Source organism: Myotis daubentonii, chromosome 9 (genome assembly GCF_963259705.1).
Source record: "Myotis daubentonii chromosome 9, mMyoDau2.1, whole genome shotgun sequence".
Lineage (NCBI taxonomy): Eukaryota > Metazoa > Chordata > Mammalia > Chiroptera > Vespertilionidae > Myotis > Myotis daubentonii.
Window position 1 is genome coordinate 47082818 of NC_081848.1, and position 217252 is coordinate 47300069.

Consider the following 217252-nt stretch of genomic DNA (forward strand, 5'->3'; position numbering starts at 1 on the left):
AACAAAATTTCTTTTCAACTTTACAAGTACAAAAATATATACGTAAAAGTACTCAAAATTTTTGAGAAAGACTAATGAAAGCAGCTTGCTCAAGTAGATATTAAAATGCATTATAAAGTTAAAGCAATGAAAATGCAAACGTTACTGGTACAAAAGAACCATGGGAAGAATCCAACTTCAGACTGAGAACCAAGTGTTTATGGGGAGTTTATGTCTGTGAAGGTAGCTTTTAAATTAGATTAGTAAGTGAAGTTAAGACTATTAGCTAGCCATTTGAAAAAAGACCTGGATTCCTACCTCACTTACTAAATTCATGCTGAAATCACGAAATACTAAGTCATTGGTGATTATAATTGTGGCTTGGGGAAGAACTTTCTAACTTTTTCTCAGCATCAGAAAACATAATGAGAAAGATTGATAAATGACTATTTAAAAATAAAACTTCTGTATAAAAATAAACACCATAAAAAGTTGAAAGAAGGCAAATTGGAAAATTATTTTTAAAATATTAGACAAAGAATATCCCAGGTAAATAGAGAGCTCTTGCAAATTAATAGGAAAAATATTTAATGTTTTAATGAAAAATTAGCAAAATACTTTAAGGCAAATTACCAAAGAACACAAATAAGAGGGTTCCCCCTCAGATTGAAGGGTCTCAGGTTCAATTCCAGTTAAGGGCACATACCTCAGTTGCAAGCTTTATCCCTGGTCGGGGCCTTCTGAGGGAGGCAACCAATCAACGTGTCTCTCTCACATCCATGTTTCTGTTTCTCTGTCTCTCCTTCTCCCCTCCACTCTCTTTAAAAATCACTGGAAAAGTGTCCTTTTGTGAGGACGCTTTATCATTTTATTGGAAAACTAGAGGCCCAGTGCACAAAAATCATGCACAGGTAGGCAATCAGGGCCGGCAATCGGGGCCTATCTGTGGGGCAACCGGTGGGGCAATTGGGGGGGCTCCTGCCTTGGCTGGCCTGGGGCCTGCAGGCTGGAGGCAGCTCCTGCATTGAGCGTCTGCCCCTGGTGGTCAGTGCACATCATAGCAACCAGTCGTTCTGCTGGTCATTCTGCTGTTTGGTTGATTTGCATATTAGGCTTTTATTATATAGAAGAAACCAATGCTCCTTGGAGAAATGAATAATTCCCCCCCTATCCCACTTGTCTCTGACTGCCATCCCCGCCTGCCCCTCAAATAGTCAAGGAAGCACTAGTAAAATGTAAATAGTATTTTCCCCTCCATCAAACCAGCAAAGGTTAAAATTATTGCCAACCTCAAATTTGCAGTTGTGAGGGATAGCAAGTATTGTTGAGAGTGGAAAACAGTCACATCACCTTAGGAAAGGGGTGCAGAGTATATGTTGAAATGTAAAAAATTTCATTCTGCAGCACACTTCTGGGAATTTACCCTAAGGAGATGAATGTGCATTACCGATCTCTTTGCAATGAAAATGTGAAACCATCTTAATGTCCATCAGTAATGGACTCGTAAAGTAAATTAGGTAGGAATTTCATGCAGCTCTTGCAAGTGGACTCTATTGATTGACTGGAAAGATCTTATTGAATGAAAAATGAAGGTTTCAGAATACAGGCTATATAAAATTGTAATAATGGATTTGTGTGTCTGTTGATGAATAGAGAGAGATGCTTGAAAGGAAGCCCACCCTCCCCCCAGAAGAAAAGTAATAAAAAATAATTCACATTTCATGTTAAACAAATCAAATGCTACAAAAATGTAAAAAGTAAAAAGCGAAAGTGCTTCTTTCATGGACTCCCCACAACATATGGCCCCAGGGAAAAGCAGTGTTAACAAATTGAGTTCTAACCTTTAGATCTTAAAATTCATTTATAATCTGATGTAGAATCAACTAGTCAAATCAACCTCCTGTGGCATGACTGTCCTCCTCCACATTGGCTTTTGCTTTTTAGTATCTGATCTTTTCATCTCTCTGTAGAGATGTTTTGATTCATAGAATATCCCTTTTAATTTCTCTGAGAAGATAAAGTTTTGATTTCATTTTTCTTTTTTGTAGTTTCTATGCATGTGTCTCCTGTCATCTCCTTTATGCTAATTACTTACCGAGAATGGGGGAACAAGGCCACCATCTATACCTGGACTATTCTGCACTCCACAATGCTCAGAGGCATCCTTTACATAGTTGTAGTACAAATTTTGTAAAACTGTTATACAGCAGCAGGCCTACTGGTCAGTTGTATGGGAACTGGTATTAACTCAAGGACAGCATGCATTACTTCTCCTTGGTCCTCCTCTCTGATAACCTGGACACTGTTTTAATCGTGCTCTTATAAATTGAACTAAAGAATCATCGTGTCAGTTTATAATTCTGTGTAACATTTCAGTTACTGCCAGGGGAGAGCAAGCAAGGATTGGAGCCACCAGTAAGTATACTAAGGCAACAACCTTAATTCAGAAAGGTTGTGTCTGGCACTGTGGCAGAGACTCCCACCTGAGCACACACTGACTATACTGTTCAGCTCCCATTACTGTTAGGTGTGATCACATGACAAGTTCTCACCAGGGGAATGTGAGCTCAGGTCATGGGTGTCCCCACTGGGATAAAGTAATTAAGAGGCAGTAAAGCTTTCTCCACTGTGGTTTAATGAAAGTATGTATTTTGTCTTTGTCTTGGGTTCCTTGCACAGAACTCCTAAAACCTTTGCAATCTCTTGAGTGAAGAGTGTCTTTTCTATATTAATGAGATGACTCCCGACAAGGGTGGGTGTTGGGGTCAGTGTAGATAATTTCAGGGTGAGGGCTGGTGACTTCAAAAACCAAGCCAGGGTTAGAGGGTTTTGTTTTTTAGCTCCACCTCCTGATCTTCAGGGAGAGGAGGACTGGATATTGAGTTAATCACCAATGGCTAATGGTGTAAGCAGTCATGTCTCTCTAATGAAACTTCCATTGGAAAGGGTTCAGAGAGTTTCTGGTTTGGTGGACACATCAAGGTGCTGAGAGGGTGATATACCTGAAGAAGGCATGGATATGCATGTGTTGACATGGAGGGGCAGGCTGGCAGGGAAGTCAGAGACCAAGCCGGGTAGCGAGGGCATCATCTGTACCGAGGGGCTTCCTGTCAAAAGATCCTGGAATTGGAGTAAGTAGAGGTGAGCATCCATGCAGGGAAGAAGGTAGGCAGTGATGGAAGATTGGTTTCATGCCACAGAGATTTATTTTTTCAAATAAATATAATAAGGGTAATTCCCACAATATATGTCACTGTGACAGAGGGGAGATACAAATATGGATGAACCTATGACATCAGATTGGAATTAGAGATATTGGTGTGAACTCCTGGACTTCTATAAATACGGATGGATATAGAAATACAGGTAGATGTAAATAATGGTGTGAATGTTCTGTGGACTGGGAGGGCCTAGAGGCTTCACCTCCAAGGCACATGTATGCCCAGATTTTGGCTTCTAAATAGCATTTTATTGGAAAATAAAAGAAACCAATGCTCCTTGGAGAAATGGCTGATACCAAGGCTGGGACAGGGAAATTGCAAAATGAGCCCAGAACATCTTTTATACCAGAAAGCAAGGAGGTGCTGAAAGAATGATGAGACGTGTCAAAAGTACATCAGAGCCATTTTTAAAGTCATCACATTTGAGTATCAAAATAAATCAGGATTGCAGTTGACCCTTAAACAACATGGGTTTGAACTGCGCTGGTCCACTTACATGTGGATGTTTTTCTGTTGAATCTGCTCAGTTCAAAACCGAGTTGTTTAAGGGTCAACTGGAGGTTGGGAATTTATATGTTTGGAGGGCAGACTTACATTAAACACGGATTTTTGACTGTGTGGGTGGTAGGCACTGCTAACCCCAGGGCTGTTTAAGGGTCAACTGTCTAACTCATTGAATAAAAAAGGAAACAATAGTCCATTCTGATATAACTAAATTGACAAGAAAGTTTGATGAACAATGAGATATTTACATATCCCATTGAAACTATTTACATACTTTCAAAGAATGTCTTCAGAAAACATATTAATTTCAAAGGAAAAAATGTAACTTCAGTAAAGAAGTGCGTAAACCACCTTAAATGATGAAAGCTGGCATCATCAGTGATGGGGAAATTGCAATCTTCTGTCACCTGATAGATGCATGACAAGAACACAGCATGTTCTCTAATGTATCTGCCAAATCGCGTAATCTGATTCTAGTCATAAGGAGACATCAGACACCCCAAAATGGAGAGACGTGATACAAAATAACTGGCCTGTGATCTTCAGAAGTCACAAACGCAACACATACTTCCTAATACTTAAATACAACATGTAATTCTAAACTGGATCCTTTTGCTATAAAGGACATTATTGTGATGACTGGAAAAACTTAAGTGGGGTCTGAGGCTTAGGTGATATTAACATGCCACATTAATTTCCTGATTTTGATGTTCATATTTTCATTATTAAGATAATATCCTTGCTTGTTGGAAACATACACTAAAGTATTCAGGGAGTAATGGGACATCAGGTCAGCAATTCACACTTGAAGGTTTTTGGTGTTTTTTTATGTACTATATATACTATTCTTCTGTAAGTTTGAGATTATTTCAAAATAAAATTTGTGCCAAAGAAGAAAATGGTTTGTGGGATTTCCTACATTTTTACAATATGTTTTTATTGATTTTAGAGTTAGAAGAAGGGGGAGAGAGAGAGAGAGAAACATTGATCAGCTGCCTCCTGCACATTCCCTACTGGGGATTGAGCCACAACCCGGGCATGAACCCTGAGCAGGAATTGAACCTGGGACCGCTCAGTGCATGAGACAACACTCAACCAATTGAGCCACACCAGCCAGGGATGTTGGATTCCTATTAAAGTCAACTACAGAACTTCCATGCCAGTCCCAAATATGTTTTCCCTCAGTGCATGCTCCCCTCCACAGCCTTGAGCAGCTTCTTTTCTCGTGTGGCTCACATGGTACTGGCCACACTCCTCACTCCTATCTCCTCTTCACCACACCATTTCTGGAATTAGGATGTGCTTATTTTTAGAACCTGGATTTTCACCATTAGAAAGGAGATACCAATGACTTAGGCACATTTCAGCACATGTCCGTTCACGTTTACAGAAACATGAGGTCAGGTTGTCAGAGCCTTCAGTAGATACGACATTATAATTTGTATTTTTGTCCTAGTGCGTTATATTTGATACTCAGGAAATTTTCTATTTATAATATAAACCCAATGGCATTACATTATGTATTTTCCTCACAAATATCCAGCCTATGAAAGTTTACATATATAAAAATATTTGTACCTTATTTTGGTAATTAAAACTTTTAAAAATTATCAATAATTTATTTAAAGTTTATAAATGCATATATCCTTGAGATGTGAAAGCTAAATATTGCAATGGATTGGTATAAACATAGTACACTCTGTGTGTCAGAAACCAAATAATCTGTCAGAGAAAACACAGTATGTTTATTGCCATCTGCCTAGATAAGTAGAAAATATATAAATTAAGTAACTGAAGAAAAATAAAAAAACCATATGCACTGGAGAAAAGAATATGATTGCTCAACTATTTGGGGACTTCCTTTGGGATGGAGGGACTTATTAAGTATGCACCTTATCACTCAACTTCAACTAAATGTAATATCTTTAGCACTGCTGTGGTTGTTTAATGCAGGAGCTGGAGGGATGCATCACTGGGTCACTTGATATGTCCCTCAAAATGTCTCAGAGGCACCTTAATTCAACATGTGCACCTCCTAGAAACCAAGACATTACCTGAACTCCACCTCTCTCTTCCTCCTACACCTGTTCAGATGTCCAATTCTCCCTTTAATACAGGGTGGGGCAGAAATAGGTTTACAGTTGTGAGTATGTGAAACAGTTTATTTTTGTATTATTTAACTAGAGGCCTGGTGCACGAAATTCATGCAGTAATGGGAAGAGGGGTCCCTCAGCCTGGCCTGTGCCCTCTTGCAATCCAGGAGCCCTTGGGGGATGTCTGACTGAGCCAGCAGTCGGACATTCTTAGCACTGCTACCGAGGTGGAAGAGGCTTCTGCCACCGCTGCTGTGCTCACCAGCCGTGAGCCCGGCCGGCTCAGGGCTTCTGGCTGAGTGGCGCTCCTCCTGTGTTGAGCATCTGCCCCCTGGTGGTCAGTGCGCATCATAGCGACTGGTCGTTCCACCATTTGGTCAATTTGCATATTGGCCTGTTATTATATAGGATTATTGTATTATTTTCTATATGAACAACTGTAAAAACCTACTTTTGCCCCTGTATTATATCCAACTTTGATTGGATATTAGTATTTGAAACCTGTATTCACTGTCCCTGTCAATTCCTTAGTTCAGTAATTACTTTTTTACTTGGGTTATTGCTAATATCTCCTATTTTGTTTCCCTATTTCAAATTCTTTTCCCCTTCCATCAGAATTATCTTTATAAACCACTAATCTAATCAGATTACATCTTGTAAAATTCTACAACTCTATCCTAAGGATCTAGTGTAATATTTAATAGAAATACAAGTGTATGTATGAAGATGTTAATCATAGTATAATATTAATGAAAAATGGAAATGACATAAATTTTCATTAATAAGGAAATGGGTAAATTGACTATAATGTATCCATTCAATGGAATATCCTGCGGCCAATAGTAATAATTTTCAAGAAACTAGAGCAGACTAAATCTGAGGGATGCATATTGGAGCTTGTGCAAATTTATGTTCCCATTTTTTTCTACAACCCACGCAGACTTATTCTGACTTAATACTACAAGGAAATTGCTTCATGTTCGTGGAGGTCACGTGCAACTTTAATGGATCTCAGAAACTCTGCACACCTATCCCAATTAAACTACAAGCAGTCTCATAATGGCAGTCACCGACTTCTGTGCCTGCTTCTCTTGTTTTCTTTCCTTCTTTTTTTTTTAAATCCTCACCTGAGAATATTTTTCCATTGATTTTTTTAGAGAGAGTTGAAGAGAGAGGCAAAGACAGAAAGAAATATCCATGTGAGAGAAACACATGGATTGGTTGCCTCCTGCACGTGCCACAACCAGGGCCCAGGTTGGGAAGGTGCCTGCAACCAAGGTATGTGCCCTTAACCAGAATTGAACCAGGGACCCTTGGGTCCGCAGGCCGAAGCTCTATCCACTAAGCCAAACTGGTCAGGGTTCCTCTTGCTTTCTTTGTCCCTGGTTTTTATCCTCTGGACCCATACCTCCAATTTAATATTCAATTCTAGTCTCGTTGGATTTGAACAAATATAGGACAGATCCTCCAGGCTCTCTTCAAAGTTCATGTTCCCACCTGGGCTTTATCATGCCTTTATTTTTCCTGTCCTATGCCCCTACTTTTTTGAATAAAGATTTCCTTGCTCCTGAAATCAGAATTATCTGTGTGGTCCATCTTCAGAATTTATTTGTGGAATTCTGAATTCCCAGTCTTCCATCATTCACTCAAGACAACTGATGAAACATGGTCACTGTGCTACCTCAGCAACAGGGAATGCAACACAATTGTATGAAAATGTGAGGTTACACAGATAGGAAACTGCTATTACTACACAATTAACTATTACAAAGCTTGAATTTGTGGTGGAATATCCACAAGGACTGTGAGGAAAGGTATTCCCTGACCCTTCCTGAGTCTTCTTCCTAAGATTGATTTGGGGAAGGTGGGGTGGTGGGAGGGGAAGGGATGTCTGAAAGAAATGCCCAGCCTTTCTCCTGCATAAGCGACCTGTAGTTTGCAGGGACCCCTGAAAGGGAGGGTTTTTTGTGTCTACTTATCTAAGGAGAATGAACTGTAAGTGGGTGGTCTTCATCCCCACTTAAAGGGAGTGAGTTCCTTTTAAGGGGATGCACAGGATTCTGGGGCTTAAAGTGTGATATAGTTGACAGTCTATATCCTAAACATCCTATATTCAGGACATACTGAATGCTGATGAAAATGACTTTCTCTCTGGGAAAGCAAAGAGAGAAATTGAAGCCTCCAAAACACAGTATTTATCTAGCTGATTTAACATCTTGAAGGAAACTTCTTCTTGTGGGCTGAGGAAAGACTCTTTTTTTTTCATGGCTATAGACATTAATATTACAGGAGGGAAGAGAAGATGTGTTCTATTCACTTCTATATCCCCAGAGTCTTGCACAGCATCTACCACATAGGTGTTAAAGAGATATTTTGTTTAATGAAGGAAGCAAGGACTATTTCTTTGCCTCAGGGCCTGTGTCCTAGTCCTAAAATATCATTTCATGTGTGAAGGTTTCTAACTCATTTCAAGTTTCCTACTGGTTTCTTTAATTTAAATACACATTTAAACCTTTGTTTTTTATCTAGGAGTAAGAATAAAGTAGCAATTATGTTCCTGCCCTCTCAATGACATACTTTTACTAATAACGATGGTGATGATGATGATGATGATAGACGATGTTTATTAAGTACTTACTATATGCTAAATATGCTTCTAAGCCCTTTTATGTACTGATTTATTTATTCTTCACAACAACTCTATGAAGCAGATGCTATTATCAACCCCATTATACTAAGGAAGAGACCAAGGCACAAGAGGTTTTAAATAATTTGCTTTTGATCATAATAGCTAGAAAGCAATAGAAGTAGCAGTTAAGCTTGAAAATTCGCACTCTTGAATTCATTCTTATTTTTCTTACATTATGTCCTTCCTATTTCAAGAATTCTTTCTTAATAGCTCCCACATATTTTAGGACCATAATACCAACTGTTATTTAGATTTAATTACCACTAGTCTCATTGATTGCTGTTCTTTCCTGTATATTATATTTTCACCATCTTGAGATCTTTATGCTAATGCAGTTTTCACTTGGCTAGAGTACTTTTATTAGTATCTCCTTTTTTCAGAAAGAAAATATGGATGTGATACTTTCTAAGTGCTTGCATGCCTAAAAAATTCTTGCCACCATGAAAGAACAAAATTTGAGTGGATACAGTCATACAGAATTACTTTCTTTCTTAAAAATCCACACATATTGCTCCACTGATATTCATATGAAGATATGGTGCCAACCTGATTATGATTTTTTTTTTTTTAGGTAACTGATGTTTCCTGTATAGAAGGTTTTAGGACTTTATCTTTTGATTCTAAAGTGACACTAAGTGTATATATAGATTTTTTTCAATAATCTTGACCAATATTTGGTTTTTCAACTCAGAGGAATTTTCTTCAGTTCAACTTTTGTTGCCATTTCTCCTCCATCAGGTCTTTTCTCTCCCTTCAATCCTCTCATTTTTTTGGATGGGAGCACCTGGATTTATTCTCTATGAGTTTTCTCATCTTTTCTATCTCTTTGTCTTCTTGCTCTACATTCTGGGAGCATTATTTGTTTCAATAATTAAACTCTTTAATTGTTTTGTAACATACATTCTTTCTGTTCATTGCCTCTATTGAGTTTTTCATTATAGCAAATATGATTTTTATATTGAAAAATAGTTTCTTATTGTCAAATTGCTCTTTAGCATAGCAGCCTGATATGTTTTTTATCAATACATTATCCCACTAACACAGAATGGTACTTAAAATTCTTTGAAGTCTTCACCTATTTTTTACATTAACTCTTTTTTTAATGTTGGCTATTTGCCGTGGTTAATCTGTTGCATACTCTATTTTGATGTGTTCATTTGTTTCATGATTTTTCCCCCTTGAAGAGCTGCACTAGGGTGGGTCCTTTCAAATCCTGTGTAATTCTGGCATCTCTAGGTCCAGAGAAGCAGCAATTGGATATATTTCCTAAAGATCATAGATGAGAGGTAGGCAGGCCCACCCATACAAGGCAGATGGATATGTAGGTCTTCACCGTAAGTGGCTCTTCTCAGAGGTAAATGACTACAAGATCCTCAGATGATACAAGTGACTATGAGAATTCCATTCGTGTTAATTCCTTGGAAAGTTAGAAAGGATGAAAGTGCCAGCAATTTGACTGCTAAGCAGGACCCTTTGATCTAGGTAAGCAGCTATGGGCAGTTCCGGCTTACAGCTTTTTACAGGAAGGCAGAATAACTACAGTTAGGCAGCATGGACCTGAGGAAGACAAGAGAGCTGCCACCTAGCCAGCTTCTACTTGCTTGTAGTCACTAATAGCAGATAGTGAGAACGTGGATGTTCTTTACTCCATCATTTTATGAACCTAAAGTTGCTGGTATGTTGTTCTGGTCTCTCTCTATTTTCCAATGATAATAATTTGGCTATATTTTATCTTTAATATTTGTTGGGTTATCTCAGTAGCAAACAGAACTTAGGTTTCTATCTTCTCATTATTGTAAATGTTCTTCATATTTTATTTTTCTGGCTTCATATTTGCAGTGATGGAGGTACATTTCTTAATCTCTAGAAATTGACCATAGCCTCCATTTATCTCCCTCTTCAATTGTAGGTGCTATAGAATGCTCAGGTAACATTTACCAAACTGGCCCTCACCTCATAGTTCTTTAGACAATATGGTCAGATGAGAAATGCTATGAAAACATAATTCACTTCTGGAAAATCTCCATATGTGGGCTAGGATATTGCAAATGGATCAGCAGTAGAAAGACATGATCGTATGAGAAACATGATCAATTCTGGAAATTGCAAAAGGTCTGCCATGTTTATAGTGGAGTGTGGAAAAGATGAGGCTAGGGAGTTGGGTAAGAGCCAGATTGACTCTTTTTTTTTTTTTAATGCCCTGACAAAGAGTTTGAACATTATCCAGAAGGCAATAGGAAGTTGAAGGCTTTTAAGGAAGGGAGCAAAAAGATTAGATGTGTGTTTTAAGGAGATCATTCTAGTAGCAGTGTGAAAAATGAATTGGATGAGGAGAGAATGGAGCGAGGAAACCCATTAGGAAGCTATTAAAGAGGTTTAGGTGAAAATTTATGAGGCTTCTACCAGGGCCAGTAGGAATGTGGAGAATAGTGGAGAGATTCAAAAGCTATTTAGTAAGTAGAATAAACAGACTTGATGTTTGATTATGTGTGGAATGAGGAGAAGCCAGAGCCTAGAATGCCTTGGTGATGGGTGTGTCTGGTGATATATTACTCGAGGCAGAGAATATAGGAGGAGAATTGCGTTTAGGGAAAAAGAGGACATATTGTGTATAACTTGTCTAAGATATTTGAATGTAAATGTCCAAATATGTATGTATCACATACTAGTATCACACATACATAGTTAAACTGTTCAGTAAGGATATATGAACTAGTCAGATTTCTAGATATGAAAATTAACAGCATATGGTTGATGTGTAAAGAATAGTAATAGTAAATACAATTTTGGGGTTATTAATATGGTCTAGGTAGCATTCTGGTGTTTTAGGGATGGACAGAAGAGAGGAGTCTAGAATCTCAGAGATTAGAGTCAGAGAGGTAAACAGAATATGAAGAGAATGTGAGGCCAAAAAAATGTGGGGGAGGTAGAGAAGGGAGTTTCAAAGTATAGAACAAAGTCATATTCTAGAGATTTCAAACAAGTTGAGGAGTAAAAAAATGTCCTGCTCTGTGACTGAATGGTTGGAGCATCAGTCGGTGCACTGAAAGGTCTCGGGTTCACTCCCAGGCCCCCAGTTGGGGCACATGCCCTGAGGCAACCAATCAATGTGTCTTTCTCATATCGATGTTTCTCTCTCTCTCTCTCCTTCCCCTCCCTCCATCTCTTCCACTCTCTGAAAAAGCAATGGAAAAAAATAGCCTTGGGTGAGGATATTTTGACAGGAAGTTATGGAAATTATAATTAAAGGGCATGGAGGAGTTCCAATGTATTTCCTTAGAGTTGCATTTGACTTTGATGAGTTGCCTTTTGCACAATTTGTAGAGGAAGTACCTGAGATTAGAAGAAGGTCTCAGAAGAAAAAGTGTGGTTGTGATTGCGTATTGTTGGAAGTGAATAGAGCCAAATCCCTGGAGAGGGAGAGAAAGGATAAAACAAACCCCGCACCCACAGAGCAGGCTGAGGCAAATGAACAAAATCACCTCAGTGTTGGGAGACTCCCACCATACCTGTGCTTCAGAAGGGATGGGCAAGGCTGAGGAACATGAATAGGCTTCCGTGAGGCGACTTAGAGGGAGGAAGGTGAATGTACTAGATGCTGGGGCCTGCCATCTAGACCCCTCCTCCAGGAGTGAGGCACTCATTCTTCCAGTTGTCAGGAAGGTTGACTGCTGGTTGCTCATTCCCTCCACAGAAATTGTCCTTGTCGGAGGTTATGCTCCCTCCCCATGGGCAGCTGAATTCAGTGATGGTTGATGCAGGGATATCAGAGCCCAGTCCCCTTGCTTCAAATCCAGGGCATGTCTGAAGGGCCATCTCAGCTTCAGAGCTCCCGTGAGATTGGCTGAAACCTCAGTGCAACCACATATACTCCTTTAACCTCTTTCTTAGCAGAATCCAGTTTCCCTTACTTAGAGGCATTGTTCTCGAGAACAGTTCTTAATAAACCTCCTGCATCAAAGCTTGGTTGCAGTATTTTGTTTCTGGGGGAACTCAACCTAAGGGAGTCGGTATATATTTCATAATCAGCTTTATGTCTCCTAGATTTGGATCTGACAGGAACAGAGTTTTGATTTTATCATGTAGAGGACTGATCAAAAGACTCCAAAATGGGAAAGTAATGTGATATAATTCTAAAGCGGTAGTTCTCAACTGGGAGCAGAGGATAAAGATAGGGAGGATATATCCTATGGCTGTGCCCATATTTGTCCACTCTTAATACCTTCCTTCCCCAAATTCTGATACCCTACATTGACTTCACCACTTCTTTGAGAAACGTTCTAATACAATGGAACTGTCTGTACATTGGGGTGGACTGAACCAGGGGAGGAGGGTGGCACTGCGGAGCGAAAGCCTGGGGGGAGAGTGACACACGGTGGTGAGGAGAGGGGGAGGGCAGAGGAGAGCTCTTTCAGTTTATTTTATTTAAGGGAGGTACTTTAGTGTGTTTGTATTCTGGGTGAAAAAGACCAATGAAGAAGTTGTGAATACAGGAGAGAGAAGAAATAATTAAGAAAAGAAGGACCACTTTTCCTGAAAAGACCGTATACCAACCAATCGCTGTACATTTTTCTCCAGTAGTCTCATTTCCATATTCCTAATGCTGAACTCTTACTCTGCATCTTTAGAGTTCCCATCTCCAAATTCCCAGACCCCTGAGTGCAACACTTCCCTCAGGTTGGTGATATTTGATAGAGACTTTCAGTGATGTTTTTCTTTTTTTATAACAAAGGGAAAGTAGCCTTAGGTATTGCCATATTTTATGGGGTTTTGTTTTGCTTTGTGTTTTTATTGATGTACTAGAGCCCCAGTGCATGAAATTCATACCAGGGGCTTGGGTTGGGGGGGGGGGTGTTCCTCAGCCCAGCCTGCACCCTCTCCAATCTGGGACCCCTCGAGGGATGTCTGACTGCCCGGTGTGGGATCAGGCCTAAATAGGCAGTCAGACATCCCTCTCACAATTCAGGACTGCTGGCTCCCATCAGCTCGCCTGCCTGCCTGCCTGATTGCCCCTAACCACTTCTGCCTTCCAGCTTGATCACCCCCTAACCACTCCCTTGCCAGCCTGATCAACACGTAACTGCTCCCCTGCCGGCCCAATTGCCTCCAACTTCCCTCCCCTGCTGGCCTGGTCGCCCCCAACTGCCCTCCCCTGTGGCCATCTTGTAATTTGGAGTGATGGTCAATTTGCATATTACCCCTTTATTAGATAGGATAATTGACCAATAACATTACCGTAGTTTCAGTCATACAAATATGATTTGGTATTTGTATACATTGTGAAATGATTATCACAATACGTGTAGTTAACATACATCACCATACATAGTTACAAGTTTTTTTCTTGTGATGAAGACTTTTAAGATCTATTCTCTTAGCAACTTTCAAATATGCAAAGCAGGCGTGACTACAGTCACCATGCTGTACATTATATTTCCCAGGCCTTATTTACTTTATAACTGGATGCTTGTGCCTTTCAACCTCCTTTTGCCCATTTTGCTCACGTAATGTTTTGCTGACTCATTTCTAAATGACTTTCAGCTGCTGGGGGTCCTCATGAGAACGGCAAGTTTCAACTGCTTTGGAGATCAATTTATGACTCTATACTTTTTGCTTACAACTTTCCTGATGTGCTGGGTGGTTATGCAGTGGCCATCCTTCCCCTTGAATAAAAACCCAAAGGTTAATCAGTCCCTTCATATCTAACAGCTAGTATCAGCTATAATTATGATGAAACAAAACTGGGAGTCCAGGTAAATGTTACCGCTGAAGGGAAGTGTGTTTGGGAGCGCTCGTGCGATAAGGCTTCGCTGCAATTAGAAATCACTCCTGGATGTTGACACCTCCCTCTGAGTTTCAGTGAGAGAATAAATTGGGTAGGGGGAAGGGACAGGGCATGCAAGAGGAGGGAAGAATTTTAAAAGATGTCTGACAAATTGCAGCTTGAAGGTTGAACTTTTTTTTTTTTTCAACTGCTTTGGGGGATGAAAGCAAATTTCTCTCGTAAGCATGGACAGATTTATGGGACCGACTTGGGGGCTATTAATAAGATATAATCTGAGTGCGACGCTTCCCCCAGGCCATAAAGATGATTGCATGCAGGAGCTGATTATTAGAAAAATGATTGAGGCTATTATTAACCCATTAGTCAATTACTTATTAATTACTTTAAAATGTGGCTAAAAATGAGGCAATTAGGAGATCACAATTCTAACCGGTATTTGAAATCACAGAGGGTGAATTGATGGGCACCAGCTGCTCTGTCACTTTGCCTGGTGATCCGCTCCTGCAGAGGAGGCTGTAGAGCAATATCCCATAACCTCTCTTTCCCAGCACCCCACACTCAGGGAGGGCAGATGTTTTTCTGGGAGAATAGAAACGCACTCACACTTCCATTTGACTGGAGAGCCGTGCTGTCAGGATTGGGCTGAAGCATGCAGCCCTGGTGGAAAGTAAGACCGGAACTTCCCCATAGTGGACGTGGGAACTAAAGCTGCACCCAGGAAATGCCTGTGGGTGTGCCCGAGTTCAGAATTAAACTTCCGGCCCAAGTGGGTTATTAGCCAACCAGGCACAGTGTAAATGCCAATACTACAGCCTTCAGAGTCCTCTGCTTGTGAGAGTGGGTGAGCTAACCACTCAAGACACCCTCTATTCTTCATTCTCCACCGCCTTGAGCCTGCTAATACCATGTTGGCCTCAAGAAAAGGATGATTCAGAAAAGGTCATTTTTCTTCAAAATTCCATCTTAATTCTTCAGAGAGCCACTAACGGAAGGAAGTTGTACGTAACCGAAAGCTTAGGGATAAGCAGAAAGAATTTTCGTGGACTTGTGGTACCAATCGGTTTTGCTGCCCAGCGTCCTTTCCTTTTTGGCTGGGAACAGCCCTCTTCCTTTGGGAAACTGCTCCAGTTCCATTCCATTTGGTTTCTGGGAGGGTGTCGTCACCGTGCCCACACCTCATGGCAGCAGTCATTGGTCCAACTGAGGAAACAGGAACCCTTCTTTGGGATTGATATATGGACACTGAGAAAGAGTATTTATTTTTTCATTGGGTTAGTAAGCACAGACCGTGGAAACCCAGAGCTGCCGGCAATCATCTTCCCTAACTTCGTGGAAAAAGTTCATCTATAGTAAGAGAGCAGCAGAATTAAAAAAAAAATGCGGAGGGGGCCGTAGCCAGTTGGCTCAGTAGATGCGGAGTGAAGTGTCCCAGGTTCGATTCTGGTCAAGGGCACATGCCCGGGTTGCAGGCTCTAGCCCCAGTGGGGGTGGGGGTGGGGTGTGCAGGAGGCAGCCGATCAATGATTCTCTCTCATCATTAATGTTTCTATCTCTCCGCTCCCCCTCCTCTCTGAAATCAATAAAATATATTTTTTAAAAAATGAGGAGGGGGTAAGGAGGAGTGCAGAAAAAGGGGCAGGAGAGGAGGGGGAATCAAATTATTTAAACCCTTTAGCCCAGGTATGCCTGAGAGGAGCCATTGACCCCTAGACTTTCCAGGGATGTGAGCCAGTATGCTTCATTTGGTTTGTGGTTCTGTTATTAGCGACCTAAAGCCTCCTGATTAAAACCTAAATTGGTTCAGAGGTTGGAGGGATTCAACTGGCAGACTTGTAATTATGGATCTAGCAAAGGACTTGGGTGTTGGGTAGTGAGGTCCCTTGCTGGGAAGTTGAGGATCTTTGTTGAGCAGTTGTCAAAAGCTGGTTCAACTACCATCTGTTTGGTCAGACTCTGTGCCTACACTAACGCTGGGATTTTAGGGACCTTGTAGGAAAATGTAAGGCTGGTGAAGCATTTTTGCTACTTCTGATGCCCTTTGTAAACGTCCTGTAAGAAAAGAGATAAGCTGTGGTTCAAGATGGCCCATCTAAAAATAGTAAATAGAAAAATAAAATAGCATGTGACTTTGTAAAGAGATGCCCTTAAGCCCTAGAATCAACAATTCAAGCCCCTGGAGGGGAGGGAAGGTTTCAAATGATCAGAAATCTTTTGAAAATGCACATGCTTAATTATAAGCCTCTACACCAGTGGTTCTCAACCTTCCTAATGCCGCGATCCTTTAATACAGTTCCTCATGTTGTGGTGACCCCCAATTTCATTTTTACAAATAGAACATAATTAAAGCATAGTGATTGATCACAAAAACAATATATAATTATATATGTGTTTTCCGATGGTCTTAGGCGACCCCTGTGAAAGGGTCGTTCAACCCCCAAAGGGGTCGCGACCCACAGGTTGAGAACCGCTGCTCTACATAGTCATGAAAGTGGCAAAAAAAAGGAAATACTATTGGCATCTGAGAAATGCAGGGTGTCTTGTGGGATTTATGCTTTCTTTCTTAAGATAGGAAGAACTATTGTCCTTTGCTTTGCTTTTTTTCTAAGAAAATTTAAAGATCTTGAAAAACACAAAGAATAATATGACAAATGCCTATTCTCCTGCAACCCAGAATTAACAGACACAGATAAACTACATGTAGTTCAGAATTTTTATTCACTGTAGAGTATTTCATAATATGACTATAAATATAACAAGCTTGTCTATTTCTTTTGTAATAGACATTTTGGTGGTTGTCAGCTTTATAGTATCCCAACAATTGATTAATCATTATATAGTTGTGTGGTACATAGATATGATAATTTTTTCTAGCTTGTACATCTAGAAGTGGACTGCTGGATCATAAAGTCTGCATAGTTGTGATTTTACTAGTGCTACAAATTGCTCTCCAAAATTGCTATACCATTTTATATTCTTGCCAGTAATGTATGAGTATTCTCTTTTCACCAAATCCTTACAAATAATTGATATTGTCAGGCTTTTTTAATATTTGCCTATTTAATGAGAGAAACATGGCATTATGTTGTTACTCTGCATTCCATTTTGAAAAATCCAAATGAGGTTGACATCTTTTTGTGTGTTTATTGCCCATTCAGATTCCTTCTCCTGTGAAATTTATAACCTGTGACTATTTTTCTGTTTTCTTGATTTGTGGAACATCTTTTACATATTCTGCATATGTATCCTTTGTTTGGGTGGCGGTTACAGGCTTTGTTTGATCCAGTTCATCTCTGAATTCTGGTTTCTTACTAACCACAAAGTTGCTTATCTACTCTGTTGTTCAGTTTTCTTGTCTTTAAATAAGAGATGCTAAGAGTTTCTCCCTCATATTGTTTTCAGGAGGATTTATTGAATTAGTAGCTACATAAAGGAATTAGCACAGTTTTGACAAAGTGCCAGAATGGGAAGGAGAGAAAACACAGTGAGAAAAACATAAGGAGCTCACATTCTTTTCAATTCTTTTACAGCAGCAGAAACAAAACAACCATTAGTAGGTCAATAAATTATCCTGGTACACACTGTGTAGTATTTTTGCCAGTTTCCTTAACCATTCGCATGCCCTTTCTTTGCCTGTCCCCATTCGGTGTGCCTTTCAGGCTTCTACACTGCTCTACAAATTTAGCATAAAGAGTGTATTTTAACAGAATTAATTAGATGGTCTGTCCCTTGATTTTCAAAGCTTCCTGAACACACCTTGAACTTAGCCCTTATCTGACAGTATTGTAATATACTCTACATCTCTGCTTAAGCCTGTAGGGAGTTAAGGGAAAAGACTGCCCATTCATCCCAATACGCTCAGCAGTAGCGTCATTACTGCCACTTAGAAGGGAATGTTGAATGTCTGCCTGACAAAAGGTGTTTCCAACTGGAGGAAAAATAATGCTTTAAAATGTGTGTCCAGCTAATCAGTAATTAAAGGTACAAGAGCATTAGTGAAGGTTAACTTTGGAATCATTTATTAAATACAGCTTTCATAAATTGTAAGGTTTGTTTGGGAAATTTAGTACACATGTATTATGTGTACACAGCACCTATCACTAGCATACCATGAGCGCACACACACACACACACACACACACACACACACACACACACGCACGCGCTATTTATTGTAGAAAAATGGAAAAATCTTGGGGAAATATAATGTGCTATTTATCTCTTCCTAGAGCTCATCTTAGAGCTTATTTTAAAAAAAATTATTCCATTTGGGGCCTCAGCACAGAACTCTGCTAAACTGTGTTCCTGGGCAGGTAACACATAAGAGAGAAAGGAAGGTGTCATTTGGCAATTTGGCTGCTGCTAATGACACAGTCATTGTTCAGGGAAAAAAGTTAGCTCCAGGGGAGGGCTGCCTATTAAAGCAAAAGGATGGGAAGTTAAGAGAATTGGTTGCTAGGTTTTCTTTGTGGGAAAGCAAGCTAATTTTTATTTTTTTGCTGAGTATGAGAAAAATGTAACCTATTTATTCTGATGGAGATAATACTAGAAATGGGGAAGCTGAAAATCAGGAATATAAATCTTGAGAGGCCCAGGGACTGTGAGGTCACTGAGGGGAGGGAATTTTGCCTGTTTTATTCACCCTTGGAGGGTGAACAGTGTCTGGCACTAGTGGACACTTGGTTAATATTCGTTGAATGAGTATATGAATGAATGTCTACTTAGATTTGAGAAGTATCCCCTTATCCTTTTTGCAGCAATTCTTTAATTATTATAAAAATACTATAGGCCTGATGCACAAATTCGTGCATGGGTGGGGTCCAGCTGGCCTGCTCCAATGGTGGCCCATCGAGCCATGCCAGCCAGAGGGAGGGGCCGTGGGCAGTTGGCCGGCTGGCCCTGTCCATGATCAGGGTGCTGGGGGCCAATCAGAGGCAGGGCTGGCTGGGGGGAGGGCTGCAGGCAGTTGGCTGGCCAGCCCTACCCCCAATCGGGGTGTTGGGGCTGATTGAGGGCTGGGCTGGTGTGGGGGGGAGGGGGCGACAGAGGCTGATCGGGCCCTGGATCAGGCTGGTTGGCTGCTGCAGTGCACGTCATACCACCAGTCATTCCATCATTCAGGTCCCTGGGCTTTTATATATATACTAGGGGCCTGGTGCACGAAATTCGTGCACTGGGTGTGTGTGGGGAGGGGAGTGTCCCTCAGCCCAGTCTGCCCCCTCTCACATACTGGGAGCCCTCAGGCGTTGACCCCCATCACCCTCCAATCGCAGGATCGGCCCCTTGCCCAGGCCTGATGCCTCGGCCAGAGGCATAGACCCCCATCACACTCCGATCGCCTGATCGGCCCCTTGCCCAGGCCTGACGCCTCCGCCAGAGGTGTCAGGCTTGGACAGGGGACCCCCATCTTCCCCTGATCACTGGCTCTGGCCCCCGCCCAGGCCTGAGGCCTCTGGCCCAGGAATCATGCCTGGGCAGGGGACCCCCATCTCCCTCTGATCGCTTGCTCCACTGCCGGGAGCCGGTCCATGCTTGCTGTTTCAAGGGACCTGGCATATATGGCATACTGTTCTTAATATGTTTGCTCACCTTCTTGGCACTATGTGTTTTAACCAAGGTCTCTGAGAAAGGTTGTTTTCCCCAGGTAGGGATTTTCTCCTGAAGTTAGGGAGGGAATAAAACCCCTCAACTAAGTGCCAGGCGGGTAATTAATCCCTTTAACTACGAACAATCATGCTTAAACTACATAATCTTTTCTCCCTGGAATGGAGATAAGAAACGCCCTAACCTTTGTAATAGAGATTGATAGGATTGAATCAACTGGTATAAATACAGTTGTAACAAGACAGAAACACTCAGAACTTAGAACAGAATTCAGAAGACAGAACTTAGAACAGGATCAAGAAGACAGAGCCTACACGGAGCCTAGAGACAGAAGAACTTCGCTGGAGAGAGCATGCCGGAGGATCCTGGAGAGGGACTGGCCTCGGAGCCTAGAGACAGAGCCTAGCGGGAGAACATGGCAAGGGGTCCTGGACTGAACCTGACTACAGAGATTGGCAGGAGAACCTGACTGGAACCTGGACACTGAACCTGACTGGAGATCCTGGACAGAACCTGGCTGGAGATTGTGGCTACAGAACCTGGCTAGGCTGCTGATCAACTGAACACTGTCTCCATGCCCTTCCTTCATCATCGACTCCGTCCACACCTTTGGGGACCCCTGGACCCGCTGGGGTTGGACCCCGGCACTCCACCCCCCGCCCAAGCCTGACGCCTCTGACCCAGGCTTCAGGCCTGGGCAAGGGGACCATCATATCCCCCCAATCCCCGGCTCTGCCCCCCACCCAGGCCTGATGCCTCGGCCAGAGGAATTGACCCTCATCACCCTCCGATCACCAATCACCGGATCGGCCCCTTGACCAGGCCTGAGGCCTCCGGCAGAGGTGTCAGGCCTGGGCAGGGGACCCCCAGCTCCCCGCGGTTGCAGGCTCCGCCCCTGCCCAGGCCTAACGCCTCTGGCTGAGGCGTCCGGCCCGGGCAGCGGGGACCCGCAGCTGCAGCGGCCCCGCGATCGTGGGCTCCGCTTTAGGCCCAGGCAAGGGACCCCTAGCTCCCGGGACTGCCAGCTTCGACCGTGCCCAGCTCCCATCGCTGGCTCCACCCCTACTTCCTGCTATCACTGGCCAGGGCGGCAAAGGCGCCTGATTCTCTGATCATGGCTGGGGGGCAGGGCAAAGGTGGCCCCCAGCTCTTAGCTCCCCCCTGGGTTTCTGATCACTGTCAGTGGCAGGGGGCTTCTTCCTGCTTTCCCTTTCACATCCCTGCATTGTGCCTACATATGCAAATTAACTGCCATCTTGTTGGCAGTTAACTGCCAATCATAGTTGGCAGTTAATTTGCATATAGCCCTGATTAGCCAATGAAAAGGGTATCGTCGTACGCCAATTACCATTTTTCTCTTTTATTAGATAGGATAGACTAGAGGCCCGGTGCATGAAATTTGTGCACTGAGGGGCGGGTTCCTCAGCTTGCCTGAGCCTTGCTCAGCCCTCATTTCCTGAGCCCCGGGCTGGCCCTGGGCAAGCGGCAGCCGCCATCGTGTCCCCAATGCTGCAAGTCCCTGCCCCCATCCCCCGATGCTGCAAGTCCCCACCCACCGGCGCCTGCTGCGAACGCAGCCGGCTGATCGGTTGTTACTGTGATGGCATCCCGACTAATTTGTATATTACTCTATTATTAGATAGATAATAGTCTCAATATAATCAAAACTACAAAAAAATAAAGAGAATCAAAGAAAACAAATTTGTAATCCACCCATAAAGATAAATTAGGATTTTGATATATTCCTGCTGTCATTTTTATGTAGGCATGTATTGGTATATGTGTCTGTGCATGATTGTGTTATGTAAACAGTTTTATTCTAATTTTTGTTTGTATTAATATTTTCCAATTTTTTAAAATAATTTATTTGAGGATATTTATAATTGCTGCAAATATATTATTAATCTATCTACATTAAATGATTATTTCCTAGTATTAGAAAATTAAACTGTTTTTAAATAGCTGCTATTTTAAAAACACAAATTCCAATTAGTAAAGATCCTTTCTTTAGTCTAAGGATATTAATATCTAATTACTTTGGTATACTTTTCCAAAATTATTTTTCAGACAGGATTGTACCTAATGCTAGTATACATCACTGCCGGGAGCCGGTCCATCCTTGCTGTTTCAAGGGACCTGGCATATATGGCATACTTTTCTTAATATGTTTGCTCACCTTCTTGGCGCTGTGTTTTAACCAAAGTCACCTCTCCGAGAAAGGTTGAATCCCCAGGTAGGGATTTTCCCCTGAAGTTAGGGAGGGAATAAAACCCCTCAACTAAGTGCCAGGCGGGTAATTAATCCCTTTAACTACGAACAATCATGCTTAAACTACATAATCTTTTCTCCCTGGAATGGAGATAAGAAACGCCCTAACCTTTGTAATAGAGATTGATAGGATTGAATCAACTGGTATAAATACAGTTGTAACAAGACAGAAAGACTCAGAACTCAGGAGACAGAATTCAGAAGACAGAACCTACACGGAGCCTAGAGACAGAAGAACTTCGCTGGCGAGAGCATGCCAGAGGATCCTGGACCGGGACTGGCCTCAGAGCCTAGAGACAGAGCCTAGCGGGAGAACATGGCAAGGGATCCTGGACTGAACCTGACTACAGAGATTGGCAGGAGAACCTGACTGGAACCTGGACACTGAACCTGACTGGAGTACCTGGCCACAGAATCTGGCTGGAGATCCGAAGCAGAACCTCTCTGGGGATTGAGACCAGAACTTGGCTGGAGATCCTGGCTAGGCTGCTGATCAACTGAACGCTGTCTCCGTGTCATTCCTTCTTCGCCGACTCCGTCTACACCTTTGGGGACCCCTGGACCCGCTGGGGTTGGACCCCGGCATATGGCGCCCGAACAGGGACCCCTAGGTAAGCGCCCTGAACTCGGGATGGATCGGACTCCACCGTAGGAAGAGGGTGGATAGTCTTCGCCGACTCCGTCCACACCTTTGGGAACCCCTGGAACAGGATTCCCCTAGGTAAGCCCCCCTCCCCCATTGAGAACCCCCACACTCGGGACGGATCAGACTCCACCGTAGGAAGAGGGTGGATAGTCTCCGCCGACTCCGTCCACACCTTTGGGAACCCCTGGAACAGGATTCCCTTAGGTAAGCCCCCCCCATTGAGAACCCCACACTCGGGACGGATAGGACTCCACCAGGGTGCTACAGACCCCCCTATAGAGAATAAGTAGGGTAAGAAGGTGGATAGTACAGAACTTAGATTGAGAAGATGTGCCATACTGAGTCCAAAGAAAGAAGACTCTGTATTGATTCTTAGATTGAGAAGATGTGCCATACTGAGTCCAAAGAAAGAAGACTCTGTATTGATCTTTAGATTAAGAAGATGTGCCATACTGAGTCTAAAGAAAAAAGACTCCGTATTGATCTTTTAACATATATGCTTATTAGCAGAGGAATTAAGGTTACTCCCAGTCAGACAGAACATTTTATACAAGAAATACGTCCATGCTTTTCTGAGGAAGGAAAGGTGCCGGAAAGGTAAATGTTAGAGGCATGGGAGAAGGTAGGCCCAAGGAGCCTTATCCTTAACCTCACTGCAGCCTTTCCACCCCGGGAAAGTGCAGGATTGGCAAGCTCTCCCTGGGGTGATAGATCAGGACTCAGGTAATAGCAGAAAGCGCCAATCCTACTCTTAAAATGGATACAAGAGAGCGTTTCAGGTTTTTCTTTTTAATGCTTGCTTTTAAAAAATAAAAAAGGGGGAATTTGCCGGGAGCCGGTCCATCCTTGCTGTTTCAAGGGACCTGGCATATATGGCATACTTTTCTTAATATGTTTGCTCACCTTCTTGGCGCTGTGTTTTAACCAAAGTCACCTCTCCGAGAAAGGTTGAATCCCCAGGTAGGGATTTTCCCCTGAAGTTAGGGAGGGAATAAAACCCCTCAACTAAGTGCCAGGCGGGTAATTAATCCCTTTAACTACGAACAATCATGCTTAAACTACATAATCTTTTCTCCCTGGAATGGAGATAAGAAACGCCCTAACCTTTGTAATAGAGATTGATAGGATTGAATCAACTGGTATAAATACAGTTGTAACAAGACAGAAAGACTCAGAACTCAGGAGACAGAATTCAGAAGACAGAACCTACACGGAGCCTAGAGACAGAAGAACTTCGCTGGCGAGAGCATGCCAGAGGATCCTGGACCGGGACTGGCCTCAGAGCCTAGAGACAGAGCCTAGCGGGAGAACATGGCAAGGGATCCTGGACTGAACCTGACTACAGAGATTGGCAGGAGAACCTGACTGGAACCTGGACACTGAACCTGACTGGAGTACCTGGCCACAGAATCTGGCTGGAGATCCGAAGCAGAACCTCTCTGGGGATTGAGACCAGAACTTGGCTGGAGATCCTGGCTAGGCTGCTGATCAACTGAACGCTGTCTCCGTGTCATTCCTTCTTCGCCGACTCCGTCTACACCTTTGGGAACCCCTGGACCCGCTGGGGTTGGACCCCGGCACATCACCCTCACTAATACGGAATATTATAGCTTTTAAAGATTTTTTTTAACCTTTAGAATCAGAAAAATATTGTTTTGTTGTTATTTTAACACACGTCTTTCATAACTAAAAAGATCAAAAAAATGATTTTTGCCTCTTTATCTTTCTTTGGTGAACTATCTGTCATGAGGCAATAGTGTTGTTTCTTCTTGATTTGACAACAATTTTTAAAAATATTTTAAGAAGACTACATCTTTGTCTACAGATAATTTCCAGGGTTGTCAAATTTCTTTGAATGTTATTTTATGGTAACTTAGAAACAGGTTTTAGAATTTTAAGTAATTAATCTACTTTTTTTTTTTTTTTTTTTTGCTTATATGTTCTTTGCTTTGTGAGTTCTTCTATGTTTTGCATTCTTAGAAAAAAATTTCCTTCCTAGGGTCTACAAAATGCTCATTTATAATGTTTTCTTTGGTTCAGTTTTATTTTGTCTTCATTTTAAGCACATTACCAAGTCATTTCAGTCTAGCTTCATTCTTTTCTAAATACCTAACCAATTGTTCCAACATCATTTATTGAATGCTCCTCCCTTTACACATTGATTTATGATGGACATTTGGCTATATATTAAATTCTTACATATAAAAGTGTTGGTTTCTAAAATGTTTATATTGCTCCATTGATCAAACTGTCAATTCTTTCCTTAGATACACAGCATCTTAATAACTGAAAGTTTATTGTTGGCTTCATTATCTTGTAAGACAAATTGATCTTCGTTACTCTTTCCATCTTATTTTATTTTATCTCTGGAAATTTTTTACTATGCAAAACTACATACTTTTAAAATGAACTATATTACCACTTTGTCAAAAATTAGAACTATTTTAGAAAAATTTTATTGGAATCACATTAAACCTTTAAATTATTTAAGAAGAATTAATAAATTACCTTTATACTATTTAGTATTCTCCTCTAGGAACATGGTGTATCTCCTCATTTATTTTACAATTATATCTTGCCATATGTTTTTCAATTCTCTTCATAGAGATGACATAGTTATTAAAACTGTTTTTTTACAGATTTGTTATTAAAGTTATTTGTAAATTTGCTTAATTATTTTTGATGATATAGAATAAAATAGTTTCACTATCCTAATTTTGACTGATATTAGTGCTGGCAAAAAAAAGCAACCATTAATATTTTATATTTATGTTTGCATCTGAACATTTTCCTAAATTTTCAAACTTGTTTGAATAATTTTTGTTAAACTTTCCTGGGTCTTCTAGGTCAAAAGATCAATTATTTGTATAATGTTTTTCTCCTTGGCTTAATAGCTATGGCTTATTTCTCACATGGCAAGGAATTGAAAGAGGTCTCCAGCCCATAGTTAGCAAAATCCTTAGGTCCTCAGTTCAACAGCCTGTGAAGAACTGAAGCAGCAACCTACCATATGAGGGAGATGGTAGGGGATTCTCTCCCAGTCAAGCCTTCAGATGAGACCACAGCCCTGACTTAACGCTTGACCACAACCTCTTGAGAAACCTTGAGCCAGAGTCCACCTAAACCCACACCTGGATTCCTGACCCCAGAGACTGTGAGAAAATACATTTTAAGTTTGTCCCTTTAAGTTCCTAAGTTTTAGGGTAGTTTGTTATGCAACAACAGATAATTAATTCAGTGGGAAAAATAATCAATTGTATGTTACTGATAGTTGATTAATTTGGGTGAGGACTTATTTGGAATTCTGAATGGAATGAATGGAATCAAGTGTGTACTAGAATCAGAGTGTAGGAAATACAATGCTATCAGTTCAAGGATGCATCATTGTGTAAAGCAACATGCCAGGGGAAATTACACCAGACCATCCATTTTCATGATTCCAGTTGATTCATATGTAAATCTGTTTTAGAAGAGACAACACAAAGGCTCAGGTGGAGCCTAGCCAGGCAAACCTGACCTGTCTTTCCTCCCTTCCCAATGAAAACAGAAAGTTTCAAGGGGATATTGTTAAAAAATCTGGCAGAGCCCAAGGATAAAGCCGCTCACCACAGTGTGTTGGGAGCCTTAAGTGAGGAGAATGCTAAGAGGTCCGGGGCTTTCACCTACCAAACACTGCAGAAGAGCCACTCTCCGTGTGCCCCTCCTCCAACCATACACACATTAGCAAGTCTCTTTCTGTATGCTTTTAGGGAATTCAGTTCCCAGGATCCAACATAGCTGAGGGCACACAGAGGCAAATGGTGGAGCAGTGTATCCAGAGACATCCAGTTGATAGTCTAAAGAACAGAGGCAAGAGAGGGCTTTGAAGCCTCCTTGCTCACATCAGTACATTTTTTATTACACCTGTGGGCTGGAACAAATTCTCAGTGTTTCCCATCCTTATATTTGCCTTGTTGTAATTCTAAAGTCAATTAGTTCTAAACACATAATTGCCAACGTTCTGTTCTATTTTTAAACTGAGATTTTATTTAGTATTCGCATTACAAAGGCCATTTCTAGAACCTACCTGCAACAGGGGCCTGGCCAGCCAAATAATGGGGTCTTGTGGTGAATAAAGCAGTCTCCAGCAGGTTGCCTGGGTTCAAACCCCACCCTACAACCTTGTGGTGTGTCACCGTGGACGGGTGACTTGATCTCCCCAGGCTTCAACTTCCTTGCTTGTAAAATGGATATAATAATAGCACCTACCTGATAGTATTGTTTTGAGGATTCAGTCAATTAATGCTTGCAAAGTGCTTAGAACAGCAACAGCTCCACAAATGGGTCTTCTCTAGGCTAGCCATTAGTTTTGTAATAGAATAGCAGATGCTGGAGGAGGGGAGGGGCGGGATACTGGTGGACAAGAAAAGAAAGCTGAAGCTTCTTCCCCAGTACAGAGAAGTTTCTTTTGCCTCAGGAGTCATCCTGACCCAGAAACAGTGTTAGTGATGTGACATAAGGCTGCTTGTGTTCCCTGAAAAATCCCAGGTTCATATTAATACTCGTGGGATAGTCTCAGGAGGCCTGGACTTGGACCTGCTTTCACCTTAGCCCTGTTGGGCCTTAACTCATACATATTTACTCAGACAAGTATGGCTTACGCTGAGGGGGGAAATCAGCTTATTGGGCCTTTGTTTTTTTTTTTTTTTTATGGTTCTGTCTTTTCTTTCAGAAAACCAGTGATGTATTCTCTTGCCCCTCTGGGGGCAGAGCAGGTAATAAGCTGAAAACAACTATCTGTGGAAAGAAACGTTGCAGATAATAGTTCTTCTAACAGACTGAACATCTATTCAGTAGAGAAAGCTAAGCTTGGTTGCTATTTTTTAATACTCTAAACACACACACACACACACACACACACACACAGCCTAGAACTTTGAGACTGGTAGCTTTTCCACAGTCATCTTTATATAAACTTCAGAGTGCATATGATCCTCCCCCCCCCACCCCACCCCCCGGATTAGGGAATGGAGATTCACAGATCGACATAGCAAGAGGCATGAGGCTCCTTGGGCTTGTTCTCTAGGATAAACTCTAACTTGGAGGACAGATTTTGGGTTAAGGTAGGGCTGGGAATGCCAAGGGGCATTAAAGAAGTCCTGTCCTGTCACTGGACTCATCAACACACACAGTGCACCCTCAGAGGGTCTCTCTCATGCGTCTCGCAGGCCCATGCCACTAAAGTTCACATTTACTCTTACATTTCGTGCACATGTGTGTGCACTCACACACGTCCATCCACGCACTACTCACCTATAAACATTCACACCTTTAAGACACAGTCACATATATAGGCACATGGTGATCATGGCCCGAGGTGTTAAGAGTTAGAGGGGGTCGAGGATGGGAGAGGGGTTCAGACAAGGGAGCTTTTTTTTTTTTTAAATCCTCACCCAAGGATATTTTCCCACTGATTTTTAGAGAGAGTAGAAGAGAAAGACAGAGAGAAATATCGATGTTAGAGAAACACATTGATTGGTTGCCTCCTGCACAGCCCCAGGCCAGGGAGGAACCTGCAACTGAGGTACATGCTCTTGACCGGAATCAAATCTGGGACCCTTTGGTCCAAAGGCCGACACTCTATCCACTGAGCAAAACTGGCTAAGGCCAGACAAGGGAGCTGGTTGATCAATTACTAGCAAAGAGAACTGAGACCTAGAGCCTTTTTGAAGTCCTTTGGAGAGATTCACACGGGTAAGGTGCTAGGCCAGGAATAGCTCCTTGTGATTATTTAATATTTATCTTTAAATTCAGTTGTTTGAAGCCTGTCAATTTCAGGCAATGAATTCCACCTGATTCTGAGACATTAGAATAGGAGAGGAAGACAAATTTCAGTCATCAACCAGTCAACATGCATGTACTTAACTGATACCTGTTATGGGCGAGGCAGTGTCCTGGGCACTGGGACACAGGGATGATTGCGATATGATTCCTACCCCATTCTAGTCTAACAGGGGAGATGAGACTAACACATGAGACAGACTAATCCAAGATAAACGTCAACACCCACAACGACCTTGTCCTATTTCATATGGTCATTTTGGCAATGGGATACTGATATCCAGAGAGTTACATTCTGTGATCCCTGGACAAGATATTAGACAGATGCCCCTTGATACTAAACAGAATTACTCTCTCCATCCCTGGGCGTTGTTTTATAATTCTATAAAAATATTAACAAGGCCCTGTGTTTTAACTGGGTACCACCTGTCTATATTTACTCCAGGATCGCGCTCAATTTATCAGCCTAAACTGAACTGAAATAGTCCAGGTAACTTTACTCTGCCATTCAATACACAGGAAAGCAGCACAGGTGTAAAGAAACAAGTATAAATATAAATAACATATTTCATGCTTGGCATAAAAATTAAGACATGTTTTCAAACCCTTCTGTTATCCATTTTGACCTCAGCTCTTGTATAATTTCACTGACAAACATAATGCGTTTTCATTTCAGCAGCAGGAAAAGGTCAGGTTCCTCCAGTGCTTTTGACACTATATAGTCACAGAATCATTGAAATGTTTTGATATATTTCTCCTAAGGGGTTTATTGAAATCATACCAGCTCACCCAATCATCAAACATTTATTAAAATAAGAATTTTAAAAATAATCTGCTCTGTGCCAAATACTGGGCAAGTGGTAGGCTACAAATTTGCCTGGCTGAATATTTGCTCTATGCCCAGAAAAATATAATGGCATAGCTGTCATATTCATTTCCTAGGGCTGCTATAACAAATTACCATAACCCTGGTGGCTTAAACCAACAGAAATTTATTCTCTCACTATTCTGGAGGCTGGCAGTCTGAAATCAAGGAGTCGGCAGGGCTCTGCTGTTTCTGGAGACTCCGGGAAAGAATCCTTCCATGCCTTTTCCTAGCTTCTGGTGGCTCCTGGCAATTCCTGGGATTGCCTGGCCTGTCGATGCAATCTCCATTTCTGTCTGCTTCTCTGTATATCTCTCTGTATCGGCTCCTCTTAGAAGAAACCCACCCTAAATCCAGGATGATTTCATCTCTACATCCTTAGCTAATTACATCTGCAAAGACCTTATTTCCAAATAAGGCCACATTCTTGAGGTTCCAGGTAGACCTGAATGGTGTGTGTGTGTGTGGGGGGGGGTGTCACTTTTCAACAGCTGTGACTGCACTTGCCCTTGACTAGCTTGGATCTGTGTTGATAAGCCTGAAAGTAAAAGAGGTGACATTGGAGGGAAGCTTACCTTTGTTTCCTTGAATGAGTTCTTCCACTTTGCTTCTCGTCTTGCCCACGTCCCGCGTACATCCCCATCCAGACTGCTCACTTGGATTCCGAACTCCTGATGCACAAGACTCTTTGACAGAGGACACTGGTACTTACGTGTTTGCCAAGCTCCTGACCCCATGCTCTCACAAGTGCCCTGGCCCATCTGGATTTCATTATCTACCTTCCTTCAGTTAGCAAACATTCACTGGCCAGTTCCTAAGAGTCAGGACCTGTATTGGATGCTCGATTCTCAGCGATGAGAGACATAGTCCCTACCCTCATGGGGAATGAAGGATGGGAATAAGGAAAAAAACAAGCAAAGATAGTTGGCATCCGGTTTTTGGCACATGGTAGGTGCTTACTAAATATTTGTGATCTGATAGGATGAGCAGGATCGTTTCTAATAGTCATAAATGATATGGAGGAAATGGATTAATGTGAAGTAGAGCATTTAATAGGGTCAATGAGGAAGCCCAGAGGAGGTGATGTTTAGGCTAAATGTGAAGAAAAGGAAGGAGCCAGCAGAGGGTGTGTGTCTAAGGTAGAGGGAAAGAGCAAGTAAAACATCAGTGAATTGTATTTGGGGACAGAAAGAGAACTGTAATTGAGACAAATTGAACAAGGGAGAGAGTAGCACAAGTTGGTGTCAGAAAGGTAGAGGCAACAGACTGTGGAATCTCAGAGGGAGGGTGGAGGAGGATGGATGGGCTGGAAGAGATCAACCAAAGAACTTGTATGCACTTATGCATAACCCAAGGACACAGACAATAGGGTGGGGAAGGCCTGGGGCAGGGGGTGGAGGCGGGCTAGAAGAAGTCAATAGGGGGAATGAGGAGGACATATGCAATACTTTCAACAATAGAGATTTTTTTTTAAAAGGTAGAGGGATGCTCAGTTATGTTGGACACTATAGATCAAACAAAGGAGTTTGGGTTTAATTTCCAGTGCAATTGGAAGCCATTTGAGGTTTAAGCAGTGAATCGATGTGATTGAACTCACAAATTAAAAGAACAAGATAGCAGCTCTAAGGAGCAAGGACTGTAGGAGGCAAGGCTGGGAGAAGGAAGACTGCTTAGGAAATGCATCCGTTAGGATGTGTTAGTGCATAAACAGGTTGTAGGTGTAAGCAATATTGATTCCTTCAGTCCTTATGTAACCAGGAGAGGACTGGCTGGCAAAAGCCATGGGGTTGGTTTCTCTTCAGACCATCCTTTAACGTGAGCTTGCTGAATGAATAGCATCATTTTCCACGTCTGCCACAATGTGAAAAAGACGGGAAAGCACTGTGCTAATGAATGTTTTTCATGCTTTCTGGTCACCCAGCTCTTTTCACACCTCTTTCTGTATTTGGAGAGTTTCCCAGCCTCCACGGTGGCCTGCAGTGATCCCCACACCTTGGTGTTCACCCGGCTTAGTCCCCTCTCACACTGTACTAGGTTTTGTCTGTATAACTAACAGAACCCAACCAAAATGATGGCATACCACTTCTAAGATTAGGTTATAAAAGACTGTAGCTTATGTCTGGGGCTCTTTTCTCTCTTTAGGATCACTCACTATGGTGGAACCAGCTGCCATGTCTTGAATCCCCAGGTATCCCTGTGAAAGGCCCTCCTGGCAAGAGACCGAGGCTTCCAGCAACAGCCAACCATAAGCCTCTTGAAAGCAGCTCCAGTCAAGCTTACAGAGGATACAGCCCTGGCTGCAACTTGACCAGGGGAGCCCTGGACCAGAACCACCCAGCTCAGCGACTCTCGGATTCCTGATGGTGAGAAACTGTGAACTAACAGATGTTTATTGGTTTACGTTTTGGGATAATTTGTCACATAGCAATAGATAACTAACTCATCCCGTTTATGAGTCCTGCCACCCCAAGGTGGAAGAGGGAAGCTCTCTTGATTAGCCTCCCTTGCAGCTAGCAAGCATGTCACACATGTGGCCCGCCGACCACGAGTTTGACATGCTCGAGCTAAGGTGAAGGCAAGTGGCTTAAGCCCTGCCGGTCTGACCCATGTGGCTGAGACTTCAGTTCAGGAAATGATGCCGTGAAGAAGGGGGTGCTCAGAGAGCAATCCCAGGGAAGGAAGAGGAGGGAGATGCACAGGAGGCAGTGGTAAGTGGCTAGGGGTGAACCTCACGCCCAGCCCGTCACTGTGAACGGCTGTGCTGCACCCGGTGGTGGAGGGAGTGGTAAGGTCTTGGGTTCTGTCTGCTGATGTATCATGATACTGTCCTGGATTCCAAACCTGGTCACTCCAGGACAGTCTTTCATCACGTGCTGAAACTACCTAGTGGGCTCTGTTGTTGGCAGTTAGGAACTCAGACTGACACGGAAGCCTTTGAAAGCCAGGAACAGAAACCACTGCCTCAAAGTGGCGGACGTGATATGGCAGTGGACTCCCTCCCATAACAGGCAGCCAGGAGGAAGGAGGCTGGGGCTGTGCCATCGAGGCTCTGGCTCCCCTTCGCCGGGGCTCTCGGGGCCATGCCCTTCTCTGTAGGCCTGCTGCCTCCTCTCTGCCGGTTCAGTTTGGCTGCGGCAGTTCCAGGTGTCAGAGTGGATGTGACGATGTCCAGAGGTGGAAGGAGGCTGTATGTTCCTTGTATCCCTTTGCAAAAGCGAGGGGCCTTCCTCAGGAGTCCTCCACAGTTCAGTCAGGCGCTCCTTCCCAAAGGGGTCACCGGCACGGAGAATGGTCTCGCCACAACTGCCTGGACTAATTATGTACAGTGGGGCCTTGACTTACGAGTTTAATTCATTCCGAGACCGAGCTCGTTAAGGAGCTCGTTAACTCAAATTACTCTATCAACTCAGTGCAAAAAATCGGCTGAGAGACGGTTGGTATCTGAAAAAATTCGTTAGTCGGGACACTCGTCAGTCAAGGCCCCACTGTACTTACCTTTGGGCTCTGGGGACTCCCCTGAAGCACGTGGCCGGTGGAAGAAGGTGGCTTTAAGGAAAACCTTAGGGCTCTTCTAGAGATGAATAGATGCTGAGCAATCAACCAATACCATCTGCTGTAGCAGGTGATTACAGGGTCCAAGCAGAAGGGAATACAGTGGGGCATTGACTTACGAGTGTCCCGACTAACAAGTTTTTTGAGATACCAGCTATCTCTCGGCCGATTTTTTGCATTGAGTTGATAGAGTAATTTGAGTTAATGAGCTCCTTAAGGAGCTCGGTCTCCGAACGAATTAAACTCGTAAGTCAAGGCCCCACTGTAGTTGTTTGTATGGAGATAATGTAGTGGGAGCAGAGAGACAGAGACAGACTGGGAATAAACTACACATCTAAGAGCAACAAGATTTGTTGGTGTATTGAATTAGGAGGGAGAGGAAAGGGAGCGGGACAAAGGCAATGATGCATTAGTGTTGACCTGAGCATTTAAATAGTTCACTCAAATCAGGAGGGTTGGAAAGAAACAGGTTGGGGTGAAGGTGAAGTTACACATTTAAGTGGTTATCAAGTAGGCAGTTTAATATATGAGCTTGGAGCTAAGAAGGAAATCGTGGATGGAGATATAAACTTGAAAGTCATCAGTGTATACAGGATATTTTAAATCCTAGGGCTGAATGAAATGCTGTAGGGAAAAGTATAGCAAGACAGGAATAGAGATCCAAGAACCAAGCTCAGGGCATCCAACAGCTAGAGGTCAGGTAGAAGCGAAGTCAGCAATGGAGAAAGAGAGCGTAGCCTGTTATAAAAACAAACAAAAACAACAACAACAACAACAACAACAAAACAAACCCAAAATAGATCTCGGAGGACAAGAGAGAGTTGTTCACCTACCTCTCCAGCCCTGATTCTTCTCCACCCTCCCCATTCCATCCCTGGGTGTCTGTGCTTGCTGGAAGGTAACAACCATCTTCTGCATTTTAAGTTGCATCTGTGTTTGAAGTTTCATAGAACAGATTTACTTCAAGTGATTTCACCCTCAGTTGAGCCTAAAAACCACAGGTTACTGAAGAAAAATCTATATATATAAAAACCTAAGCAACCTTTTGATCAGTAGCTATGATACACACTGACCACCAGGGGGCAGATGCTCAATGCACTGCCATGGAAACATGGAACAGATTGATGAATCTCAGAGGGAAGGGGGAGGGAGGAGGGTGGGAAGAGATTAACCAAAGATCTTATATACATACTAGAGGCCTGGTTCTTGGATTCGTGCACCGGTGGGGTCCCTCAGCCTGGCCTGCAGGGATCAGGCCAAAACCGACAGTCTGACATCCCCCAGATTGCGAGAGGGTGCAGGCCAGGCCAAGGGGCCTCTGGTAGGAACATAATTGGGGGGGGGGGAACACTTTAGAAAACTTGTCTACATTTTCTTCTTTGAATGATATGTGCCATACATTTCCCTTTAAATGTCATAGTAAATGGCTAAAAAAAATTCCCACAAGACAAGCTTTGAATATATCTTTTAATATCCCAAATGTTTTAAAACAAAAAATATGAAAGACCATGCCTTCCTCTTTTATTGAAACTGTATCTTTAAAGCAGTTAACAAATAACATTATGTTGCTTTAAATAGAATTATTTCAAATAGGATGACTGATACATAATGCTCTCTCTTTTGAAGATCAAAAAGAAAATTAAGGACTGTTCTTTTGTTTTAATCAATGGGAGTTAAAGTTATAGTTTAAATGGTACACCTCTTCTTCCAATTAAACCCTCAAAGTCAGACAGCCATCTACAGTTCATTAAAGTTCAGCTTTTGCATAAAACCTTCATTATCTCAACTTGATGAGTTTCCCTTCCTCTCAATACCCTGCACTCTCTCAGAAGAGGTCTGAACTCAAAAGACCCTTCAAAAATAGTGCAATAAGCCCTCATCCTGGCTCACAGCTGTGCCCTGATGAACCTGAAGAACTCTAACCCTCTTGGAAACAATTATTCTTCCACAGGGAATAAAATTATTCAAAAGAAAAATATTGCTCATTTGCTACATCCACATGAGCCCAGGAAAGTTGTTTTGTATTGTAATAGAATCCATCATTACTTCCTGTACTGGCCAAAAGAGCAATTGTTTTCTCAACTCAAAGGCAGAGGTTACTCAAAACACACACACACACACACACACACACACACACACACACACACACGGAAAGAATAATTGTGTGATAAAGGACAGCAATTATTTTGCAGTTATTGAAAAAGAGGAAAACTTATGTGTAGTTAGTGGAAACTCTGTATGCAAAGTCTGAACTCTGATGAGTTGCTATGGAGAAATTGAGGTCTCTGTGCTGGAGGAAGCAATTCCAAGGCCTACACTGAAGGCGGAAGAGAGGGAGCGGAAGGAGGTGGCTTTTAGGCAGGTGGACTGGGTTACCAGAATAATGGGAGCACGGAGGGTTTTGCTTGTAGTTTATCATATAATTGCCTGGGCTTTAATCAAGTCTTTATTAAGGTGTATATAATTCATTTTAGAGTATAAAGTTGGGTTTCCTGTGACTGTCCAGGGGGATCGAAAGGTTCTCCAAGAAGGTAAATAAAACTTGAAAAATCCTTCCAGGCAACTCTGCTATGAAATTCATGGGGAGGCACATTGTTTAACAGTTAGATTTCAGTCTCTAGAGCAGTGGTTTTCAACCTTGGCTGCACATTAGAATCACCTGGGAATCTTTTTAAAATCTTGATTTCTGGGCCTCATCCTCCGGAAATTCTGTTTCTTTGTTACTAATGTTTTGGCCCCACCCCATAACAAAGAAACAGAAGTTCCAGAGGATGAGGCCCAGAAATCAGGATTTTAAAAGATTCCCAGGTGATTCTAATGTGCAGCCAAGGTTGAGAACCACTGCTCTAGAGCAGCCGTGGGCAAACTACGGCCTGCGGGCTGGCCCATTTGAAATGAATAAAACTAAAAAAAAAACCAAAAAACCGTACCCTTTTATATAATGATGTTTACTTTGAATTTATATTAGTTCACACAAACACTCCATCCATGCTTTTGTTCCGGCCCTCCGGTCCAGTTTAAGAACCCATTGTGGCCCTTAAGTCAAAAAGTTTGCCCACCCCTGCTCTAGAGTCTCTCCAACATGGGTTTGGATCGGTTCCCTCACTTGCTAGAGGGCCTTGGGCAGGTGACTTAGGACCCAGAGTTTCAGTGTTCCCATCTGTAAAGTCAGGATGATAACATTCTCTATTTCAAATGGTTGTGGTGATGACTCAGTTAAGACAAGCACGTAAGGCATAGCACACAGCACGTGGTACTGAGAAATTGCTCAGTAAATGTCTGCTATGAATGAACATTAGGCCCATCTGGAAGGACCACACAGGACTTCAGTGCACATTGGGCAGATCCTGCCCATCTTCCTGTGCAGAAAACAAAATTAAGGCTTAGATATGATTGCCTCCCCCAGAGTTGGTGAAGGCACAGGCCAGTGCTGCTCTTTTGGCCATTTGGGCTTGTTCGGCCTCAGGGTGTGGTCTCACCTGGACCGAGGGTACCCACCTGCAAAGGAGGGCAGGGCTCAGGAGTCACACAGCCCATTGCAACCACTGACTAGCCATGTGACCGGGGCAGCCCACTTAAACTTCGTGCTTGTGTTTCCTTAGTTGGAAAGTAGGGGTCATTAATAACAATTCCCTTCTCACAGGATTGATAAGGAGATTATGTGAGCTAATACATTTAGAGCATTTTTAGAGTGTCTGGTATATCACATGAGCTCAAAAACTATAGGAAAAATAATAGTATCATAATAATTATGATAATAACTTTGAAAAAGACCTGTAGGATTCCCAGTTCTACGTTGCTTCCTGAAAAAAAGCTTTGCAGAATGAATTTATGGAAAGAAAATGAGAAGGAAGGAGATTAGGACCAGGTAGTTAGAGGTGGGAAAGAAAAGTCAAGAAGATTTGCAATAGGGACAACTCAAAGTATAAGCAATAGTGAGAGGATAAAGTTTTGAATAGCGAATGCAATATATAAAAAGAAGTTTTAAGTATAGAAATTTAATATTCAGCCCAAAAGTTGTATCAAAATATCCTCACTTAGTGAGCACTCAATAGTGTTGGAGAGGGGGCAATTCCCCCACTACCCTTCTTGAGTGCTTATGGCTGAACACATAATAAAATTGACATAAGACCAGATTAATATGTGCACATGGGAGGGAGATCAACAATGATGCTCAGAAAAATGATGGAACCAGCCCAGCTTTTCATGATTTTTAAACAAAGAAACTATAAATTCATGAAGACTTGACATGAATTTATAATAATGAGGAATCTAAGCATAGTTAGGGCTTGGGTAATAAATTAGTAACAAGGTTTTTTTGTTTGTTTTTTAAGATTTTGAGAGAGTGAGGAAGAATGAGAAAAAGAGAAACATTGATGTTAGAGCTAAACGTCAATTAGCTGCCTTAATTAAAATCAAACCAGCAACCTTTCAATGCACAGGATGATGCCCAACCTACTGAGCCACACTGGCCAACGCAATGAGGTTTGTTTATACAGGCTGATCCTTCTGAATAAGGCTAGAGGGCAATAAAATGGATGCATCGCTCTCTCTGTCTCTGTCTCTACACAGCGATTTTGGTCAAAGCCATTTATTGCTAAACAAAACATTAAGAAAGGGATTGTTAAAACTCTTATTTAAGTGTTTAATACCGGAACATTCTCACCCCAAAGTGAGCGCATTGACCTCTTAACAGCCAGGCACCTGAGGGCAGGTCAAGCTGCTCTGCATCCATTTGCTTTTGTTTCTTAAATACAGTTTTCTTGATCTCAGAGAGGGAAGGAGAGGGAGAATCATTGACTGGCTGCCTCCTGCATGCCCCCACCTGGGGACCGAGCCTACAACCCCGGGCATGTGCCCTGACCGGGAATGGAACTATGACCTTCTGGTTTTAGATTAATGCTCAACCACTGAGCCACGCCGGCTGGGCTCTACATCCATTTTCAGCCGAGGATGGAGGGCAGCTTGCTGTGGAAGGTGAGGAAAGGCTGGTTATTTTGAATCGTCTCTTCTGGCATCTCTTTAGTTGGATATTCCACGATCCCATGACCACTGTGAACAGTCTAGCCAGTTTTGGACTTCATCATCCTCTCTCTTTCCAGCAGCCAGAGTGACTCCAGCAGTTTCCCTGACCTGTCCGGGTAAGGGACATTGGCTGCTCTGTAAGGCAGCTCAAGGAACACCAAGAGTATTCTTGATGGTGGAGGGTCCTGAGGTCCATGTTTCTCAGTCAGCAGATCTCTCACCTCTGCTCTCTCCTCTGGCCTCATTCTGAAAAGATGAATAAATGTGGGGCCATGAATGTCTTCTAAGAGGAGAAAGTGGAGGAGTGCCAGGCCTTCTGATCCGGAACTTCGCCTTCTGTTCCCTTCATAACCCTTCTTTTAATTGGGGTATCTTTTAAATGTTAAAACTGATCAATCTCTACTCTTTCAAGTCAAACAATTGGAGTTAAAACTTTGTAATTGGCAATTATAAATCTCAGAAGGAACTAACACACACAGGAAGGAAGAATAAAGGTTTTGAACATCCTAAACAACTTGCTACTTGGTACAGTAACAGCCACATGACAAAGTGGAGCTACCCAATCCAAAATTTGCCTTTATTTTATCTCTCAGGAAAAATGAACTCCAAATAGGGAAGGGCCAAGCTCGGAGATTTAAAAGGAGATTGATGCCCAACATGGGAGAGTTGTCACAGAACAGGAGCTCAGTGCTGGTCTTCTGGTCCAGGTGAATTATATGTAAGACTCTAAATCAAGTGAGAGGATGAAAACCTGTTTGGAATAATGAAGCAGGAGATTTGTGGGTATTTTATTGGCGTGCTAATCAGTGGAGACAGCATGGGCTCACACAAAACAAGTCCTGCCAGTTGAATCTTATTTTCTCTTGTTAAAGGCAACTGTCTGGCAAGGAACCGAATCAAACAAAATGACATTAATTCACAGTTCTGCCATTAGGAATCTCAAACCATTTCTGAAGTATAGAACCTGGGTCTTGGGACCAGAAGTGAGGATATGGTCTAAGAGCAGCATGAAAGACTCGTGGGATTCTGGGATTTCTTTTGTTAATTTTCTGTTTTCTGCCTTTATTGAGGAATAGTTGGCAAAATTATATATATATATATATATATATATATATATATATATATATATATATATATATATTAGATTCTGTTCATAAGTGATACTGTACTATTTGTCTTTTCCTCTCTGGATTATTTCACTGTTTCACTTAGCATAATGCCCTCCATGTTCATCCATGTTGCAAATGCCAGGATTTCCTCTTTTTTATGCCTGTTTATATATAATATATACATATACATACACACCACATTTTCTCTATCTGTTGTCTGTAAGTGGACACTTAGGCTGTTTCCATGTTTAGGCTATTGTGAATAATGCTGCAGTGAACATGAGGGTGCACATATTTCTTTGAGATAATAAAGAAATTATATATATATTAGCTGGATCATATGTTGTTCTATTTTCTACTTTTTACAGAATCTCCATACTATTTTCCATAGTGTCTGTACCAATTTACATTCCCACCATCAGCGCACCAGGGTACCCTTTTGTCCACATTCTAGCCAACCACCATTCTGACACCGGAATATCACTTTCACACACTAGGTTGGCTAAAGTAAGTTGTAGGGCCAGCTCAGATTTAAGGGGAAGGGAAATAGGTTGGAGTAGTGGTAAAGTCACATTGCAGAAGGACAGGTGACTGTCTCTGGAAACAATCTACCCATGTGTCCTTGGGAAAATTATTTAAACACCTGATTTCACTTTCTTCACCTGTAAAATAGGAAAGTATAGCATCTGCCACTTAGGGAGGTTGTAAGTGTTTCGCACATAGCACATTGTGGTAGACACACAACAGCAACCACAAAAACATATTGATTGAGCCCATACTATGTGGCAACACTATGCTAAATACTTTCTGTAATCTTATAACAACCCAGTGCTGCACATATTAGTATTATTTAATGAGAAACCTTAGGCAAAAAAACGCTAAGTAACTTCCACAAGGGAGGTTGCACAGTAACCATTTTCTCTAAATTTTGTGTCTTATTGTCTGCTCCATCTAAAGAACATTTTTTTTCACCTCACATGCCTTGCCCTCCTTTTAGGACCAGCTTCTGCTCTACCTCCTCCACAGACTCCCTCTCATCAGGTTCTTCTCCTCTCTAATTTCTTAGGGTAGAAAGTGTACTTGCCTCTTTACAACTCTGGAGTTACCTTTACAACTCTGCATTTTCTCTGCTATTCCAATAGAACAGCAATTTTCAACTGGTGCGCTGCAAGAATTTTTAAAACATGCAATATCTGATTATTTAGTCGTGGGCACTGACCTCTTTTCCCTAAGATGCAAATAAAAATATGACAATAGCTAACATAACAAAGCTATCCAGTGTGAATGGAACAAAATTATACCATTTTTTTTGTTGGATCGGCAAAAAAATAAAAAAATTTTTGGTGCGTGCTGCAGAATTTTAGTAATTAGTTTATGTGTGCCATGAGATGAAAAGGCTGAGAACTGCTGCAATGGAAGGTCCTTCAGGCCCTAGCACCAGTCACAGCAGGATTTCAAAGCGTTCCTGTGGCACCCTGAATTACCTTTCTGCACATGCTTTGCTATGAGATGTCCCCAGCAACAGCACAACCTTATGGCTAAGAATGCCAGTTATAGAGATTCTACCGCAATGGTTTTAGAGTGGCGCCTGGACACGAGTATATAAAAGCCACAAGAACAACAAAAACCAAGGTTACCCTGCCTCCCCATATGAGAAATGGCAGGTACCATTTTTCTGAGTCTCGGGTTTTTCATTGGCAAAACGGGGATAACACTTACACAGACCTTGTTGGGCCATCCAGAGAATTAAATGAGATTATATATGTAAAAGGCTTGTGGTACAGTGCCCAGCACGCACGCACACACACAAAAGAGCTATGTAGTTATTTCTGGGCTTACTGCATGAAAGGCTGAAGAGGTGGATGCATGAGCGGTGCCCTGTATTCCCAAATTCTGTGATACCCTTCCTTGGTGTGTGCTGGAAACACATTGGCAATCCTCGGATTTCCAATCAGTTGCTCAGAACACCATCCAAGATCTACAAAGCTCCAGGTAAGTCCCAATGTGTTTCTCGGGCGCCATTTGAGCTTAGTTCTGATCTGAGAGCCTCCACCTTCTCCCAATCACCAAGGTGGTGGAAAAGGTCCTGCGCTTGGGAAATCTTTCCTTTGATGGCGAACCTTGGCCCCAAACCCACATTTGGGCATCTAGTGCTCTTAGGCCCGTGGTTTTTGGACAGGCGGTGCTTTTCAAGTTTGAAACCGGCCCTATGTTCTCCAGATCTGGCGGGTGTGGTCCAGTCTGCACCTTTTCCTCCACGCACCGCACCCCAAAACGTGCTTTGGCCACACGCGGCGACGGGAGGTGGAAGAGGTTGGCTGGCATCAGGTCGGAGGGGTGCGGTGGCGAGAGCGCCCGGAGCGCGCACCCACTCATACACTTCAAACCTGGGTGCCACCGCTCTGAGCGCGAGGTGCGAGCGGAGTCCCGCGCTCCTCTAGGAGCCGGCGAGCGCCCGGAGTTCCCCGCGGGCGCCCCAGCAGGGACCGCCGAGATCCCACTCTGCGGCGCGCACCCCTGACCCGGCCCCGCCCCTGGCGGCCGTGAGTGGCGGGCGGAGCGCTAGGAGCGAGGCGCGCTGGGCTGTGCGGCGCCACCTCTCCCGGTGCCGGGGGGAGGGACGGAGGGGCCGGAAGGGAGAGAGAGAAAGCCCGACCGACCGGCTGGCAAAGAGCTGCATGCAACCGGTGGGAGGCCGGGCCGGCTGGGGCTGGGGCTCGGGCCGTTTCTCCGCGGGTCCCTGGCGGCGAGCGCGGACGGCCCGGAGGCGGCGGCTCTGAGCTGGCAGGCGGAGGGTTGTCTCCCGCGCCCGCCTGCCCGGCGCGGTCCGAGGATGCGGGGGGGCGATGCCCGGGGCCAGGGACGCGCTCTGTCACCAGGCGCTGCAGCTGCTGGCCGAGCTCTGTGCCCGCGGGGCCCTGGAGCACGACAGCTGCCAGGAATTCATCTACCACCTGCGGGACCGCGCCAGACCCCGGCTCCGCGACCCAGGTGAGTGCCGCCGCCACTGCCCGGCGCGGTCGGAGGGCCCTGGGCTGGGAGTTGGGGCCGCACCGGGGCCTGAGGCAGAAGAGCGACGCGGACTGGAAGGAAGGGAGGGGGGTTTGCCCACGAGCCAGAGGAGGGGATCAGGAACCGGCGCCCCCGGGCCTGATGCCGGAACCGGGCGGGGACCCCGGGGGAGGCTGCTGAGCGGAGGCCGAGTCCAGGTGGGCTGGGGTAAGGTTGGAGGGACCACGCCCGCCACCTGCGCTACCAACGCTCGGGCTCCTGGGGGCGGCTCCAGAGCGCACAGCTCCGCGCCCCCTTCCCCTGGCTCTGCGCTCCGGGCCGGGGGAGGCCGTGCCGGCCTCGGAGCCCTGGGAACGGGGCCGAGGCCCGAGGAAAAGTCTGGGAAGTTGAGAGTTGGGGACGGCCCGTGTAGCGACTGAATCCCACTGGGCGCTCGTCATCCTCGCGCTGAAGCGCCCATTTCCCTTCTTTGGTCTGGGTGAGAAGGGCGGGGAGGGATCCGTCGTTGAGTAGGGGACAGGGAGCCCCAGGTCCTGGGCAGCCGGGCCTGAACCCGTTCCCTGCGGGTCCCTCGGCGTGGAGGCGGCCTGGGCCTGGCATGACCAGCTGCCACCTCTGGGCACACCTGGGTCAGTGGGCTCTCTGGCCAAGGCTTGTGCACCTGCAGTTATCCCCAGTGAAAGTTGTGAAGCTCCTAACTTTGGAAAGTTCATTTGTTTTGGCATCTGACCAATTAAGGCTGGAGGAGGGCGTTTTGGTGGAGCCATTTGCTTTCCCCAAAGGCGCTGGGTCTCCCAGGTCTGACTTCTCATCCACTACTAGTTACTGGCATACACAGTTCCTGTAAATATTTTCTTGAGATTCTACTCACCTGGAGAAAGTATTTTTTCAAATATTCTCTCAGCCTAAATACTAAAAAAAATAAATAATTGTGATTGGATTGTTAAAGATGGGATGAAAAAAAATATGGCCTTTCCCCTGATAGTCCTGTGTATAAATTTTGGAAATGAGCTATTGCTGTGCAAATTATCCAGCACAAATATGCCTCATTTTAAGCCAATCTGTTATATAAAAACCCATTTCCCAAAGGATAAATTAGACAATGGTTTGATTCATAAAGAGGTACACATCGAGCCTGACTTAAATAGCATTTCCTTGGATAGTATATTCAAAATGAGTCTGTGGGGTGAAGAGGACTCACCGGTTAAAAGTTTACAATATATTTTTTCCTACACAAAGGCTTTTATTTCTATGGAAAAAGAAAGATTATTGTTCCCTATTGCCTGTGGTTACATTAATTAAGTTTATTGGATGATCAGTAATGTGTTATGTACGCCCAGTGGAGAATTAAGTCAAGAAATACTGTTGATCCCAAATGATTTCCCCAGAATTTTAATGCCCGGTTTTTGTGTGGCGTGTTGCTGAATGTGACATGCTGCACAGACCGCAGGCATGAATGAGCGTGCCTCATGTCATGACCTAGGGGCGCAGGATGAAGTCCTAAGTGGGGCAAGTTCCGTCCTTCAGCAGCAGGAACGAGACAGGTATTTAGCATTCGGCATCCAAAGCAAGCCCTAGTGTTGCTGCGCCCCACGTCCTTGGCTGCGACTGTGCCACAAGTTCCCATTGTTTTCCCCCATAAGCAGTTGTCTTCGGCTTTTGTACAAGAGAAGATGGATGAGGCCTCTTGCTGAGTTGCATGTTTAACATCTTTTTGGCCGATTTTATGCCTCTGTTCTTTTTCACCCATGAGCTGGATTCCATGTTCTTAGGTCTTCCTCAGCCCCTACACTGGGCGGCCCTAGAGAAAGAGTCACAGAGAAGGTTCCTTACAAAAGACCAACTGATTCTTTGGCTGAGAAATAGCCATAGACAGGAGTATGCCTTGCTGCTCTTTGAGTTCTTGAAAGCACTGCTGAGTGTGAACTGTGCGTGCAAGGTGAGAGGAACTGAGGCTGAAGTTGACATACAAAGTGTACCCTCTCTCCCAGGGCACTTCAGCTCGGGCCAGAATTTTGTTTTCACTTTCCTCTTTCCTCTCCTTGCTTACATTAATTCTTACATCAGATGCATTTATCTCCCTCCCTCCGAAGCTGTTTGTACACGCCAAGAGTGGCTTCAGTTTCTGAGCCCTGAAAGCTGAGTGGCTGGAGTAGCTGCACAACCAACGCTGTGCATGGTGCCTCTGCTGTTGTGTAGTGAACCAGAACCACCCTGCACAGCAGCCCTGACATGAGTCCCAGGAGGGAGCTGTCTGTCTGCAGCCGTGACTTCCTCTTCTGGGAAGGAACCCACCTGGAGGCCGCGCTCCAGCTTTCTCTAATTTCCATCCATGGCTACCTAATGGTGGCCAGGTTTTCTCAAGCTCAGTTGAGGAACTTTGGTTTTAAAAGGAGAAAACATATGTAATTCCCTGTGGACAGCATAGTGACACTGACTCTCGGATGTTTGTTCATGTTACAAGTGGGGTAAGCCTGGGTTACAGACCCGCGGGCATCAGAAGGGTGATTCTTTCAGTGCTCTGATGTGGGAGTATTGCCCCTCGTCTTTCTTAACTTGGTGTTAAGAGGGGATTTGATCAAGTGTGATTTTAAAAAATGAAGCTAAGTCACAATTGAAATCGGGGTGCCTCACCCATTTCTTCATCGGTACCAACTATGGAAAGTAAAATGCTGACCTTTAAGCTAAGTGTGAGTACTTTTTTCCACAGAAAGCAATTAGAATGCTTCTGTTAGGGGTCTTTCGGTTGTTTCATATACCAACAGGGTGGGGCAAAAGTTGGTTTACAAGTTGTGAGTATGCAAAACACAGTTTATTCTTGTATTATTATTAATTAATTATTGTATTATTTGCCATACAAGGAACTGTAAACCTACTTTTGCCCCACCCTGTATTGGCAATGTGGGACATAAATGTGCAAATCTCAGAGAATAGCCTTCATGGCCAAGGGAAGAGCAAGTGCAAGGGTCCTGAGACAGAAGTGTCCTTAATGTGATTCAAGGAAACACTGAGTTCAAGGGCATCTGAAGCAGAGTGAAAAAAAGATGGAGAATAACAAGAAATGTGATCAAGGGTTTGAGGGAGAAGAGCATGTAGGACCTTATAAACTATTATATAGTCTTTGGTTTTTACTATGAAGGAGATGTGGAACCATCAGAAGGGGTTGAGCAGAGAAGTGGCAATACACTGGCTGCTGTGTTGAGAAAATACTGTAGAAGGTCATGGCTTGAAGACAGAGAAACATGTTAGGAGGCTATTGTAGTAATCCAGGCAGAGGAGATGACCAAGGTCTTCTTAATGGAGATGGTGAGAAGGAATTGGAGTATGGACACTGAAGGCACAACATTAGGGTTTGTGGATGGAATGGATGTGAGGAGTGAGAGAACAGAAGTTAAGGATGACGACTCCAAAGCTTTTTGACTTAAGTATCTCAACTTACTACAGAGAAGACTTCCCGTTGGAGTGGGGGAGGGAAATGAGGAGGTTCCTGATTTATTTATTTTTTAATTGTACTTTTTTACTGTGTGTTTAACAGTGACCTGAAGCATGTCTTCTTTAATATCACCAACTGGTCTATGCTTGGATTTTGTAAATGGGGACTTCATTCTTTCTCCTAAAGAAGGCCAGTTGATTATAGGACAGCATTTATTGTTAAAAGGTTTCTCCTTGTACGAAATGAAAAGCTGTCTTTAACTTTCATCCATTGATCTTGCTTGTACTTATTCCCGTCAAAAAAAAAAAAATGTCTCTTGTGGGGGATGGGTGAGGAGAGAATGTCTCTTCTCATTACACACCTTTGGCTGTTAGGAAGTAGCTATTTTAACTTTTCTCAACCTGTTGTTTCCACATCTGGAAAAGAGGGTTGGGTCATGGGACTTCTAGGTTTTCACCACATTTTATTATTTTCTTAAATCTTTTCTTCTGTAGGCTGCCAACCATGTCTGTGCCAAGCATTTAATGTAGGCCACTTAATTTAATCCTCATAACGTCTTCTAAGACCTTGCTGCTCAAAGTGTTCATCTGTGGACCAGCCCCATAGGCATCCTCAGGCAGCTTATTAGGACCCTGCCCGGACCTACTGCATATGATTCTGTGCATTAGCAGGAGCCTCAGCTGGTTCATAGGGACATTGAAGTTTGAGGGGCATTGTATACAAGATTGATGGATACGAATAAACTAAAGCTCAGAGAGCTAAGCTAGCCCAAGGCCACGGGCTCCATTTAAGAAAAGAGTTGAGCCTCAGTCAAAGTAGCATCTTAGGTAAACATATCACACATACTAAGAGTGTAGGAGTTATCGTCAATGAAAATTCCCTAGGTATTTTTCATCAGAGCCATCTTTAGACTCACTTTCTCTGTTCTGCACTTCTATATTGGATTTCATTTCTAAGTGTAGGTTAAATTCTATGCAGTTTTAGGGATTCAGCTCAGTTTTGGGTTATGCATTTTTGAATTATATGAATTTGAATTATATGAAGTATTTGATTTTTATGAATTATTCAGGATACTGGTTTTCCATTGACATTCTAGCTTTGTACTTCTAGAGACTTTTCTTCATTTTCTGGATCACCTGGTCAGGGTGTGAGCAGGGCCTTCGGACACATCACTGATGACTGATGGACATTAACCCTATTCAGGAAAAGCTTTTGCTAAACCAGTGGTTTTCAATATTAGGCAGCTTTACCAAACAAACAAAAATAAAACAAACAAAAAAATTAAAACATTCAATCGGAATCTCTAGGGCTGGGGCCTAGTATCGGTATTTTTTCACTTTCTCAGCTGATTCAAATGTGCAGCCAGGAGGAGGACAACTGTTAAGACCAAGTGGAGGATGAATCCACCTGACTCTGCTCAGCTTGCAAAACTACCCAAATCAACTAATTCTTAACTTTCTTTTGACATTATTACCCCAAACTTTTATCTTGCAGGCTCTTTAAAATTATCATGAGAATCTATTATGTTCACTCAGTTGGGGTGGGGGGAGGGGGCGGTGAGGAAGAACAAAATGAGAAAATCATGTCCAAATACTATTTCATTAAAAGGCCATAATGTGGAAATTTTATTAATGTCACATTATAGTGAATTAGAGTGAAGTAAACTCATTAGAAGATGTACATGTAAAATGATAATTAAATATAGTTTCTAAGGGAAATTTTCCAAAATAATTACCAAGATTAAATATTAGCCTTAATTCACATTTTCACAGATAGTCCAAAGAAAATCAACCTGAAAACACTGGGTTTTTATGAATAGACATTGATGTGATTATGCACAATGGGGTTAATTTTAAAAATGAATGTTAATTGCAATCAGGAAATCGTCTTCTAAGGAATGAGTGGCATATTGGATGCATAACATGTGAAGAACTAATTTACATTTCCTTCAGTGACATTTTGGAGCTTCTTCATAAATATTTTATTTAAACAAGTATGTTTTCATCTCTGGGATTCCTCTACATGGACCTTCGAGTGGTGTAGTCATGAGGCAATTGTCAAAAGGGAAAAACAAAAGCAAACCACGGTAAAGGCTTCCCAGGCAGCCCTGTGACCAGCTGCCTCTTCTAGAATAAACAATCAAAAGCACAAACTTTTTGATGTGGGCTAAACTCTCACAGAAAAATGAAGCTGACACCTCAGGAAAATTACCCTGATATTCTCTATTTTGTAAAGAAGATAGGCAATTGCTTTCACTGGAAAAGCATGTTGGCATTTTTGTATTTGTGTGTGCACATGTGCTTTCCCATATGTTTGGCTTCAAAACAAACAAACAAACAAACAAACAAACAAACACTTCATAGTTCTTTCTTAACTGATTTACTTGAAAGAACTAACAAGTTCACATGCTGTCATGTCGGAGAAAGGGGAGGAACTTAGAGGCAGAAGTGGGAAAGCGGTCTCATTTTTTAAGGGATAATTTGGAGTATTTCTACTTTCTAAATGAAATCACAGTTTCAGCCATAAAAGTGCTCTGTGGCTGCTGCTTTTAAGTGTTTCATCGGTTGGCTATGGGAACCGCTTTAAACCAAAGCAATTCCCAGCAAGTAGGCTTTGCAGATCTCCTTGAAATAGTCATCCTGTGCATGTACCTTATCACACGAAAACTTTTATATCAACATTGATAGAGCTGCATCTGAAAGGAAAATAAATGAACTCACCCAGGAAATCAAGATGACAAAATGGAATAGGCAAGAGCTTTGGAGTCAGAATCTGATCCTGCACTTACTAGCTTTGTGACCTTGAGCAAAATATTTAACTCTTCACTTTATTCATCTGTAAAACGGGAGTGGGTGGCTGTCTAGCACAGTTCCTGGGGCAGGGGTGGGGAATGTAGAGTGGCAGGCTGTATAAAGCCCGGGAAATCATTTGGTCTGGCCCTGCCAAGGCATTAGGGGTGAGTTAATTAAATGTTTGACCAAATATAGCAGGCCAACTTTTTATTTTTTTTTTATTTTATTTTTTTTATTATTATTTTTTAAACTGTTTATTATGTAAAAGATTAAACATATTTATTTATTTATTTATTTATTTATTTATTTTTAATTAAATCTTTATTGTTCAGATTATTACATTTGTTCCTCTTCTTTTTCCCCCCCATAACTCCCCTCCTCCCAGCTCCCGCCCCACCCTCCGCCCCCACTCCCCACCCACTGTCCCCATCCATAGGCGCACGACTTTTGTCCAGTCTCTTCCTGCATCTCCCACACCCCCCTCCCCTCCAAGAACAGTCAGTCCACTCCCCCTCCATGTCCCTGACTCCACCATAATCAACAGTTCATTCTGTTCATCAGATTATTTATTCACTTGACTCTCAGATCCACCCGTTGACAGACGCATATTTGTTGTTCACAATTTGCATCTCCACCTCCTTCTTCCTCTTCCTCTTCTTAAAGGATACCCCCCAGCACCTCACACAATCCTGGCTTGGTGGTGATGAACTCCCCCAGCCCCTCCTTATCTGTGAAGCTCTCCATCCGACCCTCAATTCTGAATGACAGCTCTGCTGGACAAAGTAATCTTGGTTGTAGGTTCTTGGTATTCATCACTTTGAATATTTCTTGCCACTCCCTTCTGGCCTGCATAGTTTCTGTTGAGAAATCAGCTGACAGTCGTATGGGTATTCCCTTGTAGGTAACTGAGTTTCTTTCTCTTGCTGTTTTTAAGATTCTCTCTTTATCTTTTGCTCTTGGCATTTTAATTATGATGTGTCTTGGTGTGGTCCTCTTTGGATTCCTTTTGTTTGGGGTTCTCCGCGCTTCTTGGACCTGTAAGTCCATTTCTTTCACCAGGTGGGGGAAGTTTTCTGTCATTATTTCTTCAAATAGGTTTTCAATATCTTGCTCTCTCTCATCTTCTGGCACCCCTATAATTCTGATGTTGGTGTGCTTGAAGCTGTCCCAGAGGCTCCTTACACTATCCTCGCATTTTTGGATTCTTTTTTCATTTTGCTTTTCCGGTTGGATGTTTTTTTGCTTCCTCGCATTTCAAATCATTGACTTGATTCTTGCGCTCCTCTGGTCTGCTGTCGGGAGTCTGTATAATATTCGTTATTTCAGTCCGTGTATGCTTAATTTCTAGTTGATTCCCCAATATAAGATCGAGGGTCTTATTAGTTTTCGTGTAGATCTCATTAAGTTTATCGGCAGCTTCTAAACAGTTCTTGAGAGACCTTAAAAGTGTGGTTCTGAACTCTATATCTTCCATTGACAATTTTGTCCTGTTTCTTTGTCTCCGCATTTTGTTATGCTTCCTTGGTGCACCCCCTAGTGGTCTTTGTTCGCAGTCTTATAGTTAAATCTTGATTGTTGTAGCTAATTCCAGGGAGGGTTTGACCTCCAGGCCAAGTGGCTATGAGAATCAGCTGTGTCAGCAGTCAGGCCAATTTTTTAGTTGATAATTTGGTATGGCCTGCTAATGATGTTATAAATATCCAAATGGCCCTTGGTGGTAAAAAGGTTCCCTACCCCCGGCCTAGGGTAAGTGCTCAATAAATCGAAATTGGTGATAGTAGCATCACCTGTCCATGTTTCCTCTCAGCTGTGTCCATGACATGCATGTTTCACTTATTTGTAATCATTCAGAAACAAAATTTTCTATTCTACATTTTGTAAACTTAGCATTTTATTACAACTTATTAGCTGTATGCTCCCGGGTAAGTCAATTTTGTGTCCTTGTTTTCTCATCAGTAAAATGGATTACTAGTCTCCAGGTAAACTACAGAAAGCCCAATTTAATTTGAATTTCAGATAAGCAACAGATAATATTGCATGGGACATACTTAGATTAAATAATTATGCTTGTCTATCTGACATTCACATTGAACTGGGCATCTTACATTTTTATTGGCTAAATCTGCCGATCCTCTATTAGTACCTATCTCATATTGTGTGAAATGCCATAGTAACCGGCACATAGCAAATGCTCAATAATTATTAACCATTATTCCTATTATAATTTTTTCATAATGAACAATTATTGTGATGACAATATATATTCTGAAGAGTAAACATACCTTTTTAATGTAACTATTTTAGGGGGGGATTTCTAGATTTTAATTTTTCATTACTATTAATAATACTTTGTATTTATGGTATCCTGCTTCCTTTTGGGAAAATTTCTTAATGATAAATGATCAACAGTGGGCTCAAATTGCTTTCCAGTAGGTTGATGCTATTAAGCCCTGCTACATGCCAACGGTAAATCCACTAGCATTAGGTGGTATAAAGTGAACTTAAGGTTGCTATTTAACAGGAAATGTGTTTCTTTACAAGGGCATATGTATGGCCATTTACTTGTACTTTTTAAAGTAGTTACCTCATTGTTGTTTCAATTTGTACTTCTTGTAGGTAGAATTGAATATATTTAATATTTTAAACCTATTTGTATTTCCTCTTATGTAATTTTTCAGTGTTTATTCTCTACCATATGCCAGTTTATTTTTTTGAGAATCTAATGTTTTTCTTACAAATTTGCATTCGTTTAAAATATAAATATTCTCTTACATTAGCTCATAGGAGGAACATTGTATAGTGAATGAATTCAGATTATCTGACTATAATCAATCTATCATAGTAATTAAACTGCCTTTAAAAATTTTAGGGGTGCATCATTGTAGCATTCTTTTTTTTTTTTTTTTTTTGAGGGGAGGGTTAAGCTTTAATTGAACAATGTTGAAAATTAGAATTTTTCATTTTCTGTCCATAATGGCAAAGAGATGAAAATTAACACATTGTAACATTCTTTCCGATACAAAGTGCTGCTTTTATTTATAGGAAATAAGAAAACAATTTGTTGTTACATAACTCGGATATCTTTTTCCTTTATGTTTTCTTTCCCTCTTTTCAACCTCTTGTCCCTTCCAGCACTTATGTAACCTTTACTCAAGCCACTCTGATAGGACCACTCTTTTTAAATTATAATTAAGTTAAATTAAAAAAAAAATGTGTTGAGTGCCTCTTAAGTGCCAGGTACTAGGTTAGGCATCAGTAATTCAGAGATACATTAGACATGGTTATTACCTCTATGGAATTGAAATAAAATAATATTTACATTGAATAAAATGAAGAGAAGAAGGGAGATATGTGCTGGAGACAGTGCAGGAAAGAGGAGAGAAGTAATTAGCTGACTGAGCGGGTCTGCAGAGGTTTCCTAGAAAAGTTGATTCTTGGGTGGAGCACTTTGCCTGGGAAGGGTGGGAAGGACAGTCTAGGAACTCAGAAAGGCCCTAAGACAGGAGAGAGTGGATCTTTGGTAAAAGTAAGCGGAGTGTGTGTTGGAGCTGTAGAGGGATGAGTCTGTTCTGGTAGACACTGGTCAGATGGTGGAAGTTCCTGCATGCCATTGTCAAAGTCCCATGGAGGACTTGGGCTAGAGCACTTCCATGCAGAAATCTTGAAAGAAATACAATTTACTGTGATGAGCCTAAAGGATCCATTCTCGGCAAAGTACTACAGGAGATTTCAGGATGGGGGAGTTCTGTGAGTGCACTCAAGTCTTTGTGGTTCTGTGGGAAGTGAGCTCGAGTGGGTGGTAAGGACGCTCTTCCTGTCCAAGGTAAGGTCCTGACAGATTGGAATCAAGAGGTGGGGGATTACCTGTTTTAGATCCCCAATCATGTCACCCTGAAACACAAGTATAATTACCTCATCGAGTTGTAAAAACTACCTTTAGCAAGTTTAGTCGCCTGGTTCAAGCATCTGGGCCCCAGATATAATTTCAGACTATGCCAACAGTGACATCTTGATTCTCTGCCTGGTTATTTAACAATGAAAAAGCAACATATTGAGTTGCATTGAACGACTCAGTTTGTGGATATGCACAGTCTGTTTTTTCTGATGATGTAGGCTTGTTACCAGAAAGGGACCCAGCCTGGAGTGGGTCTGCTTTGGGCTGGCGGGTAGTACGTGGGCTCTTGACTTTGTGAGGAAAGTGAGATGAAGGGTTTTTGTTTTCATTTTAAATTGTAAGAGATAACAGCACTAATGTGATGGGAATGATCTAGTAGAGAACAGAAATGCATGATGTAGGATAAGGAGGGGAGGATTGCTGGAGCAATGTCCTTGAATGAGCATTTGGATATCCTTCCAGGGAGTTGAGTGAAGAAGTCTGGTCTGCATATATACATTTAGGGACAATCAGCAAAAAGATGATATTTAAAGCTGAGAAACTAGATTAGATCACCAACAGGCAAATGAAGATTAAAAAGAAAAGAAGTCAAACAACTAGTTAGAGGTTAGGGAGATGAGAAGGAACCAACAAAGGAGTAAAGGATCAGCAAGCACATGGGAGGAAGGTCAGGGTCGTGGTGTCCTGGACGTGGAGAAAGTATTCCTGAGAGGAGAGAGGGATCCCTTCTGTGAAAGGCAGCTGGTAGATCAGGTAAGATGAGGACAGAGAACCGACCATTGCCTTTAGCAACACACAGGTTCCTTGGTGACCTCGAATTGAGTGATTTTGGAAGAGAGGTGGGTGAGCTGAGTTGGCGAAAGTCTGACTAGAGTTTCTTCAAGAGAGAACAGGAGAAGTCGAAGAAAGAGAATGCACATAACTTTTTTTGAGTTTTGTTGTGAAAGAAAATAATAATTCAAAAGATGGTTTTTAAAGAACAAAATAACTGCATGTTAAAAGTGATACAGGGAATTGAACTGCCTGAGTGGTGTGCTTGAGGAGGTGGGGTTTTCAACAGTTTGTTCATTGTCAAGGACTCAGAGCAGAATACACAGGCCCAGGTGGGCAGATATGGTTTGGGGATCTTACAGAAGTTTGTCCTCTGATTGCTATTCCAATACGGGTGAGAAAGGAAGCAGCAAGGTTATCAGCTGAGACTGAGGATGGGATAGGAGGTGATGGAAAAGAAAACAGAAAAGGGTCTGATAGGCCAGGAGATAGAAGAGTGAATGGATTAAGGAGGTGGAGTATGTTTGCCAGGCAACCTTAAGGACCCTCTTGAAGTTGGTGATGATGACTTTAAAGTGATATCCCCCACCATAGGACAGGGATAGAGAGACAGGAGATTGTGCAGGCATGGAGAGACAGGAGATTGTGTTTGAGCAGGGTCGTGCTTATGTATGACAACAAAAGAGTGGCAAGGAGTTGAGGGTGTATATAATGGAGTGATTAGGATGATTGGCCCTGAAATTTCATCTGAGTAAGGAGAGTAAAATAGGCATGTGGGGGTTAGGGATAGTCCAAAGGTGATAGGATTGTAGGCCCTCTGGGCTGGGATGCTTCCTGAGAATGCAGTGAAGAAGAGGGGGCCAGAGATTACGGAAGGGCTGCAGTTGGATGGCCGGGTCTAGGGTATGATCATGGGAGTGAGGCACTAAGTTCGGCTGGAAGACAAATTACTGAAGGAGACAAGAAGAATGGAAATACCAGAGTTTTGGAGGTATTGAATTAACCAAAAATTAAGAAAAAGTAGTGTTGGAGAGAGTGCCAACAAGCCAGATATGGGGTGGGGGGAGAGACCTGAAGAAGAGTAGGTGTCCATGACGAGGCTGGGGATCTGTGGTGTAAGGGGTGTAAGGGCTGCACTCAGCCAACATGACATTCAAAGCTGGGGGATTTAGAGAAAACACCAGAAGTAGTAGACTATTAGTATTTATCTAGGCAGAGGTGTGGAAGGAATGCTTTAAGGAAATGGAGTTGAAGAAGAGGAAATAGATATAAAAAATACTCAATAGGTAAAATAGTCAGTACACTGAAACGAATGGAGGGATCCTAATTCCCAAATTTTTGGCACAAGTGCCCTGGAGGATGGTCTTATCAGGTTTACCACAGGAAGTCTGGGAAAGTAATAAGATTAACTTTGAACACTTTAAGTTTGAGGATGTGTCTGAGATCCAATGCAGATATCCAGGGAAGTTAACTGCTGGAACCATTGGAAAGAAGTTACCGGAAATCAGAGAGTGAGAAGTGGTTGAATTCTAAGGCCACTTCTAAATTGAAGGGTTTTGGAAAGTGATTCTCAAACCCAGCTAGGCATCAGAATCAATTGGGGAACTTCTGAAGATGCAAGTGCCATTTCCCCCGATTGACTAAATCAGAATCTTCTGGGCTGACACCTAACATATCTCGACACATGAGTCTGGTGTGCAGCCAAGGTTGCAAATGACATGCATTTATGGCCTTTATGGGTGGATATTACTTTTTACAGCCCCGTTGTCAAAATAAATGCTCTAACCATTTGTGTAAATTTGTTATAAAATATTAGGCAAGAAAATCCCAGCACAAAAATGCATTTACTATCTGTCATTGATCCTCATTTTCTTACCAGAGTGGGAGGTATCTCAAAGTATTAGTAAGTACGGCTGCTGTTGGTGCAACTAATAATAAATTCTGTATAAAATTTAGCTGTAGATGTAACTCTAGCATACTGGCACTAAAATCATGGTCTTCTTTATTGCTAGGCTTATAGTACTATGATTCTGATTTATTTTTAATTTAGGGTAACCATGCTGTAAATGCACTCTGTAAAAATTCTAAGTAGGCCGTGAACTTAGAGAAGAACATGCTTGCTTGATTCCTGTGGGCCGTCCCTCATTCTTGCCAACATGTTCACTTCCTGTCAGAAAAACCTGGGAAACAAAGAAAGAGGGGTCACATTAGAACCACTTTGAACACTTTTCAGAAAATCTTAGGTCAAACATATTTTCCTTTCTGAATTTTTCAAATAACATGGGTGTCAATAATGTGGATGGCATAGCTGAGCCAGCTCTGAATGCTTCCCAAATTATTTCAGAGGGAATGAGAGAACTGTTGTTTGCTTTTCTTTAATCTGTTCCACTGCGGCCGCTACTTTAGATTTAATGTCACTGTAATATCCTGAATTTATAGGTCATCCTTCTTCCAGGGCTTTTAAAGTGCTTTGTGTGAATTACTTTAATTTTCAGGGAGTTAAAATTCATCATGTTATGGAATATATTTCAGAGAGAGTTTACAAAGAGAACTAGAAAACCCCCCACGTGCTTCTTTTTGCCTTCCAGCTGCTGTGGGTAGAATCACCCATTGATCCTAACTCCACAACTGCTTTAGAGCCCATTTATGTGTGGATTTCTGTAGGCTTCTCTCGGGGCATCTAATCCCGAGAGGTTCAATTTGAGAGGATCCACTCTGTAGGCCCATAAAGATTAAAATAGCAGCTCTTTTTCATTACATTGGTTTTATGATCTTTTAATTTTCATATTGTCTTACGCTTCAGTGACTCAATCACCACTCTCTTACCAGTGCCTTAGAATGTGGGAATTGGGAAGTTAACGTAGGTTCACCAACAAGAGCTCTACAGTGTATGCCTGCATAGTAAAGGGTGATGGTTCAGGACTGTGGACACAGTGCTATGGACAGCCATCAGCTTTGATCAGGGAAGCTCCTGGGGAGCAGCAGGTGGTAAATAGTGGCCTTAATCATGCAGCTAAGAACAGGAGGAAATGTCAGGAGGACCAGAGTTAGCTTTACACTAGCTGGTTCTTTTTTTAAAATATATTTTTATTGATTTAAAAGAGGGAGGGAGGATGTGAGGGCGATCTGGCTGCGACATCTGTCACCCCATTGATCGCCAGGGTTGATTCGGCTGATCTGGCTGGCTAGGCGGGTGTCCCTCTCCTCCCTCACCGATCCATGTGCATCCCTCCCGAAGCTGCGCGCTCCTTCGAAGAGGACGACCTCCCCCCCCCCCCCCCCAGGAGAGGACCAGTCTTGGGTCAAGGGTGTACGAGTAGCTGCGCTCCCCTGCTAGAACCTCCAAACAAGCTCTCAAAGAGGGAGGGAGAGAAAGATAGAAATATCAGTGATGAGAGGGAATCATTGATTGGCTGCCTCCTGCACACCCCCTACTGAAAATCAAGCCCACAACCCAGGCATATGCCCTTGACTGGAATCAAACCTGTGACCCTTCAGTCTGCTGGCTGACGCTCCATCCATTGAACCAAGTCAGCTAGGGAACACTAGCTGGTTCTTTAAATGTTCAAGAACTAGTTTCATTAAAGATATTAAAATAACAAGTTTAAAATATCTGTGGATTGTATATTGTCTGTATCTACTCTTTTTGCAAAGCCTCATGCTAATTAAACTAACATTCCTATAATATACTGAATGTGACATAGAAGTCATTAAGTAAAATTTACTTTATTTTACTTTTTCTTGTAAAAAGGCATCTATTTGGCTTTTAGTACAAAATGACTCAGAGAAACACAGAAAGAAAATGTACAAGCCAGTTATTGAATTTAAAAAAATCCCCAGTAGGCAGATCTCAGTCACATTCCCTGTCCTCGGTCTGGACTAGAAACCAGGAAGCTACAAACCCACCAATATCTGACCCTTTGAAGAGATAGTTTTTAAAAAGGAAAGAAAGTAAAGAAGAATAAACAAACAGTCCCTGAAATCCGGCAGGTAGTTTTTAGAGGCTGCTGTACTCTTGCCTTAGTCCCCCTGTGAAACGAGATAACTGTGGTTGGAATGTGGCCACCTGCTCCTAGTACCTGGATCTTCATACGAAGGGAGGATGCTGGTAAATAAAACTTATTTTAAACTGATCAACAGAACAATAAATAAAGAAGACTTAGCAGCCATACACTTTTAACTTTCAGAAATGAAGCAATATTTAAATATATAGAACCAAGATTGTTAAAATTTCAGAAGCTAGAAAAATCAGAATTATAGAGGGAAGTCACCACACTTCACTAATAACCTGACACTTCGAATAGACACATAAACAGAGGATAGAAAATTGTCATTAAAAGTTTGATTTGTATGAAATACTTAAGGAATTTTCTACTCACCAAGAGAAAAATCATGTTCGTAGAATATTTCAAAAAGGTGGTCACTATCATAAAAGGGGAACTGATCAGGCCATGTGTATGGGCCACATTTCATTGACCATAATGCAATGAAATGATCAGTGAATGAGCAACAAGAAGCACCACCACCAAAACCCTAAAAGCCTAAAACTTGAACTCTTTTGGAGATAGATTCAGTAAAATAAATAAATAAATAAATAAATAAATAAATAAATAAATAAAATCAGAAATGGAAACTGAAATTATAGATATTGAAAATATAATGGAAATAAGAGTACATATATCAAAACTGTGGAGTGCAGCCAAAACTATATTTAAATGAAAATTCATAACTTTAACTTCATATGGTACATAAGTAGAATGATAGAAAATAAATAAATCAAGCATTAAATTGTAGAACCTAGAAATGGAAAAATAAAGTAATCCAAAAAAATGAAGGAGCAAAGAAAGCATTAGTGATACCAAAAGATGAAATTAATGAATTAGAAAGTGGGGGAAAAACAAAACCAAGGTATGTTTCTTTGAATTGTAAATAAATAAATATTTTGTTATTCTGACCAAGAAAAAAAAATGTGAGAAAACAAATATAAAGCAAAAGGGATGAGAAAAGGAATATTATAACCGATGTAAAAGAGATTTCAAAATTTATGTAAGAAAATGCTATATATGCCAATGATATCTCCATACAAATTGAGTGGAAGGCATAAACATCTCAGAACAGGTATAAAAATATCTAGAAGACATTAGAAGCTACAGGCCAGATATTTGTACAGGTCAGCTTATCAAAATATCAGTAATGCATCATCCTCTCTTTTGTTGGAGCTATACTAGTTATTGCACATTTGTTTTAAATTCTCATTGCAGAAAGAAGAAAAACATTATTTTAAAAAAAAAACCTGGAATTGAAATTGCTAAATGTAGGCTTATACACATTACATTTTTTAAAAATATATTTTATTGATTTTTTACAGAGAGGAAGGGAGAGGGACAGAGTTAGAAACATCGATGGGAGAGAAACATCGATCAGCTGCCTCCTGCACACCCCCTACTGGGGATGTGCCCGCAACCAAGGTACATGCCCTTGACCGGAATCGAACCTGGGACCTTTCAGTCCGCAGGCCGACGCACTATCCACTGAGCCAAACCGGTTAGGGCCACATTACATATTTTAATATAAAATTATCAAGTTGTTCTCTGCAGAAGCTTAACAATTCATATATTTTTAAAACTATTCCACAACACAGAAAAATATAGAAAACTTCCCAATTCACTTTATTAGGCTAGGAGCATACCAATATTAAATCTAACAAAGACAATAGGGAAATATTCTTTAAAATATTTATGCACATAAAAAATATCAAGCACATAAGTACTCAAATTCTATGTTAAATAATAGTAAAATAAGTACAGTTTTTGTATTAAAAGAATGATGTGCTGTAAGCTTGTAAGGTTTATTTCAAGAATACAAGAATGGTAAAGCACTAGGAAACCTGTTATCACAATGATAAGGTTTTTTAAAATCTTTATTTTCTTTATTGGTTAAGGTATTACAAATGTGTCCTCATCCCCCCATTAACCCCCAGCCTCCTCCTTCCCACCCCAACTCATGCTGTCATCCCCCTGTTGTCTGTGTCCATTGGTTTGGCTTATATGTATGCATACAAACCCTTTGGTTGATCTCTTCCCCTTTCCCCCACCCTCAGCGATCAGACTGTCAGTCCCACAATGATAAGTTTTATTTTGTTGTTGTTGATGTATATAATTTGTTTTAATTTTTGACCATGTTTATACAAAATAAGTAACATAAATTTTGCAGATTTTTCTCAATCTCCAGCCATTCCCTTATTTTTTTAAAAAAATAAATTTTTGAGACATATTTTATGTCAAATAATTCACCCACTTTAAGTTTACAATTGAGGGATTATTTAATAAATCTGTGAAGTTGTGCAAGCATCATTATAAATCACCTTAGATTTCCTCCACCCCAGCAATATCCCTCATGTTCATTCGCAGTTAATCCGGTTGAGAAGGCCACTGATTCACTCTCTGTCTCCAAAGATTTGCTTTCTCTGGACATTACATACAAATGGAATCATATTGTATGTGGTCTCTTTCGTGACTGCCTTCTTTCACTGAGACACTGTTTTTGAGGCCCAGCCATGTTGTAGCCTGTGTTATTAGTTCTTTCCTTTTTATTAGTGATGAGTGTTTCATGATATGGATATGCTATATTTTATTTATCCATTCACCAGGTCATGGACATTTGGGTTGTTTACAATTTGGGGGCCATTATTGCTGCAAAGTAAATTCAGTTGCAAATTTTTGCATGGACACATGTTTTACTTTCCCTTGGGGACATACCCATCAGTGGGATTTCAGGGCCTTATGATAACTCAATGCTGAACATTTTGAGGAACTGCCAAACTGTTTTCCAAAATGGCTGCACTGTTTTACATTCCAGTCAGTAGTGTAGAAGGGCACCCATTTCTCTGTATCCTCACCAATATTTGTCATTATCTGTCTTTTTTATTATAGCCTTTCTAGTGAGTGTGAAATGGTGTCTCAGTCACAATAATAAATTTTTGGAGAAACATAATCATCTCAGGTGATGTCCAAAAGTCATCTGATAAAATTTTACATTATTCTTGTTAGTAACTTAGGAAACAAACCGCTACCTTAATAAGAATGCTGGTGTGATGATGATGGTGATGATATGGTAAAAATCACATTGTAACTATTAATAACAATGATGATGATACATAATAGAACTTAATCCCAGATACTGTTCAAAGCTTTTTGTATAATGCATTTAACACAGCAACCTTGAGGTAGGTTCTAGTGTTATCTTCATTTTACAGAGGAGGAATCCAAAGCTTATGCAGAAGAAAGTGATTCCTCTGACTCACAGCTGGTAAGTAAGTCGTGGAGCCAGAGTTTGAATGCAGGCATTGGGGATGCAGAGTCCAACCCGTTAATCCTTACCCTGCAGTACAGAGACTCTCATCTCTGCTGGGCCCTCAGTGCTGCCTGATTGATCGTACTTCTATCATTTGGCCTCTGCCTTGCCCTTTTCCCACTCATCTTTAGCTCCACTTCTACTCTCAACTTGCTGCAGCTAACTTTACTTCCCACTTCTTAGATAAAATAAAGATTATAAACCCCCCCCCCCAAAAAAAAAACAACCCTAATGGAACAAAGTAACATGGCAATATAGTATTTGGTAAAGGTGGCATTTCAAATGAGTGGTGGAGAAAGTGAATTATTCAGTAAATGGTGTTGGGATAATTGGCTATTTGGCTAATTATTGTATTTATCACGTTTTGAATTTTACAAACAGTAAAACCATTAAAATTCTAAAGGATGATAAAATAATGTATAGTCAGGATTTTCTATGTATGACAGAAAAGCATAAAAACGGTGGCTTAACACAGAAAGTGCATTTAAAAAATTCTCTCACGTAAGTAGACCTAGAGTCAGGCTGCCCAGGTCTGGGAGGCTCCAGGCAGCAGTAAGACCCAGGTTCCATGGACTTTCTATTTTGCCTTCTTGAGTGCATTGCTTCTCACTCAGTCACCTCATGGGCTGAGGTGGCTGCTGGAATTCCAGAGCTCACATTTGCATTTCTCAGAGAGACTGAAGGCCCCACCTCCAACCCTATTTTCACTTCAAATCCCGAGTCTGCTCTTAAGTAACCTTTCTGGAAGTCCTACTCAACACTGTGCTCTCATCGATCAGAGTTTAGTCACATGGCCATACCTCAGTAGAAGGAAAGTTGGGAAATGTAGTCTTTTGGCTTATTATCTTGTCAGTCCAAATACAATTTAAATTGCAAGATATTTTTAATTTGGAAAAAGGAAAAAGTAGATATTGGGTGGCAACTACCAGTATATTTTAGGTAGGTGAAGCATTCTTGAGCATAACCCCAAAGCCAACAACTCTAATAGACAAGCTTGATGGAGTTTGACGAACACAACAGCGACAGTATTTTTTCTTTTGCAAAAGGCATTATAAGCAAAATGAAGGCAAACAACAAAATGGGACAGAATAGTTGCCATGAATGACATATAATTAATTTTCTTAAAGTATAAAGAAATACACTAATCAGTAAGAAACTTGATTGTGTCTTTTGAAGGGAAGCTATTAATTCTTTGGTTCTCCTTTAAATGTACAAAAATACATTATGGACAATGGTTAATCTTATGTGTACTTTTCTTTCTTTTTTTAAAAAAATATACTTTATTGATTTTTTACAGAGAGGAAGGGAGAGGGATAGAGAGTTAGAAACATCGATGAGAGAGAAACATCGATCAGCTATCTCCTGCACACTCCCTACTGGGGATGTGCCCGCAACCAAAGTACATGCCCTTGACCGGAATCAAACCTGGGACCCTTGAGTCCGCAGGCTGATGCTCTATCCACTGAGCCAAACCGGTTAGGGCTTATGTGTACTTTTCAAAGAAAAACCATGTTGATCTTTTAGCCAGCGGGGAGCAATTTTGTTTTGGGTGTACACATTCTAGGCTCATCAGTTTAATGCTTCTCTGTATTAATACATGTATGGTGATGGGCTACACGATTTAGGAGAGACTCAGCTAGATTACCTGAATGCTCAATTAACTGCCTTGGTGAGAGTCATCTGCTTTCAGATTGCTAAGAAGATCAAATCAGCAGCCATTCTCAGTTCAGTGCTTTATCAGGAAATGAATGAAAGTGAAACAAACCATTAGCCGTCATTTTTCTAAATATTAATAACTGAATTTCAAATCCTAGAAAAAAAGCTTTGCTTGTTTTTAGTGGTTATTATAGCCTGGGATGTTTTTACCCGAGGTCAGGACTTGGAGACACTGGGAGGGGGTATTGTTTCTCGCCTGATTACTTAGACAACAATAATTCTTCATAGCTTTCTCTTAATATCTTTTGATTAACAAGCAAGCTGGAGCCAAGTGGATTTCAGTTATTTGGTATCCTTGGTAACCACTGTTAGATGATGAATTGAATCAGTTAAAATTAATTTCTTGTGAAAATCTGCTTTCATGAGAAAATATTGGCTTTGATGTTTAGATGTACAAGAAATATACGTGTGTGTGTATGTGTGTGCACGTGTGTGTGTGTGCGTGTGTGTGTGTGTCATCATACGTGGGGACTATTTATAGACAAAAACTACAAAGCCTAGTAAATTTATAAAATGGGGATGAAGGAAGGCTGTAAGGGCTCTGCCTTTAAGGACCCGGCTTTTACCTGGAGAGAGGGGACTTCTATAAATGAAGGAACATGAGGTATAATAGCCACTATGTGAGCTTTTGTTCAGCTACAGGAGTAGCCTTTCTTCCCTTGCATTTGTGAATGCTGTCATGACAAAGCTATTTTATTGTTATCAAAGTTTGGAAAAAGACAGAGAACATTTTTTTGTTCCAGTATAAAATAACCCACTATACTGTATATTTTAGCTCCAAGCACATTCTTATGTCAATTTAGGAAGCATTTTCCTTTGGTCACAATAGGTACCTTAGGTGAGGCCCATATCTATGACAAGTCATGCATTTCTGGAAATTTACACATTGGGGGTATTGCTAGAGCATGACAGAACCCTTTCTGGACTGTGTAGCATGGGCTGGGACTGCTGGTTGGTGAGATAGCAGTACGTCCATCCTCACATTTGGAGCCTGCAGCAAAGGGTGGGCTAGAGCAGCCCATTGTACTGAGGTGCCCCGGGTCCCAGCAACCACACATTTCCCTAGAGGGGGCCTGTGAGAGGGGGCTTTCAGCTTCAGGTAGGATATTGGCTGCTGTGACTTCAGGATATTCTCTTTGCTCTCAGAGGAGCAATAAGATAGAGATTTAAAGTGAAAAAACAGGAGCTGAGCTATAACAGGGCGAATCACAGTGTTATTTATAAGATTAGCTGCTTAGAACTTTTTACCCTCAAATCTCCCTTGCTCTGCAGTTAAATATTCCCTAAATGAACACTTCCAGGGAAAGGCAAATGTCCTTGGCAGTACATGTAAACTGAGCACAAAGACGGCTTCACCACCTCATGGTTGTATAACTTGGGGCGAGTTACCTCATTTCTTGGTGTCTCAAATTTTTTTGTGTCTGTGCAAAACGAGGATAATAGTGTTTGTAGGGGAACTGTAAGGTGTAAATGACATTATGGATTTGGGACAAGGCCTGGCACTTAGAGCTCAATAAATGTTAGTTCCCTTATTACTCCCCTCAGGGAAAGGTTTTTCTGAGGTTTTTTTTTTTTTAAAAATCTGTGCAAGTGACTCTTGCCCCATCCTTTATTTTTGCTTTCTTTTATTTCTTCCATTAATCTCCCTTGTTTTTCACTCACCTTCTGATGCCCTGCTACATTATTGTTTTATTGTTTTCTTTTCTCTAACTTCATCTTGTCATCCCCTCTTGCCTCATTTTATCCTCCAAACTTGTTATTAGCCCTTTGCTGCTGCTTTTCGTAAGTGATAATACAGTGTAATCTAGCTATTCATTCACTGCGTTTAACAGGAAACTCCTATGGTCTGGGCGCTGTCCTTGGTGCTAGACTTGTTGTGATGAGAAAGGAATGGCCCCTGTCCTCAAGATTACCGTCTAGTAGAGGATATAGATAAGTAAACAGGCAATTATAATGTAGCGCAGTAAGGGAGAGTGTGGTGTGTTATGGAAGCTCATAAGAGGGTTACAAAACTTGAACTTGGTAGGAGTGGTATCAAAGACAGCTTCCCCAGAGAAGGAATAAACAAGCTCTGACATGTTATAGAAACGAAAGTTCAAGCAAAGCATTCAGACATAGAGTTTTGGTGTTTTTTGGGGGGAGGGGAGCGAGGAGCATGTGAAAAGGCTTGAGTATTTGAAGTGGTGCATGACCTTAGGGAGCCTGAAGGAGTTTAGGGTAGGTGGAGTTGAATTTGGGAGTTAGAGTAGGAGGTGGTTACATGATGAGAGAGAAAATCAGAAAGGTACATGGGGTCTTGTGGGCCATGTTAAGAATTTGAATCTTGTCCTAAAGGCAATAATGATATGTTTTATGGTAGAATCCGTCTGGTATAGTATATTAGGAGGGAGGTATAGAGGAAGTCCGAGGCTTCTGATTTAGGCAGCTAATTCATGCAGAATATTGAAGAAGGAGCAGGTTGAGGGAGTGAGAGAAACTGAGTTGGGTTTTAGAAATGTGTGTTTGAGGTATATAGTAGTTGTAACTATGTGTCAAAATGAAAAGCATTTTCAAATTTTATTTTGAAATTATGACAGTGATTCTATATGCCATTCCCAGCTGTTTTCTTGATGTGTGTGTGTGTGGGGGGGGGGGGCGGGACACAGTTTCTTCCCCATGATTCTGGTCCTTCGGCCGGTTCGTATATTTCGGTGTGCATGGTTGGGTAATGATGGCTCAATTACATGTATCCAAGAGGGATCAAAGTGAGTCCCATGGCCAGAAACATGGGCTGATGGTGATCCCAAGGGAAGTACAGTGGGGCCTTGACTTACGAGTTTAATTCGTTCCGTGACGGAGCTCGTAACTCAAATTACTCGTATCTCAAATCTTAAAGTGAACGAGTGAAACTTGTGATGCTGGGCTGATGTTGTGGCATTCACTGTGATGTTCGCTGCGCCAACTAGTGGTGGGGTATCTGAAGCTGGCTCGTAACCCGAATTTTAGCTCGCAACTCAAAGCAAAAAATCGGCCGAGAGACGGCTTGTATCTCGAAAAACTCATTAGTCGGGACACTCGTAAGTCAAGGCCCCACTGTATATGAATGAGGGTTTGGCAGGGGGAGGCGGGGGTAAGTGATAGGTAAAGTCTTATCCTGCCTAAACTCAATCTCCAAGATGAGAGATGTCTCTAAATCAGCTAATTTCATTGAAGAAACAACCATGCCTTTGTTATTCCTGAATTTTTCCCAAAATGTTTGGAGTCTATTTTTATTTCTGGCTTGTATGCCCTTTGAGATAAAGTTCCATGATAAGTGTATTACCTGTGGGGCTATGTAGAACTGCCTTTGATTTGTCAGACCCTAACTTCTCTTGCTTCCAGTGGAGCCCTCTCATTCTGGTCTTTCAGGATTGGTTGACCAAATCCATCTTTCTGTAGTTTACAACAGTCATGAATGTATAATTGATCATACCTCTATTAAGTTCATATTTTCACTGTGTTAGTTGTTTGTTTCCTTTCTCCCCACACTGCTGTGCTCTTGTCTCCATCACTACTCAAGTTTTCCCTTTCTTCACCTCTCGAAACCCCCCTGGTGCAAGGAACCGTACCTGACCTTGAACTTCTGGGGCTGATGCCTTATAGTGTAAATGGAGGAATGAGGAGTCTTCCCTTACAGGACGCAGCAGCCACACCGAAGGCCACCTTCTCAGGAAACCTAGCAGTGGTTTCTCAGCCCCTTTCTCAGGTCCAGCCCCTCCACTGACAAACGTCCTTTATTTTGTTTTGTTTTGTTTTGTTTACAACATCTCCTGTTACACCTGATTCCTCCCATAGATTTGGGAGACCATCCTAAAGGGTCTTGCAGTCCACTGGAGTGCAGAAGGCTGAGTGATCTAACAGCTTCATCCTGGCCCTGTAAAGCCCAGGGCATGGGCTGGAATTAGTTCTTAGGAGACAGGGCTGCACAAAGACACCTGGCAAAGTGTACATGGCTTCTGCTCCAGTCTGGGCATGCCCCTGGCCTGCCAGCACTGCTCCAGCTGACCTCTCCTGATTTGCCAGCCTCTGGACTTTGCCCATCACTTCTCCAGCGGCCTCTCTCTTCACGGCCACACTGCTCATAAAATAGCTTACACTTGCTGGGTTGCTTCCTCATCTTCTTCAATTTGCACACCCACCAGCCCTCTGAGGCTGCTCTAACTGTAGTCACCAGTGACCTGCTAATTGCTAATCCCAGTGGCCCCATTTCCGTTATTGGAATGCTGCTGCTCTTGAAATGGTGATCACTGCTTCCTACGTTCTTGAATTTTGCAGTACCGAATCCAGTTCTTTTTCCACTTTCATGGGTTTCTTCTCTTCTGCTTGCACCTTAAATGTCGGTGTTTCCTAATTACTTGGCATGGCCCCTGCTTTTCTCACTTTTTGCACTTTCCCCCAAGTCTTTCCCTGCACTCTCAAGATCCACCAACCCCCAATACTCTGATAGTTCTCAGTCCACGTCTCTGCCCAGACTATGTTGAGCTTTAGGCCTGAAGTTTAATGGCCTCGTGGATGTCTCCCTCTGGATAGACAAAAGTCACCTCAAATTCATCATGTCCAAAACTGGAGTCATCATGTTGGCCTTTACCCTTGATATTCTTCTGCTGGAAATATTCTCCCCACGGTTCCCACAGGCTTGCCACACTCTTCATTGAGTCTCTCTCAATCAGCACCTTCTCAGGCCCCATAGGAACCTATTTCTTCCCTGGCTTTACTTTTCTTCAGAGCTCATATATCTGAATTTACATGATAGATTTTTTTTTTACTTGTTTAGTGTTTGCCTCCCCCCCATTAGAATTAAGCTCTTTTTATCTATCTCTCTAGTTCACTATTATGTTTGTAGCACTAGTCCAGTTCCTGGAATATAGTAGGTGCCCAAATAGGAAATGAATGAATAAATCATCTCTCCAACCCCAGACTGAATTCTGGATTTTTTTAATCTTGATGGTAACACCACCTCATCCTTAGTCACTCAGAAGCTTCTGTGTCATTCCAGAAACTTCTGTAACCATGCCCATGTCCCTCCCTCCCTTCACCCAACAGCAACCAATTCCAGCCAGTTTTATCTCATACCTATCTCCCAGCTCCGTTCCTATAACCACCACCTATTTCAGGCCCTCAAGTCTCTCTCCTGTATTATTGGAGCTCCTCATGGGCTTCCTGACTCTGTTCTTAACCAGCCTCCATGGAAGCCAGAGTGGTCTTTCCATAAAAACAAACCTGACCCTGCTGCTTTCCTTTGTAAAACTCTTCACAGGTCCAATCAGCTACAGGATCAAGTCCAAGCTCCTTAGCGTGACATATGAGAGACTAATCTAGTCACACAACGTAGCGGTGCTGTGCAGTTGGTCTCTGTACTAAAACTGTCTGCTCGGCCTCGAATGACTCTCCTCCCATCCCTGCCCCTCACACTTAAAAAAAAAAAAAAAACCCACAAAACTTGATTGTTGACTCTATTACAGATGTCTCCATTTTGCCCTCTTTTGCCTAGCCCCCGCCCCCGCTTTCCTCTGGCCATCACCACACTGTTGTCTGGATCTTTGTGTCATGCACTCAGCTTTGAGTCTCTTTCACCTGGATTCTCTGTGCTCTTTTTCCTATCACTGTATCTTCACTTAAAACATTATTTGCCCATCTGTCCATCTGTCTGCCTCCTTCATTAAATTGGGAACGCTAGTGAAAGAAGCCATTTATTTGATGGAAAGGACTGTGTTTCATTCATCTTTCTATTCCCTTGTATAATCTAGTGACTGCAGCATAAGTCCTGATAAATGTTTGAATAGGTGGGAGGATGAATGAATAACCTGTCTAGATGGGTGTTTCTGGCTGAATTCTGGTCATTGTCAAGTTATGGCACAGAATTGCATTTCCCAAGCTAGAAAGGTATCAGTGCAATCTGCAGAGCTCTGTTACAGAACTTTCTCCTTATACCTGTCAGAAAGTGCCCATTTCTTGCCTTCCCTGTTGACCTATTAAAGCCAAATGTCTGCTTTACAAAAACTGAAAAGAAAATGAAAAAGGACCATTGGTAGATTACACCCATTGGTTTCTGTTCCGGAATCTGAAGGGTTTTCTCCAACAAGAACTAAAGGACATTTTTTTGCCATAGTAATGCAATTGCATTGTTATTATAATGTATATTGTGTCAGGCACATGGACAGTGTGGCTTAGTGGATAATTTCTCTAGGATTGAGAGTATGCTTAGTGGAAAGCTACTACTCCTTCCCCTAGAGTACATATGAGATTTGAGTTTTCAATGTGAAAACAAATGTTTCTGTTGCAGAACTTTATCGTCAACTTGTTGGAATTCATGCCCAGAATATTTTGAGTTAACAGTTCTGTCTCAGTGGCATGTAAAGATTCACTAAGAAAGGCACTGTGCCAGTGATGCTATAAACTTGTCAAAAGCTAGGCATGCTGCACAATACTTAAATGGCAGGGAAAAGCCCGTCCCTGACTGAGGTGCTTGAATCAGCACAGTGGTTTCAGAACTGTTTTCCTGAGCTCTGAGATCCTTCGACATCGTCTTGGCTACAGCTGGACATAAGGGGCAACACTAAAGCTGCACCTCACTCCCACTGCAGCTAGGCCACCGGCACCAGCATCTGGCTTCTAGAGAGTGGCTGTTTATCATATTTCACTTGGCATTGCATTTGACTTGATTTGGCCGAATGTAGCTGGACTTGTGTTCTGTAATATAGGGAGAATTTTAAATGAATAAAACTGGCTAATAATTTCATGCAATCAGATTCCAAATAGCTCAAGAGGAATGAAAAACATAAAGGGTCTTTTAGATCTTCACATTCTAACTCTTAAAAGTGGGGGTGGGGGAGACCCCACCATTTCAGAAACTAGTGCTGATGAGCACAAATTTAAAGGGTTATGGGCATACAAATGAAACAGCCAGGCAAATATATATTTAGGAACTTTAAGGAGGAATATGCCATGAAGATATTTCCAGGAATGCTGATGGCAAGACTGAGTTGGTGTTTTGGAAACACCCATAGAATAATTAGAGGTGTATTATCTTAATTTATATTCAAACCAAGAAGGAAGATATCTCCCTGCTTGGGGGAGGAAGTAATGACAGATGCCAGGAGACATCCAATAGAGGCAGGAGCAATGCCAGCAGATAGAGTTGGGCAGATGGCCCAGTCCTCACAGTGGAGGCTATGTGGAATCGAGAAATTTAAGGCTCATGAGGTTGGTGACTATCACTGGCAAAGTCCTAAGCCAATTTAGCAGATGGTTTGTGAGCACCTAGAAAAGAAAAGGTACCCCCGAATTGTCTTATTAAAATCAAGTCACAGTAAACGTCTTATGTTTCCGTTATTAGTAGAGTCACTCATGACTTCAGCAAGATTTTTTCATGAGGCTGCTTATGATAACCAATGCAAGTGTGTGTGTGGTTTTGTTTTTTGTTTTTCCCACTGGGAACAAAGAGACTGAGCTGGGTGGGTAGGGAAAGGCTCATGTCAGCTGAAGAGAAAAGCCAGAGAGGCGGGAAGGTACCTCCTTATGGCCAGCTCGAAGAAGCTGGTTAGACTCTGCTTAAGAAAGGAGCATAGATGAGCTACTATGTTAATGTTCACTATGTTAATGTCCACTGCATTTCTCAACCTGTGAACCATGAGGCACCTGCCTTCAGAGATACTGGGGGGTGTTTGTTTATAATGAAGATTCCTGGGCCTCCCCTGGGATCAGGATCTCTGGGTGCACAGCCCAGGAATCTCTATTTTTAACAGCTTCCCAGGCAATTATCAAGCACACGTACATTTCAAAGCTATTGCTTTAAAGTTAAAATCATCTGTTGTGAAGAAGGTTCCTAGTTATGGAAGCGTAGGATTCCTTTAGTTGTTTTATAAGCGGATCCACTTTTTTGTATCATATAGGCCCAGACATTTCTCATCTTCCTAGTCATTTAATTGCCAAGGGTTAAGCTCAACTCTTTGGAGCACTAAAGTGGGAATTCTGAACCAGGTAAAGACCTTATGTAGAGCAATGGGTCATTGAAACTTAGGTCTTTACAGTTGCTGGAGAAAGTCAGTCCCCATGCTGCCTGAGTTGGGGGCAGTTGTGTGCTGCTGCCTGTGTAGCAGCTAGTTCTGCAGAATTAAAAATGTATGCATAAATACACACTCAGAAGTTTACTATAAATTTTACTGCTATAAAGGCTATGCAATATACAATTCACAATAAAATAGACTTTATTGATGGCATTACAATTGATTCCTATAGAATGCATTCCTTGATTTTTGTCAAAGTTCTGTATCCGTAGCAACCTTTGATGGCAATTGACAAATGAGTGTAGGTCCAACATGCATGGTGGTTGATAGTTTTATTTATGTTGACAAGTGAGATGAAACTGAAACAGCAAGGACCCATGTCGTGAGTTCATTTCAGTCATTTGTCAGTAACAATGTGGAGCAGCTTCTTTATTGAGTCAGATAATAGTTTTTGAAAACTCAAATAATTTATCTCCAATCTTTTGTGATAGTCACAATATAATCACTGTATACGTGACACACTTTTAATCAGCATTATTGACATTTTTTTCTTCACTTTTTAAAATGTTTTTTTAAAATAAATCTTTATTGTTGAAAGTATTGCATATGTCCCTTTTTCATCCTTGCATTGTCCTTTCCTACCCCCCTTCCCCCAAGCCTTCACCACCCTATTGTCTGTGTCTATGGGTTATGTAAATACGCATATGAGTTTATTGGTTGATCTCTTCCACAACTCTACCCCAGTCTGCCTTCCTTCTGAGGCTTGACAGTCTGTTCGATGTTTCTATGTCTCTAGGTCTATTTTTATTCATCAGTTTATGTTGTTCATTAGGTTCCACATATGAGTGAGATCATATGATACTTATCTTTCTCTGACTGGCTTATTTTGCTTAGCATAATGCTCTCTAGGTCCATCCATGCTGTCTCAAAGGGTAAGAGTTCTTTCTTTTTTACAACTGTGTAGTATTCCATTATATAGATATGCCACAGTCTTTTAATCCATTCATCTGCTGATGGGCACTTAGGCTGTTTCCAAATCTTAGCTATGGTAAATTGTGCCACTATGAACATAGGGGTGCATATATTCTTTCTGATGGGTGTTTCTGAGTTCTGTAAATGCTTTTTTAAAATTGATTTTAGAGAGCGAGGAAGGGAGAGGGAGAGAGAGAAACATCAATTGGCAACCTCCTGCATACCCCCTCTTGGGGGTCAAACTTGCAGCCTGGGCATGTGCCCTGACTTGGAATTGAACCTGTGACCTGTCAGTGCATGGAACAATGCTCAACCACTGAGCCACACTGGCCAGGGCTTCAGCACTTCCTTAAGACTAGTCTATCAACAAAATAAAGTCAAGCCCTGATTTGTGGGGTGGGAATTTCCCATGGTATAAATTCTCCCACCACGGCCCACTTCAGCCTACCAATATGACATCACTGAATGCCGAGTTGGGAAAAGATGTGCAGTAGCACCATCATTTTATAGTATATCCACTATACAGATGTGATACATGTCAATAACCTTGAGAACATAGATAATAGTAAAATGAGTAGGAAAGGATGACTTTTGAATACTTATTACCTTTGTTTTTAATATCATTTAGATAATTACAAGTTTATGTAATTAAATTTTGAAATGATGGCCGTGTTTAATAACTAGCTCTCAAAAATTCATGAAAATTTAACAGTTGTCTCTTATGAGCTGCTGTGAGCTGGCCCCAGCCCACTACTGAATAGGTGTGAGTTTTCTGAACTTGCAGATAGGTGATTGGGTTACGTCCCTGCTTTTATGCAGGAGCACCGATATGATATTCAGGTACATTTTTATATTTGCATAAACGGCAGCTCTTCTATGCAAAAACATAGCAGTAACATGCCTGACAAACGTGTCCTGCCCCTGGGCATCAGAGTGAAGAGGAATTCCTGAACAGATGAGGTCGGATCCAATAGAACAGGTTTCCCATCGTGTCTGGGAAAGTATGACTCATGCTTTTTGCCAGATCTGGGTTTTGCATCAGCAGACATCCTGACATGTAAAGCTGCCTCTCTTGTGTTGCATCCTACTGATTTCAACAAAACTGTCTTTGTGCTTTGACACTCTCCAGTCTACAGACCCTTCTAAACACAATTGTCGTACTATTGTTTCTTACTTTTCTATTTTCTTCTACACCTGTACTATAAAAGGGCAGTCAGATTGTCATTAAAATCTGATGAAAGCCTGGCCGTGGCCACTAGAATATATTTTTGGACTCCTTTGCTCAAAGCCAGATATAGAATTGATTTACAATTTGTATGTTTTTGCAGCTGGAAGTTTGAAGCCACATGCAAAGATATTAGGATTTGAGCCACACCTTTACATAAATTCATATTAAAACTGACAGTGCTGTGGGGTGTTGTCTCTGATAGATTTTTTGGATAGTTGGGGAGTTAGGACTGTGCCTCCATGTTCTTTTTTTCCTGTTTTCTTACTGTATTGTTATGAGCAAATTGTTAAATAATTTCATTCCTCTCCCCAAGACCATTTTCTAAAGTATGTTTGAATTTCCCACTATAGAGACCTGGGCTCTACCAATATTTTTTGTACTGACTCTTGTAATTATGGCCCAGGGACCTAATTAAACAGAACTTTGCTTGCCAAACAAATATAAACACAAAATTGTTATAAGTTGCTAATTATGTTTTTCTGCTGTGGATATTGGCTTTATAACCCAGCAATTTGGCTACTATTTCAGTTATAAGAGACCTTCAGGTTCTCAAACACTTCTTCAAGTCAGCATTCTTATGGTGTTCACTGATTCTTAACTGGGATAAGCAAGCTTCTCCCTTAATAAGATATTACATTTATAAAATGAAAAGAGCGATATGTTTTCATATTTGAAAAACCAAAGTGAAACCAATCAATCTGTTGGCCGGAGGGAGACCCCGAACCCATTTCACAGCATCGGTGCCATCTTCCCAGTTCTCTCTTCAAGCCAAGTCTGTGCACAGAGCGTGTGTGCTCAGTGTGTGCTCGCCTGATTCCATGGACTTTGTTCAGAGCAAAAACTGGAAGCACGTCCCAGGGCTTCTATAAAATACCCTTTGGCCAGGTAGGTACGTAGGTGTGAGTTCACAGAGGCAGGCGGGTAGACAGGTGGCAGGCGAGGTACCCTGGGCTTCACGTGCCTGGTGACAAGCAGCACATAATTGCAGTTCGTCCCATGCCACCTCCCAGGGCACTGTGCGCAGGCACCGACCTAGAGAGTGGCCACCATCTGGGTGCTTCAGCCCAAGTAGCCTATAGGCAGCGTAGTCGGAAGTTTCTGGGAGCAGAAACCTTCCCAGGTGCTTTCCTGTTGCTTTTTGGCATCTGTTTCAGTTGAGACAGAGTGTCTTGTGGGCCCTTGGCGATCCTCTATAGTCAGAATTGGGACTATTTCAGCTTCCTAATTTAAAACATGTTGTTAAAAATTTTATATTTACTTCTTCACCTTTTATTTTAAAATTTTCATTATAATTGTTCAAGTAATATATACACAATGTTGTTTTTTTATTATTGATTTTTTTTTTTACAGAGAGGAAGGGAGAGGGATAGAGAGTTAGAAACATTGATGAGAGAGAAACATCCATCAGCTGCCTCCTGCATACCCCCTACTGGGGATGTGCCCACAACCAAGGTACATGCCCTTGACCGGAATCGAACCTGGGACCCTTCAGTCTGCAGGCCGACGGTCTATCCCCTGAGCCAAACTGGTTAGGGCTGTATACACAATGTTTGTTTGTTTTTAAAAAATCACACAATACTGAAAAAAAAGAGAAAGAAGAGCTTTAATTGTTATCCATGGGTCTACTCTCACAGGCAACTATTTTTATAATTTTTTCTGATTGTAGGTTTTTGATAATCACCTCCATACTGTAAATAATATTGTTGTACCCTCCATACTGTAAATAATATTCTTGTACGTCATTTTGTTTACCAACTTTAGACCATATATATATATATATATAAACAAGATGAGGAACTTTCCCATTCCCAATTTATATTCGCTATATTATTTTGGATTCTATTATTGGTTACATTTTTAGGCTTAAATTTTTTTTTAAGTTTTCATTTCCTATTGTATGGACTTTAGGCATTATCTCTGGATCCTTTACTTTGTAAAATGAAGCTATTGGTTGACTATTAAACTAATGGTATACTGTGATGTTAAAATTTTTACACATTCTGAATTATAAACTCATTCATGTATTATCTATTATGTTAATTCTAAACATTACATATCAACAAACTCTTTCATGGTATATTTGAAGCTTTCTTAACCAACTTCCAGTAATCTCACTGGCCAGAATGATCAGGGCTTAATTTCTTCTAGAAAGCATTTTGGTAGATACCATGACAGGCTGAGTTCTCACGATAGCAGACTACACACTACTATTTCTGTTTATTTCTGCTCCCATAAATTAAGCTGAATGCTAACGAAGAAGCAGTTATTTTTGTTCCAAAACTTGTTTATTCAGGTTGGACTTGTTATTCAATTGTGCAATTTAATTAAATATTACATATACTGATGAAAGATAAATACTAAAAGAATTGTTTCTATGAAAACTGAATTAAATGCTAAGACTCAATAAAGGTAAGTTATTTTTTAAATGGTGCTGAATTATAAAGTGGAGGTACAACTATGAAAGACTTAAAACAGTATTAATAATCTAGAAGGATTCTTCTCTTAGACTGTTTCACAGATATCTTAAACTTTTTATTCTACTTTAAACAAACTTGAGTTGAACACACTCTGACTTGTGGCTGTTTCTGATGTAAGAAAGATAACACAAAACTATAATGAGGGGACCCATATTCAAAGGAAAGAACTATATAGCAAAGGATTGGTAAAGTCAATATTTTAAGTCAAAATAAAGCATTCATGTTAAAATATTTAAGCTTAAGGGGCGGGGGGGGGGATATTTTTCCTTTAACTGACTTTTTCAATTAACTGGTGCCACCCACAATAGCTAACAGTGTTATCAGCTTTTAATAGTAGAGTACAGTGATTAAGAGTAGACTTCAGCAGGTTACTTCACCTTTCTGTCATTAGGTTTCCTCATCTGTTAAATGGTATTAATCATAGGGTTTCATAATGACCAATGACTTAGCACATAGGTCAGTGGTTCTCAACCTTTTGGCCCTTTAAATACAGTTCCTCATGTTGTGACCCAACCATAAAATTATTTTAGTTGCTACTTCATAACTGTAATGTTGCTACTATTATGAATTGTAATGCAAATATCTGATATGCAGGATGGTCTTAGGTGACCCCTGTGAAAGGGTCGTTCGACCGCCAAAGGGGTCACGACCCACAGGTTGAGAACCGCTGACATAGGTAATGCTTATTACAGCATTATCACTTGTTTGGCATTCAAAGGTGGAGCTATTATCATTGGTATTACGACATTGTAATTTTGTAAAATTTAGTATCTACTGAGCCATAAAGTATGATTGGACCCTGGAAAAAGGAACTAGAGTTTTATGTTGTTAATCATAGGCCACTTGCAGGGTTTAGTTTCTTGCATCCAAAGTCTTCAGTTATATGTCATAAGTTATTAAAATAACTTGTCATATTTGAATTGGTTTTATACTTGACAATTACTTTCTTCTATGGCATTTTGTGTTTCTTAGACTATTTTATATTTTCTATCATAAAATATGTAGGACATTTGGTAAACAAAAAGAAGCATATTTCTTCACTATATTATTAACTATGCCCAGTCTCTTGATCATTCATTTGGTAGTGGAACTCACTTTCTTCTTTATAGTATTTTCCCAGGACTTCCTGATCACATCCATAAATATTCTTACACAGAGTGATGTCCTGGGACCCCATATCACTTGCACTTGGAAGTTAGGTACACTGTTTATTAGTTTTCTGACTAAATACGTTAATTTTCTCTTTCTATAATTCTTTTTCCTTTAGCTGGAGTACATCTTCAAGTAAAATTTTCAGAAATGTACATAGGGCCCTGGCCAGTGTGGCTCAGTTGATTGAGCTCATCCCATGCACCCAAAGGTTGCTAGTTTGATTCCTGATCAGGTTACATGCCCATGTTGCAGGCTCAATCCCCGATCCTCCATCAGGGTGTGTGCATGAGGCAGTCAATCGATGTTTTGCCCTCTCCCTCTCTCTCTAAAAAAAAGGAAAACAAATATATTTTAAAAATGAAATAGACATAGGATATAAATATTGAGTCATTTTTCTAAAAATGCTTTTATTTTGCCCTCATTATTATGGATGGTTTGGCTGAGCATACATTCTATAATAAAAATAATCTTCTCTTGGAATTTTAAAGTTATTGTTCCATGGTGTTTTTGCATTATAGAATTGCTTAAAAGAAGTCTGCAGGCAGCTCGCTTCTAGATCTTTCATGGTTTTCTCTCTACCCTTGGGTTTTGAAATTTCTTAGCAATGTGTTTGAGTACATGCCCTTTTTCATTCATCTTGCTCAGCATTTCCTGGGATATTCGATTAAAAACCTTATGACTTTCACTCTGGGAAATGTTATTTTTATGAGAATTTCTTTGCAGGGGGCCTGCTAGGTTAACCCTCTGTTTCTTAGCTTCTCCACAGCTTTTTGTCTCTTTGCTATATATTCTTAGTATCTTAGGAAGCAAAAGTTCACCTCAGAATATTTAGTGAATCTTTTCCCTCCTGTTATTTCTCATACTTTTTTCCTTTTACATGATCCTTTCACCATCATTCCATACCCTTCCTCTCACCTAAGTATGGAGTTTGAGCATTGAGAAACAAACAAACAAAAAAGATAGCTCATCAAGAGTTTACTCAGGCCATTCACTTATAATTCCACCTCCCCAAGCTGCCTAAGCCTGGGCTGCTATAATAAACTACCATAGACTGGTTGGCCTATAAACAGTAGGAATTTATTTCTCACTGTTCTGGAGGCTGTGAATTTCAAGATCCAGGTACAGGCAGATTTGACCCACTTCTCTCTGTGTTCTCACATGATGGGAAGGATGATGGAAGTCTCTTGGGCCTCTGTGTAAGGGAACGAATCTCGTTCATGGGGCCTCTACTTTCATGAGCTAATCATATCCCAAAGGTCCCACCTCCTAATGTCATCATTTTAGTAGGATATAACACTCAGATGAATTTTGGGGGGGGGGGGAACAGAAACAATCAGTCTATAGCACAAGCTGTTCCTAGACCCTGTTTTAGGGGAATTTTGAGGCTAAAGATCAGGTGGGCTTCTCTCTTCTTGCAATGCCCATGTTAAATGAGTGGTTCTTTTCATAAGTTCATGAGTGTAATGTTCAGAAGTCAGTGACCAACACTAGTCAGGAGGGATTTTCAGCAAAGTCCACTTACTTCTTTCAAGACATTAAGTAATAACTGGATGTAATTACCCACATTGACTTCTCAGTTCACTGATGGTTGTGGTCTCTATCCTTAATTTTTCAAAGATCTGAGGAGAAATTGAGTTATTCTCTATCTCAGAAGAGGGTCAAACTCCTTACTCATAACCTGGTCATTGCTTCTTCCCCTTAAGTTAATCTACATCCATATTTTAAACCTAACTCGGTCAATAGTAATGACATCTAATTGCAACATTTTCTTTCTCACTTTGGGGACGATGAGATAGGGGCTCCCTTCTAGTCTTTAACAAATTATAAACCAGCAAACCATCCAGAATTTCCCAAGGCAGTACTCAGGTTATAAAGAGAATCAGACACTGTGTGCTTTCATCCCATTTCCTTGTATATTTTATGTTACCTATGGAAGTGGGATGTTTTAAGCTTTAATGTACCTTGTTTTCCAGGTGACACATAGCAGTTCATATGGACACAGTTGTGACATCCTGGCAAATGGCAAAGGTACTCCCTAGACTTAATTTGCAGGGTTATCCAAGGGTCTTCTGACATAGACTCCCAGGGTCAACACAGTGGGGATAAGTATGTGACAGTTAGGGTCCTGGGAAACCCTAGGAGGAATCCCGGACTCTGGAGAGGGTAGTACTCCATTAGGAGTACTCTAGTAGAACAGTTTGATAGGGACTATGCAATGCCTATTATTGATATTTAGTAGAGCTGTGTGTGGAGTTAAATGTATTTGTTAAAAATCTAACTCTTCATCAGTCTTCTCTTGCTTAGTAATTCTCTTGTGTTTTTATGGTGGTAATGTCTCATCCTTTCTAGTAGTTTCTATACCTTTTATTTCTGTTTCTTTTAGTATTGTGTAACCTAAATATCTCCCTCAATATCACCCTCTCATGGGCTGGGCGAGGCTACTTTAGCATCTGTACCTAGACTTGCTGGATCATTAAGCCTTTACCTGCTAAGGGATAGAAAGGTCCCCTGTCATTTCACTTCTTGTGTTTTCCTGTGAGACCTCATGGGGGATATGGTGGATAACAATATCCCACATAGAATGAGCCACTTCCTTAGCTTTGGCATCTTCCAGCTGAGCCTACCTATTGCTTTTGTCATCCCTTTGATCCACACTTGCTGTTCTTGCTCTTTCTCTCCTCTGATGCTGCTCCTGTTCTCCTTGCCTTGGCTGCCTGTACATCTCTGCTCTATAGGTCCCTGCTTGATCTACCATAGTGATCAGCTTCTGTTTCTTCTACCTCTGCAAGTGTGAGAACCCTGCCTCAGCATTGCTGCTGCTTGGAGTCTTCCTGACTCCGATGCTCACATTCTTGGTCATTAGGGAAACACTTCCTATCTCAAGCCCAGCTTGGACAGAGAGTGTCTCGCGTGCTGCTTGCTCCCCTATTGATGCAGGATGCTGATGGGTGCCCAGAAAAGTGAGAGAAGCTCTGTGCATCTTCAGGAGAGTGTATGTCCACCCAGGGTCAGGAGATCTGGAGAACGTTAGTAAAACACCAATTGTAGGCCCCATTTTCCACTTCAGTCTCCAAAGCATCCCATGGGGTGTGCCCCAGACCCTCCTCTTTACTCAGCATTCAGGTAGCAGCCTGCCTGTGCAATTTGGCTGGGATCATCTCCAGTTCCTCCTGTGCACTTTTGGGAGGTGATGAGCCTATTTCATGACCAACTTTTATAAAATGAAGCCAACTGCTTGGTTTATCAGAAAGGCAAAAAGTAGAGCAGTGTTTTCCAGGGACAGGGGTGGTGGGGCAGGGAGAAGGGAGCGGGCAGTTATTGTTTAGTGGGTATTGAATTTCAGGATGGGGTGATGAACATTTCCTGGAGATGGGGTAGTGAGGATGGTTGCACAGCAATGCAAGTGAACTTAATGTCACTGAACTGTACACTGAAAAAAAATGGTTAAAATGGTAAAGGTTATGTTATATAGATTTTTACCACAATTTTAAAGAAACACCTACCCAGTTTAAAGAGAAGTGAGGATTGCATCTCTGTGACTGGAGGGGCAGGTCTCAGGAGAGCACTGTTAAGAATATTCCTTGTTCTTTCTGTTAGAGTTGAGTAATTTGCATTAAAATCTAAAGTATTTTTTCTTTATGATGAATTCTTTTTAGAATGATTGCTGCATTCCTGGGTCATATACCGGTATTATTGATCATTCTGATGTCAAATAAATGCCAATTTCTATGCATGACTAATGATGAAAATTAGAGAATTAAAGAAACCATCCTCATTTCCGCAGCATTGAGTAGTTACTGAAGGGAAGTTGACTTACAAACATATGATTTGTAGAAAATTGACAGGTAAATACAAAGATACAAGAATCCATGCTTTCAATTAGTTGCCAATAATCTAAGCCTGATTGTGCTTTTAGCACAGGAAGGTGTATGATTTGGGGGTACCTTAGGTTTTCAGGTATAGAAATCCAAGCTAGTAAGAGGTTACATGTTGGAAAAGAGTCTGTGATTTTAGTTTTGGACCAGGGTTTGCGCCAGACAGAGAAACAAAGAAATAGGGAAGAGTTTGAGCTGGGAGTGGACTTTAAGCAACCTTGCCACGTGGAACTTTCTCAGGAGAGGTATTTGTAGGGTTAGTGTTGGCCATAAGACATGACTATCTGGAGACATCACCTGGCTGTAAGGTGTCTCCTGAAAATGTAGTTTATCTGGCACACTCCACCCCCAATTACATAATATCTTCATCAAGGCAGCTCAGTTCAATGCGTTGTGAAGTTAGGTCAACAGATAATGCCTCTCTCCGGAGCCCATGCTCCTTTCACTCCGCTGCACTGCCTCTGTGGAGTCGTAAATGTGCAGAGAAGCATGAAATATTGTGTCATTTTTTTAATCATGAGGAAAAGGTAATCCTAATGCTCTCTCTATACACACTTAAAACATGACTTTCTCGGCAGTTCCTTTCCCAGAAGCACATTTTTTTTTAGTGGGTACAAACGTGGAAGTGATACCTAGGTTAGAATTTTATCATGCAGCAAACACTGAGTGCCTCCTGCATGCCAGGCATCACACTAAGTTGCAGAAGATATTTTAGATATACAATTTCTCTCAATTCCAGAATATGCGCTTAGAAGGGCCCTTTCATCTCATCCCATTTCGTTTTATATTAGGAAACTTGGGCTGAGATATGAGTTTCGGTTCCCTGAGCTTATGCAGGTGACTACAGGTAGGGCCCAGAATACAAAACAACTCATTCTTCAGTAAATCCATCTGGTTCCCGGTGGAAACAGGCAGCACGGTCAAACTAGGCAATTTGAGGAGAGTTTAATACAGGAACTTTTTATAAAGGCATGGTCAGGATTCAGGGAAACCAGCAAGGGGCAGGACAGTACTCCAGGGCTAATAACAACAGGGAGCCATTGCCACCCATAGGCCTGAAAGAACCCAGGAAAAGAGCTGTGGCTTTTGGTAAATGGACATATGCAACATGGCGACCTAGCAGGAGGAAAGCTGGAAGAGTAGATACTGTAACTTCATTCTCTTCCCACCCTCTAATAGCCCACTAAGATCTCCTATTGGCTGAACCCAACAGAAGTCAAAGGCAAGGGAGCCCCTTGATATAGTCCATATGGGTCAGCCTCCAAGGTCCAGAGCAGAGTGGAGAGGGGAGGAGAGTGGATTTGCAGTGCTAAATGGAAATGTACAACACACAGTTCCCTATCAGAGGACTTTGTATGCACCCGGTCTCCAAATGTTAGGACATAGTTTTAGGGTTAATTAGATGTTGGAAGGTCTTTGGCTCTCTTATAAAGGATACCACCTATGAATGCTGAGTTTTTTGAGTATAAGATTTTTAAATTTTCTCATTTGAAAGAGACAGTATTGTTTTAGAGTCATAGAATTCTAATAACTGAAATGCCCAGAACCTAAGCTTTCATTGGCCCACTGCCCCCAACAGCTCACCGGGGTGCACCAGGAACTTCAGGTACTTCTTGCAAGAATTATTGGTAAACTCTAGGGAGTGTCTCACGTGTGTTTGTGTTTTAATCCTCACCTGAGGTTATGTTCATTGACTTGAGAGAAAGAAAGATCCACGTGAGAGAGAAACATTGTTTGGTTGCCTCCTGAACCCACCCACCCAGGGATCGAACCTTCAACCTAGGTATTTACCCTGACTAGAATCAAACCTGCAACCTTTTGATGTAAGGGATGACACTTCAACCACGGCTCACATGTGTTTAAAAACAAGTTTGTACTCAGACTCTGGGTCATTTCCTCATATATCCAGGCTCTCACCTAGTTGTGCTATGAAAAACAATCTCATCATTTAACTCCCTTCATGCTAATAGAAGCCTGGGAGTCCTCTGTCCATACCTGTATAGGCACAGCTAACCGTGAGCACCTACATGGGACTGCTCTCAGTCAGGCCCTATGTGTAAGGGTCAAGGTTGTGCCTGAGGAAGAACCAAGGAGAAAATCTGCCTACTTCTGGAGTCCAAAGCAATAACAGACTTCCAAATACTGCATTGGACCCCATGCGGGTGGACACATGTCAAGTGCAAGGCTACCTTGAGCTTTCTAATCAAGCAACCCACTTACCCTCTGTACAGAGAAGTAAGAGATAGGAAAACTAACCAGAAGCATTTGGAGAAAAGTCACTCTTCATGGGAGCCAGTAATGGGAAGAAGCAGCCCACCCTAACATCACACATTTATTTCTTTGTGATATCATTGTAAAGCTCGTTCACTAACGTGGTTGTCAGCAACCTTTTGATCATGTTTCACAGGGTAGATGAGAAATGTAAACACTAATTGGATCAGAGCAAGACCAGATCAGCCTAGGAAATGGCTCGGGCTGACAGAGTTTGGTAAGGGGTCCTGTGGGAGGTGGGAGTTATTGAGTCAATGCAGCAGCCACAGCTTCAAAAGAAGTCCAAGCCTCACAATGAAAGCTCAGTGGCAGGCTTTTATACACATGCAAGTGCATCTAATTTTCAAAAAGAGCCCAGCAAGGAGGAATCTCTCCCCTTATTTTTAGAGGTGAGAAATGGCCCAGGAGAAGTGTGGGCAGCCCCAAATCTCGTAGGAGGTATTAGAGCTGGACACCAGGTCTCCGGTTGGCAACTCCTCTCCCCCTCCAGCTCCTGTTCCCGCGCACACACACACTGAGGAGTGTTGCTGAACTCTGGCCTGTACCCAGTCCCTGCATGTTCTTGGGTTTTGTTCCATGGTGTTCTTTTCAGGCAGAGACTGCCCCTGGCCTGAAACTTTGCACATAAGTTTTTCTATTATTTTGCAAGAATCCTGGTGCTTCTGAATGCTTCCATCCGCCTTGCACAGGCCAGGATGCCATGCCAGAAAACACTGTGGATTTCACAAGCACTTACAGGGAAACTGCAGTGGGTGGTAAAATCTTTTTAAGTGGATACTTTCCAATTAAATAATTTCAGTAGAGAATGAGTACAAAGAGAGTAGAAATCCAGTAGCAAAGCTGATGGTAATTCCTGAGCCTTCCTGTTATGCAGACAGCCAGCAGGAGCTCAGGTACAGGGGGATTGGGAAGTCAGGGATTACGGACTGGAGAGCTAACACCCAGCTCTTACTGTCTGCAGCTCCAGCCACTGTGTAGCCTCCACAGACCCCGCCCCATCTGCTGGAGGCAGAGAGGGTGAAGCCAGTGTGAAGAGGAGCTGGTTACACTGATGAGGCTGCACTTTGCAAATAGAAGGTGCAACAGAAAGTGTTCTCTTATTACTAATTTTAGGCCAGTTGCTTGGTTCACACAGGTAGAGTCATCTGGACAGCCTTCTGAGGAAGGGATCTGAGGGCTGGTGACACAGTCCTGTTAAAGATGCTCCTCCCTGTATGTAATCACAGCAAAAGGCAGTCGATGCCCTTGGCCAGTTTCTGTGTTCTACATCATTTTACTGGTCTAAGGGCTTCTTAAAGTTAAGGCGGTAGAATGCTGTTTATCTGGCTCACTACCTTAATAATGGCATGGCCCCTGCAGGCCCAAGTTAATGCTCCCTTAATCCTTACAGTTGGCACCACGAGCAAATGCTAAGAGAGCCTCCTGCATGCTACCTGAATGAAAAGCAAGAATGGTCCTAAAACATAGTCTCCAGTTGGATAGTGCCCATTGACTTGTGGTTGTTAATAGGAATTATTATAATGGCTTTAGCCTTAGCTATAGACCTTGCTGTGAACTCAAAGTCATTTGTCAGTTCCATAAGAACCACAGAATGTAAGAGCCATGTCCAAGCCCTTATGAAAGCCGAGGAAGAGCATAGAGGGGTAGTGACTTACCCAAGGCCACAAAATATAAGTGGTGGCAAAGCTGGTCCTAGGGCCCTTAGACCAGCCGTGGGCAAACTACGGCCCGCGGGCCGGATTCGGCCCGTTTGAAATGAGTAAAACTAAAAAAAACACAAAAAGACGTACCCTTTTATGTAATGATGTTTACTTTGAATTTATATTAGTTCACACAAACACTCCATCCATGCTTTTGTTCTGGCCCTCCGGTCCAGTTTAAGAACCCATTGTGGCCCTCGAGTCAAAAAGTTTGCTCACCCCTGCCTTCGACCATGTGAGCTCTTTCCTGGGACTTCCAGATGCAGTTGAGCAAGTTGTGTCTTGTGCAACATGGGCGAACCTGCACAGAAGCCCTAGCTCTCTCTTCTCCTGGCGTAGCCTCTTGACCACATGGCCAGATGACCCAGGTTTGGTCTTTATATAAGAGAAGTGGCTTTAAGTCAAACTTGGCCCACTCCTCTTTTATGGGCAGTCTTCTCCGAACCCCCCTCCGGGTTCCAGTGGTACTCTGCGAGTTGTGAATAGCCTTACAGGACTATTTTTGAGGGCAGGGTCTAGTTTTATTTACTTTGCATCCCTGGGTTAGTCTTTAGCAAATACCAGGTGCTCCATAGGAGCTCCTGCTCCTGTCCTTAATATTCAGCTCATTAGATGCCTGATTTGGCTCGTTGCCAGCTCACTTCATAAAGCTTCAGGAGGCCTCAGTATTTATAGACCAAGATGACCACTTTGTGGCAGTAGAAATAAGTCTGGATATGGAGTGGCTGAATGCGGAGACATCTCATGAAAAAAACAAAACAAACAAACAAAAAACCCCCCAAAACTTACATCGATTGAGTGCCAGTACCTTTCTAAGTACTCACTACAACCCCAAGAGGTAAATACTATTATTATCCCAATGTTGCTATAAGAAACCAAATATGGAGACCTTAGGTTGCACAACAGATGTTGTGTGATTCTAGAGTGTTCTGAACTGCTGGGCTGTGGTGCCTACAGTGTTATTAAAGAGCAAAGTCTTCCCATGATTGCATTGCTCAGACAATTCAAGTTCAGTCTTTTAAACACCAAAGCATCTCATTTTAGCCTAAAAATATTACATGTTTCTTATACAAGATACTTCAGGGTCACCATTCAGAAGTCACCCTCTGGACTATTGAGGTGTGTACGGAACTGAGTTCCCCTTCACAGGGTAACTCCAGAACTCTGTGATTTTTTATGCAACAAATGTATTATTATTATTATTATTTTATGTTTTTTAAATTGTAAAGTAATCCATGTTTATTTTATTAAGCTTAAAAAAATACAGAAAATAAAGTATTCAAATGGAGGCCTCGTGGCCACTGGCAGAGATGGCTGATGAGGGAATCAGCTCCCTAAGGTTTCTCCCAATAACAATGTTTCCTCATTGGTTCACCTAACATCTCCTGAGAGCTGTCTGCTCTTGCCTGTTTCCTCTATCGAATCACATCACCTCTTTCCCTACAAGGCACCCTGCGATATCCTCACGTTCTTCGTGGGTGATGGTCTTAACTGGATTTCCCAGGGTGACCTTTATTAGGCCCCCAAGACACAAGGGTTTTAGGGTTAGGAAAGCGTCTTGTGCTGTGAACCACAGTATAAACATATTTCCTGGGTCCAGTTTACACAGTGTCATTTATAGACCACCTGCGGCAAATTGATCTGAAATCTGACGTGCTTGTTTAAAATGGAGGTTAAGGGTCCTCACCCCAGACCTATTAAATAATACTGTCTAAGATTAAAACATGTTTTGCTTTTTATTTTTCATTAGGAAACTGTCCAACATAGAGAAAATAATGTAATAAACTCCACATACTCATTACTCAGTTTCAAAAATTATTAGCCCATCGTCAACCTTGTTTCACCTACATTTTGAAGCAAAAACTAGACATCATATCATTTGCATGTTTTCTATATGTATCTACACAACATAGCCACTGGACTTGAGAACCCGTGTTATTCTCTTTGTGATTATGGATTTATACATTTTATTTTGAATCACTGAGTGGTATGGGCCTCAGGACAGGATATAAATATATATGCAGATGTTCCATTATGAATCACATTTCCCTTAAATTTTTGATATACATATTTGCACCTATATTTACTTAGTAACATCAAGTTGAAGTATCTGTAATCTCCTGTTGCTAATAATATAGTTCATTTCATTTGCTTTTACATCCTTCCTTCTTTCTTCTCCCATGTATGTTGAAATTGTTGGAATGGAAGTGAATGTATGGTAGTCATTCCTTTGCTCTTTTAAGTCTTTTTTTCCCCTAAAGGTTACATTAAACTTCATAATCTCATAACTAAATTATTTAGATTTTATGTAATTTTTACTGTTTGCTTCGCTTATAACTAATTCTTGTGATCATAGAATGTAAATATATCTCGTGTAGTATGCTCTTTCCTTCTTGGGCTCTCTATTCTGACATGCATTTTTATTTGTCTGTTTGGAGAATTTCCTTAGGTTTTATGCAGGAGAGAGCGCATGAATAGCGTGTCTTCTGAGTCACTGACGGCTGAAAATGCTTTTCCTTTCCTCCTGTGATTGTGGCTGTGGAATTCTAGGATTACAGTCTCCTTGCCTTGGATCTGGTGGGGTCTCAGGGTATCTGCCTGTGGTTACTGCTGCAGCCATATTTCTCACTCGTAGCCCCTGTTTTAAACATCTCACTGAGTCGATGGATCAACTTGCCTCTTGCATTAATTTGTTATATGTCAAGAGCCATTTATTCTGATGGCTCAGCTTGGTTAGTCTCTTTTAAGTTGCTAATTTGTCCCATGTATCCCCTGACTTCAGTTGTCAGTTTATGTGTCCTCTCTGGCCCTTCGCAATTTAGCAGGGCAACCGCCCTTCCCTTGTCCATTCGCAGTGTATGGGTGCTCAAGCTTTTCACTCATTGGACAATAATATTTCCATTTTAAAGTAAGTCCTTACTGTGCAGGGATCCCTTAGAATTGTACGTGTCCAGCTGGTATGTCTGCTGGGTTAGAGGTTAGAGGTGTCACGATATGTTGTATCTGGTGTCCAGTGATGCTACTGCCATACATTACGTCCTGTGGCTGGGGCTAACAGTACGTTATGTCCTGTGGCTGGGGCTAACAGTACGTTATGTCCTGTGGCTGGGGCTAACAGTACGTTATGTCCTGTGGCTGGTGGAAGAGGGTTCTGATGATCAGGGTAATTGCAGGGCACCCATGCCACATCTTCCCTGGGAGGATGCACTCCGTGGCATCTCTGGGTAGTTTCATGCACAGTCACCCGTGAGCAGCAGCACCTCCCCAATCTGGATCAGACTTGGGTTACCATTTGTCTCCTTTTAGCCCTGCATCTCTATCTGCTTATTCTCTTGAGCTTTGGACAAAAGGACCAATTAGAAAAAAAATTCCTGTTCTTTAGCAAAATTATCTTTAGAATAATAATTTTGAATGTCACTAATTTTTATAATTTTTACTATGAAATATACCATGAAAGCCAAAGAGTATACATAGTGAATACATGTAGTTTAAAGATCAACAATAAAATGAATAGCCATGTACCTACCACCTTACTGAAGAAATAACTTCTGTTCTTCTAAATAAAGCTATGTTGTGATTCTAAGTGGATTCTTCCTCCTTCTTTCCTGAGGTCGTGAGGTCTGAAGTAGGTAGTATGTATGGCCTTAGTGACTCCATAACAATTTTCTCAGCACTTCTGTCTGAAAAATGAGAGAAAAGTACAGACATACTGTGTAGAGAGCCCCCTGAGCTGCTTGCAAACAGAAGTCCAGATGATCACGCTTAGTGGTTGGCGTAGCTATGTAGGTCACCATGGTTTCTCTTGGGAGGTGTTCCCTGGCCCACTGCTAACCCATGTGGCACCTTTCTGTGAATAAGAAAAAGCAACTCTAGCCCGACCAGTGCTGCTCAGTGGTTGAACGTTGACTTATGAAGTCACAGTTCGATTCCCAGTCAGGCCACATGCCCACGTTGAGGGCTTGATCCCCAATAGGGGGCATGCAGGAGGCAGCTGGTCAATGATTCTCTCTCATCATTGATGTTTCTGTCTCCCTCTCTCCTCTCTTCCTCTCTGAAATCAATAAAAATAAAAATTTAAAAAATAATAGAAAAGAAAAGAAAAAGCCACTCTTGCCATTTGCCAAAAACTTTCTGTAACAACTCTATACACAAAAATTTATAACTCTGAATGTGATTAGCGCCTCCTGGAGTTTACCAGCCACACTGCAAGTCATGGTAAACACAGGAGGTAACTACAGGGTTCCTAGTGGGCTTCATCAAACTTTTACCTACTGTGCCTACTATGTGTCAGGCGCTCTTTTAGATGCTGAGTAGACAGACGAGTTATCTGCTCTCATGGGTCCCCCATGACTGGACTTGGGAGCAAGCTGCTTTTTTGGGTGCATGAGCTGGGAGTCAACTAACAAGCTGGAGTTGTTCTTGATCTGGATCAGGACCCTGTGATGTCTAGCCAAGGTGAGCCTAGGCTTTCATTTATTTAGCATGGTTTCTATGCTATGTGAACCCTGAGGGGCCATGCTGTACCAAGCTGATGAGTTCAGAGTTCAGGTGGGATTCTTAAATCCGGAGTGACCAGATGACCTGCTTTTCCCTGGACAGTCCTGGGTGAAGTCTCTGTCCCATAGGATTATTTATATCGCCTCTTTTCCCCCTTGAAAGTGTCCCAACCCTGGACAATAAATTATAGAGTCATGTATACTCGTCAGCTTCCTGCCATGGTAACAAACACCTTCAAAATCTTAGTGACTTAAAACATCAGCTGCTCAGCTGCAGCCTCTGCCGTGCCTGCGGGTCAGGTTTCAGTTTCCTGCTCATTCTGGATTTTGCGCCTCTGCCCCAGCCATCCCATGATGGCACCCAGGCTGGGAGACCAGCCCTTACATGAGGTCTGAGGTGGCATGGGCCATATCTACTCATATTTCACTGACTAGAGCAAGTCAGGGGGCCAAGACCAACATCGGGGCCTTGGGGTTCATCCTCCTCCCTAGGAGGGAGGCGTGCTGTGGTGGGGAAGAGTGAATATTGGGTGGATGATAGTACAGCTGACCCTACTGCCTTCCCGAGTTCCCCAACTCGAGCCATCCTGGGGGTCTCCTGTCGGTGCCTGCATCAGGACAGTGCCGGAGTTATTAAGGAAGGGGTTCTACTTCCACTTGGATTACAGACTGTATTATGGGATTTCACTGGGGTGTGAAGCCTGTTTTGTGTTCGGATTTGATTAGAGGGAGTGGGGGTTGATTGCTGTGACATCCTGATTAGCTGGGATGGGGCCTCCCTCCTGTACTTCCACCACTACCACCTATCATAGAAGTTACACCAACACATTTTCACTCCTGTGTGAGCTGGCAGGCCAGGGGGAGCCTGTGGCCAAACCATGCTCCCCTACCACCTGTCTGGGCTCTATGGTGGGTGACTTCTAGTGCCCTTTACGTTGCCTCACTGACTACCTATTTCTCATCCCTGCCCTTGTTGCTCTGCATCTGAGTTTTTTTGTCTATTTGTTTACTTGTGTTTTTTTAGAGAGAAAGGAGAGGGAGGGGAGGAGGGAGAGAGAGAGACACACACACACATCAAGGGTGAGAATCATTGATTGGCTGCCTCCTGTACATCCCATACTGAGGATGGAGCCCACAATCCTGGGCATCTGTCCAACCAGGAATCGAACCATGACCTCCTAGTTCATAGGTTGATGCTCAACCACTGTGCCACACTGGCTGGGCCTGCATCTGTGTTTTTTAATTTTTGCTTTTCCCTCTGTGTCCTGTGTTTTCATTTGCCTTTGTTCAGCATGCAGCACTAATTGGCTTTTCCTGTAAAAGCAATTACAGAAATTCCTCAGTGTTACTGGTTCACGGATGGATTGATGGTACCCATCCTTGTTTTTCATTGTTACGTAAGTTGCTCATCTCATTCCCATGGGACTGAAAAACAGAAAAGTAGCAAAGATTTGAGCTCATTACCCATGTTGAAGTTGGAACCCCAGAGTTTTCAAACAGAGATGTGATGTTGTTTCGCTATTAGGGCAAAGATTGATTGGGAGTCATAGAGGAGATACAGTATATCCATCACCAGCCCTGGCAGCTGGCTCTCTGTCAAGAGCAATTTTTCATGAAGAAACGGTTTCATCACTTTAGAACAATGATCAGGTACCTTCAGAGTCATATTGAAAAGCACATGGGTGCCAGGAGGTCAGCTTGACTCAGGAGGTCAGTGGTTTGCAGGAAGGGTTCATTTGCATGCCTAAGCAGACTGTCATGGATCATGGATTGCTGATGTGCTGTGGGTAGTTAAATTCGTGAATATTGCCCGGCCACTGTGGCTCAATGATTGAACATCAACCTAGGAACTATGAGGTCACAGTTCCCAATCAGGGTACATGCCTGGGTTTCAGACTCCATTCCCAGTAGGGAATGTGCAGGAGGCAGGCAATCAATGAGAATCATCTCTGATGTTTCTATCTCTCTCCTTCTCTCCCTTCCTCTCTGAAATCAATTAAAAAAATTTGTGAATATTAAATAATCAATTCCTAATTTTCTTCTTTACTATTGTATCTCCAAAGCCTAGCACAGTGCCTGGCATGTATAATGATTGAGAAAACTTTGGCTAACACAGTATGAATATTACCGATGGGCAGTAAAGGTATAACCCAGGGAGAGTGCTTGTAGCACAGTAAGGGCAGTAGGGGTGTCCTTTAAAGGAAGGGGTTACAGTGCCAGGACTGACTCAGGTTGACACCTCAGCCTCCTTGGCTCCACTAGAAGGTGGGGCGGAAGCATGGAGGGGGCTGGGCTTTGTTCTGAGAGTTAAAAGCTCAGCCACTAGATTCCACACTGTCATGGACCCTAGCTGAGGCCATGGCGCCACAGTCTACGTGGCAGATGCTGTTATTGCCCTGCCATATCCCCTCACACTCACCCTCACCACCTGAGCACATGCCCCCTGCCCTCCAAAGGCCAGCCTTTGTGTTATTTGAATGTGTGATTTTTCCGGCCACTGCAGCTTACTTTGCCACCCATGCTGCAGGTTGGAAATGCCCCCTGAGAACTTCCCTCAAATCAGTGACTGAAGGGAGCCAATGTTATAAATGGCCCAAGTCCCTGGTCCCTGGCCCCTGGCACGGGGAGATTCCCAGTGTGTGGAGCCTCCTCAGCAGGCTCACCCTCCAGTCCCCCATGGTGGTAACTGGCTTGATAAAGCCGCCTTTACTTCTGGCTTCCTTCCCTGGATCACTGCCCTTCTCCCCTCGCTGTGTTATCTTCATCTCAGCACACCACTTGCCCTTGAATACTTGTCTCAGGTTTGCTACCGGGGAAATCCAAACGGGGAGCACCGTCCCTGGTCCTGGGCACCCTGACCGCCGGGATGTGGGTATTCCTGAGGCTTCTTCAGAGGGCTTGAGCTTCATTTTGGTGAGACCCTTAAAAGTTGATATCAAGAATAGGGAAAGAGCACTCTAGTTTTTTGTTTTGTTTTGTTTTGTTTTGTTTTGTTTTATAAAGTCGTACTTACACAATTCACAAGTGATATTATACAGCTCTCTGAGATGACAGAGGAATTGTTTTTGTTTTTTTATTGTTGACACTATTACAGATGCCCTACATTTTCCGCCTCCCCCGTTTGCCCATCTCCACCCAGCCCTGCCACCCCTCCCCTGGCCTTCACCACTCTGTTTTGTGTGTCCACAGGCTATGTACATATGTTCTTTGGATACTCTCTTCACTGTCTTTTATCCAGTCCACCCTCCCCTTCCCCTCTGAGATGACAGAGTAATTTTTAAGGACAATGAAAACGCCATGCTCATCTAGTATCAATGATTTGTGTTGCCGTGGGAAAGTGTAAATAGTAATGCAGTTATGGTTGACTTGCAGGGCCTTTCTAGGCCCCCTGGATATATCCTGTCTCTTGCTACAGCAACCTGTTTCTTGTTTCTGAGCACGGCCTCCATGTTACTTCCTCAGCTGGCTGCTGAGGGATGGATGGGTGGCAGGGCCATTTGACCTGCCCAGTGCAATGGCAGGGTGGCAGGTGACAATTATACTGACCTTTAATCTCTGCTTCTTTGCAGATATCTCGGTGAGCCTTCTGACCCTTCTGGTCACTGCCTGTGGCCTCGCTCTCTTTGGTGTGTCTCTCTTCGTGTCTTGGAAACTCTGCTGGGTTCCGTGGCGAGAACGAGGCCTGTTCTCTGGTAGCAAAGACAACAACCAGGAGCCTCTTAACTATACGGACACAGACATCAATGAGCAGGAGAACAGTGAGGGCTTCCTAGACCCTCCCAGCCCCTCCTCCATGAAGATCAGCCACACCTCCCCGGACATTCCCCTCTCCACCCAGACGGGGGCCCAGGAGAACTGTGCCCACGGCGTCCGCGTGAAGCGCCAAGTCACAGAGCCAACCTCGTCGACTCGGTCAGTAACGCCTCCTTCCTTTCTAAATGCAAAGCAGGGACCATCCACCCCTTCCCCTCTCTTGGCAGCAGTGACATTGGGTCACCAAGGAGCCTGTGACCTTTCACATGTCCATTCGCTGTCACAGACGTGAATACGGGAACTCGGTGCTGCTCAGTGTATTGCACTGAGGTTCCTGAGCTCCGCGCCGTCTCTGCTTGGTCCACAATAACATTTAGTTAGCGTGACCAAGACTTACCCTGTCAGGTACCATCTAAGAACTTCATCCGCACTATTGCATTATGGCTCACAACTTTGTGTGAAATAGATCCTATTATCGTTTTCATTTTACAGAAGAAACTTAATTCAAGCAGATGAAGTAACAAAGTTATATATTGGTAGGCACCTAGGTCAGGGTTTGAACCGGGTTCAATCACCATCAGAGCCTGAGTGTTTACCACTCCCAGTGCCAGGGTGTTTCTTCCCTTGCCTCGGACCTAGCCTAGCTGGCATGCACCGGCTCTCTGCACTCCAGACTGGCCAGAGGTCTTGGTCCATCTCCAGCCTCTGCAAGGCCTGCGGAGTGCCCAGGCCTAGGGCCCCTCTCTGTGTGGCTGGACACTCTGTGCCCTTTGGCAGTGGAGGAATAGTATAATGCAGTCATAACAGCAAGCGTCTGGGGCCCAGGGAACTGGCTTTACTTAGACATGTGATACTGGACACCTTAATCTCCGGTTTCCATTTCCTCTTCTGTAAGAAAGAGTGACAGCAGATGTATGGGTGGTTTTAAGAATGAAACAACAGCGTGGACATCCTGTGCTTTTCCAGGCCTCTACCTGTAACTACTCCAAAACATGAGCTGCCCTGCCCGCCCGTCTGCTCTCAGGGCTGCTGTTCACAGCATCATTATCCTGGAGGCGGGCCTCTCCCAAGACTCAGATGTTGCATAAAGGTGGCTTTGAGGTCAAACAGCCAATTCTGAATCTTTGGACATAAAAATTCACTTTCAATAAGAGACTATAGGAAAAGAGACTTGGGAAGCAGCTTTTTTAAAAATGAGAATATTTGCTTGAGCAATAGCCAGAGCTGAAAAGCGTGTGCTGTTATTTAGAAAGTCGGAGCACAATTTGGGGGGATTTTAAAAAAAACCTTTTTTATTTGTTCTCTAGAAACAGCAATAAGATTTTACCCTTTTAAATGTTAATCGAGTATATCCTGGAAGCTCTGCTCATTCACATTAAGTAGGATGGAATATGACAGTTTGTAATTTAATTTTTTCAGAAACCCACTTTAGCATCATTTCCAATTCTGAGTCAAAGAGCTAAACCTAAGCTGCTCCTCTGCGAGGAAAGGGGTGGTTGTTTGCCTTTTGGTTTAGAAGAAATCCTCGGATTCTATTGCGAGGATTTCTCTTCAGCTTTAACACTTAAGTATAACTGGAGCTCCTCGATGGTGCTGTGGGGCTCACACAGCAGTATAGACTCATAACAAAATCTCAGTATTCCAATAACTGGGGCCTGTCAGAGGGGGTTCCCATTGAAACTGTCTCCTGTTTGGTTTTACTCTGCATGTTAATTGTTCTGATCTGGGTCCCCTCAACACAGGGTGATGTGCTGGGTTTTTATTAGATTGTAAATCTGAGGACTCTGCCATCATTCTGATGAATTGATAGCAACACATCACTCTGATTACCACAGTATTTATTCTAGAAAAGTGTGTAAGGGCTCTGCATATCAAAAAGAGATTGTATTTAAAAATAAAAACTATAGATACCTTCACCACTGATTTGTAGACATTAGCTAGAAGGGAAAAAATAAGTAAAAATAGAAGAGAGACGGAATTATTCCTGTAAAATATATTTTACTGCATTTAGATTGATATTTGTTTTGGAGTCATGCAATTAAATAATTACCTTTTCTGACGGCCAAAACAAGCTTAGTTCTATCTGAACTACTATCAGAAAACTAAACTCTTTCCATCTGCATATGACCTAATACTGATAATGTGCATCATTATGCATTTAAAATACTTACCTAAATTACCACTGAACTCCTTTTATGAGTTTTGTCTGAAAACACACATCTTTGCTGATGGTATTACTGTAAGAATGGTGTATGGTCTTGTAATTCTCTAGGGATTATGTTATATTATAAACATACACAGTGACAAAATGGGGGAAATTAGTAAAATGTCCTTCATGCTCCAAAACATTTTTAACACCTTTTTTAAGTCACATTTTTGATACCCTATTTGGGGTACTCTTTGCTGAGATGACACTAAGTAGTCTGCTCTGCTGGTTACTGTTTCTTCTCCCTCTTTCTCCTGTGTTCTTTACCTTCTCACTGCGGCACTTCCTGTCTTACTGCTTCCTTCCTGCAGCTGTTACCACTTGTCCCAAAATTCCCAGGACACCTCCTTGGCCTAGACTGGCGGTTAAGGGCATTGCAGTTGGCATGGCTTCTGTCACAGCATTTCCATCAGACACTCCCCTCCCTCCTGCCGCCACACGCACACAACACACACACACGCACACAACACACACACACACACACACATGCACGCACACACAACACACACACGCATGCGCGCGCACACCACACACACACACAACATACACACAACACACACCTGGCCTCTTCAGCTTGCACATATGTGCTTCCACCAATGCCTTTTGGAATGTTCTGGTGATAAGCTTTGTTTCATCTTCTAAGAATATTTCTGGTCAAGGTGACTTTCTCTTGTTCTTCCAATATCAAACACCTTAGCATTCTCTTTCTAGTTAGCACCATTACTATTAGAAACCACCAAAATTCTTCTTAATTCTTTTTAATTTAGGTGAAATCTCTCTTGTATAATGAAATCTCTCTAATGTCCGGGAATGTGGGTGGGGTTCCCCTCACCCCCCAGAATTCCCAGGACATTTTACAGGTCTGTATTCCAAATATATGAAAACCCTGGATCCTCCAAACAGAAGGAACCTTGGCAGGCCATCTACTCCCGTCTCTGACTTACGTCCCACGGTGCAGGTCCAATCTGTTTTTCAAGCCTTCTCAAGTTTTCTCTGTCGTCTATGATGTGTGTTTCTAGAGTACACATAAGGATGCCATGGACATAATCATTTCTGATGATTAAACCCCAGCAGAGCAAATACACATTTACATCTAGTTTCAGGTTCTCATGGTGGTTGAGAGAGGTCTGAGGTCCATTTTTGAAGCTGTCAATTTATGAAAATCTGAAGCAAGCACTAAATGAGTACTTCAAAAGCGGTTCTTTTAAATGTGTCTGTCTAACTGATGCTCCCAATGCAAAACAGTCTAGCCGAATAGAATTGTGCTGCTCACAGGGTGATTATGTTTCATCCTAGGGCACCACTTTCTGGAGTTTTATAAAAAACTTCAGTTGCCACACCACAGACTCCTTATCAGATCTGTGGAGGCTCTGTGTGCCGCTTCTATCTGCTGTCAGCCTCACCTCTCGGCCAGGCCACCACGTGGCACAGCCCAGGGGGCACTGTCAACGTGGACTCAGTAGGAGGCTTGCGTGAAAAAGCTCAGCACACTCTAGCTTCTCTCTTAGCAACCTCAGTGTCTCCAGCCCTTTCCTGCCTTCAGGCCTTCACACAGGCTGTTCCCTCAGCCTGAAATGCTTTTCCTTTTAATTTTCCATGCCTGGCTCCTTTGCAGCCTTCATTCCCACCTAAAATGTCACCTCCTCAGAAAGGCCTCCCTGATCACCCTGTCTGAAGCATGTGTTCTTTCCTCCACTCCTCCCACTCTTCATTCTCTCACACATTGCCTTGCTTTCACTTCTTCACAGGATTGAGCTCCATTGTAAACGAAATGATTGTTTATTGCCTACATTCCCTCTAGACTATGAGTTCTGTGAGCTCAAAGATGGGCCCACCTACCTTGTTTCTCCTTAAATATGTCACCCCAGGTGTGGCCTCTGGCACGTAGCAAACTTTTTCGTGAATGACTGACAACACATTCATCAATATCAGGCCACTTCTCTGTGTTCTGCTGACAGGACTGGCAAAGAGCCAAAAGTATAAACTGAGTAGGGGCCAGAATGGTATGAGGCTGGTGTACCAAGTCTCACATTCATTAAGAGCCTTACATTCAGACTCCCGGCCTTATCTCTGAACTAAGCAATTCCTACAGTCACCGAATACACTGACCAAACTGAAAGAAGATAGTCATCATACTTTAAATTTAAATCATCCTATTACTTGCTACGTACGTGGTGCCACTAGGATGAAATGTTGTAATTACTCTGTGAGTAGCACAATTCTATTAAGCTAGACTGTTTTGTGTTGAGAGCATTGTTTAGATAGAAACATTTAAAACAATTTTTTGAATTACTCTTTTAGTTATTTCTTCAGATTCTAATATACTGACATCTTCAAAAGTGGAAGTTACGTAGACTTCTCTCAACTAGATGTAAATGTGTATTTTCTATACTGGGATTTAATTATAGGAAACTGTTATGTCTGTGGCATTCCTATATTTACTTTAGAGGCATGCATTAAGCATCTGCTATGTGCAAAGTTCTACATTATATGCTAATAATAAAGAGAAAAAAAGATATAGCTCTGGCCTCAAAAGCCTGCAGACTAATGGGGGACATATTAAGGCTAATCTCAGGAATGGGGGACATAGGCTCATCTTAGTCTTGGGGGGTCCAATATTGGAAGGTGACACCAAGGTTTTAAACCTGTTTTGCTTGGGAGGAAGTGGGAAGAAGCTGGTTATGCTTTAGTGTATCTGACTATACCTGACCACACACCTCCACTGGCCAAGGCCTGATGCCTCCATCATCATTATCTCACTCGCGCTAGAAGCCTGTGAATCCCATTACAGGAAAGCCTCAGATTCCCCATCCTGCCCTGTAATCAGGTCACTGCGTCTGTCCTGTCTGCCACTCCCTTCCCTCGGTGTCTGCCTGTGGATCAGGACAACCCAACTCTCTCCTCCCCATCACCAGGGGAGTTTCAAGAAGGGAAACAGAGTCCTGTCTCCACTGTTTCCAAACCTCCCTGTCTTGACTTGAACTTAGTAAAAAAAACCCCATGATGGTTCTGAAATAACAGTTTGCTTCTCTCTTCCCTCTCCTTGGACCCTGAAGCCTTGTCAGCATGGGTGCCCCAGAACTAGGGAAGAGATCGACCAAGTATCACCTCTGAGATGGGGGCCCTGAGAGGCGGGAGGATAGAAGAGTGTACCCTTGTCTGTGGCTGCACAGGGGAAATCCAGCGATGGGAGGGATGCTGGTGGTCCGAGTGCCAGATGTTAGGAGAAAGCTGCTGGGGCAGAGGAGCTGGAGACCTCATCTTGCTGCAGAGCTGGGGACCAAGAGGAAAACACAGTTAATTTCCCTGTTGAGGTCTAGAGTGTCAGCTTGAAGGCTGATAAGGATGAGGCCAAGTTAAGTAGGCAGGCTCAGCTCAAGTTCCATCTCCTCCATGACAGTTTCCCAAGCCAGGGGCATTTTCCCCCCCTCTGTCTGCTTCTGTGGCTCTCTAACCTCCAGTCATGGGGTTTTTAATCCCTCTCTGCCCTGATTTATAGTTAGTGTATGACTATCTCATCACCCGCCTGGGCGTCATTTCCTTGAAGGCATTGAAGAGGTTTGCCTCTCTCTCGCTCCTACCCTACCTGACACCTTGCTTTGCACATCCAAATTTGTTGAATCACAGTAATGTTCTCTTTCTTAAGATCCAGTGGAGGAAGTTGGCCTTTGGGTGATGGCTCTGGGACTGAGACTTTGGGGATCTCAACGTGGGACGCTGGACATGGTTCATTTGAATCTGAGGGAAGCCACTTGCATCTGGGCATCTGTGGCTCCTGACCTTTAGCTGCAACTGAACCACAGGCTCAGATCCCTTCAGGCATGGAAGCATGTTTTTGAGTTTGTTAGGGGACGTCTGCTTCATAGATTTTGTTAGTCATCTTTGAAATTAGGCTTTCTTCAGGCCCAACCATGAGTCTTCCAGCTCGGGTCTGGGACAGCCACGTCCAGGAAGTTCTCATCCTGGCCTCTTTCAGACAGGAAACTGGCCTCTAATGGGAGGTGGACCACGCTGAGAGTTTCAACTCCAGGGCCAGCTTTCTAAGACAGCGTTAGGGTGTAATGTAGGTATAGCATTCCTTATCACATCCATTCTTGGGGCTCACCTCCTCTCCTTCCATTCATTGCATACATTAAGCCCTGAGAACACCAAAATACTGGACTCCCCAGCCCTGCTCAGTGGATGCCTGCCTTGGATCCCTCCATATCACACTCTCAGTGTCACTCAGCAGTGTTCAAATCCTAGAGCCTTGGTGGGCGGGGCAAGGCTTCTAGTTTAGTGCACTCAAGTACCACCTCCACTGACCATTTCAGAATTCCTCATCTGGGTGCCTAGAGCCAGGCCACAACACTCTGTTCTGAATCTTTCCTCTGTCTTGCTGTTGACTTGCTTATCCTCCCAACTCCATTTGAATAGCCCAGGAGAGCCATGGAATATTGATTTTCCATTTCCTCTACCTCCCTTCTCCTCCATGTCCCTAGGGCAGGCTCCCTGCTCTACTTTCTCATTTCTCAGTCCAGAGAGCTGCAGAGAGTATGCAGGGAGGTGATGAGTTACCTTGGTTCTCTGGCTGCCCTGAGCATCTCTAGCCCATGCCTCCAACTCCGGGAATCGCTGACTCTCTCCTGAAAGGAAATTGAAAGCCACTGAAAGAGAGCCCCAGGGAGTGAGAACTGTCCTGGCCTGTTACAGTCCCTGCTCTCTGCTTTAAGCCACTGCCTTACAGTGGGTTCCACTGTTTTCCCCAAAGTAAGTGTGATTCTGAATGGGGGCGGGGGGAGTTTGGGAATGAAACTCATATATAACATTTGTGTGGATAATAGTATTCATACCTGCACTCAGTTTTTAAAAGAAATCTTCAGCTGTGTTGGAATTTGGAATGGAGGCATCCTAATTGCTTTCTGAGGGGATGTTTTGGTCTTTGAAATACAGATCTCTCCCTAACGCCCTCCCCAATGCACTCCGTCTACCCCCTGGCCGGGAACAGCGGAACACGTAGGACTTACTTCTCTTCAGATTTCATGTCTTAAGAAAATGCATGAGGAAAACAGAGTATGTTCCATTGCTAAGCAGCCAAATTCATGTAGGTTTAAATTAAAATGTAAATGTACATGGCTGGCTTCGTCCTGCAGATAAGGGTTAAGACAAAATGTTCCTGTGATGAATCTGAAGCCAGTCTTTCCAAAACATCGAAGGTAAGTTGCGATGCACAGAGAGCCTGCTCAGAGCACCTCGGGGGAGAAGTGACAGCAGAGTCTGGGGCTGGCGTGGACTCAGGACCAGCGTCCCATCACAGACGCTGGTGCAGAGAAGACGTATCCCGTGAGTCTAGAATACTCTAGATGGAGCACTTTTAGTATTTAAACAGCGTCACTGGGAGTTCCCAGAATGGCCATCATAGATGTGAACTGACTCCAGACCCCAATGTGGCCCTTGTGTGAAGCCAGCCTGGAGGGAAAAAGCAATAGCAGAGGAAGCCAGAGCTGGTACCAGCCCCTTAAGGCCTCTGCATAGGGCGGGGTACTCGCTGCTCCCTGCCAGTCATTTCTGCCCAGAGATCCCAGCAGAGCAAGACTAAAGCTCTGTTCTAGCACTCCAGAGGTTAGCATCTCCACAAGGGAGTGACTTGGCTATACTTGCACAGAGAGGCAATTTAGGTGCTTAAGAGCATCTGCCATCTCTCTCCCTACCCCTGAAAAATCAGAGATAAGAGATACAGAGGAAACTTAAGGTTCTGGATTTCTCTGCAAGAAATTAAAATCTCACAGCAGAAACTTTCAGACCACACAGTTTTTACTCACGTGGCAATGCCCATGCCTGGGGTATGTGTCTGCTTGTGGGGGACTGTGTTGGCTGTGACAGGTGCAAATGGCAGCTCTGTGATTATGTTCTTGTTATACTAGCTCAGTGACTAGGAGTGTATTTTAGGACAAAGAGGAATTTTCAGCGTAGCAACATCTGAATGACAAGGGAGAATAGTTTTAACCATGTCTCGGTGGCTATTTATCCCACTTTCACATCTTTATTTTATAAAGTAGCCTTCAGAAAGGAAAACAAGATCAACTCAAATGTTTATTCTGCCTCTCCAACTATATATTTACCAATCCATCCAAGACGGCCAGCTGTGCTTTTGACCTGGTGGCGAGAGGCTATTTTAATTAAGATTATTGAGAGACTACAGAAAATACAGTATCATGCCTCTGAAATCTGAGCTAAAAACAAACAAAAATGGCCTTAAGAAAAATCTTGTATGTAATGACTGCTTCTTTCCGTTTACCAAGACCCACACGATGATGCATGTTTCAAAGAGAATTTCTGGGAAGCTTCTAGTCCAAACCAATAAGCTTACTAGTACTGGGTGAAGAGTCGATTCTGTTAGCAAATATTTGATTTGCAAGTGTCGGTATCCAATCTTCCCTGACTGAATTCTTGTATACATTTTTAGCAGCTTCTCTTCCCTTTGATGCCCATAGTGTTTATTACAGAAATAAACTCTTCCTGCTGCTCAGCAGTTACCCATGTGGCGTTGCGAACACTCACAGAGCTGTCACTCGCTCCTGTCAGAGCTGATGCGGTCCACTGCAAGCAGACACGTCCTGTCCCATACATCCACCCTCACACAAGCAAAACTTGTGTTCTTGTGAGGAAATGATCTGATTTGAAGCAGTAAGAATATACAGCCTTAGAAAGCGGTAAGCCAGTGATAGGAAAGTCTGTGCAATTTAGAGACAGAATCATTCTTCTTAAGAAGACAGACAGTTATTTCAGTTTCAGGATGACATTGTATATAAAAGCGAATAACTTTATTTTTAAACCAGTGTGAACAAATCTTTACATCCCACCGGCCAGATAAGCTTTCTTAATGGTTTATCAGTTGAGAAAGTGCATTAAACCTTTAAAGCTCCAAGGTCACAGGTAATCATTTCATTTCCTGACACCAGCCCTCAATTTTGGGTTTCAAGCCTTGGGGAGAAGCTTACTCACATTAATGAGCATATTGAATTTAGCCCCCCCCCCCCCCCCCAAAAAAATAAAAGGGCCCACAGATCTAAGTTTTTTAACTGTGAGTAACAGTCTACCTAAATCCCAGGCACATGTTTCTGAAAGACCTGTAGCTAATGAGGCTATAACTTTGTCCTCTCTTGCTCCTCACTGAAGGCATAATTCAATCCGAGGACAACTCAACCTGTCGAACCCGGACTTCAATATCCAGCAACTGCAAAAACAAGAACAGCTGGCCGGGATCGGCCGCATTAAACCGGAGTTATACAAGCAGAGGTCACTGGACAGCGATGATGGGAGAAGGAGTAACAGCAAAGCCTGTGGGAAACTGAACTTTATTTTAAAATATGACTGTGACCTAGAGCAGCTCATAGTGAAGATTCACAAAGCCGTCAATTTGCCCGCCAAGGACTTTTCTGGGACCTCAGATCCTTACGTCAAGATCTATTTGCTTCCGGATCGGAAAACAAAACACCAGACCAAAGTTCACAGGAAGACCCTGAACCCTGTGTTTGACGAAGTGTTTCTGTTTCCGGTTCCCTACAACGACCTCGAGGCCCGGAAACTGCACTTCTCTGTGTATGACTTTGACAGGTTCTCCCGCCACGACTTAATCGGCCAGGTGGTGGTAGACCACTTCTTAGACTTGGCTGATTTCCCCAGGGAGTGCATCCTTTGGAAGGACATCGAATATGTCACCAACGTAAGTCCAGCATTTCTTCTTTTGGGGGGAGTTGTGGAGGTGTTTCTTGGTCAGCATGCGATTAAATGACTTATACCTTATTTTATTTGGGGGGGGGGCAAAGTATGAAATTCATGTCAATATACATAGAACTATGGCTTCAGAACCTCCTCATGTCTTTCTAGAAACAGGGCTTTCACAATATTCACTCTGAAATTTCCAAGAATTATTGATGAAAACAATATACAAGAATAACCTTCGCTCTTTTCTACTTTCTAATTCTCAGCAATTCTCTAATAGACAGTAGATATTATGTGCTCTCCTTACCACATTTTCTTTAGAGCTTTCTTAGGTTGTTTGTGCTAAGTGGATCCTGGCATCCTATTGACCGTAATCTGCAGCAAAGAGCCCAAGTCCTTACCCATGTTCTCAGGTCAGCTCAGTTCAGAGGCATTCCTCATGAGATCTTCACCTTTAACCCCAGACGTGAGAATGGTTGAGAAGAGTTGGCATCACATTTTCAAATACTGAGTCATAGCTAGCTACAAGAAGAGAAGCCTGCAAAGGTCTGCAGACATTGGCAGTGCCAATCTATAGAAGGTCAAATCCAGCTTAGAGCTCGGAGAGAGAGGGCAGAAGAGCCTGGAGGGAGGCCTTAAATCCATGCATACATTTCAACACGAGATTGCGTGGTGATATTTTTACTCAATTTACCTCCTTTTCATTATTCTGCAGAGGTGCATTGACGCTCCTCAAATAGAAAGGAAAATTGGACTTTCCTAGGTAACTCTGATATTTTAATGCCACTTGTTTCTTTCACCTTTTCTCCTCAGGTAACTATTAGCTTGTCTTCTGGAATATGGCCCTTCTAAGGCCTTTCTCTTCCTCTGTCTCTGTCTCTTCTTCTTCCTCTCTCTCTCTCTCTCTCTCTCTCTCTCTCTCTCTCTCTCTCTCTCTCCTCTTTCCATCTTCCTTTCTCTTTCTCTGTCTCTGCCTTGCCATCCAAAGACACCAAACTCCCAATCCTTACTCAGCTCAGACCATGATCCAGCTTGAGTTTGGAGCCCATCTAGTGAGAGGCTGTCCCTCTGCTCAGGAAGAGAACACACATTCTCTGCCCGATGACCAAATAACCACACTAGTACTTTCTCATCCTCAGCCATGTTTGTGAACTGGGGACTCACCCACACTTGGGCACCTTCTCCATGCCACCAGGGAGGTACCCGTGGCAACTTTGTCCCGCTGCTCAGATGAGTGAAGTGTAGCATGGGGGTTTGCTGGCCTTTATCATAATGACAGGAAAGAAAAGGAGGAGCTGGAGAAGGTGCAGAGAGCATCAGGGGATGAAACTAAAGTGATTTGGGAGATCTCTTCAACCTTGAAAAGTGTGATATTGGTAAACCAAAAACTCAATGCACGGGGAAGTGAGGATTATACTTATTCCCGCATTAGTAGGCAGCAAGAGAGGCTCTAAAGAAACAAGATGGCCAGGCTGCTTATGCTGCCTTGAATGATGCAAGAATGGACCCTCTCATTGGAGTATTTGCCAAGTCCCCTTGGATATAAGCTGAGATACTGTCTGCCAACAGTGATGAGCCCTGGTAGAAGGAAGTTGGTCATACCATCTAGTGTGACATCAATTTATATTTTTTGACAAATGAATTCCATAAAATAGCTGGAATGGTTATTAAAAGGCTCAACAGGGTCCTAGCCAGTTTGGCTCAGTGGATAGAGTGTCAGCCTGCAGACTGAAAGAGCCCAGATTTGATTCCGGCATACCTCAGTTGCAGGCTCAGTCCCTGGCCCTGGTTGGGGCTCGTGTGGAAGGCAACCAATCTATGTGTCTCTCTCACATTGATGTTTCTTTCTCAGTGTGTCTCTCCCCCTCCCTTCCACTCTGTCTAAAAATCAATGGGAAGGTGAGGTTTAACAAAAACAACAAAAAAGCTCAACAGGGATCTGCTTTAAGTTGCTTCCAGAGACTTTGTGGAAAGAGCAACACTGAGTGCTAAAAATGTGGGTAAGGTTGATTCCTGGTGGGAACATCTTCAAGGGCAGTTTCCCATGGGATAGGAATATAGAATGGCAGCCCACAGAATGTTCTGCCCCAAGATCACTGTCATGTGCTTAGCACTCTCCTGGGACTAAGAGTTCCCTGTCTATTTCTGGAGAAGTCTTGATTTCCATAGAATTTCTGAAGAATGTTAACTTATTTATCCAGGAGGAAATCCAAAAGGGCTAAAGGCCTCAAAATTCTTGTTTCTTCAGCTTAAAAAAAAAAAAAATTCTAAGAATTGATCTAGGCCTTGACTGATACTTGACTTTTCTCATAAATTTTAGAATTTAGCTGTCAAGTTAAACAAAAATTTTTCTTGTATTTGTTTGGACTTGTATGAAGTCTATAGATTCACTTAGGGAAGTTTTGTATCTTTTTCGACATTGAGTCTTCCTACTTGTGACCATTGTACATTTCTCCATTTATTTAGTTCTTTAAAGTTTATCATTTGAGGCTTATAATTTTTTTCTACAGGAGGATCTTGCATGTCTCTTGTGAGATTTGTTGCTAGATATTTTTTTGTTATTTTAAATAGTATATTTTCTTTTTTTTAAATAAATCTTTATTGTTCAGATTATTACAGATGTTCCTCTTTTTTTTTTTTACCCCCATAGCTCACCTCCAACTAGTTCCCACCCCACCCCATGCCCTTACCTCCCGCCACTGTCCTCATCTGTAGGTGTAAGATTTTTGTCCAATCTCTTCCCGCACCCCTCACACCCCCTTCCCCCTGAGAATTGTCAGTCCATTCCTTTTCTATGCCCCTGCTTCTATTATATTCACCAGTTTATTCTGTTCATCAGATTTTTTTATTGACTTAATTTTTAGACTCACTTGTTGATAGATATGTATTTGTTGTCACTTTGTTCATAATTTGTATCTTTACCTTTTTCTTATTCTTCCTCTTCTTAAAGAATACCCTTCAGCATTTCATATAATCCTGGTTTGGTGGTGATGAACTCCTTTAGCTTTTTCTTGTCTGTGAAGCTCTTTATCTGACCATCAATTCTACATGATAGCTTTGCTGGGTAGAGTAATCTTGGTTGTAGGTTCTTGATATTCATCTCTTTGAATATTTCTTGCCACTCCCTTCTGGCCTGCATGGTTTCTGTTGAGAAATCAGCTGACAGTCATATGGGTACTCCCTTGTAGGTAACTAACTGTTTTTCTCTTGCTGCTTTTAAGATTCTCTCTTTGTCTTTTGCCCTTGGCATTTTAATTATGATGTGTCTTGGTGTGGTCCTCTTTGGATTCCTCTTATTTGGGGTTCTCTTTGCTTTCTGGACTTGTAAGTCTACTTCTTTCATCAAGTAGGGGAAGTTTTCTGTCATTATTTCTTCTAATAGGCTTTCAATATCTTGCTCTCTCTCTTCTTCTGGCACCCCCATAATTCGGATGTTGGTACGTTTGAAGTTGTCCCAGAGGCTCTTTACACTATCTTCATATTTTTGGATTCTTTTTTCTTTTTGCTTTTCAGGATGTTTTTGTTTTTGTTTTGGGTTTTTTTGCCTCCTCATATTTCAAATCTTTCACTTGATTCTTGGGATTCTCTAGTCTGCTGTTGGATCTCTGTAAATTATTCTTTATTTCAGACAGTGTATGCTTAATTTCTGACTGGTCCTTTTCCATTTTTTTGGCATTCTCATTAAGATCCTTTAAGGTCTCACTAAGTTCCTCAGAGGTTCGTAGAAGATTCTTGAGTAACCTTATAACTGTGGTTTTGAACTCTATATCCAGTAGTTTGCTTTCCTCCGTTCCTTTCATTTGTGACCTGTTTCTTTGTGTCCGCATTTTGGCTGCTTCCCTGTGTTGATAGAGCAGCTTCGTGTGGTAGGTGTCCTATTGGGCCCAGTGGCTCAGCCTCCCTAATCACCTGAGGTGGACACTCTTGGTGTACCCCTTTGTGGGCTGGGTGCACAGTCTTGTTGTAGTTAAGCCATGATTGCTATTGGTATCCCTGGGAGGAAATGACCTCTAGGCCAATTGACTGCGAGGACCTGCTGTGTCTATAGCGGAAGAACTTTTGTGTAGTAGAAACCCTTATGGGGCAGGACTTGCTTCAGTGGGGCTTTGGTGCTCACTGAGTCTGTCTCTTGAGTGTGTCACTTATGGATGTGAGGAGTTGAAATCTGGTATCTGACCACTGGGTACACTGGCTCCTGGATCTCCGAGGAGGTGCAAAGTCAGTTGCTGTGTGAGTCCATCCAGCAGGATCTACAGCGAGATCTACAGATTTCTCCTCTTTGTTTGGGGTTTGGAACTTTTGAAGCTCTCTGACCCAGCTGCAGTTTGTTACGTTAGGCTGCAGGCAGACAGGCGATTCATTTGCACAGCTGCGCACAGCTTGGGTGGAGTTGTAAATTGGGTGGGGCAGGGTCTCAGAGAATCACCAGGGCGGAACAAACAGTGATGGCTGTCAGTCAGCCATCTCCGCATCTTCTCGTTCTCGAATCCTGGAGTCCCGCGCCCCCACAGTAACAATGATCCCTGCGAGCAGCTCTGCGAGAAAGCCACCCTCGCTTTCCGACCCAATGCCAGACAGCCCAGTTTCTCCCCGTAGGAGTCTGGGTCCCTAGAGTCTCGCCGGAAACGAGTTCAGTGCAGTTGAGAGCTTGTATCTCCCTTCCGATTGAAAAAAACCGTGCACCCAGGTGCCGCCATTTCGTGTGCCTCCGTACCTCTGTTCTTGGCGCCTCCGCACCTCCTACCCAGCCTCAATGAGCTTTTTTCTTTCCTTCTAGTTGTAGAACTTCCACTCAGTCAGCTTTCCCCTGGTTCTGGATGATGGCTGTTTTGTCTTTTAGTTGTAGTTTTAATGTGGTTGTGGGGGGCAGCACGTACAGGTATATACCGTATGCCGCCATCTTGGTTCTCTAATAGTATATTTTCTAAAATTGCATTTTCTAACTAGTAAAGTGATGCAGTTTTGTATATTTATTTTCTATTTGTCAATTTTGCAAAACTATTAATTCTTATAATTGCATTGTGGATTCTTCTGAATTTTCCTTGTATATAATCAGTCATATGAATTATGATAGTTTGTTTCTTTCTATTTGTATACCTTTTATTCTTTAAAAAAAAATATTTAGTGCACAGACTCGGAGTTTCAATACAATGCTGAGTAATAATTATGGTAATAGTAACCCTTGATTTTTCCTTATTTTAAATGGAATGTTTTTAATATTTACATTGATATAATTTTTCTAAAGATAGTTTGTGGTTATCTTTGTAATATTAAAAATATATCCCTCTATTCCTACTTGACTAAAACTTTATCACAAACAGTTGTTTTATCAAATGCTATGATCCTGTGAGGTTCCCCCCCTTTTGATATGCTACTTTGGTCAGTTACATTAATTAATTTTCTCATTTTGAGCCACTCTTATATTCCTAGTATGATCCCAATTAACCTTGATATATTACCTGTCTTATACATTGCTGAGTTCAGTGTGCTAATATTTTGTTTAGCATTTTTGGCATCAGTGCTCCTGAGTGGTACATGTAACCTACTTTCTTGTGTGGTCCTTATCTGGGTTGGGATCAGTGTGATTTTTGGTCTATAAAATTGGCTGGGAGTGTTATTTTGGATACATTGCATTTGCCTGTGCTCAGTGCCCCTAGATGCTTTGGAGGTTTTGTTTATTTTTCTACAAACTGAAAAGATCTCCCTTAGTGGCTTCTGATTAGATTCAGACAATGAGGAAGGGAGGAGAGTGAAGTGGGAATATTTATTTCTCTAGATGCCTTCTATTGAGTCTCCATAGGCTGGCAATACTCTTCAACAAAGAGCCACACCTCCTTTGTTTTGCTTTTGTTCTTAGAAGATTGTTTTTGTCTGGGTATAAATTTTGGGGGCATAGAACTCTTAGTTACTCTGATTTGGGGCATTGTAAAGCCGTCATTCCATAGTCTTCTGACCTCCAGTTGCTTTTGAGAAGTCAACAATTAGTCTAATATGTATTCCTTGTATGTAATTTTCCTTTTCTTTCTTACTGCTCTCCAGATTTTGCTTTCCTGTTTAGTGTTCTGTAGTTTAACTATAAAATTGCTAAGTGGGCCTTTCTTTTTATTTATCCTGGCTGAGATTTATTGGGTTTCCTGGATCTGAAATTGTTTCCTTTTTTCAGTTCTGGAAAATTCTCAGCCATTTGTAGAAGTATTTTTAATGTGTTTTCATATTTGCTTAGCATATTTACTAATTTCTTCAATTTACTTTCAGTTCCCTTTTCTATTTCTCTTACCTTTCCATGAATAGTTTTTATATATGTATATAAATGTACATGTTTATGTATGTTCACATATATATTCATATACATATACATATATGTATATACACACACATCTTACCTAATAATAGACAAACATGCAAATTGACCATACCTTTGCTATGCCTTAAGCCACATCCACCAGCCAGTCAGAGTGCCTATATGCAAATTAACCCAACCAAGATGGCGGCTGGCAGCCACAGAGCTGGAGCAAGCAGAAGGCTTGGTTGCCCCAATGATGGAAGAAGCCAAACTTCCCGGCCAGCTGCTGCCTCCTGTCAAGGCAACAAAGTTTCAATTATAGAAGGTAAATAAACCCCAGATACCTGCTTCCAGTCACATGGCCACGGAGCTGGAGTGAATAGAAAAAAACACACACAAAAAAGGAAAGGCTGGGAGCTTCGGTCGCCAGGGGACTTGGTCAGTCTGAAAACAGTCATCAGCCCCTCACCCAGGCTGGCCAGGCACCCCAGTGGGGACCCCCACCCTGAAGGGGGTGTGGGCAGCCTGAAAACGGCCCTCAGCCCCTCACCCAGGTTGGCCAAACCCCCATGGGGTGAGGGTCCCCACTGGGGGGCTTGACCAGCCTGCAAATAGCCATCAGCCCCTCACTCAGGCTTGCCAGGCACCCCAGCGAGACCCCCACCCTGATCCAGGACACCTTTCAGGGCAAACCAGTCAGCCCCCACCCGTGCACCAGGCCTCTATTCTATATAATAAAAGGGTAATATGCAAATTGACCCTAACAGCAGAACAACTGGGAATGACTGGTCACCATGACACACACTGACCACCAGGGGGCAGATGCTCAATGCAGGAGCTGCCCCCTGGTGGTCATTGCGCTCCCACAGGGGGAGCCCTGCTCAGCCACAAGCCAGGCTGATGGCTGCCAGCACAGCGGTGGTGGTGGGAGCCTATCCTGCCTCCTCAGCAGCACTAAGGATGTCCGACTGCAGCTTAGGTCTGCTCCCTGCTGGCAAGTGGACATCCCCCGAGGGCTGCCAGGCTGCCAGAGTGATGTCTGACTGCCAGCTTGGGCCCGATCCCCCAGGGAGCGGGCCTAAGCCAGCAGGTGGACATCCTCCAAGGGGTCCCAGACTGCAAGATGGCATAGGCCGGGCTGAGGGACCCCCCCCCCCCGAGTGCACAAATTTTTGTGCACCGGGCCTCTAGTATATTATATTCTGTTGCTCATAACTCCAATAGCTATAACCTTTGCAGCTCTGATTCTTTTGTTTGGCATTTCCATCCACTCCATAACTTATCATGTCTTGTTGTCTCTCATATTTAGTGATTTATTATTGTGAGCTCATCTATCTTGGAATATTGCCAGTACAGTTATCCTTGGTTATCTATGGGGAATCGGTTCCAGGATTCCCGTGGATATCAAAATCTGCAGATTCTCCAGTCCCTTAGTCAGCCCTCAGCATCCCTGGGTTCCACATCCTTGGATTCAGCCAACCACGGATTGATAGTGGAATCTGCAGATGCAGACCTCATGGACCAGGGGGGCCTCTGAAGTTTCCAAGCCCTATGTTGAAAGTACATTTCTTCAGAGATGATTTGCAATTGTTTCTACCAGATGCCTAGGTGAACTACCAACATGCAGCCACTTTAAGCGTGGCTTTGAGCGTGAGTGTTTTTGGATAACTATAGGCTACAAATCTGTAAGTTTAGGCTTGTGTTGGTGGTTAAAAACTGGCAAGCAGGATATCCTATATAATAAAAGGCTAATATGCAAATAGACCAGACGGCAGAACAACTGGTCACTATGACATGCACTGACCACCAGGGGGCAGATGCTCAATGCAGGAGCTGTGCACTCCCACAGGGGGACTGCCGCTCAGCCAGAAGCTGGGCTCACGGCTGGCAGTCAGACATCCTCCGAGGGCTCCCGGACTGCGAGAGGGCACAGGCCAGGCTGAGGGACCCCCCCCGAGTGCACAAATTTCATGCATTGGGCCTCTAATATATATATTGCTTTACCCAGAGCAAATCCAAGTCCAAGACAGGAAGGATCTTGAACATCTATGTATGCAAGACAGATATGCTATTGTGTTTATCTTTTTAAAATGTGACCCTTGATCTTTAGGACCCCAGCTTTATGCAGGATTCTCCTACAGTCCTCTACAACCCAGGCACAGAACCCTGAGAGGTTTGCATGTACCTCCATTTACGCTCCAGCTCTGGAGCTCATTCACCGCTGTGGGGTCATGCATTCTTACTGTTCTGGTCACTGAATAATTCCATTCCTGTCCTGTCAGCTTTGCTATGCATTTATTTATTTATTTATTTATTTATTTATTTATTTATTTATTTATTTATTTATTTATTTTTATTTTTTTAATTAAATCTTTATTGTTCAGATTATTACATTTGTTCCTCTTTTTTTTCCCCCCCATAACTCCCCTCCTCCCAGTTCCCGCCCCACCCTCCGCCCTCACTCCCCACCCACTGTCCTCATCCATAGGTGCACGATTTTTGTCCAGTCTCTTCCCACATCTCCCACACCCCTTTCCCCCCCAATAATAGTCAGTCCATTCCCTTTCTATGTCCCTGATTCTATTATAATCAACAGTTCATTCTGTTCATCAGATTATTAATTCACTTGATTCTTAGATTCACTTGTTGATAGATGCATATTTGTTGTTCATAATGTGTATCTTTACCTTTTTCTTCCTCTTCCTCTTCTTAAAGGATACCTTTCAGCATTTCATATAATCCTGGTTTGGTGGTGATGAACTCCTTTAGCTTTTCCTTATCTGTGAAGCTCTTTATCTGACCTTCAATTCTGAATGATAGCTTTGCTGGATAAAGTAATCTTGGTTGTAGGTTCTTGGTATTCATCACTTTGAATATTTCTTGCCACTCCCTTCTGGCCTGCATGGTTTCTGTTGAGAAATCAGCTGACAGTTGTATGGGTATTCCCTTGTAGGTAACTGAGTTTCTTTCTCTTGCTGTTTTTAAGATTCTCTCTTTATCTTTTGCTCTTGGCATTTTAATTATGATGTGTCTTGGTGTGGTCCTCTTTGGATTCCTTTTGTTTGGGGTTCTCCGCGCTTCTTGGACCTGTAAGTCCATTTCTTTCACCAGGTGGGGGAAGTTTTCTGTCATTATTTCTTCAAATAGGTTTTCAATATCTTGCTCTCTCTCATCTTCTGGCACCCCTATAATTCTGATGTTGGTACGCTTGAAGCTGTCCCAGAGGCTCCTTACACTGTCCTCGCATTTTTGGATTCTTTTTTCATTTTGCTTTTCCGGTTGGATGTTTTTTGCTTCCTCGCATTTCAAATCATTGACTTGATTCTTGCGCTCCTCTGGTCTGCTGTCGGGTGTCTGTATAATATTCGTTATTTCAGTCCGTGTATGCTTAATTTCTAGTTGGTTCCCCAATATAAGATCGAGGGTCTTATTAGTTTTCGTGTAGATCTCATTAAGTTTATCGGCAGCTTCTAAACAGTTCTTGAGAGACCTTAAAAGTGTGGTTCTGAACTCTATATCTTCCATTGACAATTTTGTCCTGTTTCTTTGTCTCCGCATTTTGTTATGCTTCCTTGGTGTACCCCCTAGTGGTCTTTGTTCGAAGTCTTATAGTTAAATCTTGATTGTTGTAGCTAATTCCAGGGAGGGTTTGACCTCCAGGCCAAGTGGCTATGAGAATCAGCTGTGTCAGCAGTGAGAGAACTTCTGTCCTCTAGGGAGGTGCTAATCTAGCCTTTGCCTGAGGCTATCCGGCAAATGCCTCTGTGCAGGGCTTGGGCGGGGCGGGTCGCACAGGATCAACAGGGTGGGCCGGAGAGAGCAGTTATGGCGGCTCTCAGTCCTGTCCCCAGGGGCTCTGCCTCTCTGAGTCCCAGCACCCGCTGCAAAGCTCGGAGAGAAAGCTGCACTCGCTCTGACCGAAGCCAGACAGTCCCGCTTCTCCCGTTTGAGTCTGGGTCCCTAAAGACTCGCCCGGATCTGGAGCTCAGAGTCTGCGACTCCCTCCCGATTGAAAACGCCAACCGCGCCCTCCGCTGCCAGCCCGCTCCGCGCACTCCGCACCTCAGAATTTGACTTCAGCACTGCGCCTCCTCTGAGTGTCTGTGTGCGTTTCTCTTTCCTCCTAGTTGTAGGACTTCCACTCAGCCAGCGTTCCTGTGGTTCTGGGTGATGTCCGTTCCGTGTTTTAGTTTCACTTTTGAAGTAGTTGTTCAAAGCAGCAAACTCCGGCGTTAACCTATGCCGCCATCTTGGTTCTCTCCTTTGCTATGCATTTAAAAGGATTTTATAATCCAGTATTTTTACCTAGAGGAGTTTCTGTGACCATCTAACCTATTACTGGAAGCATTGTGTACTGTGTTGCTCAAAGTCTGTTCAGAAAGCAGATTTTACTTGTACTAACTGAATAGTAATCTATGTATTATATATGTGCCTTGTGATTGAATAGCTGCAAAGAGTCTTAGAGGCCCTGGAATCTAAAGTCCTACTTTACCACATAAAACTGAGTGGAGGCCATTAGGAGATTCAACAAAGGTCACACAGCTGGATAATGGGGAATTAGGACTAAGTTTTTCAACAGCCAACTCAGTCAGTTCAAATTATTATATATGGCCCTGGAAGGAGCATCGTCCTGAACAACAAAAATTGTGGGTTTGATTCCCAGTCAGGGCACATACCCAGGTTGTTGTGGGTTCCATTCCCAGTCAGGGTACATATGTGAGGCAAACAATTGATGTTTGTATCATTCTCTCTCTCTCTCTAAAAATCAATGAAAACCTATCCTTGGGTCACGATTTAAAAATGTATTATATATGCTGGTTTACTCCTTCTTTTTCCCCTCTCTCCCTGGCTTAAATGCCACTTCCTCACAGAACTCTTACCTAAGCCCTGTACTACAATAGGTTTTTCTGGCATTTGCTTCCATGAAAATGACACTCTCTACTTCTATCATTACTTATCATACCTTCTTTAATTGTTCAAATTTCTTCTCCATTAGACAGTTCTGTGAGTGCTAAGACTTGGATGCCACTGTGTGCCCAGCCTCTAGAATGGTGTCTAGAAGTGAAACAATTAGTAAGCGCTAATTGAATAAAATGATGCTCCTTAAGGGGGTAGGGGAGGGGCGCTAGTTTGGTGAGGCTCTAGGGCAGTGGTTCTCAACCTTGGCTGCACATTAGAATCACCTGGGAATCTTTAAAATCCGATTTCTGGGCCTCATCCTCCGGAAATTCTGTTTCTTTGTTATGGGTTGAGGCCACAACATTAGTAACAAAGAAACAGAATTTCTGGAGGATGAGGCCCAGAAATTAGGATTTTAAAAAGATTCCCAGGTGATTCTAATGTGCAGCCAAGGTTGAGAACAACTGCCTAGGGCAGGGGTGGGCAAACTTTTTGACTCTTTGAGGGCCACAATGGGTTCTTAAACTGGACCGGAGGGCCGGAACAAAAGCATGGATGAAGTGTTTGTGTGAACTAATATAAATTCAAAGTAAACATCATTACATAAAAGGGTATGGTCTTTTTTTTCAATAGTTTTATTCATTTCAAACGGGCCTGGCCTAGAGCCTGATTTGGTTAGAAGATGTTATACAGATCTGAGCCTATGAACTAATTTTTTGAAAAAAAAAAAAATTGTTCTTTATTTCTCCAAGCAGATTATGAGTTTTATAAATGTTAGCAGTCAAGTAAAAATTCTCACACCTTCCTGTGAAGAACAAAAAATAGCAATTGTTGAATGTAAAAATGATAGTTTAATTAAACCTCTCAACTTCTGAAGCCAGATCAGTCAATAATGGTACCTGCATCATTGTGGGACACGAGTCAGCCCACAGAAGAGAAGGCAGCATCTGGGGAGGTCAGGGAAGGGAGGGCATGAGCTGAGTGGTCTGGGTGAATGTCAGCTGTCATGCCATACTCCTGGAATTTTTACTTTTATTTACTTATACATTTTTTCACTTAACCCTTAAACACTTTATTTTTTTAAGTAAAAGTTTACCTTATGACTTGTATGCATGCATATAAGCATAACCAATGGACATAAGACACTGGGGGGTAGGGGAGGCTGGGGGAAGGTCAAGGGGGGGAAAAGAAGGAGACATATGTAATACTCTTTGTAATACTTTAAGCAATAATTAAAAAAAAGTTTGCCTTATGATAATGTACAGAGTAACCTCTTAAAACTATGCTAACCTATTCTGACCCAACAGTTTTGTTATTATTTTTCAATTTTATTATTTTTTTCTTTCAATTTATTTTGTATTGGTTTCAGGTGTACAGCTTAATGGTTAGACAATTATATACTTTACATAGTGTTCCCCTCAATATTTCCAGTGCCTCAGTTGGCACCATATATAGTTATCGCAATATTATTGACTTTATTTCCTATGCTTTACTTACGTCTCTGTGACTATTTTGTAACTACTAATCTGTGCTTCTTAATCCCTCCTCTTTTTTCGCCCAGTTCCCTAATGTCTCTCCCCTCTGGCAGTTACCAGTTCACTCTCTGTTTCTGTTTTGTTAGTTTGTTTATGTTGTTCTTTAGATTCCACATATAACTGTCTGACATATTTCATTGAGCATAATACTCTCTAGGTCCATCCATGCTTTTGCAATGGTAAGATTTCATTCTTTTTTATGGGCTCCTGGCATTTTTAGTATACCCTGCTCATCTCTGGCTTTCTGGCCAGTAGGCATTGAGCACTTCAGGAATCTCTCTCAGTGACCCACTTAGAAACTGGCTCAGAGACTTTCAATGGGACTGTGGTCATCTCAGCTTGACTCTGATTTGGAGGAGATGCCTGCCTCCTCACCTGGAAACACTAGAATTCATGAGGTTCCCTCTGTGCCAGTGTGGACCCAAGTTCAGAAAAGGGAAGGGTATGCTTTACAACAGCATAGGGTTTATTTTAATGGTAAGAAATGAAAAACCTTACATGTCCCTCAAAATTTTACTTTCTGAGTCATTGCCAAGTCCAGTATTTTATAGTGGCTGATTTATAGTGGCAGGGTCTACCTCCAAGACCCTGGGGCTGCTTTTGGACCTAATAGCAGAAGACACTTGGAACCACTCGGGGGACAATATAAATTTCCAGGAAACCCCAGGGTGCATGCTCCTCACAGTTGAATATGTATGGCTATGCCACATATTCATGGTGTCCTGGTAGATGTGTACGTGGCTGAGGTGGGAGGGGTAGAAAGGGGACCTGACACTGAGCATCTGTTTTTTTCTCGGTGTAAATACTGCCAGCAGGGCTGATTTGAAGTATCCATGTGACATCACTGAAAGCAGTTTTGGCAAAGATGCTCACATTGACTCTTGCCAGCTGGAGCCAGTGGTAGGAGAAGCTCCAGTACACCATTTACATGTGGCACCGAAAACACTAAGGCTGGTTGGATAACTGATCCCAAGGGACCAACCATTTGAAAAGCCCCACAGAAAGCCCTGGTGTCCAGCTGATGACAGCGGAGACAAGTTCCTTCTGTACGGTGGAGATGCGTGGACTGGGCTATCACCGGGCTCTAATGAGCTGTGTCTCTGTGAGAGTCCACCAGATCCCACCCCCTCACTCACTGTCTCTCAGACATGTTGTCCCCTCATGTCTAGATTATTCAGAGGGAGTGGAGGGTGGTAGAACTGCAGAACAGAACGTCTGAAAGAAGGAATCAATAACGCTACAGGTCTCTGACAGAGACTTTGACAGCTTTTATCCTAGTGTATGTGCCAGGACAAAGCATTTTCTTTCTTAAATGAAATATGTGACACATCCAAGAGTATATATGTGAATTAAAAATAACAAAGAGTACATCAGTCCATCAGAATTTAGCTGAAGAGAACATTATCAGCCTCTCCGAAGCTCCCTGTGTGTCCCTTCTCCATCCCCACAGTCCCCCCAGGGATAATCAATATACTGAGTTTCATACCTATACTTCTCTTGTTTTTAAAATAATTTTACCACATAAAAGTAGGTTGTTCAGCATTTTTGAGATTTAAATGAAATTTAAATCTATTTTTGAGATTTAATGAAAGACATTATAACATGCCATCCTTCTACAAACTGCTATTTTCAGTATTTGTATTGATTCATTTATGTTCATGTTTGTACTGTGGTTCTCTCTCTTTTTTTTTTTGGCAGAGGTGTTTTAGTTTTCCATTGTAATGGCATATCATAATTTTTATCTAGTCTCTTATCAATGGATATTTGAATAAGCTTATTTTCTATTTTAGAAAAATGCTGCAAGATGTATACTTTCGATACATGTCTCTTGGCAAACATGTGCAAAGATTTCTCTATGGTATGTATAACTAGGAATGGAGTTGCTAGATCAAAAAAAATTATATCTCAAAGTGGTTTAACCAGATTATAATCCCAGCAGCAGTAGGGGAGCCCATCTTATTGTGCATGTTCAGCTATTTGGTTTGTTAATATTTTGTTAAAGGTTTTTGCAACTAAATTCAAGTGTGAGATCACCTCTGATTCTATTTTCTTATTCTTTCTTGGGGTTCACAAAGAGGACAGGGCAGGAAGCTGCAGGCTGGCTCTGTTGGGGTTCCTGTGTACATACATGGAGGCAATACTACAGCTCAGAGAAGATAGCAGGGGATACTGATATTTTTCTCTATACAATCTACCCACATTTAGATTATTTTAGATGAAATTTGAAAACCAGTAAATTTGTAAGAGAAATAAAAGCATATTTATTTTGAAAATTTCTATGAACATGTATGTGAATGTTTACAACAGTCTTATTCATAATTACCAAAAAATGGAAGCAACCTCAATGTCCTTCAGTGCATAAATGGATAAACTGTTATATCCATACAATGGAGTGCTTACTATTCAGCAGTAAAGGAAACAATCAATATGTGCACAGTATGCACACAGTAGTATGAATGAATCTCAGGTGCATTGTGCTAAGTGAAAGAAGCCCAGACCCAAAAGGCTACATACTTTTTCACAATATTATTCCATTTACATGATATTGTGAAAAAGGCAAAATTATAGGGAAAGAGAACAAATCAGTGGTTGCCAGGAGTTGGGATGGGGAGATGAGTTGACTACAAGGGGTCAGCAAGAGGGAATTTTGGAGGAGAGATGGAGTTGTTCTCCATTGCAGTCATGGTGGGTGCATGACTCTATGCATTTGACAAATCTCATAGAACAGTCTAACGAAACTCTGAATTGTACGGAATATAGAAATTTTGTAATTATTATTTTTGTACTACTACTCTGTTTCATTTTATATTTTTAAATTCTTTATTGTTGAAAGTATTATATATGTCCCCTTTTCTCCCTATTGACATCTCCCAGCCCGCAGCTCCGGCCTTCACCCCTCTTTTGTCTGTGTCCATTGGTTATGTTTATATACATACAAGTTCTTTGGTTGATCTCTTATCTCCCCCCCCCCCCCCCCCCCCCCGCCACACACACACACTCTCCTCTGCCTTCCCTGTGAGGTTTGACAGTCTGTCTGATGCTTCTATGTCTCTGGACCTATTTTTGTTCATCAGTTTATGTTGTTCATTATATTCCACAAATGAGTGAGATCATGTGATACTTATTTTTTTCTGACTGGCTTATTTCACTTAGCATACTAATGTTCTCCAGGTCCATAAAAATCTAAAAATCACTTTATTTTTTTGGGGGGGAGGGGCATCAATTGAATGAGAAATCTAATGAAAAGAGTCAGTAGAGAGTTTGAAAACATTTATACTAATAAAAGGGTAATATGCTAATTAGACTGGATAGACTGGACGTCTTCCAGATGTCCTTCCGGACAAGCCACAGCAGCTGCAAGGGCCAAAGGCCGGCGCTGTTGGAGAGGTGGTGGCGCGGGAGAGGCTGAGGAGAGCCGGCAGCTGCAGCAGCTGCAAAGGCTGGCAGTGGCAGCAGCAGCGGGTTGATGGGGACAGCGCCTTCCCCTGATCCACCGGTTGCCTCCCGCAGAGATAGACCAGACCATCAGTAGGACATCTCCTGAGGGCTTTCAGATTGTGAGAGGGGGCAGGTCAGGCTGAGGGATCCCCCGCCCCTTCAGTGCATAAATATTCATGCACTGGGCCTCTAGTCTATAATAATGAAAGTGTAAAATGCAAATTGACTGAACGGCTGAACAGCGGAACGACCATTTGGATGACCTTCTGGAAGAAGCCAAAGCTGTGAGGGCTGAGGCAGCAGCCGGGGCAGCTGCGAGGACTGAGGTAGCTGGGGCTGCAAGGGCCTATCCTTGCATGAATTTCATGCATTGGGCCTCATATATATATATATATATATATATATATATATATATATATATATATATGCCTAAGTGACCAAATGACCGGTCAACTGGTCACTATGATGTGGACTGACCACAAGGACAGATACTCAATGCTCAGAATCGGGTTCCCTCCTGTCTGGATCGGGACTGCAGGGATCGGGCCAAAACAGGCTATCTGACATCCCCTGAGGGGGTCTCAGACTGTGATAGGGTGAAGGCCAGCCTAGGGAGCCCACCGGTGCACAAATCCATGCACTGAGCCTCTAGTAGATATATAACATAGGATAATCAATAAAGCAATTTCTCTAAAAAAGTAGGAGACAGGATCTGAAATTCAGGTAGAGTGCTGGCTTTAGATAAATGACATTTCCTTTATTGTAGAATTGGTGAGAAAAATGTGGGAGCAGATACAGGAAACTTTATAGATTTAGAGATTTGCAGTTGAAGATGAACATAAAAACATATGGGCAAAAAAATGGCCAAATATTTTGATCCTAAGGACTAATTCTAGTCAATGGATGCTAGCTGACTGGTGAGCTGTGTTAAGGATTTAGGGCTCAGCAAATGAGAAGCCCGGGCTCCAATAGCAATGTCTGCCGTAAGTTTTGGACAACCAGCCCCCTCTGTTACTCCTTCTAATTCCCTCTAATTGTTCATTCGTGTATTTGTTCTGTGCACACACTGTTCTCTGTCTGCAGTGACCTTTACTTCCACTCCTCTTCTCTGTTCAACTAAACATTTAACCATCACCTTGCAAGCCCTTCCTATATCCACTAGGAACAGATTAGTGTCCCCAGGAGCTCTTCAAGTATCCTCTATGTATCTCTTCACAGCAGATATTACATTTGATTGTGAGTATCTATCCTGCCTACCCCTCTAACTAATTGCTCCTTGAAGACAAAGTCTCTGACTGTGTCTTCAGTACTTAACCTAAGAGTTAGATGACAAATGCTCTTTGAGTGAATGAATGAGTGAATGAGCGAACGGGTGAATGAGATGAAAATAGCGCCAATATAGTGTGTGTGTCTTAAGTAGGATTCCCTAGAAGCAGAGGCTAAGAGGGATTCTTGTGCAGGTGATTTACTGAGGAACTGATTTCAAGTAAAATCTGTAAGGAAGTAAGGGCAACAGGATAGGCAAAGATGGGGCTTCAGCTAAAGCCCTGAGCCTGACCCCACAGGCAGCTGCAGAACCTGAAAGGCACCACAGAGGCATCCCTCTCTGAGACAAGGGGCTCCCTCTTTACCTTGGTTTTTCCCTGGCTATGGGCCACCCCTGGAGAGAGGGTAGAACTTGCCAGTCATTTTTAAGGGGTCTCCCATCAGCTGAGGGGAATTCTCCCAAGGAGGATGCAGCGATGAGCTGTGAGCAGCCGACACTCCCAGCAGTCCAGGGTTGGGTGCACTGACCTGGCCATAGTGGGGTCTACTGCAGTGTGATAGAACAGAACAATGGGAAAGGGGTTATGGTGACACAAGCCAGACCCTGGATCAGGTGACCTCTGAGATGTAGGGAAATGATGAAGAAAGAGAGAAGGGACCCTCTTCTTCCCATCCCCCCTGACCTCTACCCTACCCACTCCTTTCCTGGGCAAGCGTCTGCTGTGCTTTGGCATGGGTACCAAAGTCAGGGGTGTGTGTGTGTGTGTGTGTGTGTGTGTGTGTGTGTGTGTGTGTGTCCCGCTGGAGCTCCTGAGAAGGGGGGCTGACTTTATAGGGAGCCAAAGTGGGCTCCACTTGGTCCCCCTGTATGCAATCAAATATCTTTATGGGGACAGTCTATCTCAATGAAAAATATCTCCTGCAAACCTAGAACAACTAAAGGGGACTTAATAGAGTTGTCAAGGATGGCATTTTCATCTCTGAAGAAAGGTGAGGCTGGTCAGGTAGAATGTCCCCCTGGGACTGCTTTTAATGATCTTCTACCCGTGGAAGCGTTACTGTCCAAAACAGCGAGCCAGCTTCCTGACAGAAAGCCTTGTCCCCTGGACTGGCGTTTGCTTGCTTGGAAATGAGTTTGGAGCCTTTGGAGAATCGAAGCAGGCTGTGGTATTTACAGTGCAGCCTGACTGTCCAGTAGCTAAGTGTAGTCTAATTCTGACAGATGGCTCTCAGGGGAAATTTTCTTTCAGATAGGATTATGCTTCCATGCTGAAATGCTCTAATTAAGGGGAGTCTATAAACATAGTGGGGAGTGGAAGGGAGGGACAAGCAGGCTGTTTCTTAGGAAGCCGTCCTGGAACATGGCCATGGTTGCAATCTTGACCTTCCCAGCCCCACCCTCCGCGGCACTGAGAATCTAGGCCACTGCTGTGCTGGGAACATGGCAGTGCTGGTTCGCGGTCAGCTCTCAGCAGCCAGCGGTGACTTCTTGTCCGACAGGCCCTGCCTCTCTAGCCTCATCTCCAGCCCGTTTCCTTCTTTGTTAACTGTCTTGTTAATTAACTTTGTAACTCTCTTGCAGTATAACTTCCAGAATAATTGTATCATTAAAATGAGTATGACTGATTTTTTAAAAACCCGATTCAGCTATGTTTAACATTGTTAACCTTTCTTTTCTGAGTCCAATACTTTGGTTTTAACGTGTTTAATACTACTTAAGATATGGCTCTAGTACATTCTTTTTTTGTTTAAATTTTTATTATTTTTTAATATACTTTTTATTGTTGATAGTATTACAGATACTTCCCATCTCCCCTGTCCGCCCCCCCCCTCTTCCCAGCCCCTACCCGCCCCCCAGGTCTTCACTACTCTATTGCCCGTGTCCAGGGGCTATTCATATAAGTATACACGTTCTTTGGTTTATCTCTTCTTGTCCTCCCTACTCCACACTGAGGTAGGTCAGTCTGCTCCATGCCTCCATGCTTCATTTCTTATTTTGTTGGTCAATTCATTATGTTCATTAGATTCCACAAATAAGTGAGGCCATTATTACCAATTTGAGACCTAACTAACTAAAGGAAAAGTACATTTGGCTGTCAGATCCCGAAGGATGGATTTTGCAAGAGTGGATTGAGAAAAATCTAATTTGGAAGTCAGAGAGTGAGTCTGGGTCAGGAAGTGAGTCCCAGGTCTACCTCAGTCATTTATTCAACAAATGTTTTTAAATCCCTACTTCGTGCTAGGCAATGCATTAGGTATCAAGTATATAATGATCCCTATACTCTTGAAGGTGGGGGAGGGAAAGATAGAAAACAAAAAATTGCATAGATAATCATTTACATATGTGGTTGGTGCTGTGGAGACATAGGCAAGACCTAACCTAGTCTGGTGCATCCAAAAAGGATGCCTGAAGGTGGTAACATTGAAGCTGAAGCTAGAGGATGGTTGGTTAGGAGTTCACTTGGAAGGGCAAAGTCCCAGCCAAAAGGAATTGGCATGTGCAAAGGCCCTGAGACAGGAAAAATGTTTGCAACTTCCAAGAGAAAACAGAAGCGTTAAAGGGGAAGGAGAGGGGGACAAGATGGAAAAGAAAGTGGGATTCAGCCAGGAGCAGGAATAGGTAGGACCTTGTAGGTAAGAATAAGTCATTGGGTCTTTATTTTATGAGTAAATTTAACGAATTGTGAGCAGTGAAACAACACATATAGATTTATGTTCTAAAAAGATCACTTTGGCTGCAGTGCAGAGAATGGAAAAGAGGGAAGAGCAAGGAAAGGGTCAAGCTACTGTTGAAGCACAGGATAGAGGTGATTTCCCTCACCAGGATAGTGGTAATAGAAAAGGAGGACAGTAGCAAGTTCCAGAAAAAAATTTAACGGTTTTATTGAGGAATAATTAGTATATAGCAAACTGCATATGTTTAAGGTATATAATTTGATAGTTTTGACATATGTATACATTTGTGAATCCATCGTCATGATCAAAATATTAATAAACAAATTTGTTACCCCCAAAACTTGTCATGTGTCCCTTTGTAATCCTTTCCTACCTCCCCTCCCTGCCACCCATCCTTTAGTCCTTAACAAGTATTGATCTGGATTCTGTCTCAATAGGTTAGTTGGGATTTTTCTAGAATTTTATATACATAAGAGCCATATTGTGTATTCTCTGTTTTGTTGGAGTTCTGCCTATCAGAATAATTGAGATTCATCCATGTTGTTGTGTGTATTAATAGTTCAATATTTTTATTGCTGAGTACTATTCCATTGCATGGATATACCACTATTTGTTTATCCATTGCATGTTTGTATTATTATGTTTTAATTTTATTTTATGGTAATTGTCTTTATTTTTATTTTTTAAAATATGTCTTTATTAATTTCAGAGAGAGGAAGGGGAGGAGAGAGAGATAGTACCATCGATGATGAGAGAGAATCATCGATTGGCTGCCTCCTGCACACCCCCTACTGGGGATCGAACCTGCAAACCAGGCATGTGCCTTGATCGTAATTGAACTGTGATTCCTGGTTCATAGGTCAGTGCTCAAATACTGAGCCACACTAGCCAGGCTTTATTTTTATTTTTAATTCAATGTATTGGGTGATATTGGTTAATGAAATTATTAGATTATTTGGATTATTTTCACTTTAGAACTATTACAGATAAAGTTGCTATCAGCATTCATGTGCTTTGTGTGGGCATACACTTTCATTTTTCTTACATAATTACCTGGGAGTAGAATGGCTGGATCATATGGTAGGTGTATGGTCACCTTTCGAAGGAACTGCCAAACGGTTTACCAAGATGGTTATATGATTTTCCATCCACATCAGTAGGGTATGAAAGTTCTTGCTCTACGTTCTCACCAGCATTTGGCAAGATCAGTCTTTAATTTTAGACATTCTTTTTTAAAATATATATTTTTATTGATTTCAGAGAGGAAATGAGAGGGAGAGAGAGATAGAAACATCAATAATGAGAGAAAATCATTGATTGGCTGCCTCCTGCATGCCCCCAACTGAGGATCAAACCCACAACTCTCGGGCATGTGTCCTGACTGGCAATGCATGGGTCAATGCTCAACCACTGAGCAACACTGGCTGGGCTCTTTTGTCCATTTTTAATTGGGTTATTTGGTTTTTTATTATTGAGTTCTGAGTGTTCTTTACATATTTTGGATGCCCATTCTTTATCCAATATATTAAGTGCACGTATTTTCTCCCACACTGTGGAATTTTTATTTTATTAACATTATCTTTTGAAAGGGAGAGAACTTCTTAATTTTGTTCAAGTCCATTTTATCGTTTAATCTTTATTATAGAGTATCTTTGATGCATTAAAACTTACACAGTATGATTTTTTTCCTGTTTTCTTTTAGAAGTTTTATGCTCTCAGTTCTTACATTTGTGACTTTGATCCATTTTGAGTGGTTTTTATATATGTTGTATGAAGTATGGATTAGAGTCCTTTTTTCAAATGGTATTTAATTGTTCCAGTTACACTGTTGAAAAGACTATTCTTGATCTAACTGCCTTTTGTACTTTTGAAGAAAATCAACTGACCATGTATATGGGGCTACTTCTGTGCTCTCTTCTTATACATCGCTCTATTTGTCATCCTCACTCCAATACCAAGTGTCTTGATTGTTGCAGATTTAAAATCTAAGTCCTGAAATCAGGTAATGTGAGTGCTCCAACTTTGTCCTACTTTTTCAAAGTGGTTTTGGTTATTCTGTGTCCTTCACATTTCTATATGAATTTTATAATCAGCTTATCTATTTACACACACACACACACACACACACACACACTGTTGGAATTTTGAGTAGGCTTGCATTGACTATAAAACCAATTTGGAAAGATTAGACACCTTAAAAACATTGAACCTTCCCAACTACAAACAGTGCATATCTTTTCATGTACTATACCCTTAATTTATTTCAGCAATGCTTTATACTACAGATCTCTAGAGCTCTCTCAATGTTCATCTCTCTCCTCTGATAATCTTCCCTGCAATTCTCCAGCTGGGTTGGCTTTTCCAAACTCCCAAGTTCATTTCCTCAACTCAGGGAACCCACTAGGCTCCACATGGGTTCCCACCTCTCTGTGCTGTGTCTTGAAAATTCTTTCTAGGTAGCGAGCAGAGGCGATTGTAGGACTTACCTTGATTGTTTCCTGTCACTCGAATATCACGTATCTTCATCATCTGATGTCCAGTGTATTGGAAACCATTGTTTCATATACTTTGTCTAGGTTTTTAGTTGTTTAAGATGAAAGGGTGAAATCACCTCCTGTCTCTGTATCATTGTGACATTTGAAGAATGGGAGTGGTCAGAGATGATTTCCTGGTTTCCAGCATAAGCAACTTCAAGGAAGGTGTTGGTATTTACTGAGATAGGAAGAATTAGGTGAAGAATAAGGTGTTTGTTTGCTGTTGTGTGTGTGTGTTGGTGTATATAGGTCCCATGTTCCAATTTTAACATACTCAGTTTCTATTTCCAGTGAAACATTCACGTGTGAAAAAATAAAAAGCAATTGGATATGTGAGGCTGGAGCTCAGAAGTAGGTTCTCAGTTGGAAATATAAATGTATGAGTTGTCATCATATACTGTGTATGGTTTTCAAATCATAGAGGTTGCTGAAGTTATTTAATAGCAGAATCTAGAGTCAAGGAGGAAGAGGGTGTGGGGCCAATCCCTGAGATCTTAAAGTAACCTGAAGTGGGACAGTCAAAGAGGTAAAAGGAAAATTGCTTGATTGTGTCATAGAAGTCACCAGAAGATTGTCTCCAGGAACTGTGAGCCGTCAGGTGGGTCAAGTAAGAAAGGACTGGAAAGAAACCATTGGTGGCTCTGGTTCAGGAAGTTAGCAATAAGGACTGAAGCCAGAGTGGAAAGACTAAAAAGCAAATTAAGGGCAGAATATTTAAGTGTGATACATTTGGCTACAAAGAAGAGGAGGGATTGGGCAGGGAGGAGGAGGAGGAGGGGCAGACATTTTAAAAGCTGACAGGTGAGAGCCAGGAAGTGGGGGAGCTTAAGGATGGAAGAACGAGAGGGTGCGCAGCAGAGGGCGCCTCGTGGCGGGCAGCCCATTGGAAGGTGAGTGTGGATGGGATCCAGAACGGAGCTGGCGGATCGCCTTTGGATAGGACACTTCCTCCCTAGTCACAAGTGGGAAGGAGAAGCCCTCTGTAGGCAGGAAGTGTAGCCCATGGGGTGGCTCTCTTTTCTCTGCAAAGCACGAGGCAGAGCTGTGTGCTGAGAGGAAATGTGAAACAGTCTCTGCCCTCAGGGAGCCGGGGGTCCTATGGGGTTACTAGTCTGCTTATTCCTTTTACAGTAACTACAAGTAACTTGTTAAACTCAGTCTCACTTTATCTTTGGCCTATTTTAAACTTTAGAACATATTATTTTTCAAAAACAATTCATTGGGGGTTTTCTTTATTAGGTAATTTGTGCGATACAGAAAACTTGAGTAGAAACAGAAGGGTAGCACAGAGTCCCCCAGAACCCTTCTGCCCAGAGACATCCACTGTTAAAGTCTGGCTCTGTCTTTCCTATATAATCTCTGTCCGTGGCTCTTTGAAATTTTCATATGGTCGCCGCACGATTCGCTCCACTTCCTTGCGTTAATTTAAGGAAAGGAGCAGAATGGGCGGTGCGTATCTCAGAGAAACCGCTCCGCAGGCAGCGGGGCTCCTGACCTTGAAGAGCTGAACAGGGCTTTGTTCCCTCCGTCCACATTTCCCGAGGTCAAGGCTTCCTGGAGGGCCAGGCAACCCTGGGCAGCACAGTCCAGGGTGCAGCCTTCAGAGGGGGCTCATCTGGCTCCTTCTCTCTTTGCAGGCACAGCCCGTGTGTCTGCGAGGGAAGCTGCCACTGATCCGTTCACCAATACTCCTTTCAAACAGTTCTTAGGAAAATATGTCAATCAAAGTAGGGTCCTGCTGCAGGGCCCGGTCCTGGGAAGTCCCCGGGCAGCTCAGGATCTGGGGCCAGCCTCTCTGTGCCGAAGGGTGCCGCGGGCCTGGGGGAGCAAGGACGTGTGCAGGTGGGAAGTGCTTCCGCTTAGGCCTGGAGGAGAGGCCTGACTTCTTCCACAACAGGCTGTGGACAGCAGCTTGCTGAGGGGATGGGAAGCCAAACAGAGGGCGTGTTCGCCTTTTGCCATATTGAGAAAGAGATCAACAACTCTGAGAGCAGAGCCTGAGGGCACGGTCAAGGCCCAGCGGAGAATTTGTTCTTCCAACAGACCTTCCCAGGCAGGCTCTATGCTGGGCACTGGGTCTCTGTGGACACTGAGGAAGCCACAAGCGGGCTAAGTCTGTGGCACCAGGGCAGAAGCAATTCCAAGAATGAGCAACTCGTCTCCAGCTGCATTTATTCCCCTCTCCGTCTGGAGGAGTGAGGAGAGACAGTTTCTAATAAGGGGCTTTGGCTAATACCTGGGTTTTATATGCATAGATGCTTCGGAATGAAAAGGAGTACTTGCAGCATAGGAGGCGCCCATCAGGCCATGCGATGTTTAGTAGCCATAGCTTGATCACGTTCTTCTAGAATAAAAATAGGGGATCCCCCCTCAAAGATGTACACGGGCTCCAGGAAGCCACTGAGAATCTTGTGTTGGCCACTGCACCTACCCCGTCACCCTCCCCAGTCTCTAGTCATGTTTCCAAAAAGAAATGTCACCAGATGGCCCTGCAAATGTCACCTGGCCGGCAGCATGGCTTCACCCCAAACGCGGGGATATCCGAGAATCTAATTCACAGTTGGCTTTCTGCATTTTGGGTCAGTTTAGGATTCTTCACTCAGCATTTAGTGCTTTCTTAACACGCTGGGCTGGACAGGAAGGTCCATAATTGTGCCGTCATGAGAGAATATTACTTTTACACTTAATGGAGGAGGGTCCCAGTAACTCCAACTCCTCCCCGGTTAGCATTTAGTGCCAAGTTCTCCCGCCCTGTGCCTCATGCACTGCGCACTCCCTCAGCATCCGTAATACCCTGAGCTATTTTTAGCATTTAATCCCCTCCAGGTAGCAGAGCCACCAGCCCTTGTTTTTGTTTGTTTTTAAAAGAGAATCCTTCCATGTTTTCAGATGTGAGTGGTCGTTTTTAGGAATTGAACTGGTCCTTTTTTAAAAATGGGTTTTTCTCTTGCTCTCCCTTACATGTCATGCCCAGGCACGGGCCTGGCCCTGGCCTGGCTCTGTGTGTTTCTCAGCGGTGGCAGGTACAGAAAGTAGCCAAGGTCAGTTTGATCCTGGAGAAAGCAAGGAAACCGAGCTCCACAAGCTGAGGAGCTTCCGGGCCACAGGCAGTGGCGGGCTGGGGAGGGGTTTGCTGGGCTCTCAGGCAGAGGGGCCGCACACCCTGAGGGCGTTTGAGCTCCCCGCAGCTTTTGAGGAGTGGCTTCTGAAGGAGCCACGAAATTCAGGGGTGGGTTTGCCCATGTCACCACCACTTACTCTCCCCGCTGGGGCTGGGAGAAGGGGAAATGGGAGTTACTGGTTAATGGAAAGAGTGTCTGGGATGATGCAGAAGTTCTAGAAATAGTGGTGATGCTTGCACAACAGTGCGAGTGTACTTACTGCTACCAAATTGTATAACAACAAATGGCTAAAATGGCAAATTTTATGTAATATATATTTTACCCTAATTTGAAAAATATACAGAAAAACAAAAATCTCTGCCAGGGTGTGAAAGAGACTTGGAGCCAGCCCAGGAGAGCCAGACCCGCGTGCCCAGGGCTGCCCTGCCCCAGCGAGCACGGGCACAGGGTCGCTGAGGGGGACTCCTCGCATTCCAGAACAGGCCCAGGCAGGGAGGCCGGTCTTGCTTCAGCTCCTGAGGCCCCGGCAGTCACCCCGCCAACATCTGTCCTAACAAAATCCACCCTTTATCTTTCACTCTCTTCCCCTATTTCTCCCTTCTCACACCATCCCTTTGGAAGGGTCTCTCCTGGATACTGAGTATACCCATTGGAAATACAAAGCACAGATCTTATTAGAAAGGTTTGACTCATCTAAGAAGCATCGGTGTAGTCAAAGAACAGCTGCCCTGTGGCGGAACCCTTCATCCTCTGAGTGCCCTTGGGGCTGGGTCTCAGCCACTTTACACCGGAGGACGAAGGGGGACTCAAGTAACTCACACTTACTGTGTGCCAGACCCCAGGCTCAATTACATTCCCTGATTAATTTTCACAAAAGTGAAATAGGTATTGTACCCATATTATATAAGAGGACATTGAAATGCGGGGGGGTGGGGGGGGAGTTCATTACTTGCCTAAGGTCACACAAGTATTAAGGGGCAAAGCAAAGTTCGAATGTCAGCCCGTTTGAAGCCTGTGTGCAGAACCGTTACGGCACACTCCAGAGTGCCTGCCCGAGTGCAAAACACCTTTTGAACAATCCCTTAGCCACCTCTGGCATAAAAATGAGTTTGTAGCATGATGTGTGTCTGGCATGCTTACCAGAGTCACCTGTGTTCCAGGGGTTTTCACCATGGATCCCCTCCACCTTGTGAGTCACTCATGCCACTGGGACCGCCCACAACACCCTTTCCCCCCACCTCTGTGTCCTTTTTGATGAATAGATGTTACATCAGAGCCTGAATAAGGGGCAGGCTGGCCAGACAGATGTCCAAAGAATGAATCAATAAAGGATGCGAAAACACTGAGGTGGAAGAAACTATCCATCACTATTTGTCTCCAGGAGAATATTGCAGACAGTTGGAAATAACACTGTAATCAGCCACTGAGGGAGAGCGATGACATTCCCAAATAGCTCAGGCTGCAAGGACTGCTCTCTAACCTGTCTTCCGAAGATCCGGGCCCGGGTGACCAAGCTACGGGCCGGACTGTTCAGGTGATAGAGGGAGCCCAGTACCGCCTCCATCAACCTGCTTTCTTTATCCATCAGAGCAGTCAGCTTCTCTTCTAATACACCCTGACCGGGTAGTTAAAGAATACCAGTTTGCACCCAGCTGGCATGGCTGAGTGGTTCAGCATCGACCTATGAACCAAGAGATTTCAGTTAGATTCCAGTCAGGGTACAGGCCCAGATTGCAGGCTTGATCCCCAGTGTGGGGTGGGGTGTGCAGGAGGCAGCCGATCAATGATTCTCTCTCATCATTGATGTTTCTCTCTCTCTTCCCTCTCCCTTCCGCTCTGAAATCAATAGAAATGTATTTTAAAATAAATAAATAAATAATAAAGAATATCAGTATGAAGGATGGACAGAGTGGGCTGCTGCCTGAGCTGCCCACATGTACTGGTCTGTTCGGCAGGCCACGGTCTTCATCCCTGTCAGCTCCCTCCTGCATCATAGACGGGTACCTCCAAAACGCAGTGCTGTGGCCTGCGCTGACTCTCCTTCACCTACCTTGTCTCAGGTTACCGCTAAGGCCTCGTTCTGTCTTTTTTCAGTCTGGGGCTCTCCCCTCTCGGAGCCCTCTCCTCTCCTTGGCTCCTCCTTTCATGGCCGTCATTGCTGTTGCTGCCACCCCCAACTTTCATCCCGAGAGCATGATTGCTCCAGAAGATAGGAGGGCCGAGCAGCAGGGAGAAAATACATGCCACATGCATTTTCACACTGCTTGAAATCAGAGAAACTCGCAGCCTTTGCAAACACTGCCAAGTAATGTGAGTTTTTTTTTACCCTGACACCATCACTAACCCTCTTCCTATTTATGAGTGATGGCCATGTCTGGGTCAGGGATGGGGTAAGCATCCACTTAGTAATAAAACCAGTGATTTCTGTGATAGGATGCTCTTGTCTTAAAAGCATCCAGATCAAAGTTACCACCTTTAAAAACCTTGCTTTTTATATGAATAGCTAGGGTTTTAAAAAAATAATTTTTTTTAATGATTATTTTTGTACCTTGAAAGAAATAAAGTGGTGAGTACTGTATTGCCTGTTTCTTTATGGTTGGATATCATGAAGAAAGAAACTAAAAGCTCAATAGCTCCTAAGATCTTTAGCACAAGTAATGCAGGACCTGTGCATTGTTCGGGGCAGTGGTTACATGTTCAAGAGTCTGTACTAATTGGCCAGGGATGTGGCTAGCCAAGGTCAAGCTCCCACAGTCAGCGCATGAGGGCCCTGAGGCTTTGGGCAGCCTGTCCGATGGCAGTGACCTAATGCTCGATGCAGTGGGATGCTGGCCTACTTTTGAGAGCAGCTCCTGAGTGATGGGGTCCCCACGTGGGAGCTGTGTATCAGCCTGGAGCTGCAGACTGCTCCTCCCCTGCCCAGAGCCTTAGCCTGTCATCATTGATTTTTATGGGGAAAGAAAGCATTTCCTTTCGTAAACACCACACCAGCGTCTTCCATAAGATGATGTAATGGGATTAATGATGCACTTTCCAGAATCCTCATCGATTCTGAAGGTGGAAGCAGAAACTTGAAATGAGGCTAAGGTCTGTTTTGTCAACATTTGGCTGCTCTTTTAAGCAAAGCATCCTCAAACAGTGGGCTGACTTGAAAGAGGTGCTGGTGTTTGAAAAACTAGGGCTTCGAGGATTCTGTCTGTGTAGCAGACATCACTAGGAGTGTGACAGGCCTGAGAGGGAGAAGAAAGGAAGAAAAAAAAAGAGCAACCAACTAGTCTATGCGAGAGAGGGCTGTTTGGGTGAGCTGCGGCTGATTGGTTTGTGAATGTGTTTCCCAGGGAACAAGCCCCACAGGAGTGAGGGGGACAGGCTGCGGGGAGGAGAGCAGAAGGACCACCAGACCTTGCTTTTCTTTGCAGGTCTAGGTCTGCTGCTCTTCTGAGGAGGGCCCAGGTGGTGAGCAGTTGTGTGGCTATCAGGCCAAATCCCAACAGCTCAACCAACCATGCCGGAGAGGTTTGGGAAATGTGTGGATTTGTGAAGTGCTGTGTGATTTTATGGAGCAGAGCAATCTTTAGATTTCTGACATGAATGACTTTAAAGGAAGTGGGTGTTGCCTTCCTAAAGGAGTGTAGACACGTGTAATTTTAGAATCTTAGGAGTTTCGATATAAGTGTTGACCAAGCACATCAGAGATGGAGAAGAGGTCAGTGACTCTCCCGTAAGGCAGCGGGGCCTGCATAGCCGAGCTGAACGTCTGTGCTGGTAATGAGAGTGGACTTACATAGACTTGGCAGAAAGTTGTACAACTGATATTCAAACTGACATCAACAAATGCATTGTATTAGATGCTCCCTTGCCTTGTATCCCTGGATGAGGTGAGTCAAACAGTGTGACCCAGACCTCTATAGACTGAAGTGTGGAAACACCCAGGGATAAAGAAAAATGAAGTACCTGGTAAATATTGAGATTATTTAAGAATAGTTGGTGATGATGGATATATTTTTGGCATAGATTGTAGTGATGGTTTCATATGTGTATACTTATCTTCAGACTCATCAAGCTGTTTACATTCAATACTTACAGGTTTTTGTATGGCCACAATATCTTTTTAAAAAATATATGCTTTTATTGATTTTAGAGAGGAAGGGAGAAGGAGAGGGAGGGAGAGATGGAAACATCAATGATGAGAGAGAGTCATTGATCAGCTGCCTCCTGCATGCCCCACACTGGGAATTGAGCTGCAACCCAGGCATGTGCTCTGACTAGGAATTGAACCGTGACCTCCTGGTTCATGGGTCAACGTTCAACCACTGAACCACACTGGCCAGGCTGTCCACTATGTCTTAATGAGGTTTTTTGTTTGTTTGTTTTAAGAATACTCTGGCCCTAGCTGGTTTTGCTCAGTGTAAAGAGCATTGGCCTGCGGACTGAAGGGTCTTGGGTTTAATTCTGGTCAAGGGCACATGCCCAGGTTGTGGGCTCAATCCCCAGTAAGGGGCATGCAGGAGGCAGCCAATCAATAATTTTCTCTCATCATTGATGTTTCTCTATCTCTACGTTCCTCTCTGAAATCAATAAAAATATTTTTTTGAAAAATAGTCTGAATCAACCATTAGCAAGTCTGTGATGACTGTAATTTTTTGTCTGGTCTTGTGGAGAATAGTATAGAATCATGTGGCATGAGTCCCATGCAGTTGTTAGGGAAGATGAAATACATCAATGAAACACTAAAGTAGCAGTACAGAGCAGGTTCTTACAAACATGTGACATGCACAGAGATTACAAAGAGGCTCATGCAAACACGTGACATGCACAGAGATTACTGTGAGCTGGAATGATGAGAGAGGCACAGCGGAATAAGTAGTGATGAGTTTGAGTGCAGTGATCTCCAAAGCAGGGGTGGGAAACTTCTATTCATATTATGTCATTTTTATTTCTATTTTATATACGTTTATTATATATAATTTACTAAAATGTTCTACATGCATATAAGTTATAAGTGAGTTCTGAATGTTCCAGTTATAAATAAATGTGTTTCCTCTTAGCTGCAAATTCGGACTCACTTGCCCACTCTGGAAAACTAGAGTTGGGACCTTTACATATGTTTCCTTTCCACCTGGCACAATGCTAAACTCTATCAGTAGAGAGTGTGGGGGAGGCAATGAAAGGAAGGGGATTTCTTCCTAGTTCTGGTGTCCTCCTGTCCTCCATCTTCTGCAGTAAGCACAGCTTCTTCAGCACCCAGTCCTGCAGTGTAGACCAGGCTTCTTCAGCACCCAGTCCTATAGTGTAGACCAGGCTTCTTCAGCACCCAGTCCTGCAGTGTAGACCAGGCTTCTTCAGCACCCAGTCCTGCAGTGTAGACCAGGCTTCCTCAGCACCCAGTCCTATAGTGTAGACCAGGCTTCCTCAGCACCCAGTCCTATAGTGTAGACCAGGCTTCTTCAGCACCCAGTCCTGCAGTGTAGACCAGGCTTCTTCAGCACCCAGTCCTGCAGTGTAGACCAGGCTTCCTCAGCACCCAGTCCTGCAGTGTAGACCAGGCTTCCTCAGCACCCAGTCCTGCAGTGTAGACCAGGCTTCTTCAGCACCCAGTCCTGCAGTGTAGACCAGGCTTCTTCAGCACCCAGTCCTGCAGTGTAGACCAGGCTTCTTCAGCACCCAGTCCTGCAGTGTAGACCAGGCTTCTTCAGCACCCAGTCCTGCAGTGTAGACCAGGCTTCTTCAGCACCCAGTCCTGCAGTGTAGACCAGGCTTCTTCAGCACCCAGCTCCTGCAGTGTAGACCAGGCTTCTTCAGCACCCAGTCCTATAGTGTAGACCAGGCTTCTTCAGCACCCAGTCCTGCAGTGTAGACCAGGCTTCTTCAGCACCCAGTCCTGCAGTGTAGACCAGGCTTCTTCAGCACCCAGTCCTGCAGTGTAGACCAGGCTTCTTCAGCACCCAGTCCTGCAGTGTAGACCAGGCTTCTTCAGCACCCAGTCCTATAGTGTAGACCAGGCTTCTTCAGCACCCAGTCCTGCAGTGTAGACCAGGCTTCTTCAGCACCCAGTCCTGCAGTGTAGACCAGGCTTCTTCAGCACCCAGTCCTGCAGTGTAGGCTTCTTTAGTACCCGGCTCATGCAGCTGCTTCTGTGCCAGGCTCCACAACCCAGGAGGCCTCTTCAGCACTTGGCTCTGCTGAGCACGGCAGCCAGCAGCACTCGGTGGCCAGCAACTTCTGGCACCCCCTCAGGTGGGTTTGTAGCTCAGTGCCTCTAGTGAGGCACCATTACCTGCTGTTCCATAGTCTTTAGAGTTCTCTTTACTTCTTGCTAGCTCATCTTTCATTACTTCAATCCTCTGTCACATTAATAATTCTTTATATTAAACTTTCCATGCTTGATTTACTGGATGGTTTCTCTCTCCAGTTAAGACCCAGACTGATACAGTGAACTTCTATTAAAAAAAAAGTAAAATGAGTATGCACTGCCAATATATGCGTATTTTCTTATGAGTTATATTTATGCACTATTTACAAATTTAATGAACATGTTAAAACATACACATCCTCTATAATAAAACCCTAATATGCAAATTGACCAAACGATGGAATGACCAGTCACTATGATGTGCATTGACCACCAAGGGGCAGATGCTCAATGCAGGAGCTGCCTTCTGGTGGTCAGTGCACTCCCACAGGGGGAGTGCAACTCAGCCAGAAGCCAGGCTTACAGCTGGCGAGCACAGTGGCGGTGGCGGAAGCCTTCACTGCAGGCAGGCGGTAAGGAGAGAGAGGTCCCAGTCTGCGAGAGCCCCGGACTGTGAGAGGGAATCAGGCCTAAGCCAGCAGGCGGACATCCCTCAAGAGGTCCCAGACTGTGAGAGGGCGCAGGCCAGGCTGAGGGACCCCAACGGGCCCCCCCGCCCCCGCTTCCCGCCCAGTGCATGAATCTTGTGCACCAGGCCTCTAGTAATATAATAAGATTAAGATAAAATATTGTATATTAAATATATTTTAACTATCTTGTTGAGTATAATGGCTTTATACTGTCATTAGCAAACATCCCAAATTATAATATAGACTATGTATCATTAATAATTGTAAATAAATCTCTGCATTTCAAATAATGTTTTTGATTGGGATTGATGGAAGTTATCTGTGCTTATCTTTATATCAAGTATGAGTAGACTTTCTTTTTAAGATAACAAATAAAGGCAAAGAGAAGTTCTTTTGTTTATTTACCCTACTCCACAGCTCTGGGGTATATGGACCCTCTTTAGACTCCTCTGATCTAAGTCACCTGCTTGTCTCCTTTCTAGTATGTTACCTACACCGTAGCCAGAGTAATTCCCATTAAAAAAAATGTCACTCTCTTTCTTAAAAACACTCCACTGGCTCCCTGTTGCTCTTATGATAAATTACAAAACATATCAGTAGGCCACTTTTGAGCAGGCCACCCGTTTGCAGACATGGAGGTCCCTCGGCCTTGGTGAAGCTGATAGTCCAGACTCTGGCAGGACCAGCCGTGTCTTCTTCCCAGTCTGGTCACCTACTCCCACTCACCTGAGTTGGGGGACACATGCTGAGCGGTCCTGTACCAGGGCTTTCCTGTTGGATTCCATGTCCTGAGGCTTGGACTTCCTCAACTCAGATACGTGACCCCTTCCACAGTTCTGCAAAGCTTTTGAGTAAGTTGGTAATTCAAGGACCTGCTTCCACATGCTCTCAACTGATTGGTGTTTTCACCTGTTCTCCTTTTTTCTTTTCTTTTCTTTCTTTCTTTTTTTTTTTTTTTTTTTTTTTAGCATAATGCTTTGTGTTTTCCTTTTCTTGGCAAAAAACTGCTCATTTGCTGGGCCCACTGTGATGCTTTACAATTTGTTCTCAGAGGTGGTGGTACCAGCCTTCTGTGTGCAGGGGCTGTGGAAGTATATCCATCCTCTTACTTGTCACTATCACGTCACCCCCACAGTGATAGCATGGGTGCTTGGGAATACTCTCCCAGCCTGCTCTTCCATTGCTCCCTATGCCTCAGTTTTCTCACCTGGAAAACATATCTACCTATGCAGTTGTTGTGAAGAACAAGTGAGTTAGTGTTTGGACTACTACCTATAATAAAATAGGCATTTCAATAAACACTAATTCTTTTCAAGGTCCCCACCAAGATAAAAAGTACATTTCCATAGGTTTTCTGCCTGCTACTCCTCTCAGACACATCCATATCTGACCCCACCTGAAACCCAAAAGAGGCGATTTTCTCTTTCCTACCATCAGACTCCTCAATCTGAGCTTCCCAGCTGGCACAATACACGACACAGATGTGCCGCAGATGGCGTACAGGTGTGCCGAGATATGATTTCCCCTCGGCTTTCTGGGAGGCCAGATGGGATTCCATTACCTCTGGTCTTACTTCATTACCTAGCCAATTTACCCCAGTGTATACTACAGACATGGCTTTCTGTTTTTGCCACAACAGAAAATATTAAGAAAGGGTTTCCTTTTACTCTTCCTCTCCTCTCTCTTCTGTTGATCTTTCTGGCCTCAACTCAAATCCCAACTTTTCCTTAAATCCTTTCCTACCTTCCTTACCCAGGAGGAATAGAAGTATCCACCTGAAGCAAGTTACTCCGCTTTCTTCTGCTGCAGCTATTGTCTGATCCATTAATTACACAATTGGACAGATACTGGGACTCCACCTTGGGACATCTCTCCAATGCTGTTCCTGAGTTAAAGAATGGAGAGGGGCAGTGAAATTGATGGGGCTGGCCTTGGAATGGTACACAGAGGAAAGGAACCTTATCAGGGTTTGCTGGAATTTGTCCAGTGTCACCTGGAGCTGGGATTCCAGGGTTGTTATAAATGACTTACAGTTGTGCTGTTTGTGTTGCTCATGCTGTGTCTTCTCTCCCCAGTAGCTCCTTGGGGGCCCATTCTTTTCCTTGCTAACTTGGGTCTGCCACAGCGAGCCTGGCCCAGGGTCCTGTACAAATAGGAGCTCGTAAAATGCTCCTTATTTGAAACCGATTGCCTTTTCCTTGGATTTTATTTGAGAATCAACCTCAGTCATTTTAGTAGCATGAGAGTTTCTCACATGCTCCCTAACAGTCTCAGGTCTAGGCTGAGATAGCTGACAATGGGTTTGGGCCTGTCCACGAGCTGAGGTTGGTCTCTGTGGTTAAAGTCAACAAATACTAATGAGCTTGACAAAGAAGGGAAGAAGCAGTTCCAAGAAGTTCCAGGCTGCTTGTCTGGATCCCAGATGTAGTTGTAGTACAGAAAGAAAGCCTGAAATGTTTGGTGAGTCTACTGTTTGCAACTTCAAACTTGAGTCACCTTTCTCGTTTGTGAAATTTAATTTTAACAACTTTTTTGCAACTTGGACATTGAGCATCTAGACCAGTGATGGCGAACCTTTTGAGCTCGGCGTGTCAGCATTTTGAAAAACCCTAACTTAACTCTGGTACCGTGTCACATATAGAAATTTTTTGATATTTCCAACCATAGTAAAACAAAGACTTATATTTTTGAAATTTATTTTATACATTTAAATGCCATTTAACAAAAAAAATCAACCACAAAAATGAGCTCGCGTGTCACCTCTGACGCGCTTGTCATAGGTTCGCCATCACTGATCTAGACCAAGCATGTCAAACTCAAAGGCTAACACGGGCCAAATACACGAGGCATGCGGCCCACGAGCTTGACATGCTTGATCTAGACCAGTGGTCGGCAAACCGTGGCTCGCGAGCCACATGCGGCTCTTTGGCCCCTTGAGTGTGGCTCTTCCACAAAATACCACATGCAGGTGCACATGTACAGTGCGATTGAAACTTCGTGGCCCATGCGCAGAATTTTCGGCCTGGGCGAGTATATTTTGAAGAAGTGGCCTTAGAAGAAGTGGGGGGTGTCGGTCGGGCGACGGGAGACGCGGCGCAGGCGGGCCGCGGGATACACAGCGCGGGGGAGGTACATGGTTTTGAGTTACATTCGCTGAGGTCGACCCCTTCCAACTCTCCCATCCACACTTGTCTGTCTGAAACAAGTATACAAGACGAGTGTGGATGAGAGAGTTGGAAGGGGTCGACCTCAGCGAATGTACCTCAATCAGATTGAGGACATTTTTAGCAAAGGCCAGCTTAGGAGTACCCTAATCAAGTTAATAACAATGTACCTACCTATATAGTTTAAGTTTAAAAAATTTGGCTCTCAAAAGAAATTTCAATCATTGTACTATTGATATTTGGCTCTGTTGACTAATGAGTTTGCCGACCACTGATCTAGACCATCCCTTGGCAGAAGTGGCTGCCTCTGTATTTCAGTGTCGTAAACTGTGAACAGTTAGCATCAAGGCTGTAGCCTAAGAACCCTAGTCTCTTTTATTCTCTTCCCAATTTATGGAGGAAAGCACGTTTCATATTTTTTCTCAGCTAAAACGTGAAAAAAAAAGTTACATTTACTCATTTTCTGTTTTTGCAAGGCTAAAAATATTTTTAAGAACTTAATAGTCTATCATGTTCTGGTAATGTTTGCATTGTTTAACTGTAAGTTGTATATCATTTGCACTTCTGAGAAAATATTGAAACTCCACAAGGCAAGGGGACTCTTTCATTCACCTTTGCTTACCTGAACTCTAACACCCCATGCCATGCCTGGCATCTCATGGATGACAATAGGTTTTTTTGTTTATCTATATATATAAAACCCTAATATGCAATAGACTGAACGGTGGAACAACCGAACAACTGAACAACCGGTTGATATGATGTGCTGACCACCAGGGGAACATGTCAGGCATCGGCAGCAGGTCACAGAGCACGGAACATGGTGGGCACTGGCTGCAGCGGGATGGTGGAGCAGGTGAGCGGGGGCGCCAGACCCAGGTGGGATGCCAGTCGCTTCATCAGGGTGAGCCTCTGGTGGTTACTGAAAATTCTTTGCTCCTGCGCACTATGGTCCAGCCCAGTGCTTGTACGTGCTGCCGGCACTGGCCTTACCTGCACCCACAGCCGACACCGGCGCCATCAGTGGGTGCAAGCGGTGGCTGCAGCCCCAATCACGCCTCAGGGCTTCTCCACCTCCCCCTGCTCCTGCAGGGGATCGGGCCGGCAGCCACACCTCGCACCTGACAGTGAGGGCCAACTTGCACCCACTGATGGTGCGGAAGATGGGCGGAGACCCGCCCCTGTGCCCACCGCAGCCTCGCAGCCCACAGTTCCTTTCAAGGTGCACAAATTCGTGCCCTGGGCCCCTAGTTTTTTCATAAATGAATGCATGGCTAACAACTTTTTTTTGAAAAGTACTTTCACCAACAGTTTTTATTAGCTTCTGGTTCTCATTACTTTCTCTCTACCGTCCTTTTCAGAGTATGGCGGGCGTGCTGGGGCTGGGGTCTCCTCTCCGCGTCCTGCATGGAGGGGGAGACTTGAACCAGTTCGAGCAAGCTAGGAGGCGCTTTCGGGATTAAAGGATAATGAAAGACAGACATAAAATAGATTAAAAGCTTGGGCTGGGTGTGGTGCCTGCCCTCTGGAGGGACAGAGCACATAGAGAGAGCGCCAGCTCTGAAAGCTGTTTACTATATACTCGAATTACAGGAAGTTACATCACATCTGGGTGGGCCTTTGACATCATGAGATCCATCCCCTTAACACTGGGAGCAAGAGTCAGACTGAGTGGAGCCCAGGCTTTGCCTGGTCCTGTCCTCAGGGAGTGGCTCTGCCCTCGCCCTGAGTCCCAGCTGACGTAAATTAAGCCAAGTGTATTCTAACGGCCCTTAACATCAGAGGACTGTTTTAATTTTTCTAATGGTTTTAATTATTGTTTTAGTTAGTGTGGATGGACCTCCCAGGTTTTTCCTGTTACCATAATTTTTTTTTATAACCTAATAGGCAAACTGAATATAGAAGGATGATTTTGACATAATTCGTGTTTCTTATATTAATGAAGATAAACATCTTTGTGTGTGTTGGTTGACCATTTGTTTTTCTTTGGTGACTTGCCTGTTTCTTTCATTTGTTTTATATTGGGATTTACTTTTTTGCTTAGAAATTTTTAAGATCTCTTGGAAGTTAAAAGTGTCAGCCTTGGTTGCTTTTTGACATTGGCAGGTGCATATGCATTCACGTACATGAAGTTCCACCATTGGAGATTCTACCTTTGGAGCTGGGCTTGGAAAGTCCCTCCCATACCACCCTTACTCCTGAGATTGCAGAAATCGCCTGTAGTAACACCACCAACATCAAGAACCAGCATTTACTGAGTACCTAACCATTTGCCAGGTCCTAACAATGTTTGTACATGTAATCTTCTTTATTCATCACAAAAGCCTTATGAGGCATATGATATCATTATATCTCATTTTACAAGTGAAGAAACTGAGGCACAAAATGGTCAAGTGACTTGTTCAAGGTCACAGAGAGAGGGGCAGAGCCTGGAGTCAAACCCAGGCAGTCTGATTTCAGAGTCTGAATACAATTGGAATGAATTTGGTACACATACATGCTTGTGATCTTAACTAATTTCTTCAACTAATTAGTTATATCAACCCCAACTGAATAAAACAGCCTTTCTAAATTACCAATATCTATACTAATAAAAGGGTAATATGCTAATTAGACTGGATAGACTGGACGTCTTCCAGATGTCATTTTGGACATCCTTCCTGACAAAGCCAGGGGAGTGGCCGGCCTGCAAACCCTTGGCAGCTCCAAGCCCAGGCCAGCCCTGCCACTCAGCGGCAACCCCCACCCTGATCAGGGGCATGGCCAGCCTGAAAACCTCTGGTGGCCCCTCACTCAGGCTGGCCCCCCCCCAACCCCAGCGGGGACCCTCACCCTGATCAGGGGCATGGCCAGCCTGCAAACAGCTGATGGTCCCTCGCCCTGGCCGGCCTCAACCCCCTAGCGGGGACCCCTACCCCCATCCAGGGCCCTGTTCAGGGCAGGCCAGCCAGCCCTCACCCATGCACCAGGCCTCTATACTATATAATAAAAGGGTAATATGCAAATTGACCCTAACAGCAGAACGACTAGAATGACCACTTGACCAGTCACTATGAAGCGCACTGACCACCTCTTGGTCCCTTTCCCCGGCCAGCCCGCTCCGATCGCCTAATGGCCACCCACGGTGGGGGTGGGACCGGCAAGCGGGCTAGAATAGCTAACCTCTCAGTCCCTTTCCCCGGCGTCAGGCACCAATCACCCGATGGTGAATGGGTAAACGGCGGGGGGGGGGGGGGGGCGGGGGGGGCGGCAGGGGGCAGGGCCGGCTGCAGGGAGCTGGGCCCTGATCATAGACTAGGCCTAGGGATTGTACCCATGCACGAATCTCATGCGCCAGGCCTCTAGTTTTCATATAAAAAATACTCATGTTAAACTTTTGTGCAGTTTTCATATTTGAGCCTTATACATCATCACTACACCACCTTTTAAAACCCACTTTTGACATTTGATGCATTAGCTGATAATGATTTTGAGACCTATTTCAAGTGGCATTGCTAAAACGGATCGATTTCAGGAGAACCTTCATTTTCATTTGATTAGCGGCATTTATATAATTGATATAATTGATTAAAATTGTGTGTCATTTTATCCTTATTTTGAAGACAGACACAATAGAATACTTGTTGTATGAGCCCATTAATGTAGAATTCAGAAAAGGCAAATCTATTGAGATTCAAAGCAGATTAGTGGTTGTCTAGGACTGGGGTGGGAAGGGGGAATGACTGTAATTGGGCATGAAATTTCTTTTTAAGGTGATGCAAATGTTCTGAAATTAGATTGTGGCGATGGTTGTAAATTTCTGTAAATGTAGTATTAAAATTCATTGAATTTTAGCCCTGGCCAATGTGTTTAGTGGTTAGAGCATTACCCCTCCCACCCCACACTGAAGGGTTGTGAGTTCCATCCTCTGGGCATGTGAGGTAGTCAACCAATGGATGTGTTTCTCTCACATGGATGTTTCTCTCTCTCTCTCTCTTTCTAAAAATCAATGGAAAAAATATCCTTGGGTGAGGATTAACAAATCTATATATATAAAAGCCTAATATGTTAAGTGTTGGACTGAGTGGTTGACCGATTGGCCAGTCACTATGATGTGCACTGACCACCAGGGGAAGACACTCCAACTGGTAGGTTAACTTGCTCCGGGGGTCCAGCAGATCAGGACTGGGTGAAACAGGGCCAGACACGCCCTGGAGCCCTCCCCAGGGTCCCTCCCCAGCAGCCAACCTCCTGCAGGAACTAGGCGATTGCCGGCCAGGTGGAGGGACCCCACCCATGCACAAATTCGTGCACCAGGCCTCTAGTACATAATAAATAAATAAATAAACAAACAAACAAACAAACAAACAAAAATCATTGAATTTTACATTTAGAACTTTATGATACAGATTATGTCTCAGCAAGGCAATTAAAAAACTGACCTATACCCCACTCAAACACACACCGAAGATGGGAACTTGAGAAGTGCTGATATGAAGCATAAAGTATAAGCATCAAAACAGTATTGAAATTGGGATAAGTATAGAAATAATTAGAATTTGAAAGCAGTTCACTGTTATCCTCAAACAGATGTGCTCTTACACGTAGACTGTTAATTCTAGGACCTATTGTGAATGAAAGAAAATGTTGGGAACATATTGTTAAAACTTGTGTGGTTAGGATTTTAATAGCATTTTTAGTTCTCAGAGAATAGAAATCCCTTTGTAATATCTAAGTATGTTTTTCAGTTTTATACATTTGTATTCCGTATGTTTTTATGAGATAATTATGTACCAAAGTAGGGGACTGTCTGTATGCTTTGGTCTATTTTTGTACTCAATGTTTTTTTCTTCTATTTTTTCTAACTTTCCTGCTAGCAATATGCTGATATTATAATTATAGCATTTTTTTGCTATCTAGTAAGACAGATTTCCCATCTTATTTTTATAAATGATAAAAAGATTGGTTGTTTCACCCATTTAATCTTGCAAGTAAAGCCTTTATATCATTTAGGAAAGATGTTTAAAAATGAATGATGACATTACTTTGGATTTTAGTTATATTTAATACAACTTTGGTGTGAATGAATATCTTTATAATATTAAATATTCCCATCAGCAAATATAGAATATCTACATTTACCCCAGTCTTTTCATTTAATAGCATTTTGTATAATTTCTTTGTATGGATTCATTACATTTCCTTGTAAGGTTTTTTTATTGTGTACTTTATATTTTTGCTACCATTGAAAATGAGGTATCATCATTTTTAAAATCTGTTTTATTCACTGCTACATATAGAAAAGACTTTTAAATGGAGATAATTTTCAGTTGATGAAATGCATAGATCTTAAGTGCTCACCCAGTATGATGAGTTCTGACACTTGTGTTCACACATGTCACCATCACCCAAAGCAAGGTATCGAGTGTTTCCATCATCCAGCAAGTTCATCATGCCCTGGTCTCGTCAACCCCTCCACTCCTACCCCAGCAGCAGCCAATTTCTGACTTCTACTACCATGACTGCCTCTTCTTATATGTCAGACTTTTGTGAGAAGGGGAGTTCTTTTGCTCAACCTAATTTTTGATATCCATCCATGATGTGAAGTATATTAGTAGTGTGTTCCCTTCCTTACCGAGTAATATTACACTGTATGAGTACAACAGAATTTGTTTATCCATTCTCCTGCTTTTGGACATATGGGTTGTTTCTAGTGTTGGTGGGTTTTTTTTCCTTGTTTGTTTTTGTTTGGGGCCGATATGAATACAGCTGTTGTAAACATCCTTACACAAGTTGATGCGTGGACATGTGTTTTTAAATTTTTCTTGGATAAATACCTAGGAGTAAAATGCCTTGGTCACAGGGTAGATATATGTTTGTAGAAAACACACACAGTTTTTCAAAGTGGTTGTGCTGTTCCAAATTCCGAGCAGCAGAGCATTTGAGGACAGTGGCCGCATATCCCTGCCAGTATTTGGTGCTGCCATCTTTTAACTTGAGCCACTCTAGTGATGGCTTTCCTTCGTGGCTGCTGATGTCAGGCCCCTCTTCTTGCTTGTCATATACCTTCTGTGGTAAAATTGACATTTTAGCTTTTTGCCCATTTTTATTGAGTTACCTTTTGGGATTTATAGAACTTCTTTATTTTTACATACTTATTATTGAGCTACTTGTTTCATTAGTTCCGGTTATTATTTGCTTGGTTATAAACAATCATATCTTGCGTGCAGATCATATATTTGCTCCTTTATTTGCAATAATTTTACCTTTTCTACATTTTTCTTATGTATGACACTGACTACCACTTCACAAACTATTGAGTAATGGGAGTGATAGCCAGGCTTCTTGTCCTGATCTTGGATTTGATGATAATGAACTTTGTGTTACCTTATTGTTTTATTGGATATTGAATGTTATCTAATATCATTTCCATTGAGATGTTTGCATGACTTTTCTTCTTGATCCACTAATGTGATTTACTAATTTTGAAACATCCATGTCTCTTGGAATAAATCCTACTTATTCAAGATGTATTACTAGTATGGATAGATTTTATTTGTTAATGTATTATATAGGCTTTTTCAACTATATCATGGAAGAATTGGCCTATAGTTTGTTTGTTGCTTTTTTGTTATTGGTTTTGTGGAGGTGCTTGCTTCTTTGGTGCATCTTTCCCAGATATTTGTTTCGAGGTTATACTGACCACAATGAATGTTATTATATTTTTTCCTCTGAAATATATTCCCATCCCCCTATCAGTTTTACCCTTGAGTGATTTCCTTCATCGCATACATCTTCTTCCTATGTTGTTCCTGTCCAGTGCTGAGCTCCGGAGGTTCCCAAGCCCCCGACTCACTTGCTCTGGGTCCCGCTGCTGCAGGTATAGGCGTTGTCAGCACCCTGGGCTGCCCTGAGTTGTTGAGGTTTGCAGTTTATTTTGGAGTGAGTTCTTGTGCACTAAGTCCGAAGGCATTTCATGAGAACATTGAGGGCGGCAGCAAGATGAGCTCACATTGACCCTGAGCCATGAAATTGGTTGGTTACATTCTATGAAATTGCTGATAGTCCCCCATTTTTTACTACAAAAGTGGCAGCTTCACAGAATTCAAGCTCATAGTTGGTCTCTCTCCTCCCGGATGTCTGGAAGCACCTGGAGGCTGGGGAAGTATTCACTTCTTCCCTGTTAGAGACCCTGGAGTGAGAGACCTGCAGTGGGTGTGATCAGGGGGCCCTGGGTGTGGGGGCAAGGCTTCCTGATGACCATTTTCAACATCCTTTTTACATTTCTCTAGATTGCCCTAGAGGGCTTTGCTCTGATACCCCAGAGCTCCTGGGAGAATCTTCAGTTAGGCCCCTATCGTAAATCTTCCTAGACACAAGGAGCACCCTACCATCCACTTCAAGATCTGACAAGATGAGTAGCAGAAACGTGTCTACAGTGGGAGCAATGGTTAATTCAATGACCAAGTAAAATACTTCTTAATGACTAAAGAGACCTTGTGAAATCCGAGACAATCTAATTCTAAAGCAATTAGCCAGAAATAGTCAAAGCGCAGATTGGAGGTTTGTTGCAGTGGCCTCTCACTGGTTACTTGCCTTCACCCCTCCCCCGCCTCCTTTAGTCTGTTCTCTCCACAAAAGCTAGAGGGATCCCTTCACCGTTATGGTTGATTCTTGTCACATTTTTGTCCCAAATCCTTTGATGACTTCCATTTCATCAGAATAAAAAAAAGCCAGAGTCCTCCGGGATTTGGACCCCCCCCCCCCATTATCTCTGACATCCTCCCCTACTAATCTCCCAAACATTTTCTCCCCTTTGACTACACTGGAGCCTCCTTTCTGATGTTCAGACACACTCTGGCCTCAGCGCCGTGTTCTCTGCCTGAACCACTCCTCCTAGATACCCATGTGCCTTGCCTGCTTCATCCCTCCCTTCCTCTTCTTTCAAATGTCATCATCTGATGTCTTCCCTGACCATCCTATGTCAGGTGGAATTTTCTTACACCACCTCCTATATCCCTGTATTATTTTAGTAACACTTTTTACCATTTAACATACAATATAGTGTACTTACGTAATTTGTTTATTGTCTTAGTTCTAGAATGTCAACTATAATGACAACTGCATCATAGCAATGATTCTTATCTTTTTCCCCCACTTTGTAGTCTCAGCACTTAGTACAGAGCTGGGTACATGGTCGGTATCGAGCACCTACTAGTACTCATTGAATAAGTGAATACATTTAAAATGAAGACTTTTTCTGAGATGTGCCCAAGTTCTCCCTGCGCCCTGCAGAGCTGCCTTTGTTCCTGTCCTGGGTGAATGGGAACTATGCCTTTTTAGAGAGAGGAGAGAACCCCAACACCACATAGATTGAGTTGTGACTCTAGGGAGGGGGGTGGCCAGGGAAACCTCAGTGTCTGGGTTTGTCACCCAGATCATCCCAACAGGCAGAATGACCAAGAAGGAGACTCTGTGGCAGTTGACTTACTCTTCCTGGAAATGCCTGTGAGTCTCAAATGGAACATTGGATGTTGAAAACTGAAGACCCTCTTCTGAGCCCTGGGAGTTGGAGTGGGAGGTTTGTTCTAAAATTCTAGCCTCTCTTACCCAGAATTCTGAAAGGTTTGATTGACACATCCTACAAATCCCTACCTTTGAATGGAGACTTAGGGATGGAGAAAACACATTGAAATGGAAAGAACCTTCAAATCTATTTTCTTTTTTAAATATTGTTTTGTATTAGTTTTAGGTGTACAGCACAGCAATTAGAAAATCACATACTTTACAGGTGTTCCCCCCCAATATTTCCAGTATTGACCTGGCACCATACATAGTAATTACTACAGTATTATTGACTATATTTCCTATGCTGTACATTACATCCCTGTGACTATTTCGTAACTACCAATTTGTATTATGAATTCCTTCACCTTTTTTATTCAGTTGCCTGAAACTCTTCCCCTCTGATAACCACCAGTCTGTTCTCTGTTTCTATGAATCTTTCAATTTTTCCAAATCCATTTTGACACTGGTGAATTTCATGACCACAGGCAATTTGTTCAACCTCTTGGATGGTATCTGATAACTGTCTGTAGGTCCCAGGGCATGCCTATTAAAAAGGATCTCTTATTGGTTTTCTTTCCTGTATAATTTTATCCATGGCCTAGGAAATTTTTGTAGCCCCATGTGTCTCCTTTATTTAGCTTATAGATCAGGAAGTGAGAGTGTCTTCAAATGGGAGTAGACTGATGGAGAGGAGTCCTCACTGTGCTTTCCCTAACCTATCAGTCTTTCCCTTTAGAGCAGCGGTTCTCAACCTGTGGGTCGCGACCCCTTTGGGGGTCGAACGACCCTTTCACAGGGGTCGCCTAAGACCATTGGAAAACACTCATAATTACATATTGTTTTTGTGATTAATCACTATGCTTTAATTATGTTCAATCTGTAACAATGAAATTGGGGGTCACCACAACATGAGGAACTGTATTAAAGGGTCGCGGCATTAGGAAGGTTGAGAACCACTGCTTTAGAGACTACTGCTATTCATTCGCTGATGCATTGCGCTTACTAATTATGGACCTACTCTGTGCCAGAGGTGTGGGAGGGACACTGATAATGAGTTAACTCATATATTTCAGATACGGTGCTTAATGCTTTACATATATTAGTTAATTTAATTTCTGAGAGGATGAAAAAGATAGAGGTAGACTATTCTCATTGTCTTTACTGGAAGTGCTTCTGAGCTGCCCCTCGTTCCACCTACACTAACCTTCATTGTAGCATAATCTCTTATTCCCCTGAGGAGCTCTAGGAGATGTTAGTGGACACAGAGGAAATGGTCTGATGTTTGTATGTGAAGGAAAGGCAGAGCTTCTTTTGCTAAAGCCCCATTTGCCCTAGTTCTTAAATAGGGTTCAGTCAAGGCAGCTTCCTTCTCTTTTCTTCTTTTCCCCACTAGCTGCAAAGGCAAAAGCAATTTGGAGCAGATAAAAGGTGTGAGAAGGTCAGCCCTGAAGGTGGAAACATTGTGTGGTAAGGGAAGAATCTGGAGACTTTTAGCTCCAAGTTCAGCTCCTCCAAGTTTCCTTAAGTCTCCACCGCACACAAAAAGGGAAAACTGGGCCACCTTCCCCTCAACTGTCCTCTTAGACCAGTGGTTCTCAACCTTCCTCATGCCGCGACCCTTTAATACAGTTCCTCCTGTTGTGGTGACCCCCCCAACCATAAAATTATTTTCGTTGCTACTTCATAACTGTAATTTTGCTACTGTTATGAATGGTAATGTAAATATCTGATATGCAGGATGTATTTTTATTGTTACAAATTGAATATAATTAAAGCATAGTGATTAATCACAAAAACAATATGTAATTATATATGTGTCTTCCGATGGTCTTAGGAGACCCCTGTGAAAGGGTCGTTCAACCCCCAAAGGGGTGCGACCCACAGGTTGAGAACCGCTGTCTTAGATCCTCTTGGGCTATGTTAGGGCTTCCCACTCGGGAGTGCTATAGGCTTTGCAGCCACGCTGCCTGGTTGTGGGGTGACTCCAATACTAACTAACTAGCTGTGTGACCTGAGGCAGGTTGCTGAACCTCTCTGACCCAGGGTTCTCCTCTGTAAAATGGCCAGGGTCTCAGATAAAAGTTCCAAAAGGAAGAAGATACAGCTCCCACCTTCAGTAGCTCACAGTCTAACAATCATATCTCTAATTTCATGTGGTGATAGAAATATGGACACAGGGTTGCCAGTGCAGAGAGCACAGGCTTGGGGAGACCTGGAGGTTGCACAGAGAGAATAACTTGCAAGTTGGGTCTTCAAAGATACAAAAGAACATTTTCTAGCAGAGAAGTGAGCAGACTCATTCAGGAAGAAGAAACAGCACTTAAAGGAATGGAAGTAATAAGGAATGCGTTGGGAGTTAAAAATAGTTCCCACTGATTGGGGAATTAGACGTGTTAGAGAAACAAAAGGACACGTTAGGAGAATAACAATTGGAGAAGTCACCTTTTATAGGGTATGCCAACAGGTTCACATTTTAACCTAAGAGCATCCAGGATCTGTTGAAGGATTTAAGTAAGGAGTGAAATGATCAGATCTGTGTTTATGTGGAGAATGGATTAGAAGAGGTAGAATTGCCCCCGAACAATCTTTCCGAGACTGATGCAAAGGACATGAAGAGGAAGAGTTGTAATCAAGATGCATTTTGGAGGCCCAATGAAATGACCCAGTGACTCATGTACTGCTAAGCTCTGAGAGTTAATTAGTAATAGGGATGGAGGGACAGTTGATGGGGACAGAACTGGGGTGGGATGCCTAGTGCGCATCCCCAGTAAAAGGTTAAAAACACCTGTGATTATCTGTGGAGTAGATCTCCATCCAGGGGCAAATAAAAATAATGTGTTTTCCTTTCTGATTGCTCATACCACTGAGCATGTTGGTTTAGTTCACTCACTGCCAGGCTTCTCTTTAGAAGATATCGTTGCTAGAGAATTTCACCCTCCCATCTCCCATAAATTATGTGAATTCTTAGTTTTGATGGAAATTTTCAGGATGGCAGTGAGGCTTAGGATACAGGGTGAATTCATAATTATTGCCAACTCATCTTAATGTTTTCTTTTCTTCACATCAGTGAAACACGAGGCAGCAGTCAGAGCCAGCAGACCATGCCCAAGGTTCTAAGGATGCTCTGATATTCCCAAATGAGAACAAATTTTCCTTTCCAATTACTTCTGTGTTTTTTTTTCCTATTGAGAATTGATGGATCTATAAAAAGTCTTTTCAGAATAGATTATTTACATTCAAATTAAATATTAAAGCCTTTTCTGTGGCCCTTTAACTTACGAAATCTGCTGTCTTTGTTTTCACCAAGGACACTCTTTCTCTAGACATAGGGGAAATGGGGGCATTAAAAGGTCACCTGTGAATTTCTATTTATCTATTAGGGAAGCGTGTTAAGAAGGAATAAGAAGGTTCAGGAGGACCTCAGTACTCAAACTCCCTATGTGAAGTGCATCAAGGCTGGGAATTCACCTCCTTTTCCCCATGCCCTTAACGGAATGGAAGTAATAAGGAAAGCATAGGGAGTTAAAAATAGTTCCCACTGATTGGGGAATTAGATGTGTTAGAAAAATAAAAGGACACAAGGTCCTGGGATGCTGAGTTAAGCATTGTGTCAGTAGCCCTCATCGTTTCTGACCTTCCAGGCTCCAGATCTTCCCCTGAAATACAGTTGCCCAGTCCACCAAGTTCTGTCTCCTTAAATCACACTTCCGACGACACGATTGCTTTGCTCCAAAGCTTTGTCTCCTCCTGCCCACAGGAAAATTGCAGGATATTAGGGCTGGGACAGGCTTTACTTGATACTCAATTCTTCTCTAAAGCAGAGAAACCTACCAAACACACAGGGAACTGATCACCCTCGGAGACAGACTATGGTGTGGGACTGGGAAAGAGAAGACTATTCTAAATCTTCCTGTGGCTTCCACTTGTTGGTTCTTGTTCTTATCCTTGGAACCACTGAGAACAAGGTTCGTCCCTCCTCAGGGTGACACCACTCCAGGTATGTGCTGACAAGAACCTTGTCTTTCTTGCATCTTTTCCATAAAGCTTTTAGCTTTCCTCTGCTCCTCGTTCACCCCGTCCCTCTCGCATGGTAGTTGCTGGTCTCTAAAATGAGGATGCTCAGGACAAGATTCATGTTTTGGGTGTGTTGTGGCTGCTGTACACCCTCCCTCTCTAGACAATACCCCTATTGATGTAGCTTAAAGCAAAATTAGTTTCTGGTGGCTGTATCACATTTTGATTCAAAATACGCTTGAGCCATAAGCCTTTTATTTTCACACCTATTAGGTTACATCTTCTTAAGAGGTTGCAGCTACTTCAGAGGTTGCATCATTGACTTTTTAGGCCCTCAAATAATTTATCTTTTTTTTTTAATTAAATCTTTATTGTTCAGATTATTACATTTGTTCCTCTTTCCCCCCCCCACCATAACTCCCCTCCTCCCAGTTCCCGCCCCACCCTCCGCCCTCACTCCCCACCCACTGTCCTCATCCATAGGTGCACGATTTTTGTCCAGTCTCTTCCTGCATCTCCCACACCCCTTTCCCCCCCAAGAATAGTCAGTCCATTCCCTTTCTATGTCCCTGATTCTATTATAATCAACAGTTCATTCTGTTCATCAGATTATTTATTCACTTGATTCTTAGATTCACTTGTTGATAGATGCATATTTGTTGTTCATAATTTGTATCTTTACCTTTTTCTTCCTCTTCCTCTTCTTAAAGGATACCTTTCAGCATTTCATATAATCCTGGTTTGGTGGTGATGAACTCCTTTAGCTTTTCCTTATCTGTGAAGCTCTTTATCTGACCTTCAATTCTGAATGATAGCTTTGCTGGATAAAGTAATCTTGGTTGTAGGTTCTTGGTATTCATCACTTTGAATATTTCTTGCCACTCCCTTCTGGCCTGCAAAGTTTCTGTTGAGAAATCAGCTGACAGTCGTATGGGTATTCCCTTGTAGGTAACTGAGTTTCTTTCTCTTGCTGCTTTTAAGATTCTCTCTTTGTCTTTTGCTCTTGGCATTTTAATTATGATGTGTCTTGGTGTGGTCCTCTTTGGATTCCTTTTGTTTGGGGTTCTCCGCGCTTCTTGGACCTGTAAGTCTATTTCTTTCACCAGGTGGGGGAAGTTTTCTGTCATTATTTCTTCAAATAGGTTTTCAATATCTTGCTTTCTCTCATCTTCTGGCACCCCTATAATTCTGATGTTGGTACGCTTGAAGCTGTCCCAGAGGCTCCTTACACTATCCTCGCATTTTTGGATTCTTTTTTCATTTTGCTTTTCCGGTTGGGTGTTTTTTGCTTCCTCGCATTTCAAATCATTGACTTGATTCTTGCGCTCCTCTGGTCTGCTATCGGGCGTCTGTATAATATTCGTTATTTCAGTCCGTGTATGCTTAATTTCTAGTTGGTTCCCCAATATAACATCGAGGGTCTCATTAGTTTTCTTGTAGATCTCATTAAGTTTATCGGCGGCTTCTAAACAGTTCTTGAGAGACCTTAAAAGTGTGGTTCTGAACTCTATATCTTCCATTGACAATTTTGCCCTGTTTCTTTGTCTCCCCATTTTGTTATGCTTCCTTGGTGCACCCCCTAGTGGTCTTTGTTCGCAGTCTTATAGTTAAACCTTGATTGTTGTAGCTAATACCAGGGAGGGTTTGACCTCCAGGCCAAGTGGCTATGAGAATCAGCTGTGTCAGCAGTGAGAGAACTTCTGTCCTCTAGGGAAGTGCTAATCTCGCCTTTGCCTGAGGCTATCCGGCAAATGCCTCTGTGCAGGGCTTGGGCGGGGCAGGGCGGGTTGCACAGGATCAACAGGGTGGGCCGGAGAGAGCAGTTATGGCGGCTCTCAGTCCTGTCCCCAGGGGCTCTGCTTCTCTGAGTCCCAGCACCCGCTGCAAAGCTGGGAAAGAAAGCTGCACTCGCTCTGACCGAAGCCAGACAGTCCCGCTTCTCCCGTTTGAGTCTGGGTCCCTAAAGACTTGCCCGGATCTGGAGCTCAGAGTCTGCGACTCCCTCCCGATTGAAAACGCCAACCGCGCCCTCCGCCGCCAGCCCGCTCTGCGCACTCTGCACCTCAGAATTTGACTTCAGCACTGCGCCTCCTCTGAGTGTCCGTATGCGTTTCTCTTTCCTCCTAGTTGTAGGACTTCCACTCAGCCAGCGTTCCTGTGGTTCTGGGTGATGTCCGTTCCGTCTTTTAGTTTCACTTTGGAAGTAGTTGTTCAAAGCAGCAAACTCCGGCGTTAACCTATGCCACCATCTTGGTTCTCCTCAAATAATTTATCTTGATGAATTTATATTGTTAGGCTTTATCCACGTCACCTTCCTGTCACGCTTTTGATGAATCTTGATTCTGGATTCCAGTGTACTTATTCTACCTATTGTGTCATACCCAAATTTTATGTCTTCTTCTAAGTTATTGATAAAATCACGGAACTGGATAACACCCAACCACCCTTTAGTTACAATTTTCCAACTGAATATGGATTCACAGCATTTTACTGTCATCCAGCCTCAATTTACCCAGATCCTCTACAAGGTGGTCAGATGCTGTGCTGAGGTCCACATTGACTGTGTCTACAAAAGAACTCAGATGTGTGAGTCAGAGCGCCCAAATTAAAAAAAACAAAGTGTGTTAGTCTAATAATATCACCTGTTTGTAATGAAGCCATAAAAAAAATTCAATGATATTTTTTAGGGCCTCCAAAACCGTACTTTTAAAGTAATAGATCTTGGGGGATGGGAGTGGGTCAATGGGGGAAAAAGGAGACACATGTAATGCTTTCAACAATAAAGCATAATTATAAAAAAATAAAAACATAATCGATTTTGATAACATGTCTGAGAAAGCACTGAGCATAATTTCCCAGGAAGAGGCTCAGCTCATAACTCTGGGTCTATGGTTTCCATCTCTGCCAGTTAGGGCCCCGGCCACTGTCTGTGGTGAAGCTCTGTCTAGATGGTCAGTTCCTTGGGGTGCAAGCCAGTCTCCAAGCTCTCCCTTTACCCCCCAGTGCTGAGAACAGCTGAGCACCTACTAAGCCCAAAGTGATATTTATCATTCTTCTTATCATTGAATTCTTGTTTGTGTTATTGTTATTATCTATCCTATCTGCCATTGCAGCTCTGGGACACAGTTGGTTTCCTGGGCGGTGGAGATGTGACAGCCACCAGGTCATGCTCTGGAAGCCTCTGAGGGAATGATCCAGTCATGTGGGCATTAGGGGACTGCCACGTCCTCTCCTCGGGTGGAACCAGTCCTTTTCTGACGCTCTCTCTGTGTACCTACCAGTGCACTGGCCCGGAATGGGAATCCCACACTCAGAGGCATGTGGCGGTGCAGGCATGAGGCTGCACAAGCAATCAGCAGAGGCTTCCTTCTCTCTGTGAGCCATAGAGAATCATGTGCAATGAGCACATCATAGCAGCCATCTGCCTCACGGATTCACTTCTCCTTTTGCTTTAGCTGTTCTGCAGTAGTTCATGTGAGAGAGGTGATGGTATCTTGGAATAGGGTAGCCCTATAGAGAAAAAGAAATCTGGACAGAATCTAGATGTTTCTGGAGAGAGAAATAACATGACTTGCAGGTGTGGGAGGGTGACAGACGAGGAGGGATGAAGATATGATGACTACCAGATTTTGAGCTTCAGTCTTTGGCAGGATGTTTTTATCAAACTGAGATGATGAAGACTTGGGTAGGAAGGATGGGTGGTAGGGGATGGAATCAGCTTCATTTTTGAAATAGTAAGATTGAGATGCCTGTTAGGCAATTTGGATGTATGAGTCTATAATGCAGGGAAGAGATTGGGATGGAGATGTAAGTGTTGGCGTCATACATACATCAGTGGTGTTTTAAACCAGGGAACTGGATAAGATCAGATAAGATATTGACGTGAATGTTTTTTAGTTCACCACAAAGTGCTTTACACACTTGTGATGCTATTCTCCTGCCGGTTCCCAGCTGAACATATCATTAGTCAAAGCAAATAATTTCTACTGTAGGGGCAGTCCTATGGAATCAGACCTAGAACAATCTGAGCGAGCAACTCAGAGAAGGAAAAGGCGTGGGCTGATCGTACCCCTCTCTCCAAACCCTGTGAGGGCTGCTGGGTTCACGCATGCCCCAGCACCAGCTCAGAAAGTGTCATCCTCCAGGCACACTTCCAGTGCAATTAATCACGTTAATATCTATAAATAAAGTGCCATCAACAGTTACTTTAACAGTGCATGCCAATTACTGGTAAGCTCTGTCGCTGAAAATGGGTGTTTTTGCCAATTTTGTCATGTCTGGGGCAAGTATTAGGAATACAGTTGGCGTTTCTGAGAAAATAGAATGATCAAATCGTTAACAGCTTCCATGTTACAGGTAGGCCAAGTGTGGGCCAGCGGTGTGATTATTACAGGTGAGGATCAATGACACTTGAGAGAAAGATTGCAACTCATATTTCCTCTCCACTTGCTAAATAACGATTTTTTTTCTGCTGTATCTCACAGGGTTTTGTTTTTGAAAGAGACTTTGTAATAACAGGATTTCTCAGTGAGTCGACAGTACTGAAGATTGGGGGTGGTAGTGACCAGATGTCCCATTGTGTGGTGGTGGCTCACTGGAAATTTGATCCAAAAGCCCCAAGAAGCTGGGATATTGAGGCTGCAGCAAATATCCAAGGACCCTTGCACCACCTGCATTTGCATATCAATTCGTTAAATTAAAAAATATTGACTGACATAGTCTTGTGTCAGCCACCGGGAGAGGTGGATATGTGGGACTTGGACGTGAAGAGTACACAGACCAGTGAGGCTGAGAAACATGTAATCAAATGCATTAGTCATAATAGATACCGCATATTTGGTAGTTACCGCACACATATGTTTTCTCATTTAATTTTTAAAATAACTCTACACTTTAGATATTATTTCCAGTTTCCAAATTAGGAAGCAGAACATAGAACTGAGGAGTTATGGAGTTTATCTAAGATTGCGTAATAGTAAGTGAGGAGCTAAGACTTGAACTCAGTTTTGATGAGTTTCACTTTATGTGTAGACTTCAGGGCCTTAAAATACCAATTAAATCATCATCCTGCTTATACCCAGCCTCAATTCCCGCCCATCAGAAGCAAATACTTTTAACTACTTTGACTGTTGGTGGGAAAGCAGATGGGTGCAGCCACTGTGGAAAACAGCCTGGTGGTTCCTCAAAAAATAAAAAAATGAAACTGCTCTATGACCCAGCGATTCCACTTCTGGGTATATAGCCAAAGAAACCTCCATATATTTTTTAAATGCTTTATTTTTAGTGTTAGGTTTCTATTGAATTTTATTATGGAAGATGAGGATTTAGCTCACAAGGTCACTACACATACTTCCCTCCCCCCTCTTCTCAAAAGTTATGTCACAAATTTGTGGAGATAATGATTCATGTCTATATCATTATTGCGTAAACTTCGTTTAGAGCTGAACCATGTGATTGCACTGTCTCTTTCTCCCCAGGAGTTGGTGTTTGTATCTCTAGCCTGGCTCTTTCTGCTGATCTTTGTACTCCTATCTACTTGGCTACCTGACTTCCCCATTTTGATCTCACATTTAATGGACCCAAAACTGAGTTCCTGATCTCTCCCGTGGCCCCTTCCATTTAGAAATGAAGGTTAATGGCAATTCTACCTTTCCATTAACTCAGGCCAAAAATACTGGAATCTTTCTTGGTTCCTCTCTTTCTGTCATTTAATCTATTAGAAAATCCTGTTTTATTTTCAAAATTGGATGACTTCTCACTATCTCTCCTGCTTTCTCTGGACCAAGTCACCTCACCTCTCAACAGGTTCATTGCACCAGTCTCCTAACTGATGGCTCTGCTTCTGCCCTGTCCCCTCAGACTGTTCTCAACAGAACAGCTCAGGTGATCCTATTAAGTAAAGTCCCACTGTGCTACTTTCCTACTTCAGTCCTTTTAATGGCTTCCATTCCCGCTCAGAGCATAAGCCAAAATCCTTCGATAACCTACATAACCTGGTCTCTCACCGCATTATTTTCACCCTCTCTCTTTTCCACTATCTCCTTTCCCTTCCTCAGACATAGCAGCTCCCTCCCACCTCAGGCGTCCGCACTTGCTCCTTGGTCTGTGTGGAGTCTTCCCCAGGAGCTGCATGACTAGCTTCCTCACCTCTTTTCTCCAGGCCCTCACTCGAAAGGCACTCTCTTGTGAAGCCTTCCCTTTAACATTTTATTTAACCCCTCAACACTGCTTAACCCCTTTCTCTACTCCCACCCCCCATTTCATTATACATGTGTATGTTATATATGTATATGTATAATTGATTTTATGAATTTATCTGCCACGTGTCGATGTGTGTGTTCATGCAGCTATCACTAATTCATCCCAAACTCTCTCAGGTGGTAGTCTCTTGTAAGTGTATCACGTTTCATTTCTTTCTGTAGAGGACAGCTTTTTAGAGCAGAGAGCAGGGAGTGGTGTGGAGAAGCAAATGAAGAAAACCAATGCTTCAGACAAATGTTCATACGCACATGAGCCCATTCCTGATATCTGTATGCAACTCCATTGTTTTATTTGACCTGCACAAATGCTGCACTAGTCCAGTCCATTCTGGACACTAATTCCACAGCATTCTAATAAATCTTCCTATCCAGGAAAGTAAGGTCTCCCAATTTGTTCTTCTTCAAGAGAACCTTGACTGTTCTTGGCACTTTGCATGTCCAAATACAATTTAGGATCCATTTGTCAAGTTGTAATGTGATTGGAATTTAGCCTGTATATCTGTTTGGAGGATATCTTTATAATATTGAGCCTCCCATTTTATGAACATGGTATATCTCTTCATTTATATAGAACTTCCTTAACTTTACTCAATAATCCTTTATTATTTTCTGTAAAGGAATATTGGCTATTTTGGGGTAAATTTATTCCAAGATACTTGATGTTTTTGATGCTATTTTAAGTGAGTTTTTGGTTCTATTTTTATTTTTTACCTTTATTTCCTAGTGTGTGGAAAAGTGAAATTTATTTTTGTTCACTGACCCCATATTCATCTATCTATAAATCATCAACAACCATGCTTATTAATTCCAATAATTTGTAGAGGTTTTATTTTTATTATTTCTTTACACATGTCATCTAACAATGACAGAATGATTTTTTTACTCAACACTTTATACCTTTTATTTCTTTTTATGCCTTATTTCACTATCTAGGGCTTCACATACAATGTAGAAGTAGTAATATGTCTTAATTTTAACATTAATTGAGAAGCTTTCCACATTTCACCATTATGTACACCATCACTTTAGCCTTCTTTTTAGATGCCCTCCATCAGATAACTAATACCCCTTCCATGTCTGGTGTTTTAAAAGCTTTTAACATATATAAATGCTTGATTTTAATCATAATTTTCTATTTTCATTTGATTATTCTTTTTATTTTGGTACCTTAGACAATTATGTTTTTAAAATTTTCATATGTTAATTCAACCTTATAAACTTGAGATAAAGCACATCTGTTAGTAACATATTATTTTGGGGGCTGCAGGACACCCGGATGCCCCAAGCCTGAGGCTGATGCTGCCTGGATCATGGGAGGAGGAGACTTCGCTGTCCTCTTTTTTATCTACTTAATTTATTTTGTCTTTGTCTTAATTTTTTAATAAAACTGTTGACCTACTAATATATATATATATTTTCATGTTTTTCTGCGTTCAGTTTTCTAACATTTTGTTTTATTTTTTAATCTCAGTTCAAATATAATTGGTCTATAATTTTGCCTTTCTTATAATGTGCATTTCAGTGTTTAGTACCCCAAATATGATTGGGATGGCTTCAAAAAAATGAATTCGGGAATATTCTCTATTTTTCTCTTTTCTGAAAGTGTTTGTGTAATGTTAAGCATTTATTTCTCATCTAAATATTTAATAGAATTCAGCAGTAAACCCAACTGGGCCTGAAATTTTCTTTATGGTGAGGTATATAATTACAGATTCAATTTTTTTTAATGAGCCATAGAAATTCAGCCTTTAATTCCTCTTATATTGATTTTCTAAGTTTTGTGTTATGAAAAATTCATCCATTTTTGTCTGATTTTTAAAATATGTGGGTATAAAGGTATTTATAAAATCCTTTCTTTATAATTTTTAATGCTTTTTTTTTTTTTTAGTAAAGATCTGTAGTGATGTTGCGTTTGAATCATGACATAGTTATTTGTGCCTTTTCCCCTGCTTCCTCCTCTTTTCTTATCTGTCTTGAAAGAAGATGAGCAATTTTTATTAGCTTTTCAAAATCTAACATTTGACTTTGTTGATTCTCTCTACATATATTTTTCTCTATTTCATTAGTTTCTCTTCTTATATGCATCATTTTCTTCCTTCTACTTTGGATTTAGTTTGTTCTTTTTCCAAGCTCTTAAGATAGATGCATGCTTTGATCACTGATAATCAGCCTTATTTTCTTGTTATGCATTTAAAGCTAAAAATTTTCCTTAATCAGATTTTTAATTAATCTTTTAATCTTACTCTGCGTGTTTCTCCTTCGCTGTCACACTGCTGCCATGCCCTCCATATTTGTGACACAAGACATGTGGAGGTCATTTCTCCCACAGGCAGTTCTGTGACACCAGTTGGGTGCCCTACAAAGTAAGTCAGTTCTGACACTATTTACCTGGAGAGGGTGTCAGATCCCACAGGTTAAGGGCTCATCCCACAAGACTGACTGCCTTTGCCCCCCACTTCAGATTCCAGTTGCAAGTAGTAGGGCCCCAGGACACCCACAACTTCTGACTTGGCTACACATCAGAGATTCTTATGACCTCCTCTCCCTTGGATTTGATTATTTGTTAGAAGAGCTCACAGAACTCAGGGAAATACTTACCAGTTTACCGGTTTATGAAAGGATACGGATGAACAACCAGATGAAGAGAGACATGGGGCAGCCTCTGAAAGGGTCCCAAGCTTTTGTCCCCATGGAGTTGGGGCCCATCAACCTCCTGGTAACATGGATGTGTTCACCAGCTGGGAAGCTCTTCAAAACCAACATTGTGAAGGTTTTATGGAGGTTTCTTCATGTGGGCATGATCTATTATGAACGCTGCTTCTAGCCCCTCTCTAGAGAATGGGGGCGAGGGGTGCTGAAAATTCCAAGCTTCTAATCATGGCTTGATCTTTCTAGTGACCCATCTAGGCTCCATCTGGGAGCCCAGGCAGAGTCACCTCAATAGAACAAAACGATGCTCCTAGTGCTCTTATCACTTAAGAAATTACAAGGGTTTCAGGAACCCTGTGTCAGAAACAGGGACAAAGATCAAATGTGTATTTCTTATTATAAATCACGATATACAGCATTCTACATGTACTGAAATGTATTATTTTTATTATCATCTAATTCAGGATGTTTGTAATTTTCGTTGTGATTTTTAACTTAGAGCCATGGTTTATTTGAAAGTGTTTATTTCTTAGTTTCCGAACATATAGAAACCTTCCAGTTATCTTTTTGTTATAGATTTACTAGAGGCCCGGTGCACAAAAATTTGTGCACTCGGGGGGAGGGGGCGGTCCCTCAGCCCAGCCTGTGCCCTCTCGCAGTCTGGGACCCCTCAGGAGATAACGACCTGCTGGCTTAGGCCTGCTCCCGGGTGGCAGAGGGCAGGCCCAATCCCTAGGTGCAGCCCCGGGTCGGGCTCAGAGCAAGGCCAATTGGGGAGTTGGGGCGCCGCCCCCTGTCATGCACAGAGCAGGGTGGATCGGGAGGTTGTGATGCCACCCTCAGTCATGCTCAGGGTAGGGCTGATTGGGGGTTTGGGGCACCGCCCCCTGTCACACTCAAGGCAGGGTCGATGGGGAGGTTGCGGTGCCAACCCTGTCACACACAGAGCAGGGTTGATCAGGGGGTTGGGGAGCTCCCCCCTGTCACGCACAGAGCAGGGTGGATCAGGGGGTTGGGGCGCTGCCCTCTATCACCCACAGAGAAGGGCCGATCAGGGGGTTGGGGCGCCACCACTGTCACACTCAGGGCAGGGCCAATGGGGAGGTTATGGCTCTACCCGGTCACACACAGAGCAGGGCCCATGGTGGCGGGGGGGGGCGGGGGTTGGGGCGCTGCACCCTGTCACACACGGAGCCGCAGGGCGATCAGGGGGTTGTGGAGCTCCCCCCTATCAGGCACAGAGCAGGGCTGGTCAGGGGGTTGGGGCGCCTTCTTCTGTCTCGAACAGAGCAGGGCGGATAGGGAGGTTGTGGCCCCACCCCCTGTCACACACAGAGCCGCAGGGCGATCAGGGGGTTTGGGCGCCGCCCCCTGTCACGCTGATCCTGGTGCTGGGAGGCCTCGCTGCTCCGCTGATTCCGGTGCCGGGAGGCCTCACGGCTCCGCTGATCCCGGTGCTGGGAGGCATATTACCCTTTTACTATATCGGATAGAGGCCTGGTGCACATGTGGGGGCCGGCTGGTTTGCCCTGAAGGGTGTCCTGGATCAGGGTTGGGGTCCCCACTGGGGTGCCTGGCCAGCCTGGGTGAGGGGCTGATGGCTGTTTGCAGCTGGTCACACACCCTTCAGGGTGGGGGTCCCCACTGGGGTGCATGGCCAGTCTGGGTGAGGGGCTGAGGTCTGTTTTCAGGCTGGCGGGTGACTGAAGCTCCCAACTGCTCCTTTTTTTCTTTATTTTTAAATTCTGGGCCAGCTTTAGCTCTGAGGCTTGTCTCCAGCTCTGAGGCCTCGGCTGCTGAAAGCAGGTATCTGGTTTGTTTGGGTTCTATAATCGAAACACTGTTTCAACTCCAGCTCTGAGATCCCAGCTGGCTGAAAGCAGGTTTCTGGGCTTTTGCTTAGCTTCTATATTTGTTACAATGTTCAAACTGCAAGCTCAGAGGCCGGCAGTGGCAGGCGGGGAACACTGGAGTCCTCCGGCACTGAAGCAAGCAAGCCTCCTGTTCACTTCAAGCTGCCTGGCTGCCGGCCGCCATCTTGGCTGGCAGTTAATTTGCATATCACCCTGATTAGCCAATGGGAAGGGTAGCGGAGGTACGGCTAATTACCATGTTTCTCTTTTATTAGATAGGATAGTATGATTGCATGATGCTCCTCCCTCCTCCTAGCTAACATCTCTTCCAGGCTGTGCGGCTAGCTAGCCTCCATCCAGAACGTCACCCATGACGTCAACCGTTGCTCTCTGCGTGAGAATGTGTAATGGTTGGGTACACACGCATATGAACCACAACCACCTCTCTCCTTTTCAGGCAGGAAACTATGTGTGAAAAGGCAGGTGGAAGTAAGGGTGTTGTGTGTATGCAGTACAGGGTTAAGTCAGCAAGCGTGAGGTGCTCAAACCCTGCATATCCCAAAGGAAGGCCTGGCCCTGGACTGATTCCTGCCAGATTGCCTCTAGACCAGTGGCTCTCAACCTGCCTAGTGCCGCGACCCTTTAATACAGTTCCTCATGTTGTGGTGACCCCCAATTTCATTGTTACAAATTGAACATAATTAAAACATAGTGATTAATCACAAAAACAATATGTAATTATATATGTGTTTTCCGATGGTCTTGGGCGACCCCTGTGAAAGGGACGTTCGACCCCCAAAGGGGTCGTGACCCACAGGTTGAGAACCGCTGCTCTAAACCCTAACACACCCTGCTTGATAAGAGTTCCTTGTATAACAGACCTTAGCTACACCAGGTATTTTATGCTGACAGTGTGATTTGTAGTGAACTGTTTGGCTCACCCAGGGCCCTGGGCCCTGTGGTTTAACCTCTGATGAAGAGAATGAAGACTGACCAGTTAAGGGCAGTCATGTGGGCACTCCTTGCCACCTGCAGTCAGAACCTTGGATATCAAGGTTTATGTGAGCATCCCTGGTGGGCAGTGCTCCCCTTGTATTGTTACATGTCACTGCTAAGAGGAACAGTGCTGTCCGCGTGACTCCACTGGTGAGGACAGCCAAAGCTCATGCCTCGCTTCCCTTGGACCTCTCCCTGTGTGTCTTTTCTTTGCTGACTTCCATCTGTGTCCCTTTGCTGTAATAAACTGTAACCATAACGGCTTTTCTGCGTCCTGAGGTCCTTCTAGTGACTCATAAAATCTGAGGGTGAGCCTGGGGACCCCAATATAGTAGTAGAAAAATATTAAGGAGACTAGGGCATCAACAGTCTTTTGATAATGAGTCTCTTTACCTAATTTGTATAACCTTCTATAAAACCAAAGTTCAATAACTGTGGTGGTGTTAATATCATACAAATAGTATTAGAGAATAATTTATCAGAACTTCCAGTTAGATTCATCAGATGAAATAGATAAGACTGCCTCCACTCCCTCCTAAGGCTCCTCAAAAAATGATAGTAAAGGAACTACAAACAGCATAAGCAGTGGGAGACGTGCTTTGACCCTTCGTTTCCATCCTCTTAGCTAGTTAATAAAGGAAAGAAAGCAGAGGGCAAGCCAGACATTATGAACATGGTCATCTGGGCAGCTTAACCGGGAAGCTACTGCTTCACGCTCCCCAGGGAACCACTGGTCCATTTCCTGCAGATCCCTGAGAGAAGCGTTCAAACAAAGGGGGAGATGGGCACATGCACAGTGAAGTTGGGGTGACATAGGGAAGGTGCTAGCTGTCGGTCTAGCCTGGGAAAAGAATGGAGCCACTGCAAGTGCACAAAATCTTGGAAAGTTAAGATCCCCAGACAAAGAGTTTCTTTTTTCTCTTGTGCTCTTGCTCCGCTCTTGTTCTATCTTGCTTCGTGGCCCACACTAACCTGCGTGCTAGCCTCCATTGCCAGGTGGCCTTAAGTGCCATGTGGACTCCACAGGAAGGATGTGGAATGGACTGTGCTTTTATGTGGAGCAGAAATTCTGGGCAGTAGCCTTAATCCTGGCCCTGCTGAAAACAAGGTTGGACTTCTTCCATGGTAAGACAGAGATGGGACCTTGGAGGGGAGCCCTCTTAATGTCACATCATCAATAAAGGGCCTCAGGAAACTCTTTTCCTCGAGGCACCCCAAGAACTCCACTGCTACCGACAGCACCTTCAGTTATAAATATAGACCATTAGGGATGTCCTAATAGGAAAACCAACTTCATGAAAGAGAAAGTCCAAAATAAGTAGATCGCTGGAGAAAAGGAGATTAAAGCACGAGAAAGAATTCTACCTGACATCGATCACTGAGGACCAAGTGACATCAGTGAGAACAAGATATCTAAATACCTTTTAGGGAAATTTCAGAAGCGACAACTACAAAGTAAAAGTACAAAGAAACAATCTTAAAACCTCCCTGATTGAAAAAAAAAAAAATCTACAAAAGAATGGCATTAAACACCCCAGCTGGAAGTACTAGGACACATTGTGACAATATAAAATGATTCTAAGATAAAATTATTTGAGCCTAAATTCCATGCCAACTTTCTTTTAAGTATTGGAGTGCAATAAAGATTGTTTTAGCTCCCTGTGAACCCTGGGAAAAAAGGTACTCAAGGACATACTCAAGCAAAATGAAGATTGTATCTAAAAAGCAGGGATGATGTGGGTTTTAAGAAACTGCAGTGAGCCAAGAAATGAGAATATTTTAACCATACTTTACATGTTTGTTAATAATTTGGCAGGGAAACATAATGGAATAGTGAGAAACGACATTTGAAAAGACAAAAGCATGATAAATAATAAATTAAATTATAGGAAGAAAAAGATTTGGATACAAAATTAACAAGCTTGAGTTAATAGACATATAAAAATGTACCCCTGCCCAGCCAGTGTTGCTCAGTGGTTAAGCATTGACCCATGAACCAGGAGGTCATGGTTTGATTCCTGGTCAGGGCACATGCCTGGTTTATTTGCTCAATCCCAAGTAGGGGGCATGCAGGAGGCAGCCGATCAATGATTCTCATCATTGATGTTTCTATCTCTCTCTCCCTCTCCCTGCCAATAAAAAAATTTGTCCCCTACAAATAGAGAATACCCATTATTTTTATTAGTAGATACATTGGGATAGAATAGGATAGAATAAGATAATTCTAAACTCAAAACTAGAAAACAAAAATATAGTCCTCTGCAAAATCTGTCTTCTCACAATTTCTAAACCCCTATTATTAATTTATATAAAATGAAATTAAGCAATGTTAAGTGTGTAAGTTTTGTCACATGTGTAGTCATGTAACCAGAACTATAACCACGACATAGACATAGAATGTATCTATCACTGCCAAAGGTTTCATAATGCTCTGTAACAGTCAGTCTCCTCTGCCCAGTCCTGGTTCCTAGCACCCACTGATCACTTTCTGGCACTGAAAATTTGCTTTTCCTAGAATTTCATACAATATGTTGTCTTTTGTGTGTGACTTCTTTCACTGAGTACAATACTTTTGATATTTTTCATGTTTTTTCTTACATTGGCAGTTTGTTTCATTTGGTTGCTGAGTAGTATTCTATTGTAGGGATATGCCACATTTTGTTTATCCGTTCACCATTGAATGCTACATTTGGGTTTCTTTTCACTTTGGGCTCAGAAAAATTGCATACCTGTATTTGGATGGATGGATGGATTTTATTTCACTTGGGTGAATAACTAGGTATGGGATTTATGGGTCATTTAGCAAGTGTATGTGTAACTTCAAGGGAAATTGCCAAACTATTTTTTCAAATAGTTGACATGTTGCCTTTTCAGGAGCAAGCATATCAGAGGATCAGTCGCTTGGCATCTTGGGTAACAGTCTTTCATGTTAACTAGTCTAGTGGGTGTGTAGTTTCTCACTGAGGTTTAGTGTAATTTGGATGAAGTGTCTGTTCCGATCTTTTGCCCATATTTTTGTCAGGTTGTTTCGCTGAGTTGTAGGAGTTCTTTATATAGTCCGGATAGAAGTCCTTTATTAGCTCTGTTGTTTGCAAGTATGATCCTTCAACCTAACATAAAGTTATATTATGCTGCTTGTATTATATATAGTGCAAGAACCTTACAACAGTTCTGGTTTCCTATCTTCCCAGGGAATAACCCCAATAGAATGAGAATTTCTCAATATTGACTTTCCAGTATCAGAGAGGACTCTACATGGCCTTGCTTGGGTTACATAACTCATACCTGAACAGACGACAGTGGACAGTGACGTGAACATTTTGTTACACCTGAATTCCTGCAGCAGCCCTCCTACAACTTCACCAAATCGAGAAAGCGCTCACCAGAAGAATCCAGCAAGAGGAATGCAAGAGTATCCTAGTTAGACAAACACTAGAGCAGTCATAGGCCATTACAGGCAAACATATCACAGAAAGAGTTTACAGATTGGCAGGTAGAGAATTCATGCACACTTGCTGTAAATTCCCAGGATACTAGTATCTTGCCAACAACACTGACCTTGGCCACACAAAGCAAGAGCGCACGAAGCATTTCTCTGTATGACATTTTCCTTCCCCTTGTACCCCCAGGGCACTCGGCTCCCAGCGACACTTCTGCCATTTGGTTCCTGTCAAGCTAAAAAGAAGCCAAATACCCCACCACCCTTTTAGGTGTGACTTTTATCGGCATTCTGAAAAAGAATTTTACGAACAATATAAGCACTTCTGTATAATGCAGTTTCTCAGCCTTGAGACCAGAGCATTCCTTACAGAGAAGGGCTGCCCTGTACATTATAGAATGTTTAGCAGCATCCCTGAACTCTACCCACTGGATGTCAGTAAGATACCCACCTCCCCAGTTTTGGCAATTAAAATTTTCTCCGGGTAGTAGAAAATGCCTCCTGGTTGAGAAGCACTAGTTTAAGGGAATGTGTACAAATATAAGGATCCGTAGGCTCTTTTTTTTTCTTTTTATTGAATTTATTGGGGTGACACTGGTTAACAAAATTTCAAAGGTTTCCGGTGCACAATTCTACAACACATCAAGAAAAAACTATAGGTTCTGAGCTCAAATTAGCATCAGCTGATGGGGAGAAAGCAGAGTTAGCATTAGGTGCCATCAACTCCTGCTCCATCTCCCAGCAAACTCAACTCTCATCAAGGGACCATGTCTGTTTTTCAGTGCTGCAAATACAGCTCGCAGCACCTGGCAAAAAGCAGTGCTGGACAACCACAACTGCAGCAAATGTTAAAAGAATAAGTGAGCGGCCCTGGCCGGTTAGAGTGTCAGCCCACAGACCAAAGGGTCGAGGGTTCGATTCCCAGCCAAGGGCACGTACCTCGATTGCAGGTTTGATCCCCAGCCCCAGTCGGGGTGTATACAGGAGGTAGCCAGTCGATGTGTGTGTCTCTCTCCCCTTCTCTTCCTCCCTTCTACTCTCGTGAAAAAGAAGGGAAGAAAGAAAAATATGGTTGATTATTCACAGTGTTACTCTGGGGAAAGGAGTGACATAGGTGGTCTATACATAAAAGGGGATGTTTTACTTTAAAACTTCTATATTTGAACTTTATCGTTTTCACTCTCATAACAGATTTTTAATGACTATTTTAAAGCATTTGGAAATCAAAGCAAGCGTTTTCTCTTTGATAACTATTTCTCCCATTTGCAGGGTTGTTTTGTTTGTTTGCTTGTTAAGTGCATATGTGGACACCAGCCCTAGTTCACTTTCTGAAGTAACATCAAGTCCAAAGCTATGATTGTTTTTTCTTTTAACTCATGAGCAGACAGTCATGTAATATAAATATTTGTGAATGAGGTTTATGTTGGGGAAAAAATGTACTTGGCACAATAGTAGCCCGACACGTCACATTCAGCTTTGTGCACTGGCCTGGAGAGTGTCACGTCTCGAACCCTACAGAGCGAGTGCAGTGTGGCCCTTGGGAATCATATGCTGAAAAGACGGATGGTGATGAAGCTTCATGGGGTGATTTTGGTCCCTCCTGTTTTACTCTGTCCAACCAAGATGTCCTGGGCAGATGAGAGAAGGGGTGAGCTGGGTGCCGGGAAGCCCTCTGAGGGAGAACAGGTGTCTGGGTCTTTCTACTTGCGGCAGACAGAGGGCCAAGGATCAGGCCAGGGAGTGAGGAAGGAAAAGGATAATTTGTGGCGACAGCCGTTGCTTCTCTTTCTCCTGTGCCACAGCAGGACGCTGGGTCAGATCCTCTATCTGTGGTCAGACGCTCCTCCTGCAGATCACCCACACCTGCCCCTTGCCCCCCCCCTCCCCCCCGCCCCATCCTGTGTAATCCTCACCTCCTCCCCTCACCTCCAGCCCAGAGGGCAAGGCCCAGCCACCTGGGTCTCTTGAGGTCAGGGTTCCAGGAATCAGGCGCGCCTGGCTTGCAAGGTGAGGTCATTTGTTTACTCGAGGCAGGCAATGCAGGGAGATACAAAGCAATCCATCTGCCTTAGCCACCAAATAGATTCCCTCCACCTTCCTCCAGCAGAACCCGTCAGGCAGGGAGGCCGGGCTGGCCACGGTGACCTTTCAGAGCTGAATCTATGCTTCTAAAAATAGCAGCATCCTTGGAGAATGGAGAGGGGGAGGGGAGGCTGTGGACATTGAGCAGGAACTAGACTCCCCAGAGCATTGTCGGAATGAAACTGTATTAATCAGACACATGCACCCAGCTCAGTAACCTCAGGTGTCACAAATTGAAACTAAATGAACTGGCTTCGTTCTTCTCCTTTCTGGTTACACTCTCCCTGGGCTAAGACGGAGAAAGAGAAGCATGTCTCCTGCCTTATTTGAATGGCTGTGTACTGCCGAGGAGATGGCTTCCCCAGCAGAGAGGAAAGGGGGCTCCTGAGCGGCACAGGAGAGGGCCTGCGCCGCTGCGAAGTGGGAGACCCCAGGCGGCGGTAGGGACCTAGGGGCCTGCGTCCCAGCCATCTCTCCCTGCATGGAGACCGCCCGGGGCTCTATCTGAAGCTGGGTGTGTCCAGGACTGTGATGTGTGGGGTTGCTGGGTGCCCTTCTCAGGCTTTTGCGGGATCCTTCTCCAGAGCCACGTGGGGACTAGATGTTCCAAGATCCAGTGGAGCCGTGTGCTGGTCTCACAGGTTGTTTGAGACCAGGCTGCGTGCAGTGCTCTGGTGGGTGGAGGTGTGTGTGTGTTTGTTTCAGGGTATGGGGTGTTTGCAGGAGTTTATGGGGGTATTTTGGCAAACTGTTTGGGGCAGGGGCTGTGAAGAGGCATGTGTGGGTCAAGTTTGCATACAGACAGTGGGCCTGTGTGGTGCCCGTGGGAAGAACTTGGGGGAGGCCATGTGGGAAACGAGGTAGGGGAGCCTCTGAGGGACCTGTGGGGACCAGTTTGAGGCCGCGTGGGGCTGTGTGGGGCTGGGCGGGGCCGTGTGAGGCTGGGTGGGGCTGTGTGCAGAGCGCATCTATGTGAAGGCTGTGATGAGGGCTGCACAGTAAGGCGGCTCCTCTTTGTATAGCATCATTTGTTGGCTCTGTGTGGATTGTGATGGGGATCTGAATGGACCCACACAGGGGACTCCATGGGGAATAGTTAAGGCTCTGGGGGCTACTTTCAGGGTCACCAGTATGAGGCCGTGCAGGGCTGCACGAGGGTGGCAGAGGCCCTGGGTAGCCTCCCAGCTTTGCCATCTAAAGGTGGGCTGGGCTTCCTTAGGACAAGGGGCTCCCGAGTGCAGGCGTTTACTCTTCTCCATGTGACTGGTGTGGAGCTGAGAGGCACCAGGGATCCCAAGATGAGGGGAGGGAGCAGAGCTGAACCTCCAGGTGCCACCTTGCAGCTGGCCCTCTGCACACCAGCCTGGAGGCACTTCCTAACACTTCTGTGTGCGCTTTCTCAACAGGACAACGTGGATCTTGGTGAGCTGATGTTTTCCCTCTGCTACCTTCCCACTGCTGGCAGGCTGACCATCACTGTTATAAAAGCAAGGAATTTAAAGGCGATGGACATAACAGGAGCATCAGGTGGGACATTGTCTAACTCGAGCTTTCTCATGCAGTTCTTGTGTAGGATCTTATGAAGTTTCTGGTAAAGTAATAAACACATGGACTGTGGGACCAAACTACCTAGGTGTAAGCCTTGTTTTAGGCCAGGGGTGGGCAAACTTTTTGACTTGAGGGCCACAATGGGTTCTTAAACTGGACCGGAGGGCCGGAACAAAAGCATGGATGGAGTGTTTGTGTGAACTAATATAAATTCAAAGTAAACATCATTACATAAAAGGGTACGGTCTTTTTTTTTTTTTTTTTTAGTTTTATTCATTTCAAACTGGCTGGATCCAGCCCGCGGGCCGTAGTTTGCCCACGGCTGTTTTAGACTGAATAGCTGTGTGACCTTGGGCAAGTCCCTTAACCTCTCTGGGCTTCAGATTCCCCATCTGTAAAAGAATGGTAATAATAGTAACTGAGTCATTGGGTTATTATAAGATTACATGAGTTCCTTCATATAAAGTCACAAGAACATGCCTGGCACATACTAAATGCTACCTATCCTCATATTATTATTCTCTCTTAAGTCTTCTTCACCATAATTGTGAATGAGGCCCACAATTTACATATGATGATATAGCTTATCTAATTGAGTCTTTCCTCAGTATAAGCAATTACCATCTCAAGCTTACTGAAGATTGAAGAATCCTATCCTATATAATAAAAGGCTAACATGCAAATCGACTGAACGGTGGAATGACTGGTCACTATGATGCACACTGATCACCAGAGGGCAGACTCTCAACACAGGAGCTGCCTCTGGTGGTCAGTGTGCTCCCAAAGGGGGAGCGCCACTCAGCAGTAAGTCCTGAGCTGGGCTTATGACTGGCAAGCGCAGCGGCAGTGGCCGAAGCCTCTCCCACCTCTGTGGCAGTGCCAAGGATATCCGACTAAGGGCTTAGGCCCCTTCCTGCAGGCCTAAGCCATCAGTCAAACATCCCCCGAGGGCTCCCAGACTGCGAGAGGGCGCAGGCTGGGCTGAAGGAACCCCCCCTCCCCCAGCCTGGTGCACGAATTTCGTGCACTGGACCTCTAGTATGCTTATAAAAGGCTCATTAGTGAACTATGCAGTTTTTGTTTTTCCAGGGAATCAATCATGTAGCTTAACTTCTAAACCAGGGGTGGGCAAACTTTTTGACTCGAGGGCCACAATGGGTTCTTAAACTGGACCGGAGGGCCGGAACAAAAGCATGGATGGAGTGTTAGTGTGAACTAATATAAATTCAAAGTAAACATCATTACATAAAAGGGTACGGTCTTTTCTTTTTTAGTTTTATTCATTTCAAACGGGCCGGATCCGGCCCATGGGCCGTAGTTTGCCCACGGCTGTTCTAAACCCTAAAAAACAAGCCGCGCATGCAGTTCCTAACATACAAAATCACAAGCAACCTTTGCAGGGATTCCTAAAATGTGGTCATAAATACCCCGTCCACCAGCTGTTGGCCACTGAAATCAAAGGACATCAGATTTAACACATTCCGCTTCCTATACTCCAGGGCTTTTCCCAGCAGAAAAAAGATGGGGTCCCTCCCGGCTCTCACAGTCCCTCTTGGCCAGTGTATGGGAGTCAGGGCAGCACACTGTTATGCAGATGAAGGGACACAAGCTCCCCACTGAGCAGGAGGGCAGTGAGGTGGAACCAGGCAAGTCCCCCCTGCGGCAGAGACCAGCCTTGTCACCTGTCACCCCCTCCCAGCGTGCACCCCAAGCCAGCCTGTGTCCTCTCTCCCTGACGTGCTGAACTGTTTTGCCCTTTGCAACCCAACGGCAGGCAGCTCTGAGGGCTCAAGGCCCCTGCACTCAGGGAATCAAACCCCTAAACTCCTCTCGTCCCCTAGGAATTCAGCCCCTCCCTTTCCCAAAGACCTGATGTTTAGGAAAACATTGTCTGAGTGGCTGCGTCCAGCCCACAGCCCTTTCTCCACACCTTGAAGGTGCCTTTGCGTTTCTCTTCCTGTCACAGCCAGGCAGGTCTGAGTTCTTCCTGGAACGGTTTCTCATCTGGTAACATGTTTTTTCACACTATTTTTAAATTCTATGTATTTTTGAGGAAACCGGGTCCTGTGCTTTTTTGTGAATGAGTGACTTACTTATGCTCACTCTAGTCCAGCCGTGGGCAAACTACGGCCTGCGTGCCGGATCCGGCCCGTTTGAAATGAATAAAACAAACAAAAAAAAAGACCGTACCCTTTTATGTAATGATGTTTACTTTGAATTTATATGAGTTCACACAAACACTCCATCCATGCTTTTGTTCCGGCCCTCCGGTCCAGTTTAAGAACCCACTGTGGCCCTCGAGTCAAAACGTTTGCCCACCCCTGCCACTGCCTAGGCATGGTTTTAGTGAAACTCCTCAAGCTCCAGTCCGCAGGCAGGGAAAGCACACACGCTCCGTGAAGCCCCACAGTGAGGAGGCTGCTGGCCTGCATCCGCATCTGTCCTCACAGACCCCTGCTTCTCGTGGTCTCCACAGATCCCTACGTGAAAGTCTCCATGATGTGTGACGGCAGGCGGCTGAAGAAGAGGAAAACGTCCACCAAGAGGAACACCCTGAATCCTGTTTACAACGAAGCCATAGTCTTTGACGTCCCCCCCGAGAGCATTGACCAAATCCACTTGTCCATAGCGGTCATGGACTACGACCGGTGAGATACCTGGGACTCTCTCAGGGCAGGTCCGCTGTGTCCAGGGCAAGGAGGGCAGGGGGGCGGGGGTAGCCCAGCTTCTTAGCTGGTCCCCGGGCAGCAGGAGATGAAGCAAGAGAGCAGCACGTGGAAAGGTGACTGACAAGGAGTCCGAACCACGCTGTCGAGTCAGGTTATGAAAGTGCCTCTTAGCAACCCCATTCTTTCCTTCCCCTTTTTGAAAACCTTTCTCCTTCTCCATCCTCCTCTACCCCCACCTCTTCCCCACTGCATCCCCGAGAACCTCAGCTTGGAGAACTGTGGCCCCAGAGGTCCAGTCATCTCTCGGGGTCCTGCCTGGCCTGCAGGGAAAGCTCCCACTCAGAGCAGCAGGGTGATTGCTTTAGCCAGACCCTCAACATTTCCGAATACATAACTTCGTTATTTTTTCCCTTCTCCCGATGTGTTCAATAAAGATCATTTCCATCCACTTAAGTCTGAAAGCAAACACAGAAATGTTCCCTTGAAAATGCTAGCATCAGTATGGATGACAGGGCACATTAAAATGTATAAGATGCTCGACTTTCTAATTAATACAGCACAGAAAAGATATTTATAGCCTACATTGTAGCCAATTGTGTATTTAAAGGACAGATTTGAAAAAACAGTCACTTTAATATGCAAAGAAAGCACCCATAGGGAATTATATATGTTAAACCAGTCATTAGACTGAAATGAAAAGTCTCTTTTTAATTGGAAACCTCCCACGTGGTCCGGGTACAATTATGAAAAAAAAGTCACTCTGACTTCTAATACAATGTTCCAAATACTGATTGTAGCTAAACTGTTGCAACAGACCCCTGAAACGTCAGCAGAGCAGCCCCAGCGCCCTGAGCGCTCCCTCCAGCAGATGCCTGGGGGAGCATAACCTCTTCCAACCCAGGGCACACGGGTGGCTGAGCTGCCCTGGTGTGCCAGCCCACGCTGGACAGGAGACCCCCTCCTGCCTCCTCTGGATGACACACAACCCCAGGAGTGTCAGGCCACAGGAGGGGACATTGCCCATGAGCCTGGAAAGCTAGGCCAGCATTTTTCAAGCTATTGCCAAGTTTCCCGCATCGACAAATCTGATTATGTGAGCTCTGCTTCAGTTTAATTCTCAGTAAACTCATGAATCTGGCCTGGAAAAATCCATGGCAGAATTCACGGAGCTTGTGCATGCAACCGATTTTAATGAGCATAAACTCAAATACCCTTTCCCACCTCGTCTCCCCCTTATGCCCTACACAGATAGAGAGAATAGTCATCTTCGCAGAAAGAAAAAAGGAGAGAAAATCTGATGTGTTTGGATACCAAAGAGTTAAAGGATGGGCCATGTCATTCTAGTTGTGCCAAGGATTTCTCACCAAAATCTGCGAAGGACAAAAAAAAGGGGCCATGGCAGGGACCTATGCAGGGAATGTTTCAGAAATATTAGCCCTTCAGGTTAAAGAGCTGAGGATGTTTTTACAGTAGGGAAATCAAATCGGGTCAAAGAAGCAATGCTGGGTTTGGAAGGAAGGAGGAAAGAGCATGAGAATGCGTGCTCTCTAAAGAGAAGGGAAGCAGAGAGACCCAGGAGCAGGGAAGTGTTTGTCCTCAGCTCTGCCCTCGCTGTGAGCTCAAGACTATGGCTGCCACACACAGAGCTGCCTCCTTATCGGCACTTGGTTGCCTCTTGCAGGAATCTAAGCAGCTGTTATTGCAAGAAACTCCATCCAGGTGGCCCCTTTCATGACATGGATTTGGAGGCCTGGAGGCATGCTAAGGGGTGGCATCCTTAGCGTGCCTCAGGGAGCCCCTCAAACATGGAGTTCTTGGGAACAAGCTAAGCCATGCTACGTAACACGCTCATGCTACAAAAGCCTCGGTGTGGAAGGGCCAGACTGCTCTTCCTCTCTGTGCCACTGAGTACGATAATGGGTCCCAAGTCCTGTTCTCTGTTCAACTTGGCATTGAATTTTAAATTAGGAAATGAACCACTCTTCCCCTATTTCCCTTATTGGTTTAATTGAGTAGCTATTATTCTCATATACCAAATTTTTAAGAAAAATCTATTGTGGGCTGTTTTCACAGTATAGGTCACAATGAGATCATCGGCGTGTGTCAAGTAGGCAACACAGCTGAGAGGCTGGGCAGAGACCACTGGAGTGAAATGTTGTCCTACCCTCGGAAGCCCATCGCACACTGGCATTCCCTGGTGGAGGTAAGACCCGACCCCCGATGCTCCACTTTATGGAAGAATAAATGCTTGACTGTTGAAATGGAGGAGCCACCAAAAATGTGAGTGTACATTTCCGGGGATGTTAGAATTGCATTCAGTCCGAGGGTGGGTCTGTGATCCCCACCAGCCTGGGGATTTTGAGCAAAGGCCAGGGATCATCCCTCCCTTTGATTGTTTTTTAAAAAAGGTCAAGATTCTCTGAGTCTGTTTAATGGCTTTGGGTTGACAGTTGAAGGACATCTGCAGGATCTGGTGAGGGTGGCGTTTTTAGGCCATCCTACGTGACTTAGGCCTGGTGCCAGAAAGAACCTGAGACGGGAAGAGAGGAGGTCTGGATACTGGGACTGACTCTAGCATGAACTTGTGATTCTGGACAAGTTGGTCAGTATCAGATTCAACTACATAAGATAAAAAACCAAAAAACAACAAACCACAAAACAGCAAGTGAAATGAACATTTATGTATGTCTTACATAAGTAAGGTCCAGAGGAAGGCAGTCCTGGTTGTTACAGGGTTTCTGAGGTCCACTAGACTTCCATCTTTCTACCTCATTGACCTAGAGTGGCTTTTTTTTTTTTTTTTTTGATGTCACCTCATTGCTCAATATGGCTGCTAAGCTCCAGCCATCACATATCTTATAGGCCATAGAAAGGTGACCAAAAGCATACACATTCCTTTTCCTAGGATTTTCTGTGATGTGTCATGCAACACTGGTACTTACAATTAACTTAGTTACAGAACTTAGTCATGGACAGGTGTGGGGAATGTATTCTTTTTGTTGGGTGGAAATGTGCCCAACTGAAAACAGGGTTTTGTTTGCAAGAAAGAAGAGGTCAGTGGGTACCTAGAAGCAATGGGCCACCATCCTGCCTCTCTTAGACCCTCATTCATTCTCTCACTCCCCCATCATTTCCTTCTCATTTATTCTCTTCCCCCACCTGGCCTGGGGACAAAGGGACAGTCTCCCTTTGTTGGAGATGGTGCCGGAGGGAGGAGAGCAGGGCAGGATTTGTGAATTGATTCTAAGCTTCGGGGTACCAGGTCCTCCTTGGGCCCCCAGTTCGCAGGTCCCTGAGGACACATCTGCCCCTGGGCCATCGAAGCCAGACTCTTTCTTTCCTGGACTCAAAATTAATGTTCATCTTTGCTCATTGCCACATTCTCTTATTTATTTACTAACCCCTTCTCTCAGAAATAAATTGCATTCACTAGGTAGCATTTCTGAGAGTCAAATGCCATATTAGGTACTGATAGTAGATGTGAATAAGAAACCATCCATTCCTTCCCTTGAAGAGCTTACACATCTTAAGAGACAGAATACGGTGTGTACACTCGTCATTAAAGGCACATTCATGATCATTGGCACCCACACCCAGTGCTACCGAGCACGAAGCAGGGAAGTGTTTGTCCAGCTTAGATGTGATTGTCCAGGAAGCATTTCCTCCTCCAGCTCCTGGTAACTGAAGGGAACTGAGCCCTTTGGAACGGGGACACCAGGGAGCCTGAGTTTGGGGCAGAGAACTTCTCTTACTCGCCCAGCGCAGACAGCTCTGCCCCCTGCAGAGCCATCCTGAGAGGCCTCGCTGGGTGTGGGCTCTGCTGTTGTTGACAGCCAGGTTGGTCTGGTTGAAGTAAACGTGCAGGCAGCTGCAGAGAGGCAGAGCAGCCCCCACCTGGCCTGGGGACAAAGGGACAGTCTCCCTTTGTTGGAGATGGTGCCGGAGGGAGGAGAGCAGGGCAGGATTTGTGAATTGATTCTAAGCTTCGGGGTGCCAGGTCCTCCTTGGGCCCCCAGTTCACAGGTCCCTGAGGACACATCTGCCCCTGGGCCATCGAAGCCAGACTCTTTTTTTCCTGGACTCAAAATTAATCCCTAAGGGAGACCCTTAGGCCCCATGATGCTGGAGAAATAGCGGGAGGGCTGTGCTGACCGCCTGCACCTCACTCCTCGCTCCTGTAGTTCCTGGTGCGAGTCTCAAAGGCTTCCACTAGGGGCTCATTAAATCGCGCCTGGTGCTAGCAGTGGCCAGCGGCCCTTAGAGGAGTCACAATAGACGTTTGCACCCTTGTGAGTCACTGCTGACTTCAGTGCTTATTTGTAATCTGGCGTGTCAAAGAGTGTCAGAGCCCTCTGCTTCTCGAGACACAGGACATGGGGAAGGATAAGGACGAGGGGTGTGGCGTGGGGGTGCGACGCAAGCCCTGATCCAGTGTACAAGCCAGGGACCTTGCCAGGAGATAACCGAGTGGCGCGCGTACACAAGGGGGCGTGCAGACAGCGGACCTCGGAGGCTTCCTGCCCGGCCAAGGAAAAGACGCTGCACGACTCTGGCCACCTGGGAGATGCTCCTGAAACCCTCAGCACCTGGCTCTTTGCAGATCTGTGTCTGATGGTTATGTAAGTGAGAAATACATGTTTCAGGGTTAACCCACTGAATCTTGGAAATCGATCATTCCAGCAGCTAGAATAACTTCGGCTCATACGATGGTCGTTCTCAACCGTTGCAGCAGAACCTAAGGCATGAAACGCCTGGGCCCCTCCAATGAAGGGCAAGCCGAGGAGGCTGGCCCTGCCCCGTGGCTTCCTGACTCTTTGAAGTTCATGCTCAGAACTCCAGATCCATCCTTAGAGGGGAGGCAATACTTTTCCCTTTAAAAATAAATGTGCAGAATTGGGGCACTGGTACCAGGGGAGATGAAGAGCGGTATCGGGGCGGTCACTGCCCTTCGCCCACAGCCGTGAGGATGGAGGAGGCTGCGGGCAGGCGGTGGGAAGCCCACACTTTGGGGTTGGATGGACCTAGATCCAAGCCCGGGGGCTGCCACTCTCAAGTTGTTTTTCTCTTTCTGAATCTGAGTTTCCTCATCCGTAAAGTGGCCGTCACAGAGCCTATCTCACAGGGTGGTGGTGAGGAGTAAAACACCTAATCTGTGTGAAGCACCATGGCTGGCACATAATACATGCTCAGTAAAGTCCTCGCTTGTCATTGTGTCCCACACTCCGAGCGACTGCACTGTGTCCTCATGTGACTGTCACACGAAGACATATCATCCCTAATGTGTGTCACGGAGGATCACAGGAAGTCTGGGCACCCCTGTCCCCTGCGCCCCGGGAGCCATCACCTCAGATTGGGGGAAGGTGTCATTTGCAGCTTTGCCGGGCATAGACACGTGTATCAGTTCTTCTCCTTTCTTCCTCAGCCTTCATGAAAAGTTGCTATTACACCCTCTTCCTTTAAATGTCTGCTTTAAAACAAAAATAGTAGTGAGGTCGCAGGTCTCGTGCGCGCACGTTTGTGTGTGTGTGTGTGTGTGTGTGTGTGTAAGCATGTGTGTTTGAGAGAGAGAAAAGGGAAAGAGAATATGGGGTAGTTAGGATTTGGTGCGAAGGGAGGGTGGCCTGGCAGAAGCTCTTCACTGCTGGGGGCCGAGGGACCAGGTTAGGACTGAACCCCGAGCCTGCAGAGATCTGGCAGCCGCCCGGGGCTGCATCCAGCATGCCTGACCTTGCCAGGGCAGGTGGCAGATGGAGCCTTCAAAGCCAGTGAGTTGAGAAATCCGTTTCTCTCCCAGGGTCTCTGGACAGCTTCACCGCACACTCAAAGGTCAGCCAGCCCGCTCCCTTTCTGCCCAGATGTCAGAGGCCTGGGACGCGGCATGGCTCCCCCAGAGCAGGCTGCTGGCACCTGGGGACAGGAGTGTCCCCTCTGTGGGGCCTCAGGAGATGACAGAACTCTCAGGGCTCCCACCACAGAACCCCCTCTGCCATGTACCCAAGATGCCTCCTGGCCACATCCCAGCACCTGGCCCACCTCCTGGGTGTGGAGTTGACCTACCTCACAATCCCCAGAGAGAATCATAGAAATGGTTCCAGGTTTTCATCGCTTCCATGTGTAGTGCTATATGCACCTTCTCCATTAACAAGACACAAACCTGGTTTGATGGGAAGATACTGTTTGGTTAAATCGAATTTTGCTTTTCTAAGAGAGACAAAGACAGAGGCTCTAACCGGAATTCACAGTGAAGATCAGCAGCGTTGTCCTGACTGGCAGAGGTGCGAGATTCTAAGCCAGTGATGGTGAACCTATGACACGCGTGTCAGAGGTGACACGCGAACTCATTTTTTTGGTTGATTTTTCTTTGTTAAATGGCATTTAAATATATAAAATAAATAGCAAAAATATAAGTCTTTGTTTTACTATGGTTGCAAATATCAAAAAATTTCTATATGTGACACGGCACCAGAGTTAAGTTAGGGTTTTTCAAAATGCTGACACGCCGAGCTCAAAAGGTTCGCCATCACTATCTAAGCCAAAGCCCCACTCGGGCGGCCCAGGTGTGGAGAAGGCCCTGTCTCCAAGCCCAGCCTTTGCTATGGGTGTGCAGCTAGTCTGGCCTGCCGGGACCGCCCCAGGGAGCCCGGTGCCCCCCGGAACTCAGGGTTCTACAATTCCCAGCATAACGAGGGGGCAGGCATGGCCCCGTGAACCCTGGCAGGCAGAGTCCTCATCGACCACCCTCTGCCTTGTTCAGGGTGTGAACTTAGAGCTGTAGAACTAAAGCCAATGGCAGCTCCACAGACGCAACAGAAAGTTTCACGACTAGGCCCTTTACACCAGGTTCCCAGCAGAGCCCACCTTCCCAGGAGAAAGCATCTGGTTGCCCAGGTTGGGTTCTGTGCCCACCTGGTCCAGGTCGCCGCAGGTCATGGAAATGTGATGGGGCGCTCACCCCAGCAGGAATATGGGAAGGAGACTTCCTGAGGTGGGCCCCGACAGACAGAGTGATTGACAGATGTGAACAGGACTGGTCCCCAAAGATGGTGAAGCGAGGGAGTCAGAGGCTTTAGCACTCTGGGGAAGTTGTCATTCACCACAGATTAGGGAACAGGAGTGATTCTCCAGAAAGAGGGTGGGTGACCAGGACACCCCAAGCAAATCAGGTTCCCATCAAAGGGGTTATGCAGTGGTTCTCAACCTTCTGGCCCTTTAAATACAGTTACTCATGTTGTGACTCAACCATAAAATTATTTTTGTTGCTACTTCATAACTGTAATGTTGCTACTGTTATGAATCAAATATCTGATATGCAGGATGGTCTTAGGCGACCCCTGTGAAAGGGTCGTTCAACCGGCAAAGGGGTCACGACCCACAGGTTGAGAACCGCTGGGTTAGGGGGTGTTGCTGGGTTTGGAGGTGTTGTGGGACTTAGGTCCTGATAAGAATTAGACCAGTAGGGAAGGAAACTGAGACAGAAAAATTGTTTTGAAACAGCGTGGCCTAAGGCTCTGTTCCTTCTCTCTCCCTGTTTCAGGGGAAACTTTAGGAAGTGCTGCCCCTCAGCAAGCAGGGGTACTTGAGGTGCCCCGCGGCACCCAGCTTGCCGGTCTTTGGAAACCCCATGAACTCCACTCCCTGTTAGTAGGCAGTGAGAGGCTGGTGATCACATGCTTTGCCCACGTAAGGCCTGGCTCAAGACCTGCGCATAAGCCTGCGTGGGTGTCAGGGGATAGTAACGGAGGAGATGAGTAGTGGGTACACGGAGGCCCTGTGTCATCACACCATCTCCCCCACGTTGTGACATGCATCCCAGGCGTGGTCCAGCAGAATGTCCCAGTGTCTCAGAGAACAAAACATTTGTTCTGGATGGAAACTGAGAGAACAAAACATGTTATAAAGTCCATTAGAATAGTGCAAGAAAATGTTAAGTTCCTTCATCTAAAACAGGTACCCTTCCTGGTAAGAAACAGGAAAGGAAAAAAATAAACTGGGTCTTGCTCATTACTGTTTTTCAGTCATTTCCCGGTCTTATCAGTCTCTTTGGGGTAAATAGTCAATCCAATGTAACATTCGGTTTCCCACCTACAACTGTTTTCCTTCTTCCTAGCGGTTTCCTCCCTCCTTCCTCCTTCCCCCGCTGGTGTCTTGGTGCAGGAAGCGCAAAGCTGGCGGCAGGCGGTGGTCTGGGTGCTTGGGCGTGTTGTCCTGCTTGTCACTGTCACCCCCGGAGCTGATGAGAATCCCTGTAGATGTGATGTGCACTGTCTCGCCATCAGCCAAAGAAGGAGACTGCTTCCCGGGAGCCCAGCCCACTTTGAGGATGACCAGGCCCCACCTGAGCTGTTCATGGCCCTGCAGATCTCATCGGATGCCTGGCCCAGAGGTCTTTGCAGCCCTTAGCACAGGGTCATTTCCCCGCTTGCTAGAACCCTCCCAAAACCCTGTCACCAGTACTGTCACCTCCTTCCACACCCTCGGGGCACGCAAGGACACATGGGAACTGCGGGAGACTCGGTGCCATCACAGGTGCCCTCGTCATGCCCGTGCCTGGTCATTTCTGTATTGTTCCTCTAGCCCAGCCGTGGACAAACTACGGCCCGCGGGCCGGATCCGGCCCGTTTGAAATGAATAAAACTATTGAAAAAAAAAGACCGTACCCTTTTATGTAATGATGTTTACTTTGAATTTATATTAGTTCACACAAACACTCCATCCATGCTTTTGTTCTGGCCCTCCAGTCCAGTTTAAGAACCCATTGTAGCCCTCGAGTCAAAAAGTTTGCCCACCCCTGCTCTAGCCTCTTGTTGGCACAGAGCTACATCCGCTTTCTGCTTCCTCCTCAATCCACCTGAAACCTGGGATTTCAAGCCTGAGAGGTGGAAGCCAGGACCTCCCATCAGAGCCTCTGTTCTTTCCCTCTCCCTATTTCTCCCACCAAAGGCTCTCTACTTCCTCCTCCCGACTATGGAAACTTTCTTTATATCCATAGCATGATTCCTCTCTCCCTATGCCTTCTGCTCAGATACCCAAGGTCTCCTCTCAACATCTAAAGGGAACACTTGGAATTTAGATGCGTCTCTTTTTGACAAGGCCTGGCTCTTGCTTCATGAGGGACTAGCTGATCGTTGACTGTAGGCTATTTGCCTTTGATATGCTGGATCATATGGCATTGATTAATTGCATGGAACAATATGATTTACAGGGAGTGGAAATACTGTCCCTATTACATAGATAATGAATTAGTATTTGATGAATGAGTGAATGAATGAGACATACAATGAAAGCAAGCGGGTTCCTTTGGTTCTGCAGTTCCACAACTCCCCACTTAGTGGATCCAAAGTAGAAGTCAGTTTGGGATGATGTGAAAGATATTGAGACTTGAATTTGCAGTCGGCTCTTCAAATGGAGATGGCCCTTCTCAGGCTCCAAGCTTGAGTTACCTTTTTTCCACTTAGGAGGAGGACATGCGAGGAGGTCCTTTGCTCCCTTGGGTCCCATGTGGGCCATCCGATGGTACTGGCTTTGCGTTCTGATTGCAGCTGAGAAATATTCAGGACGGTAACTGAGTCACCTTGTAAATCATGAAGCTTTCTCTGGAGCTTAAGTGGATGCCCAGGTTCTAGAGTACTTCAGCATCTTCCTTCATAAGAGACAGAAGAAACAGAAATGCCACAGAGACTCCTGTGGCGAGTGGCAGACCGTTGTAGCCTGAATGAGAACTGATCAGGAGGTGACAAGGATATTAGTCCACAAGTTGGCATTTCTCACCAGGGAAACATTTTAGCAGCAGTTTACACAAAATAATGATTCTCTCCACCTACATATGAAGACAAAAAAAGAGAAAAATAATGGAAAAGTATTGTTTGGACAAAATAGAGGACTTATAATTGATATTCCCCTCCCCTCCACGCACACATCAAAAAATAAGCTATTTTTATGGGTGGGATTTAGCATGGGGCAGTCTCCATAAATACCTGCAGGGCCACTGAAGCAAAACTGATTGCAAAGAACATAAAAATGTGCTACATGTTTGGGAATCTGAGAAGCATTAACAACCCCATTAGAATCTGTGCTAGTTAATTTCAGTGTCCAGAATGCAGTTTGGACAAGTAGGTTTCCAGCTGGTGGAAGGAATGGTCAGCAAACAAAGCCAAGAGCATTCCGATTTCCCAAGTAAGTCTTCTTTCTTATATTGAATGATCTGTACAAAAAAGGATGCTAAACATTTTCTTCTCTTCAGCTGGAATACAAAACCAGCGACTCTTCCTGAGGTCTATGGAGATAGTAACCACACACAACATGCGGGTAAACATTGAGGGTATAAAAGAGAATGTGTTGGGAAATAACATCACTGCCCAAACAGAAAGACAACTGCATTTGACTCTCCTCCCCTTCACAAATGACCTTGCCCAGCAGTCACTGCGCTGGACCGCTCCTGTGGCACACCTGGGTAGTAATTAAATAAGCAAGTGGCTAACCGTGGGCTGGAGCTTTCAGCAATCTCCGTCTCGAGGAACAGCATTCTGAAGTGGCCACTGTATGATGGGCCGGTGGGCCAATTCATCCCCCTAAAATAAATGAACTGGACTGGTTTATGTAAGCAGTATGTGGTGGGATTTCTCTTGCTGAAAACAGAAAATACCTTCTCAAACCATTCCCAAAGCTGCCATGAGATCAACCCTTCTATTTGCTCACCATGGTATGTCCAGACCTAACAAAGTATATGGCATATGAGGGACCGGCTATAAAGTTTTCCTAATGAAACAAATTACGATGTTTGGTTAATTAGCATATGAGTTGGAATAGCTTATGGTCAAAAGAAAGACCCTCTCTTTTTTAAATATGTTTGTATTGATTTCAGGGAGAGGGAGAGATAGGTAGAAACATCAATGACGAGAGAGAATCATTGATCGGCTGCCTCCTGCATGCCCCACACAGGGGATAGAGCTAGCAACCCGGGCATGTGCCCTGACTGGGAATTGAACCATGACCTCCTGGTTCATAGATCCGTGCTCAGCCACTGAGCCACACTGTCCAGGCCAGACTCTCTATCTTAATGACACACAAATAATGTTAAAAAATTAGAAAAATGCTTTCCTTTTGTATTTTATTTACCAAGGGGAATTCAAATCCTGCATGGACTTGAGGGAGCCCTGGGCAGCCCTCTGTCTTCTGTTGGCTCCCTGGGTTGAGAAAGACTCAGTTTCTAGGGGTGAAGATCAGCCACATGACTGTCCTTTCCCATGTACATGTCCTACCATGTCCTGCAATTCATTTGTTTAGAATCAAAATGAAAATCTATACTCATTTAAAAATGAGTTTTTAATATTTTAGCAACTTGAACCTTATCTTTCAATACTGTATTTATTATTTTTATTTATAAGCTAAAGCTCAATTGTATGGTAAAGTCTGTGATTAGCAGTGGTGGAATTGCATACTTCCCCCATTTTAAATAAAGTTGAGAATATGAATGTGATGACATTGATCATTGAAATTCTTGAAAATAAGGAAAGGACTTGGGGTGGTGCATACACAACACAATATATAGGTGATGTATTATAGAACTGGATCCCTGCAACCTGTGAACTTTTATTAACCAACTAGAGCCCCAGTGCATGAAATTTGTGCACTGGTAGTGTCCCTAGGCCTGGCCTGCGATCAGGGCTGATCTTCCCCAGCTGTCAGCAGCTGGCCCTGCCCCCCACCACTGGTCACCCTCTGTATGTGGAGCGACTGGCGGGGCGATCAGGGCCCCGCTCGCACCTGCCTTGGCCTTGTGCGGCCTGCATCCACCGCCACTGCCCCTAGTTTCCCATTCCCCATTGGGTGATCGGAGCCTGCAGGCTGGGGGCAGCTCCTACATTGAGCGTCTGCCCCCTGGTGGTGAGTGCACATCATAGCGACTGGTTGTTCTGTGGTCCAGTCAATTTGCATATTACCCTTCTATATATATAGATGTCACCCCACTACATTCAATAAAAAGTAAGGAAAGGGTGTCTCCAAAGCCAGGGAGCTTTACAGTCATTAAGCACTGACACAATGTGACCTGCACTCCTGGGATGTGCTGTGGGGAGTTGTGCTCAGACTGTCAGGAAGAGGCAGTTATAAACAGGAAACATGGTGCGATTTTTTTCCTGTGGAGCTGAGAGATCTAAATGGAGTATGCTTAAATATTATACATATTGATAGGAAGTATCCAGATTGAAAAGCTTTGCTTACAGGAAGGTTGTAAAACCAATCAAGGAAGCAGATGCCATGCAGAGGAATTCAGATCCACTAGATGTAAACAATGTAAACATTCTGGATTTTTCCGTCAATGCTAACGTCTATAACGTCTGTGCATCCAGACGGTGCATTCAGCTGGGTCTTGTCTGTTTCTCCCTCCCTGTTGGCTGGAGTCAGGGTCGCATGGAGGATAGAGCTGGATGGGAACAGTCAACTCCTGCTCCCGGGGGAAGATGGGCCTGGAGGCACTGGATGCAAAGGGGCTCACAGACCCATAACCAATATCTGGAGGCTGAGCATCTGGTGCTCATTCTAGAAGCTTCCATACAGAAATGGGATTGGGGGTGGCTCCTGTGGCAACAACTGTGGCCCCAGATCCAGCCTCTAACAAGGGACCCAAGAGTCAGGCAGGAGTCAGTAGGATTCTGGTGGTGGGGTGATGACAGAGGTCTTCATGGCAGACCTTGAGGTTTGAGGTCGATCCAAGCAGGACCCCAGCGTGGCAGGCTGGCTCTGCCTGGAGGTGGAGTTAGACTCACTTTGGCACGCAAGACCAAGGAATGGGTTGACAACCAAAGCCCTTGGCTGTGGAAAACTGTGTGACAGGACCCCGCAGCATGGCTGGCAGCCACAGGATTGCCGTCCGCTGTCACCTGGAGCCTGTAGTAGGGAAAGGTCCACACTATATTCCTAGGTGAGGGGCCAAGGCTGAGTGAATCTGATCTTTCACTTGCCTTTAAAATGTTATGTTCCTGCGCTAGCTGGTTTGGCTCAGGGGATAGAGCGTCAGCCTGCGGACTGAAGGGCCCTAGGTTTGATTCTGGTCAAGGGCACATGCCTATGTTGCGGGCTCGATCCCCCATGGGGGGCATGCAGGAGGCAGCCAATCAATGATTCTCTCTAATCATTAATGTTTCTATCTCTATTTCCTTCTCTTTTCCTCTCTGAAATCAATAAAAATATTTTTTAAAAAATGAAATAAAATGTTATGTTCCTGCCTGGCTGGTATGGCTTAGTGGTTGAGCGTTGACCTATGAACCAGAAGGTCACAGTTCGATTTCCAGTCAGGGCACATTCCCGGGTTGTGGGCTCGATCCCCAGTAGAGGGCCTGCAGGAGGAAGCAGCAATAATTCTCTGTCATCATTGATGACTCTATTTCTCTCTCCCTTCCTCTCTGAACTCAATAAAAATGTTTTTAAAATAAAATAAAATGTTATGTTCCTTAAAGTTGCAGAATGTCTACTCCCAGGATTAGCATTAATGGTTCTTATCCTGCCGCTTAAAAATAATATGACACTTGCATTGCTCTCCAAGTGTGGAACCAAAGTAGCATGTGAATGTGAGCTTACCTGGAGCAAAATCTTACACCAGGAGTAAGGATCCAGGGATCCTTGCAGAGAAGGAAATAGAGATGCAGAGAAACCCTCCACTCCCAGGATGAGGGGGAGTCAGGAACACCACGGGGCCCTGCAGAATCGAAGCTGTCACACACAGTGGCCATCTGCTCGCCCCAGTCCTACTCTCACACGCCCGTGGGCCCAAAAGAGTTAAGAGCAAAGGCCTTGAGAAGGCTGGGCTTTGTTACAGGGAAAAAGCTTTTAGCTCCAGCTGCTGCTGTCAGCGGAAATGCTTGAAAGCAAAAAAGGGAATAATTGGAAAGAAAAGGACTTTAGAATCCCATGGGCGTCTCCGAGGCCGCCTCAGCCCAGGTGTTGCTCTTCCTGCTTCAAGCCTGTGGTTCTCTGAAGCCTGCAGCTCAGATGGAGCTCCCTTTGCTGTCTTTGCAGGCTGTGTCTGAGTTCACGGGGGCCCAGCAGACTGCTCCACAGGGCAGGAGCTTCCTCAGGACAGGGATGGGCACAGAATTAATAACAGTGACAGCCCTGGAAATGCAGTCGTATATCATAGATGAGGTGGGTGGCTCTGAGCTTTATAAGAGTCCCTGAGCGGTTGCCGACGGACTGCTGTCACTTTTCGCTTAGTGCATCAGCTGCAAAGACCAGAAGGGGCCTCCGTGGTCCAGGAAATGATGGAGAACCAGGGTGATGAAAGAAGGGACAGATCTGGACCAGACTCAGGGCTTTACCCACCCAGAGAGGAGGGCTGGGAAGTTAAAGGCCGGGCCCCCTCCACTGTCACCTCCCCTCCATGATCAGAGAACATTGGGTGGCCTCTGTTTATAGTGCTCTGTGTTGCTCAATGGGATATGCCTGCTGAGTAGCTGTTGAGTGGGGTGGGGTGAGAGCTAGTATGAGGGGTTGTGGTTGAAGAAGCTGAAGGAAGAGTAGGTTTGGGAGAAGCAGAGTGGTGGAGGGCAGCCAGCGACAGGGGAAGGAGTTGGGTAGCTTGGGGGAGGTGGCCCGTAGGATAGCGAGATAAAAGACATTTAAAGATTTGTAGTCAGTTTTGCTGGCATGAGACAAGGTCACCTTCATAGCTCCAGGAAGTCTTCCATGGCATTAACATGGATATGAATTTGGATTATGTTATGAGAGCTTGCAGAGTCTGACTCCCAAACTGGAGGTCCCATGAAGGTTCTACATGATTCTATAGCCCATTTGTGCCGCATTCATGTTTTATAGGGAGGGAACCTACACAGCTCTGCCACTTAGAGCTGTGCGCTTGGCAAATCACCTAATCTCTCTGAGGATCATGAAGGAGGAATCCTTTATGAAATGGGGATGTTAATACCTAGTTTTATTTTTATTTTATTTTATTTTATTTTATTTATCTTTACCTGTGGATATTTTTCCATTAATTTTTAGAGCGAGTGGAAGGGAAAGGGAGAGACAGAAACATCGATGTGTGAGAGACACATTGATTGGTTGCCTCCTGCATGTAGCCTGACCAGGGCAGGGGATCGAGCCTACAACTGAAGTACCTCCCCTTGATGGGAATTGAGCCAGGAACCCTTCAGTCCGAGGGCCAATGCTCTAAACGCTGAGCAAACACGGCCATAGTCAGTACCTCATTTTAAGTACCTGTGTGATTAAATGATACAACCTATTTCAGCGGTTCTCAACCTGTGGGTCGCTGCCCCTTTGGGAGTCGAACAACCCTTTCACAGGGGTTGCCTAAGACCATCGGAAAACACCTATATAATTACATACTGTTTTTGTGATTAATCACTATGTTTCAATTATGTTCAATTTGTAACAATGAAATTGAGGGTCACCACAACATGAGGAACTGTATTAAAGGGTCGCGGCATTAGGAAGGTTGAGAACCACTGACCTATATGAAAGCACCTAGCACAGTGTCTGGCAGTGACAGGTGCTCCCCGAGTGTTGAACAAGGAGGAAAACAGAATTCCGCCCCGCATCTCCATCACTGATTTTTGATGATGCTGTTACAGTGCTCAACTAAAGATAACTTTTCTGGGGAGAGTCCAAGTTTGTCATTTCTCCGGCTTTTGGAATCTTCAGTGATTCACAGAGATTTAGATGTTAAGACTGTAAGGTGTGGCGACACTGTATTTCATTAAGTTCCCGATTATACAGGGAGTAGAGCAGCGTGCCTCAAGCAGTCTTGGCTGAGACTTACAGTGTATACATTATACATCATGATACACACGGATACAAAACTGAGACAAAAGTTTCTTGAAAAAATACACATACATATGATGCATTTGTTGAAAGAAATTTTATTTTATTGAAAAAAAAATACTGGTCACGCATTAAATTGCCTTCCAAACCTAATGATGGGTCACCATCCAGACTATGAAAAACTGAAGTAAAGGTGGTGCACTTCTGGTGAGGCTGATGTCTTTCCGAGGCCGTGTGGGAGGACTACAAGGGAAATGTAGGCTCCTACCCAAACTCCCATCCAGAATCCTTTTCTGGACCAGAATTCTCTGCTTTTCATCACGTCTGTTTGTCAGGAAGCAACAGCATCCCTTGGTTTGAGCTTCTCTGCACATGGTGCTGCACACCTGAGTGTGTGTTGCCACGTTTGCATGAGCACAAATAGATGACTCTGATCACAAATATTGAACCAACCAATTTGGAGCTGGGCTTAGCCTGCAAATGCTCGAGCAGCACAGAGACACCAACTGTGTGTTGATCACTGAAGAAAACCGCTGGGTAAAGCCACGGAAGGAAGGCAGGGGCATTCCGGCTGGACGTGTGTGTCACCGCTATGAGAGGGTTCCCTGGGATGACAGGACTCCTCTCCCGCCAGGGGTTGGGTACTGTCTTGGGTGCGGAGGTCCTGCTGCAGGGACTCCGGAGGGCGGTGGAGGGGAGGGCAGCCTAGCAGTAAATTGTATAGTCTGTTTTTCCAGAAGTTGTTTGGGAGCACAGAGGAGAGCGTTCCCAGCCATCCACTGGGGCAGGGTGGTGACCCAAGAGACATGCTGAACCCCCTGGGCAGGCTCTTGAAAATGAGTGGAAATCCTCCTGTTGAACAAAGAGGAAAAGGAATTTCGAGGGGAAAGGTTAATGCATTCACATGCAGGCAGGTGTGAAACAGGAGGGCTGCCCCGGGCACACCAAGGGCTTCAGGACTGAAACCCAGGGTCCATGGGAGGGAAATGAGGCCAGAAAGGGCGGGAAGGGCTCCTTCAACCGAGATCAAGGCTTAGGGCTTTCTGTAAGGGGGCTCTGGGAGGATTTTAAGAACAGGCTCAAATCTGTGTTGTAAAAGGGTCACGCTGGCCATCTGGAGGAGTGTGAGTGGGAGGGGACGAGGCTAGAGGCAGATGTGCCACCCTTGGGCCTGAAGCAGACAGATGTGGAGAGGACGGGTGGGGAGACGGAATGAATGCCCTTGCGGAGGTCTGTGAGAGGTCCGGGAGAGGGAGGAGGCCTGTATGTGGATGTATGGTCCCAACATCTGAACTACAGGTGGTAGAGAAGGGACAGAGTGTTTGGGACAAGGGTGGGGGATGGGCGAGCTGACAAGGAGAGGGGAGATTAAGGCATTTCAAGGCCAAGAGCAGAAGAACTTGACAAAGTGTACCATTCACCTGTTACCTTTGGAAAGATGCTCTTCCGGAAGATATATTGTGTTCACAACTAAGTTACTTAGATCTTAACCACCCACCCCTCACACACATGTGCACACACCGTGCTCCCACCTCTTACCCTTTTCTTAGCTGACCGCCAGTCAGATTCTATTCTAGGCCCAAGGCCACACGCAGAAGGCAGATCGGTCCACCCGGGTTTTAAATGGAAATGCCTGTGCCCCAAATCTGCTGACAAAAAGCTGATTCGCCTGAATTTGAAGCCCAGATCCCTAGGGAAAGAGATGTCAGGAAGCTCCAAGCATGACGGACAGAAGCTCTGGGTGAACTGGGGCAGGGAGGGGCTGCAGGTTTCCCAGCGGCCCAGGTATCAGCATGAGGTCCCCACTCAGCACTGACCCTCCTGGGACGGGAAGGGACCTGGGCTCAGACAGGCGGGATCTGCCCATTGCACCCCCTCCCTGCTGAGGCTGAGCGTTAGGACTGGAAAAAAGAGTCTGGGACAGTAGTCATCAGGGGATCTCGGACAGATGGTGGCCTCCCAGCGTGGAGGAGAGGAGGCAGCGAGGACTGGGGGACAGGGCCACACTCAGACAGTCACATGGGGCCCCAACCAGCCCAGCCACAAGGAAGGCTTAGCAAAATCTGTTCAAATCAACTTCAAATATTTTTTCAATTACAGTTGACATTCGATATATTATTTCCAGGTCCACAGCATAGTGGTTAGATGAGTATATGCCATGACCTATCTGACACCATACACAGTTATTACAGTACTAGAGGCCTGGTGCACGAATTTGTGCATGGGTGGGGTCTGGCCGGCCCACCCCAATGGGGGCCGATCAGGGCTGGGCGGAAGGGGCCATGGGAGGTTGGCTGGCTCTGCCCCTGATGGGGGGCTGATTGGGGGCGGGGCCCGTGGGGGTAGGGGGGCCCGATCGGGGGCAGGGCTAGCCAGGGGGAAGGGCTGCAGGCGGTTGGGAGGGCTGATCGAGGTCCTGATTGGGCTGGTTGGCAGCCACAGTGCACGTCATAGTGACCAGTCGTTCCGGTCATTACGGTCATTCCAGCATTCCAGTCGCTTGGCTTTTATGTATATGAATTATTGACTATATACTCTATTCGGTACTTTACATCCCCGTGACTATGTTATCACTGCCAATTTGTACTTCTTAACCCCTTCACCTTTTTCACCCGTCCCTCCAAGCCCCCTCCCATCTGGCAACCATCAGTCTGTTTTCTGTGTCTGAGTCTGTTTCTGTTTTGTTTGTTCATCTATTTTGTTTTTTAGAGTCCACATATAAGTGGAATCATACAGTATCTGTCTTTCTCTGACTGACTTATTTCACTGAGCATAATATCCTCTAGGTCTATCCATGCTGTCACAAATGGGGAAGATTTCATTCTGTTTTATGGACGAGTAAGATTCCGTTGTATGTATGCACCACAATGTCTTTACCCACTCAGCTATTGATGGGCCCTTGGGTTGCTTCCACATCTTGGCTATTGTAAATAACACTATGATGAACAATATTTTAAAATCTTTCCTCGACACTATGCCCCATCTCTTTGCTACCTTTCAAGTTTCTCAAATATCTTGAGAAAGAGAGAGCATGCCGGCATTTCTGTGTTCCCCGGGCTGGTTGGCGGGCTACCCTGAGCTTTCATGACTGTGTGTCTCCCTCGCCCAAGGAAAGCAGTCTCAGTAGACAGTGGAATCTGATGGCCTCCGAGTTTATGGTTATAGACAACTCCTCCAAGTTTCTGGGCTGAAAGGGGGAGGCAAGAGACAGGCCCATTGCTAGAAAAAGGATGAAGGATTTTGACAATGGGATTTTCTTTGTCAGAAGCAAGAAATTTGAGTGTTTGTATAGGCTGAGGAAAAGGCTAATAGGGAAGGAAAGGTTGAAGAGAGAGAGAGAGAGAGAGAGAGAGAGAGAGAGAGAGAGAGAGAGAGAAAGGATAACTGGTGTGTGGGCTTTAACCTGGAGACACATGGCCCGGGCCTAGGCCTAGCTCTTACCCAGCACACAGGCTGTTCCTCTCCTCCTGCTTCTGGCCACCGAGGCTCCATCTCGCCTGTGGGCCATGGAAGCACATGCCACCCCACAGGAAGGGTTAAGGAGTAGCCTGTGCTGCTTTCAGTCCCAGAGCAGAGCACCCAGTGGCTATACAGCAAGTCCCAGATGATCCCCTGCCTCCTGTCGCCCCACATCTGCAGGTCCCAGGTTTTCTCGGCATCCCCACTGCATGCTCCCAGGTCCTGGAGGCAGCTCTGCCCTCTTCCAACCTGGCTCCTCTTTGAAAGGGCCTTTTCCTTACCTGGATCCTGCTGGGCTGTTCGCCAGCATTCAGATCCTGCCCCTGTTCTTCCATCAGCTTGGATCACACCGTCTGGGACAACCCAGCCTCTTCCTACTACGCTGCTCTGCACTTTGACATTGCACCCCTCAGGCCAGAGCCCCACTCCCTGTTAAACCGTGCAGGGTTTATACCACCCACGTCCGACCCCGACACCTGATGGACATGCCATGCCTCTGCTTACTCTCCTCTCTGACTTCATCCTCGGCCCTGATGCAGGAGCATCTCCCTGCCGCGTCCTGCCCCCACCTCCCACCCCCTGAGCTTTAACTCACAGCCCCACCCCCATTCAGTCCCAGCAAGTCCAGCTGTGGACAGTCTTTGAGCTTTTATTCTCAAGTCCCAAAGGGTCCGACGCTGCTGCGAGAGGCCCCCTCTCACCATTCAGGATGCACTCACTGTGCCTGCGTGGCTTCCATCAGACAAACTGCAAGGCGTTCAGGGGGATGCATAGAACAGGTCAGTACACATACACGTTGACCCTTGAACAACATGGGTTTGAACTGTGTGGGTCCACTTATATGTAGATTTTTTTTTCTTCAGTAAATACTGTAGGTGCATTTTCTCTTCCTTGTGGTTACATATCCTTTTTCCTCTAGCTTACTTTATGGTAAGAATGCGGTCTATAGTGCATGCAGCATTCAGAGTATGTGTTAATCGACTATTTGTGTTATAGGTGAGGCTTCACACCCACATTGTTCAAGGGTCAACTGTAAATTAATCTAAGAAGGAAAAAGACAAAGAACTTGTGTGGGAAAACAAGAACGAACTCTTTGGCAAAATAGTAAGTAGGCCCTTAGGGAAATCATCATAGAGATTACGGTAGCAAAAGAGAGAATGTTTGGATATGGTCAGATTCCACCACCAGGTTTAGAATAAAGAGTTTCAAAAACTCTGAAGGAAAAAAAAGTGGGTAGACATTTTCAATTGCTGGGAGCCTGGATGGAGAGGTTCAAACTATTTGAAAAGCTCTTTAAAATGCTATTGTGGCGATGCAATCAGAATGATGGTAGGGGAGGCACTTACAGACACACACGACTACTGATGTTTTACAAGGAAGTGCACGAAAGCTGGAAACAGTGAGGAGCTGCAGGCCTGCCTTTGTCTTACTATCTGCTCTCAGCACCACCTGGCCCCTTGCTCACCCTTTTGCCTCTCAAGTACGTTTACTGTCTAGAAATACAGAGCTTTGCCTGTCTCTCCACTTCCGGAGGGGCCTGCTCCAGACCGGCACCAAGGAATCTGGGTCTCTGTCTGTACTGGGAAGCTGAGCTTCTTCGAGGAACCACACACTTGACACTTGTGTTTCACAATGGGGTCATTTAGGCATCAGCACGTGGGCTTCCATCAAAGCTTTGGTCACACGACCTGAGGGTCCGCGCCTCTCCACACTGTCCTGGGCACAGGGCCTCCCAGCGCTGCTGACGCTCAGAGCATCCCGAAAGGACAGGTGTCCTACCACCCGGGTTAGCTGGCCACGTCACATCCCCCAAGGCCCAAAGGCCCTGATCCGGGGGAGCTCTTTCCAACCTCGGGCAGAGGCCCTTCTTCAGACAGATGAAAACTACCATCTCCTCGTCCCCTAGTGATGTCTGTCTGACCTTCCAGCCATGACTCCCTCCTTTCCCCTGATGTCTGCCCACAGCATCTCTGGGCTCCATTCTCTGCCCTCCTGGAAACAAACCGTTTTCTAGCTGATTCCAAAAGGCTCAAGCCAACAGAGGCTCCACAGGGAAGCAAATGAAGTCTGGGCCCCACAGTTTGCCAGACCAACAGCCCCCACTGAGACCCTCTCCAGGGGAGAGGTGGTCCTGCAGGCAGCAGCCGGCCGCTCTCCGCCTGCCTCCTGTCTGATCTCTGCACCTGCCGTTAGCACTCGAAGCTCTGGGGGAAATCGACTGAAATGAGGAGCAATTCTTCTAATGGCCCAGAACACTCTGCTGGGCCCCACACCTGCAGGGGACCTGGAGTGTGAGAGCATCCTCCATGCTCCGGGGGGGAGGGGGGGGTGTCCCTGCCCTCTCTCCCAATCAGGATGGGGGGGTGCTGTCAGGCCTGACTTTCAGGACACTTGTCACTTTAAGAATGACAGCGCCCCCAGGGTAAGTTCGGAGCTCCCAGAGGTGCTGGACACAGGGCTTGTGCTGCCAGCACTGTGACTCTAGACGACTTCACTTGGGGTCCCGGACTCCGCTCCTCTCTCCACACACCTCTGCCCCAGCACTGGCCACCAGCATCACCAGCTCCGCACTCTAATTGATCTCTCCCCTTAATGACGCTGGGCTTTGTTGGACTTCTGTCAGCAATTTTCTCCAGTCCTGTTGCTCTCAGTGTCCTCAGATACTCACACGGTTAAGAGGACCCTTGCCTCAATGCCAAAGGATCTCCATGGAGGAAATGGCCCTTTCCTGGGGCCTCTGCCATCAGCTCTGCTACCCTTTTCTGCCCTCTGCTGGCCATCATCGCCACTGCAGGTAACCTTTCAGGATTCTGAGGGCTTTCACTGATGTGCTTATTCAATAAACACTTCTTTAGGGCCACTCAGTACTACACAATGTGTAGATAGTAAGTATTCAGTGATGACAATACATGTGCTTGGCTTCCAAGATCACAGTCCCATGAAGAAAAGTGTGTGTGTGTGTGTGTGTGTGTGTGTGTGTGTGTGTGAGAGAGAGAGAGAGAGAGAGAGAGAGAGAGAGAGAGAGAGAGAGGAGAGAAAGAAACATTATGAATGAATGGGAGTGAATGAATTGTAGTGTACCCCTGTGTAAGCCTAGATTTGCTCATCATTGCACAGACTTTACCTCCCGCCTTCACCTGACAACATCCTTGGAATTGAGCGCCCTTCCCCGGTTAGAGGTGGAGAGTGTCAGTGACATTTGCCTTCTTAGCATTTTATGGTTTTTCATTTATAAATCAAATATTTCTGAGCGGGTGCCGAGCTTGATTCTCCATGAAACTTACCGTCCAGATAAGGGGCCAGACATAAGTAAATAATCAGACAGATTGCTTGGTGACAGTTAGGTGTTACCTAGGGCTGTGTTCTGACTTGTTTACTCCTAGTAAGAGCCCTGCACTGCCAGGATAGGGCATGGGATGCATGATTTGGAGGGAGAAGGAATAACCCACAGAGGAGCACAGCCTATGCACACAGTAGGCATCTCGGAAGTGCCGAATGCATGATAGAAGCTACAAAGCAGGCAAGGCTGAGGACCAAGCCAATGTCTCCAACAAGCTTTGCTGAAATCAGCAGGTCACGTGTCCTCCCCTCCCCTGCAGCATGCCCACCACATCATGACACTCTTCCGCCCAACTAATCTCCAGAGGCAGGTCCAGATGTGTGAGATGGTGTTGGCTGGGACCTTTAGCAGGTTCCAGTCAAGGATAATTCAAGAGCCACAGTCCAAAATTGCAGGAGTCGCATCTGCTCAGCACCTGGTGCATAGGAGGCACTCTGTGGTTCTGTTGGGATTATTGAATGAATACGTGAATTTTGCATAGTCATCCAGGCAGGAGCTTAGCTTCTGCGAAGATTTCAGTCATGATTGTACTCATCTGATCAGTGGAGATCGCCATTCTGGTCCATTGTAACGGAAGTGGATTTATAACTTAAATTGGTGTGTTGGCCACCAGCAGTGTGTAGACTCTGAGAGAGAGAGTGTGCAGTGAGGGTGCAGGCAGGGGTGCAGAACAGCCATGAGAACATATCCCCAAGGTTTGGGAGGCAAACCTCTGGAAGGACTAAGCTCTCTTGGACGGGTCCTGGTGGCCCCTGTGCTGGGAGGGACCGACTCCCTCAGAGATCCAGCAGGGGTGGCTACACATGTTGCTTAAAACTATAGCCGGTTTGTAATTTTGGCCTCAGACAGTAATTACAGCTGCCGGGGCTCCTTGGAGAGATAATTACAGGGAGGATTCAGCATATTCATTTTATCTACACACTTAACCATCAATTAAATCATTACTGTCTGATCCTATTCCAGAGTCTAGAAATGTTCTGTGAATGTATAATTTTGGAGGCACTGGAGTTGTTTTCAGATAGTTTTAAGTGAGAAATTGCCCAATTTCCAGAGCAAAGGCCCATGTGCATGCTTCCCGGTGGAGGCAGAGCCAGGGATATCCTGTGGAGACTGCCTCCCGGGAGGCCCGAGTCACAGGAGGGGCCAGGCCGAAGGGATTGGCAGGCAGTGCAGCTTTGCCTTTGCTCTCCCACACAGTTCATGATTTTCCAGAGCTGACTGTTCCTGGGACCTAGAGGTCAGCGGCTGGGAACAGGAGGGAGGGCGGCTTAATTTGCCAAGAGGCTTTTAGGAGGGTCCTCCCCTGCCAGGATTTTGCCGAGCCCCTGGGCCACCTTCCACTAACTCATAGCCAAAGAGGCAGTCCTTTCACTGTGGTATTTAAAAGCACAGGCTCTGGAGTCAGACCACAGGGCTCACATTTGGCTTTCCCACTTCTGAGCTGTGTGTGCTTGAGCCAGTGTCTGAACCTTTCTCAGCCTCAGATCATTCTCCTTTGTATCGGCACAATGCAGACCCTACCCAACAGAGCTATGGTGAGACCTCAATGGGAAAATAATGCAGTATGCTTAGCACAGTGTGAGCACTTAATGGCTACTAGGTAAATCTTAATAATTAATGTTATTTAACACTAGAGGCCTGGTGCACGAATTCATGCACAGGTGGGGTCCCTCTGCCTGGTCGGTGATTGGGGCCGATCAGGGCCTGTCTCGCCCAGTCCTGATTGGGGCTGATCGGGCTGGCCGGCCGGGGGGAGGGACTGCAGGAGGTTGGCTGGCTACAGGAGGTTGACTGTGGAAGCGTACTGACCACCAGGGGGCAACTCCTGCATTGAGCGTCACCCCATGGTGGTCAGTGCACATCATAGCAACTGGTCATAATGGTTGCTTAGGCTTTTATATATATAGTTTGTTTTCCTACACATACATAACTATGATAATGTTTAATTTATAAATTAGGCACTGTAAGGGATGAGTTGTAATAACTGGTAATAAGATAGATTAAGTATAACAAGGTACTGTAATAAAAAGTTATGTGAATGTGGTGGTCTCTCACTCAAAATATCTTGCTTACTGTACTCACCTTTTCACTTAGAGGAAGCACTTTAGGGCTTCCCATTGGCATGCCCAAATTGCCAGCATCACTACTCTTGCACTTTGTGACTAATACTAAGTAATATGGGGGTGGTCATTTGAACACAAGCACTATCATACCAGACAGTCAATCTGACAACCAAATTGGCTACTAAGAGACTAAGAGTGGGGATTGTCTATAGCATGGATTCAAAGGGATGATTCACATCCTGGGCTGGACAGAAGGGGACAGTGTGAGACTTCGTCACGCTACTCAGAACAGTGTGCAATTTAAAACTTGGGAGTTATTTGTTTCTGAAATTTTCCATTTAATATTTTGGACTCCAGTTGACTGCAGGTAACTGAAACCTCAGAAAGCAACACTGTGGATAAAGGTGGGGACTGCTGTACTTGTTTCAGATTCAACCCAAGTGTAGCCTCCTGTCTGTGTATACAGCTTGTGGAGCTCCCATAATGCTGCTTTGTTGTCCGGGTTTGCTTTCCTGAACAGACTATGAGATCCCTGAGAACAGGATTGTATCTCCTTTGTCTCTGATTCCCTGGACCCTTGTGTGGGCCCAGCAAAGAGTAGGTGCTCAGTATTGGCTGAATGAGAAATAGATGGAGGGAAGGAGAGGAGGATCTGGCATCCCAGGTGCTCGGCTTGAGGTACGTACGCCCCTTTCTTGACTTGTGGAGTTGGGGTCCTTCACCAACAAACACTACATGATTTCAGCAGGTTTTCATGTTCAAACTTCTATGCGCTGAAAAGCTGACTGTAAAAGCCCTTGCTGACAGCATCCGTGCTTTGCCTGACAGCACAGGGGCACTCCCTGGCTGGGGGGACTTTTAGGAAAAGTCTGTGTGGTCCACAAGGAGAGAAGTGCAGCCGGTCTTCAGGGTCCCGAAGACTTCGGGGTATTTCACATTTTGAGGTGATTTGGTGACTTTTTGTGAAACTGAGACTGTGAGAGATGGAGAGGAAGCAGGGAGCCAGGACAGAGGACGGAGGAGGCTGTGGCCTCCACAAATGCTTCAGAGCCACCACTTCTGTCTCAGGTCTATTCTGGAAACAGCCTTTTGCAGTGTGAGGGTTCCGCTCTCACCTGTGGGGACCTGGTACACGATTTTCAGGAAACATCATCGCCATTGATGTTCCCTGTGAAGTGAGCAGAGGACTCATTGGGTCTTAGCTTCTGCACTCAGAGCTCCAGTCCATGCCCTGCTCACCACAGGGAGCATGCTCATCGCCTGCGCCAAAGAGGAACGCGTCCCATGCGTGCACTTGTGCTGGCTTCAACAAGCTGGCGGCGCTTTATTATTGCAATTTCATGCTGTGATTTTTCTACTTCATTCTGTGCTGAAAGTGGCAACTGTCCCCACTGTGTCTCCAGCATTGCGTGGCGCATGGTTTTGGTTTCCAGACCCACTGAATTCATTTGATAAAGTGGCAGAAATCTCATACAGGTGTGGCTTGGTTAAGCATTGTCCCGAGCACCAAAAGGTTGCCTATTCGAATGCCGGTCAGGGCACATACCTGGGTTGTAGGTTCCATCCTTGGCCGGGACATATACAGAAGGCAACCAATCAATGTTTCTTTCTCACATCTATGTTTCTTCTTCCTTCTTCCTTCTTCCTTCTTCCCTCTTCCTCTTCCTCCTCCTCCTCCTCCTCCTCCTCCTCCTCCTCCTCCTCCTCCTCTTCCTCCTCCTCCTCCTCCTCCTCCTCCTCCTCCTCCTTCTTCTTCTTTTTCTTCTTCTTCTTCTTCTTCTTCTTCTTCTTCTTCTTCTTCTTCTTCTTCTTCTTCTTCTTCTTCTTCTTCTTCTTCTTCTTCTTCTTCTTCTCTCTCTCTCTCTCTCTCTCTCTCTCTCTCTCTCTCTCTCTCTCTCTCTCTCTCTCCTCTCCTCTCCTCTCCCAACTTCCTCTCTTTAAGCATGTCCTCAGGTGAGGAATTTTTTTTAAAAAGTGGCAAACATCTACGTGCTATGTGCACAAAGAATTCTCTCAAAGTAACTCCCTTCTATAGGCCTCTCCAATAATTCTGCTGGGTACACTGAGTTAGAGGCCCATGTGTCCAGCTTCCACAGAGGCGCAATTCTGCCTCCTCACCCCCCTGTCACGGCAATCACCAGGATGCCTGGCATGGTTTCATGGTGGGATGGGTTGGCACCACGTGAGCCACTGCCCTGGCCTGGTCATTGGTGTGGGGCAATGGCACGGCTTGGTGTGGAAGGGAAAACCGGGAACAGCAGGGCCTTCATCTTCGGAGATGAAGGGGTGGCCAGGGATGTTGCTGGTGGCTGCAGGGAAGAGGGGTTTAGGGGTGACGGTGGTTTTATAAGAAGGTGGAGAGACAAAAGCATTGAGAAGCAAAAGAGACAGCGCACCACCCCACCCGAGATACATGGGATGCGAGGGATTCACAGCTTTCTCGAGAGAGGTCACAGAGAGTGGTGTGCCTTCGAGGGAGAACCAGGCTTCACTCAAGGCAAGGAAGTGGAAAGGTTTTACGAGAGTCAGGACATAGAAGATGGTAGGTGGAGAGACCCATAGGTGGTTGGAGACAGTTCACACAGCGGGTTCTTTCAGGGAAGGGGAAGTACAGGCCGGGATGTGGGTGACAATGGTGCGAGGACAGGCGACTGGACAGTGGGACAGAAGGCAGGTTCAGTCTCAAGGGGCAAAGTTGGCCTTACCTGGAGGAAGTACTGTAGCTGCGTTGTCCTGGGGGCGAGAAGATAAAGCCTCTGCCACCTTCAGACCAATGGCTCTCCCAGGGTTGTTTGGAAGGGGGCTGAGCTGTCTCTCTCGCCCATGTATCTGTTCATTCATCATTACCCAGTGCTCATAAGCCTTGGGTCTACTGTGCCCCTGGCCTGTCCCCCACCTTAAACCCCCACCCATCTGCCCGACCACCACCTCCCCTCCTGCTGCCCTGGGTCCTGCCTTCGCCCAGTGCCGCTTGTTGTCCTCCTGACAAGCAGGCTTACCTTCCCTACACATGACACCTCACAGTAATAATGTCACATCAGCTTTCCTGCATCAGACACCTGCTTGATCCAAGGCACTATACTAAGCACTGGATGTACATCATCTAATTTCACCCTCAACCTGTGAGGCAAACAGTAGTATCTCCCCAGAGGAGAAAAGCGGAGGCTTTGCTGACTTAGCTACCATCATGAGGCAAATAAGTGGGAGAGCTAGCATATTGATGTACATTGTCTTATGTCTCCACTGTTCTATGTCCCCTCCACAGTCTTGCATGGGTCTTTCATGCCAGTGACTTTGGACTTTGCCCTGTGGCGTGCTCAGATCAATAGAATACAAGAGGGGTGACAGTTCCAAGTGATGGCTTTATTTTATTTTTTTTTTTCTTTTTTTTTTTTTTTGTTTCTTTCTTTTTTTTTTAATTAAATCTTTATTGTTCAGATTATTACATTTGTTCCTTTTTTTCCCCCCCCCATAACTCCCCTCCTCCCAATTCCCGCCCCACCCTCCGCCCTCACTCCCCACCCACTGTCCTCATCCATAGGTGCACGATTTTTGTCCAGTCTCTTCCCACATCTCCCACACCCCTTTCCCCCCCAAGAATAGTCAGTCCATTCCCTTTCTATATCCCTGATTCTATTATAATCACCAGTTCATTCTGTTCATCAGATTATTTATTCACTCGATTCTTAGATTCACTTGTTGATAGATGCATATTTGTTGTTCATAATTTGTATCTTTACCTTTTTCTTCCTCTTCCTCTTCTTAAAGGATACCTTTCAGCATTTCATATAATCCTGGTTTGGTGGTGATGAACTCCTTTAGCTTTTCCTTATCTGTGAAGCTCTTTATCTGACCTTCAATTCTGAATGATAGCTTTGCTGGATAAAGTAATCTTGGTTGTAGGTTCTTTCTATTCATCACTTTGAATATTTCTTGCCACTCCCTTCTGGCCTGCAAAGTTTCTGTTGAGAAATCAGCTGACAGTCGTATGGGTATTCCCTTGTAGGTAACTGAGTTTCTTTCTCTTGCTGTTTTTAAGATTCTCTCTTTATCTTTTGCTCTTGGCATTTTAATTATGATGTGTCTTGGTGTGGTCCTCTTTGGATTCCTTTTGTTTGGGGTTCTCCGCGCTTCTTGGACCTGTAAGTCCATTTCTTTCACCAGGTGGGGGAAGTTTTCTGTCATTATTTCTTCAAATAGGTTTTCAATATCTTGCTCTCTCTCATCTTCTGGCACCCCTATAATTCTGATGTTGGTACACTTGAAGCTGTCCCAGAGGCTCCTTACACTATCCTCGCATTTTTGGATTCTTTTTTCATCAATATCTTGCTCTCTCTCATCTTCTGGCACCCCTATAATTCTGATGTTGGTACGCTTGAAGCTGTCCCAGAGGCTCCTTACACTATCCTCGCATTTTTGGATTCTTTTTTCATTTTGCTTTTCCGGTTGGATGTTTTTTGCTTCCTCGCATTTCAAATCATTGACTTGATTCTTGCGCTCCTCTGGTCTGCTGTCGGGCGTCTGTATAATATTCGTTATTTCAGTCCATGTGTGCTTAATTTCTAGTTGGTTCCCCAATATAAGATCGAGGGTCTTATTAGTTTTCGTGTAGATCTCATTAAGTTTATCGGCAGCTTCTAAACAGTTCTTGAGAGACCTTAAAAGTGTGGTTCTGAACTCTATTTCTTCCATTGACAATTTTGTCCTGTTTCTTTGTCTCCGCATTTTGTTATGCTTCCTTGGTGCACCCCCTAGTGGTCTTTGTTTGAAGTCTTATAGATAAATCTTGATTGTTGTAGCTAATTCCAGGGAGGGTTTGACCTCCAGGCCAAGTGGCTATGAGAATCAGCTGTGTCAGCAGTGAGAGAACTTCTGTCCTCTAGGGAGGTGCTAATCTAGCCTTTGCCTGAGGCTATCCGGCAAATGCCTCCGTGCAGGGCTTGGGCGGGGCGGGTCGCACAGGATCAACAGGGTGGGCTGGAGTGAGCAGTTATGGCGGCTCTCAGTCCTGTCCCAAGGGGCTCTGCCTCTCTGAGTCCCAGCACCCGCTGCAAAGCTCGGAGAGAAAGCTGCCCTCGTTCTGACCGAGGCCAGACAGTCCCGCTTCTCCCGTTTGAGTCTGGGTCCCTAAAGACTCGCCCGGATCTGGTGCTCAGAGTCTGCGACTCCCTCCCGATTGAAAACAACAACCGCGCCCTCCGCCGCCAGCCCGCTCCGCACACTCCGCACCTCAGAATTTGACTTCAGCACTGCGTCTCCTCTGAGTGTCCGTATGCGTTTCTCTTTCCTCCTAGTTGTAGGACTTCCACTCAGCCAGCGTTCCTGTGGTTCTGGGTGATGTCCCTTCCGTTTTTTGGTTTCACTTTTGAAGTAGTTGTTCAAAGCAGCAAACTCCGGCGTTAACCTATGCCGCCATCTTGGTTCTCCTCCCCCCAAGTGATGGCTTTAAAAGCACCGCGTATTTCTACTCACCCCCTTGAGCTTTTGACATCTGTCATGGGAACTACCTATGTCCTAGAATGAGCAGTCACAGAAGCTCACCTCTAGCCAGATCCAGTGGAGCCCAGCAGAGCTGCTGCCAACCCACAAACCCATGAATAGGAAATACGAGGTTATCGTTGTAAATGACCAAGATCAGTGGGGAATGTGTCATTATAACAAGAGCTTACTAATATAGAGTGAAACTAAGATCTTTCTGATTCCACACAGTGCTTTTATTTTATTTATTGTTTAATGTTTTTACTGTTTTTTTTAGAGAAAGGGGCAAGGAGAGGGACAGAGAGAAAGAAACATCTATCGGCTGCCTCCTGCTCACCCCCTGTTGGGGGTCAGGCCCACAACCCAGACATGTGCCCTGACTGGGAATCAACTGGAGACCTCTTGGTACATAGGTCGATGCTCAGTCAACTGGGCCACACCAGCTTGGCCCTACAGTGCTTTTAAAAGCAGCGTTTTTCTATCTCGGTGCTTCTCAGGCATGGACATGAGGGCTTCCTGGCCTGGATCCAAATGTGGACCCCTGTTCAGCCCCTTAGGCTCTCTTCCTTCATCACCTCATCATCGAATTGAAGTGGCAGCCTCTACCTGTTCCAGTTGTACTCTTCCTCTTTCCTCCCCTTTCCTCTTCCTAGAAGGAAACCTGCACCTGCCTACACCCCTCGGCAAGTCTCTCAAACCCGCTTCCCTGCCAACCAGGCAGCGTGGAAGAAAACGCAGCTGGACCAGCCTCGCACGGCCAGTTTCTCACTGGCCAGCCCAGGTGTGGGCCACACAGCTGGTTCTGAATGATGCTTTCCTTCTGGGCTGCTGGTATTCAGCTCAGTTAAGAATGTAAACCTGAAACAAGGCCTAAGAGTTTTCTGGAAAGCTGTTTCGTTTTCATCCTGCTGGCACCGATGCCTGGTCCCTTATGATCTCACATTCCCAAGTGGTGTGTCATGTAAGCTTTTGGCTAATGTACTTTCAGTTGTTTTGCCTTTGCTGTTGCTTCCCCCACCTAATCATCTGCTTCAATATAACCGTAATTTTCAAACTCAGTAGGATGTGCAGTGAACAATAGGCAGTAAAGTTGATTAACTGAAAAAGCCCTTTAAAAAAAATCCTTCAAGCTAATGGAATACATATTTTTGTTTTGCTTTGTTTTGGCAGTCATGTTATGTTCTGTGGGCTTTTTCCACAATTGTGTTTTTAAATGTTGTATTGCCCAGCTGGTATGGTTCAGTGGTTGAGCATCGACCCATGAACCAAGAGGTCCCTGGCTCGATTCCCTGTCAAGGCACATGCCTGGGTTGCAGGCTCCATCCCCAGTGGGGGGTGTGCAGGAGGCAGCCAATTGATGATTCTCTCTCCTCGATGTTTCTATCTCTGTCCCTCTCTCTTCCTTTCTCTCTAAAAAATTAATTAAAAAACAATTTAAATGTTGTAATCTGATAAGACTATACTTTGTAACTACAAAGATTTGATTCCTTCAAATTAGAACATGATTTTCCCTAGTTATCTTTTTTCTAATTGATTTTAGAAAGGAAGGGGGAGAGAGAGAGAAACATTGATTGGTTGTTCCACTTATTGATGCATTAATTGGTTGATTCTTATATGTGTCCTGACTGGCAATCAAACCCCCAACCTTGGCATATCGGTACGACGCTCTAACCAACTGAGCTACCTAGCCAGGGCTTTCCCTGCTTATCTTAATGAAAAATTTTGAAATGAAAACTTATTATTTCATTTATGCAGCAGGTACCTGAGAAGGAGGTAGCCCAGGGTCTGTCCTCTCTCCCTCAGGGGGTCTGTGGGCATAACTTCAGCAGCCCCTTAGTCACTCCCGTCTCATCCTAAGCCATTCTCCTGGAAGGGAGAACCAGATTTTACCAGTTTTCCCCCTTCAAAAGCTTCCACTGGCTGGCCATACCTATTAATATTTCCCAAATTAATTCTTCTATGTTGTGCCTTTTCTCCTAATGCTCTCTCAGCCTAGAATACCTTTCCTCTACATTCTCACCATGTGAATCCTATGTAACCCTCAGGATTCAATTTAAGTGCCACCTCTTCTGTGAAATCTCCAGTGACTATACCCCACTTAACTCGAAGTGTTCCCATGATACTTTATGATTTACATTGACCACGTTCTGCCTCTAGTTTTGGCTTTATAGTTAGTTCATTCACCTATCTTCTCTCTTGACTATGAACCCTTTCAGGTCTGAGATTGTGTTTGCTCCCCAGGGTAAAAAATAGGGTCTTTCATGTTCACTGTGTTGATGTTTCTAGCTGGTTTGGGCTCATTGCTGACTTTTGCTACAGATGGTGATTGAGCCTCACTCTGTGGTTTGTAGAGAGGTTTTCAGTCTATGATGTCCGTTCACATTCACCAGGCAGGAGGGGACTGGTCAGTGTGAGGGCGCCCGAGGGAGGATTAACACAGAGGCAGTCTATACCCGGCTCCTCACAGAGGGTGGAAGCTCCCAGAGGGGAGACACAGGTGCCCACACGTGCAGCTGGCTGGGTGTGCCTCCCTCCAGTGTCTCCCTCATGCCAGGCAAATGAGAACTAGAAGTCATTGGGGTCTTTTTATCTAGAAAATGTCCATTATTCATAAGTGGTAATGGTGATATCCTGAAGTCAGGGTCACAGGTGAACAAATCTAGCATCCAGTTTATTGTGCACTAACATATAGGGTCCGCTGGTGGTTGGGAGGCAGGCATATGTCTTCATTTACGATGTCTTCAGCATTTATGTTTATAGCTCTTGGTTATTTTTCAGAGCCCCCTTTCCAGGAAATACTGAATTTAAGCACTCAGGTCCTGTTTTATGCCCAGCCAAATAGAGCTCTCAGAATCCAAAGCCAGTTAGCTCCTCCCCCCTTCACTGACAAACTTACCCAGGGCCAGGGTGGGAGGCCTAGTGGGGCAGTAGAGGTGCCTCAGTGGCTCCCACATGGTCACTCGGCTCTGCTCTCCTGCTTGCCTGTCTGTTCCCCAGTCCAAGCTACACTGCTTCCAAGGTCCAAGTCCTGAAACACTATCTGATCGTGCCCTCCCCTGCTTAAAACTCCTCAATAACTGTCCTTTGTTCAGAACAAGGTCAGGCTTCCTCACTTGGCCTTGACCCACCTCCATCTCCTCCTTGCACTTCATGCCCAGTTGCTGGTGGTCCACACCGTGCTTCCTACTCACCCCCATGCCCTTGTCTCTGCTTTCACTTCTTGTGCTCCCTCCCTTCCCTCTTTGCTTGGCTAGGTCCCACTTATCTTTTAAGCATCTGGATCCATTTTCCCCTTCTGCAGGAAGCATTCTGAAGATCCTCCTACTCTCTTCCCCTAGTACCCTGTGCCCACCCTTAATATAACATCTGGTGCCACTTGACATCGTCTGGGTGCGTGTCACCCACAGCACGTCCAGCGGCTTTGTGAGGTTGTTATTCACCATTGTATAACCAGGGCCTGGCAACATGCCTGGCTCAAAGTCAGCCCTGAGTATATTCTTGTAGGATAGAATTCCAATTTATTCTATCTTACAGCTTGGGAAATGCTTGCTGATGTGTTAGATGGACTCTGCATCTCCTATTTTCAAATCTTCAGGCGTGGAGTTTCTGTTAATGTATAAAAGTAGCCCCATGCTAGCTCTGAAAGCCAAAGCAGCTTCATTTTTTCGTGAGGATTAAATGAGCCCTACCTTCCTTCCAGCCCCCAGTTCTCCAAGTGCAAGGTGACACCCGTGAGGGTTGAGACAATGCAATTAAGTTCCCAGCCATTGTCTCAGGTGAGATTTGTAGCAACACAAAAGCCCAGGCAGTTTACATAAAGTTCTCTGCAGAGAAACATCTCAGTTTAAAAGCAGGTTGGGAGACCCATGACCATTTCCTCCAGAACACTCAGAATTCCATCATGTGTGGAGTCACCATATTGGCCGCTTATCTCAGCAATCTTTCAAGATGCCTCTTTGCATTTACGTGGTGCTCAATAAATGCTTGTGGAATGAATTACTGAATAGATATAGTGAATGTAAACTTAAAGTAACAAACTCCAAATATCCTCTATTTCGCTTTGTCAGGTAGAGTAAGTTTTTCCTTGCAGTAACTCTAACATGTCCCTTCATCTGAAAACCTACGTCTGTACTCTGCTCACCTTTGGAATGGCATCCCCCTTAGAGCCCTTGCTTCTGGCTTGTTTCCGATGAACCCCTCTCAGGAACAGTCTACATGTCACACATGCCACCATTCACCACCTGTACTCTCAAGGTTGACTTGACAATGGATCCTGATACACTTTCCTGCAAAGACGGGACTGTTCAGTTCAGTTTCTGAACTGGGAATCCTTTTTAGAAAGGCATCTCAATGGAGTTGATATTGAATGGCAGTAATTTGCCATGCCGGGCATAGTACTTGAAGAGCATGCATTTGGGCCCATAAACGCGTGATGGCAGATTCTGGCTCTGCCATTTACTGCCTTTGTTATTTTGTCTTTCTCAGACCCAGTTAGCTCTGTAAACATGCAATGGTAATATCTATCACAGAGTGCCAAGGCTGAATGAGATAAGATATGCCGAGTTTGTAGGGTAGAGCAGGGTGCTTTAGTGCTCATTGAATAGTAGTTATTACCCAAATGGCCCCTTTCGTTTTTCATGCTATTGCCCCAGTCTCCTGACTGGAAATATAGTTATAGCCATACTGATTTATTTCTTTATTTCTTTAACAGACTGATTCTTTTTTTAAAAGAATATATTTTTATTGATTTCAGAGAGGAAGGGAGAAGGAGAGAAAGATAGAAACATCAATGATGAGAGAAACATTGATCCTGAATGCTCCCTACTGGAGATCAAGCCCTCAACTGGGGCATGTGCCCTGACCAGGAATCGAACCTCAACCTCCTGGTTCATAGGTCAACACTCAACCACTCAGCCACACTGACCAGACAGCATATTGATTCTTTGAGGGGTGAAGGGGAGTGAACAATAAAGAATGTCCTCTTTAGAGAAAGGGAGAAGGGAAGAATCAGATTCTAAGTGGGTGTGGCATGATGTTCCATCATCTATTTGCAAAGCTGTGGTACATAATAAATAGGCAACATAATCCTGGATTTTTATGCTTTTTTAAATAAAATTTTAAAATTCAAGTTTAACCATATTAAGTGCATATAAGATTGAATAATGTAATGAGTCACTTCAGTTTTTGACAAGCTTCTTCATTCTCCCTTAGATACTTCCTGTAATCAAAACCCATTTTCAAATTCACAGGAAGATATTATCTAATGATCCACTCAGTCTTTTCATGTTCTTAATTTGAGGTCAGTTTCAGTGGCCTGTCTCACATCAGCTGTCATTTTTGTGATTGAAATGTCACTTCACATTACAGTTTTCACCGGGACAGTTCTCATCTTTGGTTTCAATTCAATTTAATTCAAATCAGATTCATATGTCTCAGAGCAATTGAATTCGCTTAAAATCCCCTCTGTTCAGAAAAGATTATAACCACTGCTCCTGCTGATGCCACTAAACTCCCTGATACCCTCTAAACCCCAGGTGCTGCCTGGGAGGCCTGATAACAAGGTTGCTGCTGCTTCTGCCCACTAAAATGGGCCTGGTGCCAGCCCTGGACCAGCAAGGCCAGCCTTAGGGCCACCGGGGCTTGAACACCATTGTTATCTACAGTCTTGATGCCACAGTCACCACCACCCCATCCCCGCACCAAGTTCCTACTGGGTCAGATTGGTTGGTTGGTTGAGTTTTTCCAGTCTTCTTCCCACAAGACAAACCAAAGGGTTTGAGCCATAGCACAGTTCACCCATGCCATGCTCGAAATCGCCCTTCTCCTGGAACAACTGAACTGCTTTCCTCACACTGAGTTGTATCCCTGACTTTCCCCAGGAGAGCATCATTTTCAAGACGCTTCTCTTACAAGACCTCTGGTGGAGATGAGCCCTGCGTCCCACTAGACCAGGGGTGGGCAAACTTTTTGACTCGAGGGCCACAATGGGTTCTTAAACTGGACCGGAGGGCCGGAACAAAAGCATGGATGGAGTGTTTGTGTGAACTAATATAAATTCAAAGTAAACATCGTTACATAAAAGGGTACAGTCTTTTTTTTCAATAGTTTTATTCATTTCAAACGGGCCGGATCCGGCCCACGGGCCGTAGTTTGCCCACGGCTGCAATAGACACACTGAAACTCCTTTATCCCATCATCGTGTGGCTGGCGGGCCAGAAACATTCTGGGGACTTAGTGGCACTGCCAAGAGGAGGAAAACATAGGGTACTAGGACCAGGCATTATCAGGGCCCAGAAAACTTACTCAGCTGGAGAAGGGGAGACTGTAGTCTACTCCACAGTATTCCCAGGGGCTGAGCTTGACTCCAGCTAATTGTGCACGAGGAAACTCACTAACTGAGCGAAGGCCAGCTATGGAGGCCAGATTGGAGCTTTCCTGTGGTTTTGCCATCGGCAGCATGGCCTCTGCTAGTGGTATTACTGAGCCTGGGAACTGGTAAAAGACTGGCTGAGGTCGTAGCCCAGCCCTCTAAGCGGGCTTCAGATTAGGCCAGAACAAATCAGAAAAGGGAGTGGTCCCTGTGGCGTGGGCATTTCGGGGGAGATCTACCCAGACAGTCTGAAGGGACTGCTCAGATGGAGGTGAAATAAGGTCAGAACAGGGGAGCCTGGGGTTGTACATAGAACTGAGGGGCAAATGAGACACAAGCAGGTCACTAACCAGGGGGATCCAGAGGAATGGAATAAGAAGGTAGGAACCGTAAGTGGGGTGTGGCACCTGCTGCATTCTACTAATTGGACTGGAGTTTCTTACAATTACCTCATCTGCCTAGAAAAACCAAGGCAGAAGCTTCAATGGATAGACTGAACTTACAGAATGAGTTTAGGGATCATGTAATTGTTAGAGCTTAGACTTTGAAGTTAGACATCTTGGGTTCACATCCCAGCTCTGTCACTTAGTAACAGTGTGGCTTTGGGTATTAATCTTTTGGTATCTGCATCCTCCAGTAAAGAACCTCGTAGGATTCTCTTAAGGATTTGAACAGTTCATTTCCTTGTGCCTGGCACACAACAGGTACTACAAAGCTGGAAGAATGTGGCACATGGCCTCGTTGTCTAATAGCAGGACAACTAATTCCAGACCGAATTCATTGGTGGGGCGGAGCCTGTCCATAGATTGCCTTCCCTGATACGGAAGGCCGCAGGCTGCTGCTGGACCTGCAGCTGGGGCCCTCACAGCTGAGAGAAGGGGCTCTGGGAAGCGGGGCCTGCTGTGGGTGGTGGATGGGGAAGTAGAGCCATTCGGAGGGAACTCCTGAGCATCAGCTAGCCTGGGAGCATTGTATCTGAATCATAATATAAGGCAAATATCCACTCACATTTCCCTCCTGGATTCAGAAAGGAGCATAGCCTTCCCCAGGGGGATGGGTGCTCCCACACCCAGACACGCGCTTCAAAGCCCCGGGTCGCAGTCCGACATGCTTTTCCCTCGCCAGTGTACGCTCTCTGGCTTGTGTTTCTCTCTCTACTAGCCTCGTGTGTGAACACCTGGGCTTTGGAATTCGGTTCATGTATCCTGGTTGGAGAATGTCTGGGCTCTCCCATCGTGTCTGTGCATCGTTTTTGTCGTCGCCGTGTCCCTGGCAGTGACTCCCGTTTTCTTTCTCTCTGTGACTCACGTTGAATTCCCTCCATCTGCACTGGGAAATGGCCTGAGTTGATAAGTTAAGTTGAAGGCTGGGCTGAGGGGGAAACAAAAGATCTTGCTGCTCTAAGTCTGGGCTCCACTGAAAGCCTGCCCTTCACGGACTGGAAACAAGGAAGGGATGTTGCACCACGCAGACCCCCTCCATTCCCCAGCTCACTTCCCACGACTCCGCCCCTCACTCCACCTCGTTCTGACAATACATCCAGTGTGCCATGTGCCCTTTCCTGCTTGGTGCCTGTGCCCAGCTCTCTCCTCTCCTGATGGATGCCCTCCCTTTCAGCCTAAATGCTCCAGCTCAAGACATATCCTTCTTCTTGTTTGTCCCTTTGCTTTGGTTCTTTAGATTCCACGTGTAAATGAAACCATATGGTATTTGTCTTTTTGTCTGACTTATTTCACTGAGCAAAATAACCTGCAGGTCTATCCATGGTGTCGCAAACGGCAAGCTTTTATTCATTTTTATTGCTGAGTAATTTCATTGTATATATGTACCACACCTGCTTTATCCATCCATATATTAATGGACACCTACATTGCTTCTATATGTTGGTTATTGGAAATAAGTCCTCAATAAATATAGGGGTGCATATGTCTTTTTTAATTCGTGTTTTTATTTTGTTCGGATAAATACCCAGAAGTGGAATTGCTGGGTCCTATGGTAGTTCTGTTTTTAATTTTTTGAGGAAACTCCATACTGATTTCTGTAGTGGCTGCACCAGTCTGCGGCCCTACCAACAGTGCCCCAGGGTGGCCTGTCCACTTCCTTGCCAACACGTGTTACTCACTGACTTTTTGCTAATAGCTATTCTGACTTTTGTGAGGTGGTAGCTCATTGTGGTTTCAACTTGCTTTCTTTGCAGACTCATGGAAACAGATCAAACTGATGGCTGCCAAAGGGGAGGGGGTGGTGCATGGGTGGGAAGGTGAAGGGGAATATAGTCAATAATATTGTGATAAATTTTCATGGTGACAGACGATTACTAGACAGTGTGGTGGTCACAGTGTAAGGTATATAAAAGTCTAATCACTTTATTGTACACCTGGAACTAATGTAATATTTATACCAACTATACTTAAAGATTTTTTAAAAAAATTTGAAGACTTATCTTTCAGCATCCTCTCTGCAGCCTCCTCAACCCCCTGGAAGCTCTTCCCTCCCTCCTACTTGCTCTGATGCATTTTAATGTGCACCTCTGTTATTCAGCTTCCCATGTTGTAATTTCTCCCTCTGTGAGCCCCCTGGAAAGCAAGGTGTGTGTCTTACCCATGGGACTGCATCCCCTGCATCCAGCACGGTGCCTGGCACTTGTTTGCTACACGTTAAAAATATATGGGTGAAAACCAAAGCATTCTTTTTGTTTCTTCTTCCTGCAGAAACGATGACTGTGGGTAAGAGAACTGCTTTGCCAAGGACACAGTAGGACAACCATCTCACAAAGATCTTAAGTAACATTCCCTATCCAACAACGCCCGGACGACTCCAGTGACCAAATGCTCAGCTGTAACCACAGTGATAACTGGCCTTCTTTCCAGACTGGGTTTGGTGAACATGAATGGTCCAGTTGTCTTCAGATGGTCTAAGGTGGTGTGCTGTCGGGGCAGCACATCTCTCACAGTCAAGAACCAGGATTGGACCACGGAGGAAACCAGCTGATACAGTGAGAGGACTGAGAGGACCTTGAGTACCAGGACTCTCAGTGATGGCACAGCATCTGCCCTGGCAACGTCATACTGACATGATGCTATTTGTTTGAATGCCCTGGAAGGACAGAATACTTTAAAATATATCCAGGTGCTAACTAGGCAGCAGGTTTAATTCATCTTTGAGCTAATAGCTGTCTCCAGAAAATATTTTACCCAACAAGTGTTCCAGCTTTGCCAGGTATAGCTCCAGGAATGGAGTAGGATAAGCACGCTGTTCCCCTGGAGAAGATCTAGTGCAAGGAGGGCTAGCTCACAGCAAACCCACTGCCCTCTCCCATACACATGGCAGCGAGTACCAGTTGATCGTGACCCCCTCGTCTGCTAAACCCAGGTTCTGAGGAGTCAGAATCCATAGCACTGTCTTCTGGGTAGCCAGCAGCCACTTCTTTCCAACCAGTGTTGGCATTAGAATGAAAGTTATCATCCCTGTTAGCGAAGCATCCATCTCAGAGGTGTAAGCACTGAGTACCCTTTCCCAGACTCATTTGTCCATGGAGGGAACAGCCTCAGAAATAGATGTGCTGTTGTGAGAGCTGAGTTCATGGAGAGATAGTACAGCAATCCCATGAGTGGAGGCACAACTTTTGGGCCTTCTTGGCCTGAGTGCCTTCTGGGGTAATTCCACATGCAGCAGCCCAGAGGGTAGCCTTGGGTAGCTACAGACAGGTTTCCTTTTCACTTCCAGACACATAGATCACTCTCATAGCACTTGGGGAATGGAAATACCCACAAGAGTGAAGGTCAAGGGCTCTCCCCAGTAACTCATTACTCAGCTTCCTTTGTGACCATATCAGCCAACTCACTGCCAACTGTGTTCCTCATCCTCATTGCTTCTGCCATCATATAAATGAAGCCAAAGGCCTCAGCATACCCCGGGCAGAGAAGCCCTCTCTCTCCCATGATGGGTGCAAGGTACCGCACCCACACATTTTCACCACTTCTGCAAGATAACATTTCCCTTTTCATGCAATCCCTTTGCAGCAGAATCCAGAGTTAGATTATAGTTTACCTTCCTGGGAAGCTCATTATCTTCATTTGAATTATCATTTCAGGAGGACTAACTGGGTGGAAACAGGATCATTGTGTGTCTTCAGAAAGTTTTGTGTTGCCACAGCTGCCTGGTCTAGGAAATACCCTGATGTCAGATCTAAAAGGATGGAGGCCTTTGGTTGTATGCGGCACTATTGCTGCGCCCCAGCTTCACGTGCTCCCCAGCCTGCCTGATTCATTTCCATCTCATTGGCTTTCATCCTCCAGGATGGAAGGGGGACCCAAGTTTCTGCCTATGTCTGACGACATGAGAAGAATGCTACTTTCTTTGCCCAACTCGTTCTGCCTAGTTCTCCCTATTCTGACATCCTTCACCATTTCAGTGTTAGGAGCAAAGCATGAAACACTCATACCAGCAGAAATATGATCACCAGAGCCAGGCAGATAAGCCCAGAAGAATGGTCCCAGATAAACCGAACTGTCCCGAATAAGTATCAGGCAGCCCTCCCAATAAATTTTGATAGGTCCTTGGCACTGGGAGCCTGGGCAGGAGATCCTGGGGCAGCTGTGTCTGTTATTCCCCCATCAAGATCTTCCTGCCCAAAGAGCTAGCAGCCCTGGGGTACCAATGAGTATGCTACTGGTTTGTTGGTATGAAACAGAAGGTGGTTTTAAAGAGGCCAGAAGGCAAAGAGGCCTGCCCATATGGCAGGCAGGTGGCTTTGTGTCTGGAAAGCTTTGCCTAGCCAGTCCAGCTGTGGCCAGAGGCCCATTATACATGTGAACTCCCTCAGCCGATCTGCAACTCTACTTTTGTTCTCTTGCATTCTGTTTGGTTTCCCTTTAGTTTCCTAGTAAATGTTCCTTTTGAAAAATTCCAACCTTGTCTCCTTGAACTTGGGGGGAAGGGTATTGTCCAACATGCAATACTTAACATGCAGGAGGGAGGAGTAAGGGGCAGAGGAGGGGGTGGGGAGTAATATCCGTGGACACTTAAGTAGAGCAGAAGCTAAAGAAAGGCAGCTCGTTATGATGGTTATAGATCTTGCGATGTCACAAGAAACCCTGGAGGAAAACCACGATTATTGTCATTCTACTGACTGCTCACATGCTCGGGTTGGATGCTTTCTCCCCCTCGTCTCTGCGCCAAAGTAAAGGTTCAAACAAGACATTCCCATCCTTGGAAACGCAGAGATGAAAATGCTACGTATACTAAGTTAGAGGTGGTCTGTTCCTTTTCTGAAGACTTCAGAAAGAATTATTGCAGCTAATTAAGAGAGAAGGGTTTTATCAAGTCTAGATTGGATGAACATAATTCTGCCAGCTGTCCCCTCACATAAGGTCTCCACACCACAAGTGTTGCCATGGTGCTTTCTCCAGTTGCCCCTCCCCCCTCGCAGCAGCCCTGCGATATGGAATAGTCTGGGGCCAGTCCACTGACCTTCCCCCTCACCTGGTCTCTATCTAACTCTGCCAGCTTGCTAGAACTTTCAAAACAAAGATATAGAAAGTGATTTAATAAACTGAGAAAAGGACATAAAACATGGTTGTGCATTTGGCCAAAAATGATGCCTGCGTCTTGTATGTGGATCCTGGGAATTCACAGGCCGTTTAGCTGCCCATAGCCCCCCATTTCACTGATGACCACTGGGGGATATTGGCAATGTCCAACCTGGAATTGCCACCCACACTCAAGCCAGAGAGGGTGGCCTCGCCTGTTGCTTTACTGTCCCGTCCTAGACCCTGCTAAGAGAATGTCTCTCACACACCGCATTCCTGAGCTGGTTGCTGACACTGAGCATAGCCAGAGCTATGAGTGGCCAGTGAGGTTTCTCTGAGACTGAGGTTTTATCACGGATGGGGCCTTCTGACTCCTGCCCCTCCAATCTTCTCTCCAGACCAGAGAGAGGAGATACCCCTCAGCATCCCTTAACAACCACCCGTGGTTGCTTCCCCAGCCACGGAGCCAGTGATGCCGCAGAGGCGCTGTTCGGGATGTTATCTTCGAAGCCAGAGATCAGTCGCAGGCAGTGCTCAGAGAATTATGGTGGGTCTCTGAGATGCCCTTTCTGGAAAAGAGGCCAAGATGAATGGGACCCTTTGTTCCAGCACATGCTATTCCACCTTAATCTGACTGCATCTGAAATAGGCTGACCTTCGAGGAAGAGATGAAATAGTAGAGCTAAGAGAAAGAAAATGACCAGAGGGAGAAGTTGCCCCACCAACCGAGGAAATATCCAGGGAAGACCTGTAGGAGAACTTCAAGGAAAGCAGGGTAAGAGGGTTGGCTGGTATTCCAGGAGCTGGAGAAGGCGAGGCCTGGTCCTCACCTCTAAGCCCAGATGTAAGGCAAACAGAAGCCCTGAGCAGTGCTGTGCACCTGCCTCTAGTGTCGAAGATGTCAGGTATCAAGCACCCTTTGCTCAGTCTCCTAAGAAATCCGATTCAGGCTCTCCAAGGGCCATGGCAGAACCCCCTCCTCCCTTCTTCCACTCGGAAGGCTTACTTATCACTTGCTGCCTAGGCTCCCTGGGCATATGGGCTGCAAAATTAAACCAGCGGCATAATCACCCCTGTCCGCACACTCCCTGCTGTCTTTCCACCGTGTCCAGGAGCTCTGGGCCTGGAAAGGACCAATAACCAAGATGGCCCCCAAGCCTCAGAGAGTTAAGCCTTAATGGCCTCAGGCTCCCCGAGTTCACCCGCAGGCCAGCTGAGGATTCACATGCATCTTTGCCTGGCTGGCAAGAGAAGAACAGGCCGAAGGGACCTGGGCCACAGAGCCTGTTCCCTGAAGTCACTGCACAGCCTCCCACACTCCGCCGTAAGTGAGATTTCTCCGCGAAGGCTAGAGGAGCATTGCCTGACAGTTAGTACAGTTATCAATGTAAAAGTTATAATAATAAACAACACTATGTTCTATGGCTTACAATGTATAGTATCATTTTTGTCTATTTTCTTTATTTTTTGAAAATTCAATTTGCGGTTCCAAAGAGTAAAAAGTTAGTTTTTTTAAAAAGTTAATATCTTCTTGGCTCCATACTAAATTCATTATAGTTATTATTCCGATATTATTCTTTACATTAAAGCTATTCCAAGCCAATGCTTGACTAGTAATATTCATGGCTTTTCCTATCAAGTGAGCATTACCCCCAAGATACTGATTTTTTCATAATTTAGACAAAATTCGTTTTTGCATGGTGACAGTATCCAGATTTGAATTAATCAGAGAAAGATAATTTCTCTAATTCACCACACTCAGAGCTTTCAGATAATAAAATGTCTTCAAGTATCTGAAGATACTTGTATTCAGGGCTTCAGAGTTGAGCTTGTGGACTATATCAACTGGTAAATAAACTTTCCAGAAACAAGTTTTACCCTCATCTACAAAAAGTAATGACTTTTAAAAAATAATATTTTTTCCTCAAGAGATTTTGGAACTAACTTAACATTTTAAGTCTAAAATAAAATTTTCAAAAGTGCACAAGCAAGTGCAAGCCCGATAAGAACCTGATGAAAAAATATTGCCATAAACTTCATGTTTCATAAAGCAGCCACAGTGCACCACCCCGCCTGCGTGTCCACAGATCAGATTGGAACTCTACCAACGATTCACTTCCCGGCTGGACCTACCAAGTCTCATGGACTTTCTTAGATGAGCAACAAATCTGCACTTTGCCCCAACATTATGGTCAGTATTTTTAAATTGTGTTTTCTGGATGGAAAGAGTGAATACATAAAAGCTTTATTGAAAATAAGACCCAGCCCTGGAGAGAAACAGGGTATCTGAGCTACCATATAAAATGGAAGAAGAGTAGCTCTATGCTGTGTTCCAAATTAGAACACCTGGGTGGAAAGTACTTCAACCGAAGTAAATATTTGTCTAAACTATATATTGGTTTTCCTTTGTTCTCTCTGCAAAGTTAAGTGTCACACTGTCTTGAACAGCACTGATAGGGTTGGAAAGAGTTGTGTGAGTTTGAGTAAAATGAACAAGAAGACATTCAAACTTTGCCTCCCAGTGTTTTCCATACCTGAGATCCACAGGAAGCTGCCTGCCTGACCTGCCCCAGTGGATGGGCCCTGACCTGGCTGTTAACACCTGCTGGCCCTGCCACAGGCCTGAGGATGCTCAGCTCCTGCTGCAGCAGCTTCCAAAAACCCTCCGGGCGTGCATCCAGGTCAAGACAATGCCATTTTGGCAGCAATTGTCACTTGGTTCTTTCCTTCCCCACCCCCACCCCCCAAAAATATCTAAGCAAAGAAGAATGAGTCTATGTCACCAAAAGAATAAGAGCAAGGACAACCTCTGCCTATGAATACAAGGGAGGAGGAAAATTGTCACCTAGAGCCAACCCAAACGCAGTATTCTTCATTGTTTCCTACCTTTTAAAGCTTATTGATCTTAAAATTTTAGGGGACATAAAGGTGGGAATTTCAAAAATGTAAACAATGGACTCAGAAAATTCAAGGGTTATGCCTATGACTAAAGAAACCAGAAAAGTTTAGTGAAGTATTCAAATGCTTGTTATATCTGGTAAACCAAATATTGACGTTTAACTGAATGGCTCCATTATGTCAATTTTGACAGCCCATGAAAAAATAAAAAACAGTTGTTGTGGTGCCTCCTTAAACGACCGGTCCTGAGCAGGAAGCCTCAGTGGGACCCACAACCCCCCGGGGGTCCTTTCCGGCTTGGAGGAGAAGAGCAGACACAGGAAACCCCAGCACCATCCACACGTCTTCTGATCTTCCCTGGGGAGGGCAGGTCCTGGTGGAGGAAGGTGTTTATATGATTGAGGGGCGAACTCATGACCTTTGACTCCAGGGGCCAAGGTAAAATCACAGCTTGGAAAAGGCAGATTTCAGGCTTGAAGCTGTAATTATCCAAGGTTAAGGACTGGGAAGGAAGATTAAACTTTTGCCCACCACTTGAAACTATTTTAGTGCACTATCT

General features: G+C 44.2%; 1 protein-coding gene across 2 annotated transcripts; it reads left to right on the forward strand.

Annotated features, from left to right (window-relative positions):
• Window positions 1–41618: 41618 nt before the first annotated feature.
• Window positions 41619–213171, forward strand: SYT9 (synaptotagmin 9). 2 transcript variants are annotated; one of them, XM_059708777.1, is made up of 7 exons: window positions 41697–42148; window positions 91894–92236; window positions 101442–101988; window positions 168973–169093; window positions 171591–171762; window positions 173857–173986; window positions 210976–213171. In XM_059708777.1, the coding sequence occupies exons 1-7, from the start codon at window positions 42004–42006 to the stop codon at window positions 210982–210984; spliced, it is 1467 nt and encodes a 488-aa protein (XP_059564760.1). In that variant the 5' UTR covers window positions 41697–42003; the 3' UTR covers window positions 210985–213171. The 2 variants fall into 2 exon arrangements, with proteins under 2 accessions (XP_059564761.1, XP_059564760.1); XM_059708778.1 differs by lacking the exon at window positions 210976–213171 and having other exon boundaries at window positions 41619–42148; window positions 173862–173977.
• The last annotated feature ends 4081 nt before the right edge of the window (window positions 213172–217252 follow it).

Coding starts and splice junctions, on each gene's coding strand:
- SYT9 (XM_059708777.1), top strand. CDS start 42,004: ATGCCCGGGGCCAGGGACGCGCTCTGTCACCAGGCGCTGCAGCTGCTG. Junction 92,237..101,441: donor GAGCCAACCTCGTCGACTCG/GTCAGTAACGCC, acceptor TCCTCACTGAAG/GCATAATTCAATCCGAGGAC. Junction 169,094..171,590: donor GGACATAACAGGAGCATCAG/GTGGGACATTGT, acceptor TGGTCTCCACAG/ATCCCTACGTGAAAGTCTCC.